Source organism: Paralichthys olivaceus, chromosome 7 (assembly GCF_024713975.1).
Source record: "Paralichthys olivaceus isolate ysfri-2021 chromosome 7, ASM2471397v2, whole genome shotgun sequence".
Classification (NCBI taxonomy): domain Eukaryota; kingdom Metazoa; phylum Chordata; class Actinopteri; order Pleuronectiformes; family Paralichthyidae; genus Paralichthys; species Paralichthys olivaceus.
Genome location: NC_091099.1, coordinates 7017527 through 7275670, shown reverse-complemented (window position 1 = coordinate 7275670; position 258144 = coordinate 7017527). Strand labels below are relative to the sequence as shown.

Genomic DNA, 258144 nt, shown 5'->3' with positions numbered 1-258144 from the left:
AAACAACTGTCCTTTTTATGCCTCTTTATTCTCCTCCCCCCTTCTTCACAACTGAACACCATCAATCTAGTCTTGTACTTTAACTTTATTTCTCAGTCCATTAGTTTCTAGGACACAGAGCAGCACCAGGCAGAGAAAATGGGGGAGTGGGTGGGCTGGGGAGGGGTAGAGACCATATGAAAAAAATGAAAAGAAAGGTTGGCTCTCCTGAGAGATAAAATGTAATTTCACAGTCAACTTGCTGTGATATATTATTTCACAACAATGGGGTGTTGGCTGATATGAGCCCTGCTTGGCACCTGTACAGAGTAGTTAGAAAATCAGCGATGGCTCTCTGGAGAGGTTTAGGTCGGAGTGTGTGAAGGCAAAATTATCGGAAATGCACCTGGGCGGAAGAGGGTACCAGGAGGGTCGGACCTACACATGAGAGCAAGCAAAGACGACCGGAAAATACAAGCCGGGATTATACACAGGAACAGGAAATAAGTCTGTTTCGTTGAGAATTATTTAATATGAAATAATATTTCCAGTCAACAGATGTATATAAACCCAACCTAAGCAAAATAATATAATTCAATCCATTCTTCACCATGTTTGCAGTGAGACAGCCAAGAATCTAAACATCATTTATTCCAGTAGCTGCGCTCACTCATTGCTCCTGCTTCACCATCACACGCAGTTATCCAGGAACATAGAAAGGCATCGACGGATGCCTCGTGCTTCATTAGCTACGGTCTCTCAGCCTGGGAAACACAATATCAAACACCTTCTGCCAGAAACGCAATGAGGCAAAGAAAAAAACCTATGTACTAGTTACACAAGATGGGATGAGAAATGCAATGTGACAAATAGTCTGATTTCAAATCAAAAACATTATCAGCTAACGTTCATTTAATGGAGCTCCCGGAGCCTTTTTTTTAATTAAATATTACAGACAAATTAAACAAAATAAAGTGTTCAGTATGTGATATTAATATTGTGATATCAAGTGCTAATCCGTTTATGAGCGTCTCCTCATCTCGCTCACAGTTTGCTGTTCTTCTGATATTGGGAAACAAGTCCCAGAACCTGCTCTGACGCCACGATGCCCTTGTTGTGCAGGTACACACAGCTGTTCTTAGACGTCTCCTTCAGGAAGTAGCGATAGTTCACCATGATGCCGCAGGAGTTCGCCACACCCCTGGGGCTGGTGTCGGCATGCCAGTTCAGTCGCCACATGGTGGCGCCGTTTTGCAGGTGAAAGTTGGCCACCGGGTTGAGAGCGTAGCCTCGCCTTTTCTCCCCGTAGAGGTACCAGGCACAGAGACGCATCAGGACGGGCTCCAGGACACTGGACAGCCGCTCCGAGCGCAACCATTCACTTGTTCCGATTAGCTTGCGGAGGGCGTCGACGGTCTGGGTTCCCGGGGAGGAGTCGGTGGCCTGCTCCACCTCCTTCCACTCCTGCTCAGAGAGGAGGTCAGAGCCTCGGCCTTCCTTTCTGTACTGGCTGAGGAGGCCTTGGAGCCAGGAGGAGAAGCCTGGGATGGGTGACAGGCTGGAGAACTGGGACATGTGAGGGAACTCGCTCTGGAAGACATGAGGAGAGAGGAAAATAGATTTAAGCAATCCCAACAGAGTGGACTGGAGCCAAAACAAAGTGTTTGAGACGGAGGCTGAAAAGAGGAACTGCAGCAACGGACGGGCTGGGGAAAGTGATGTGTTTTCTGAACATTAGAGCATGTAAACATTTTCAAGTAATAACCTAAATTTTAATTATCAACCTGAATATGAGCATTATGTCTCATTCAAACACAACATGGAGCATTTTATTCAGTTCAGCCCTCAAAGCATCAGAATGTTAAATTCGCTGAAAAAACATTTTTGGAGGTAATTAAGGTTGTGTTACTTTTTAGTCTCAATATATGTTGCTGATACTCCGACGCATGGATTAAAACGTTTGCTCAGGCCTCAGTCAAGAAATGATGCAGCATCAGTGTGTCGGGTTCATTGCCGGGTTTGACAAGGCGCTCACATGTCAAGAGCTCTAAAGCAAAATTGCAGACTGTTGTTGTCGTAGATCCACCGGACACTAACTGTGGTGACCACCTGTGAGCAAATACAATAGCTTATGTGTAATGCAGTACGATACACATTGAAGAATATCAATAAGTTGTTTTTATTCAGTAAAATCTTTGGAGGGGTGGATATTCTATTTCAAGCCCTACCTCTATCGGACTGAATAATTGATTTGTGTTTCGGGGTTAAGAAGTTTCTTTTCTTACACACATGCAGATGTCTTTAACTGCAGAATGACATCAACCAGAGATGTTATGGGCTATAAGGACTTTAGCTGAAGAAAACAAACAGAAAAATGGAAAAGGGGTGCAGATGAGAAAATAAGGTGTAAAGACAACAGGTGAGAGGCAGCAGGGATTCGATCCTCAATAGAACTCAGAGAGAATTACTTTTGCTGTGGAAGTGAATGCTCAATCACGACATTAAAACACAAAGCACATTGATTCGTCTTACGTCTCAGAGCCTTTGGTTCCTCAGACAGGGTCAGAATTACAAATCACTTCCAGCTCTATGATCCTTCTCTGCTGATGGTGATGGACGATGGCCTTTCTCTTCCCCTCCCTCCTATTCTATCCTCCTCCTCCACCCCTTTCTCTTCTCCGTGTCTCTGTCACATCTAGACCCCCCCCACCTCACACACCCATCCATCTCACGCGTTATCTTCCATCCCACTCCCCTCTCCTTTCGTCAGAATAACACTCCCCTCTTGCACTCTGCCCATCTTTGCGCTCCTGCGTCTGGTTTGATAAGTGATGGAGCGATGTGGCAGGCAGAAGAATAAAAGGCTACAGATGAAAGTGGAAGTGTCAGACAACCCCTGGAGGGACACGTTGCCGTCTGTCTGCCTCCCTCTGAAACACTGTTTTTCTTTTCCTCCCCCTTGACTTCACTCTTCGTTCGCTTCAAGAATCCAGACTTCTCACTTTACGCGTCCTGCCGGCTTTCCCCCTCTGTGTTTCTTCTCACTCCGCTGTATCACGATCTCGCCCCTCACACTTAAACCTCCACATTTAACTGCTGTGTGTTGGCATGTCGAGAGTAGACAGGATTTACAGAGAAAAGACGTCGGTGGAAAAAAAGATGGAGGCAGCGGGAGAGGTGAAGGGGGGCAGGGAGGATGAGCAGAAAAAAGGAGAAGCGGAGCCACAATTGTGCTCCAGGGTCTAATCTACAAAGACAAGCAAGACCTCCTTAAATCACAACTATGACCTTTTCTTTTCCATTCTATCATCTATCCATCATCATAGTGGGCCCTCTGTGGCTGTGCTCCTCTCTTCACCTTTATGTCAGAGAGACAGGCCCTCTGCAGAATACAAGACTGTTATGTTTTTTGTAACCTCGAGGGCAGAGATATGCACTTACACTGCTGGGGTCAGGGGTTCGATTCCCACTGGGGTCATAAAAAATGGATGCGCTCCCGCCGTTTTCGATTAAGCGTCCACCCACTGTCTGTGCTTTGATTTTCTCAACAACTGTTTCTCCAATTAAGTTCAATCCTGGCCATGGGTGTGTTTCTTAGGGGAAGTGCAGTGTACACTGTGGAGTGTTATAAATGAGCGTTTCCTAAGACCCCAACTCTGACCTTAAACCCCCATTAATATATCGTGATGGCAGTGAGATCACAGTTATATTTACTAATCATGCCACACACCCCATTTACACCAGTGTGTTTAATGTGGTAAGACTATAATTGGATAGAGCTTGACCACATGAAAGCACAGGTGTAAATTCACCCAAACCACCTCAGCAGCTGGTCAGGGAGGAATTGGGAATTGTTACCACAGTGAACACGAAGTGTAAATGAAAGTGCATCGTCAATCCATGTACGACAACTACACAGTTGTTCCAAACCAGTGAGGCAACAGCAGCTATAGCAGCAATTAGCCAGTAATCATATGAAGTGGTTTTCTCCATAGCCCTCATATTATTCAGACAAGCACCTGTGGATGGAGACCAACCTTCTCCTTCCATTCTTTTTCTTTTTTTCTTTTTATTATTAATATTTTTTGGTTTGTCATTTTGAATCTTTTGACGTATCGTTATCTGGACAGAGAGATCAGATCACTATGGGATCTCCATATAGACACTGGAGACACATTAATATCAGGTGTAAATGTAATCAGGTCAGAAATTATATGGAGATCAGGTGTAGGCAAAAAGAACTTCTGCATTTGTCTAAAAAAAACATTTGTGTCAATGTCAGTGATTAAAATTAAATGTTTAAATAAAAATCAAGTGGACTTCTTGATGAGGACAACATTCCACATCAGTTCGTTTTTTATCGCACAGAACAATAACACTGATTTCCGACCTGGCCCTAATGCTGACAATGAGAACAATATTTGCTGTGTTCCCCAAACCGTGAGTTGCCGCTAATAAAAACACAGATAAGTGAAGAGCTTGCAGTGATCAAAACAGTTTGGTTGTATGAATAACTAAAGAGGAGGCAGCTTAGAGCTCCTGATTTTTATGAAGATACACAACAAAGGGCCGTTTCCCATCTGTTGGGCAGAGTGGCTTTGGATTTTTCCATTCAGCGTTCCAATCATTTAACAAGTGCGAGCTGGAGTGGCCCGACATGAAGGGCTCCCGCGCTCATTGAGGGGGATGGATGACATTTCATTACTGGCTTTTCTCTCCCTCTGTTTGTGTGAATGCGTTCATGCAAGTGGTAAAACAAGTGGGAGATTCATGATTCAGCGTGGAGAGTAAAATTAAATTTAAAAAAACTAGTGAAAAGCAATCAAACCCAAATCTTGCCTGTCACAACTCTATTTCACAGGAGCGATGCTGTGCCAGCTGGACTTCACCTGAGGGCTCGGGCCTTTTAATTGAATTCAGCACATTTTTAGACAAAGAGCACTTTCTGATACTGCACCATAAGGAGGCAGGTGAGGAGCTCTGCAGGAGATAACAGCTGTATCAGTGCCCGTGTCATGTGCACTGTCATGATATGTTGTTATTATCTTGCCGTTATGGGACAGGATGGTTTAAAGGCTTCACTGATAACACCTGATGGTTATTGTTTCCAGATAACAAATGTTGCCTCTTCTCTCACCTCAAGCTCTTTCTCTTATTCTCCTGTTTACTCCCATTCAAACAGTTAATCATTACTGTATTTTAAAACAGAAAAGTAGTTTCCTCAAGGATGACTGAAAGAAAAATGAGAGAATTTTACACAAAGTTCATTATGTCAATATCAAGAGTGTTGCATCGATTCTGCTTAGTTTGTTCAGTTATGTTCCTTCAATTTTGTTTAAACCGGATGTGTCTGTGTTCTTATTTTGTCAGGGTAACAATTCAGGGTCTGGTATACACATTAGAGCTCTGGTGTGAAAACAGAGCCGAAAAAAATCACAATGGCTCAAAATGTGTAGATGTCTCCGGTTCCCATTATGAGTATTGAATCATTAAAATAATAATAATAACCCACCTGCAGTTCTCGCACTACCCTCTTGATGAGGTAGTTGCCCAGCTCGACGCCCTGTAGGCCAGCCTGGGTTGAGGAGATGGAGTAGAAGACAGCAGCATTTATTTTGTTCACATCCTCCTCGGAATCGAGAGTGGCGAACTCACGGACGATACTCTGAGAAAGAAACAGAGACAGCTCATTCAGTGTGTGTTCTCTGTGTTCTGGTCGGGAGAGCTGGAGTCTGGACACAAGTCTCTTTCAAATATTTCAGAGATACACTTTATCACAGCCAGAAATACTCTCAAATTTCTGTGTTGTCAAACCCCCTTTTTTCTCCACAGTACAAAGCAATAACAGGAAGTGAGCACTGCAGAGGTCGCTCCCACAAGGATAAGTAGTTTAAAGGTCTTGGCATTGTTTTCCACACAGCAGAGATCCATTTGTCAGCTGAGAGGAGGAACAAGGAGTTAAATCCCAGATGTTCAACTCATCCAAGATATTGTGAAGTTAAACAAACCATCACACCAGCCTGCAGCCGTACAGGGGCCTCTAACCTGAATGTTGTCAGAAATGTCTTCGGTCAGGGCCACGTGTAGCACAACCAAGGGCTCTCCAGGCATGGCGGCGTGGGTGAATGCATAACAGCGGCGGTACGGCCCAACTCTGCGCTTCAGGTCGGTCCAGTTCCTCACAGGGTGCACCGCCTCATACCTGACAGAACTGACTGTTAGTTTCAGGTTTATTTGACTGTTCACTAGCTATCAAGATTTACTTGCCCATAAAGGTGTAGTTCACAATGGCAATGTGGCAAATTTGACTCTCTCTCTTTCTCTCTATATATATATTTGTTGTTTTTATGTTGTTGACCTGCAACCTGATCTGTGTATTATGGCATTTAGCTCCCATGTATCCTTTAATATGTATTATGAAAGTGACAAGCATGGATGAATCTGAAGAGAAATTAGGCAAATTATGTATTTTGTATTTTATTTTATGTATTTTCATATATTACGATGAAATGAGAAAGGAACAGAAACAGAGAAGGTGCATGAATGCTCTTACTGGCTGATCTTCTGCAGGATCTCACAGGGGGACAGCCAGGTGATTCTCTCCAGTCGGAGCAGACCCACAGAGAACCACTCAGACAGCAAACTCTTCAACGTTCCATTCAGGTCCTGGGAGAGAGAGAGAGAGAGAGAGAAAAAAAAGGTGAGAGTTCAAAAGTAAGATCTGATCATCAAAAAACTTCACCACATTCTTTCCCTCGTCCTGACAACTCAGCAGTCAGAGACGTCGGGGGAATGAAAGTTCAGTCTTGCGTTTGTATTTTATGATGGCATAGGGTCCATATTTTATTCTGTATAACTAAAACACTGGTGTGCAGGTAAATCTCATAAGCACATGATTGAAAAGAAAAATAATAAAATCTGCTACAGTAAGTTTTCTGACTTCTATGTGAAATGTCCTTTAAGTGGAGCAAAGTGTAGAAAATTTTCTCTTTATTTATACCAGAGGAAGCACTATAAATGTATTCTCTTGAAATACACATTTTTTTATGACTATTAAAGAACTGGATAAGCGCATATTCCTCACAATCTTGTATCACCTGACACAACACAGCAAGTTTTTCTGTATGAATAATTCCATCCCCATATCTCACACACTTACAGAGTCGTTTGTGTTTCCCCGGGTGTCTGAAATGCTGTTTGAATGTTTTCACATTATGAGCAGTGATTTGTTAGAGCTTGCGATGGGTGTAGGGAAGTCACTTCAATAAATAACTTGCCATTTTAAAGCAGGTCTGTCTTCCTGCAAAGGTCAAACTTCATATACAGCAAATCTCTTGCAAAAACACAAAACACACGCACGTCAATGCACTCAGACACATAAACACACCTCAAGCTGCATTTAATGCCTAGTCATCAGTCATAATAACAGCTAATGCAAACAAGCTTAAATGCAATCGTGGTATGAAAGATGCTGGGTGAGATTCTCTCTCAAAACTCTCCACATATTCAGCCACAGAAAAAAGCTGAGAATATGAAAAAGCTGCGATGTATATAAATATAAATGTGTATTTATGTTCCTCAAACTTCACAATCCCAGAGAGGTTAAATCATCTACAATAGAAGATAATCCCAGCCTGGCATTTCTGTGGGAGACAGTGCAGTGCATTAACAACCTGTGAGAGGGCCGCCGCTGCCTTGGGTATAGCCAATTCCCATCCACACAAAAAGAAGGCCAAACTGAGATGTGTACTCCATTGACCCAGCAGAAGATGAAGTCTTTTGAAATGGAAGGGTCTCGCATCTGAGGGCTCGGGTTAGAAAAGAGACGGAGGAAAAGAAGGGGTAGGGGGAAGAAGAAAATCCTGTACTCTATTAGAAAGAAAATGAAGTTTTCTGACTCTGGAGCTGTATCGATGCAGCGAGAAGCTGATGCAACCTCTGCTACACGGACAAGCTGTGATTATTGTGTGATTATACGGAGCGATAGACACTGCAGTGCCTGGACGGAGCAGTCCGTCTATCCGGGGCCAAATGACCACTGACTGCCAAAGTGTTTACAGGTCAGCCTCAGGCAGCGCCAACACCTCTACGCCAGTGGGCTGCAAGCCAGTTGTCAGCTGGGAGTCTATCTGTGGGGGAAAATAGCCGCTGTAATACTTCGTGTAATCCCAGCGAGCCAACTCCAAATGACATCTTTGATTTGTCATTAAATCTTTCATCCACTCCGTTTGTGGACAGGTAAATGTGAATGAAAGGCCTGCAGGTAGAAGGAGTGAGGAGCCACATCAAAAATCAATTATCCAACCACGAGAGACTAATCTAGCATAGAATTCAAAGTGACACGCTTGCAAGAACCAGGGTGATTGCAGCCTTTGCAAATTCCAGACTTGAGTAATTTTAGAAATTGTGTTTTTTTCCATCAATGATTCAGTACTACTTTGATTATATGCATTTTTTTGATTGTCAGTTTTTCCCTTGGAATGCACATCAATACAAGTACCACGAGCTTCATATTTCCTGTGACCTTTTCTCACTTTTAGCGCAATCAATTCTAGCCTTAACAACAAGCAAATCTTGCTGTGCCCCCCCAGAACCAAGGTGGTCACTGAGTATGAGTGAGTTCTCTGTAGGTGGCTTAGACCTTTAAAGGCAACAAAAACCTCCAGTGGGGCTGAGGTATTGACAATAAATGCATCAGAACCACATCTCAGCGGGAATAAGAGCGATATTGAGTCAGAGAGGAGACGACCTCTGGTGAATGTGCATTATCTAAAAAAATCTTATTACTCAACAGCCCTTACATTTCATATTATGATGTCAAAGGCACACAGACTTCAAACTCACACAAACCTAAAGACGTATCACAAAAACCTTTTTCACTTCATTATCAATAAGTTCAGGGCAGTGCTTTTTTGTCCTCAGCTTTTAATGGCACATTAATTATTGTATAATCTGATTAAAGCATCTCACCACAACAAGTCAGCAATGTGCATTTCTGTTTGTGTGATTGAGAAACGTGGACGCAACATGGCAACAATCTTAGATGCAGTACATTTTAGATTCTGCCCCCTTCTAGCAAAGTGGTTTTATTTCCGACTGTACACTGAATGAGCTTTCTGGTTCTAGTTTCAATAAAAGAGCTGCTGGAGGGCAGTGGCATGACCAGAAATCCACCAGCACAAAAGGCTTTTAAAGCCAAAGGTTGATATATAATTGCAGTTTCATGCCAACTCAGTGTGAGTCTGTCTCGTTGGGATACAGAGCCATTATTAAGAATTCTAGCCATACTAGGTTTGAAAGGCAGATGTCAACTTCAACACGGCTGCAACTGCACTGAAATAATTAAATTAGCATCTGTAATGACTTAGACAATTGCCTCACACTATTGTCACTTGTGAAATACATACTTAAAGAGACCTGTTTCATTATTTAAGCTTTTCACTGAGAAAAGAAAATTGTTCATCAACTTAATCAGTTCAATTTTTAACTCAAATGAATTAGATTTTTCTATTAAAGTCATTAATTGTGTTTGGGTTATAATATTAGTTGGTTTTTTTTAATTAGAGCTGAATCAATGAATCCATTGATAGATTAATCAATCAAAAAAAAAAAATCACAACTATTTCTTTCAAAGAGATTCATCACTGAGGTACTTTTTCGAGCCCAAATACCAAACAGGTCCAAAATACACAGAATTTGCTGCTATTCCTTTTTACATGTGAGTAATCTGACTAATGGGGAAAACAGGCAAAGTAATATCATTATATTTAATCAATAATCATACCTTTTTGGTGTTGTTGGTTGAAAAAAGTACTTCCTAATAATTTACTAATTTCTGACAATTTATAGACCAAATATTTAATCAACCATGTTAAAAGAGTTGAGTCTGTTAGATGAACCCATGTGTGCACTGAATTAGAGCCAATGTGTTATAATTGAACGATCTATGGTATATTTCTTGGACATTATTTCAGGGGAAAAACCCAGGTCCTCGACACTTGATTGCAGAAAGAGAAGTGAGTGTGTTTGAGGGGTGTTCTTTTGAATTCTGAGTGCCTGGAATAACATGACAGCAAGATTGACACCTGAAAAATTATTCCACTCTTATTTCAGAGTGCATGGAAACTGCTCAATCTCAGTGCTGAACTGAGCAGAATACTGTAATTACATCTGATTGAATGTGAATGACTGAGCGATGAAGTAAATCAGACTAGAAAGGTAGTTTTTTCTGAAAAATAAGTTGCCAAATAATGTGGCATTAAGGGGCCAAACAGCATGGGATCTACATCAGTGTGTGGGATCGGGGAAAAAGGATTTTCCTTTCAATTTTATTCACACTTTGTCTTCAAAATATTCATCACCCGGCTGATTTATATTCATATTTCACCTTGTTGTAACAGGGGCTATTTTAACATGAGGTTTTCAGGACAGTGGAAGGCATCTGAACTGTCATGTGATCTGTGCAGAAAACATGAAGGAAGCACTGAAATGGGAATTGAAAGTCAGTAATGCCAAACAAGCTCGGTCGGACTTGTTTGTAAAAAGCCTTCTTAACTTTGAGGAAATGGAAAAATGATATTTATTTGGTGCAGTTTGCCTCAGGAGATGAACTAGAGCAAAGGTCGAGCTGTGATGAAATGTGAGCCTTGTGATGGGGGCAACGTGAGGGGTGCAGCTAAAGCCTCTGTACTTGTATGTGCAGCTGTTCACTAACTCTTCACTGAATCAAAGCTCTTTAAGGCCCAGATATGAAGGCCAACAAGCCAAACGCGCTGATTTGACCCATACGCGCACCCGTAGAAAAGGTAAACAAACGCTATTTACCTTGATGTGCGCGCTCTCGCTGGATTTGGATGAGAGTATTTCCAGCACATCTGCGCGTAGATCCACCAGAAACTTCACTCCACCCTCGACCCTGCTTATGTGGTTGAGCAGGTGTCTGTACCGGGGGCTCAAACTGTACCGAAGCCGGTCCTCCACCTGCAAAACGGTCGCCAGGTCCCGCAGCTGAGAGTCCTGCAGCTTCGTGGCCAGCTCCGAAACGCTCCGGTGGTCCACCCCGAAGTCCCGGGACAGCTGGGTGAGGAAACCAGGTCTGTCCTCCTTGTCCAGGCTCTTGTAGAAGTGCATGAAGTCCAGGCTGTGGGACTCAGGCGGCGGTGGGGACTTGTCTCTGGTCTCGTATGTGGGTAACGGTGCCACGACCCTCGCCAGGATCTCCTCCATGCCCGAGACACCGCTGCGATTTGGGGACGAGTACCAGCGAAGGGCCCCCGGAGACACTTTGAGGAGAGCCCGGTGTCGACAGCACCTCACACCGCTGCGAAAGGCCCAGATGACGGGAAAGGATGTCATCGCTGGGAGGGAGCTCCGCTTTCCGCCTGGAACCTGTGACCCGTGAACACACAGGAGGGAACCACTTCCGGGTTACGTCTTAAAGCGATAGCGCAAAATCAGGGGTTGAAATCTTTTTATTATTTAAATGCATGAAGTCAAATAAATAACAGGAATACATCAATTAAACAACTGTATTCGTAGTCATTTGTCAAGGTACAAAACAATTCTATAGAGAAGTTCAAACAGACTACATTACCCATCATCCCATAGTCTTCTCCTGACTGATGGTCAATATTATTTCCCTAATACGATTTTAAAACAAACACATATTTAAAAACAGATGTTTTTATTTATTACAATATTATAAAAAAAATACTTAATGCATGTTTTTTTTTATTTGAAAAGTGTATATGAAGTAAAATGGTTGACCAGCTAGTAAATATTGTTATTTGATTTACCAAATTCATCAGTTTTTATGGGAGCTGAGGTTTTGGTAGAAGTACCATAACTCAACACTTGCTCCCCATCATCTAAAGCCCCTGTCAAATTCTCTCTGTGACTTTTTATTGGTCCTTTTCATGTGTCTTATTCTTGCCTTCGGGGATAGAGAAGGCTCTGGTGAGAAAATAATTGCACTGACAACCTTCAGCAGTTCATGTTAGTGGGCTTCCATGGACACACACCATGCATTAATGGTTCTCCATACAAAACTCTTCCACTCTGGTACATTAATCCTTCATCCAAAGTAAAAAAAAAAAAAAAAACACCCAACAGAACTTATTTATATGTAAATAAATAAAGTGAGAACAAATACTGCATACCTTAAGACGAGATGTGATGACACTTCTATAACACAAACCAAGGGACTGGAGTGACACAAACTCATCTGAAGAGGTGAATCAGGAGTTAGTCTGAGGCCAGTGTGGGAGATTTGCTTGTTTGACCCCTGTTGAGTACAGCACCAGTGCTTTACTGCTTTTATTACATAGTTTATCAGCTGTCAAACCATCTCTACTCCAGACACCGTTTTTATCATCACATATATATATACCTATAGCCTTACATGCAGTTCACTATACATTTTACTTTCTCGAAACAGTACTACAGTACAATGCAAGACAAAGTAAAAATGTTACAGGTTTTATCAGTCAATGCCAGGATGCCTCATCCATCCTAGTTACAAAACACGTCTTAATTTTTATTTATGTATTCTTTATTGAAACAGAAACACCCTTTTGAAATATAAATCCTCATCTGAATCCTAGTCAAGATGGAAAAATAAATAAATAAAAAGATTAATATATAAATATAAATAACATGGAACAGACTGAGAAACATGGGGGAATCAATAGCAAACATGAATTACAGGAAATAAAAAGCCCATGTTACAGACACTGACATTATTCTATGGAAAATTATTTAAAGAAAATGTTTTAATCCCATTGTTGGATAATTTTTATCCAAACCCATTTGATTTCAAGTTGTGTCAGATGTCACAGAGATGTAAACAACAATACATTTTCAATACTTTATTCAAAATGTAATTGCTTACAAACAAATGAACAAAAATAGAAACTTGAGGCATCATACCTTAAAGCAAAACAAGGAAAATATTGGTATTTTACATTTACATTGTTGACAAATATAATAATAGACTATAATAAGCATAAATATTAAAAGAATATAAACACTGATATGAATTATTGATTATCATTGATAATGTCAGACACTGTCTTTTCACATGAATGTTCTAAATATTGTTGTTGTTTGCTGGAGAGCGATCCCTCAGTTAAGGGAATAGTGGAAGTTGCACTATTGTGGATTCTGAATATGGACAACACAAATAAAAAATAAACTTTATTGATCAACTGACTGATGGATGTAATAAATATTTTTTTATTAGATTGCACAATCCAGTTTCTAGTGTTTACTGGATCGCACAATCCCTCCCCTGCTGGTTATAGTATTTTTGTTATATCACCACAGTATATTCCTTGTATGTGTAAAGCTGCTTGGCAAAAAAAAGAAACCTGATTCTGAATTTTGGGGGACAACATCGAGTAATCTCCCGCGACGCATAAACACAACACAGGACGTGAGAGGTCGTCGGGAGGTCACAGAACCGGAAGTGACGGAATTTTCCGCAACACCGCTGAAACCTGGCAACCTCGGCCAATCACAGTTCAACTTAGAATGACGTCTTTGCGAGTGCGACATCCCGCCTTGTTCAGAACCGCAGAAGTTTGTCTGTTACTCGGAAAATAAGTGAAAACCCACCGACATCAAACCCGAGGAGTGAGGTGAGCGACACGCTGGAGTTTAACCCGCCGGCCACGACGTGAAATTCAATTTCTCCGACAAGCTAACGTCCCCCAAAAAAAAGAAGACATTTGTAATTAGCTAACTAGCTTCAATGCTAATAGTTTTTTGCTAAATCACTCCCGGGCGGTGGACACGTTGATATACAGTGATTCTTTTTTAAACTGTTGAGTGTGTGTGTGTGTGTGTGTTTCTGACCGGCTGATGGCCACTGTGCTCCGCTGAAGGTCCGTGTGAGAGATGGGGAGAGAGAAGGAGGCTAAAGGAGACGGGAAGCCCAAACACAAGGCTGCGAAACTGAAGAGGCTGAGTGACCATGACAGTGCCGGGGCCGGTGGAGACACGCTCAGAGACAGGTGTGTGTGTGTGGCACCGTTTAGCCACCTCCATCAAGGTTTGATCAAGTTTAACCAACCAACATGTTACTTGAATGACTTCCTGTCATGACAGCACAGTTACAGCAGCAGTGATCAACACAGTACACATCCAAACTAGTCTTTCCACAGATTTAATCAGCATTTCCGGAGCCTTCGAAGGGGCCTGAGTGAGATTTATTCGAGGATAACTTTTGTTCTACCTCATTAAACGAGTTGTGACACCTCCCACTTGCTGTAGTTTTTCGTTTCCTCACAATACTTTTGTGTTACCTCGCAGCGCTCTCCTGTTCCCGTTGTGCAACATAGTCATTGCAACATAGGTGATTAAGGTGTCACCTTACATTTGTGTTGCGATCCTTTCCCTTTCCCATCGTGCAATATCATCATTTCATTATCGGCGCACACAAGTGTGCAGTCATCTGTATCCACACAGTTGCCAGAGTACACATACAGATACTGTTTCCAAATGAATGAGACAGAATCCTGTAGATCACTGCACTGTGTTCTTCTGGAGAGACCTCTGAAGCTGAGAATTTGTTTCAGGTTACTGTCACCAATTAATTAACCATTAACCATGGAGAACTTGAGTGGAAATGGGCTACATGTTAGAGTGTGAATACGTCAGCCGGATTGGGTTTGGACAAAAATGTTTGAATTTGAAGTTTGCTTCAGGTCAGTCATGTTGGCTGGGTGAATAAGGAAATAACCATGTGTTAGGGACAGGGAAACAAAAGTTCAGTTTACGTTAACTCGATTGGGCTCAGATCTGTTTCAGACACAAAAGAAAAACAGAATTGTGGGTTGAGGAGGGGCTGAGTGAATATTGTATCTTTTTACATTTCCTCCATAAAGTTAAGTGCTTATTTAGTTTGACGCACTCTTTGTAAGAAGCTGTCCAGTATAACTATTATGCCATCTCCCAGGACTCCTGCGACAATAGGCTGCTAGGGTTTTATGTAACAACATACCTGTTAATCAATGCTTTGACAATAATTCACACATTTAACCTGATAATGTTATTTACTACACGTTGAAATATTTATAGAGGCAGAGCATAGTCATTTTCTGTTCCAAGTTTAAAGTTCATTTGAGGGACCTGCATATAAGTGATTGTTTGAACGACTGCCACAATTTAATGAATCAACAATCTAATTCAAGGAACAAAAACATGTTTACGATGAACATAACAAATCAGACAACTTTTTGTACAGTTAACAGTGATGGATGTAGCCACAACCCCTAACTGAGACACTTAATCATCAACCTTGCATCATCTCTAGAAAAAGAAAGAATAAAAATGGGGTTAAACTATCTGACTTTGTTTACTAATGATGTCCTGAATTGTCCAGAAAATATGTCCTGCAGAGTAGGACCTTGATAAATTAATCTGGATTAAAAAAAAAAACTACCTATTGTGGTGATAAATCAGATAAGAGCAGAGAGCAATATGGCAGAAAATGTGTGAAACTGCAGGACAGACACAACAAAGGGTTACTTCTGCTGCGCTGGCTGTCGAGGAGGCCGGTGGCATCAAGTGCATGCATTAATTTCACTGAGTACAGTAGGTACTCAATCACCATATGAATAAATTAATTTACCTTGATATTTGATGCGTTTATTGCGGTGCATATGTGAAGAGACAAATGAATGCAGAGTGATCTGTCACTGGTTGTGTAATTGATGAGAGCAGAGAGATGAATAGACACCTGTGAGCACTGCTGGCAGCAGAGCAGGCAGCTCTCTGTGACAGCCCAGCCATGTGTTATTTCACTGCACACTGACTGAATTACTGATTAAGGATCAGCTTATCATCCTCTGCTGTAAGACTCATGGAATTAATTTCCCCCCAACATAGAAGTGCCTCCTGCCTTAACTGTTATATTTCCATAGTCAGATGTTCAAAATTTGGATTTCTAAAATTACTCAGGAATAATTGCAATACTCAATTTAATGATACATCAATCCCTGAAGTCTGGAAAGGTCAAATTGAACAGAAACATGTTCAAAGCTGTTGGGGGATCCTCAAGTACACTACTTGTCTGATTGGTGTCATTTTATAGCTCTGTCAAAGTAGAACGATGCTAACCAGGGAGAGGCAGGAATCTAACTCTAATCAGTTTAATATGCTCCTTCTTTAAGCCTGCACTTGAAAAGTGCAGCTCAGACTGTCTCTTAGGGGCCCTTTCAGTCAAGTCACAGTTATAGGGAAAATTTATTATTTCTTGCACTTTTACTATTTTCCCTGACTGCTCATGTGTTACAAATACTGCATCGTTAACAAGCCTTTTTCTCTTTCTTTCATTGTCGTCCCATTCCCATCTTCACAACCTGACGAGCAGCACAAAGCCAAATAAATCTGCAGAGAAAACCTATAATGGAAAGTCTAAGAAGGTGAATCACATTTTCTTCTCTTTGCTCTATATTGAATAGAAGTTATCTAATTTTTTGGGGACTGATGCCAATATTAGGGAGTATAAAAATCATCCCAATACTGATGTGTATATATATATATATTTAAAAAATTGGGCAATAATTAAGACATGCAATTGCACATTGGTAAACAAACACTGACACCGATATGTTTGTAAAGGGCTCACATCAGCTGCTATTATTGGCCAACCCATTTATTAGTCATGTGCTAATATCAAGCTTTTCATCTGGCTAAAATTTGACCTGCTGTCACATTTACGTCAATGGAAATTCAGTGTCATCTTCTTGGGTTTGTCATGGTCATGAGAGTCCATCCAGAACTCGTGCCCTCTCTGGAATCAGCATATCAGATACCAGGCTGAAATTTCCAGCCCCTGTCACCTACTAACCTCTGCTCACACTGACACAGCCCGAGTATGTGCAGCAGCTTGTTCTAGCAGGTGTCCGATTCCCACAGCACTGTTCACGTACATGCATTTCAATATCCAGGCTGTCGGAAGTAATTATTTTAGGGCAGTATTTTAATTACAATGTTTAAATGGTAACGCAATTCATCTGATAACTTTAATCCTTGTACTGCCTCCCACTCCACCGCACAGTGCTGCATGTATGGTTGCAACTAAGGATTGTTTTTATTAAAATTCATCTGAAAGGAAATTTTTTTACTGTAAGTCGATGAATATGAAGTTGAAAAATCGCCATGGTGACATCTGAGCAGTCCAAAAAAAATCAAAGGCGTGCACAAAGTGTAAAACAGCAAAATATCACATGGTAGAAGCTGGAAATGGTCAAGTAATTGTATTTTTGCTTGATAATTGATATTTGATTAGTATCTTGTTGATAGACTGATCAGTTATACTTAATTATGATCTCACCCTCTTTATCAATGAAACAATACATTATCCAGGTAAAGATTTAACTTCAGTGTATAAATCTACATGCAGACTCCTAGAAGACATGATATGACCTGCACACCTTTGTAGATAAGCTAGATGATGTGTTCCAATGCACAGTGTCGTCTGAATTTATGTTTTATTATGATTTAATGCATGTTCTCCCCTCAGGTCAAAACACCTAAGACAGAGACCCAGGAGTCAGCCAACAGTCTCAGGTAGGGATGAAGTCTTTATTTCAGTAGACTGAATGATATACTGACAAAATACTTCTGTTTTATTTTTCACAATTTTTACTCCTGTTTCTCTCGTCTTTCCTCTGAGACGATGGAAAATAATCCTTGTTTTTTGATGTTCATGGGCCATAGAGAAAAGCTGTTCCCATTTTATACTTTTAATTTTACTCTGCGCTGAAGACAAATATCTGTGGCTTGTCAGAAAAGTAATAAATGTAAATGCGTGGTTTGAGTAGTTGGATGCTCAGCGGGGCATAGCCAGGAAGGCAGACTTTGGCCGAAGGCGTGCTGAGTCAAATCTGTCTCACAGCGGTGTTTTTATGCAGTTGCTAATGGATTGTTTCCCAGATGCAGACTCAGCCCAGCCCAAAACAATGAGGGACATTTTAAAGGAGATATCTGTTGAAAAACTATTTTGTCAAATTCTGGCTTTTAATGTTTCCCTTCAGGGTTTTATTTCCCCTCAGAAAAGGCTCAGGTGGTGACTGTGATAGTTGAGTGGGTTTCATGCAGGGGAGAAAGTTAAGGCAGCAGAGTTAAGGAAGAAACATAAGGCTATTAGAACCACTGACTGTAAATGTCAATGGACGCAGTGACCCACCTTCCTTTGTAAAGCTTTTTATGGATTTTGCTCAGCAGTGCGGTCGGTATGTACCAAAATAACATGACCATTTTTACACATGCTTTTTTCTTATATATTCACATTGAGTAGTTGAGCTGAACAGCTGAAAAACATTTACAATGTGAAAATAAAAAAGAACACAGATTATGTTAGAAAATGTCTTTCATACATGAAATTTATTGTGGATATAAAAAAGGCTTTTGTAGTTTATCAACCGTGAAGGTTAAGAACATAGATGTGTCAGTCATTTTCTAAGGAATAAATGCGATCTTGACACTGACAGCTGAAGGCAGGCAGTTGAGTTTCTGCATTTACTTCATACATAAAAAAAAACCTCCATCTCTGACGGGAGATGATGCACACAGATTTATACAAAGGGAACTTGATGGAACCAGTTTAATAATTGTGTCTATATTTGGCCAATATTCTCCTGAATTTACTGAAAGAAACATACTCTGATATACAGTCTTCAAGTCTGAAAGTATTTGGACAGTTGCATGTTTTGTGTTTTCCTTGCTCTGTGGTGATAGGTACTGCATAAAAGTGTCAAGTCTCAAATGTCTCAAAAGTCTCATTCAAACTGAGTGTTCTGAAACACACAGGCAGAAACTGTCAAAATCCTTACACGAATAGTTTTGTGTTGTAAGGATGATGACTACATGAATGCTGTCATAAGAATTGGAGTATGAAATGACAGTGTGATTGGATTTTTGTGTAGTGTAAGTGCACTGACTGCAGATTCTCCTGTGAGGATTTGCTGGAAGAAGAAAGAATACTTGGCAGAAGGGTTTTGGGTAAAATGTCAATAAATGATGAACATGACGTAAAGGTCAGTTAGCGTTAAACAATAAATTATAATATTATTGAAATTGCAAAAGTGAAACATCCAAATCGCTGAAGCTGCAGTTTTATTATAAAGGTAAAATCTGTTACAACACACCATTATAAATGAAGCCTTGTGCTACAGAGATGCCTCGGCATGCAAATGATATTCTCCAGACTTCGGAAAAAATCTAATTTTTTAAGTGAATGAAAAATCACCATTCCTACTAATCTTGACTCCGCATGTGTGCGCGTGTGCGGTGATGGAGAGAGAAGAGCCAGGTCACTGAGAAGTGTAAAAACACTTGCAATAAATAAAAAAATCAATATCTGGCGGTCAGTGTAAATGTTGTAGTAGTGGCCACAAATAATTTAATGTATTGGAAACAATGAGAGGTGTAGAAACACTTTCAGTTCATTATGAAGCTGCAGTGGGTCAAGGCGGTCCTTCGGATGTGGCCCAGGATGCATTTGTGTTCCGTTCACACAGCTAAGAGTGGCCACGTGTTCCACACCACTCTCAAAACCGTCTTCAATGCATGTTCAGCATGATCATTAAGACCAAATTATGGCCTGTTTTTTTTTTTTTTGCCAGTTTACAGATGTGCGATTGTGTCAGTGTGACAAGAAGAGAGCGGAGTCAGGAGAGGCTGCAGCTTTACAATGAAATACTTCACTCATTTTAAATAAATAGAAAGATCAAGGTAGCGGTCACTGTGAATATTGTAGTAGGACACATAATTGTATGTGAAACACTGAGAAGCGTTAAAATATGTTTGGGTCATTGTAGCGGGTCAGAGGATGTCAGCTGAGTAGGTGGTCCTTTAGACATAGACCAGGTGCATTTGTATTCACACAGCTAAGAAATTCAGTTATGACACGTATTACCCCAGTAATAAGAAAAATAAACAGTTATGTGCTTTCCCCCAGTTCTCCCTTCACTGAATGTTATCTGAAGCAGAGAGGTCCATTGATATTTATTAGCAGCAGTGACTGTAATTTGTTGATTTCTTAATTAGGCCCATTTCCCCACCCACCACTTGCTCACTTTGCAGGGAAATCCAAGTTTTCAGAGGTAATTTATTTTTCTTTTCTAATTGCTATAATTATAGCATTATCATTAGTGTTTTGATAATTACTGTCATTATGTGTAATTTCTTGTGGTCAGCAACCTTTATTCCGCAGGACAGGCTAATTTAGTCCTTACACTTGAGCCAGCCTGTGGCAGGCAGCAGTGAAAGCTTCTGCCTCATTATTAGCATGTTAAGTCAGGGTGATTGAAAATTAATATTTCAAGTGAGATGTGAAAGACACAATAGAATAAAAAACATCAGTTAGGATCAAGGTCAAATAATATAATAAAATAATAATAATAAAAATCAATACAAATTTTAATTAAATTGAGATTAAAAACATTGCTTTCTTTGTGTGAACTGGATTTTAAGACGGGCGGGTAATTGAACTAAAGCCTCATCCAGTATAAAACTATAAATCTATGAGGCCACAAATCAGACTGACTTCAGATTGGAAAGAGATAAAAAAGAAACATTATTAGCTAGTGCTAAGATTATAACGTCATTAAAATTTGAATTCTGGATGCTGAGTCTTTTTTTGTGGTTCAGTGATTTGGTGAAAGAGGAGCCAGAGGAGGAGGACTTTACCGTGAAGAAGAAAGGGTTGAAAAGGAAAAGAATTAAAGACGAGCACGTGGACAGTCCTTTGCATCCTACTGCAAAAACTAAGTAAGTGTGACCTGGTATCTAAGCTGTGTATCAGCCTGAAATTAAACAAGTCTTTACATGTAGGCTTTTATTCATATTAGAGTTTGGTTAATATAGCTGCATTTTATAGGTGCTTTTTTTTTTCTTCTTCAAGAATTTGTGTAAGGAATTTCTATTCTCTCCATCTCTTGGTAACTTCAGCTCCAAGAAGAAAAAAAAGCAACCTGGGCTGGAAGACGAAAGTGGCGGAGAAGCTCAGAAAAAGAAGTCAAAGAAGAGGGCAGAAAAGGTAAACATGGGTTTTCTCTGTGGAGATCTGTCTCCATCAGTAATACTCCCACTATTTGAAGTTTTCTGGAGATTAGGTTCACAGTGGGAGCCTATTAAATTGACATTTAAGTGTCTCTTTCTGACACAGGCAGTAAAGAAGGAGGAAGGAGAGCACCCAGTCTCCCAAAAACCTAAGAAGACAAAGCAGGAGGTTAAGGAGGCAAAACTGCTGAAGATCAAAAAGAAAGAAGAGGAGGAGCAGAATCGCTGGAGATGGTTTTGAAATGCTTCTTTCTCATATTGTATATAACTGACACACACATCTTCTATATTTGTGAGGATACTCATTGACATTATATTTCCTTGCCCAAACCTTAACCCTCACAATAAAACCCCCCAACTAAAACCTAATTCTAACCTGAACATTAAATCCATGGACTGTGTATAAAGACTGTCACTTTTTAAAAATATGCTCACTCCGCAAGGTCTGGTGCTCACACACACACACACACACACACACACACACACACACACACACACACACACACACACACACACACACACACACACACACACACACACACACACACACACACACACCCCAACTACATGGAGACTGAAGTGGAGCAATTTTCTTTGATTCATCCTAATTGTTTCACCATGCTGCTCCCATCAGGTGGGAGGAAGAAAAATATGAACATGGGGTGAAATGGAAGTTCCTGGAACACAAAGGACCTTACTTCTCCCCTGAGTACCAGCCTCTACCTGATGACGTTCACTTTCTCTACAAAGGTCAGTCCAACATGGAGTGAGGACAATTGAGGGAGGTTGATCGAAACAGGGTTGAAACATTTTTTTCCACAAGCTATTTTTTCCACAAGCTATTTTTTCCACAGTAATTAAAAATAATTTGGTTCTGTTTAGATCTTTTTAAAGCACAAGTAAGCGAAAGTACTTCAAACACAGACGTATGTGTTTTTTTACATTATTTACTCTAAATTAATTGAAAGGCTTTTGATTAAAAATAGAAAATCTGAATCCTTTGAAAGAAGACACTGATTTCTCATTTCTAAATATCTGAAGTCAGTCATTCCATAGCTTAAGTGCCTTAAGAACATCTTCCCTTAAGTCTACTCTACAGGAATTTGAAGTCCTTTCTGACTTTGCTGTGCAGAATAGAAATCCTCTTTCCTCAGGACACTCAACTCTGAAAATCTTAACATCCACTGACGCAACACCAGCATGTTTGACATTCAAAGCCTGGGGTGTTTAAATTCCATAGCTTTCTCTCCAGTCACTCAGCCACATGCACATGACCCTGACCCAGAATATTAAGGAACTCTTGGAAAGGGAACAGGTGAATAATATTGGGGCAATACAGGACCTTCTTGGAGATGCTCTCAAATTGTGCTGGAATAATTTAGATTCTCAAATGTGAATCTTAGAAATGAAAACCAAACAGTGAAGCTCTGAGGAGGAGGAACCGTGGACGAAGTTGTGAATAAAAACAAAGAATTCTATGAAGGCCAGTGTGCAGGCACCACAACTCAGTCACACACACAAGACACGCACGAGCAGATCTTTAGGACACCAAAGGTGTATTGGGTCAAACACTGATTGATGACTATAATTGTTTTTGCTTTAATTAGTAGTCGAGGCACAACAGCGTCCTATGGGAAGTTGGTTTGATCTGTTAATTCCTGTTCGTGCTTGTTTGTAGCTTGCTTGTAGTCAAGGGGCTGAATGTAGATTTTTGTCCTTGTCTCTAAAACTGCCTCTATAAATTTGTGGATTAGTCTGACAGGATTGTGAAGTAGCTGAGGTGGATGTTTCTGCAAGCTGGAGTTTCATCACCCTCGAGGGTGTGAACATGAACTGTTGAGCCTGCTGGACAAGCTGCATTCTGTATTATTTTTATAGTTTTCATTCTGCCTCACTTCATATAACGTGAGATGGGTCAGTAATGATAATCTTAGTGATGTGCTTGTGTTTGTATTCGTACAGGTAAGCAGGTGAAGCTGAGCCTGGCCGCTGAGGAGGTGGCAATGTTCTTTGCCCAGATGCTGGACCATGAGTACACCACCAAAACAGTCTTCAGAGAGAACTTCTTTCAAGACTGGAGGAAGGTAAAGGCAAAAAGCCTCGTCTTAAATTCAATTTTAGAAATAAAAGGCCTTAAAAAGTATTAAATTGTCCTAAGTTTAGAAGGATCTGCTCTGCCAAGCCAAAGAAGAAGAATCATTCCGTTATACGCAACATCGTTAGTCTATCTCTGGTTAAGATTGTGCATTAGACTAATGCCATTCTAACCAACTGGCTAGCTAGTTGATGAACAAGTGGAAATTCAAATTTATTAATAGATGGCTTGAGAATGATGAGTAATTATGGTGGTTAGAGCCAGTGCCTGGAAGTGCTTATGATACAAACTGCTCTTTGTGTACAAATCAAACTTCAGTCAATGGGAATCAAGGCGGTGGAGTCTAACAGACATAAATGTGTTTATTTGGAACAAGTATATTTTCACTGTTTGTTGTGTCTATCACAAGTTTGTTCTCAAATTCCGCTTAATCGTTTTAAAAGTTTAATTTGTTAATAGCTGTAGACACCCTATACCAGTTTTGGAAGGACCTCAGCTCATCGAAAATGCTTTGTGACAAGTACGTAGGCAGAGCAGACACGACTGAAGAAGTGGTATTAGGAACATGTTTAAATGTTCTTCAATGAGCAAGTGAAGACAGTGTGCGGTTGTTTCTTCTTCAGTTTTGGAAGGAAAAAATAAACCCCCCAACTGCCTCTTACAGCTGATACCTGCATCTCAGAGGTTTATCCCTAGTGATGAAAATGAAATAAACAGAATTTGACGTCTCCGTAAAATTTCAAATAAATCATATTCCCATGCTGCACTAAAGTGTTCTCAGATTTCTTAATGTGAATCATTGGTTTTCCTCCTGCAACATTTCCCTTGATGCTGCCACAGCGCTGATGATTGCAAGCTTTGTCTGCCATGGATAATTTGCTGTATACATGAATAAGTTGTCGTAGCTTAAACTTCATTGTATCAATTGTGTTTACGCTGCTGTTACTTCAGTTTAATAATGCTTACGTTGCCATAAAAAGTACAACATATAAACTGTGTCAGCTTCTGAAAATGTCAGCTTCAGAAACTTTCTCTTGAGAACATCCAATTACAGTACAAGTTGTCTGTAGTTAGAGCTTCGTGTTAGAATACGTGTGTTTATGTGTGTGTATGTGTGTGTGTGCGTTACAGGGTGTCAGGTTGTCCTCTGTGTAGAGAAAACACAAGTGCCAAGCCCCAAGGCATATCATGCAGAATTAATTTTGCGCTGCTTAGTGCTCAATGCACTTGAAAATACGATTTGTGTGAAGGCATTGATATGCTAATCCATACAAGTAGCTCCCCTGCATATGAACAAATCCAATTAAAGTGTTTTATTATAGCCGGAAAAAAACTCTCCTCGCTCCACTGCCCTCAGTGCCCGCCCACTGTCGGGTGTCAGTCATGCTTAGACACGCAGACTGACTGCGTGTCCACACTGTCAGAGTGTGTCTGCAGAGGGGTGTGTGGATGTGGATGTACATGTGTGTTTATGTAGAGGAGTGTTTTTACATCTCATCTCCTGTGACCCTACACAACAAAACTTCAAGAGGGGGTCTGCTCTGAAAAACCTGAAAGATGAGTCATTACCTTGATCCTAAATGTTCAGGATTAATTTGTCAATTTAAGTCTTCCTTATATTACGATCTATGTTTTTAAGTGATAAATATTGTTGATCTTTTTAATAGCACTGCTGTGGTGGGTGTAAAAGTCAGCCTGTAGTTCCTGCTGCAGCACCTTTCTGGCCCAACAGCAGCAGGCCATATTAAAAGCTTTCATGTTGTCATTACGTTTTAAAACCAGACGATTCTGAGTGGAATCATTTAGTCTTCACTGAGACACTCTGTCTGTTTGCCGTGTTAGTGACCTCATCAATAGAATGACCCTTTGTGCAGCAACTTTAGAAAGTTGACAGTTAAAGTTGAAACTCAGCTGCTGCAGTGTCGACACTGTTGGTGTAGCTGGTACAGAGAGGAAATGGTCTATACTCTGGCCTTTCATAACGACACCACTTTCCTTGTCCTCTGCGCCTCCATAAAGATGAGTAATTAAATTAAAGGTCACTGATCTGTTCTGATCATGCTTGTCGTATTTGGTCTTTATGATACATTATTGTTGTAATGCGTTATTTGAACAGACAAAGGTTCTGCACACTCGATTAATAGCTCCCGGTAAATTTAATAATGCAATGTTGTGTGCAGACCTTTTATCTGCTTCCTCCTCAAGTGAAAGGATTAGTATTAAAGATGTGTGCAGAGGTTTTGAGTTAAAAAACTCAGTTTCTAATAAAAGTCGCGGTATTGTTTTAATCATATTATTTAGACCAGTGTGTTTTTTTTTTCCAAATTTGTTGTTCTGTAAATTTAAATTAATAAAAAATGCTTTTTGTCTTGCAAATGTTTTAAAAAATGAGCATTTTGAACAATTTCTTCATCAAAAGAAAGTGTATAACAAGTGAAGTTACAGGAGATATATATCATATTAATGTGTATATGTATTATTTTCAACTCTGATACATGTCTTTCTAGAAACATTGATTCCTGGAATATTAAGGTTGCGGCGTATGATTATTTTGGTTATAGATTAATCTGTGATGATTTGTAGAATATGATTGAAATGTCAATTAGTAATAATTGCCCATCATTTTCCCAGAAGCATTTTTGTCTGTGCTTGATTAATGATTTAAATGATGAGACAACACTTAAGTGTAAGACACTTTGCACGTGTGTAGGAGATGACCCATGAGGAGAGATTACTGATTCAGGATCTTGACAAATGTGACTTTGGAGAGATGCACGCGATGCACAAAGCCAAGGTGGAGGCCAGGAAAAACATGAGCAAGGAGGAGAAACTGGTAAGACTCTAGCTTTTTTCCTTCTGCACGTGTGCTTAATGTTGCTTTCAAATCTTCCTGTTACCGTCTCAGCAAAGTTGGCGTAGATAACTGAGGTTCTGTGTATTTCTTCTGCTCGATATCTTAAGGATTTGAAAAAAGCCAATCAGAAGATAGTGGATGAGTATGGCTTCTGTCTGCTGGACCACCACAAAGAGCGTATCGGCAACTTTAAGATTGAGCCTCCAGGGCTGTTCAGGGGCAGAGGCGAACACCCAAAACAGGGCATGCTGAAGAAAAGGATCCAGCCAGAGAACGTCATCATCAACTGCAGCGAGTAAGAGTGGGACTGTGACAAGATTTATTCACTCACTTCAAGAAAATAAACCAAGACCTCAGTGCACAAAGTGTTTTAAAGTTTGGATTCACAGAGAAACCACTTCTATCTTTTCTAAAAAGTACATTACCATCTTTCTTGGAAGGCAACAAAGCGTAGCCATTTTGACAGCTGCACAGATTATGGTAATACACTGCAACACAGAATGTCTAACCAGTAGAATATGATTTGTATCGCTCAAGAATTATAGTTATGCATGACTTATTCACTCAGTGGCCTTGTGTGCAGAATGAAAAAGTTTCTTGTACTCATGTGTTCCTTCACAGTGATTGAAATTACATTTGCTGTATCTATATCAGGTACTGGTGTCACACATTTATGTTCAGCAGGTTTTATCCAGGTCAAGTGCTCCACTGCTGCAACTGCTTATGTGCATTGTTTTTTTTCCTTCCAACAGAGGGTGTGTCCCGGTGCCCCCTGTTGGTCACCGCTGGAAAGAAGTTAGACATGACAACACTGTGACGTGGCTGGCCGGCTGGACTGAGAACATCCAGAATGCCAATAAATACGTCATGCTCAACGCCAACTCAAAACTCAAGGTAAGCCGTGAGTCTGATGCAAACAGGGAACTTCCTCCTACTAAAGAAGACACAGGGATACTAGGCTTTAAATGTGTTTAGGTAGGTCTCCATTTTGTCGTCTTGGCTGTGGTAAAGACTGGATATCTGCTGTCTCTGCCTAAAGTATACAGGATAACATGGCATATCGGGATTATCCTCTGCTAGGCTACTTCACCCTACCCTTGATTATGAGAAGTTATAAGTCATAAATTTCATTCAATATTGTATAAAATATTGTACTTGTTGAAACTTGCAGAACCCCAGCAGAAAGGACATTTCTTTGCAGAGGAAACAGATTTGCTTGGATGTTTTTGTTGCTTAACTATTAAAACTCCATAATGGTGGCTGTGTGTGAGTGTAAATCAAATCCCCTGTGGGTTATCTGTGTTATTCTCTCCCATTTGCATTCTTGCTCTCCTCTCCCTCATCTTTCATGTGTAAAGGTTAAGTTATTCCACTTAGTCTCTGTGACAATATGCATGTGTGACTGATGATGGGTTTAATTGTTTTCTTGGTCTCAATATAATAACCAACAGAAGAGAGAGAATTTTCTCATTAGAGTTGTATGCTTTTATATTTTATGTTGTGCGAGTTAACAGTCTGCACTTATGTCATGATTACCATCGGGAAAAAACAATCTTATATGACACCTTTCAAGGAAAATCACATCATGTTGTTGTTTTGTTTCTTAAGTTCTTGGTTTTCAGAGAAAGCTCACTTTCACTTCTTATTTCTGCTCTCACTTCTTGTCATGCTGTCAATGCAGGGAGAGAAGGACTGGGAGAAATACGAGGTCGCCAGGAAACTGAAGACATGTGTGGACGATATCCGTAAGCAATACCTCCTGGATCTGAAGTCTAAAGAGATGCGCACTCGCCAGAGAGCTGTGGCCCTCTACTTCATAGACAAGGTCTGGTTCTGTGATGTCGCAAGGAAAACTGAAGTTTAATGTTTACACAGAGAGAGAAACCTTTGTCAGTGTCAGATTCTCCTTAATGCTCAGGTCTAATACCGAGGGCCATGTGGACGTACTGGAAATCAATGCAATGTGTCTTGATTGCCTCTTCTCTTTTCTCTCATAGCGAGATGGAAGATCTTTTACAAGAAAAAAATTGATTATATGTAGCCATTTTCTTCCCCAAGCTAATCCCAGTCTGCACTGAGTGAAAAGACAGATTGAGTGTGTGATTGCTTTTGGCTTGTGCCAAAGACCATTTCAATTCAGATTCAGCTTTGTTGTGTTTATTATGGACTTTAATTCTACTTAATGTCACTGAGTATTTGTGTTTGTAAATACATTTAATTGTCACCTGATTTTTCATGTGTGCTCTGTGAATGAAAGAGATGGTGGTAAGAGAGCTCGATGTTTGTGTGTGTTGGCTTTGATGTGTGTTTATCTTTGCATCTTCTGCACCAAACAAGCTGGCACTGAGAGCTGGTAATGAGAAGGAGGAGGGTGAGACGGCAGACACGGTGGGCTGCTGCTCGCTCCGTCTCGAGCACATCACCCTGCACGAGAAACTGGACGGCAGCGATTGTGTGGTGGAGTTCGACTTCCTGGGTAAAGACTGCATTCGCTACTACAACAAAGTCCCTGTCATCAACAAGGTAAAGGAACAAAGACGCACTAAGTGATTAACACCTCCGGCCCTGCCTTCATCCTCTCCACCTTTCATTTGTTGTTTGGATCTGAAATGTAATTTTGTAAATATTTTTATGCTACTTAATGTAGTTCATAAAACACTCCATTGGAAAAAACATCACCAAAACACTCCAAAATAAGGGCTGTTCATTGAGATACAAAACACCCAACATATTTCATTATTATAATCTAGGTGTTGCCCTTTGAGTTTTGGCAGAAGTCCCTGCAGAGAAGGTCACATGCCTGCATTTTGACACACGCACAGAGCCTGACGCAGAGGAGGAACTGAGAAATGTCCTCGAGTCACAGTTGTAGATTGGATTCCTGTGGCTATGCTGGTTTAATTTGTCCGTTAGAACTGCTGAACTCTGCTCTTGGATTACATCTTCATGAGGGAGAATTTTTATCCTTTCAAATGAGGTAACCTGAAGCTGGTTATTGCATCCAAGCAAGTAAACTGGTCACGCTTCTAATCTCAGTAGAGCACATACCTCGATCAAGGCCCTATAGTCCACTTACATTCAGTCCAGCTGCACCAAATTACACACACTCATAAATATCAGGCCCCTAAATGTGCCTGAATTTTTACATCAAGATCCATGAATTATTTCCATGTATCATTATTGAGAATACATTTCTGGATCTGTCCAAACATTTTATGGATTCTTACTTGACCCATACCCCTCCATCCTCCTCACGGTAATCCATCCAGTAGTTTTTATGTAATGCTTCTTGCTATGACAGACAAACAAACACAGATGAAAACATAACCTCTTAACATAAGGTAATGATGTGTTTTAAGATTAAATGATGTAGCCTAAACACCAGTTATATGGGCTTGTCCGATTAGTGACTAAAGCTGTAGGGTCCCTTGTTTAGGTTGGGGTTAGGTTAAGGTCAGAGTTTTGGGCTAAGGGTTTTTCAAGTAGCGGTTATGGTTGCAGTCAGTTCTCAGGAAATGAATTATGAAGGGTTTGTAATGTTCCCTAAAGTGGCCTATGACAAAGTGTGTGTGTGTGTGTGTGTGTGTGTGTGTGTGTGTGTGTGTGTGTGTGTGTGTGTGTGTGTGTGTGTGTGTGTGTGTGTGTGTGTGTGTGTGTGTGTGTGTGTGTGTACTGTGGGAGCATGCATATGTAAATTTTCAACCCCTCCTCTGGTGTCGGCCCGGCTATCTTCTGCTCCAGAGATGGAAAAAGAAATGTTAGCACCTGACAGCCAAAGTGTTTTGTTTCTTGGCAGAACATATAATTATGCATATGTGCATTCAAAAGCAACATATTAGTTAGTATTAATTAGTCACTCGCATATTTTAGCATCAGAAATTCCCAGGGAAATCAGTTGGATTGCAGCTAAATGTCACTCGGTATAAAATGGAAGGATAGCGGGAAGACATTTTCATTTTTAACCTCTGGTGGGGGTTAAAAATATCTAATGATACTTGGGGTTATAAATATTTGATGTATAAGATAATAAGCGATCAATATGTGTTTTCTTTGCCTTTTGCACACGGGAATTCTTCATGAAGTGACTCATTACCACCTTAGTGAATCTTACATCAGAATGACGCTGAATGACTTTATCAAACAGCCCGACTGTGGGGACACCTGCAGCTGCATAAATGTTTTCTGTTGAGTACTTTAAGCCTGTTAAATATTTATATATCTATCTGTTTTAAATTATTGTTTCCATCTCAGCAAATACACACACACACACACTCACTCACTCACTCACTCACTCACTCACTCACTAGACCAATTAGGAAAGTTCCCTTTGGTGTCTCTGCTTCTCTAGCTTCTAGACACTGATTTATTTATTTTTGTTGTCCACTTGCATGTTTCTTTTTTTTATATTTTCAGTTGATTTGCTGGGGGGGGGGGGGGTTGCCACACAAACCAACAAGTGAAATATGTCAGTCTGGTTTATAAAGCAACACATCTGTTGCTTTTAATTGGTGTCTGGCACATTTCACTGGTTTATTTGGGGACTGGTGCATCTGTGGAGTTGCTGGAAATGTCAGATATAATTGTGTCAATTTTACTCAGGCTCCAAACACATGCACACTGAAGACCTTATATGTAAAGTGAATTATAATGTGTATTTACTGTGTAATTTCAACATTTATATTTTATATTTAAATCAAAGTAGCTTTTAAAAAACCACTGCCACATTCCACCTCTCCTGTTGAATTTATTGATGTTGAAGGTAATTTAATCTCCAATGTTTTGCTCCCAACTTATTCAAATTGCCCTAGTCAGCCCTGTAATGTTGACAGTGTTGCATGAATGTCCTTACCAGAGTTTGTGATGGATGACAGGACAGCTCCCTAAGGGAAGGCAAATCATCTGGATTGCCCCCTGGTGGCTTGCTGCAGTATAGGTCCTCCTCCATGTCAGTGGATGGGACATGGGCCAAACTAAAATGTCTTTAGTTTAATAGTTTTGTCCTTTTTTGGTAGTTCTTGTCACACTGATGTATGTTCATTGTTAAATTTACCGATAGGTTCGGTTTTTATTAGTTATTTGATGCGAATGGGGTGAAACGTCATGATTGACAGCTGAGTATGACTTGCAGTTGTTTGAGTGGGACCACGACACGGCGGCTTCACGTCAGAATTACTACCGCACAGACTTCAAATGACATAAAAAGCACAAGATGGCGGCACCTGTATAGGGATATTTAGCTAAATATTTGTACAACAGGAGGAAGTATGTCACATATTTATATAGTCAATGATCCAGATTTACTCAGTTTATGTAGACCTCAAGTGAAACAAACAATTATAAATATTAGTGTTACATACTAGAATTTTTGTTTTTAATCTGTGTGTATGGTTTCAGGTTTTTAAGAACCTTAAACTCTTCATGGAGAACAAAAAACCTGGAGATGCACTCTTCGACAGACTTGGTGTAAGTATTTCTTTAAATGTTTTGCATGTTTTATACCCACCCCACGTTAAAGATTTATTTTTTGGTAAAAACATTGCCAAGCTAAGACTCTACATCTTGGTATTAAGAAAGCAAGTGTTCAAAGAAAATGTTCAGGTATCAACTGCTCACAAATAAAGAGTAACTGATTTTTATTCTTGGGGATTGTGAAAAAGTGTGAGAAACCCCCTGAGGTGAGTAATATTTGAAGAAGGGACTGAAAGTGAAATAGAGTTACATTTTTTATATTTTCTGGGGACAGAAGGGTATGGTAAAGGAAGAGCAGGGACTAAATTGTAAGGTGTAAGAGATGAGATTGAATAAGGATGAACCATTGGTGTGGAGAGATGAAAGGGGTAACGTGAGGAAATGGGAGGTGAGGAGAAGAGGAAGAATATTGGAAGCGAGGAGAGTGAAAGCAGAAAAGGAGTTTCAAAAGAGAGACAGGATGGACTCTGGCAGATAAAAATGAAACTGTGCTCGTGAAAATTGAGAGTGAACATGGTGGGCAGATGAATTTCTACACACAAAAAAAAAATCTGCCGTCCTTTCAACCTCTTCATTTAGCTGCAGGCAGCAGGGCCACAGAGAAGTGAGGTGACTCCTCCACAAGAAGCCGTTGGGATTCTCAGGCTGCTTGTCATGATAAAACAGAAAATCAACAACATTATTTGAATCTGTACGTCATGTTGTCCTCGGGGAAACATATTCAGTATCAATCAATACACAGGTTAGTCACAGTGGAAACCAGGCGACAGCAGCTTGTGACCTTGAGTGTTTCGTGAAACACTCAAAGAGGTTGTAGGTGTGAATGTATGCAACAGATTATGGCCAAATCAGAAGAGAAGTGTTTAAGGAAATGGAGGGAGGAAGATATGCTGATAAGAAAGCACAAGGAAGGCATGAGAGGCAGCTGTATTATAAAGACTGACAGGCGGGAAAATGAAGACCCCAGACCGGACAGGAGTGAGAGGGTGAGATGAAGAGAAGGAGCAATTGCAGGGAGGGAGTGTGGTGCTTCTGCTCTCTGCCCTCTAGTGTGTCGGGAAATGTCAGGGTATGTTGGAGGTGGAATGGTAATGGCTGCTGTGGGCAGGCCTGATTGACACCCGGAAAGGCCAGGCCACAGAGAGAGACAGAGTGGAGGTGTGTGTGTGTGTGTGTGTGTGTGTGTGTGTGTGTGTGTGTGTGTGTGTGTGTGTGTGTGTGTGTGTGTGTGTGTGTGTGTGTGTGTGTGTGTGTGTGTGTGTGTGTGTGTGTGTGTGTGTGTGTGTGTGTGTGCGTGCGTGCGTGCGTGTGTGCGTGTGTAAATGACAGCTGGTGCAGGTTAGGAAGGAGAAGGTGGACGACGGCTGGGAAAAGGTAGGAGGTGGAAAGATGGAGGGAAGGGGAAATGTCCAGAAGTGACAGTCAGGCAGGTGGTGTACGTTGGAGGTGAGGAGGAAGATGGACAGAATGGAACTGTAGAGTGTGCTGATTTCCTCAGCTGGTTTTTCAGAGGAAAGTGAAAAATTGAATACTTGGACTGAAAGGTAAATGAAAAACGTGAAGGGAGGTAAAGAGCTAAGTGACTCTAAGCCATGTTCCATTAACAGCCTCCCTGATGTTTGGACCTTAAGAAACTTGGCTGCTGAGCTTGGTGTTAATTGTTCCAGTGCTGCTCACATGAAGTTGTATGTCCAGTTTAGAAAGAGGTGACTGAGGTGGCCACATTCTATCTATAATACGTTTGTATATACTGTTATCTTCAAATTGCTTTTAAATAGTTTCCTATTGTTTGTCTTAATTTTTAATGTGTAAAGCACCAGGTAACTTTGTTTTGAAAGGTGCTATATAACTAAAATGTATTATTGTTTATTATAACGATGTGATGGTGCTCCAACCTGTGCAAAATGGGGGATTTAAGTCACTGATTCTCATTGTAGATGCTCAAACTAATCTGTAAGTGTCTGCAAAGTTGTTTTAAATGGTGCAAATAGAAAAGTCCTAATGCTGGGTCAAGTTTGGATATCCTCAAGAGTACATTTTGAATATTAGAAGAAAGATTGCAATTCATGATTATGATATTAACTAGTATGCTTTGGGCATGCTAGAAATTGGGAGAATGCTCGTTGCTAGTTTCATAAAATTCAAAGCTCTTCGGAAGTAGTCCCTCAAGCTGTGGATATGCTTGGAGGATTGGTCATTTCGTGCACCAACTGTGAGGTTGGCACGCTGCTTCTTCCTTTCATACTCCAGCTTGAGGCGAGGTGACATGGTGCATTCTTTTAAATGTTAAATGTCACCACGAGAAAAGCACAACCACAACACCAGAAAAGGCAAAGTTGAGTCAGCAGAAAATTGTGGGACAAGGGGGTTTCAGACAGTAATTGATTATCCAACAAGCACTTGGTTGTTGTTGTGTCATCTTCATCGGCATTGTTAGACAAGGAATTAAATAAGTCAGAGTATAATGGTGTTCATTTAAAAACCTAAACAAAGCTAGTGTCTGCTGCCTACAATGTGTGTCAGGTTCTTTTTCCACCGTTTATCAGAACATGATGGAAACTGATGCTGATCATCACAAGTGGTGGTATTACCACAAAATGGCTACCAGTATTTAAAGAGTGGAGCATTGTGCATTTTAGATAAGGCAATATAGATGACAAACCCACATTTGTGCACACAACACACCATGCCAAGGGAGTTGGTGTGCAGGAGCTCTCACACCTGCCCCTCACACTTGCGGAGACCTTCATTAGCATTTCAGGGGCAGAGTTAGGTTGCTCATTAGCAAGTCAGGCACAACAGCAAATTGGTGTGCCTGCGTGCTCTCTAGTACAACCGTGCACACGTACATACATGCATGAAAACCCATCTTCATCCTGTTTTTAATAGGCTCCTGCGGCGACATGCACAGACTCATGCTGTCTTTGGCCCCAGTCGGCCGCGTGCTGACCGAACGCTGATTAAACCAACCACATCATTATTGTAATCTTCACCGGAAGTATTTTCTCCTTCTATCAGAGGTGTGAACTCATCTGTGGGCCCCCCCCCCCCCCCCCCCCCTACATTTGTCTCCTTTCATCTATGTTTAGAAATCTGCCTCCCAACTCCTCCATGTGTTTGCGCCTCATATCAGGACTTGTACAGTGAGCGTAGATGTTTGTTTTGTTGTGTGCCCTTACAGACTTAACTCCATTTCATCTTTTTGCTGTTCTGGTGAAGTTGCAGCCATTTGACAGGAGATAATGGCCATCAAACCATTAGCTGTGGCAGCTTCAACTTGAAATGTCAGGGGGGGTAGTAGCACTGTGATCTTTTTTAATCTTCCTGCTCTAATGGATGATGATAATGAAGGTTGAGATGGTATATTATGTGTTTTATTTGTTAGGGTATATTACAGGTGCTTTAAACAGACGTCTTACAATACCACAGTGCCACCTAGTGGGCGAGGACACGTCTTGATTGTGGCTCTGTTGTTGTTTGACACTGTTCTATACCACACCAGTGAGCATGATCTGTGTTTTCTCCTCATTGCAGACAGGCCTGATGAACAAGCATCTCAGTTCCCTGATGCCGGGTCTGACTGCGAAGGTCTTCAGGACGTATAACGCCTCCATCACCCTGCAGCAGCAGCTCAAAGAGCTCACAAACAGTAATTCACACATTCACTACACTATAAAGCAGGCCAACCTTTAATACATGGCTCTCACTCAAGCTTATAAAGCACCTGCTCATATTCAGCTGCAAGATGGATACCAACACCTTAAAGTAACACTACAAAAATGTTTTAGCTTGAAACAGCAGCTTCAATGTTTTGATGGTTCACTGACTTGGAATAGGGAGAATGTTTCCCTTTTCATTCCCACTCCTCACCTTGAACGTCTGTTATGGCTCTTTGGTGAGCAGGTCCCTCCTGTGAGGAGTGTGGAACAGTCACAGTTTCAATTGTCAGAATTGGGTCCAGCAAGTTGAAGAGATACTGAACTGTAGATCAGTTGAAGTCATCAAAAACCAGCGTTTATCTCCAATACTTTTGTAAATACCAAGAATGCAAACATTTATTGGTGTATTAGTTACAGCAGTGGCTCTGCTGGGCCAGGAAGCCAGGGATCATGGGTAATATCCACTGTTCAGTTATGTTTCATTCATAGAATTTGTCCCATTGTGTGGCTGCAGAGGGCGCTGTTGTTCAGTAAATGTTACACGATGTTGCTTTAAACACAGTCATGCTTTATTCATCTGGCTCTTTTGATTGTCTCATTGCCTGTCTCCATGTGTCAGGGAGTCAAGATAAAAAAGAACACTCAACACTTCTGCCTTTTTGTTATTTTTAGCTTGTTTGATTTGAGATACCCTGTCAGTTAGCTGTTCCAGCCAAGGCAGAGGAACGTTATCACTGTACTCAGCATGGTGCGTCTCTGCTTCACTCTTATCAGGCTCCCATGGGCTGACTCTGCACAGTCTCTCATTCAGAGATGGAAGTGTCACACTCGCTTCTCATTTCTGGATTGCCACTGAGAGCCAATCTGAAGTCTGACGTGAAGTTGTAGTGTGTGTGTTGTTTGAACCCCAGGAAGAAAAGACATAGCTATTGGAGATCTGAATGAATGTAATTATATGGTAGCAACCTGTAATTGTTTGTGCGCAGTAACAACATGAGGGATGCCAGCATGATTTTATATTTTAAACTTGCATGATTGCGGCATAGATGCATGTTCTCAGTTTGACTTATTTGCCTGAAGACAAATTACCATTCTGTCGTCCTCCAAAGAGTCTGACAATGAGGCAGAGAAACTGCTGTCCTATAACAGAGCTAACAGAGCAGTTGCTATTCTCTGTAACCACCAGCGGGCACCGCCAAAGACTTTTGATCAGTCTATGGCAAACCTACAGGCCAAGGTAAGAGCAACTGGACTTTGTTTGTTAGACAGTTATTTCTTTAACAGGAACAATTATAATTTATGTGTTTTTGTAACCATTACTGCCTAATAAATTATACCTGGAGGCTGACAGTAATATATATGTATAAAAACGTCAATACCCTGATGTGCTCCACCCAGATTGATGATAGAAAGGAGAAGCTGGCCCTGGCTAAGACAGAGCTAAAACAGGCCAAGAAGGAGGCCAAGACTAAAGGCAGCTCAGACCCAAAGCTGCAGGTGTAAGTATTGCAGTAGTGGAGAATCGTTTTTTAAATTGTCAAGCTGTGGAGATTAAAACTAACTTAGAATTGAAACCCTGCTACACACAGTTACACCATCTTTAGAAAAGTACCCTGGCAGCTTGCGTAACTGCTTCAGTGTGAATAATGAGCTGCAGTTTAGCCACAGGAAATACAAGATCTTGAAATCTAGCCTTTCTCTTAAGGCACAGCTTCTCTGCTTTTTATTATTTTGGCGTTTTGTGCCCAGAGTAAAAAGGCAATTACCAACACTGTTGGTTGTACATTACAGTGCAGTATGGCTTTCACATTATGCATAGAAAATGAACTTGTAGCTCCACTGGATGTCGATGTGATTTTATCAGTGAAACACATGTAAATCATTTGTGACAGCAAAAAGGATATTTATGAAGAAACTTAATTTAAGCCACTACTCTAAACTACCTGGCGTTGAATGACACTGTTTCACATCCTCGTCATATCTTTAATTACTTGAACTGTTTACATGTTTTCTTCCGGTGAGTGTAGTGGTGTTGTGCAGGGTGCAGTTATTTACAAAAAGATCCTCACTCGAGCGAGACTGCATACTGATGAAACAGTCCCTTTTACCCTTTGCTTGCCCAGATCATGTAAACAATCCATAATAGAGGACTCCTTAAAATCAGTAGTACCATTTCTGACAAGTTTAACTGTGTGATTCCGTTGTGCTCTTTTTGGGACTTATTTTCTAATAGTCTGGTGGAACGGAAGAAGGTAGCGGTGCGGCGCTGTGAAGAGCAACTGCTGAAGATGGAGGTCCAGGCAACTGATAAAGAGGAGAACAAACAGATTGCACTGGGTACCTCCAAGCTCAACTATCTGGACCCACGCATTAGTGTGGCTTGGTGAGTGAATACAGATCAGGTTTTGGTTAAAACACTTCTTGTCAGATTTGCTGCCCAAATTCTAACTTGCTCAGGTTGGTTGAGCTCAGTGGAACGGGTCAGAAAGTATTAACGCACCTACTGATGAATCAGTCAGAAGAAAACTGTGTTACAAAGAGCCACACTGCACATTACAATGTATAACAGTTCAATCAGAGACAAATGAACGTTTTTTCACATCAACAGATGATTCCTGTGATATTATTTTAGAGATAACATTTTTTGGGGGAGTTCAAGCACTTGTCTTCTCTGATATTGCTTCCATTTTGTTTGCCTGTATTCCAGCTGCAGATTGTTAAAAGGAAAGATTTCACAACCTATTAGAACCGTAACTGTTTTGTTGTTAAATGTTTACTTGACAGTTTATATTTGACAGTGTTGTTTTCTGTTGTAGGAGTCGGAACATGGAGGTACCTGTAGAAAAAATATATAATAAGAACCTTAGGGACAAGTTTGCCTGGGCCATGGACATGACAGAGCTCGACTTTGTATTCTAACTTCAAACTTATAAAACGTTCTCATAAGCCGACACTGTGATGCAATTAAGGAACCACTTTATAGAACATACAGTACTTTAATGTTGCATTAGAACGTTCAAAGACTGCTGATGTTGAACTCAAGCTCCATCCTTGTGACAAATTTTGTTTACTGCTGTCAATTCCTCGTTAATTATGCACTTCACTTTGAAAAATGTTGGTTAGTTTTAAGTTTGTACATTTTGTTTGTATTCGTTTGAATAAAGGTTCCTGTTATGCAGTGACAGTGTATTTACAGTTTGTCAAAAATTAACCTTTGTGTGAAAATGATAAATATCTCTAATTCCATCTGTGATAAATGTGACATAAGAACATTTTAAACGATATAGAAGATAAATTCCCTGTTGATCAGCTCAGCAGACCTTAAAGTCTAATACTAAAATGTCATTTCAATGCATCATAAACAATATAGAGCAAAAAAAAAAAAAACATGCAACAAAGTCATTCCAGATAATTTGCTTCTTAAAATACAGCTTGAAAAATTAACTGAAAAACATTGAGCACCTCAGAGTTAATTATTTTTAAAAAATGACTCAGCACCTGGCCAAATATTATGTAATACATGACAAACAGTCGTATTAAATAGCTTTAATAGAAGAAAATCAGAATTGGAATGCATCCAACATCTTGGTCGTTAACAGTACTGCTTGTAAAACACTGCAGGCTTCAGATGTTCATGTTGGTGGGGATGGAGCTTCTACTGGCCTGTCAGCCTGCAGGTTATACTTCTCAGCACAGGCTTGGGCAAAGCTGTCCCCATCGGCCATCGCCTCACAGGACCGAATTAACTATGACAAACGATGGCAGCGGAAAAAAACCTCCAAGTCGACACTAAATCCACAAGTTGCATTCCTGCATGTGAGCATTTTAAGTTCTGGAGGGCATGTCACACTATTCTAACCTACAAATAATGTTCAGCTTTCCAAGTCATTACACAACTGTAACCGTGTATCACAATATTCAATATATATAAAAAAGCATTTCACACAACGACACACCAAATCAATAGAAGTCATTTTCAGGATGAAAAAGTCTGCTGCTCCTGGAGTTAGGACCGACTTCACACCTTGTTATCTGTGGGACAGACAAAACAAATGGTCCGTGTTGTAGTAAACTGAGACTGAGGAGGCATTCGTTCACATTTTACATTCAATTAACTACAATAAAGGACCCAGGCGAAGCAAAATAAATGTGAAATCCTAGGTGGAGAGCTAACTGGACTTCGTTCATACCTTCATTATGAGCCTTGACCCTCTTTAGGCTTTTCTGGTGGTGCCTCGATCTCTTCAACACCAGCCTGGGTCATCAGGTCAGCGATGTTCTTCTCCAAATCGTCAATACGTGTGCTCATCTCATCAAGTGGAAAGGCAGTTAAGGTAAATTACTTAAAACAATACTATAAAATAGGCAAAGTCAGTCAGTATTCATTGGAAAGAAAGTGCAGCAAAAAGGAGACGTTGAATTAAAAAATGAAAAATGAGTTTAATGGTGGCTAAGAATAAAATGATATTGAACGTTAATGAATATTTTTGTAACAGGATATTCCTTCCGATGATCTGGTCTGACATGGTCTGGAACTTGTCCTGCATCTGTTGCAGCAGAGTCTGGACCTGGAACACAAACAGCACAAATACTGTAAGTGATTGGTTCCAAGAATGGTGAGTGTGACATTATCATGAATTTGAATTCTAAATTGCAGCAAACCATTTTAACAATATAGGGCAGTGTCACCACCAACTATGACGCACCACGCCTGAGCTCTATGAATGATTTTAAAGGAAAAAAAGGCAGCGAGACAATACTAACATAAGAATGGTGTTTCCTTGACAACAATGTAAAAGCTCTGTAACCATTGGAGATGATTCTGATTCACTGCAGAACAGTGAACGCATCAATTCATAGTATTGTGCATTTCTTTATTTTTCACATAATGTGTCGATCACAGTATATTCATCCCATCTGACACCGATCAATGATTTGATGAAATGTGTCTTAAAGACACATTTTATAACTGTCTTAATTATCTTTTATTTCATATCAGTTTGACCCTTTTCTCCTCTAGAATGTATTCATATATCTGTGGTCTAATGTTTGCCCTAAAATCTTCAGTTTTAACTTGCAAAGCACCTTATAAAAGTTGTTTATTTTTCATCATCCACCATATCACTTTACATTTCATCCTCACATGCATTTAGTAAAACTCTGATCGTGAGACAATGCAAGGATAAAATAAAGTGAATAGGTGAAAACAACTCCATGTGCACCCCCTTGAACATTTATAGAACAAAATTGGACATTTTTAGTAGCTTAACACCAAATTCTGAGAATTCTAATTGCATAAGATATTTATTGTATTATTTACATTTAATCGTTTTTTGCAGAGATGAACATTTTGTCCGAAGACTCGTGGCCTCTTCTTCCAGCTCATCACCATGACAACACTAACACAACCTCAGCTATCTGTTAACACAACGATGCACAGATTTCATTTTACATTAAATGTGTGAGTTCTGACTGAACCTGTAAATTATTCTGCACGAGCGACAACTGCAAAGTTACGTTTGATGCAAATGTAGCTGTAGCCACACACACGTTAGCTTGAGCAGTTTATGTAACACGAAGCGTCTGAGTAGTTGTGATGGAGTGATGCGACTCAGAAGAGCAACAGCATCACCCACACAACATGGAGGAGCTACACCACAGTTCCATCAAACACTCGCTCTGTTATTAAACAGTCAAACACAAATACGCTTCGCATTAGCTAAACTCTAGCTAGCCGTCGCTTGCTAACTAGCTAACGACAGCTCGCCATCTTTAGCATCCTTGTTGCCGTCGCTGAGCTACTGTAGTTAGCGCGGGCGAAGGGCTAATGGCGACTCACCACGTTGGTGAGGTCCTGCACAGACTTGGGGTCCGTCTCGGACATGTTGTGTTGAGTATCGGCGCCGACACGGTGAGGAAAGTCCAAATGTTCAGGAGGCTAACTCGCTAGCTGCTTGAATCGTCGCACCTTCACTGCACTGTCAGCTGTTCTCCCGGAAGTCTCGCGAGAGTTGACCCGCGAGTGGGAGTTGTAGTTTTTAAGCACATTGTAGTTTACTTCTCCTCGTGGCCTCAGGAACTTTCAGTGCTCCTTGTGTAAACTGTATAAATGTTTATTTTCTATAATCATTACTTATCTACACATCCACGTTATGAGGACACTGTTTTCCTTGTGGGGACAAAAATGAAATCCTCATAAATCATTAAACTTTATTGTGAAGAGATGTTTTCAAGTTAGGCTGAGGTTGGATTTAGTTTAGGTTTAACTTATACTTCAGTAGAATAAAAATCTTTTAATCATGTGTCAACGTCACTGTCAACTTTATTTATGTTGCACATTACAAACAACTTGTTTGACCAAAGATCTTTACAGAGTAAAATGTATAACAAGAAAACAGCAATATATCATAATGATAATAAAATCAAAGTTCAGCTAAGACAATGTGTGTGTATATATATATAATATAGAGTTCTATCAGTCAGCTGGACAGAACTGAAGAGGAGGGGGGGTCGCAGTGATCTATTCCACACAGTTAATGTGCAGTGACCTGGGTGACTTCACATCATAGCTGTTGAGTTCAAAGCGAACTTGTCCAGATTCATTATCACAGTATATATACCGGCCACCAAAGTATTCACCGTTATTTCTGCAGGAACTCTCAAAGCTGATATCACTTGGTGTGACATGTTAGGCTAATTCTGAACGGAGACTTTATTCATTTTAATAATAAGAGTGATCCCAAAGATACAGAGCTTATAAATGTAATATTTTCTGTTTTCATGCATTTCTTAATTTCCTTTTATTTTAAATGTCACTTTAGCATGTTCTTATGTTACTTCAAATCTGGTCTTTTCTATGAATTTTTATTTTATAAGGATGTTTGTATTTGTATCTATATTACATATAAAGCACTTTGAGCTGCATTTCTTGTATGAAAGGTGCTATACAAATACAGTTTATTAATATTATTATATACCTATTTAAATGAATATATCTAAACATATTCTCCTATTCTCATGTGTTAATCACACATAAATACTCAGATTGTGTATCTGCATATATTTTTGTACACATGCACACACGGCGATTCTGAATAAAAAACGTGTTGGTGCTGTAAAATATATACAAAAATACTAATACCTCAGAATCACAACACAATACACGCAATAAATCAGTCAATTCAAAGCAAGGGGCGGTGAATATATACTGCACAAGGACAATACACAAGTTTTCTTACAATTAGATTTAAGTTGCATTACATTAATATAAGTTAAAGTAACCGTGTATGTGTGTGTGTGTGTTGTTGTGTGATCGGGCGCGTGCACGTGTCTCCTCCTCTCATGAGCCAGATATTTGAAAGTGAAGCTGTGTGAGGAGCAGAGTGTGTGTTCTCACGCTGATACAGTGTGTGTGTGTTTGTGTGTGTGTGTTAGATAAAGAGAAGTTTCAGGGACGTGAATGAAGCTGAAGCCCGGTGAGTTAAACTAAAAGATATTTTTTCTACAACACGTTCAAAGTTAAAATCTGGAGAGGAAATCCTTCCCGGGAGCGACGGACGCTGCGCGTGTTGGGACTGAGCGTTTCAACGACTCAAATTACTATTAAAGAAAACACACGCAAAGTTCCTTTGAGGATTCTGGAGAAATAAGATTATCTCTACTTCTGAGTTCAGCTTCACACTCGTGTTAAAGCTGCTGACGGTGGGAGTGAGTTTCTCTGTGTCATGTTACTGAAGCTGCTGCAGCTCCAGAAGCCAAAAATTGATGTGCGAGAGCTCAGGCATGTTTGGCCCAACCCCATGAAGTTATGCTGTGCTTACATAACAACACACTTCTCATACAGGAGGTGGTTCAGTGTGTGCACTGTGTGGTTTAACACACACACACACACACACACTGTGCCTGCAGAGGGAAATAGTCTGGATGGTTAAATTCTTGAATAATGTTTAACTTCAGTTAAACCTTATGAACGTTTTTCATTGGTTGTGTTGTTGAAGAGCTGCAGGTTTACATTCACTCTGCACTGTTAGTAATCTCTTAAACCTTTTAAACTTAATGAGACTCTGTGAATCTCCGGAGGTATGAGAGGCAATATGGGTGAAAATTATGCATCAATATCAGTGGTAAAACTCTTCTTTATTATCAGAAACTTGATAAATAACATATCTGAGGTTGATTAATTTCTTGTTTTACCTCCTCACTGTTCATGCTGAATGCACAGATTATATGGATATGCACATTTTGTTATATTGCTATTGATATAAAATCATATTGATGTAATTATTGATATTGTTCTGTTTCACGTGGGAGGTGTGTTCTTGACTGGAACGGTATTATGTTGTTACCTACCACCAAGTTATGTGAAATAACAGATGGACAATAAGTACATTTCCCTATGCAAAGCTGCATCTGCTGCTGTGGTGAAACAAACAGCAGAGTGCTAAAAAAATAAGTTCTAGACAACCTGTTGGTGAGGTTTTCTTTTTGTACAGTCATGTTCTATAGTTCTTCTTCTTCTTGCGCTGACCCAGAGTCGAGTGTTTTGCTGAGCTCTTCTGAATGACTCATCAGCTGACTGGCTGCCAAAGATGTTGCCTATGGGAACAAAGGGCTTTATGTTTACATTACGCTGGCTCTCTGTTTTAGACGGGACACATGAAAATAGTTCTGTTTGGGGAAATGCTAACTAGGGAGTAGACTTCAGAAGTTATACATGTATGACCGAGTGGGTTTATAGGCCCAAATTCAAGAGTAGAGAAAAAAAGATAGACATTTCAAGAATAATGTCATAATATTACAAGAAGAAAGTAATAATCTACTGAGGAAAAAGTCAGAATATTCCAAGAGATATTAAAGATTTTCTTGAGGAAATATTCAGCATGCATGCTTCTCTCTGTTTGCTCAGGAAGTGTAGGTCATGATTTTGTGTACACAGCAACGTGCTGGCTGTTACAGTAAACACAGTCACAAGCATAGACAATAAAATAACTGTGTGCACTGTGTTGCAATCTGAGGGAAGTTGGTTTGTGAGACATCTCACTAAGTCATACAACACAAGTTCACTGACTATTTTATCAGCAATGTTGACAACTGCTATTCTAGTGTCAAGAAAAAAGTCTCGAAAAAGTCATCAAATAATGGATTAAAAACCAAACTTACTGAATAAATGAATCACCTATCAATGTTAAGAACTCACTAAAATGACAGCATCTTTCTTTGAAAACATTTTTTACATTTACTTTGACTTTTTCATTTGGTCTCTGTCCCATCCACTAACAAGGAGAAGTCAGGGTTTATTATTTACACTGCAGCCAGCTCACAGGAGGTGGGAGGGACCCTTGGCTGTGTTGTCATGTCGTCCATCGGAACTCTGAAGCTGCAAGAGCTGAATGGAATCCTGTTACCTTTCTGTGTCCAAGCTGTGACCTCCAGACGCCCCTGAGCTTCTCTCCACGTGATGGATGCAGAGGTGGTTCTGCAGGAGGAGGATGGCTCATGGACGCTCTTGTCCTGGCTGGCGTCCTGCGTCATGGTGTTCGGAGGGGCCCTGCCCTATGTACCGCAGTACCAGGAGATCCAGAGGAGCAGCAACACTGAGGGCTTCTCCACCAGAGTGTGCTTGGTGCTGCTCATCGCCAACATCCTGCGCATATTCTTCTGGTGAGCATGAGAGGGGAAGTCCTTCTTCGTCTTTAAGATTTTTTTCTGTGTATTTTCCTGCTTTTGTTGACATTGCTCTTGATGTCAGAAGAACAGGGATAAAAAGATTGATTATATTATCAGAAGCACCTGCTGCTCGCTCTAAAACATTCAAACACACAAGGAGAGGGGAGGTTATCATCTTGCACAACAGAGCATCAAGTCATTTTACTTTTGTCTGTCCTACTTTGCTCTATGTGTGTACAAGTTCCCTCCTGTGACTGGTGTGTCGGTCATTTCTTTTCAGGATAGGAAAGCAGTTTGAGCTGACCCTGCTGCTCCAGAGTGTGGTGATGATCCTCGCCATGTTCGCCATGCTTCACCTCTGCTGCATGGTCCACAACACCAACCGAGTGAGCACCAAGCAGCACAGACTCACAGGTAACCCACTCTGTGCCACAAACCCATTTTGACTGACAGCAGTCATAACAAACCACAGAATATTAGCAGACACAACAACCTCATCATTTACAGGGTGATGTGTACAATCATTTCAAGGCAGCATATGACACATCCACCACTTCCCTGTGCCAGCACTTTAGATGCTGAGCTCTTCAACTCCTTCCCCTCACCAAAAGATGGGGCTATTGGAAAAGCTTACGTTTCAAGGCTGTTGTTTTCAAAATGCTTTTTCCTGCGTCAGCCACTGTTCTCCTGTCGTCTTATTTTAATTTTCTTTATGCTCAACTGAATGGCTGCTGTTGGCTCCGTGTGTCTCGACATTGAAAAATATTCTTCTAAAAGTAATAACAGTATTACAGATGTTAAGAGATGTGAGAAAGTGCAAGGCAAAGCAGAAATGTCCAGTAGGATGTATTAGTTGGTGCATTATCATGCATGTGTGTGTGGGGAGAAAGTGGAAGAGGCATCGTTGTTGGGTAAGATGGAGGAGATGAAGGAGGAGATGAAGGAGAAGATGAGGGGAGCTAATATTAAGCAGACCAATATCGGCAGCCACTGTGCAGTGTGTGCATAAGTATGTGCATGTGTGTGTGTGTATCTTAGGTTTGCGAGTGCAGGAGGAAGCCCATCCAACCTTGTGTTCAGGGTCACTCTTTATAGGCGTCTGTCTTTTATGGTTAATTGTCTTTTTTTCACGCTGGAGTTGATTGCTTTTGTAAATGTGCTGACAGAAATTCAATCTTAGTGTCGTTTTTATTCGATATCGCTGCGATCATGCAGAGCAGGAGGCGTTTATTAAAGCCATACATTATCAGAACTGTTTGATTTTATCATGACTGATGAGTGAGGATGGAAGTATTTGTTTACCAAGAACAACACAATGTGAGTGTGTTTGTTATCCTGTCAGACATGAGAGTTAAGATCATCGTGTTTATATCTCATCATCAGCCACTGTTTTATTCAGGCCTGCGTTTGAACTTGGTGAATATAAGACGGTTGGTGGAAGTTTCTTATCATTTTATTATTATGCCTACGTGCCAGCGACACCCAGTGGTTGGAGGCAGTATGTGTTGTCCGCCCGTCTGTCCCATTCTTGGGAACACGATATCTCAAAAAGACCTTTAGGGAATTTATTTTAATGTGGTACCAACATTACGTTGGGCTCAAGAATGATCTCATTAGCTTTGGTGGTCAAAGGTCAACATTATTGTGACCTCACAACATACGGTTTCCCTTGTGAACATGATATCTCAGGAACATCTCCAGGTAACTGCTTAGAATTTGGTGAAAACGTTCACTTGGACTCACAGATGAATTCAAAAGTCAGGTTCAAAAGTCGGGATCCTCTTGAACGTGATGGTCTGCCTTTTGGGGAATTTCTCCCAGTTTGACCAGTTGTCACTTGGACTCAAAGATCAATTGATAAGATTTCATTATCTCTAAGGTCAAAGGTCATGATGACCTCAAATGAGTCTGACAAAAAAATTTAAATAGTCTTAAATTGCTGTGGTTGGTGGAGGCTAACAACTGCAGGGCTGTAACTCTAGTTTATCTGAACTCTGTATTAGTTCACATGTTACAGCGAAGAATAAATCCTAGAGATGTTTGATCCATCAACTTTCAGCCCAGGATTAATTCTTCATATACTAGTTTGTCCGTCACTTATACTCAGCATGACCACCCTCTCACGTCCAGGATCCTGGCTCTGAAGGGCGATCCTGGGATCCTGTTTCACAAAGTGCGTGTTCGAAGGGGGATGGTGGGGTAGGGACAAGAATAGCTCAACAGCACTTCGTCCCAACTCTCCTCCTTCCACCATCCTTCAGTCTTTCCTACGGATCAGGGTCATCTCCATGTCAAGCAGCTTCCTCGCATCCCATTTGTTAGCATCACTTCCAAATATATGACTGTTTTTTAAAACCCTTAACGCCGCCGTCAATTCACAGCTGCCTTTGTTGCTCTTTGCCTTTCTTTTCCTTCACATTGCTTATTATTTTCCCACTTTCTTCCCCTCTTCCTCTGTCTCCTCACCTCCTCCTGCCCTCCTCTTGCTGTTTCACCTGCTCCCACCTCTTTTCCTCCTCTTCATCCTCCGGTAGGGTCATCATGAGACCACCAAAGAGCACGTGTGTCCTACCGAGGTCATCTATGATCCTCGCGCTCGCCTGCCAACACCTGTTCCCCACTTACTGACCTAATTTTTCACTTCCTGCAAACACAGACTGACAGATAAGGTGATAAATGCACTTTGTCTGTGCAAATACTAGTTACGCACATGATTCCTTTTACAACCTGCTGATGGTGCTGACTCACCTCAGCCTCCACCTTGTCTGGTTTCCTCTTTCCATCCTTGTGAAACCTTTCTTACTTCAGTTTATATTTCAGTGCAGTATGTCTGATGAGGCCTTTGCTGTTCATCACCACAGGGTGTTAAACGTGCCTCTGATGAACTTTGGCACACAGCTTTGATTCATGCATCGCTGATGTCATCCACTAATGTTACTAAAATGATCTTAAAAGAATCATAATTTGTGTTTGTTTGTGTGAGTCTGCTGTGTTGCTAGTTTCCCTCTTGCATTCATGATGTAGAGATATTAGAGTTATGGTAATAGTAATGGGAATAATAATGATGACTCTGATAATTATAGCAATATAGTTATAATAATGACATGAATAATTATTGAGCACAATGAAAATGCAGATTGTTTCTTATTTTCATTTTAGATGATGCTGAGTGAGAATAAAAATAATTTACTTGTCAAATCAAGTCACCTTCATTATTATTAATGACTGGCTGAATCAGGATGTTATTTTTCTGTGTGTGTGCATATACGTGCGTTTGCGCACATTGGTATGCTGTACATTAGCTTTTACTTATGCTGCCCTAAAGTGAAGGTCCTGAAACTACAGAATGAAAGATCAGCTGATTAAAAAAACATACTCTTTTTTAAATCGGCGTCAGCAATGTTAAACAGCACTTTAAATGTTGAACTTCACATAATCTAAGTCGTAACCTGTTTAAATATGATTAAATGCGTTTGACATTTGCTAAACTAAACAAAAGTTAAAGTTTGGTGACTAAAACCTTTGTCATGGTCTCTGCTGAGCTGAGCTGGAGTTGTGACTTTGCAGTGACTTCCAGTTGTCGCCCCTGGGCGCCACATTAACAGTCCCTCATGATACAGGGATTGGGAGGCTGATAGGAAAGAAGGGAGAGGAGACGTTCAAAGACAAATGTGACCCGAGGCTACAGCGTCAGTCTTGGTGCATTGAAAGCAACTTTGAACAAGTAAAAACAGAAAATGCAAGAGCTGGGGAAATGTTGAGTAAAGGTACATTGCTTCTATGTAATAACAGCGTTAATCTGAATCAATGATAATTCAAAAATGATCATTCTAGGGGTTAATACAAATAATCTAAGATTTAGAAAATTAGAAAGACACCCCCTCTTCTGTTCGGGACCAAGTAAAGCACATTCTAACTATTATTTAAGAAATGTATTTCAGCTTTTAAGATATTTTTATTGTAACTTGCACGCACAGTATTACAGGTTTATTTCTTTACATTAAACCAGGCAATGGCAGCTCTTGCCTTCAGTCCCATTTTGTGAGTCACTGGGCACAGAGCTACTCGTCCTATTTAACATGCTGTTTGTGGGAGTCAGCGAGTGCTCACCAGACCATAAACAGAGGAAGAGATGGGACTCCTGATAGCCCCAATGACCCTGCGGTCAACCTTAAAGCCGTTACCGTTCAAGTGGTGAAAGCAATTTCAATTTGCTTTAGATAACCTCTTCAGGGGAGGTTGGACAGAGCAGATATTGGAAGCGTGATAGGAATTATTTAAAGAGTATGGGCTCAGTCGCTGGCTAATTCACCGTCTCCTCTGTAGTGTTGCAAAAATGAACTTTCACTCTGCTTTTATTCTCCCAGGTGAGAATTCATCATGCCAGCAATTTATTTCCACATAAAGCACAGCTCTGTTTTTATCCAGCTACAGCTCTGTTCAGCACTGAGCAGAGGAAATCAACTGATTTGACTTCATTGCTGTTATTTTCTTCTCAAGGAAAAACTTGATTATAAATGAGAGTTGGGAATATTTAACTTACTTTAAATTACACCTCCGCTATTTAAAAATGTGTCTAACTCAGTGGTCGTCATATTTTATTTTTTTATTTTTGTTTCATCTTGATTCACATTCCTTCCTCATTTCCTCCGAGGCCAGCGTGGTTGAAATGAGAGAAAGTCTGGATCTCGTGTGGTGATCAGATTTAAACACTGTGCTGACTTTGTTTTGGAAGACTGTGACAACAAACACACACACACAAACACACTCACACACACACACACACACACACACACACACACACACACACACACACACACACACACACACTTGCCAGTTTGAAATTGCCTGAAAATCTGACAGCCTGAAATCAGGTGTCATCTGTCAATAACAGCAACTTCAGCACCCACTCTGGGATTCTTTAAGTCTGGCTCCACTCTCTGTGTGCTTGATATAAACTCACAGATTTGAGGCAAGAGACTCAAAAGCCTCCCCAGTTTAACCAGCTCATCTTACAATGCATGAACAAATCTCAGTTTTTTGTCTCACATTCTTGTAACAACTCCCATAAGTCTGGTCGATCCAGGGATGAAGTTAATCAAAAGTACAACCGGCTGCGTTACTTTCTTAGATCCATGTTATTTGGTTTTGCCTGGAGCTCTTCTTGGTTGAATAATGCAGCAGATCTGTGGTAAAATTGGGGAAATATCCTTCCTCCCATTTCCTCTGCAGGCTGATAAGATCCATCACTTTGTCTCTTATTGTTGTTGTATTCGGATTTCTCCAGCTGAGATTGTTCTCATCAGAAAAGTTGTCAACTGCATTTTTAATGGCCCCTCTGTTATTGAAACACTCCCTCACAATGTCTGCAAAGTAAACACTTGTGCTTCACTAGAAACCAAACAGTTTTGTGTGTCACTTCTGTGAATCATTTAGCGGTCGACACCAATCGATTGTTAAGATTTTGTTGTCCTTTAATTAGAGCAGTGGGCTTCTCATTCTATCAGCTGCACTGTGGGAGTTTGTCACTGAGGTTCGAATAGAAGCAAATCACACCATTTAAAAACAGACTTCACATCATCTTCAACAGTTTTCTACAAAGAAAACCTCATTAGTCTGTGCTCTTGTAATTTCCTGTTGAATTTCTATGGTGCAAGCATTTCTCTTTTTACTGAAGTACTCTCCCTCACCACACTCATTCTCTTCCTCTTTATCTTCATCCTGTGTTTGTGAAGAAGTTTGTGGCTGTTGTTTCAACATGTCCGACTCATGTGATGGTTGGTTTAACCTGTTTACCCTCTCGATTAAGTTAAAGCATACATGAAGGTCACTTGGAGAGCACATACTTCCTCCAAGGCCATCGCCCGATCATGCCATGTTAAAGAAAGAAATCCTGGATCCTCAGGTTTATCCGCTTGGGTGAGGCCAATCCCCTCCAGAAAAAAAAAGGCAATTACAACATACCCTTCTCGGTGGAGGCAATAAAGATACAGTGCTGCCCCCAAGTGGCACTAGGATGACGATCTTTACAGCCTTTGTTTAAAATGGAAATCATTGCAGGCCATAAACAGGTTCTCTGCTGGCTGCAAGTGGTCCAGAGGCCACGCAAAGACTATCAGGGGTCAAACTTCTCAGGTCAAGTCAAGTGCATAAGTGGCTGCTTCACACACTTAGTTGTTGAGAGTCAGAGTGTCACATTAAAGGTGTTTTTATTTGCCCCTTGCATCTTATAGGCAGAAACAGTGAACCTTTACACTTCTTTGTGTGTATTGCATTTGCATTTATTTCTGACGTTGAGTTCTGTCGCAGTAATGTAATCAGTGACTGGTGCAGTGCAGCGGATGACTCTACTACTGACCCGTATCTGCAGCACTCAGGCAGCAGCGCAAACACATGCACACTCGCAATTTTGTGCAACTCAGCCAAAAGCATTTACATATCGTACACCACGCAGGAAAATATTCTGTTTGCTCTCGTCAAGTGTGCTTAATTAAAACTCCTGATAACAGTAAAGTTTAATTAGCCAGTCAAATTAAGTCAGGCAGGTGAGAGCTGCTTTATTAACAGACAGAATATTGGATTACTTGAGGAGAATATTTAAAAAATGCAAATTAAAAAAAAAATTATCACAGAATAGCAGAAACGTGCAACATTCTCCTGAACCAAAGATAAGTTTTGTAATTACCTTTAGGATTGACGAGGTTGTTTTCCCTGTCATTGTTTTGCTTTGTGTAAGAGACATTTTGCTGTCGGTGTGTCAGTGTGTTGGGAGTATTCACAGGAGAGGGGTGGAGGAGTGACTGTTCTTCATGTGTGATGGCTGAAGGTGACCATGCAGCTCTCACGGACTGTCACAGGCTGCTGTAACACATTCCCGTTTCCTCCATGTGATGTCGTTTGTCAAATGAATAACCTGTCAAAAAGACTTAAGACTCTGAAGTGATCATCAGCTCCTCCTCAGAGGGGAGACATCAAGTGAGTTCTTATTTGCACTGTATTTCTACTCAACTTTTAAATATTTTTTGTATAAATCTTTTTATTTTGTTTTAGATTTAAACTGGAACATGATCACATTTTTCTCTAAATATGCAAAAAAAAGCTATGTATACATGATTCATGGTATCTTTTCTTAAGAAAATCAGCTTAAAATGTTTTACAATGAAAAAAAAACATGCACTTCACCCAATGTAAAAAAAAGATACAAAATATTTCAAAAAACATTAACCTGAGAAAAAGATTGGAAAATAACAGTCCACTTCAGCCCCCTTGTGGTTGGATGTTGTTATGACGATAGCACTAAGTGTGTCAATCTTTAAAGTAATGCGTACCTGTGAGACCGACACTTAACAGAACGTAGAAATTGTGGGGCGACTGTGGCTGAGGGGGTAGAGTGACTTTAAGAGGGTCGGTGGTTCGATCCCAGGCTTCCCCATCTGCATGCCTTAGCCAAGATACTGAACCTCATATGAAAAGTGCTGCCCACAGATGCACTGTATGAGCGAATGGGTGAATGGCAATACATTGAAAGCTGTAAAGCACTTTGAGTGATCATCAAGACTAGAAAAGCTCCATATAAATACTGACCTTTCATTAATTACACCCAAGTATTCAGGTCAAAGGTCCAAAATAAGTAAAAACATGAGCTACTGCATTAAACTGAAGAGCTAAAGGGTTTATAAATATATGGAATAAAAATCATTTAAAGATGATGACAGATAAAAAATCTACATAAAGGTTTGTAGATAATGTGCTAACATGAGAAAACACTTGTGTCCTTTGTCCTTTTCGGACTCTTGCAGTGAATGGATGGAATCTAACATCAGGGACCATTCACCACAGATCTCTTGGTCCTTCAATGTCACAGCCTGAATATATGTTATTGTTTCACAGCATAAATTAATGAGGAAACCTTTTTATCAGGCATTTCATGCAAGTGTGAATCTGATTTGTTCGTAATTGACCCACCTTGTCCAGAAAAGGTCGCATCAAATAGGACGGAAACTCTGTGATTTCAAATTGGAATAAATTTAATTTAATACTGAGCAAATTTCTCAGCCGCCTCTCTCCGTCTGCCCTGATACACGCTGGTTATTAATGGACGTGGGTTAGTTATTCATGAATTTGCCTCTGACCCTGTGGAACTGTTTTGGTCATTCAGAACAATGTGCCGCCTCATTAGACCGGCACAAGAGAGAAGAGCTAACAAACAGGGACCATCTATCACCATCCATTTCTGTCACCGAACCAGCACAGTGTGTGTCTGTGTGTGTGTGTCTGTGTGTATTTATTTGTTATTGTTTGTTTAAAGAGACAATCTGTTATGTGTGTTCTCTACATTTGAGTGTGAGTGACAGACCTTTAGGCCATATTGCACATGTGTTTTGGTGTTATACCAGATCGTGTGTGTGTCCGTGGTGTCGATTAAGACGTCCACCCCAGTATCAGGCGGCCTGAGGTCTGCTAACAGAACAGTCAATACCTTTGAGTGACTGTTCAGTCGATGACAGACTCGGCCTCAGCTTGTTCAGTACGGCAGAGCTGTTTGTTTTATGTGGCAGAATATATTGTAACAATAAATTGTCCTACCTTTCTGATACAGATATTAGTCAGTACATTTATATACCATAATACAATTGTATTTAAGTATTCTGACAATGAAGCGACAGACTAGATTTCTCAAGTTGTGGTTGTTACGATGACAAAATCTGAACACCTGGTTCCTGCTGCTGTAGATGTGTCAGATTCCATATAGATCAAGGACAGAACAAATAACACAAACCAACCAGGGAAAATAAGAAGGTTGTGTTCAAAATCAATCACTCCTCTCTACTCACTGCATTGGGAGTTCCATGTAGAGGAAGTTATAGTGAGCTCATCTGCAAAATGACAAAGAAACTTTCAGACGCTAAACATTTTCTCTGCAGCGGTGAACACGTCGTCGTTGTTGCAGAATTAAAGCGTTCCGTATCAACATCAGCAGGTGCTTACTCAGTGTGCTGAGCTTAATTTACCACATGAAATACTGGATAATATTTAACGTGTGCTAAAACATTCAGTTCTTTTCAATCAAGGCTTTTCTGTTTGCTCCTGAGTCACATCTGAAGCTTTTTATTATTTCTTTTTATTCCGACGTGACATAATATTGTTTTCACATCAGACAGTTCTGTCCTCTCATCTGTTGCTGTTTTACTTTCATTCAGTAGGAGCACTGTAATGTTATCTCATTTTACTAAGTTAGGGACCATTGCTTATTTTTCATGATGCATTGTGGGATACAATGAGTCTGTTGTTTAGTGTAGAACACACACATGCACACACACTCAGCTTCTCATTCTTAACTGATACTGAGAGTCGGTTTAATAGACAAACGTTACTGGTTGTTCATCTTATGAGCCGTCAATAATTAAGGCTAATTCTGTAAGAAACTTTTTAAAAGGTGATACTTGTTTGTTTGCTCTCTGCTCGCTGCCGTCAGAGTTTATGTGCGAGGGAAGAAGCTTTTCTGAGTTTGACGTCTTCTGTCTAGTGGATAGTGTCACGTCACTGACAGGTTGACATTCTCACTGATTCATTAAGTGAATTAACTTTACACTTTTGAACCACGACTAAGGTATTTGATTCAAGAATACAAAATAAGATGTGTAAGATATTCTAACAATATCAATATCGTACTAACATTGTTTGACCTGCTCTGTCAGCAGTTTCCTCACGTATGGAAAATAAAATCACTATGACTTTCATTCATTTTCTTGCTCCTGCAGGTTTTTTTCTGAACTCAATGGGCGATTCTTTTTTTTTTGTCTAGCAGCTGATATGACGTAAGCAAACTGCAGACTAATCAGCTGCATCGTGGCCTCGCTGCCACAATTACTAAAGCCGCAAACCAAGGACCACATTAAACACTCATTTCTAAAGAGCATTTTCTGTAATGAGCAGATTTTAATGATGTCATTGTGTCCTTGCAGGGCATCCACTAGCAGGTGAAAGAAAAATATCCTGCGTATACGCTAGTCATCTCATTCTCATTTACTCTTTTTAATGGCCTCTGTCTACTGTACGTTCACTATCTCTATTTACACCTCTTGTCTCCTTTTCTCACACATTTAGAAAATAATTTTTCTCATCATATATAAACACTTGATCTCTTTTTCTCTAATCATCGACTTTATTATCATACGCAACAAAGGTTTTTTAGTTTTAAAGTTTTAAAGTTTTTGTCTCATAGGCTGTTTGGACCCCAAAGACTAATGATGACAAAGACTTAAATACGTAAAGTAGTTTAGCAGCTGAAACTGCAGAGGAATAACTGTAAACATTCTCCAGGGATGGACATGGGGGTGAGCAGAACTGTCTGGGGACTCATTCGATTCTTGGAGAGTTAATGCACATTAGTCCTTGACTCTTGAATGTCAAGGAGGCGACGTGATAAGCACTGATCCCGTGTGAGGTCTAAACTCATTATTCCCTCATCGAGCTGAACCGAAATAAGCGCGGCCTTGACCGTTCCCGCTCTGTGCTCTGATCAGACCTGATCAGGGGGAATGTGAGAGACTCAAACTTCAAAAACCCTCCAGCTTGCTTATTAAGAGAGAACTCTGACTGTTCACACACATCAAATCTTGAATACTCGTGCCCTGAAGCAAAAAGCATCACCATAAATGTATCACTGGTAAAAACCCATGATTCTTAATGGTTTTCTCTTCCTCATTACATAAATAATTGGAGAAATACACTGTTGGTGTCAGTTAATCCTTCTAGCAAAGTTCATGAGTTCAAGAATTTGACATAGTCATATTTTAAATTAATTCACATCCTCACATATAAAGTTTTTCCGACTCTAAACTTTCACAGATGATGCATTGTGCAGAGGAGCAGGAACTTGTGTGTTCACAGTAGCAGAGGATGCAGCAGGGTGGTTGCTTTCCCACTGTCCTAATTGGAGCGGTGATGCCATGCCCTGGGCACTGTGTCATCCATGAGACACCAGACATGCACTGACTTCCTCTGACACGTCTCCAGCTTGTCACACTGCTTCCTGAGTGAGTGCCTGAAGGACTGCCCTCAAACCCTGACCACAGACACACACACACACACACACACACACACACACACGCACACACCTGTAAACTCAGACAATGACAAATATACAAAACTAGCAGGAAAATGACCTCCATCCCTGAGAAGCTATAGGACACCAGGTTTGTCTCTTGTTTGTTTACAGTCTGATTGTGCAAATGCCAGCTTTGTGAATTTCCTCTGCTGGTCCTTTTACCTTTCCAGCAGATCAAATAGTTCCATCAGCTCAGATCATTATCACAATAACAACTAGAGTAAAAACAAAAGCTGCAACACAAACAAGTCCTTGTAATCTCGTCCCACTGCATCTCCGAGAGTTTGAAGGCTGTGACCAACAAGTTCAAACAAGGCTGCAAAACCTAAAAAAAACAAGTTGATCCCAATCCAAACCAAAATATAATTCTCAAAATCTTTGTCCTGACCTTGACTGACCCATTGGACTTAATGTCCACACTGTACTTCAAACCAGAGAGTGTATGTACAGATGGCCACATTCACTTCAGGCTGACAATTGTTAATACCTTTATTTTTTTATCTGAGAGAAGAACAGATGATCTCTGCTGCTGTAGTAATTCTAATTTAGTCCATTTAAATACGACATTATTACCAGACAGCTAATGATGCTTCAACGTGATGAACATGAAGTAAATGAAAGTTGCCAGACCCTGCTGTCCGTCTCTTTGTCCTGTCGAGGATAATGATGAGGAGATCAAATCTGTGTCAATTTTTATTAGAGATGGGACTAATCCAGTATATTTACCCTTTAGATAAACTGCAAACCAGCTGCCCATTGGGAATAGTCAAGGTTACCACTGCTGCACAGATGAATCTATTTACTGAATGCCTTGTAGGAAAAGTATTGATGTAGAACATGTCCCATTTCCCTGAATGTAATTAACACTTTGAAAGCGGAGCATTGGGCACAGTGAATGATAAGATGATATCACAGGGCAGAACATTGCAGGATGCAAAACATTTCTCAGTCTCTCCCTCTTAGAAGAAACACTCTCTCTCTCTCTCTCTCTCTCTCTCTCTCTCTCTTCCTCTCTATTGCTCTCTTCTCCACCCCTCTTCTCTGTTGTCTGTGGTTCTCACACATCCTCAATCTCTTTCTCTATTTAATTCCCCGTCTCTCCACCCAACCCTGTAAATCTCCCTTCTTGATTTCACTTCTGTCTAAACGATGGAAGCAAACAAGTGGACACTGATGCAACCTCACAGCAACAGCATGTTCTTCTAATACTGGGATCCTCTTTCATCTGCATTGCGAGATAGAAGCAAACACTGAAAGACAGGAAATTCCCCAAAATACTCCAAATCTTTGTTTGTGAAGTGAAGTAAAATATGTTTAGGGACAAGTTGAGTCCGTCTCCATCCCTGTAATTTTGATTTTTTTGGAAACCTTTTTACATAGAGGAAGTGATAAACATGTAAATACAAAAGCTTGCCAACACAAATTGAACTTAAATCTTTGATCTAATAGCTGTGTCACACTAGCATCCTTTGGAGGCGGCATTTTAAGATCAATTGCGTCGCAGTGTCGTCATAAGACAGTTTCATTTTGAAGGCTCCTTCAGAACTGCCAACAAGTGCATCCTTCCTTCCCAAAGCAAGAAAGGATCCAATCTATCCCAGGATTCCTTGGGGGCTGGTGACAAAGCTAACGAGCACGCTATGCAGGTGGCTGAGCTGCAGTGAATGCAGCCACTTAAAATAAGACAACGAAAAAGGAAAATTTTCCACAGACCTGTTTTCCCCCCTAACACCACACTAAACAAATCCCAGTTAAAAAAGCAGATGGACAGGTTTTGTGAAAATCTAAGTAACCAATCCTGTCAACTTGTGGGTGGGGCTGAGATTCTGGAGGGGCTTCAGCTCGGGCTTCAATTTTCTGTCCAAGCTCAACCTAAATCTGACAGGTGTTCTGTTTTCTGTGTCCGAACCCGACCCTGACATGGACTTAAAGTCACTATGGTATCATTATCGGTGTCAGGGATCATATTCAGTGTTTACAGGCAGTCGCATGTACTTCTCTCTGCTCATACAGTAATGAACGCACTTCTTCTCACAGACTCTGATTAACAATTCAAACAGAAACTGGTCCAGTGACTCATTCATCAACACTGACGGTGCTGCAGATTTATGGTTAAGAGAATATATTTAAATCTTTCTGTTTTGTGCATTTTTATTATTTTTGTCTGGTTTATTCTGTGCTGCTGGTAGAATATTCAACCTAGAGGTTGCCCTGCGTTGGCACTCACCTAGAAGCACAGGCACACAAGAACAGCACTAAACGTATCCCAGTGTGTAACTGTACATGTACAGGAAGAGGCTAAAACAGTTGTAGTAGTTAGGAAGTTCGATAGATATTTTATCTAAAGAGCTTTTAATGAGACCGTGCCGAGCTAATTACTGTGGACTCAGACTGAGAGATTAACAAATAGTTCCCTGAGGTACCTTTTTGTTCTCCTTTCTGTGTGTGCATGTGTGTGTGTGGGAGAGTGTGTCCTGATGAGACCACAGCACATATAGATATCATGTTTGTTAAAAATGTATTTCATGTGATTCCTATGATTGCTCTCCTGTTGCAGTTATTGCATCGTGTTCTGCATTTTCCCGCGAGCTGCTCAAGCAGAAAATTAAGCTGCCACTTCTGTGTGCATGTAAAGTCAGTGGCAGTCATGTGTAGGTTATAGAAAATTGGATATTTTGTGCTGTGTGCATGTTCCCAATATTTCTTTTTGCATTAAAATGAAGACCAAACAGTCTGCTACCTATCCTGACTGTTCCATTCACATCGCATTATCTTTTAATAATTAATTTAATCCAGGATAAATATTTGTTTACAGTACATATAATGACTTTGTACTTCTTAAAGGTTTAGAGCATTAACCACACTGTAACAAGTTCCTAAATTTGCAGTCACGTGCTACACCTCATGTTTATTCATTGTAATTTACACAGATTCACAAAAGAAATTCTTCATCTGAACATGTCACATTGTGTTTATGAACACATGAATCCAGACTGTAGAGCTGTCATGGTACGTGTTATGATGTGGGATGGTCTAAGACTCTCAATGAGGTGATTTAAGGAACTGATATGATTGATAGGCAGTCAAGTGTTTTCCATTACACCCACCAAGGAGGTTGTGTTTTCGCCCCTGTCCATGGGTTTGTTTGTTCATCAGCAGGGTTACGCAAAAAATACTCAACTGATTTTCACGAAACTTGATAAAAGGATGGGACATGTGCCAATAACCTGATAAAATGGTAGATCCAGGATATTTTTCACTTTATTTAACTAACAATTTATGGATCTTGATGAAAAAGCTTCTGGCATATTTAGTGGACTAATATGCAATTCAGCAATTAGGTGCAGGTTCAAATAAAGATCTGGATCTAGTTTATTTAAAGGTGGTTTCTAGGCTTTTTTCTAGCTGCTGTATGGTAACAATGTTTGGTGCAAATATGGTCTTACACAGGAATTTTATCACTAAGCTGCTGTCGGACATGGACATGGACACCGGGCTTTGTCTTGAAGTATTCTGGAGGGCTTGTGTCAGTTGTCAGACATTTTAACCTGCCCCCCTAGTAGTTGCTGTATGGGCACCACCTCTCATCCGAACTCTAGACAATCTCATTCTGCCTTCTTCATATGTGAAAGACCAACTCCAGAATATGTTTGGACCCAATATTCTTGACATTTTCTGGAATTCTCTACTGTAACACTGCCAGACAGGGACGTTGGTGGAGGTATGTGCTTGACTGGCTGTCAATCAGTTACATGTGATTCACATGAGTCCTGGGCAGGTACTGTAATGCTTTGTAATTCTTCTCATCATCTGCAAATAGGCTTTTCATCTACTCTGACTGAATTCAGTTTTACAAGTTGGAAATGAATGTTGACGTCTTCACATAGAAACCACACAGAAGATATATGTTAAATGTGAGCTCCTCCTTTAACCTTGACATGTGTCTCTGGATGTGGAGGTAATAATAGTCACGCTGCCCCATCTGACAATGTTTCCTGGTTGTATTATCTGTCATTTACACACATGCTTATCTCTAAAGGAAGAACCCCCCCCATAATGTGTCTGCCCTGGTAGACCCAAGTATATAGTTAGAATCCTCCCCCACCCCCCACGGTGCTGTCTCCTTATCTGGACCTCCGGACTCTTCCATCTGGTCACCAGCTGATTATTATCAGACCAGATCACCTTCACACACACACACGCACACGCACACACACACGCACACGCACACACACACGCACACGCACACACACACACACACACCAGGCTTAACTTTGACTATGTGACTGCATGAGTGTGTGTTGAATAGAAACCAGACAGAGAGACAAAGACAAACCTATGTTTGTACCGTTGTTTATATCAGTACATCATATGCTGCTGTGCTGCATTTCCACCCTCATCCCTGATGTGTTTGTGTTTGTGTGTGTGAGAGTGAGCGAGTGAGGAAAGAGCAAGAGAGCCAGGGAGCAGAAGTGTAGTTAATTTGATCTCCCCCTCCTCTGTCTCTGTCATGCTCTCCCAGCATGTGTGAGGAAAAGGTGGAGTGCTTCAGTAATGCTTCACGTCCTCAGTTCCACGCCCCTTCATCCTCAGCGCCAAGGTCACTGCAGCTCAGCCCTTTGGACACAAGACATGAAGCTCCATTGTCCAGCACGTCAGCCTTTCAGAGCCATTCTTTATGTCTGCTATAATCAAAGCAGTGAGAATATCTGGGCGAGCAAATGTTTTGTTACTTTACAACAATGGGCTTTGTGGAAGATCCACTATGTTCCTTAGTGGCACACACAAGTAAATGAAGAAAATGTGTTGTATTCATCAGTTTCCTCTTAAGAACAAGATGTATGAGTTATATATATCATTTGATTTATTTGAGGAATTTAATGTTTGTGTGGGTTTTGTTTCATAGTCCAAAAGTTTGTCAACCTTAAAAATCAAACCAGCATAGATAAAATGATTTGGTTTTATTTTGCGGTTGATGGTAAGATTTAGGTGAAAGGGAACTATTGACAGAAATTGAATGTAGACTAATCCTCATGATGTTTTCATTAGTTCTTTTCATCTAAATTGTATGAATTGTAGTTTTCTTTACCCCAGAAAAGGCCCTTTATATTTAAATACATTATATGTTTTTCACATTAGTCCAGACTGGACAAACTAAACACCTTTTGAGTTTTTATGACAACTGAAGGCTGCCACAGGTTCTTTTTCATGTTTGGAAGTGGAGGGTCAGGTGAGGGGTGTTCAGCTGCAACATTCAACTTCAACACTACATATCACAGAATTCTACACACTGTACCTTTAAGCAACGTGGAGATAGGGGGAATATCTGCACTTTACCATAGCAAGGCAATGGATTTATTATCAGCTATTACAGCATGTTTGATAAATCGCAGGAAGGATTGTCAGATATGTCGTTCAGAGACGGGGAATTTCAGACCCAATAATCTACTTCAGAATCTCCAAGGCTAAGCCTGATAAGTTTTACATTAAATTTACAGGACGTGAATAAGGTTACCTGTGTCTATTGTGTATGTAGAGCTGAGCTCCATCTTATGAAGTCTCTGGTGTAAAGAAGGTATGTGGATTATGTTGAACTGCAATATCTTATGGCAGCTGTTTTATGAGAAGGTTTATTTCTTCTCTCACAGTGAAACCCAGTCATTGTCTTCCTAAGTACAGTGCAAGCGTTGCTCAAATTTGTTCCTATTAACACTCTTAATCTCATAGTTATTATTTCATTTCTAATCCAGTATGTTGAAATGGAGCTTTTACAAAAGAAAAAAATATTACTGATCGTATACTGAGGGACTTCATTGTGTCTAGTTATGTAATTATGTGAGTAAGAACGGTATAAAAGACTCCTTTACTCTCCTTCTTGGTGTCAGCATGAGCTGCCAATGCTGGTTGAAATTACTATAGTCTGCAAAAACAGAAAATGAAACAGAGGCCAGGGATGTTTTGGTTCATCTAAATCTGTCTGATATTTCTTTGTTCTCTCTTCGGTGAAAATGAGAGTCAGATCAGTCTGTCTGGGTCTGTAAAGTTTCTGAGAACAAAAATGATTCATAGTTAAAAATGATTTTAAGAAACTGGGTTGAACATTGTCCGTTATGCCAAAGATAAAAACAAACATAGCCTCAGTGTTTGGGATTAGTAGATGACAGCTCCTGAACAAGAACCCATAATTAGAAAACTTATCTGCTCACTCATCACACCGAATAACCTTTGAAAAGTAAGAAACAGAAGAACAGTTCTTCCTTCCCTTCTTTCTGCTGCAGACAGCAAATCCTAAACAAGAAGTTAACTTCAAACACATAACATTTCTTAAGGCCAAACCCCCCCGCAGACACACTGCATTTCGTGTGATCTTGAAACGATTTGAGATATTTACAGATTTAGCATGCAAGAGAAGGTTCGGGCTTATATGCCTGCTATCAGAACAAGACGAGGACTGCCTGTGAGGGGCTGTGTTTTAAACTCAGATTTTCTCTATTTAATAGAAACTGAAGATGAAGAAGAAGAGTGTGAGGAAGAAAGGGGGAGAGTAAAAGGGGTGAGAAGGCAAAGGGCAGGTTTCAAAATACATAGGAGTTTAGGGGAGCTTGGGTTCCCTGACAAAAAACATAAACTCCCCTGAAAGCCTGTGAGATATTTGGGAGGAACTCTTAATAAATATGTTAATGTCTTTCTTTTTGCTCATTGAATTGTCCATTTCAAATATCCCCACTAATAATCACAATGTTGTGTTTTGGAGCAGCTGTGGTATTCGAGTACAGACTGTGTAGGTTACACAGACAGACAGAGGGAGACAGATGGCTGCTTGCTTTTTGTGGTTGTAAAGACAGAAGGGAAAGGACAGGGAAGTGATGGGACAGCCATGGAAAGACAAACGCATTTTTGCAATTGACCACCCTGCTGTGTGACGTGTTTAGTAGTGCCACCAGGAAATAGAGCTCCCCCTAAAGCTGCTGTATAATTCTAATCCTGGCGAAGGGAGAAAAGTGAAGAGAGAAGTCAGTAGGAGCTTTCATGGGTCCTTTCTGCTTCACATAAATGAGAATCGACAGAGGCCTGGTGCACTATAATACACAGACAGCACACTGCAATGTGTACACCTCGAGTGACAACTGGCTTCACAAACAGGACCAGCGTATTGCTGAGTTCTGCCTGCCTGCTGAGGATCATAAAAATGTTATGGATTCTTTGATGGTCCACTGCCCCACCGATGCAGCGAGATTTATCCGAGTCTGACAGATGGGTCTGACGTCAATGTGTTTCTATGAGGGAGAGAAAGAGAGCAGGCTACCACAGTCTGTCAGTAATTAATGGGAAACATTGAGTCTAGCTTGGTTACCAGAACTTGCATATCGTAATTTTGAGTTAGGCGCTTTGGGATTGGTAGACTTCTGACCTATGAAGGCTGAAATGAGGGAGTGAGTTAAGAAATATTAAATATTAAGACCAAATCCTTATTAAGATAATTATTGGACAGCAGGATTGCTGGTTTGAACTGGGACGATGATGTTGTGTTTTTGTTGCCGGAGCAATTGATAGTCTTTTTCTGTGTATGACCTATTACAGGAGTCCTATTATTCCCAGGACTCTCTTCCACTCTGACCTTTTTTTTTTTTTTACAATTTTTTTTATAATTAATCGATTTGTTTTGTCTGTAAATGTCAGAAAATAATGAGAGCTGGACTCTGTAACTTCCCATTGCACAAAATGATATCTTCATAAGTCACTAAGTTTGTCCAGCAAACAGTCCAGAACCCAGGGATATTCAACTTACTGTTATATCCTTTTTTTCTGAAAAATGACTAAAATGATTAAGTACTTCTCATAACAATCCCTGCCAATGTAATAAAAACCTTTACTTATATCTAACTGAACGTCAGCATACCATGAAATGATCATAAATTAGAATCACAATTCAATTCCTTCCCAATCTGACACAATGCCATGAAACCATACGACAAAAGCAAACATGTATAGTTCATGGAAGGGAACTGGCAGGTGTACCTGAATGGCTCTTTGAGTGGGTATGTTGGATTCTGTACCCGAGGCTGAATGACTCATTCTCATTTATCTCCAAGCTGCAGGCGCCGGCCATGCAGTGACTATTAGGGACAGAAGTGGACAGAGGCACTGGAGCGTGAATGACTGTTAAAAGGTAGATTGAATGTTGCTGGTGGGTGTGGGAGTTTGACAGTATGCCAGAGCTGTAAGTGGAGCTGAAGCTGAAACAAATGGTGTGGAGTCATGTCGCCAGCTGTACTGACTGATATATGGTTTTTGTCAGGATGCACACAAACAAGCACAAGTGTGGGCCGTCAATCTTTCTGTCTCCCTGTCTTCACCGCTGTGTGAAGAAAATAATGTTTGAATGGATTATTTGTCCGTCTCTATCTGATGACTTCACTGGTCCCTCCATGTGTAACGCTAAGGTTCAGTCCACATCAGTGAAGGGGTGTATATTGTGACTGTAACGATCGGCAGCTCAGTGTCTCCGTTAGTGTTTTATGAACCAGAATTTGAATGTGAAATCCATTAGCACATAACAGAGGTCAAACCTCCAAAGAAATGTTGTTGTGGGTTTTTACTGTAATGCCAATAGCCCTCATTAGTTAAGCTTCCTCTAGGTCAAGAGGCTAGAATAATAGACACACATGTGCTCAGTGAGCAAGCAATCAGGGATGGAAAAACACAGCCAGTTCACCAGCAAGGTCAAACCTGCCCACTCTGAGAAGTGCTACTGCAGCAGAAACTAAAAAGATTATTTGATGCAGAGCATTAATACAGTAAATCCTTCTCTCCCTCTCTGAAATCCTTATTGTATCAATCCATTTGTTGCATTTTTGTTATCTTTCCAATTACCTTTGTAATTGCCCTTATTTTTTGGCTATTTAGTTTTTTTTATATCTAAGATGGCTTATCTTCTTTTCTTCCATGTATCAATTTGGGGTTGAATCAGTCTTTATCAAGGACACTGAGCTAATCTACCACCTTAACTGTACCTGTCCATAAAAAAAATATTTAAACAATATTATACAATATAAATTCCATCTTTCACATTTTCATGAGAATTGGCTTAGAGTTCATTTTGAAATCTCAGCCTCTTGGGCAGATGAGTGCAAGCTCACCAGTTCCCTTTGTCATTTCGAGCAATTTCAGGACACGACACATCAATAATCTTTTTGTCATTGATACTTGGTTTATCTGTCCCTTGTGGAACATCTTTGAAATAAGTTATTTTAATGAAATGATTGACCAGGTAGCGATGGGTAGAGATATAATCTATACAAGAAATAGCTAAAACAATATTTTCAATGCTAATTAATGTTGTTTTGGGATTTTAGTTTGTAAATATCCCTACTTCATAAATATCCAGCAATTGTGCTAAGCTAACCGTCCTAATCACTATTCTTCTGTCCTGCAGCTTATGGCACATTCATTATACCTCTAATAAAAGGCTCATTCCTTTCCATTATGCATTCAAGTCAGCAACTATAAACTGAATTCTGAATAGATGATGTTTCTACATGTATAACTTTTGTAATACACAAAATATTATGCAAATGAATGTGCCTGTTGTCCCATTTAACAGAAGACGCAGGGATGCTTTTTTTCTTTTTTTTTTTAGGAAGATGTGACGAAACAGCTTATAAAGACCACAGCTGTGCTGTCGGGACTAAAGAAAAAATGTGGCCTCCTGTTACAACTTGATTTTCTTAATTTATCGCACACACAAGATAAAAATAGAGGACGTAGCTTGGACAAATTGGGCAGTGAAGCAAAAAAAACAAGTCTGTATCAACCTGAAAAGATGTAAGAGGAACATATACACAATGGAATGTACAGCTAATTACAATATTCTTAATTCCCTTATGGCAAACATAAAGACTGAAGCTGAATCGAAGAGCAATTATATACTGGGATTCCCCTGTGTGTGCATGCGTGTTGTAAGTGTGCATACAGGTGTGTGCAGTTGTTTGTTCACGTCAGAAAATTTCACATAGTACCAAAATGGACATAGAGGATCAACCAGTAGTAGATCAACCAAGGTAAAATCTAATTCTGTCTTCCAGAGTAAAAAACTAAACTAAACTCCAGTTACTTGTCACAACTTGCACTTTTCCATTGCTCATCGCTGTCTATGCTCATTTTCAGTCTTTGTATTATTTTGTATTATTTTTCTCACCAATTAGCGATTCATTGAAATAATAAGTAAACGCAAAAAACAACTCAAAGGCTAATGTTTCAGAATGACAGCAAGCAGCGGTCAATCATCATCACTGCCATCTGACATCAGATGCCTCACCAAAAGAAAAGCATTTTGGGTCATCGCATTAGAACGGTTAGTGTGATATGTGTTCAGTAATTTAGCATGGCCCTCGAAGGATGTTGTAAAAAAGAATTTAAATGGGCCTTGATAGAAAAAGGTTCCTCAACCCTGTTTTAAAAGCTTTTGTATTATTCAGAGAGCTGTGCGAGAAGGATTGAGACACAGAGAGCAGAGGACCCGTTCAGCTGCTGAGCCAAGTTTAGAACAGTTCAGCTATTTTCTGTACTTAATGATCGAACAGAACATGTGTCCCTTAAAACTTATTTTTCTGGTGTATTTGTTTTATCATTACTCTGCTGTCTGAAGATTCAAACCACAGACTTTGCTCCATGATGGCCTTCAACAAATTTCTGAATTGAGAAAGTCTTGAATATACTATCATCCATTTGTAGGAAAACTAAGACAGAAAATATTGTGTTTACACATCACGCTAATCTCAAAAGATTAAATCCATCCTCCATGTCCTTCAAAATTCTGCACTTATCCTCAGATTAGACCAGTGAGCCGAACGCAAACAGCATTTTTCACACATCTTAAAATACACTGAGCAGCCTCCACAGAGCAGTTCGTGGACTGCTAGTGCTGAGTTAGCATATCTGGAAGCTCTCGAGCTGTCGGTGTATCCTTTTCCGTGCCTCAGAGTTTCTACTCTAACCTCTGTACTGTCATTTCTCTGCTCAGCCTGATGGGAAACACAACTCTAGCCTCTGCTCCCACCTACAATCATCCTGTCCCCAGCTTGTGTGAGAGCTGTTGTGGTGTAACATCACTGAAACAAAACCACAGCTCCACTCTAAACCCTCGGAGTCTGTCACAACCACCTGAACTGACTAACACATACACAAATTGACTGACTTATCCTGCCTGAGAAACTTCATACACAGGTATTGACATCCTCGGGGCTGCCTCCTCTCCCCGTTTTAGTAATTGAATTGTTTGATCTCGAATGGGGCTTTGAGTTCGTGTGAAGAAAGAGCTCCTCGCCTCCTCCAGGCACAGCGGGTATTTGAAGTGTGAACCCAGCCCCGACGCTCACCAGACGAGAGGAAGCTGTTTGGAAAAGGCCAGGGCTCCTGTGCTAACCCGGGGTGACATTACAGCACCGGCATGATGTGTGGGCGGGCGTGAAGCCCAGATGGGGTTGTTTCTGTCGAGGCGAGGTTTGAATTGAACAGTGAGGGAGAAAGTAGTGAGCCGGTCAGGGCGAAAAGGAAGCTGAGGATGATGGTATATGAGAGGAGGACAAATGAAAGAGATGACTCCATGAATGATGCATAGCTTTCTCTCTTCATTATATCGTGCCCTGCAATTTGATTATGCAGGTAAACATACAGGGCTGTATAACTGAGTGATGAAAATGGACTAGAGAGAGAGAGAGAGAGGGGAGGTAGGTGTGTTGCTTTAAGTATGAAAACAGATTGGAAGATTGGATTGCCTCGGTAAGAGAAGTGTGTGTGTGTGTGTGTGTGTGTGTGTGTGTGTGTGTGTGTGTGTGTGTGTGTGTGTGTGTGTGTGTGTGTGTAGGTTTTAAACCCTGAAAAGTTGACGGTAGTTTTGACATACCACTACTCTCATTGTTGCTGCTGTCAGCACATTTCTTCACTTCACCATCTTGGATTCACTCAGAAGGAAATGAAAGGGCATTTATGTTGTCAAGAAAGTGCAAAGCCTCTGAGCCTCTCCAGTCTCGCTCTGCCGTCCGGCAGTGCCTGCGTCATCTCAGGTTTAATGCCGTGTTGATGTAATGGGGCGGCAGGAGTGAAGAGGGACTTGTGAATAAGAGCTAGGGTGCGGCAGCCTCTCCGTCTGCAGATCTTTGGCTTCTATCAGTGTCAAAGTTAGTGAGGACAGACATAAGTGATGTCCACAGAGTCAGTGTGTGTGAATGAGAGAGCTGAGAACTGTGTGTATGTGGGTGTGGTATCTCTGTTCTCACCCACCTTGCGTGTCTGTTGTCGGTTATGGGTGATGTATCTTTTGTGGCTCTCAGTAATAAAGTCATTAATCACATTCGCTGTTTGCCACAAACATGCCACGTTGCACTCGCTGCAAGATGTCTCACTCTGTCTGTCCCAGGACACCACATGCTGATGCAGCTCGCTGGAGTGGAATGGAAGACGTCCCGGCCTTGTGTGTGTGTGCGTGTGCGTGTGTGAGACAATATTAATGGATAAGTTCCTGTTCACACATAGAACTCATTCAGGATTTTCACCTGCACATGAAACAATGCTTACAGTCTTTTAGTCAAGCTCCACATATTTATTTATTTAATACGTTTATTTCATTCATCGAAAAAAACAACTTGAAGCAAACGCAAAATCTCAAATCTTGAATGAAAAGAGCAGAAAGACGAATTTGAGTTTTTCAATTGTCTTCTCATAACCAGAGAAGACAATTCTGGTCCATCTGACAATTAAGACTGGGAGATGTGGTTGAAGCTTTTTTGCTTCACCTGTATGTAGTTTTAATTAATAACAGTTATTAACCGTATGCTTTGTGATGATTTAGAAGTAATTGTTACATTTTCATTAGTTTATCAAATGTCACAATAAAAGTTGACCACAGCCTTTAGTCAGCAAAGTTCACATTTTCACCCCAAATCCAAGCTCTGACCTAAAAGTGATTATTGGAAAAGATAAGCTGATAATCATAGAATGTCTGTTATCTGGAGGATTTTCCACAGAAATGACAACATCTTGTTTTCTATGAATTTAAATTAAATTGTTGAATGTTTTGAGGTTTTAAAAAGGTTGGAAATATGAATGTTTTGCATAAAGAGAAAAAGAGAAATCAAGGGGCAGTGAACCAGGGTTGTTGCCATAGTGATACATGATATGTGTCTTGGAGCGCTAGGGCCCATTTCTTTCAGTTTAATAGATCAAACAGTTTGTCCCTTATTAAAAATTATAACCCCTAGATTCATCGATAATAAAAATGATTTGCTGCAGCTCTAAAAGTAATGTCTACATTTGAGTAGATTTTTCTTCTCTCTGTGTTGACAAGGTTAAAACTTCATCTCCACAGAAATTCAAGGACACACATCTTATAAGTGCAGCTTGTAGTGGAAGTAAAAAAAAAAGCAAGTGGCAAACAGAAACACCAGGTGCTTCACAGTGTGCAGCGTTACACTTCAATCCCCATTCTAACTGATGTGCTCTTATTTAGCCATCAATCCCCTTTAGCTGATGTCAGCAGCTTTCCACAGTTCCATGGTCATACATAAGCAATGAGAGATCGTCGATCATCTCACATTATGGTCCATTGAGGAGATGGTTGATGGTGACAGGAATGTAGATGACGAAGCTGGATTCTTCCTCCCATGAGATTTCTTACGCTGCTCCCGAACCAGACTTCATGCTGGGATCTTAGAGCTACTGAAGCCATTGGGATGGATATGATTACAGTGATTATAATGTTTTCACTTTGTGTGTCAGTGTGTGGGAAATGGTTTCCTGGAGACAGTTACTGCAGTGGGATGTGATCACTGAGGGCATTTTTCGGAGCCTATACTGTGGAAGGTGTTAGTCTGTCTGTGGAAAGATTGTCACTCCAACAGCGTCACAACGGTGCAAACACAGTCATGGAAAAAATAGTTGTGTAGCTGGGATCAAAGTGGAGGGTGACTTTTAATGTCGATGTGGTCGAAGCTAAGTCACCGAGCACTCGTGTCGAAGTGTAAAGAGGCTCTACTCTATTTGTTTAGTTGTAATTCAGAATCACTCCTTGAATTTTGTCTCCTGGTCTGTGCCACATCCTCAACTCAATTTGAGCAGTTTATTAAGAGGAGAAACAACAGCTTTAGACAGCGGTGGTCTCTGTATTTATCAGTAAATTGTAAAAGTTGCACTTGAAAAATAGGCTTGTGTGGGTGAGAAGATAGCTTTGAACCAAAGGTAATAAAGTTCCTAAATGTGCAGCCTGGCCCCGCCAAATGCGAGGTTATTCCAAAGTAATAGAAATGTAAAAGCTTTCCAGAATCTCATTTATCTCTGTTCCATTCACTTAAGCATGTGCATGGTATTGATCAAGAAGTGCTGTCTTTGCAGAATATCTATGCATGCTTTAATGAAACACTCATCCCTGCTTTTCCAGCATGCTTTCTTTTTTTTTTTTTTGTCCATTATATCTTCCTCACTGCTTTCAATCTCTGTCAGTGGTTGCTCTTCTGTTTCCAGGTGCAGACACTGTGGCATCGTCCCACTCTCCAGCATCTCACACACGCACACACACACACACACACACACACACACACACACACACACACATACAGTTCCTTTCTCTGAATATGCTTCTTCTGGCTCTTGTGTTTGCTTTTCTTTAAATCCATCCCACTGATTTTCTATTCAGTGTATATTTATTTGAATGTAAACTAACCTAATGTCAACTTTTGAATATAATTTTTCTTTCTCTCTTTGTCCAGATTTGGACTTTCGCTACTTCTGGAAGTGGAGTGCGTTCGAGGACTACCTGCTTTTCTGTTTTGGCTTCACTGTGCTGTGTGCAGTGGTGACCCTGCTGCTGCTCGATTCTCCCGTGTTTGTGGAGGCGCTGGGCTCCCTGGCTGTGATGTTTGAGGCCATGCTAGGCCTCCCGCAGCTCCTGCAAAACTTCCATAACCGCTCCACCAAAGGCATGAGGTACGACACACTCCGAGGTCAAACCGAGCTCCACAGCAAGCTCATAACTCACTGCACTCATACTGGCACACAGTATTCCCACACCGACGTCATGAATGCACAGTAAACCTCATGCAGCGTGCACTCATTAACCTGAAAGTGCAGGATGTGCAAGTAATTCATAATCTTATGAACAAAATATGCTAATAAATATGCTAATAAGATCATTTATAATCATTACTCTAGGCCAACGATTACATAAACCCAAAGGCCTAAACAGTTATTTAACTGTCAAGGGTAAATGCATTACCAGTGATAAACACTTTTAATATGCACAAATAATGCAAATAAGTAGAAAAAGTGCGTGAATGAATCATCTGAGTGTCTAATGTCAGTTCAAATAATCAACAGATAATCTTCTAATAACTGCCCTCTGCAGAATTATTACATGCAGCATTTCAAAGGTCCAGTGTGTAAGATTTAGGTGAAAGGGATCTATTGGCAGACATTTAATGTAGAATAATCCTCATGATGTTTTCACTAGTTCGTTTCATCTAAATTGTATGAATTGTAGTTTTCTTTACCCCAGAAAAGGCCATTTATATTTAAATACTTTATATTTACATCAAGGGGACCCTCTCTACGGAGGCCGCCATCTTTTTTACATTAGTCCAGACTGAACAATCTAAACACCTTTTGAGTTTTTATGACAATTAAAGGCTACCACAGGTTCTTTTTCATGTTTGGAAGGAGAGGGTGAGGTGAGGGGTGTTCAGCTGCAACATGTAATTTCAACACTAGATATCACAAAATTCTACACACTGTACCTTTTAGGTAATTCTTGAGGTTTGGATACCTGTTAAATTCAAGGTCACCCTGACAGCAGAGAGGGAGCAGAGGGTGGGCCAAACAAATGGTTAGCTTGCATTATGGAGGCTATTTCTGTAGAGATTATAGCTCAGTGTGCAAAGGTCAGTGAGCAGACTGCCTGGCCTCTCAGGTACAGAACTGTGAGATCAATTACGCCCCTAATGGCACAGAACTTCATACTAATTATGATCATTACTTCCTCATTATGGCTCTTGTCTGTCGTCAGTGCAAAAAAACATGCATACAATGTGTATGTATATGTATATGTGTGTGTGTGTGTGTGTGTGTGTGTGTGTGTGTGTGTGTGTGTGTGTGTGTGTGTGTGTGTGTGTGTGTGTGTGTGTGTGCGTGCGTGCGTGTGTGTGCGTGTGCGTGCACGTGCGTGCCGTGGTTGTTACATGCTCTGCTGGTCACTTGTCTCTATAAAATGTCCAGAGAGACAAAACAAAATATCACACTTTTTCTCTCTCAGTATCAAAAAAAAAGAAAAATTCAGCTCAGGTTGGTTTAAAAAAATCAAGGTTTTCATTTCTGTTTGTCCATTAATTCCGAACCAACGTTCTTGACGCAGATCCAGGACTCTTATTACTTTCTGTAACTTGCAAGATGTTTGTTTGTTTTTTGACAACGAAAAAACCTGATATGAAAAGAACTGTTATGTGAGCAGCTTGGTGCAGCTTGATTGAATTTAAGGAGACTGTTGGGCCTTGGCAGAGGTATTTGCTCTAATAGTGTAGTTGTTCTCTCCTTTCTTTCTCTCTGTTGTATTTGTATTTGATGTTTCCACAAAGCATGAGAACACCAATGAAATCATGCAAATGGCGTAAAGGAGTAAAAAAAAGAGGCGGTGAGAAGGGCCTTGATTTATGATGATGCTGTTCGTGTAAATAAGTAAGTAAGCCAAGTTTATTTCGTATAACACCTTCCCCAGAACAAGGCCACCAAGTGCTTCACTCAAAATAAAATAACACCTTAAAAGTAGTTAAAGAATGAACATCTGCAGCAGAAAAACTGAAAAACATAAATCAGAAGTAAAAACAAAAACACCTTGTTTTAAAACTCAAGGTGAGACAAAGACCAATTGAATGAATAGTTTTTTTTAAAGGCTTCAACAGATGCAGTCAGTATAAGAGCATTATATAGTGTAGCAGCAACAATTCCAAAGGCACAATCACCCTTTGCTTTTAGACGTGCACGTGGGATGACTAGTAAGGTTGAACTGTAAATCTGCTTCCAGGCATGAACATTCAGGCAGGACGTGGAAATTCTGCTGTGAAATAATGCGTGGGGGGGTGGGCAGGAAAAAATTTGGAAAGGTTCAAAGCAACTTGAATGTCCAGACTTATATGTGCATGTCTCAAAGGGTTGATTTCCTTTTGGAGAATTCTTTTCCCTGCAGAAAACTGGCAGAGGTTTTATCTACTGTTTACCTTCTCTTGTATATCTGTCGTTCTGCATGTTTTCTCTGGATTCACTGTCTATGTATATTTAACCCCCTTATGAGTAGATAAAAACAAAAGCAGCAGTTGCCTCCTGTACTTTAGATGATATAATGTTTGAATGGCAAGACGTACTTTCTCAGTAATACGCCCCATTTCACATAAAGCTTCCTCAGGGTGCACATCTGGGTATGCACTTCCTTGAAGCTCCCATTCAGCTCAGAGTGAATATGATGGCAAAGATTAAAGACGCAATAACACTACATTAGGCCCCTCAGATGACTGATGAATAAGCAGGAACGTCGGTTTTCTAAACTGAGATCTATGGTGAAGTCCCTGCGCACTTCTTAATGTGAAAATATTATATTGGCCTCCAAAAGTAACACAGATGTTAGAAAGTACTTCACTGCACTAAAAGAAAAAAACAGGAAATGCTGTGAATTAAACATGAATATTTTCCAACCTCACTATTGATCTCAGCGGCCTAATTGGACAAATGACCCAGCTGCCTGGAAACAGCACATTCAGCACTTTCTTCCTTCGCGTAGTCGACCATGCTTCAGATCTTTTGACCCTAGTCACATGCTGTTAATGGCCTTGTTCATTTAAGCGTGAACAAAATGTTTTCCAGAAACCATGACAGTCGGCACTTCCGCTCATGTTGTCCCATGTGAAACAGTGACTGTCCGATTCCCTTAAGTCCTGTTACTGAGGTGCAGTGGTGAGTGTATGGATCCGTTTAATTGAGGGCTGCTCACACACGTGCAGAGGCACAGTCAGTCACATTATATGGCAGATGTAATTTTGTGTGTTTGCATGTTTGCATGTGTGTCCCCCCCCCCCCTCATACTCTTTTATTCTCCGGGGAAATCGAGGAAAGGGCCGGGTAGTGATGGAAAGATGCAATAAAGGAGTCGTGAGATCGACCGAGAGGAAGAACAAGAGCGGATAAGAAAAACAAAAGACAGACAGGTTGTCCTAACAAGGGAATGTAAAGTCGTGACAGGGAGTGATCACGCTGTAATTCAACTGCCATTTGTTAACTGGTGCGTTTCTGGTGCTTTCACACAGTGGCACAGTTCGTTTAGGTGGAGTAAATGCTGTCATTCAGATTCTGGTGTGGACCGAACGTCACGCCTGAGACGACTTATACGAATGTGGGTCATAATCCGTTGTGAGAATTAGGCCAACCGAGTGAGATATGTGATTACTGTTGAGTACTATTAGATTTACCCCATCCATGACCTCGGAAACTGTCGAGGAAACCGTATGAAAATGCAGATAATTATTAAGTGTGGAAAAAATTGCTTGGTAACCATGGTAACACACCAGCAGGTCAGCAAAACTAGTGGTGGAAATGTCCCTAATGCATTCAATTAAAAAAAGAAATGTTTACAACTGTGACGTGTTGAGCTTGTGTCCTCCATGTGTTCTGGCTCATTAAAATTAAGAGTCATTAGGTACTGCACATCAGGTGGGAGCACGGACTGTGTATAAAAACAGACGGAGACTAGATTTATAAAAGTTAACGTATTTAGTACAGCATTATCAATTATGGGGCCATTTCGAGTCACACAGTTATTAAAGCGTGCATGAATACTATGTGATTGACAGCTAGCACCATGCGATGGGTGCAGGTCTCATGTGTCGGTGGTTGTGCAGTGTCCTCGAACTCTCAGAAAGGTTAAAGATGTCACAAGATTTCATCTGACAGTGTTTGGTCGCTGTCGCTCGCTTGAAATTTCAAAGCCCCCGCTACTCAAGTGGCAGCTACGATTGAGTGGAAAAGTTTGCGATTTGTTTATATGAACGACGATATGGCGTGTTTCCGTGTGTCACTGATTGCTGTAGAGCTCTCTCCGCCCGGCTGCCTGGGGAGCCCGCCTGTTATTCTCTCCCCCATCATTAAACTTTATCTATTTTGACTCGTCTCCCGTTCCCCTCTCCCATCTCTGCACACAAGCTGCCAACCTTCACAATGTCACATTGACAGTGGACAGGACACTGATGGGCCGGTCTGTCTGTCTGTCTTTCTGTCTGTCTGTCTGTCTGTCTGTCTGTCAGTCACTGACAGCAGAGTATTGTGGCTCTGCTTCCTGTCTCCAGTGAGAGTAGACGATATGCTCTTTTTCTGTTTATCTCAATTTAATTTAAACTTCTTTGCTGTCATGATTGTGACAGTTTTTTACAGTTGAACCAGAGTTGTGTGTCTCAGCAGTGACCACATCTGTTTAGTGACTGCTGCATTTACCGTAATGGAGTTTTTGAAGATTTAAAAGATATTTTTATATACAAGAAATATAAAGAAGCACTATAGCTTCAGCTTACACTGACGACAAAAGGTTGATGATCATCAGATCATTACTGATGGAGCCTTTGACTGTTGTCCGGAGCCATGCAGGAGAAACGGTTATAGGTGTTTCGGGATTTTATTTCTCAACATTAACCAGAACATACACTTTTTATTGCTTTGACTTCTAATTTGAATTAGATCAGCTGACTTCAATCAAATCCACTGTGTCTGTAGACTATTGTAGGAGTTCAGTGGGGAGTGACTGGGCGGTAACGAGTCAGAGGCAATAAAAAATAAAGTATTTCTCATAATTCACATTAAGGTATATTGATAAACAAGTGACTCCAACCATTCTAGTGGCTGTGTGAGGCCACACTCTGACACAGCTTTGCTTCGAGAAAGGAAAATAATGAGACGTACTCGCACTCTGGACCGAGTGAAACATTGAGTCAATTAATACAGGAGTTGATGAATAACAAGTAGTTTAAATTTAAATTTTTTGTATTTGCTTAATCTTTTGAATCATGCAATCGCAATGTCAAGTATTCAATTAGTTATGAACCAATGTGGAGATCTGTGCTATATTTTGTTAAGTTATAACTACAAAACAGGGGCTGGAGAGGAACCAAGTGAAATAACACAAAAGCTACTTTCATATTTTCTATTTAAATGTACATACTTAACTCTGATTTTTAGTTCAAGCATAATCCTTAGTTGCAGGGGGGAGTTCCCTTCAGGGTCCAAGCACCAACATCTATTTCTCTTGTTCACAATAATTTTACTTTGACTTATTCTCTTTTATTCTTTTTTTGCATCTCTCTTTGACTGGAAATATGTGCATATATGTATGAATGAGTGTGAATTCATTTGGTGCTTGTAAACAAGCTACACATTGTAATATTTTCAAGGGTGTAGTTACATGATCAAAGCCATTGTAGTGAAAGTCCCTGCAGTCGCTCTCACTGTCAAATTAGAGTCCAGGGGAAAGACGAGAGGAGATGTTTTCAGACCTCACATTTTCTCTGTTTCTCCGTTTACACAGTACATGGTAGGGATTTGGAGAAGAGCAATTTGGGGCGATTTTTGTCTTTATTCTTGTGACTGTACAGTGAATGGAATTCTCATTTGTGGAGTAAACAAGTTGTAATGTTAGGTTCGATCAAAAGCAGAGCTCAGAGACAAGATGTTTTTTTTATTTTGCAAACTTGGGCTGGAGTCAGTTTGAGAACCAGAGTCAGGCGGTAAAGCAGAGAAGGCAGAGGGAGAGGAAACTGGGGTCTGGGCCAGGCCTCATAGTGGGGCAGGGCAGGCACAGGAAGCAGAGCTTGAAGAAGAAACAAGGCCTGAAGAAGGGAGCACAGGACATGCTGAAGTTGGGGCAGCACTGCAGATGTATACTTTGTGTTATTGTTGTGTTGTATCAGTTTTGGTTTTGGACTTGAAGCTGATAAAAAACAACAGAGGAAAATATCACGAAGTGCTATCACAGTGGTGGTGTTCATATATTTTTTCATGGAGAAATCTGCCGGTGAGGTTGCTGCGAGCAGTGCTACTGATGTTTCCAGTTGAAGAAGATCAAGTGAAAGAAACATGAGCTCCATGTTCAAGGAAAGATTTCCTCACATTGTGAGATGTGTTCTTTTCTGATGAAACCCTGCTCGTGCAATAGGAAACTCACACATGTTTCCTACAATTCTCCAGGTTTGAGTATTTTCATGCAGATCTAGATCAAGATGCAGGCGAAACCCCAACCAGTGAGTCCTTTATTTGAAGCGAGGGGCTCCGAGGGGCTCCGAGGGGCTCCCTGCTTTTATTCTATGATAGTGTGTGAATTATTATAACTAAATACAAGTATACTGTATATATATATATGTATATTTATGATGTCTTTTAGTAGATTGTCAGTGTTGTGTGACGTTGGACAGCAGCTTCTCCATGAACTTGAGGTAGATTGATCTGCCCCGAGTTCACATGTCGACATTGAGTGTTGCATCGTTGTTTTTTTGTAGTTGGTGGTCAGAAAATCTTGAGTTGCCCAAAATGCAGCAGAAGTATTTCAGTCTTAGGCTCGAGGCAGTTTATGGCTCACTGTCTTCCACAATTCATCAGATTTATTATATAGATCCATGTCTTTATATATTACATACAGTTCATCCTTAATTACTATTTCATGGGAAAATTCTCCTTTTTTAAAAATTGTGACTCTATCTTGTTCGGTTTAGCACTTTCTTATTGTATTTTTTGCAATTTCTAAAATTAATGTGCTCTTATTAACACATCTTCTGGAGGTAGACTTTGTGGAATATGTTTTGTTTTATTTTCTATGAGCAGTGTCAGGTGTGATTCTAGCCCAGCAACACAGCTATGACTAATAGACCTGTAGTTTAGATTACATAAGGTTATTCATGTAATGAATATACTGGAAAATGTCATCACAACAGGCTCATCTATTCTGGCTTGTTTACATTTTCTAAAAAAGTATCAGTAATATCCTTAGGCAAACTGTGCGAAACTCCTTCTCCTCACCCTCTGCTTCGTTTTGTGAAGTATAATCCATCGTTTTTTTCTGGCAGGTTGGGAACTTTTCCGTGTTTGCCTGTGTGCAATCGATCAACATGCATAATTCATAGTTAGTGGGTTAAGAGCAGCTCGACTTCTCTCTCGCTGGGCCCTTTGATTTTTGTCTCTCTATCTGCCCCTTCTCAGGGAGCACTGCAGCCCTGCTGCTAAATCACCTTGCACAGACACACACACACACACACACACACACACACACACACACACACACACACACACACACACACACACACACACTCCTGTGTGGGCGCACACTTGTTCACACATGCATAAACCGGCATAGATGCATGCTGAAGAGAAGATGTAAGAGGTGATTGAAGCTCCTTGAAGCTGTAAACATCAGACCCGGCTGCTTGAGTGCATCTCTATCCATAGAGCTTTGCATTAGAATTATCAAGCAATTATGAAGACTCTCAAACCCCCTCTGGAGACTCTTTAAGACTCACATACAATGTGTGATTATCCCACTTTAAGCTAAAAGCCTGCACTGTGTTTAATTTGTGATCATGCTGCATATTTATCTCAACTGCTGGACAATGTTAAGTGTCCTTTGAAATACAATGTGTTTGGTTGTAGGAAATATTGTGTTCATTCAACAAACCAGTGCATCAGTGTGTCTCAGTCTTACATGGAGAAGTAGCTTATTCCTGTGGGTTCAGTGCTGGAGACTTTACTTCACATTATTTCTGTTTTCTTCACTTTCACATTTGTGTTCTGGACACACAGCTCCCCAAATGTGATCTTCCCTTTTCATTGTACCCTGGTGGCTGGCTGCAGTACAGCTCATGAAACCTCCTCCATGTTACTGGATGGGACATCCAGTAACATGGATCTAAAAAGTCAAAATACATGCTAAGTCCATTTCCTCAAAGATGACTCCCGTCATTAAGGTTGTTCTTATCATATTGATGTTCGCATGCTCTGTTTTGGCTCAGTCTTGTTTTAATTAGTGATGCCATAAACCAGTTGAAACATTATGATTGACAGCTCAGACTGAGTCATGATTTCCTTTTGATCCCTGGAACCCAGACTGAGGTATTTGTTTACTTTAGAAACGTGTGGATCTGGATTACAATATAAAAATGAAAATCTACGGGTGCGGCTGATGTGAGGCTGTGTTGTCTGCTGTGTGGGGCTGTCACTCCTGATCATTTTTGTCAATTGATTTACACATTTGTGGAGGAATTCATTTCTTATTGGACCATCATTGTTCAGATGTATTCGATTGGATCTTGTATTTCATACTTGATATTGTAGAACTACTGTAACATTCAGTTTTACAAAGTGACATTTAAAGATTCATCAATATTTGGGACCTGAAACCATTAAATTGCTCACACCTAAGCTGTGTCCTCTCTTTCTCTTCATCTATGTCCCTCTTTCCAAATGTCACTCAGCCCTGTTTTCTGTAGTTCTGTTCCACTTGTCCTCTCCAGCCGCTTAGAGCAGCTAATAGCCGGTCTGACAGCCCTCGCTCAATACACAGGACAATTACTGAGTGGCCCACATACGGCACAGTCATCCCACCGTGCAATCAAATCCCCCTCTCACATTCTCCATCGCTCTCTCCGTGTCCTGTCCCTCTCCAACTATACGGGTGGCTTCGTTTCTCACCCCTCTCCAGATTTATCTCCACCCACCTTGCCAGGCTTCATCCTCATCCGTCTCTTGTCATTTTCCTCTAACGTCCATCCTCTCTCATCCATACCTGAGCTCCCACATCTCCCTTTGCAGCCCTAAAGTGCCCAGTTCCCCATTTCCCCCTTTCCTCACTCATCTCTTTCCACTTAGCTCATATGAAACTGTCAGGTCAGTAGTGATCAATGAGAGATGTGTGCTGAGTTGAAGTGAGTCTGCCCGAGTGCGTGTTTGTGTGTGTGGGTTTTAATGCGAAGCAAATGCACAATTTCGTGGTTTGCATTTAATTTTTCTCTCTGTGTGTTTTTGTGTAAATTAAAGCAAACAGACACGTGCTGGTTGATGGATATGTGTGTGTGTGCATCTATGTGTGTGTGTGAGGTAGTCAGTTAGTCAGGATTCTCAATCAATACCGTAATCACTCCTCCCCCTGTGGACAGTCAAGGCTCCGCTCGGGCCTACGTTCAGTTGTTTGTTCTATGTCTTTCATCAGCTGTCAACCGAGCCACGAGTCACGATTGACGTCTCTGACAGATGGAGCTTCATGAGACTAGAATGACAAACAACAGACTGGAAAATGTGGAAAGTGTGTGTTTGTTTGTGTGTGTCTGTGTTTGTTTGCCAGTGACGACCGACCCCAAACTAGAGCTCCGTGTCCATTCCTGTGCACGGCTGCAGAGGCTGCTTTTGCACAGATGACCTGCCCTCCTTAATTACAATGAAAATGACTCATCCGCATTAATGATGTTTGTCGTCTCTTGAGAGAAGAAATTAGCCAAAGGGGGAGCGGAGAGTTTGGGAGTGTGAGGGAGGGCAAGTGATGGGAGGGAAAAATAGGCATAGAGGGTACCAGAGAAAGACAGAGAGAGGGGAGAAGGTTTCTTGAAGGTTGGAGGTCTGCGTAGGACATAGGAAGCATTGTTGAGTGTGAATTTAAAGATGTGAGGGCGCTGTCACTGCCTTACACCATGTTGTCATTGGTGTAAAACAAACCTATATTTCAAACTGTGCCTTTACTAGCCTTGAGCCTAGCTTTTAGCCTAGCCATTAGCCTAGCCTTTAGCCGAGCATGTAACCTGGTTCACTTGCATCTGTCTCCTCTCCCTCTGCCTAAAACGTATCCTTTTCCAGCCTGACTGTGTTGCTCTGACTTCGCAGGTTATCCGTCCCGGCGACAGACATTGAGAATAGTTTATAGAAGAAGCCAGTTTTCTCCCTGATTGTCTCATTTGCATTTGTAGGTCATAAAGAGGCAGCATTATTAATCTGATCTGAGTAATTAATTCATTATTGCTTATCTTTGGTTAATACTTAGGTTATAAATGTATCCTAGTAAGTTGTACTCAAACACTATATATACATTTTAGATAAGTAGTCAAATATTTCATTTTCACATTCTGAAATGGTTACGTGAATTTTGGATAATCGGTATTTTTTATGTTCCATTATTTTAAATATATGAACTGAAGGATTCCTCACTATGCTGTAAAAGGCTTTATTATTTGACATCATCGAGGTTCATAGCAGAAGAAGATGACTGTATGAACGTCTGGAGAGAAGAGAGGAGCAGAGTAAAGGCAATGACAGAGGCAATAAGAGTAAAGATGGCAGGTGAACAGGAAAACTGAGTAAGGAAGAAGGTGGTGTGTAAAAGGAAGAAGATGAGGAGAGAGATTAAGACAAGAAATCTGAAGTTCAATGATGAGAAATCTGAGGGGGAAAAAAACTTAATTGAAACAAAAAGAGGATAACCCTGAGGATTACTGGAGGGGGTTAAAGCATGACGATTTGAAATTCTTTGGTGCATTTATTTTTGGAGCAGTTCAATCAAACCCTGGAGTGTTTACCCTGAAAGTTTAAATTGTTAGGGGAGGTTCAAATCAAGCGCTCCTCATCAAGCCTTTGGAAGAGGGGGAGCTGGAGGTGGTTAAATAGGGGGTTGGACTTGTTAGACTGAAGAGAGAAGAAGCGGGAGGTGTGTGTTGACTGAAGCATATTCTGTCATGTTGATTCTTTCTTTTTTTAAATCTCATATTCAGGCTACACTTGTTCAAGCTTTGGAGTGAAATACTACATCGATTTAAAGCCTGTATAACTTTTGGTGAACAAGGGCCACAAACACTACAAACCATCAGCCTTCCAGTTAAAAAAATGGCCCGTACGGCTAAATCCACACAAATAGCACAAATACTTGTGACAGTCAATGTAAATAGTCTGTGCCATTGTTGTGTCTTTGTGCACGTCCCTCAGATGACGATGTTGATTCAAATGTGTAACCATGCCAAATGTGTTGCAGTTGTCATGTAACTTTCTCATGCCGGCATAAAGTGACTGTTCCGTCCACCATGGATCAACCTTGGTCCGCTACACCACTAGCATTCACACCAGCAATTATCGTATTATTACCTTTGCCAAGGACATTATTTTTTATCAGCATTTCTCTTTCTGTGTGCGAGTTAGCAGGATTACTCAACAAAATATTCAACCAATTTCCATGAAATTTTGTGGAGAGTTGGATATGACCCAAGGGAAAAACTCATAAAAGTTTATGAAGCAGATCTGGGCAAATTGGAAGATCCAGGATTTTTAAGTGCCCACTTTCATTAAAATTATGAAATAGGGCTTTAGCCTTGGCAGTACAACCTTCTCCTTGCTTATGAACTAAATTTTTTATTAACAAAAGGAAGAAAGTGTTATTTTCAATTTCAAAAACAACAGTGTTTTCAAGGTAGGCATAATGTCAGACATGCATTATTCAAATACGGGACAATGGTGTAGAAGTATCTACTGGACTACTAACAAGGTGTACCAGGAGCTTTTGGGAAGAGGATGTGTCTCTGTTTACCGTGGACTGTACTTTTTTTATCTTTGCACACAAAAAAACTTCAGTCATTCACTGGAAATGTTGCAGCATCAGCAGAATAGAGTAGAGAGGCTTTATTGTCATTGTTGGGTGATACTGCGAAATGTATTGTGCCACTCCAGTAGGTGCATATGAACATACATTGCACCATACAGTATACATAGGAGTATAAAGTGCATAGATGTCATATAATTGCTCAGTCCACTCTATGTTATTGCGAACATAGAGTTTGGCGTATAGGCTCCAACCTTCACTCAAATATAAATACATAGATATAATGGAGAGAGATGAGAAAACATTTTTAACTCTGCATTGTTAAAGCCTACAGTCGGATGCTGGGGTGGTTGGAGGGGCTGAATCAACAAGCAGCAATACTGACACAGGGCAGCAGAGGCATTTGCAAGCAAAAGCAGAGATGGGAGTTCTCTGCAGCTTATGTAGACCCGGCAAATTAGGAGGGTGTAGGTGATTGTTTACATGATAGAGGAGAGTGAGGCATGTCACACGATTAGAGCAGCACAGCTTAAGTTGAGTCCCTGAACTGAAGCTCAAATGCATCAGGAAGGCAAAAACTGAAAATATGTCTCCTTTAAAGGGTGAACTTATGAGTGCAGTTATGTCTGGATATTAAAGTGTCCAAATGTGCAGCCTATCCAGCTCAGTTTTAGTCTGCAGTCTGCAGCAGTCTGGGTTGTTCATTACAATTCTATACCACACGCTGTGTAAAGATTTGGTACAGTCTCAGATATGATGAATAATGATGTCCTCATTTCTATGCCAGGGCCGGATTGTTTGCCACTAATGTTTCCGTTCAGGGGCCTGAAGGGAACCCAGGGGACAGTTGGGAGTTTGACATGACACTGCAAGGAGAGCTCAAGGATAGTGCAGGACAGCTGTCCCCAAAGTCATTAGACTGCCTCTAACCCCAAATGCACTCATCATCCATGTCTATCCAGAAGAGATCTCTCGCTTTGTCTCTGGTGGTTTTGTCGTCTCAGCTCTGTCGCTCTCGCAGCACACCAGATAAATGCTGTCCTCTGCTCTCTCTTTGTCTCCGTTATTCTCCTTTCCGTTCCCCCTTCACCCTCTGACCGACCCGTACAGTGTCTTGCTGATGACGGATGCTCTTGCTCCATCCCCAGGCCCAGTCAGCTGTAATAAAAAGAACAAACCCATATCACATGGGACTTCACTCTCCAGAGAATGAAAGAGTGGGTGAGAGAGTAGGTGGAGGAAAAGTGTGGGCAGAAACTGTGAAGAGATACATGGCAGTAAATGAGATGACAGCAGAGAATAGGAATGGAGACAATGGACAGCACGGGTAGAGAAACTGAAGAAAGGTGCAGACCATATAGTGAGTGATAACTGGAGAACAATAAGCTGCAAGGTGAAACGTGTCTTTCTATACTCCATCTGATTCTTTCTGTGAATTTTCAAACGACTCCTCAAGGGCATTGTTTTAGCTGCAGTGTGGCAGATAACTGCTGTTTTCTTCAGGGTCACGTTCTTTTATTCTCACCTTTCATCAATCAACAGTTCAATTCCTTTTAATTGATTTTTCACTGCTCCATGTTCTTCACGTTCTTATACAGCAGGAGCTAAATCACCGAGACCAGACCACTTTCAAATATTCTTTTTATTTCATCGATTTTACACTTTTATGTTTTTCATTCACAAAAAAATGTAAATGAAAAGTTTGTGAAATACAATACTGTGTTTTCTTGCACATAGCTCGAAGTAAAGTTTGATAACACCATCATAGCTTTATGTTGAAGTATGAAGCTGAATCCAGCACAAGATTGACTTAGCTTAGCATAGAGAGGGGCCACATGAACAGTTAGTCCGTCTGCAGCGTCGACTGAATATAAAGATGGACGCCATGACAACTCCCTAAAAGTAAATCCAAAGCTTCTTGATCACCCACTAGTGACTGGCTGTACTTGTATATGTCATAAACCCTGTCTCTTCCATGTTAGCAGATGGGGCATGGAACAAACTAAATTGTCAACATACACATCAAATAGATTTTTGGTGTCCTTGGTTGTGTTGTTGGGCAGATTTTCATACTGTTAAGACTGCAGGGGTTTTCCTCCATATGTCCAGTTTACCTTTCTGGATCCAGCTGCCTACAGTATTTACTGCACAGACATGAAAGTGGTATGGACCTTCTCATCTAACCTTTAACCAGAAAGGTAACTGAGACCTGATTTACTCTCCTCCCCCCCCTGCATTGTGTTTTCTTTGTCCAGTGTGAAGATGGTGCTGCTGTGGACGGCCGGTGACATCTTCAAGACCACCTACTTTGTGATGAACGAAAGCCCTGCTCAGTTCTGGGTGTGCGGTTCAGTCCAGATCCTGATCGATGTGGCCATCCTCCTCCAGGTGCTCTCCTACAACCAGGACGCACGGGTCAAGCTCGGCTGAACCCAGATGTTTCTCTGGGCTTTTTAAAGAAATCGGGACTGACAGATGAGAAGCTAAGTGTGTCAGAACATAGAGAAAACCAAAGTCGGTGTAGATTTGTTTTGGTGGTCAGCCTTTTAGTAAAACATTCTCTGTTGTAACATGCAGATCCAACCTGAGAGCCATTACATAAATTGGAGACTTTTTTAGTCAGTTTTCAAACAGCAGGTCTGTAACGGCAGCTGCAACAAACTCTCCTGCACCTGTAGGCCTGCACTGGAATCTACCGCCTGAATGATGACTCACACCCCACACCTCTGATGGTCCTCATGATAGATCAAGTGTGTGCTTGTGTGTGTCAGTGTGTGTCGTCTTGCTTATTTGTTCGTCTGCACCCGCAATTGATTTTTGCTGTTGGCATCCAGCACCAAGCCAAGGCCACAGAACGAACAGCAGGCAACAGTGAGTTCTGTAGGTCGTCAATCTGTGTTGTGACTCCGCTCTGTGGTTTGACTGACAAAGCACCGCAGGTCTGTTTCCAAAGAACATGTGAGGACACCACCATGTTTTCACTTTACCTCAATGACAAAATTATTTGCAGACGCCAAAGAACATGTCAGACGTGTTTCTTCTTTGTAAATATGACAATATTACTGAAAGTTTTTTATAATTTGACTCCAGTGAATGAAATTCAATGAATCAAAACTAAATGAGAATGAACTTTGAACTATATTTCATTGATATCATCTGGCCATTATCATTTACATAACCTTAATATCTTTTTGGAACAGCCACCAAGGCACACATTCCAAGTGAAACCGAAGATTGGCAAATGAATGGTAAAAAAGTGAATATTTTAAAGAGTTGGTAATTCCCGACCTTACATTACTGACAAAGGAGGAAGCTCCGAGGGTCCTGATTGATTTATTCATTATTCTACACCAGTTGTACAAGATCAGTCGTATGACTGAGTTGCAACATATTTAATCATTTCATTACCTTTTTTCAATGGAAGGTTTAATCAAGTATAATTTCCCTTTTCTGACCGCTCAAATCTTTGCACACACTCCCTCAGTTAAGACCTTTTACTTTCTCTTTCATGGCACCTGAAGTTCCTCCTGCTGGTGCCATCGAAGGTATCGATCACATAAAAAGCATCTTCATTAACTTGGAAATGTCCCTAAACACAGTGGGCAGTTTGTGTGACGCATGGTCACCGTGCTAATGCTTGATGTTCAGTCCCTTCACGCTGCTGCATGTAGAAGCTCCTGAGAGTCAGTCAGCTGAGTTGTGGAGATAAAAAGGTTGTAAACTGTAATGATGACTCAAGTAAGGTCAGATCATCTTATTAGTCTGCTTCCTGCCTCGTTTTGTTATCAGCCGTGTGGTCCGCTCATTTCACTTTTACTCACCCTGACTGCAGATGACCACTTTTTCTGTCTAATTAGTTCGGGAGACACATAACAGCCAATAGCACTGAAACCTCATTCACCCATTCTAAATTTCCTGAAAGTAAAAAACATAACTATCACAAATACTTTATTCAGAAGATGTGTTCAAAACAATAGTTTAATAATGTAGCCTGGAGGAGTGTTGAGTCTCTTTCACCTGTTTCTCAGCAGCTTCTTAAAATACACCAGCAGCTGATCAGCAGTCAGTGCTGGTTTCTTTCCCTTCGGCATGATTTAATTAAGTAATAATGCTGCCTGCTTATTAAGTCTTTCTGTCACCTGTTCAACTCACCAATTCATGTCCACCAGTCAATCTATACCTGTCTGTGTCGTTCCACTACACATCATATTTACAGAGCCCATGTTTTGCCTTCCAGGGTTTTTTTAAGTGCAAAGGGAGTTCTTTTCACAGAAAACACTGCTCTTGAAGTGCCTGTAACTCCTTGTGTGAAGCTGAGACAGCTTTTGAAAATGCACTGGAGGAGACATGTGCACTTTGAACATATGAACCTATAATAGTTGACCCCAAAATGATCATTTTGAAATTGAATGGCCAAATTATGGGGAAATTAAGCCTTCAGATACCAGTGTGCCACAGCCAAAGGGCTGTATGTAGATGTCATTTATCCTCAATCTGATCTGACTTTTAAAATCTGAAAAAACATTGGGTTATTTAAAGAGTGTCAATACACAGATCTTTTTTAAGTTTTCAATTATCACTCAATGTATTAAAGCGATAGTTTGACATGTTAGGAAACACTCGCTCGAAGAATGATGCCACTCATGTCTATACAGTAAATATGAAGCTATGGGCAGCAGTCCCTTGACCACAAACACAAGGGTTAGACAATCACAATGTTTTTTTATTTTTACGCTTTGGAATCAAACAAAGAAGATGTATCATGTTAATTTCAAGTTTTGTTATCAATCACTTTAACATCACAAACCAAAGAGAAGAATCTAACTCAGAACAGAAGAATAAGCACTCCCTCTCTTTTTGTCACATGTATTTGCACAAACCTTGAAATATCTTGGGATTATGCCTTTATGGAAGCTTTTGGACCTCACGTCATGTGCCACATTATGTATGAGTCGTTACAATCTTCTCTACAGGTGCTGTAATGTCAAATATTTTATGCATCAGTCAAAATGATATTCATAAAACCAATTCGTATGTGTGTGTATATGTGCTAAAACTAATGTATTCTTCAGTTTCAATTATCTGTTAGCTGTATTGTGAGCCGTGTGAATCTCTGCCCTGCGTGCACTCCACAGCTGTACTGCAACTGTATTATTTCTGTATTCTATATGCTCTTATCACTACATCCTGATGTGTATCTTTATATTGTTTTTCCCTGCAGCAGAGGCTCAGAATAGAACCAGCAGTTCAATATCTAGGCTCCTGTTCCTCTCATGGGCAGTAGGAGAACTTTTAACACACACACGCACAAATGCATTGTGATAATCCCTCCACCAAGTCCTCATTATGGTAGACATGCCCTTTGCCTCATTGCTACATCATGATAGGAAGTGGATGATTTGTCTTCTCAGAGGAGCTAGAGGGATTGAGACATATGTAAGATATATTTGCATATTTCCTGACTATCTTTTAATATTTGTTTCTTCAACATCAACAAACAGAATCCTTTTATGAATTGATGTGAATTTCAGTTACTGTATCAATGTTTGCTGATGTCTCTTCAGGTGGTATATATATCTATATATCTATATATATATAGTTACAGGATCTGTGAACTACAACCAAAAGTAGTAAAAATATCTAAACATAAGACTGCTCAGTGTTATGTTCTGTTACTCAACAGCATCATGGCTACATTAAGATGTAACAAATAACGACAGTACACACGGGACTGAACATGTATAAATGTGAAATATTTATCATGTTATTTTCTCAAATATAAACTATTTATCTTCCAGCATGTGGTCTCGTGTTGTTACGAGGATCTGTCTGTCTGTCTGTCTGTCTGTCTGTCTGTCTGTCTGTCTGTCTGTCTGTCTGTCTGTCTGTGTGCATGCTTGTGAGTGTGTGTGTGAGGGTAGAATTCTAGTGTTGTATGTGTTGTATGGTCACGTATATGTCTGTGGATATATATGTCCGTGTGTGTGTGTGTGTGTGTGTGTGTGTGAAAGGCAAAGTGAACATGGAGTTAGTGACAGCACAATATATATGGAAAAATGAAACTGTTTAATATACTGCTGGTTATATTTGATATATATAACAGCCAGGAATGAGGTGACAAGGACATGGAAACAGCTAAATCCACCAAGGCTAAATTCATGGCTATCAATAACTGAACACATTTGAAGTGGCTGAATATTACAATCAGAGATCACACAAAGAATCGAATAAGATTTGCCGCAAAGATGGAATCTATAATATTCAATACAAGATAATATTTAATCCAACAGATATTTTTCCCTCGGCCAAATAATCCCATTGTCCTCTCTCCAACCTCACCCAGTCCTCTTTTTTTTTTTTGACCTCGTCATGTCTCTCATTTATTTCTATTATTTATATCTTCTTCAAATGAACTCATAGTCATAAAGAAAATCTAATCAGATATGAGGCAGATTGCGTGCTGCTGGATTTATGCACAAAATCTGTCCTGAAACCTCATGTGAACCTTCTGAGTGTGATCCAGATCAAACCAGGAGTATCAGCCCTAAAATCACATTCTGATAAAAAAATCCTCTGCATATAAATCCCTTCTATACGTGTGTGTGTGTGTGTGTGTGTGTGTGTGTGTGTGTGTGTGTGTGTGTGTGTGTGTGTGTGTGTGTGTGTGTGTGTGTGTGTGTGTGTGTGTGTGTGTGTGTGTGTGTGTCTAGTTTCAGAGGATCGACAGAACGTACCCGTGCACCAAATAAATTGTGGAAAAGACTAAGGCCCGGCTTGGACTGTGTCTGCTGCTGGACGGGGAGACTGATGAGTGCGGGTTAATTAAGATGTGTATTCCCTCAAAGCTTTAATCCCTCTGGGTAATGCATCTCACACACACACACACACACACACACACACACACACACACACACACACGTGCATCACAAGGTTGCAGCACTACAGCGTGGATAGTCAAATATTAAAGTGGATACAGAAGATAATGGGAGGCTCTCTATGGTTAATAGATGAGTCGGACAAGGACGGACTGTGCTGCACCTGTTGGAGCCTTCACTGTACTTATCTCCTGCCCGGCCTTTGACATCCATTAGTAATAAGCTCTAGTTGAAGGCCGGCTGGAGCCTCACTGTGTAGCTGCCTGATGCTAATAAGTCTTCTGTCATCAAGTGTGTGTGAATGTTATCACTCTTGTGTTCGGCTCACAGTGACACGTGACTTTGCCTATGGTGTGTTTAAGACGTATTACTGCATAATTCCTGATGGACTTGTCTGGCGGCTCGAAGTCGTCAGTCTTGCACCCATCCATCAGCAGATCCTCTGACATGTCCGTCTGTACGGTGGCGTGTTTTAATGATGGATGAAGGGGCTAAAATAGTGCACCTGTCCTCTATGTCTGTGATGTGCTGCACTCACCCCGTCCTGCTCCATTTATTAATGATGGGGTGTCGTCCCGCTGTGAACGACAGGAATGTGCACTTTTCATCTCTTAGTCAAGTGGCCCCAACTTTAAATTATAAGCAGAGCAGTTTGAGTCAGGTGCTCTGTCCAGGAATATTCTGTGCAGATCAGTAAAGCAGAACTTCAAACAGCGTTTCCAAGCACAAGAAGGTTATGAAAAGAAATGTGTTTGATTCACTTTGCACACTCTGCACTTTGAAATCTCTGGTAAGAAAACCAGATTCTCAGATCTTAAAGCACCTGAAATGTTCATTTCACAGAGTCAGGAAGACAGAAAGAAAGGGCGGATCAAACTCATTTTATTTTTGGGAATCTATCTCCTTTTCTACAAAGAAAATAGCTTTCACTGCTCATTTTTAATAGGAAGACCCTCTGAAATGTACCTCTGACCTTCTCTCTAGACAAGAAGAGACAGGGAGGATAGATGGAGAGAAAAAGTTCTGACAGAAGAAAAGAAAATCCTGTTTGGGAATTCATCAGGCAGATGGTTTTTAAACTCACTGAGGTTCCACAGCCTCGCAGGCATGAGCTAGAGAGAGGAGAAAACAGGAGAGGAGGCAGGCAGATGAAGCAAAGTGGAAAACAACATGCAGAACTGTGCTGCACACATTAATACAGAACGTGTCGGAGTCACAGATGGGGTGAAAGGGTTAGGAATGAAAGCACAAGACAAAAGAACAGACATAAGGCACCGGAGGGAAGTGCAAGTCAAACTGTATGCTTGTGGGAAATGTAACGTAGCCAGATGGCTCTGAGCTGAGAACAGTCTCATCTTTGGTCCCACAGTCCAGGACAGGCAGCCCCACCCCCCTCAGGCAATGACAGGCCTGGCGCAGCGGAACAGGATCAAACCCTGAAGATGGATGGAATGTTTTTTGCCAGCCCACAGAGAACAGAGAGGTGCAGGGGGGGAGTGAAGGACGAAGAAGTCAGGGGTAACAAAGTGGAAAGGAGACTCAGGTATCTGTCGACACAATCATATGACTGGATGATGTGTGGTCAACGTGCGTGGATGAAATCGGTTGTAGAACTATTGTAAACTACCAACAGGTGCTATACTCGGTTAGCGCATGCAGGAGAAATGGTACAAACATCACTGACGTGCCCACTCGCTTCCTATAGACAATAACGTGATGTATTTCCCATATTCACACTCTGAACTTTTTATTTATTTTGCAATGGAGGTGAAAAAGCACGTTAAATGTTGATTCATTATGTCAGCGTGTTCAGAATTTATTCATTTTTACATTCTGGCTCATGTCAGCTGGTTTTAGTCCTTTATCTCTGTCTGTTCTCACATATGCTGTATTTTAATTTCAGCCTGATTCCCAAACTCTTGGTACATGCTATTAATGATGCGGTTTCGAGTTGACTTTGAATGTCGGGGCTCAGGGACACTTGCATGACACCAAGTGGAGGCATGTTGTTTTTTTGTGTTTGAAGAATTAATCACCATTTACTTCAATATATTGGATTCAGCTGCAACACTGTTTACCCCTGAAACTCCAAAAGTGTTTTGTGGAATCAAACACTTCACCCACTCCTCCATCGGCATAGTGGTGAGTAGATAATGAGTGAATTTTCATTTTTGGGTGAATTATCCCTTTAAGTCCACGTGTAACCACAAGCCACTTCCAGGCTGTTGCTCTGCAGGACGACAATCCTGATTGTACATCCAACATCTGACACACACACAAAATCATCACAGTTTGATCCCTCAGAGAGAAGTGTCGGGGGAAAGACCTTTCTTCTTTTGTCTTTTACACAGTGCACAGGCTTCGTCTGGATAAAAACTGCTGCTCCACCTTTCTGCCATCACTGAACTCACTGTTGTCTCTCATGGGGCCATACTGGCAACTGTCCTCTTCAGAAATAACCTTAGATTTGCCTGAAAAAAAGAGAAACTGCAATGTATTCACTCATTCATTCAAGTCACGTCAGTGTTTATAAGACTAGTGCTGCTGCGGTCCAACCAAATTTGAAGGTCGTAGACAATTAAATTTAATTAGTCTGTACTTTGAAATATTGTCTTTGCACCATTTGATTTTGTTGCTGAGCCAATATATATAAGAATGTAGAAAATGTCTAATTTGAAGCTTTCACTTTATCTTTTAAAAGCCTGTTACATCATGACTGTGAAGTAACAGTGTTACAACACATTACTTTATACTTCAGTCAACAAGCTTCTCTGTGTAGAGACCTTGTGAGTAAAACACTCTGTCCACTTCATATTGATTATTCATGGATTTATTTTACTTTCAGGGTATGTATCATAAATCCTTTTTCTATGCACACAATCTGTTTGTGTTTTGGACAGTTGACAAAACCAAGTTTTACAAGTTGGACTTGTGTAACTTTTTGATTTTGTCTTTATTTTAATTTAATATTAAACCAGAATGTCAGTGAGATAAAAACACATACTTTTGTCAAGGCCCAACTGTCTAATTGAATTCAGTCAAGCTGCACCAAACTTTACACTCTAAAAGATATTAGTTGTCTAAATATACCAGTTTTGATTACCTAGGAAAACAATCAAAATGCCAAAAAATGCCCTTGAAAAAAATTCTAATACAATGGTTTCATTCCTGACCCAGACCAGATCCTTCCACCACATTTCATGGTCGTCCATTAGTCATTGTGTGATGCTGCTACCTGACAGACAAACACAGATGAAAACAAAACCCTATTTTTGTTTTCTCAGTTTTTTTCTGTGTATTTATCCAATTACTTTTGAGTTAGTTGATAGAACTAATCTTAGTTTTTTTTTTCTCTTGAAGCAGCGCTGCGTCTCTATGAACGGGGTGAACCAGTCGTGACACAGGCAGATGGTGCAGAGGCTCCTCACAGCATGAAGAGGATGAGGAGTAAGATGAAGATCAAACAGCCGCAGCAGAGATCAGAGCGGAGCATCGCAAGTCACATACGACATCACAGGCTAAACGTAAAGGATGTGCAGCTGAGACAATCTATAAATATAACTCCTGTATATGCACTGATTTACACATACATGACTGGTCCCACAGTTAAAATGCTGCAGCTGTGAGTGATGTAGAAATTGATTGTGGAACAGAACTGGTTTGTTTGAGGCTTTTTCTTTGGTCTGTGAAACTGAGGAGACGGGAACATTTTCTAATTTTCCTCGAGGATAAACAAGCTTAGCTGCCCTTTCTTCGCCAACCGCTCCCCTGTGGAGCGCACGTACTCCTCTGCTTACGATGACATTTCTCCATCTGAAGATCAAGTCCACAGATGGTCTGATAGCTCTTTTTTTACATCCTGTTCTCGCTCTGCAGTTTTATTTTGGAATCACTAGTTTGGTGAGGTTCTTGTGGCTGTGAGGGTTTTTTTTTTTATCTGCCTGTTAGTTTCTATGACTCCACGGTACCCTTCACGTGTGTGTGTGTTCATGTTGACGGCTCTCTGTCCGTGTGTGGGTGTGTATACACTGTCTACAATGATGGAGGATGAAGCCCAGCAAGTGTCATGTTACGTGGAGGACATTAGTTGCCGTTACAGTGGAGCCAGACAAAGAGAAAGCTGGGCAGTAAACAGATAAGCAACGACGAAGACTCAACTCAGAGGAAGAGGAAGATGACAGGAGAAGTCTTTACCTACTGGTACTTAAAGTTTCTCAGAATATCTGCTCAGCGCTGCAGGATAATAGAGATACAGGTCAAACAGACAATGCGTCTTCACTTTGAGAGAGAGTTTCTTTCAGTGTTCGGGTTATTTCACAAATTCCTAAACACAGTGATTTCAGGCTCCTGAACAACGAAGAAAAAACTCAGGGAGTCAGAGGAGCAGAATATAAGGATGTTTGAAGGCAAGAACAAAAGCTCAGGGTTAGGGTTCACATTGGTTCGGATATTTCAGGTTATTCCAGTACAGTATTTATTTAGTTTTATAAACCCTTAAAACGAATTCACTGGACATAGTGCAGGGTTCACATCAATACTTTAACTGTACCAAAGAATGTCTTCACTGGTCACATATCTAAAAGGGCTCCTTGTTTCTCATCTTTTCGTCTGTCTCACCTATCGTCTGTCTTCCTCTCTCTTCAGATCCCACCTCCCCTGCTGGATGAGATGACTGTACATTGGTGGAATAGAGAGGTGAGCAGTCTGAGAGTGAAATATCCACCTTGTCACGGCACCACAGCTGCTCCCCAATTCAAAAGAATTGCCTGCATTTTATATTGTTTGCCCATACGTTCTCTCTGTGTGTGTGTGTGTGTGTGTGTGTGTGTGTGTGTGTGTGTGTGTGTGTGTGTGTGTGTGTGCATGTGTGTGTGCATGTGTGTGCTTTACTTGCTTGCTTGCAATCCGCTGCCCCCCTTTACCTCCATACTGCAGCACTTTGCTGCTGTAGCTCCTCAATTCACTACTTGTCATGTAAGGTCACGCATGCAGCATAAAAACACACATACACACACACATACACACACACACACACACACACACACACACCAGCTGTTTTCCCTGCACTAAAACAAAATGCCACTGCAAATGCAGCCAACGGGGAAGCTTCAGTGAAAATCTCAGTGGCATATTTAAATTTCTCTGCCTTTGCACATTCATGGTTATAGGGTGAAGACTGAGGGCCTGAGAGAATCACACACACACACACACACACACACACACACACACACACACACACACACACACACACACACACACACACACACACACACACACACACACTCTCTCATTCAATTCCTCCATTCCCCGAACAATTAGCTCAGGATTAGATTGAGGTCAAATCCGTTGCTTTCACAATTTAATCAATTCCAATTCCTTCCCCTCCAAAACAACTCTCTGTCTCACTGTCATCTCTGTTTTAACGGTTCAATTTAGATTCAAACTATGCCACCTCTAATTTGGCTCTTACACTTGGACTCTATTGCAGCCTCTCGCAGGTGAGGTACTTATAGTCTTTTTATGTGGACAGAGGTTTACGACACAAAGGGGCTACACGTACCACTGAACACCCCATCAGCAGTCCTGTGTTGGACAGATGACGTTAGCAGAAGGAGCTGAGGATGAGAAACATGACCGTGATGAAGATGATGATTATACAGGCCATATGAGCAGAATGTGAGTAGAATGCAGTATTTCACAGTCCATAGCGTTTATGCACCATTACTGACTGTCACAGACGGGTGTTGGGACCCAGGCTCATTTGCATGTTTTAGTCCTGCATCACGTTGACTATTTCATGCTTTATATCACACATCGGAACATGTGGCTGATTGGGATTCACGCAAAGGTCATCCGTATGATGTTAATGCTGAGATAACACCAACTTCTTCAGTTCTTCTCGTAATTAAATCCGTGACAACTGTTGGTTACAAGCTGGACACACAACAAGCTGAAGAATTCAACTCATCTTGGAGTTGAAAGGTCAAGTGTCACTGACAGAGCCAAATCCTGTAAGGTCAATGTGGTTGCCAGTAGCAACGTTTTAAAAGGGCTTTTAAATGTCTGCACTAAGGCCTTAAGGATTTAAAGACTAAATTAACAAAACTAAATTAACGACAGAATCTGCACATTTAGTTTAAACCCATCATTGGTGCTTATTGGTGTCAGTATTATTCATTCACCCTCTCATGGGCTTACATGTAGTGTCTGTTTTGGGCCATTAAACAAACCACAATGTTGTGATGATGAAGATGATACATGAAAGTAAAGAATATCAACCAGCACTGTACATACATGTGTACGTATAAGTGCCATTTTGGGGACCATGCTAAGGTCGATCAAGGATTTCCTTTATGCGTCACCAGCTCGTCCTGCTCTTGCATCTTCAAGCCACTGAATTTCTGGAGCTTTGCCGTCTGCAGAGTGTGTTCACCTTGAATCCTGGGATGGGTTTGCCTGACGCGCTTGAAGGAGCCTTCGAATTGACGTAGTCTAACAGCGGCTGTTCGGAGGACTGTCACTGCAGAAGGCTACGAAGGATGCGGCCCTTAAATTTGGACACAGTACGTTTTGACTAGTCCACACGTTTACATCGTGGTTATTATTATTGTAGGTAAGAGAAGAGGAATCCCACACACTGTCCTGTACCTGCAAAAAAACTCAATTAGGTGTACAATGTTTCATGCATGATTCCTCTTCTGTCACCTTCATGTGCTTTTTCTCCTACACAACTTTCCACTATGCATTGGCCTTTTCAGTGCTGGGTATTATTGTAACCATGACGATTCGTCGCTCTGCCGCTATTACTCGCTCTGGATTGTGAGTCATTTAAATTGAAGGACTTGCTGTTTGCCCACATACATAGTTGTAAGTTAGTGCAGCAACAAGAATGAACCAGTGAACAATTATTTACAGTAAAGCTCTGGCTTTCATCAAGTTTCTATGTTCTCTTGTTTTTTTCTGAAAGTGTATGGTTTACTTTAAACTTTAAAAATGGTAGAATTAAGTTTGCATTTCAAAGTGTCGTACCAGGAAATGGATGGAACAGAGTCATCGTAAAGTAAAAATATTTGCTGTGAGAGTAGTTGCCATGCCATGTGTATACTGATGTGTTGCTATAGTGACTGAAGGCTGCAGTTAGATTCATTCATTTTAAATGTTCTGTGTCTTTGTGTGTGTATCCGATCATAAGAACAAACACAAATTCTGCGGTAATGAATCATTTCACCAAACCTCATCCCCGACCCTGACTTGTAACAGGCTCATGTCAACATGGTGTCCTCACCCTGTTAACCCCAAACGTCTTTCTGGAAAATTAAACTTGTCCACATTTGCTGGAAATGTTTCGCAGTGCAGTGAGTCTGCTGTGTTTGCAGGCACAGATGTTGACAGTGCCTTTGAACTCCAAGGGCAGCGGTGTCACCCCCAGCCTCACCCCGCGGGAGATAACTGATGGCTGGAGAGTGAGAGGACAGAGGAGGGGATGAGAAGGGAGGGAGGGGAGGAGGAGGAGGGGAGGAGAGGAAAGGTGAATCTGACTGTGAAGAAAACAACTTTTTAAGGACACGACAGGGATGAGATGACGGAGAAGATTAAAAACCTTGAAAAGGCCACAGTGTGAGGACTGTGCAGGCCTGAGCTGTCTCCCCTTAAATGTTTAGAATATGATGATTGAATATCAGATTTCATGCGGCGCCTTTAGTCCTACAGTTTCACACAGATCACACAGAAGCTAACATAGAAGAACACGTGGCTGATTATGTTTACGGGGCACTGCTGTCAAGAAATCATTAAACGTCAGTCTGTGATGATTTCAAGTAATTTATTCTAATTGATGTGGAAGATTATGTGTCATTAGTGCTTCTCAAATATCACTTTCTATATTCATGATGCCGATCAATTAAAACGTGCTTAAGTGCAGCTGAGTCCACCAGTGGTTTGCGATTTTAGATTTTGTGATTTGTGATTCAAGGACGGTCCAGATGCTCAGCGACTGACCTTGGAGGAGGTGATAGTCAAAAGGTCTGAGTGAGAAAGAGTCTGAGTGGGTAAGATTATAAAGGCCCTGAGAAACTACTTTAACAAGCTGCTTCTTTCTATGAGCGATGGAGGCTGAGCGGTTTTGGTCAGTTCATGTAAAAAGGTTTATACAGTGAAGCTATGTCAGATGTTGGGAGATGAAAATTAACCTCTCAGGCCAATTAACTGATTGGAAGGGGTTTACTGAGCCGTATGTAAACAGAATGAAATAAATAAAATTAAACAAAGTCCAGTATAATATGTATTATAACTCATAAATGCTTTACATTGTGCAACGTGGAGAACCAAGGTGCCTGTTACCTCTGTGCTATTTCAGGAGGTCTAATGGACCAAATCTTCAATTGATCTAATAGCATTTTTCCACCTCATTAGGTTCCTTCTCTGAGACATGACAGTGACTGGGAAGGTGATCTCAGAACCTTCTGTGTGTAAAGGCAACATAAGACCTGGAACAGAGACAAAGAAACTGGAGGACACGCCAGCGAGAGAGGATGAGAGACAAAGACTGAGAGAAGGACACGCAAGCAAGAGGAAGAATTTGACTTTGCTTCTGATACAGTTTTGGGGTAAGAACAAATGTGGTTGGGGACAAATGTGTTCTTATTTTCTGGAGCTTTTTGGGCTGAAAACTTGCAGTTTGCCTGCTGTGTTTACATCCTGTAAGGAGGGGGGGGGGGGATTCAACTTTATCCATTTGTTGGTTTGTTGGTTGGTAAGTTAGTGGGTGGGTGGGTGGTTGGTCAGTCAGCAGGAAACTATTTACCAGATTTCCACACTGTGGTAGGAGGGGACATGGACCTAGAAAGACCCCATTCAATTTCCATATGGACCTGGACAAAGGGGTGGATTCATTTTTTGATCCCTTTATTTAACATTGACATTTAAATTAATTTTCATGGGAATAATACATGGACCACCATGAAAAAAAAGATTTCTATGAGTCTGTTCAGTATTGTGCAGATCCAAATAAAAATCTAGATCTAGCAGATGATCAGGCGGATTGTTCGGCCTTGGCGTGTAGCTTTTACATTATGCCCATCTCTTAAATACACAGTCTCATACTTAGCAGTGACTGACAGCAGGAAGCAAAATCAAGACTAAATCGTGTAGCTATTAGCGAGCTCGTGTTCTCCATTGACTGCACCATTATGTTGATTTACAGGGTGAATACAGCAAAGTGGCTTCTTAACAGGATTCTCTTAATGAGTGGAACGGTGGGGGAGAAAGAAGAGTCTCTTACAGGAGGTTTTAAAAACAGCTCATAAAGCAGTTTGAACTAGCTGCACGTCAGGCAACTACAACAGTGACACTTTAACACTGATGCATCTGTAGTAACCAACTAGTGACAAATTATCACACACACACACACACACGCACCTTTTTTATTGACCACAACCACAAACTTTCACTAACCTTGACTTTATCACGTCTTTGACTGGTAATAGAGTTGTTTTATAAAGAGTCCCACCTGTGTGTATATGTCCAGTGATTTCTACTATATACACAATAGGTGACAGAAAGAGGAGCTCCTCTAACAGCTCACAAAATGTGATCATAAAAAATGACATAAAATGCGAACGAGCAGCTCATTATGCAGAAGATTCTCTCTGAGTACACTTTTTATAAAAGAAAGATTAATAAGCGATCTTTAATATAATATAAAAAAATTAATATAACATCACACAATACAGTGGTTGGTACAACACTGTAACAGGGAACAATGTCACAGTTGGACACACACAGACACACACACAAACACACACATAGGGGATGCCCACTGTGTCTGTTCTCTGCTGGTAAACAACTCCTTGACCTTTTTCCACTCTCACATCCCTGGTGTGACTGATCTTCCCACATGAAGCGCTGGCACACACACACACACACACACACACACACACACAAACACACACACGCTGCACATTTTAAAATCTTTCACATTGTTTTTCTGTTTTTATTGTAGAGCACCTTGTAACTCTTGTTTTGAAAGGCACTTTATAAATAAAGTTTACTGACTAATACACACACTCCCTCTCACTCTCTGTCTCTGTTCCTTGCAGATCTGTGGCGCGGAGAGAGTCAGAGAGGGTGAGTGAGCTGTAGGGAGAGTAGACTTTTTCTCCTCCCACACACCTCGCCCGTCTAAAACCGCCACGTCTCCTCTCTCTCCTCCTCGTATCATTGCAAGCCATTATGGACCTCTTGTTCCCAGTGTGAATTATTAACCATCACTCCACAGGCCCAGACAGGCTTGTGGAGAGAGGAGCGCAAACACAATCTCAAACGCTCACACTTAAAAGAAGAGAACTTCACTTTTGGTTTTCTGCAGCGCCTCCCTGTCACTTTTCCTCCCTGACCATGCAACACTGTAGAGTCATGCGGGCGATGGGGGGGGGGGGGGGGTCAGTTCTCTCCTCCACAATCTACTTGCAAGAGTGTTTCTTGTACATTTCCTAGATTCAATAATAAATAATTGTGGAAATCTAATGCCAGGTGACGGAGGACACTAAAATCAATAAAAATTATGTCGGGTGTGCATATATGTTATCGTGTGTGTGTGTGTGTGTGTGTGTGTGTGTGTGTGTGTGTGTGAAGGTTTAGGGATGATCCTGTTACTCCTTCGCTGCTTTAAAGCATCGAGCTCTGATTTCATTAAGTATCTCCAGCCTCGGAGTCTCAGCCTGCTGGAGGAATAGGCTGAATGGGTTTGTGATCTTCTTTACGGCTCTGTCATGCTGTTTTAGCTCAGACTTCCCACGGCTTGATGGCAGGAAACCCCAGCACAGTGCTTCACTGTGTGTGTGTAAATGAGAATCACTGGAACGTCGTGGAAAAATCGTTTCAGGCAGATGGAGAGACGATGCAGGTACATGCACGTTCCTCTCTTCCTTTACACCTTTTGCACTACAGTTTTAATGTATTCCTCAAATGCATCACCAGCTTTGTTAGGAGAGCCACTGGACCACATCAGAGAGGATTCTCTGCCCGATTTCATGTCCAGAGCAGCTCAATGATCACAGGGGCGTCAGATTTACTGGACAAATGATCCCGTAGTGTGAGGTGAGACTGAATTGGAGCCTCATACAAATTATTTACGATTCAAAACCCAGGAGTCTTGTGTTGTATGAAAGGAGCAGTGATAGGGTGAGTGTGCAGAAACCCGCTATGGCCGATGACAGCGAGCTAACTGGGTGCGTACTTGAGTTTACAGCCGAAACATGGCTGCCTACAGTGTAAAGTTTGATCTTCCATACCAGGTAGACAGTAGAAAAAGAGGACAAACAGATGGAGTTGTAGCCACAGTATAAGTGCTTGTTTAATGACTCCTGCAGAACCACCCAACGACACTGCAGTCCTGAAGTTATGTTTGATCATGCAAATCTCTGAGTTCCCAAAATCTATTGTGTTTGTTTTCAAAGTGTAAAAATTGGGGACATCCACCATTATGTCTCTGTCATCCCACGTTTTTAACTCATTTAAGATTGGAGATCCTCCAGTGTCCAGGCGTGAGAGAAGACGAGACATGTAGTTGGATGGTGAACCGTGTCCCGAGCCACTGCTGAGGCTGTAGAGTGCAAACGCTGAATTTACTGCATGTCACGGCGAGCCTGTGATCCAGTGAGTGGAAATCATTTGATCATCTGATTATTATGGACCCCCAGTTCCTTTGAGCGTATCACTTCAAGCGTGTGATATGTGACTCTTCGTCTGTTCACCGATAGGCTCTGATAATCAAAGAAGAGGGGCTGGATATAGACATGGACAAGAAAGGGTTGGCTGCTTCTGCTCATGAATGGTCACTTAGCTTTAAGTTCAGAGGTTTTTACGTTTATATCTTCTAGTACAATGGAAGTAAATTGACTTTGTTTTAAAGGGAATTTAATCCCCAAGAAAACTGTTTTTTCAGTGGATTATCCAGAGAAATGCCGGCATTTGTTTAGTGAGTAGATGCTGTTGAGGGTCTATTATCTTCTTTATCTTTATTTCATATTTTCCATTGCTGTGAATAGAATTAAAGTTATGTTCATTGTGTGGGGACGGAGGCTGACAAACGAGGGAAGCACAGAATAGCTATTGTTGCAATCATTTTATTCTATATAAATTATTTAATCATTCTTAGTTTATATGAAGTTATCTCGGCCATTATAAGAAAAACAAAGGTCTGTGCTCTCTCGGGATAATTACCATGTTTCTACAGCTCTCTGTGTCTTGGTGCAGTATTTCATGTGTGGAACATATCATAAAGAATATATAGACTTAATTGTTGCCTCGGAAATGTATCATGTTTTACATAATGGTTGTCTTTGTTGTCTATGAAGGACACAGTTCAGGCCTTCATCACAGAAGGGACTCATTCGCCAATATCTTTTCTGAAATTAGTCCTTCAGAAAGTTCCTGAGAGCAAAATATTATAAACGATAAACTATTACGGTAATGTAAATTCTATTATACAACCAGAGAATTGAAGAAAACACTATAATTGATTATTTTAAACAAGCATGTCAGTACCCGAGAAGAAAACATTGGTGAACGTCAGAATCTTTGTAAAAACAGCATCAGTGGGTTTTAAGAATAAATGTCTTCTTTCTAGCGATTGGTTTAACTCCATTGATCTTAATTCCTGTTTGTCTCCACAGTTTTCTCCTCTGACGTTAATGTTTAAACTTGTTTGACGCAGACCTGGTTAAAGATGTTTCAGCGGTTTCTTTTTAACAATTACTCATCCCCTCTGTGGTTTACTCCTGCTGGACGTCAGTTACCTCCGCCTCAGGCTGAAGGTAGACAGCTCATCACCGTGAGTGACAAACACTGAGGCAGTGACTCGGCCATCTGAGGGGGAGGAGGCCAGGACTAAATATACCTCAAAGTGAAAAGTGACAAATCACACGTTGAAGGGAACTCCGCGGGCGCATGAACACAGCCTCCAGCCAGCTTGTTTATCATTTATATAACATCCTGGAAAATAAGAGCAGAGAGAAATGGACAGAGGAAATGTGCAGATTAAACTGATGCGACGTGTTAATTTGCACTTGCATCTTTTGTATTAGCCGTGCGATGGTAACTGCAGCGCTGCAAACCACACAAAGAGCATGAGCAGAGTTGTAAACCAGAAAGTTACAAATGAGCCAATTAGGTCTGCGAGTTTGACTCTGGGATGTTGTTTACTTTATGTGTTCAGATGAGGTGTTGCGAATAAGAAGGGATTAGAAATTATGGAAAGAGGATGAATAAATAGGAGAAAGCTGCTGAAAGTAGATGACTCATTAAACTTTTTCTTTCTTTCTTTACGAATCCATTGAGTTATGTATGTCCTCCTCTCTCTAGTGAACCAGCTAACCTGCCTGCAGCTCTGTGCGTGACAATTACAGAGCAGTTGGCCTTTTCTGCCTCCCAGAGCAGCTTTGCCCGTCCATATGTCGAAGCTCCGCACAACATCTCTGCACCATTCAACAGTGAACAATGATTGTGTGGTTAATTATATATTAATATGGCTCCTCATTACTGTGTGCACACTGTAATTTGAGCAAATGAGAACAGGAACAAAAGGAGAGTGAGCGAAGGTTGTTAAAGAGAGAAAGGAAAATGCAGAAAGCCAGAGAGTGAGAGAGAGAGTGAGAGAAAGGAAGGGAAGGTGGAGACTGAGCGTGTGATGAGATGAGAATGAAGAGAGAGAGGAGAAAGTCTGAAGAAAGGATTGAGTGTGATCTCACCACTGTATATTTTTCCTTGGGTGTTCCTTCAAGTCATGTTTCATCACTGCGTCTAACACACACACACACACACACACACACACACACACACACACACACACACACACAGCTACCTTTTGTCTCCTCTGTTTCTTGAGCCTGAGGTCAAAAGTATGGAAGCATATCGATGCCGGATCAATATCATGATAGTACTGCTTTAACGATCGTATTTTTTCATTTGATAGCAAGATATTCTATTATTCTGACAAACAAAAAAGTGATTCATTATTTTTATGAATTTGTGCGGAGAGCTGATGCATTTAGGAATGTTTTTAATGGAGTTCATGCTTAGGTTGAGACCAATGTCTGAACACAATGATGGACGACATGTCAACCCCCAAAAAATCAAGCCACAACATCTCAACCGCCCCCTGGTGGCTGACTGCAGTGTAGGTCATAAACTCCTCCACCTCTGTGTCAGCAGATGGGACATGTGTCAGACTAAAAAGTCAAAGTTCATGCAAAATAACCTTTTTTTAATCATTTTAGGTCGTTCTGATGAGTTTGGTTTTAATGAGTTATTTGATGCTGAAAAACATTTTCATAACAGTTCTTTCTAGCAAAACTGCAAAGCTTTCAAGGAATTGTTTTGCATTTTGGGAAATGCATGTATTCACTCTCTTGCTAAGAGTCAGGTGAGAAGATCAATGTCGTTCCCATGTCTCAGTGTGTCGCTGCAGTAGATCCAGCAGCCAGTTAGCTTAGCAAAGGTTGGAAATGGAAAAACAAAACGCGTGTTGATCTTTTAATCTAGCTCTTGGCAAGAAAGTTATTTAGCATATTAAAAAATGTCAAAGTACAATTTAAATTTAAACTGAGGTTTCTACGTAATGGGCAAGTCAAGATTGTATGTGGTTTGTTGCTCACAGGTCAAATGCACACTTCTGAATCTGAGCATGGAAACATACAAGTGAACTGTGCAGAACAATAGCCGAGGAAGATAACGGAGGAGTAACCTGCTCACTCAGGCAGATTCTATATATAGGCGGCACTGGGATCAAATGTTTCCGCTCCCGGTTTTCTGTTTGCTCCATTAATCTGAATCATTTGAGAAACAGGACTACAGATGTATGGTATGATACATTATTGATGGCCCATCCATGAGGGACCTCATACAGTTCACACACAAGTAGGGGCTCACTCTGCAGTATACATTGCAGTGGTGCAGTACGCACTGCCGTGGAAGCTACAGTGGATCCGACTCGTGCTCTGGGTTTGTGCGTGAAGCCGTCAGGGCCACAAAGAAAAGCGCAAAAATGATACAGCGAAATCCGGCTTCATGTTTTTTTTCTCCCTTCGCTTTTCTGCCTTTCTTCTCGCTTCTCTTATTATTCTGCTTGCGGCTGACACGTCTCCCCGTGCTCGCTCCACTCCATTCCTCACGTCATGTTCTAGGGTGGGAATTAATTAGTGCTGTGGTCTGAGCTTGGGATGGGAGTGAGGATGGAGAGGGAGCTGGGGACATAGAGATGGATCTGTTGAGTGTGTATGGATGTGGATGCATGTGTGTGTGTTTGCCAGTAAAAGGAAACACACACATGCGCACACTTCCATTTAGTTGACTCTAGAGGCTCATGTCTGTGTGTTTGTGATGGAAAATCTGAGCCTGTCCCAGGGTCAGACATCACACAACTTTAATCGGTCTGAAAAGTTACAGTTTAAATTGATCCGTCTTTATCTCCAAATGTTTGTAAAGTAAAGGTTCAGTATTTCAGGAACAACTTTAATTTGTAAAGGGTTAGATTAGAGGAATAATACCACCCGCACATCACATCCAGTGTGTAATCTAAACATTTGAAGCAAACTACTTGACGACCTGTTGAGAAACAAAAGCAGGAAGTATTAGTTTCACTTTGTCTCTAGCTGCAGTCTCGACGTATGAACAACTGATGGCGGCACTGAGCTATTCCACAAAGCTACATCGTAATTACGCAGGTAGCCTACGCTCTGGGTCAAGCAATCAAGGTTGTGCATATAGGAGAATGTGAATCGCGCTGCAATTACAGAGCTGCAACTCTGGTGGTGGTAGTTTCTATGCTGCAATTTCTATTTTACGTGTTAGAGACGGTTTGTAGGACCTGGTTGCAGTTTTAGGAGCGACTGATAAGACCAGTCAGATATAATGAGTCAGTGTTGCCACAGGGAGACACACTGAGGCCAGATGATCCATTCGAGTTTTGACTGAAGCATCAGACGAGTGACAACTAACCAGCGTGTACGATCAGCGTCAATGAACCAGCCGTGGGCATATGCTCCTCTGTAGGCCTCTATGCTGTGATGGAGGGATTCAATACCGAAGCTGTCCGTGTCCCCACCTCCTGTTAACACATTCTCAGCAGCTTCTCTTCTTCTTCTCTGTTTCTTCTTCTGTCATAGAGACTGATTGCCTGCGAGCGGCTGGCAGCGAAAGCACAGCTACATTCGCTCACCCTCCAAAAACCCTATGGGCAGCGAGGGTGGAAAAAAGAAAAAAAGCGACCACTCGGCATGCATTCTAACACGCTGACATGTTTGGAGGGGACGCTCTGATTAACAATGAGGGCAGCTGACTCTCTCACACCAGGCTGCTCAGATTAAACAGGGAAAAAGTACAAACACACCACTGGCAGGACACAGCAGCTCGTGCACGGCCACAGGCCAACACACTCATTAGAATAATGCAACATGTGCAGATAGAGGAATGGTTATGCATGAGCGTGTTAGACCACACGTCTACAGCAGAAAAAGAAAAGGGATAAAATAAATTGTCTCTTAAGAAATTATCTGGAGTCAAAGTTCAGTTTTAAACGGCTTATCCAAATTCTGCAAGAAATTCTGAAAATGTGAATCCATCCCTTCCCTGATGCCTTTGTGTGTGGTTTCTATGAGTCATGTAGAAATAACCAGTGTTACTTTTTGCCAATTTTGTCTGTATTCAAAAGTTAAGCTCAGATGAATCAGTCTGTCCTTTTATCTGAGTCGTATAATTGAGACGGACAGGGCACTGAATTCAGTCGGCAGAACTCGACACGCAATTAACTGATAACCGTAAATTTGTTTGAGTTCATTACAACTGAGCTTGAACTGACCTTATTATTATTCCGTCAAAGTTCTTTGTGTGATGTGCTCACACCTTCGGCCCCGAAGTTCTTTGAAATGTCCCTGGATACGGTCAATGAGAGTGACATTTTTCAGTGATTAATATAAAGTCTGGAAGACTCGTGTATCTATTACAACTTTTTCATTATTGTGTTTGAGCTTTCCAAATTAGGACATTAGGCTAAGAACAGAGTGTGAATTTGAATGTCAGCACTTCCGGACATTTATATGACACCACAGGAGCAGTATGTAATGTTTTTTCTGTTGTTTTTTTACATTTGAAGAAGTGGACACCATTTTCTTCATTTGTATTGGATTTGGCTGCAAAGCTGTTTAACCCTGAGACTCCAGGAGTGCTAACGCCATAGTGGTGAGAAGAAAATGTTCATTGTTTCATTATAAAAAGCTAAATTAATACATGCTGATCACGACACAATGGAAATATATCGGCTGTTTCAGATTAGTTGTGTTTAACCATCAAATCATGACACATTACTCACTTGTACCTGAAAACACACTTTACCAAACAGAGACAATGTGAAAGTGAAGAGCCACACTGCACTGACAGGCAGAGTGAGAAATCAACTTAATGGAAGTCACTCAAGAGAATCAATACCTATTCAATTAACTTAACAGACGCTGGCCACGGCTGATTGGCCGCTGAGGTAAGGTTGTTCTTCTCAGCTGTGATACCATCACTCTTATCAAGGGCATGTTTTGATCTCATCGCACAATAGTGTGTATTCAGTTACTTGTAATGACATAGAGACGGAGAGAGGCATACCTGAGTGAGAACTTGAGAGTGTAATCAGAGTCAGTATGGATTGTGTTTCTAGTCATCTGGCCTTTGTTTTCTTTGCCTTCCAGGATCAGAGCAGAGCAGCTTAAGAGATGCTGGTAAACTCTGACCAGCGTGACCACACATCCCCATCTGAGACCAGGTCACTGAGAAAAGACCCCAGATTACAACACTAGCGGCTGTGGCTTAGGGGGTAGAGCGGTCGTCCTCTAACTAGAAGCTTGGCCCTCCGATCCAGATCTGCACCAAAATGAAATAGTTCTCTCCTGACCCATACTGCATCCTTGCCACCAGGTTTTCGTGTTTAAGACGCTTTTGCGAAATGTTGCTTACAAACCAACAAATGAACTGACAGGGATGAAAACATAACTCCTTCGCTAAGTTGATTCTCATGAAGTAAGAGAAGACAGACAGGAGACCGTTTCTTCTCATTACAAGTGGAGAGACAGACAGAAACTTCACTTCAGATATTTCAGGCAGAGATTTTTGATTTTAGGAGCTTAGACTTCAACCACCTTCATGAATTAAAGTCTTTCAACCTCTTTTCATTTCTTTGATGTGAGGTGTCTGGAATTTAACACTAACTCTGAATCTGATTCAAATTTTGATGCACGGGTCAAAAGTATTTTCTCAGCTTTACCTTCTTTAGCTGAGAAATCTCTGCAGAATGAGCTCATTTATCTCACTCGGTGAAGTACAAAAAACTCCTCCTTTTATTATCTCCTGTTTTTTGGGTGACGGCAGCTCTCTTTATTCCCTCCCGTGCACGGTTTCTCATTTCTTTGGGCTCGTATAAAATGCAGCTGCAGAGCTTTTCAGCCAGAAGCTGATAATAAAATGGAATGGTGAGTGTTTTTCCTGCGGCTGCGTGATAGTTTTGGAACAGGCTCCTCAATGATACCTGACAGCGAAACAGACGAGAGTGATGGCTTTTGAAGGGTTGCTTATTTTTTATTTTCATTTATTTCTTTAAGTGGATTGGAATAAACCCTCCTGCACCACCAGGCAGATAACCAGCTGATGTTTAAAACTGATATCTATAAAGAACATCATTTTAACTACTAGAATTAAAGTGTCCAGAAGAAGAGGGACAAGAGGATGTAAAGCTTGAATCTGAATGCAGTTGAAAAGGGATGAAAAGAAGAAAGTGAAATGAATGGCAGAGATGGACGCTGTGAGGAGACAGCAGCCAGTGTTGCCCACCTGGCAGCTGCTGTATAGGATTCTCTTTTATGCTCAAAAGGGATTTTGAAGTCAGTAGGGAGCCTTGTTGATAAGCTGTGAACCTGCTTTGAATATTAATTATTTCATTCAGAGCAGCACATACCACGCTGGCTCATTTTGACCTTACTAACCCAATGGAAGGGTTTGCAGGTCTGAATAATTTTACATTATGAGTACCCACTATGGGGTTCTGTAAATCAGCCATCACTCATCATTAGAAAGACTGAGATGGTATTTATCATGTACCTCTGCAGAGCACAGTCCAGTTTAATCCAGTTTATTCCCAGCATCAACCAAATGACTCTGAAATATGAGATGCAATGTTTAAACAACATTCAACCAAATATCGTTTGTAGCTCCAAGCGATACGTCACTTTTTGAGTTTTTGTTTTCCTTTGTTTAACAGTTGCAAGTTTACCCAGAGCAACATCAGTTTACAGTTTATGTTTGGCATATATTTCAGACCATACTATATTTCTCAGGGTGCCAACAGACCTGTGTAGATGTAGTGCTGGAATAACAAATGTAAAAAGTTGGTATCAAAGTCCTGAGTTTGCAGAATTTTATTTTGCAGTGAGTTGCAGTAGCACAGTGATGAAGTTACCTCTGTGTTTTCACAACTCGTCCACAAGCAAACGATGTTGTACAATCTACTCTAATAGATTTTTACGAGACCATTTGGAAAACGATACGGTCACAGAATCCTTTGTTCACATCCACAGTTCAAATTCAATTCAATTTTATTTTATTGCGCCAAATCATAATATACATTATCTCAAGGCACTTTACATAGAAGGTCGAGACCTTAAAATCATGAGCATGCACCAAAAGCAACAACAACAACAACTATGTTCTGGTTTCTCTACACTAAGTTAACACTGCTTTGTCTTATTACAAGTTTGCAGCTAAATTCAGCATCACTGCACCACATTACACCATTCACAGTCTGCCTTGCCCAATAGTACTTGGACCACAACAATCTTTTCTGGTATTTGACGGATCATTGATTTTATTGCCACCTACCAGCCCGTCATGCTTGTTTGAACATTTATATATTTAGTTGTTGTAGTTTTCTCGTCTGGACGGAGATATTTTGTAAAGTGCAGGTTGTTTGGATTGAGTTTTTTTTTTAATGTAGAGGAAAGTATCTGTTATTTAAGAAATACACAGACCTGCCTGTTACACTGTGTTTTTGAGCTTTTTGTGAACAGGGTTCAGATGCATCACTGCTGCAGTGCATCCACATCTGTCCAGCCTCATATACTGTATATAATTGAGTGCATATTCTTTGCTTTTGTGATTTTTGGTCTGCAGGCAGTGACAATCCCTGGCAAAGCAGCGTGTGGATTCTCAGCTCACCTGAAAAGAAATAACAATATTATCTCAGGATGAAATGATCTCTGTTGTCAGAGACACTAAGCTGACGTAGATGCTGTCTTCTCTCAGCGAAGTGTCTCATCAACCTGTCTTCTCCTTTTAATTCCACTCCTGTGTCTCCACTCATCTTCTCATCATCTCTTTCCCTGCCCTCTAAAAGATGTTTCCCCCCATGTCAACGTTCCTCTCTTATCCCCATCAAGTGTCTTCCCTCATCCTCTTTACTTCCTCAATTATTATTTTTTTTGCCCCTTTCTCTGCGCTCATCTTTCCTCTTGGCCTCCTTTCTCGCTCTTAATTCCAATAGAGCTGAGCGTTCTCTGTCTATTCACACAGTCTGCTGGGAGAGCAATTAACCTGATCAAAACTTGGGAGGGCAGAGATCAGTTTGGGAGGGTGGGTAGAGGGAGACAGTGCTAAGTCTGAGGAGACGCAGAAACGATCTGTTTTCGAGTTTAAACTGTGGAAAACTTGCACAGGACCATCAGGTGGGATGCTCAGGTGGCCATTGGTTTGAAAGCATTTGCTCAAACTGTTTTTTTTAAATAGCCAAGTGACTCATTGCTGCTCTCCTGCATGCACCTCACACCGCCACTGCGATCGTATCTCAGCCCCCTCTCGCCTGTGAGGGATTAAACTCTTAATCCGCCAGACTGAAGCCTGCTATTAGTACCGACAGGGCTGCAGCTATCTTTGTGTTTTTCCTGCTGCATGTGCGCTTGTGGTGTATTGCCCTGTGTGTGAGATGGATAGTGGACAGTTGCAGGTATAGGTGGGTTTGAGATTAATAAAAAAATAACAGTGAGGCAAGGAAACACAGAGGAGGCTAAGGACGGAGCGAAGACAAGTTAGCTGCTGTAATGTTGGAGTGCTGAGGGTGTTTTCTATCTCACACCTGGGCCACATCCACACCTCTCTGTGGTGGAGTTTCTCCTCCTGTCAGTGTATGAATCATAAAAAAAAAATGGCAGACGAAATTAAAATTGCAGGTCACCTTTTCTGGAAAATAAGAAAAACAACTCATCTGAGATCTAATAACCCAGCGTGTGTAATCAGTCTCATGTTGCATACATTACCCAGCCCTGGGCATATGTTACACTGTAGGTTAATGAATAGTAATGGAGGGATTGAATAAGCTGAACACCTTTGTCCTCTGAAACACACACACACACACACACACACAAACCTCCACCTCCCTACCTCCTCAGTTTCCATCTCTACCCACTAATGTGCTGTCTGCTCCTTTAGCAGCCATAAGGGCCTGGACAAAGTGTTTGCTTGTTTTAGCAGTTCCCTCAGGCGCATGCAACCTAATGAGCTGCCTTTCAAGGACAATGTGGGTGTGCGCGAGGCCGACAACGCAGAAACACTGTAAAGTGTAAATCATGTATTTATTCTGAACTTTGACCGTGTGCAAGTTCGGTGCCGGTTTCGCAGAAGTTGGCGTGAGGGGCTTCTGCATGTTTTGATCTGGAACGGTCAGAGTTTTCAAAGTCAGGCCTGAACACTGTGGTCTGTTTACTTATCACACAGCCAAGAGTTTGTCCAGCTGTTCAGTGTCACTTATAAACAGTGTGTAACCTCCCCTTCTACTTGAAACAAACTTTTTCTTCAGAGTTTCATCAAATGCTCAATTGATATATTGCTATAGGCATTGTGTAAGCATGGCGTTAATTGGTTTTGATGCTCTACCTCAGATTTGTTTGTGTTTGTTTTGCCAGAGTCTGTAATTCAAAAAGATTTTAAAACCTCAACCAACTGATATGATTTTTTTTAAATATTTATTCATTTTACTTTGTCACTAGTTTTGGTTCTGAATAACATTAATTTATCCCACTTTTATTCCATTTTCTTTTTTGCCATATCGCCCTTGTGGCATTCATTATTTGGTTTCTATTTGTGTGTCATGCCAAACACATGAGATATAAGACATTCATTTTACATAACATGCATCTTTCATGCATTAAAAAACACAATATTATGATACGAAAATAACTTTAATAGGTCTAAAGCTTAAACTTAAAGTTCTGAGAAAAGGTGGTTTTGTGCTCAAAGCAAATGTTTCATATATTCACAAAATGTGCAGGGGTAAGATGGGATCGTGTCATTCAGACTTCATGTTGAAAACGACCAAACATTTACTTTCAGCATGAAGAACTAACACCAGGCTCTTGGTGCTTCACTGCAGATTTCTAAGCAAACCCTTTACTCAAGGTAATTTCGGAGGGAACCGCGCCCCCTGTTGCGCACAGAAGCGATCTGCGTATGAGCATCTCCTCAGTGTCCTTCGATTTTTATATCATCTAAAGGCACAAGAAAAGATTTGGAGCGAACTCTGAAGAGCCATTCTTCTCTTGCAGTTTTATTAAAATGCCTTTATCCTCTCACCCTGAACTCCCATGCGCACGGACAGTGCTGCGCTTGTCGTCGCCTTTACGCAAACTTGAACTTGGGTACCCGGTGGAGTCTCCTCTGTTGTGCACCGCGACTCCCTCCCTCCCCTGCTCCTCCTCCTCTCCTCCTCCTCCCCCTCCTCCTGCAGCACCACCACTAACCGAGCTGTAACGGGACACTTTCATCGCACCAAGTCTCCAACCCCGCTGCCATCTCTGGCGTGTCCGGACTCTCTGTGCGCCTCCCTCGGGCTTGGATGATGCGGACCCCGGAGAGGTTTGTGTGGTCTTCATTATAATTCTTAAAATGTGTCGCTCGGCAATGATCGCTGACAGCCTGGTTTGATCGGAGGGACCGCGAGGCACAAAAGGGGGATTTCACACCGGGCTAGTTTCGGACGTGTGGTGTCAGGATGGTAAGCTGCACTTCATAAGTTGCACTGATGTCTGCGGGGGCTCGAGCTGTAGCCTTAGATGTGTCTGAAGTTATCATGTGCTGTGATCAAATAAAACATGCTGGTGTCTGTCCACACTGCAACATCCAGTCGAACAGGACTCATTGTTAATATGGGCTGTGAGTGTTCGATTTGAAGTGGATGCATCTACATTTTGAATTAGTCAGTGGTTTTAATGGGATGTTACATGTCCTTCAACAACATTTGACTTTGAGACGTCTAACATATTTAAACATGCATTTTCCTTTTCCACACAATCATCTCAGCACATTATCGGTATGGAATCTTAATTAAACATGTGTAATTAATTGCCTGATAAAGGCGCAAAAGAGCGTGTGTGTGTGTGTGTGTGTGTGTGTGTGTGTGTGTGTGTTTGCAAGTTGATTAGAGAGAGAGAGAGAGAGAGTTTTCCTGTGGTGCATTAAAGCAACCAGATCCATACAAGACGTGGGTCTCTCCAATAGCTCCTGGCAAATGCAGTCACTGTTGACATTCCCATGAATATAATATAAGCCCACTGACTGAGAGCTGAACAGAAGGATCCGACCATTGAATAAAAAAGTAATTTAAAAAAAACACCATCTCTCTATAAACAGACATACATTCAAAATGTGTGATTGGTTTATTGCTCACACTCAAATGTTTCATCCAACTTCAATATGAGTTTGTTAATTTGTTTAAAATCAATCCATCTTGTAAAAATGTCAACCATTACAAACTCCAGATTAGAATGAAGTGAGTTTACGTCCCCCTCTGATATCCGTCCCCAGCGGTCCGTCCAGTGCAGAGCCGGAGAGGCTGGAAAACACCATGTGTGCTGCTCAGAACACCTCCTCCAATTAACTGTCCACCAGGAAAAACCAGCCACATCCACAGGGAATACAAATCGATTAATAAATAGTTTATCGTGCTCTGCCCCCGCTGTGAGGTGGAAATGAAACACCAGCATGGTGACAGAAGTGATATATTGGTTCCTCCAGTACAGGATCCTATCTCTCTGGATCTAAATTAGTGACGCATGGTGGTGCGGTCCAATGCTTCAAACTGTCTGAGCCGTCCGGTCACACATCCAATAAGTTACTGTTACTGTTACTGTGGGATAATGTGGCGACTGTTGATGGAATTCTTCTTACAGTGCAAAGTGTTGGTGGGACTGATTGTGAATAGTTGTGTCAGGGCTGATCTCAGTGACAGATGAGGGTCGTATTAGTGCAGGGAAATGAGTACGTACATATGTGTTTAGAAATGTGTAGAAAAGTGTAGAATTGCCTTTAGAGCTTCCAGCTTAACCTAAATTGCTGTTGCATGTGTAGAAAATCTGTTGTAGCTGTACATTCACAACACAAGCTGGCAGGGAGGACAGTGCAAGGCAGCCGGCCAAATGTAAGTCCGCTTTATTGTTAGTAGCTGGACACAACAGAACAATGAGTCTCAGAGGATAACGCCAGCTGTTTCTACCCAGGCCTGACTCTTTCATCATTTGCCACCAAACCATTCAACACCGAAAACACACTCACCCACTACATCAAATGCTCGGAATCACCACATATTCTGAATGAAAGATGGGAGTAATGGAAAGCTTGTAAAACTCCATCACAAAGACACCAGTGGAACGTTAATATGAAAGATCTTTACAGTTTGTATGTTGTAAAACCTTTGTTCTGTAATAATGAAATAAAAAAGCAGTAAACACCAAGGGCATACCTCCAGCACTTAATCCCCTAATATATACATGAGATCAGTTATATAAACCATGTGTAGGTACTGCTTTAATGAAACACAGGTATAGTATGAGTTCTCTGATATAGTTGAAAGGGATATTTGTTACCATTCAGTAACCTGAAAATGCTTTTATTGATTCACAAAATCCAACTAGCACTCAACACTTGCCTGGTTGTTTTCATAAAGATCTCTTACTTCTTGAGAAATTCCCAAAAACGCCCTGTTTTACATCGTTAAAGAAAGTAGAAAAAGAAATACTGGATCTGCCATTTTAATCGAATCTAATCCAAAAGTTAATGGTTTCTTTCTTTGCCGCCACCCTTCCACCAAGTTTCAGTAAGATCAGTCCAGAGATTTTCACTCAATCCTGCAAACAGACAAACAGCAATAACAAAAATGAAAAAAAGTAAATAGTGATAGTGTGAATAGACACCAGGTCCTCAGGACGCAGATGTTTAGAGTTGTATAGATGAAACAGCATAGACGATGGCTAAATAGATATGTTTTCTTAATCAAGTGTATTAATAACACTGATGTCAGAAAAGTGCAATAGGTCTTTTTCATGTTCTCCTTCACTGCTTCCAAGCAGCTGGTCTTCGATGAACTGTGAGTTAGCCACAGTCAGTGAATGATAAACGACGTGATAATAGGGCCCAGTTTAAAAATTAACCACAACTATTAAAGGCTTCAACACACAGCAAACCATTCTGGGCAACCGTCACAGTGAGCAGTGCCAGTAAGTTTCAGGGCAATCGCGTTGCCAAGAAGAGAAACTTTGGTGCTTTTTCGTATTGCAAGAATCTTTGACAGCCAATAACTCAGTGGAAGTGTGAACAACCTGAATGTTCTTTTCTGCTGTTATTCCCCACATTTTCCTACACCTGTGCCAAGGAAACCAGCCATGCCGCTGTTAATGTGATCTGATTTGGCCGTAAATTCCTTTGCTGTCAGTTGAAGTCCTCTGCTAGCGACAGCGACTGCCCTTTTATAGCTGCAGAGCTGATCCGTCTTGTTTCTTGCTGAAAGGAGGTGAAACATGGAGGGTGGAACGCTGCGGTCTCCTCCTCAACCTTTGTTTGTGCTAAGTCTCATTCTTCCTTTGTCTCGTGACACCTACCTCAATCCATCGTCTCTCCATCCTGCCATTTCTCTCTCTCATATGTCTTTCTCTCTCTCAGTGGCTGCATGATGGGACCACATGTCCATGCCCTCCCTAATCCTGCTGCAACGACACAGACAATCCCCCCTCAGTCCCTGGACACATCACATTGGGCTCCTTGACTTATCTTGTGTAGCTATCAGCCAATGTATCAATCCTAACCCATTCTCTCTATTTGGGCTTTCCTTCTTCAGACTCTCACTTCAGCCCAGGATTACCCACTGATCTGATGCCGAATCCTGAGGCACCAGCTGAGTCTACTGCAGACCTCTGACGGCAACTTCAAACCCAGTCCCGCTCCACTGTGACAGCGGGTTTCTTGACTCTCCTCCCTGGTTTTTTGCTCTGTTGGTTGGAATCTAAGGCCATAGCTCATCTGTCACTGAGGGAATAGAAACCTCCTTGTTATGCAGGAGCTGTGAGACCAAAGACACTGAAATCAAAACTACAGACGTTTTTATTTTTGTTCACTTTGCCTTTGTTCAGTCGACCTGCGCTGTGACTGCATAGTGTTTCTCATGGACAAGTTTTAATGTGAGTCGCTGCAGCACAGAAAAGACTGTTGTGTCCTGAGACTAAAACGTTTTTAGCTTCCTTCTGCCATCATCACCTGGTTTAAGCTGCCCAGTCCGGAGCAGCGTGCTTTCCAGATGCCACCATGCCCATCATCAGCAACGCCAACCATGACTTCAGCAATCTGTCCGTCAGCGATGACAGCAGTCTCGACCGCATCTTCACAGAGATCCCTGAAACTGAGACTATCAAGGTATGAAAAATATTGATCAAATCATATTAGTGATGAAGTTCTGGAAACAAATATCTGAGATGAGATGCTCATTCATTGAAGCTTTTTTTTTTTTGATCTCCAGGGTGTGTACTACCAGAGGGCTCAATTCATCCGGCGGCCAGAGGACCTGGTGTCCGTCGACCATGGCCTGCTAGCAGTGATCAATGTTGGGGGGAATCGCTACACCTTCCCTTGGAGCACCCTGGAGCAATTCCCCCTCACCCGACTTGGCCGACTCTGTGGCTGCCGGTCCCCTGAAGACATCGCCAGTGTCTGTGACGACTATGACGAAACTCACAAGGAGTTCTTCTTCGACCGCTCACCGTCCGCCTTCAGGGTCATCCTCAACTTCCTGGCTGCTGGGAAGCTGCGCTTGCTGCGTGAGATGTGCGTCCTCTCCCTGCACGATGAACTGACCTACTGGGGTGTCGAGATGGCATACATGGAGCGCTGCTGCAAGAGGAAGATGTACACGCGCATCGAGGAGGTGCACGAGCAGGAGCGTCGCGAGGAGGAGTGCAGACAAAGAAATGCCATGCAGCGTGTGCCGGTAGAGGAAACAAGGTACCGCAAGACGATGAACTGGCTGCGAGATATGATGGAAAATCCACAATCTGGTTTACCGGGGAAGATCTTCGCCTGCATGTCGGTGATCATGGTTGTGGTCACTGTTGTCAGTTTGTGCATCAGCACCATGCCCGACCTCAGAGAGGAAGAAGACAGGGTGAGTGAGCCAGAGTGTGAACACAGTACTTTTCTGCTCAAAGACAAAGTGGTCGTGAAGTTACAGAGATGCTCATAATTTAAACGTGAAAAACGGGATTATCATCATAATCTGCAACACTTTTTATTTGAAATTATGGCCAAATTTTACCAGGTTTTTTTTTTTACAGTATGTCTACAGCACGTCAGAGCTGAGAAAACAACAAATGCATAAGATTCTTGTCTTATTTATTTCTGATTTAGGGAGATATTGTAATCCTGAAAAAATCAGCCTTCAATTTTTGTTTCTCAAATTTATAAACATATTGGCATCAAACCCTCTTTCCCGGTGTGTGTGTGTGTGTGTGTGTGTGCGCGTGTGTGTGCGTGTGCGTGTGTGTGTGCGTGCGTGTGTGAGAGAGTGATGGCTGTGCACGTCTACCCTGTGTCTATCCATAGCTGCACAGGATAATGAAGCCCAAGCTGCTCGCTGAGGCCTGCACTATCTCTCAGCAAACACTGGGGAATAATGAAATAGTCTCACTGTATCTTACACAAAAGAAAGTTGCATGCATAAAGGTTTGCACGTGAGTAGACACACTTACAGTTGGGAAAGGTTGCACATGTAGGAACACACAGAAACGTGCACTTGCAGCCACGTCTACACACACATTCACTGTAACTGATGCAGCTCTCTGTATTTCATTCTCTCTGTATTTGATTCAGTCTCCAGTTCTCTGTTGCCCTCTAACTAAAATTTTACTGCAGCATATCCACTACTTAGTCATGAATGGTTCCCGCTAATTAAATGAAATTACAAATACAGTTTTCCTTCAGGCAAAGAATAAATCTCTATGTATTTTCACCAAACTTTCATTTAAATTTACAGTGTGTAGAATTTTGTGATATCAAGTGTTGAAATTACATGTTGCAGCTGAACACCCCTACCCTCACCCTCCCCTCCCAAACATGAAACAGAAACTGTGGTAGCCTTTAATTGTCATAAAAACTCTAAAGGTGTTTAGTTTGTCCAGTCTTGACTCAAAAACATGGCAGCCTCCGTAGAGAGGGTCCCCTCGATGTAAATATAAAGTATTTAAATATAAAGGGCCTTTCCTGGGGTAAAGAAAACTACAATTCATACAATTTAGATGAAACGAACTAGTGAAAACATCATGAGGATTATTCTACATTCAATTTCTGCCAATAGTTCCCTTCCACCTAAATCTTACACACTGGACAGTTAATCCCTGCATCAAGAAAATGTTGCCCATATGATTATATAGGTCCTGTATGTCTGCAGAGACTGGTTGTTGCATGAAAACTCAAGACACATCAACAGAGGCTTGTTGACGAGTCATCAACAGCAGCGCACTGCATTGATTTTGATATGAACAGTCACAGACCACAGAGAGTGGAGAATTTAGGGAGATGGAGGACACTGGCTGCTGAATGCTTGATGAGTTGCAAAGGCTTAAGAGAGGATTTAGAGAGCCCTGCCGGGAGGAGTCCAGTCATCGGTGACAGTCATAGGAACGCAGATGGAAGAGCCGATTGGACAGAGTCTTAAGGATGCTTGAACACTTGTTGGACTGGGTGGTGCCTTTGATGTGGACCTCTTACAGTTGATAGGCTGTGGCCCAGGAGATAGACAGGGTAGAGAGGGTCGTCCACTCACATGAAGGTCAGTGGTTCAGCTCCTCTGCATTGTGAAGAGTCCCTGTGCAACATTCCGAACTCCAAATTGCCACTGACAGCTGTCCCGACCGTGTAAGAACGGTGTGATGGGGGAAAAAAGCACTGTGGATAGAAGCACTGCATGAAAGTGTGTGTAAACAGGTGAATGGGACTTGTACTGTAAAGCACTTTGAGTGGTGGATAAGACTAGAAAAACACTGCATGAACACATTCACCATGATCAGACAAATCTGTGCGAATAAGAAGAGCATAAGGGAATCAGATTTATTTTCTGTGCACTCACTGTATTACCAGTGTATTTCCTGACATGTCGTATCATCGCTGCATCTCTGAATGAAAATAGGAAATTGAGCTTTCCTGTGTGTAATTCTCTCGAGTAAACACAGCAACAGTGACAAGGAGTGAAAATCCCTACAGGGATACAACTCAGCTAGCCACAAACACACACACACACACACACACACACACACACACACACACACACACACAATTATGATTCTATATTCATTTGTTGCAGACAAGTGCTATTAGGTAAAAGCTTAGTTTTGTATATGGTTCTCTACATTTTGGCATCGTAGGTGTGTATTTGTGTGCATGGTTGACATCTTACTGCCTTGTGAGGACTTTGTATATTGTAATGACATCTGAAGGTTATCTATTGACTTTGCGTAATTAAAGATATACGTCCCATTCGAACGCTGCCCTCATACATCCGTGCATCCTTTACATTGGCATGGTTGTTAAGCAGTACATCCACTAGAGGGGGATGGAGAGTGGACAGTTTCTGACCACAGCAAACTTGGCATCACTGAGGGAAGTTGTGACAATGATGTGAGTCATTGCATCATGTGAATGGTGAATTCTTTGTGGAGATTTTTTCCACATGATGCAACGTCGTCATCTCGTCTGAACTGTTGGCTACATTTGGTGTTTTCCAAGTACGTAAACTTACGGAAGATAAAATGAGAAACAAGTGAACATTTCTTTCTGTACATGTATCTAACATAAATGGGACATTGGATTTGTCGCCTCTTCACGTGTGTTGTTACATCAGACCACGTTGTGAAGAGCCTATGGGTTATAAAGCCTTTAAGGAGAGTGTGTGTGTCTGTCCAACTCTTTCTTAGCACGTCTCTGCTCGTTCTTTGAAGGAGGATGGTTGCCCTCTCCAAAGGTAAACAAACCCATCTGCTGCTCCCATGTTTTTTAATGCATGCTCCTGAGCTGCACTACTCCCCCCAGTTCGACCACTGAACTGAATCCTCTGGGTCTGGCGAGCTCGGTGAGGCAGGAGCATCAGAACTCCTGTCATCTTTAATTTTCATGGACCGGCTATTTGTCTTTGGTCCCCTTTGTGCTGGACTGGGCCGAAATTCCCTCATCCACTCATCATTCATTCTGGTTCCCTGCCTGCCTCTGTTTGAGTTAGGAGCATGAAGGGAGAGATAAAGTTAGTGGGAGAGGGAGGAGGAGAAGGGCAAATAGAGGGTAAGGTCTAAAGATCAACAGACTGAATTAATAAGAGATGAGAGTGACATTCTGATGGAAAGGAAGTAGGAGGTAAACACAATGTGCACTGAATTGTGACGTTTTCTACAGCGTGATGATGATCTACAGGTTTACTAATGCAGGTACGTATCTGCTGGGAGCGTTGCTGCCAAATCAACTATAACTAAATAACTTGTCGACAGACCTAAATTTAACCTGGATGTTTGTGTTCTCCCTGCACCCAGCTGTCCTGGGTAGTGACACATTTTTGCAGTTCCAACAAATTCGGCAGATTGAGATGGCTTACCTTTTCATTTCGTGCAATTACATGTAAGAGGGATTGTATTGTTCAAAATCAAATTTCATTTATGTCATAACCATAAATTAAGCTTACAGATTTTATATTTTTGGAACAAGGAGCTAATTGTCTACAGCTGTATCCTGTCAGTGTGTCAGTTACAAAGGCTATTTAATCAACATAAAGTGTGAGATCAGACTTGGAACTGGCGGATCCCCAATATTAAAGGACTTGGATAAGGTCCAGAGAAACTTGAACAGGACATGACTCGTATTAAATAAGAAACAAGAATGGCACTGAGAGCCAAGGCACAACAGTCCCCTTGTGAAACCACATTTAAATTCACTACACACAGATCTGTGCTTGGATCTGCACCAATTTGCACAAATAAATATCAGTCCCCTGGCTCTGCCCCCTGATCCCGATCCGCACAAAAATTTAACGGGCTCCTCCCTGACTCACACTGCATCATTCCATTAAGTTCCATGGAAATCCGTAGAGTAGTCATTACATAATACTGCTAACTATGGTTATGGTTATGGTTACAGCAGACACTAGAATAACAGTGTGTGTGTGTGGTGGGGTTCACCTGCCTGTCAGGGGATGCAGGTGTGCTGACTCGACACAACCCTGATAAACACTGCTTTGTTTTTTCCTCTCCTCCTAATTCTTTGTGTTCTGTCTCCATTGCTATGTGTTTCTGTTCTGTCCTCAGTTTATCCCTTCTATTGTACAGCACATCTGGATGTGCAGTATATGGCTGTGAGTGAACGGCTGTGGTGCTGGTCTTTATCTCACGGCTCAGTTTCAATCCCTCTGATAACTGCTACATCATTCCTCCATCTCTTGCTGTGGGTGTTTATCTCTGCTTTGTTTGAGTCTTCTGCTGTCTATGTAAAAACTCTCACTTCTCTCTGGGGGGTGAGGGAATCAAGGCAAAGTTTCTTTTATGCTTATGATTCATATTAAATAATACATTTATTGTAGAAATTGAATCAGAATGGAACCAGAGATGAAAAAAGATGTATGCAATGGGAATAATCATGACCTTGCCTTCAGTATTTCAATGAAAGCGTGGACTAAACTTCAAGTATTTTCTTTCTGGTCATAGCCCTTTATAGAAATCATTCAATGGCGGATGCGTTCTCTTCTTCTTTACCATTTCAATCAACATCATCTATCAAATATCTACAGAAATTCAGAAGTCTGTCTGTCTGTGGCTCACAAAACCAAAGAGCTCTTCATCATATCGGTGTATTGTTAAGGGCTCAATCATGCGATTTGGACACAGAATACGTTCAATAATTCAAACTAAATAAACAGGTCACCAGCGCTTTGTAGCTACAGCAGCATAGTGACATTGATCACAAAGTCAATACTTTCATGACATCACGTGCGTTCACCACAACTACAGATTCTCCAGTTCTGGGGTTCTACGTTGAGCTCTTTGTATAGCAGCAGTGGAGCTGTAGCGTCGGGGGTCACTTTGACGATTCTAGTTTCCATGTTATTCAAAGAAACGTGAGTCAAATCTCTGGAAGGGTAACAGCAGTGTTTAGATTATAAAGAACATGACACATTTTTTAAACCCTTTCTGGAAAACACCACCGCACATTATTATATACCCTGTGTTTCTGAATAATACTTTGCAGAAAAGCTGAATTAGTTTTTTTGCTATCATGCATCAAAGTGCTGTGCTCTCAGAGGTTCTCGTCTTTTAATATTCTCACCGGTTGATGGTGTATTTTCGGACAGCCAGTCAGATTTGCTCCCCTTTTCCTAATTCAGTTGTATTCTGGCCTGGGGAGTAATTGAAGTGACCGTTTTATGTCCCAAATGCCATAAACTGGAGTGGGATTTGCTGTTCAATAATTACGTCCCAGTACATCAATCCCAAGCAGAGAACGAGAGAGAGGGGCAGAGAAAGTGACTGAGAGAGACAGAGTAGCAGACAGCATGACTTAAGCTTTAGATTGTTAGTTTTAACACGTTTCCTGATTGACTATCCACTTGTTCTCAGGCAGAGACTTGTCAATAATCTTATTGAACCACAAAACCTGTCTAGGTAAGTGATTATTAAGGTGTGTGACTTCTCATTCTAATCCAAAGACAAAAAAAAAGAAGGGAGAAGGAGACGGACGGAGATAATGTGTCTTGTGACGTCTGAGAGGAAGATTAGGTAATTCTTTACGTATCAGAAGGAGGAAATAAGAGGAGTGTGCGTGGGTTGCAGTGAAGGACCAGGAGATAACAAGAGGAGAGGAAACACTAAACCAGCCATGGATCCTCCTTTCTCTCCTTTCTCTCCCAGTGGAGCTGTTCAAACTTTAAACAGTGTCTGAGACCAAATCCTTGGCACTTGATGAAGAGCAGACACACATCACACATTAGCAGAGCACAAGACATGCATGTACTACAGTATGTTTTACAACAGCCCAGTTTTTGCAGATGAAGTCCAGTGAAATAATAATAAATTAATGATAGAGATGTTCCAATGATGATGCCAGTAAAGGAAATGCCTCAGAAATGATGATGCTGCAGGATGCTGGGTCAGACATCGGCAAGTTCTGCACATCATGCAGCGATCAAATGCAACATCTTTTAAGTTTCACCTCGATAAAGTTTCTTCACTCTGGAATCTTCTTCACTGCTCCAAAACCTCAGTTGCGCTGTCACTAAACAATGCATGCTACTGGCATCAATCCATCCATCCATCTATCTATTCATCCATTTATCTATTCATCCATCCCTCCCTCCATCCCTCCATCCATCCATCCATCCATCTATCCATCCATCTATCAATCCATCCATCCATCCATCCATCCATCCATCTATCAATCCATCCATCCATCCATCTATCTATTCATCCATCCATCTATCTATTAATCTATTTATCTATTCATCCATCCACCCATCCATCCATCCATCTATCTATTCATCTATTTATCTATTCATCCATCCATCCATCCATCCGTCCATCCATCCTCCCGGGGGATCGGGTGGAGTTCCCTAGCCAAAATGAATATAAAATCTTTCGATCACTTCCCAGAGCTCATGAGTGTCAGTGCGAAAGTAAAATCTAAAGCTTTGCCTTCCAGCTCAGCTCCCTCTTCACTGCTACAGTTTGCTATAATGCCTACATTACTGCTGATGCTGCACCGATCCACCTGCCCATCTTCAGCTCCATCCTCCTCTCACTCGTGAACAAGCTTAAACTCCTTCCACTTGAGGCACCAACTCATCCCAACTTGGAAAGAGAACCGTGGCCTCAGATTTAAGGTGCTGCTTCTCATCCTGGTCACTTTGAGTAAGCATAATGCAATCAGAGCTCTTCCCAGCATATCATTTTATAATACCTAATATAATTCACTCTGACACCTGAGATATGATACTGTAACAGGAGATGCAAAGCACTGTCAGTGAGGCTTTAAGTGACTCAGTTTGTGTCTGTGTATGTTTGTGTCTCTTTTTACACTGAGTGTGCTCGGAGCATCGTCCAAGCCATGAAGACAGAGCACCATCATCAATCATTAACCCTGTTTGTGTGTGTGTAACAACACGGACACAAAATTAAGAACACATTCTTCACGTGCCTCATTTAATCTCCCCACTCCTCAATATTTCACCCTCTATTAAATGAACATGAAGGGAACATAAATAGGGAAGAAAGAAAGAGAATGAAGGAAAGGAAGAAAAAATAAATTAGATCCATAGAGTGGTGATAAAGCCAGTGGGATATTCATAATGTCTCACAGAAACACCCTCACAGAGTCAGAGGGATATGACGCACAGTAGATAACTATCAGAACTGAGATAATGCTCAGTATACGTCAAAGTTCTACATTTATAAATTGCAACTCTCCATTTATGTCTGTATTGCAGAGACAATGTCTTGTTCAGTCTTGCACACCACATGGTTGAACTATATACTAATAACCACAGTGTGAGTATGCATGCACTAATAATAAGCATACAAAAGCCGCTCCTATGTTTTCATGTCTGTGGGTATACATGCATAGTGTTTAAGCGCATCAGTGTCCAGCAGATTCTCTGCCTGTTACAGCCGATCTGGTCATGAGCTGTATTCCCTCTGATGTGCTGCATGGCTGCCAAGTGGGATTATGGAGGAGAACAGCAGAGTATGAGATGTTTATCCTGTTCATGCTGGGACAGGATTCAACTGCATAGTCACACGCAGCCCAATGCAGTCGAGTTTGGCTCGTAAGATCTGAATATGTGACACTGGAGATTTTATAGGACTGTTAGCTGCAGAGGTGGAGGAGGCCTTTTGTAGCTTTTTATATACGAAGATGTAAAATTACCCATATTTATCAGCACTCGGGTTCCCCTCTCTCAGTTTCCTACTTCAGTTCCGACTTGTTTGCATTGACAGCCCCTTGTTTATTCCACTCTCACCTTATGGGACATGGACCAAACCAAAAGCTCAAACGTTAATAAAGGTAAATAAAGGTTCTTCAAAAAAAAGATCTGAGGGTTAAACATGCATTTCTGCCCTAAATAAGATTATCAGATCAAAACTTATGGGGTTTGCATCAAAAGAACATTCAAACATTACAACAGACAAACCAGTGGTGAATACTATATATATACTATGTATAAACTATTCCTTATTTGCCTTATTTGTTAAACATGTTTTGTTGTACAGTATTTGGTCTTGAAATACAGACACTGAAAACAATCAGTGTTCGAAAAATAGGCAAATAACAAGCAATCCAAGTTTAATATACAGTGTTGCTACTCACAGCTCGCTTCTCAAGGGCAGATCAGCAAACAGTGAAATCTAGTCTAAGAGTGAATTAATTTGTCATTTATTTTTGCCCAAATACAGCAACACAGCCGTGGTATTCATATATTTTAAACTCAATTTAATGCCCCATTGATCACATAAGTTATACTATTGTGCTATTAAGTTTCATGCTGACCTCCCCTGACAACGAAATATTTCGAAAGCGAAACGAAAAGTAAGGAAACAATGATGAATCCCTCAAGTGTTTTCCGTAGACACAAACAAAGATGTGCAGATTGTTGGATTTGCAGGATGTGTGAGCTCAAACCAGAAATTTACTGGAGCTGATCAAGTCGCTGTATACGTTTCTAAACACTTTGCTCAGATACTAATAACTTAAACTTACTAGAAAAATGAACACTTGGACACAGAACAGTACATCCATCCATGTCTCACTGACTAACATGGAGGAGACAGATTTAAGGATCTATACTGCAGCCGGCCACCAGAGGTAATAAAGATGCTTGGGCTTCACTCTTGGGGACCTGTGTGTGGTCCTTCTTTATATACAGTCTGTGTGTGGGACATGAGAGACCACTGTGGACACCATCTGGACAGGTGAGGATGACACAGGCAGGGAAATGATAAAAGTCAAGGAAGATAAAAAGCAAACACACAGCGCACAAAATACACACATGTAAACACGAAGCAAACACACCATCAGCTCTCTCCCCTGAGATTCTACACGCCGCAGCAGGTGTCCGCCTCTGCAGGGTCGCCCTCTCTGGTCACCGCAGTACATCAGAATCCAATTCTCCTCAGAGCTATCGAGGAATCAAACACCCGCCCGTCACGCTGCTGCTGCGCCCTGAAGTCACCATTCTTCTTCATAGCAGCAAACCTGCACACTCTGCAGCAGACGTGTGTGTGTGTGTGGTGTGTGTGCATTCTTTTTCAATCCTATTCAGTCTGTTTATTGCTTCCATAACTTTTTGAGAGTAAAAGTGGTTGTCTCTCTCTCTCTCTCTCTCTGTGTTTGTTTGTGTGTGTGTGTGTGTGTGTGTGTGTGCACTTCAGCACTACAGTAACTTTAATTTTACACTACACACTTAACATTATTGGATGAGGAAGTAACAGAACGACACTAAGCAGCTTTTGTAGCATTTGTCAGAGAAAAGTGGAGGCTTCATTTCAAGTGTTTAGTAAATTTGTTTGTCTTGTGTGAATGGGGGATGGGTTATTGAACAAAATCTATTTTTGCTAAACGATGCACAACTACTTCTAATCCCATGTCCGATTAAATAATCCTGAAACAAAGACCAGAACAAACTGGCAAGTGAAGCCCTCAATGTGTGTGTATGAGTGTGTGTGTGTGTGTGTGTGTGTGTGTACGTGCAGCATCCTGACAGATGGAGAATAGAGACTTATGGGGAGTGCAGGGATCCCCATGCTTCAGATGTCACCTCATCTTTTCCTCATCAGCCGATCTTGTAATCCCTCTCTCCTCTATCCTTCCACACCGCTTACCCCCCCCCCCACTCTCTTTTCATTTGTTCTCTCCTCTCGTCTATCGGCCTGTTCTGCCCCACCTTCCCTCTTTCATTTTTCTCCATTAGGGTGTTTGTGCGTGAACAAGCTGTTGGTCTTTGTTGGTGATGGGGCCGCTTGGCAGCCTCTCGTATGGAGATGAAACTGGTTGGCTCGGTGAATAGAGTCAGTGGACAGTAGCGACTGGTTGGCTGTCTGTAGCTCTTTTATTATTATAGATTACTGCTCGACCAATATATAACATTTCAGAGGGCCGCTGCGTTTGTTTGCCGATATTACATTTTTATTCTATATAATTGGTTGTCTTCGATTGCATTAATTTGTCATATGGGTTTGATATCGACATATTTGAATCATTGTCACTTTTTAAAAATATCTACATATCAGCCGAGATTTTGGTTCTCAGAAATGTTTCCCTCCCTTATTTCTATATATCGACATTGACCAGCATTGATCGGTAGGTCCCTATATCAGTTCTTGAAAATAATTTGGTGCAAACATATCTAACTACATGCTTTACCCTGTGTGTTTGTGCGTACATGCAGATATCAGCTTACAGGAGAACAACCCGTTGATGGATGGAGGTGTCACACTATACAAGTCCTTTAATAACCCATGACGAGTGAACACAGCACTTGATGTGCAGTATTTCAGGTTGAGTCCAGTGGTGTGGCATTCAACCACATTTTTTTCCTTGTCTTCCTGTGTCTGTTTCCATCACGTCAATCCCCTCTGTCCTCAATTCTTCTTGAGAAGCTTTAAAAGTGAGCGGAGGGTCAGCGTGACAGACAAACAGTGCTCAGTGATGCAATGTGTTCATGGTCAGCTGCCAGGTGAAGTGGAATGATGGGCTGAATCTATTCTTTTCCAAAACCTCTGGATCAGGAGGGATTGCTGAATCATCATGGGGATGGGCACCTGAGAGACAGATAAAAAAGACAAAGATGAAGAGGCAGCTGAGAAAAAAGGTTTAGAATGAAATTGACTGTTACCAAATTTTACAACCGTGCACTCCTGCATTCTGCAGTGGTTAGAAAACTGCGACCACGTGGCGCTCATGGAACCGAGTGGCAATGGGAGGAGTCGTTATAACCAACAGTGAGACATGGAACTTTATCTGAACCACAAGTAGAAAAAACACATTCATAATTCAGTGCTCTAGAAGCTTTCTCTTGTCCAACAATAAAAAGACACATTTACACTTCAGACAGAGTGACCTCTCTGTTGAAGCATCTAGCAGCTGTCTCCCCAGGTCACAGGGTAGATGAGAAGCTCTCAACAAGAATGTAAAACTCAACCAGTGCCGGCAACACAGCGAGATGCAGCCGAGCAGCAGTCACGTCTGAATGATAACGATTAAAACAAACCATGTGCTTTCCTTCAATCCAGATTAAGAATAACAATGTGTGCACCTTGGATACAGACGAGCTGAAAAATTCTTGCATCACATACATCAAATTTCAAGATTTTTCTTTTTAGTGACACGTCACAATATGTCACAACTTACGAAATGTAGAATCCAACACAGACACAGTCTTGTACTATCATGTAGGTTAGAGTAGGTTAACAAAGTTCATCCACATGTTCTTATGAAACACGTGTTGCTCGACGGTAACTTCTCTACCTGGTGGCGTGACCACTAACACACCAGCAAACCTGGAACAAGTCAGTCACAGTCGTAGATTCTATACAAACATGGACGACATGAGAGCTGTGTGAAGCCAAAGTGACTAGATCGCCACCTCATGGCTGGCCGATGTTAAGACCATAAACCCTGCCTCCTCCATGTTAGTGCATAGGACATGGGCCATAGTAAGTCAAAGTAGAATAAATTTTTCTCAAATACGATTTGGTAATTTTAGGTAGTTCTTATCACACTGATGTGAAGTGTTAACTTTTTTCCGATTTTTAATACTTAGTGTTCACGATGCTATAAAAACAGGGTGAAACATCAGTATTTACAGATTATGTTGCCGGATGTACGATAATAATCGTATTTCCACGATACGTGTCATATTTGTACGATAATTTGATCATTTTGTGACACTTAGTATTATCAGTTGTATTTTGGAATGTAAAATATGGATCACGTCTGTGTTTACACATCTGTTCTCACGTGACGTCTTTCCAGCCAATCAAGCTTGTGATGATGAACGTGAACTGCAAGCACGAGGGCAGCGCTCAGCTATGGTCACCTGACATGACTGTTTTGAACCACATTTCGGTCTAATGTTTCAAAACAGCTCCACTTTGGAATCTCGACTCGTTCGCGTATCATTACAACAAATGACTCAAATATCAACCTCCATTCTGCCAAGTTGACTTCCTGCATGTGGGAAAAGCACTTTAGACAGTTGCTGCAGGAGATGTCTTTCTTCTGTGTATGTGTCCCTCATTGATTCATAATTTAGATTAGTCTGTTTAATTGTCTTGTGGTTTCTCCATCATATTGAAATGTGCTTTAGTTTTTTTGGAGACTGAATGCTTTATCCAACAATGCTTGAAAAAAGGAAAAATGCTGTTATAATGATAGATGTTTCCCAAGTGGTAACTTTAAATGTCCCTCCTGCTAAAATGTGGTACACGGTGAGTTGCACCCTTGCTGCAGTCTTTGTCTTAATTTGACATTGAGATGTGTTAATACGGACGATAATGTGAATCCCTGTGTGTGACAGCTGCTGGGGGTGAACAGAGTTGCTGTTGAAATGAGCTGTCACTGACAATAGTTCCAGAGAGAGTTGTACAGAGGAGATAAGGTCAGGGAGATAGCTGGTATTTATTGTGTGTGTGTGTGTGTGTGTGTGTGTGTGTGTGTGTGCGTGTGTGTGTGTGTACAAAGCTTCTAGCTGTAACAAATGGCCTATAGCTCTGAGGTTGAGAACGGTGTTGCAAAGCCCTGATGGGCCTAATGTCAGCATGGCAGAGAGGGAGAGAGAAAGCAGAGGGTGAGGTACGGAATAAATGAGGGGGGGGGGGATTGCACACCAGAGACATAACATGTGAAATGGGGGGAGAAGGTGTCAGGACAGAAGGATGAAAATTCTTAGCAGGACTGGACTTTGGACAATAAAAGAACTCAAGGAACGCACTCAAGATTATGGAGGAGGAGAGGTGTTAAATTTAATATTAAGTTGAAGGCTGAGGTGGTGATTCACAAGGAGAGACTGATTAAACTATTGAATGTGTCGTCTCCTTGTATACACTGTGTGTCCGCAGCTTGAGAGGCCAATATCCCCCGGTCAGTCCTTCAGACCTCTGGAGAAATCATGGATTGTTCGGATTAAGCTATTGTGGTTTCACTTTTTACTGTGTGGGCTGCTGCTGCAGACAGTTGCTGCACTGCTGATCTGGACCTTCATGCTGTATTGTTCAAGGATATATGCAACAATCGTGATCCAAACAATGAAATGGATATTCATCATTTTATTTATATGTGGAATGGAATGTGGCATCTGTAGAGTAAAGTTTAGTAAAGTTTTAAAGCTGCATTGATCAATATTTAAAGCTCCACTAATCAATTAGTGTCTAATTATAAAAGATCAAATGACTGTTTTAATGTGATATGCATGGTCACACAGACACTGCTTACTCCTTTGGTTCTACTGAGTTCTACTAAGCATTTTTTAGCTCATTGTTTTGGTTTCCTGGTCTGCGAACTCAGTCAAAGAACCAGGAGGGGGTGGTAACCAAAATCAACCAACAAGTTAAAACTTAAAGGAGGGCAAACGTTGGACAATTAAAGATAAAATATTATATTATTATAGTTCTTACATTAAAAAGTCTAAAAAGTATTTTTTGTTGACTGTTGTACTTAATTTATCCAAATGTTTACAAATATTTTCAAACCCAGTGAAATCCACAGTTTAATGTAATGGGACATCTTGGTCACCTTTTAATTATGAGTCATATCCGCTTTACCTGCAGCTTTGTCCATCTCTGCTGTAACTTGTGAGTGAAAAACATATGAGGAACTGGAAGTTGTTCTATTGGTCACTCATAATGCATCATGATTATTCATTGTTATTTGCCGCAGTCAAAGCTACATGTTGTACATTTAATTTTGTATTATTGCTCAGTCACCAAGCATTTTGCATTTAAAGCAGCCATATGACAGATGTGTGGTTTAATTAGGATGATGGAAAAGCTGAAATTCAGCTCTGACAGAAATCTGGTATGTTTGCACGTTTTAAGAACTTGATTTGAAGCACAGTGAAAGTTGGAAAACACAACAAGCATCCATAATGATCTTGTATATCACCTGAAAGTTTTTTTACTGCTTAAAGCCATAAAAAGACACTCAAAATGTCAAATTTAGCCCCTGTGGACAAAAAATTTACTTTGTACAGTACAGAGTACAGAGTGGCTGCCAAAGAGATTATTACAAACTCCATGACGGCAATTCGTAGAACTCCCATAGTTTCCAATGATACTCAGTAAAACAGACTGAACAGTCCATAAACAGATCAAGTGTTATTTAGTTTTTTTTTTCTTCTAATGGGTTTGTTTTGTCTATGAATAATTTTTACATTGTTTAGGCCCGAATGCTTTATCTGTTCATGTCAATAAACTAACCAACTAACTAACATGTATTTCCACTGGATGAATTGTTGCAGCCAAAGAAAACCTGGAGCCTTGAGTTTCAGTCTAAACATGATGTAGCTTTAATTGTAAGTTAGAGAAAGTTGTTATAGGAACACAAATATTCCACTTTTATTCCAATCAGGAAAACCCATTGGAGATCAAGATATTCTTGAATAACTTTTGTTCTGAAGGTCATAGAGACTTGGAAGTTGGTTCCATCTGAACTAATGTGGGGATGCCCGATCCATTGGTACCATCCCCGAGCTTCTACGACCTCCGGAATGGGTCAAACCACCAAATCTCAACCAAAAAGTACACAATATTTTTGAATAACTTTTTTTCTGAAAGTCCTAGAGACTTGGGCATCTCACGCATACTAAAGGGGAGACAGCCACGCACCCACACCAAATTTCAGCCCGTTTCGAGCAAGCAGCGCAGAGTTATTCACCCTAGAGTGAATAGGGTTAGGGCTGAAATGAGGGTTAGGGTTAGGGTTAGGGTTGCTATTAGGGTTAGGGTTGCAGCCAGGGTTAGGGTTAGGGTTGTGATTAGGGTTAGGGTTAGGGATGAATACCCATTGGAGCTCATTGGAGACTTGTGCATTTCATGATTAATAAAGGGTGGCCTGCCACACAACCACACCTAATTTCAGCACGTTTCGAGCAAGCAGCGCGGAGTTATTCCAATTAATCCCTAATATGGGTTAGGGTTGCAATTAGGGTTAGGGTTAGGGTTGCAATTAGGGTTAGGGTTAGGGTTGTGATTAGGGTTAGGGTTAGGGTTGCTATTAGGGTTAGGGTTGTGGTTAGGGTTAGGGATGAATACCCATTGGAGCTCAAGATATTCTTCAATAACTTTTTTTCTGTAGGTCATAGAGACTTGGAAGTTGGTTCCATCTCCACTAATGTGGCTCTGCCCGATCCATTGGGACCATCCCTGAGCTTCTACGACTTTTGGAAATGGTGAAACCACCAAATCTATAAAAAAAAGTACAAGATATTTTTGAATAACTTTTCTTCTGAACGTCCTAGAGACTTGTGCATTTCATGATTAATAAAGGGTGGCCTGCCACACAACCACACCAAATTTCAGCACGTTTCGAGCAAGCAGCGCAGAGTTATTCCAATTAATCCCTAATATGGGTTAGGGTTGCAATTAGGGTTAGGGTTAGGGTTGCAATTAGGGTTAGGGTTAGGGTTGTGATTAGGGTTAGTGTTGCTATTAGGGTTAGGGTTAGGGATGAATACCCATTGGAGCTCAAGATATTCTTCAATAACTTTTTTTCTGTAGGTCATAGAGACTTGGAAGTTGGTTCCATCTCTACTAATGTGGCTCTGCCCGATCCAATGGGACCATCCCCGAGCTTCTACGACTTTTGGAAATGGTGAAACCACCAAATCTATAAAAAAAAGTACAAGATATTTTTGAATAACTTTTCTTCTGAAAGTCCTAGAGACTTGTGCATTTCATGATTAATAAAGGGTGGCCTGCCACACAACCACACCAAATTTCAGCACGTTTCGAGCAAGCAGCGCGGAGTTATTCCAATTAATCCCTAATATGGGTTAGGGTTGCAATTAGGGTTAGGGTTAGGGTTGCGGTTAGGGTTAGGGATGAATACCCATTGGAGCTCAAGATATTCTTCAATAACTTTTTTTCTGTAGGTCATAGAGACTTGGAAGTTGGTTCCATCTCCACTAATGTGACTATGCCCGATCCATTGGTACCACCCCAGAGCTTCTACGACCTTTGGAAGGGGTAGGGTTAGGGTTGTGATTAGTGTTTGATTTTTTGGTTGTGATTAGGGTTAGGGTTAGGGCTGAAAACCTATAGGAGTTCAAGATATTGTTCAATAACTTTTTTTCTGAAGGTCATAGAGACTTGGAAGTTGGTTCCATCTCCACTAATGTGGCTCTGCCCGATCCATTGGGACCATCCCCGAGCTTCTACGACTTTTGGAAATGGTGAAACCACCAAATCTATAAAAAAAAGTACAATTTTATTTTCGAATAACTTTTCTTCTGAAAGTCCTAGAGACTTGTGCATTTCATGATTAATAAAGGGTGGCCTGCCACACAACCACACCGAATTTCAGCACGTTTCGAGCAAGCAGCGCGGAGTTATTCCAATTAATCACTAATATGGGTTAGGGTTGCAATTAGGGTTAGGGTTAGGGTTGCAATTAGGGTTAGGGTTAGGGATGAATACCCATTGGAGCTCAAGATACTCTTCAATAACTTTTTTTCTGTAGGTCATAGAGACTTGGAAGTTGGTTCCATCTCCACTAATGTGGCTATGCCCGATCCATTGGTACCACCCCCGAGCTTCTACGACCTTTGGAAGGGGTAGGGTTAGGGTTGTGATTATTGTTTGATTTTTTTGGTTGTGATTAGGGTTAGGGTTAGGGCTGAAAACCTATAGGAGTTCAAGATATTGTTCAATAACTTTTTTTCTGAAGGTCAAAGAGACTTGGAAGTTGGTTCCATCTCCACTAATGTGGCTCTGCCCGATCCATTGGGACCATCCCCGAGCTTCTACGACTTTTGGAAATGGTGAAACCACCAAATCTATAAAAAAAAGTACAAGATATTTTTGAATAACTTTTCTTCTGAAAGTCCTAGAGACTTGTGCATTTCATGATTAATAAAGGGTGGCCTGCCACACAACCACACTGAATTTCAGCACGTTTCGAGCAAGCAGCGCGGAGTTATTCCAATTAATCCCTAATATGGGTGAGTGTTGCAATTAGGGTTAGGGTTAGGGTTGCAATTAGGGTTAGGGTTAGGGTTGTGATTAGGGTTAGGGTTAGGGATGAATACCCATTGGAGCTCAAGATATTCTTCAATAACTTTTTTTCTGAAGGTCATAGAGACTTGGAAGTTGGTTCCATCTCCACTAATGTGGCTCTGCCCGATCCATTGGGACCATCCCCGAGCTTCTACGACTTTTGGAAATGGTGAAACCACCAAATCTATAAAAAAAAGTACAAGATATTTTTGAATAACTTTTCTTCTGAAAGTCCTAGAGACTTGTGCATTTTATGATTAATAAAGGGTGGCCTGCCACACAACCACACCTAATTTCAGCACGTTTCGAGCAAGCAGCGCAGAGTTATTCCAATTAATCCCTAATATGGGTTAGGGTTGCAATTAGGGTTAGGGTTAGGGTTGTGATTAGGGTTAGGGTTAGGGTTGCTATTAGGGTTAGGGTTAGGGTTGTGATTAGGGTTAGGGTTGCTATTAGGGTTAGGGTTAGGGATGAATACCCATTGGAGCTCAAGATATTCTTCAATAACTTTTTTTCTGTAGGTCATAGAGACTTGGAAGTTGGTTCCATCTCCACTAATGTGGCTATGCCCGATCCATTGGTACCACCCCCGAGCTTCTACGACCTTTGGAAGGGGTAGGGTTAGGGTTGTGATTAGTGTTTGATTTTTTGGTTGTGATTAGGGTTAGGGTTAGGGCTGAAAACCTATAGGAGTTCAAGATATTGTTCAATAACTTTTTTTCTGAAGGTCATAGAGACTTGGAAGTTGGTTCCATCTCTACTAATGTGGCTCTGCCCGATCCATTGGGACCATCCCCGAGCTTCTACGACTTTTGGAAATGGTGAAACCACCAAATCTATAAAAAAAAGTACAATTTTATTTTCGAATAACTTTTCTTCTGAAAGTCCTAGAGACTTGTGCATTTCATGATTAATAAAGGGTGGCCTGCCACACAACCACACCGAATTTCAGCACGTTTCGAGCAAGCAGCGCGGAGTTATTCCAATTAATCACTAATATGGGTTAGGGTTGCAATTAGGGTTAGGGTTAGGGTTGCAATTAGGGTTAGGGTTAGGGTTGTGATTAGGGTTAGGGTTAGGGTTGCTATTAGGGTTAGGGTTAGGGATGAATACCCATTGGAGCTCAAGATACTCTTCAATAACTTTTTTTCTGTAGGTCATAGAGACTTGGAAGTTGGTTCCATCTCCACTAATGTGGCTATGCCCGATCCATTGGTACCACCCCCGAGCTTCTACGACCTTTGGAAGGGGTAGGGTTAGGGTTGTGATTATTGTTTGATTTTTTTGGTTGTGATTAGGCTTAGGGTTAGGGCTGAAAACCTATAGGAGTTCAAGATATTGTTCAATAACTTTTTTTCTGAAGGTCAAAGAGACTTGGAAGTTGGTTCCATCTCCACTAATGTGGCTCTGCCCGATCCATTGGGACCATCCCCGAGCTTCTACGACTTTTGGAAATGGTGAAACCACCAAATCTATAAAAAAAAGTACAAGATATTTTTGAATAACTTTTCTTCTGAAAGTCCTAGAGACTTGTGCATTTCATGATTAATAAAGGGTGGCCTGCCACACAACCACACCGAATTTCAGCACGTTTCGAGCAAGCAGCGCGGAGTTATTCCAATTAATCCCTAATATGGGTGAGTGTTGCAATTAGGGTTAGGGTTAGGGTTGCAATTAGGGTTAGGGTTAGGGTTGCAATTAGGGTTAGGGTTAGGGTTGTGATTAGGGTTAGGGTTAGGGATGAATACCCATTGGAGCTCAAGATATTCTTCAATAACTTTTTTTCTGTAGGTCATAGAGACTTGGAAGTTGGTTCCATCTCCACTAATGTGGCTATACCCGATCCATTGGTACCACCCCCGAGCTTCTACGACCTTTGGAAGGGGTAGGGTTAGGGTTGTGATTAGTGTTTGATTTTTTGGTTGTGATTAGGGTTAGGGTTAGGGCTGAAGACCTTTAGGAGTTCAAGATATTGTTCAATAACTTTTTTTCTGAAGGTCATAGAGACTTGGAAGTTGGTTCCATCTCCACTAATGTGGCTCTGCCCGATCCACTGGGACCATCCCCGAGCTTCTACGACCTTCGGAAATGGTGAAACCACCAAATCTATAAAAAAAAGTACAAGATATTTTTGAATAACTTTTCTTCTGAAAGTCCTAGAGACTTGTGCATTTCATGATTAATAAAGGGTGGCCTGCCACACAACCACACCGAATTTCAGCACGTTTCGAGCAAGCAGCGCAGAGTTATTCCAATTAATCCCTAATATGGGTTAGGGTTGCAATTAGGGTTAGGGTTAGGGTTGTGATTAGGGTTAGGGTTAGGGTTGCTATTAGGGTTAGGGTTAGGGATGATTACCCATTGGAGCTCAAGATATTCTTCAATAACTTTTTTTCTGAAGGTCATAGAGACTTGGAAGTTGGTTCCATCTCCACTAATGTGGCTCTGCCCGATCCATTGGGACCATCCCCGAGCTTCTACGACCTTCGGAAATGGTGAAACCACCAAATCTATTTTAAAAAAGTACAAGATATTTTTGAATAACTTTTCTTCTGAAAGTCCTAGAGACTTGTGCATTTCATGATTAATAAAGGGTGGCATGCCACACAACCACACCAAATTTCAGCACGTTTCGAGCAAGCAGCGCAGAGTTATTCCAATTAATCCCTAATATGGGTTAGGGTTGCAATTAGGGTTAGGGTTAGGGTTGTGATTAGGGTTAGGGTTAGGGTTGCTATTAGGGTTAGGGTTAGGGATGAATACCCATTGGAGCTCAAGATATTCTTCAATAACTTTTTTTCTGTAGGTCATAGAGACTTGGAAGTTGGTTCCATCTCCACTAATGTGGCTATGCCCGATCCATTGGTACCACCCCCGAGCTTCTACGACCTTTGGAAGGGGTAGGGTTAGGGTTGTGATTAGTGTTTGATTTTTTGGTTGTGATTAGGGTTAGGGTTAGGGCTGAAAACCTATAGGAGTTCAAGATATTGTTCAATAACTTTTTTTCTGAAGGTCATAGAGACTTGGAAGTTGGTTCCATCTCCACTAATGTGGCTCTGCCCGATCCATTGGGACCATCCCCGAGCTTCTACGACTTTTGGAAATGGTGAAACCACCAAATCTATAAAAAAAAGTACAATTTTATTTTCGAATAACTTTTCTTCTGAAAGTCCTAGAGACTTGTGCATTTCATGATTAATAAAGGGTGGCCTGCCACACAACCACACCGAATTTCAGCACGTTTCGAGCAAGCAGCGCGGAGTTATTCCAATTAATCACTAATATGGGTTAGGGTTGCAATTAGGGTTAGGGTTAGGGTTGCAATTAGGGTTAGGGTTAGGGTTGTGATTAGGGTTAGGGTTAGGGTTGCTATTAGGGTTAGGGTTAGGGATGAATACCCATTGGAGCTCAAGATACTCTTCAATAACTTTTTTTCTGTAGGTCATAGAGACTTGGAAGTTGGTTCCATCTCCACTAATGTGGCTATGCCCGATCCATTGGTACCACCCCCGAGCTTCTACGACCTTTGGAAGGGGTAGGGTTAGGGTTGTGATTATTGTTTGATTTTTTTGGTTGTGATTAGGGTTAGGGTTAGGGCTGAAAACCTATAGGAGTTCAAGATATTGTTCAATAACTTTTTTTCTGAAGGTCAAAGAGACTTGGAAGTTGGTTCCATCTCCACTAATGTGGCTCTGCCCGATCCATTGGGACCATCCCCGAGCTTCTACGACTTTTGGAAATGGTGAAACCACCAAATCTATAAAAAAAAGTACAAGATATTTTTGAATAACTTTTCTTCTGAAAGTCCTAGAGACTTGTGCATTTCATGATTAATAAAGGGTGGCCTGCCACACAACCACACCGAATTTCAGCACGTTTCGAGCAAGCAGCGCAGAGTTATTCCAATTAATCCCTAATATGGGTTAGGGTTGCAATTAGGGTTAGGGTTAGGGTTGCAATTAGGGTTAGGGTTAGGGTTGTGATTAGGGTTAGGGTTAGGGTTGCTATTAGGGTTAGGGTTAGGGATGAATACCCATTGGAGCTCAAGATATTCTTCAATAACTTTTTTTCTGTAGGTCATAGAGACTTTGAAGTTGGTTCCATCTCCACTAATGTGGCTATGCCCGATCCATTGGTACCACCCCCAAGCTTCTACGACCTTTGGAAGGGGTAGGGTTAGGGTTGTGATTAGTGTTTGATTTTTTGGTTGTGATTAGGGTTAGGGTTAGGGCTGAAGACCTTTAGGAGTTCAAGATATTGTTCAATAACTTTTTTTCTGAAGGTCATAGAGACTTGGAAGTTGGTTCCATCTCCACTAATGTGGCTCTGCCCGATCCACTGGGACCATCCCCGAGCTTCTACGACCTTCGGAAATGGTGAAACCACCAAATCTATAAAAAAAAGTACAAGATATTTTTGAATAACTTTTCTTCTGAAAGTCCTAGAGACTTGTGCATTTCATGATTAATAAAGGGTGGCATGCCACACAACCACACCAAATTTCAGCACGTTAATCCCTAATATGGGTTAGGGTTGCAATTAGGGTTAGGGTTAGGGTTGCAATTAGGGTTAGGGTTAGGGTTGCTATTAGGGTTAGGGTTAGGGTTGCTATTAGGGTTAGGGTTAGGGTTGTGATTAGGGTTAGGGTTAGGGTTGCTATTAGGGTTAGGGTTAGGGTTGCTATTAGGGTTAGTGTTAGGGATGAATACCCATTGGAGCTCAAGATATTCTTCAATAACTTTTTTTCTGAAGGTCATAGAGACTTGGAAGTTGGTTCCATCTCCACTAATGTGGCTCTGCCCGATCCATTGGGACCATCCCCGAGCTTCTACGACCTTCGGAAATGGTGAAACCACCAAATCTATTTTAAAAAAGTACAAGATATTTTTGAATAACTTTTCTTCTGAAAGTCCTAGAGACTTGTGCATTTCATGATTAATAAAGGGTGGCATGCCACACAACCACACCAAATTTCAGCACATTTCGAGCAAGCAGCGCAGAGTTATTCCAATTAATCCCTAATATGGGTTAGGGTTGCAATTAGGGTTAGGGTTGCAATTAGGGTTAGGGTTAGGGTTGCTATTAGGGTTAGGGTTAGGGTTGCTATTAGGGTTAGGGTTAGGGTTGTGATTAGGGTTAGGGTTAGGGTTGCTATTAGGGTTAGGGTTAGGGTTGCTATTAGGGTTAGTGTTAGGGATGAATACCCATTGGAGCTCAAGATATTCTTCAATAACTTTTTTTCTGTAGGTCATAGAGAATTGGAAGTTGGTTCCATCTCCACTAATGTGGCTATGCCCGATCCATTGGTACCACCCCCAAGCTTCTACGACCTTTGGAAGGGGTAGGGTTAGGGTTGTGATTAGTGTTTGATTTTTTGGTTGTGATTAGGGTTAGGGTTAGGGCTGAAAACCTATAGGAGTTCAAGATATTGTTCAATAACTTTTTTTCTGAAGGTCATAGAGACTTGGAAGTTGGTTCCATCTCCACTAATGTGGCTCTGCCCGATCCAATGGGACCATCCCCGAGCTTCTAAGACCTTCGGAAATGGTGAAACCACCAAATCTATTTTAAAAAAGTACAAGATATTTTTGAATAACTTTTCTTCTGAAAGTCCTAGAGACTTGTGCATTTCATGATTAATAAAGGGTGGCCTGCCACACAACCACACCGAATTTCAGCACGTTTCGAGCAAGCAGCGCAGAGTTATTCCAATTAATCCCTAATATGGGTTAGGGTTGCAATTAGGGTTAGGGTTAGGGTTGCAATTAGGGTTAGGGTTAGGGTTGTGATTAGGGTTAGGGTTAGGGTTGCTATTAGGGTTAGGGTTAGGGATGAATACCCATTGGAGCTCAAGATATTCTTCAATAACTTTTTTTCTGTAGGTCATAGAGACTTGGAAGTTGGTTCCATCTCCACTAATGTGGCTATGCCCGATCCATTGGTACCACCCCCAAGCTTCTACGACCTTTGGAAGGGGTAGGGTTAGGGTTGTGATTAGTGTTTGATTTTTTGGTTGTGATTAGGGTTAGGGTTAGGGCTGAAAACCTATAGCAGTTCAAGATATTGTTCAATAACTTTTTTTCTGAAGGTCATAGAGACTTGGAAGTTGGTTCCATCTCCACTAATGTGGCTCTGCCCGATCCATTGGGACCATCCCCGAGCTTCTACGACCTTCGGAAATGGTGAAACCACCAAATCTATTTTAAAAAAGTACAAGATATTTTTGAATAACTTTTCTTCTGAAAGTCCTAGAGACTTGTGCATTTCATGATTAATAAAGGGTGGCATGCCACACAACCACACCAAATTTCAGCACGTTTCGAGCAAGCAGCGCAGAGTTATTCCAATTAATCCCTAATATGGGTTAGGGTTGCAATTAGGGTTAGGGTTAGGGTTGCAATTAGGGTTAGGGTTAGGGTTGTGATTAGGGTTAGGGTTAGGGTTGCTATTAGGGTTAGGGTTAGGGATGAATACCCATTGGAGCTCAAGATATTCTTCAATAACTTTTTTTCTGTAGGTCATAGAGACTTGGAAGTTGGTTCCATCTCCACTAATGTGGCTATGCCCGATCCATTGGTACCACCCCCAAGCTTCTACGACCTTTGGAAGGGGTAGGGTTAGGGTTGTGATTAGTGTTTGATTTTTTGGTTGTGATTAGGGTTAGGGTTAGGGCTGAAGACCTTTAGGAGTTCAAGATATTGTTCAATAACTTTTTTTCTGAAGGTCATAGAGACTTGGAAGTTGGTTCCATCTCCACTAATGTGGCTCTGCCCGATCCATTGGGACCATCCCCGAGCTTCTACGACCTTCGGAAATGGTGAAACCACCAAATCTATTTTAAAAAAGTACAAGATATTTTTGAATAACTTTTCTTCTGAAAGTCCTAGAGACTTGTGCATTTCATGATTAATAAAGGGTGGCATGCCACACAACCACACCAAATTTCAGCACGTTTCGAGCAAGCAGCGCAGAGTTATTCCAATTAATCCCTAATATGGGTTAGGGTTGCAATTAGGGTTAGGGTTAGGGTTGCAATTAGGGTTAGGGTTAGGGTTGTGATTAGGGTTAGGGTTAGGGTTGCTATTAGGGTTAGGGTTAGGGATGAATACCCATTGGAGCTCAAGATATTCTTCAATAACTTTTTTTCTGTAGGTCATAGAGACTTGGAAGTTGGTTCCATCTCCACTAATGTGGCTATGCCCGATCCATTGGTACCACCCCCAAGCTTCTACGACCTTTGGAAGGGGTAGGGTTAGGGTTGTGATTAGTGTTTGATTTTTTGGTTGTGATTAGGGTTAGGGTTAGGGCTGAAGACCTTTAGGAGTTCAAGATATTGTTCAATAACTTTTTTTCTGAAGGTCATAGAGACTTGGAAGTTGGTTCCATCTCCACTAATGTGGCTCTGCCCGATCCACTGGGACCATCCCCGAGCTTCTACGACCTTCGGAAATGGTGAAACCACCAAATCTATAAAAAAAAGTACAAGATATTTTTGAATAACTTTTCTTCTGAAAGTCCTAGAGACTTGTGCATTTCATGATTAATAAAGGGTGGCCTGCCACACAACCACACCGAATTTCAGCACGTTTCGAGCAAGCAGCGCAGAGTTATTCCAATTAATCCCTAATATGGGTTAGGGTTGCAATTAGGGTTAGGGTTAGGGTTGCTATTAGGGTTAGGGTTAGGGATGATTACCCATTGGAGCTCAAGATATTCTTCAATAACTTTTTTTCTGAAGGTCATAGAGACTTGGAAGTTGGTTCCATCTCCACTAATGTGGCTCTGCCCGATCCATTGGGACCATCCCCGAGCTTCTACGACCTTCGGAAATGGTGAAACCACCAAATCTATTTTAAAAAAGTACAAGATATTTTTGAATAACTTTTCTTCTGAAAGTCCTAGAGACTTGTGCATTTCATGATTAATAAAGGGTGGCATGCCACACAACCACACCAAATTTCAGCACGTTTCGAGCAAGCAGCGCAGAGTTATTCCAATTAATCCCTAATATGGGTTAGGGTTGCAATTAGGGTTAGGGTTAGGGTTGCAATTAGGGTTAGGGTTAGGGTTGTGATTAGGGTTAGGGTTAGGGTTGCTATTAGGGTTAGGGTTAGGGATGAATACCCATTGGAGCTCAAGATATTCTTCAATAACTTTTTTTCTGTAGGTCATAGAGACTTGGAAGTTGGTTCCATCTCCACTAATGTGGCTATGCCCGATCCATTGGTACCACCCCCAAGCTTCTACGACCTTTGGAAGGGGTAGGGTTAGGGTTGTGATTAGTGTTTGATTTTTTGGTTGTGATTAGGGTTAGGGTTAGGGCTGAAGACCTTTAGGAGTTCAAGATATTGTTCAATAACTTTTTTTCTGAAGGTCATAGAGACTTGGAAGTTGGTTCCATCTCCACTAATGTGGCTCTGCCCGATCCACTGGGACCATCCCCGAGCTTCTACGACCTTCGGAAATGGTGAAACCACCAAATCTATAAAAAAAAGTACAAGATATTTTTGAATAACTTTTCTTCTGAAAGTCCTAGAGACTTGTGCATTTCATGATTAATAAAGGGTGGCCTGCCACACAACCACACCGAATTTCAGCACGTTTCGAGCAAGCAGCGCAGAGTTATTCCAATTAATCCCTAATATGGGTTAGGGTTGCAATTAGGGTTAGGGTTAGGGTTGCTATTAGGGTTAGGGTTAGGGATGATTACCCATTGGAGCTCAAGATATTCTTCAATAACTTTTTTTCTGAAGGTCATAGAGACTTGGAAGTTGGTTCCATCTCCACTAATGTGGCTCTGCCCGATCCATTGGGACCATCCCCGAGCTTCTACGACCTTCGGAAATGGTGAAACCACCAAATCTATTTTAAAAAAGTACAAGATATTTTTGAATAACTTTTCTTCTGAAAGTCCTAGAGACTTGTGCATTTCATGATTAATAAAGGGTGGCATGCCACACAACCACACCAAATTTCAGCACGTTAATCCCTAATATGGGTTAGGGTTGCAATTAGGGTTAGGGTTAGGGTTGCAATTAGGGTTAGGGTTAGGGTTGCTATTAGGGTTAGGGTTAGGGTTGCTATTAGGGTTAGGGTTAGGGTTGTGATTAGGGTTAGGGTTAGGGTTGCTATTAGGGTTAGGGTTAGGGTTGCTATTAGGGTTAGTGTTAGGGATGAATACCCATTGGAGCTCAAGATATTCTTCAATAACTTTTTTTCTGAAGGTCATAGAGACTTGGAAGTTGGTTCCATCTCCACTAATGTGGCTCTGCCCGATCCATTGGGACCATCCCCGAGCTTCTACGACCTTCGGAAATGGTGAAACCACCAAATCTATTTTAAAAAAGTACAAGATATTTTTGAATAACTTTTCTTCTGAAAGTCCTAGAGACTTGTGCATTTCATGATTAATAAAGGGTGGCATGCCACACAACCACACCAAATTTCAGCACGTTTCGAGCAAGCAGCGCAGAGTTATTCCAATTAATCCCTAATATGGGTTAGGGTTGCAATTAGGGTTAGGGTTAGGGTTGCAATTAGGGTTAGGGTTAGGGTTGCTATTAGGGTTAGGGTTAGGGTTGCTATTAGGGTTAGGGTTAGGGTTGTGATTAGGGTTAGGGTTAGGGTTGCTATTAGGGTTAGGGTTAGGGTTGCTATTAGGGTTAGTGTTAGGGATGAATACCCATTGGAGCTCAAGATATTCTTCAATAACTTTTTTTCTGTAGGTCATAGAGAATTGGAAGTTGGTTCCATCTCCACTAATGTGGCTATGCCCGATCCATTGGTACCACCCCCAAGCTTCTACGACCTTTGGAAGGGGTAGGGTTAGGGTTGTGATTAGTGTTTGATTTTTTGGTTGTGATTAGGGTTAGGGTTAGGGCTGAAAACCTATAGGAGTTCAAGATATTGTTCAATAACTTTTTTTCTGAAGGTCATAGAGACTTGGAAGTTGGTTCCATCTCCACTAATGTGGCTCTGCCCGATCCAATGGGACCATCCCCGAGCTTCTAAGACCTTCGGAAATGGTGAAACCACCAAATCTATTTTAAAAAAGTACAAGATATTTTTGAATAACTTTTCTTCTGAAAGTCCTAGAGACTTGTGCATTTCATGATTAATAAAGGGTGGCCTGCCACACAACCACACCGAATTTCAGCACGTTTCGAGCAAGCAGCGCAGAGTTATTCCAATTAATCCCTAATATGGGTTAGGGTTGCAATTAGGGTTAGGGTTAGGGTTGCAATTAGGGTTAGGGTTAGGGTTGTGATTAGGGTTAGGGTTAGGGTTGCTATTAGGGTTAGGGTTAGGGATGAATACCCATTGGAGCTCAAGATATTCTTCAATAACTTTTTTTCTGTAGGTCATAGAGACTTGGAAGTTGGTTCCATCTCCACTAATGTGGCTATGCCCGATCCATTGGTACCACCCCCAAGCTTCTACGACCTTTGGAAGGGGTAGGGTTAGGGTTGTGATTAGTGTTTGATTTTTTGGTTGTGATTAGGGTTAGGGTTAGGGCTGAAAACCTATAGCAGTTCAAGATATTGTTCAATAACTTTTTTTCTGAAGGTCATAGAGACTTGGAAGTTGGTTCCATCTCCACTAATGTGGCTCTGCCCGATCCATTGGGACCATCCCCGAGCTTCTACGACCTTCGGAAATGGTGAAACCACCAAATCTATTTTAAAAAAGTACAAGATATTTTTGAATAACTTTTCTTCTGAAAGTCCTAGAGACTTGTGCATTTCATGATTAATAAAGGGTGGCATGCCACACAACCACACCAAATTTCAGCACGTTTCGAGCAAGCAGCGCAGAGTTATTCCAATTAATCCCTAATATGGGTTAGGGTTGCAATTAGGGTTAGGGTTAGGGTTGCAATTAGGGTTAGGGTTAGGGTTGTGATTAGGGTTAGGGTTAGGGTTGCTATTAGGGTTAGGGTTAGGGATGAATACCCATTGGAGCTCAAGATATTCTTCAATAACTTTTTTTCTGTAGGTCATAGAGACTTGGAAGTTGGTTCCATCTCCACTAATGTGGCTATGCCCGATCCATTGGTACCACCCCCAAGCTTCTACGACCTTTGGAAGGGGTAGGGTTAGGGTTGTGATTAGTGTTTGATTTTTTGGTTGTGATTAGGGTTAGGGTTAGGGCTGAAAACCTATAGGAGTTCAAGATATTGTTCAATAACTTTTTTTCTGAAGGTCATAGAGACTTGGAAGTTGGTTCCATCTCCACTAATGTGGCTCTGCCCGATCCAATGGGACCATCCCCGAGCTTCTAAGACCTTCGGAAATGGTGAAACCACCAAATCTATTTTAAAAAAGTACAAGATATTTTTGAATAACTTTTCTTCTGAAAGTCCTAGAGACTTGTGCATTTCATGATTAATAAAGGGTGGCCTGCCACACAACCACACCGAATTTCAGCACGTTTCGAGCAAGCAGCGCAGAGTTATTCCAATTAATCCCTAATATGGGTTAGGGTTGCAATTAGGGTTAGGGTTAGGGTTGCAATTAGGGTTAGGGTTAGGGTTGTGATTAGGGTTAGGGTTAGGGTTGCTATTAGGGTTAGGGTTAGGGATGAATACCCATTGGAGCTCAAGATATTCTTCAATAACTTTTTTTCTGTAGGTCATAGAGACTTGGAAGTTGGTTCCATCTCCACTAATGTGGCTATGCCCGATCCATTGGTACCACCCCCAAGCTTCTACGACCTTTGGAAGGGGTAGGGTTAGGGTTGTGATTAGTGTTTGATTTTTTGGTTGTGATTAGGGTTAGGGCTAGGGCTGAAAACCTATAGCAGTTCAAGATATTGTTCAATAACTTTTTTTCTGAAGGTCATAGAGACTTGGAAGTTGGTTCCATCTCCACTAATGTGGCTCTGCCCGATCCATTGGGACCATCCCCGAGCTTCTACGACCTTCGGAAATGGTGAAACCACCAAATCTATTTTAAAAAAGTACAAGATATTTTTGAATAACTTTTCTTCTGAAAGTCCTAGAGACTTGTGCATTTCATGATTAATAAAGGGTGGCATGCCACACAACCACACCAAATTTCAGCACGTTTCGAGCAAGCAGCGCAGAGTTATTCCAATTAATCCCTAATATGGGTTAGGGTTGCAATTAGGGTTAGGGTTAGGGTTGCAATTAGGGTTAGGGTTAGGGTTGTGATTAGGGTTAGGGTTAGGGTTGCTATTAGGGTTAGGGTTAGGGATGAATACCCATTGGAGCTCAAGATATTCTTCAATAACTTTTTTTCTGTAGGTCATAGAGACTTGGAAGTTGGTTCCATCTCCACTAATGTGGCTATGCCCGATCCATTGGTACCACCCCCAAGCTTCTACGACCTTTGGAAGGGGTAGGGTTAGGGTTGTGATTAGTGTTTGATTTTTTGGTTGTGATTAGGGTTAGGGTTAGGGCTGAAAACCTATAGGAGTTCAAGATATTGTTCAATAACTTTTTTTCTGAAGGTCATAGAGACTTGGAAGTTGGTTCCATCTCCACTAATGTGGCTCTGCCCGATCCAATGGGACCATCCCCGAGCTTCTAAGACCTTCGGAAATGGTGAAACCACCAAATCTATTTTAAAAAAGTACAAGATATTTTTGAATAACTTTTCTTCTGAAAGTCCTAGAGACTTGTGCATTTCATGATTAATAAAGGGTGGCCTGCCACACAACCACACCGAATTTCAGCACGTTTCGAGCAAGCAGCGCAGAGTTATTCCAATTAATCCCTAATATGGGTTAGGGTTGCAATTAGGGTTAGGGTTAGGGTTGCAATTAGGGTTAGGGTTAGGGTTGTGATTAGGGTTAGGGTTAGGGTTGCTATTAGGGTTAGGGTTAGGGATGAATACCCATTGGAGCTCAAGATATTCTTCAATAACTTTTTTTCTGTAGGTCATAGAGACTTGGAAGTTGGTTCCATCTCCACTAATGTGGCTATGCCCGATCCATTGGTACCACCCCCAAGCTTCTACGACCTTTGGAAGGGGTAGGGTTAGGGTTGTGATTAGTGTTTGATTTTTTGGTTGTGATTAGGGTTAGGGTTAGGGCTGAAAACCTATAGCAGTTCAAGATATTGTTCAATAACTTTTTTTCTGAAGGTCATAGAGACTTGGAAGTTGGTTCCATCTCCACTAATGTGGCTCTGCCCGATCCATTGGGACCATCCCCGAGCTTCTACGACCTTCGGAAATGGTGAAACCACCAAATCTATTTTAAAAAAGTACAAGATATTTTTGAATAACTTTTCTTCTGAAAGTCCTAGAGACTTGTGCATTTCATGATTAATAAAGGGTGGCATGCCACACAACCACACCAAATTTCAGCACGTTTCGAGCAAGCAGCGCAGAGTTATTCCAATTAATCCTTAATATGGGTTAGGGTTGCAATTAGGGTTAGGGTTAGGGTTGCAATTAGGGTTAGGGTTAGGGTTGTGATTAGGGTTAGGGTTAGGGTTGCTATTAGGGTTAGGGTTAGGGATGAATACCCATTGGAGCTCAAGATATTCTTCAATAACTTTTTTTCTGTAGGTCATAGAGACTTGGAAGTTGGTTCCATCTCCACTAATGTGGCTATGCCCGATCCATTGGTACCACCCCCAAGCTTCTACGACCTTTGGAAGGGGTAGGGTTAGGGTTGTGATTAGTGTTTGATTTTTTGGTTGTGATTAGGGTTAGGGTTAGGGCTGAAAACCTATAGGAGTTCAAGATATTGTTCAATAACTTTTTTTCTGAAGGTCATAGAGACTTGGAAGTTGGTTCCATCTCCACTAATGTGGCTCTGCCCGATCCATTGGGACCATCCCTGAGCTTCTACGACCTTCGGAAATGGTGAAACCACCAAATCTATAAAAAAAAGTACAAGATATTTTTGAATAACTTTTCTTCTGAAAGTCCTAGAGACTTGTGCATTTCATGATTAATAAAGGGTGGCCTGCCACACAACCACACCGAATTTCAGCACGTTTCGAGCAAGCAGCGCAGAGTTATTCCAATTAATCCCTAATATGGGTTAGGGTTGCAATTAGGGTTAGGGTTAGGGTTGTGATTAGGGTTAGGGTTAGGGTTGCTATTAGGGTTAGGGTTAGGGATGATTACCCATTGGAGCTCAAGATATTCTTCAATAACTTTTTTTCTGAAGGTCATAGAGACTTGGAGGTTGGTTCCATCTCCACTAATGTGGCTCTGCCCGATCCATTGGGACCATCCCCGAGCTTCTACGACCTTCGGAAATGGTGAAACCACCAAATCTATTTTAAAAAAGTACAAGATATTTTTGAATAACTTTTCTTCTGAAAGTCCTAGAGACTTGTGCATTTCATGATTAATAAAGGGTGGCTAATGTGGCTATGCCCGATCCATTGGTACCACCCCCAAGCTTCTACGACCTTTGGAAGGGGTAGGGTTAGGGTTGTGATTAGTGTTTGATTTTTTGGTTGTGATTAGGGTTAGGGCTGAAAACCTATAGCAGTTCAAGATATTGTTCAATAACTTTTTTTCTGAAGGTCATAGAGACTTGGAAGTTGGTTCCATCTCCACTAATGTGGCTCTGCCCGATCCATTGGGACCATCCCCGAGCTTCTACGACCTTCGGAAATGGTGAAACCACCAAATCTATTTTAAAAAAGTACAAGATATTTTTGAATAACTTTTCTTCTGAAAGTCCTAGAGACTTGTGCATTTCATGATTAATAAAGGGTGGCATGCCACACAACCACACCAAATTTCAGCACGTTTCGAGCAAGCAGCGCAGAGTTATTCCAATTAATCCCTAATATGGGTTAGGGTTGCAATTAGGGTTAGGGTTAGGGTTGCAATTAGGGTTAGGGTTAGGGTTGTGATTAGGGTTAGGGTTAGGGTTGCTATTAGGGTTAGGGTTAGGGATGAATACCCATTGGAGCTCAAGATATTCTTCAATAACTTTTTTTCTGTAGGTCATAGAGACTTGGAAGTTGGTTCCATCTCCACTAATGTGGCTATGCCCGATCCATTGGTACCACCCCCAAGCTTCTACGACCTTTGGAAGGGGTAGGGTTAGGGTTGTGATTAGTGTTTGATTTTTTGGTTGTGATTAGGGTTAGGGTTAGGGCTGAAAACCTATAGGAGTTCAAGATATTGTTCAATAACTTTTTTTCTGAAGGTCATAGAGACTTGGAAGTTGGTTCCATCTCCACTAATGTGGCTCTGCCCGATCCAATGGGACCATCCCCGAGCTTCTAAGACCTTCGGAAATGGTGAAACCACCAAATCTATTTTAAAAAAGTACAAGATATTTTTGAATAACTTTTCTTCTGAAAGTCCTAGAGACTTGTGCATTTCATGATTAATAAAGGGTGGCCTGCCACACAACCACACCGAATTTCAGCACGTTTCGAGCAAGCAGCGCAGAGTTATTCCAATTAATCCCTAATATGGGTTAGGGTTGCAATTAGGGTTAGGGTTAGGGTTGCAATTAGGGTTAGGGTTAGGGTTGTGATTAGGGTTAGGGTTAGGGTTGCTATTAGGGTTAGGGTTAGGGATGAATACCCATTGGAGCTCAAGATATTCTTCAATAACTTTTTTTCTGTAGGTCATAGAGACTTGGAAGTTGGTTCCATCTCCACTAATGTGGCTATGCCCGATCCATTGGTACCACCCCCAAGCTTCTACGACCTTTGGAAGGGGTAGGGTTAGGGTTGTGATTAGTGTTTGATTTTTTGGTTGTGATTAGGGTTAGGGTTAGGGCTGAAAACCTATAGCAGTTCAAGATATTGTTCAATAACTTTTTTTCTGAAGGTCATAGAGACTTGGAAGTTGGTTCCATCTCCACTAATGTGGCTCTGCCCGATCCATTGGGACCATCCCCGAGCTTCTACGACCTTCGGAAATGGTGAAACCACCAAATCTATTTTAAAAAAGTACAAGATATTTTTGAATAACTTTTCTTCTGAAAGTCCTAGAGACTTGTGCATTTCATGATTAATAAAGGGTGGCATGCCACACAACCACACCAAATTTCAGCACGTTTCGAGCAAGCAGCGCAGAGTTATTCCAATTAATCCCTAATATGGGTTAGGGTTGCAATTAGGGTTAGGGTTAGGGTTGCAATTAGGGTTAGGGTTAGGGTTGTGATTAGGGTTAGGGTTAGGGTTGCTATTAGGGTTAGGGTTAGGGATGAATACCCATTGGAGCTCAAGATATTCTTCAATAACTTTTTTTCTGTAGGTCATAGAGACTTGGAAGTTGGTTCCATCTCCACTAATGTGGCTATGCCCGATCCATTGGTACCACCCCCAAGCTTCTACGACCTTTGGAAGGGGTTGGGTTAGGGTTGTGATTAGTGTTTGATTTTTTGGTTGTGATTAGGGTTAGGGTTAGGGCTGAAAACCTATAGGAGTTCAAGATATTGTTCAATAACTTTTTTTCTGAAGGTCATAGAGACTTGGAAGTTGGTTCCATCTCCACTAATGTGGCTCTGCCCGATCCAATGGGACCATCCCCGAGCTTCTAAGACCTTCGGAAATGGTGAAACCACCAAATCTATTTTAAAAAAGTACAAGATATTTTTGAATAACTTTTCTTCTGAAAGTCCTAGAGACTTGTGCATTTCATGATTAATAAAGGGTGGCCTGCCACACAACCACACCGAATTTCAGCACGTTTCGAGCAAGCAGCGCAGAGTTATTCCAATTAATCCCTAATATGGGTTAGGGTTGCAATTAGGGTTAGGGTTAGGGTTGTGATTAGGGTTAGGGTTAGGGTTGCTATTAGGGTTAGGGTTAGGGATGATTACCCATTGGAGCTCAAGATATTCTTCAATAACTTTTTTTCTGAAGGTCATAGAGACTTGGAGGTTGGTTCCATCTCCACTAATGTGGCTCTGCCCGATCCATTGGGACCATCCCCGAGCTTCTACGACCTTCGGAAATGGTGAAACCACCAAATCTATTTTAAAAAAGAACAAGATATTTTTGAATAACTTTTCTTCTGAAAGTCCTAGAGACTTGTGCATTTCATGATTAATAAAGGGTGGCATGCCACACAACCACACCAAATTTCAGCACGTTTCGAGCAAGCAGCGCAGAGTTATTCCAATTAATCCCTAATATGGGTTAGGGTTGCAATTAGGGTTAGGGTTAGGGTTGCAATTAGGGTTAGGGTTAGGGTTGTGATTAGGGTTAGGGTTAGGGTTGCTATTAGGGTTAGGGTTAGGGATGAATACCCATTGGAGCTCAAGATATTCTTCAATAACTTTTTTTCTGTAGGTCATAGAGACTTGGAAGTTGGTTCCATCTCCACTAATGTGGCTATGCCCGATCCATTGGTACCACCCCCAAGCTTCTACGACCTTTGGAAGGGGTAGGGTTAGGGTTGTGATTAGTGTTTGATTTTTTGGTTGTGATTAGGGTTAGGGTTAGGGCTGAAAACCTATAGGAGTTCAAGATATTGTTCAATAACTTTTTTTCTGAAGGTCATAGAGACTTGGAAGTTGGTTCCATCTCCACTAATGTGGCTCTGCCCGATCCATTGGGACCATCCCCGAGCTTCTACGACCTTCGGAAATGGTGAAACCACCAAATCTATTTTAAAAAAGTACAAGATATTTTTGAATAACTTTTCTTCTGAAAGTCCTAGAGACTTGTGCATTTCATGATTAATAAAGGGTGGCCTGCCACACAACCACACCAAATTTCAGCACGTTTCGAGCAAGCAGCGCAGAGTTATTCCAATTAATCCCTAATATGGGTTAGGGTTGCAATTAGGGTTAGGGTTAGGGTTGCAATTAGGGTTAGGGTTAGGGTTGTGATTAGGGTTAGGGTTAGGGTTGCTATTAGGGTTAGTGTTAGGGATGAATACCCATTGGAGCTCAAGATATTCTTCAATAACTTTTTTTCTGTAGGTCATAGAGAATTGGAAGTTGGTTCCATCTCCACTAATGTGGCTATGCCCGATCCATTGGTACCACCCCCGAGCTTCTACGACCTTTGGAAGGGGTAGGGTTAGGGTTGTGATTAGTGTTTGATTTTTTGGTTGTGACTAGGGTTAGGGTTAGGGCTGAAAACCTATAGGAGTTCAAGATATTGTTCAATAACTTTTTTTCTGAAGGTCATAGAGACTTGGAAGTTGGTTCCATCTCCACTAATGTGGCTCTGCCCGATCCAATGGGACCATCCCCGAGCTTCTAAGACCTTCGGAAATGGTGAAACCACCAAATCTATTTTAAAAAAGTACAAGATATTTTTGAATAACTTTTCTTCTGAAAGTCCTAGAGACTTGTGCATTTCATGATTAATAAAGGGTGGCCTGCCACACAACCACACCGAATTTCAGCACGTTTCGAGCAAGCAGCGCAGAGTTATTCCAATTAATCCCTAATATGGGTTAGGGTTGCAATTAGGGTTAGGGTTAGGGTTGCAATTAGGGTTAGGGTTAGGGTTGCAATTAGGGTTAGGGTTAGGGTTGTGATTAGGGTTAGGGTTAGGGTTGCTATTAGGGTTAGGGTTAGGGATGAATACCCATTGGAGCTCAAGATATTCTTCAATAACTTTTTTTCTGTAGGTCATAGAGACTTGGAAGTTGGTTCCATCTCCACTAATGTGGCTATGCCCGATCCATTGGTACCACCCCCAAGCTTCTACGACCTTTGGAAGGGGTAGGGTTAGGGTTGTGATTAGTGTTTGATTTTTTGGTTGTGATTAGGGTTAGGGTTAGGGCTGAAAACCTATAGCAGTTCAAGATATTGTTCAATAACTTTTTTTCTGAAGGTCATAGAGACTTGGAAGTTGGTTCCATCTCCACTAATGTGGCTCTGCCCGATCCATTGGGACCATCCCCGAGCTTCTACGACCTTCGGAAATGGTGAAACCACCAAATCTATTTTAAAAAAGTACAAGATATTTTTGAATAACTTTTCTTCTGAAAGTCCTAGAGACTTGTGCATTTCATGATTAATAAAGGTTGGCATGCCACACAACCACACCAAATTTCAGCACGTTTCGAGCAAGCAGCGCAGAGTTATTCCAATTAATCCCTAATATGGGTTAGGGTTGCAATTAGGGTTAGGGTTAGGGTTGCAATTAGGGTTAGGGTTAGGGTTGTGATTAGGGTTAGGGTTAGGGTTGCTATTAGGGTTAGGGTTAGGGATGAATACCCATTGGAGCTCAAGATATTCTTCAATAACTTTTTTTCTGTAGGTCATAGAGACTTGGAAGTTGGTTCCATCTCCACTAATGTGGCTATGCCCGATCCATTGGTACCACCCCCAAGCTTCTACGACCTTTGGAAGGGGTAGGGTTAGGGTTGTGATTAGTGTTTGATTTTTTGGTTGTGATTAGGGTTAGGGTTAGGGCTGAAAACCTATAGGAGTTCAAGATATTGTTCAATAACTTTTTTTCTGAAGGTCATAGAGACTTGGAAGTTGGTTCCATCTCCACTAATGTGGCTCTGCCCGATCCATTGGGACCATCCCCGAGCTTCTACGACCTTCGGAAATGGTGAAACCACCAAATCTATTTTAAAAAAGTACAAGATATTTTTGAATAACTTTTCTTCTGAAAGTCCTAGAGACTTGTGCATTTCATGATTAATAAAGGGTGGCCTGCCACACAACCACACCAAATTTCAGCACGTTTCGAGCAAGCAGCGCAGAGTTATTCCAATTAATCCCTAATATGGGTTAGGGTTGCAATTAGGGTTAGGGTTAGGGTTGCAATTAGGGTTAGGGTTAGGGTTGTGATTAGGGTTAGGGTTAGGGTTGCTATTAGGGTTAGTGTTAGGGATGAATACCCATTGGAGCTCAAGATATTCTTCAATAACTTTTTTTCTGTAGGTCATAGAGAATTGGAAGTTGGTTCCATCTCCACTAATGTGGCTATGCCCGATCCATTGGTACCACCCCCGAGCTTCTACGACCTTTGGAAGGGGTAGGGTTAGGGTTGTGATTAGTGTTTGATTTTTTGGTTGTGACTAGGGTTAGGGTTAGGGCTGAAAACCTATAGGAGTTCAAGATATTGTTCAATAACTTTTTTTCTGAAGGTCATAGAGACTTGGAAGTTGGTTCCATCTCCACTAATGTGGCTCTGCCCGATCCAATGGGACCATCCCCGAGCTTCTAAGACCTTCGGAAATGGTGAAACCACCAAATCTATTTTAAAAAAGTACAAGATATTTTTGAATAACTTTTCTTCTGAAAGTCCTAGAGACTTGTGCATTTCATGATTAATAAAGGGTGGCCTGCCACACAACCACACCGAATTTCAGCACGTTTCGAGCAAGCAGCGCAGAGTTATTCCAATTAATCCCTAATATGGGTTAGGGTTGCAATTAGGGTTAGGGTTAGGGTTGCAATTAGGGTTAGGGTTAGGGTTGCAATTAGGGTTAGGGTTAGGGTTGTGATTAGGGTTAGGGTTAGGGTTGCTATTAGGGTTAGGGTTAGGGATGAATACCCATTGGAGCTCAAGATATTCTTCAATAACTTTTTTTCTGTAGGTCATAGAGACTTGGAAGTTGGTTCCATCTCCACTAATGTGGCTATGCCCGATCCATTGGTACCACCCCCAAGCTTCTACGACCTTTGGAAGGGGTAGGGTTAGGGTTGTGATTAGTGTTTGATTTTTTGGTTGTGATTAGGGTTAGGGTTAGGGCTGAAAACCTATAGCAGTTCAAGATATTGTTCAATAACTTTTTTTCTGAAGGTCATAGAGACTTGGAAGTTGGTTCCATCTCCACTAATGTGGCTCTGCCCGATCCATTGGGACCATCCCCGAGCTTCTACGACCTTCGGAAATGGTGAAACCACCAAATCTATTTTAAAAAAGTACAAGATATTTTTGAATAACTTTTCTTCTGAAAGTCCTAGAGACTTGTGCATTTCATGATTAATAAAGGTTGGCATGCCACACAACCACACCAAATTTCAGCACGTTTCGAGCAAGCAGCGCAGAGTTATTCCAATTAATCCCTAATATGGGTTAGGGTTGCAATTAGGGTTAGGGTTAGGGTTGCAATTAGGGTTAGGGTTAGGGTTGTGATTAGGGTTAGGGTTAGGGTTGCTATTAGGGTTAGGGTTAGGGATGAATACCCATTGGAGCTCAAGATATTCTTCAATAACTTTTTTTCTGTAGGTCATAGAGACTTGGAAGTTGGTTCCATCTCCACTAATGTGGCTATGCCCGATCCATTGGTACCACCCCCAAGCTTCTACGACCTTTGGAAGGGGTAGGGTTAGGGTTGTGATTAGTGTTTGATTTTTTGGTTGTGATTAGGGTTAGGGTTAGGGCTGAAAACCTATAGGAGTTCAAGATATTGTTCAATAACTTTTTTTCTGAAGGTCATAGAGACTTGGAAGTTGGTTCCATCTCCACTAATGTGGCTCTGCCCGATCCATTGGGACCATCCCCGAGCTTCTACGACCTTCGGAAATGGTGAAACCACCAAATCTATTTTAAAAAAGTACAAGATATTTTTGAATAACTTTTCTTCTGAAAGTCGTAGAGACTTGTGCATTTCATGATTAATAAAGGGTGGCCTGCCACACAACCACACCGAATTTCAGCACGTTTCGAGCAAGCAGCGCAGAGTTATTCCAATTAATCCCTAATATGGGTTAGGGTTGCAATTAGGGTTAGGGTTAGGGTTGCAATTAGGGTTAGGGTTAGGGTTGTGATTAGGGTTAGGGTTAGGGTTGCTATTAGGGTTAGTGTTAGGGATGAATACCCATTGGAGCTCAAGATATTCTTCAATAACTTTTTTTCTGTAGGTCATAGAGAATTGGAAGTTGGTTCCATCTCCACTAATGTGGCTATGCCCGATCCATTGGTACCACCCCCGAGCTTCTACGACCTTTGGAAGGGGTAGGGTTAGGGTTGTGATTAGTGTTTGATTTTTTGGTTGTGACTAGGGTTAGGGTTAGGGCTGAAAACCTATAGGAGTTCAAGATATTGTTCAATAACTTTTTTTCTGAAGGTCATAGAGACTTGGAAGTTGGTTCCATCTCCACTAATGTGGCTCTGCCCGATCCAATGGGACCATCCCCGAGCTTCTAAGACCTTCGGAAATGGTGAAACCACCAAATCTATTTTAAAAAAGTACAAGATATTTTTGAATAACTTTTCTTCTGAAAGTCCTAGAGACTTGTGCATTTCATGATTAATAAAGGGTGGCCTGCCACACAACCACACCGAATTTCAGCACGTTTCGAGCAAGCAGCGCAGAGTTATTCCAATTAATCCCTAATATGGGTTAGGGTTGCAATTAGGGTTAGGGTTAGGGTTGCAATTAGGGTTAGGGTTAGGGTTGCAATTAGGGTTAGGGTTAGGGTTGTGATTAGGGTTAGGGTTAGGGTTGCTATTAGGGTTAGGGTTAGGGATGAATACCCATTGGAGCTCAAGATATTCTTCAATAACTTTTTTTCTGTAGGTCATAGAGACTTGGAAGTTGGTTCCATCTCCACTAATGTGGCTATGCCCGATCCATTGGTACCACCCCCAAGCTTCTACGACCTTTGGAAGGGGTAGGGTTAGGGTTGTGATTAGTGTTTGATTTTTTGGTTGTGATTAGGGTTAGGGTTAGGGCTGAAAACCTATAGCAGTTCAAGATATTGTTCAATAACTTTTTTTCTGAAGGTCATAGAGACTTGGAAGTTGGTTCCATCTCCACTAATGTGGCTCTGCCCGATCCATTGGGACCATCCCCGAGCTTCTACGACCTTCGGAAATGGTGAAACCACCAAATCTATTTTAAAAAAGTACAAGATATTTTTGAATAACTTTTCTTCTGAAAGTCCTAGAGACTTGTGCATTTCATGATTAATAAAGGTTGGCATGCCACACAACCACACCAAATTTCAGCACGTTTCGAGCAAGCAGCGCAGAGTTATTCCAATTAATCCCTAATATGGGTTAGGGTTGCAATTAGGGTTAGGGTTAGGGTTGCAATTAGGGTTAGGGTTAGGGTTGTGATTAGGGTTAGGGTTAGGGTTGCTATTAGGGTTAGGGTTAGGGATGAATACCCATTGGAGCTCAAGATATTCTTCAATAACTTTTTTTCTGTAGGTCATAGAGACTTGGAAGTTGGTTCCATCTCCACTAATGTGGCTATGCCCGATCCATTGGTACCACCCCCAAGCTTCTACGACCTTTGGAAGGGGTAGGGTTAGGGTTGTGATTAGTGTTTGATTTTTTGGTTGTGATTAGGGTTAGGGTTAGGGCTGAAAACCTATAGGAGTTCAAGATATTGTTCAATAACTTTTTTTCTGAAGGTCATAGAGACTTGGAAGTTGGTTCCATCTCCACTAATGTGGCTCTGCCCGATCCATTGGGACCATCCCCGAGCTTCTACGACCTTCGGAAATGGTGAAACCACCAAATCTATTTTAAAAAAGTACAAGATATTTTTGAATAACTTTTCTTCTGAAAGTCGTAGAGACTTGTGCATTTCATGATTAATAAAGGGTGGCCTGCCACACAACCACACCGAATTTCAGCACGTTTCGAGCAAGCAGCGCAGAGTTATTCCAATTAATCCCTAATATGGGTTAGGGTTGCAATTAGGGTTAGGGTTAGGGTTGCAATTAGGGTTAGGGTTAGGGTTGCAATTAGGGTTAGGGTTAGGGTTGTGATTAGGGTTAGGGTTAGGGTTGCAATTAGGGTTAGGGTTAGGGATGAATACCCATTGGAGCTCAAGATATTCTTCAATAACTTTTTTTCTGTAGGTCATAGAGACTTGGAAGTTGGTTCCATCTCCACTAATGTGGCTATGCCCGATCCATTGGTACCACCCCCAAGCTTCTACGACCTTTGGAAGGGGTAGGGTTAGGGTTGTGATTAGTGTTTGATTTTTTGGTTGTGATTAGGGTTAGGGTTAGGGCTGAAAACCTATAGCAGTTCAAGATATTGTTCAATAACTTTTTTTCTGAAGGTCATAGAGACTTGGAAGTTGGTTCCATCTCCACTAATGTGGCTCTGCCCGATCCATTGGGACCATCCCCGAGCTTCTACGACCTTCGGAAATGGTGAAACCACCAAATCTATTTTAAAAAAGTACAAGATATTTTTGAATAACTTTTCTTCTGAAAGTCCTAGAGACTTGTGCATTTCATGATTAATAAAGGGTGGCCTGCCACACAACCACACCAAATTTCAGCACGTTTCGAGCAAGCAGCGCAGAGTTATTCCAATTAATCCCTAATATGGGTTAGGGTTGCAATTAGGGTTAGGGTTAGGGTTGCAATTAGGGTTAGGGTTAGGGTTGTGATTAGGGTTAGGGTTAGGGTTGCTATTAGGGTTAGGGTTAGGGATGAATACCCATTGGAGCTCAAGATATTCTTCAATAACTTTTTTTCTGTAGGTCATAGAGACTTGGAAGTTGGTTCCATCTCCACTAATGTGGCTATGCCCGATCCATTGGTACCACCCCCAAGCTTCTACGACCTTTGGAAGGGGTAGGGTTAGGGTTGTGATTAGTGTTTGATTTTTTGGTTGTGATTAGGGTTAGGGTTAGGGCTGAAAACCTATAGGAGTTCAAGATATTGTTCAATAACTTTTTTTCTGAAGGTCATAGAGACTTGGAAGTTGGTCCCATCTCCACTATTGTGTCTCTGCCCGATCCATTGGGACCATCCCCGAGCTTCTACGACCTTCGGAAATGGTGAAACCACCAAATCTATTTTAAAAAAGTACAAGATATTTTTGAATAACTTTTCTTCTGAAAGTCCTAGAGACTTGTGCATTTCATGATTAATAAAGGGTGGCCTGCCACACAACCACACCAAATTTCAGCACGTTTCGAGCAAGCAGCGCAGAGTTATTCCAATTAATCCCTAATATGGGTTAGGGTTGCAATTAGGGTTAGGGTTAGGGTTGTGATTAGGGTTAGGGTTAGGGTTGCTATTAGGGTTAGGGTTAGGGATGAATACCCATTGGAGCTCAAGATATTCTTCAATAACTTTTTTTCTGTAGGTCATAGAGACTTGGAAGTTGGTTCCATCCCCACTAATGTGGCTATGCCCGATCCATTGGTACCACCCCCAAGCTTCTACGACCTTTGGAAGGGGTAGGGTTAGGGTTGTGATTAGTGTTTGATTTTTTGGTTGTGATTAGGGTTAGGGTTAGGGCTGAAAACCTATAGGAGTTCAAGATATTGTTCAATAACTTTTTTTCTGAAGGTCATAGAGACTTGGAAGTTGGTTCCATCTCCACTAATGTGGCTCTGCCCGATCCATTGGGACCATCCCCGAGCTTCTACGACCTTCGGAAATGGTGAAACCACCAAATCTATTTTTAAAAAGTACAAGATATTTTTGAATAACTTTTCTTCTGAAAGTCCTAGAGACTTGTGCATTTCATGATTAATAAAGGGTGGCCTGCCACACAACCACACCAAATTTCAGCACGTTTCGAGCAAGCAGCGCAGAGTTATTCCAATTAATCCCTAATATGGGTTAGGGTTGCAATTAGGGTTAGGGTTAGGGTTGTGATTAGGGTTAGGGTTAGGGTTGCTATTAGGGTTAGGGTTAGGGATGAATACCCATTGGAGCTCAAGATATTCTTCAATAACTTTTTTTCTGTAGGTCATAGAGACTTGGAAGTTGGTTCCATCCCCACTAATGTGGCTATGCCCGATCCATTGGTACCACCCCCAAGCTTCTACGACCTTTGGAAGGGGTAGGGTTAGGGTTGTGATTAGTGTTTGATTTTTTGGTTGTGATTAGGGTTAGGGTTAGGGCTGAAAACCTATAGCAGTTCAAGATATTGTTCAATAACTTTTTTTCTGAAGGTCATAGAGACTTGGAAGTTGGTTCCATCTCCACTAATGTGGCTCTGCCCGATCCATTGGGACCATCCCCGAGCTTCTACGACCTTCGGAAATGGTGAAACCACCAAATCTATTAAAAAAAAGTACAAGATATTTTTGAATAACTTTTCTTCTGAAAGTCCTAGAGACTTGTGCATTTCATGATTAATAAAGGGTGGCCTGCCACACAACCACACCGAATTTCAGCACGTTTCGAGCAAGCAGCGCAGAGTTATTCCAATTAATCCCTAATATGGGTTAGGGTTGCAATTAGTGGTAGGGTTAGGGTTGCAATTAGGGTTAGGGTTAGGGTTGTGATTAGGGTTAGGGTTAGGGTTGCTATTAGGGTTAGGGTTAGGGATGAATACCCATTGGAGCTCAAGATATTCTTCAATAACTTTTTTTCTGAAGGTCATAGAGACTTGGAAGTTGGTTCCATCTCCACTAATGTGGCTATGCCCGATCCATTGGTACCACCCCCGAGCTTCTACGACCTTTGGAAGGGGTAGGGTTAGGGTTGTGATTAGTGTTTGATTTTTTGGTTGTGATTAGGGTTAGGGTTAGGGCTGAAAACCTATAGGAGTTCAAGATATTGTTCAATAACTTTTTTTCTGAAGGTCATAGAGACTTGGAAGTTGGTTCCATCTCCACTAATGTGGCTCTGCCCGATCCAATGGGACCATCCCCGAGCTTCTACGACCTTCGGACATGGTGAAACCACCAAATCTATTTTAAAAAAGTACAAGATATTTTTGAATAACTTTTCTTCTGAAAGTCCTAGAGTCTTGTGCATTTCATGATTCATAAAGGGTGGCCTGCCACACAACCACACCGAATTTCAGCACGTTTCGAGCAAGCAGCGCAGAGTTATTCCAATTAATCCCTAATATGGGTTAGGGTTGCAATTAGGGTTAGGGTTAGGGTTGCAATTAGGGTTAGGGTTAGGGTTGTGATTAGGGTTAGGGTTAGGGTTGCTATTAGGGTTAGTGTTAGGGATGAATACCCATTGGAGCTCAAGATATTCTTCAATAACTTTTTTTCTGTAGGTCATAGAGAATTGGAAGTTGGTTCCATCTCCACTAATGTGGCTATGCCCGATCCATTGGTACCACCCCCGAGCTTCTACGACCTTTGGAAGGGGTAGGGTTAGGGTTGTGATTAGTGTTTGATTTTTTGGTTGTGATTAGGGTTAGGGTTAGGGCTGAAAACCTATAGGAGTTCAAGATATTGTTCAATAACTTTTTTTCTGAAGGTCATAGAGACTTGGAAGTTGGTTCCATCTCCACTAATGTGGCTCTGCCCGATCCAATGGGACCATCCCCGAGCTTCTACGACCTTCGGAAATGGTGAAACCACCAAATCTATTTTAAAAAAGTACAAGATATTTTTGAATAACTTTTCTTCTGAAAGTCCTAGAGACTTGTGCATTTCATGATTAATAAAGGGTGGCCTGCCACACAACCACACCAAATTTCAGCACGTTTCGAGCAAGCAGCGTAGAGTTATTCCAATTAATCCCTAATATGGGTTAGGGTTGCAATTAGGGTTAGGGTTAGGGTTGTGATTAGGGTTAGGGTTAGGGATGAATACCCATTGGAGCTCAAGATATTCTTCAATAACTTTTTTTCTGTAGGTCATAGAGACTTGGAAGTTGGTTCCATCCCCACTAATGTGGCTATGCCCGATCCATTGGGACCATCCCCGAGCTTCTACGACCTTCGGAAATGTTGAAACCACCAAATCTATTAAAAAAAAGTACAAGATATTTTTGAATAACTTTTCTTCTGAAAGTCCTAGAGACTTGTGCATTTCATGATTAATAAAGGGTGGCCTGCCACACAACCACACCGAATTTCAGCACGTTTCGAGCAAGCAGCGCAGAGTTATTCCAATTAATCCCTAATATGGGTTAGGGTTGCAATTAGGGTTAGGGTTAGGGTTGTGATTAGGGTTAGGGTTAGGGTTAGGGTTGCTATTAGGGTTAGGGTTAGGGTTGCTATTAGGGTTAGGGATGAATACCCATTGGAGCTCAAGATATTCTTCAATAACTTTTTTTCTGTAGGTCATAGAGACGTGGAAGTTGGTTCCATCTCCACTAATGTGGCTATGCCAGATCCATTGGTACCACCCCCAAGCTTCTACGACCTTTGGAAGGGGTAGGGTTAGGGTTGTGATTACTGTTTGATTTTTTGGTTGTGATTAGGGTTAGGGTTAGGGCTGAAAACCTATAGGAGTTCAAGATATTGTTCAATAACTTTTTTTCTGAAGGTCATAGAGACTTGGAAGTTGGTTCCATCTCCACTAATGTGGCTATGCCCGATCCATTGGGACCATCCCCGAGCTTCTACGACCTTCGGAAATGGTGAAACCACCAATTCTATAAAAAAAAAGTACAAGATATTTTTGAATAACTTTTCTTCTGAAAGTCCTAGAGACTTGTGCATTTCATGATTAATAAAGGGTGGCCTGCCACACAACCACACCAAATTTCAGCATGTTTCGAGCAAGCAGCGCAGAGTTATTCCAATTAATCCCTAATATGGGTTAGGGTTGCAATTAGGGTTAGGGTTAGGGTTGCAATTAGGGTTAGGGTTAGGGTTGTGATTAGGGTTAGGGTTAGGGTTGCTATTAGGGTTAGGGTTAGGGATGAATACCCATTGGAGCTCAAGATATTCTTCAATAACTTTTTTTCTATAGGTCATAGAGAATTGGAAGTTGGTTCCATCTCCACTAATCTGGCTATGCCCGATCCATTGGTACCACCCCCGAGCTTCTACGACCTTTGGAAGGGGTAGGGTTAGGGTTGTGATTAGTGTTTGATTTTTTGGTTGTGATTAGGGTTAGGGTTAGGGCTGAAGACCTATAGGAGTTCAAGATATTGTTCAATAACTTTTTTTCTGTAGGTCATAGAGACTTGGAAGTTGGTTCCATCTCCACTAATGTGGCTCTGCCCGATCCATTGGGACCATCCCCGAGCTTCTACGACCTTCGGAAATGGTGAAACCACCAAATCTATTTTAAAAAAGTACAAGATATTTTTGAATAACTTTTCTTCTGAAAGTCCTAGAGACTTGTGCATTTCATGATTAATAAAGGGTGGCCTGCCACACAACCACACCGAATTTCAGCATGTTTCGAGCAAGCAGCGCAGAGTTATTCCAATTAATCCCTAATATGGGTTAGGGTTGCAATTAGGGTTAGGGTTAGGGTTGCAATTAGGGTTAGGGTTAGGGTTGTGATTAGGGTTAGGGTTAGGGTTGCTATTAGGGTTAGGGTTAGGGATGAATACCCATTGGAGCTCAAGATATTCTTCAATAACTTTTTTTCTGTAGGTCATAGAGACGTGGAAGTTGGTTCCATCTCCACTAATGTGGCTATGCCAGATCCATTGGTACCACCCCCAAGCTTCTACGACCTTTGGAAGGGGTAGGGTTAGGGTTGTGATTACTGTTTGATTTTTTGGTTGTGATTAGGGTTAGGGTTAGGGCTGAATACCCATTGGAGCTCAAGATATTCTTCAATAACTTTTTTTCTGTAGGTCATAGAGACGTGGAAGTTGGTTCCATCTCCACTAATGTGGCTCTGCCCGATCCATTGGGACCATCCCCGAGCTTCTACGACCTTCGGAAATGGTGAAACCACCAAATCTATTTTAAAAAAGTACAAGATATTTTTGAATAACTTTTCTTCTGAAAGTCCTAGAGACTTGTGCATTTTATGATTAATAAAGGGTGGCCTGCCACACAACCACACCGAATTTCAGCATGTTTCGAGCAAGCAGCGCAGAGTTATTCCAATTAATCCCTAATATGGGTTAGGGTTGCAATTAGGGTTAGGGTTAGGGTTGCAATTAGGGTTAGGGTTAGGGTTGTGATTAGGGTTAGGGTTAGGGTTGCTATTGGGGTTAGGGATGAATACCCATTGGAGCTCAAGATATTCTTCAATAACTTTTTTTCTGTAGGTCATAGAGACGTGGAAGTTGGTTCCATCTCCACTAATGTGGCTATGCCCGATCCATTGGTACCACCCCCAAGCTTCTACGACCTTTGGAAGGGGTAGGGTTAGGGTTGTGATTACTGTTTGATTTTTTGGTTGTGATTAGGGTTAGGGTTAGGGCTGAAAACCTATAGGAGTTCAAGATATTGTTCAATAACTTTTTTTCTGAAGGTCACAGAGACTTGGAAGTTGGTTCCATCTCCACTAATGTGGCTCTGCCCGATCCATTGGGACCATCCCCGAGCTTCTACGACCTTCGGAAATGGTGAAACCACCAAATCTATTTAAAAAAAGTACAAGATATTTTTGAATAACTTTTCTTCTGAAAGTCCTAGAGACTTGTGCATTTTATGATTAATAAAGGGTGGCCTGCCACACAACCACACCGAATTTCAGCATGTTTCGAGCAAGCAGCGCAGAGTTATTCCAATTAATCCCTAATATGGGTTAGGGTTGCAATTAGGGTTAGGGTTAGGGTTGCAATTAGGGTTAGGGTTAGGGTTGTGATTAGGGTTAGGGTTAGGGTTGCTATTAGGGTTAGGGATGAATACCCATTGGAGCTCAAGATATTCTTCAATAACTTTTTTTCTGTAGGTCATAGAGACGTGGAAGTTGGTTCCATCTCCACTAATGTGGCTATGCCCGATCCATTGGTACCACCCCCAAGCTTCTACGACCTTTGGAAGGGGTAGGGTTAGGGTTGTGATTACTGTTTGATTTTTTGGTTGTGATTAGGGTTAGGGTTAGGGCTGAAAACCTATAGGAGTTCAAGATATTGTTCAATAACTTTTTTTCTGAAGGTCACAGAGACTTGGAAGTTGGTTCCATCTCCACTAATGTGGCTCTGCCCGATCCATTGGGACCATCCCCGAGCTTCTACGACCTTCGGAAATGGTGAAACCACCAAATCTATTTTAAAAAAGTACAAGATATTTTTGAATAACTTTTCCTCTGAAAGTCCTAGAGACTTGTGCATTTTATGATTAATAAAGGGTGGCCTGCCACACAACCACACCGAATTTCAGCATGTTTCGAGCAAGCAGCGCAGAGTTATTCCAATTAATCCCTAATATGGGTTAGGGTTGCAATTAGGGTTAGGGTTAGGGTTGCAATTAGGGTTAGGGTTAGGGTTGTGATTAGGGTTAGGGTTAGGGTTGCTATTAGGGTTAGGGATGAATACCCATTGGAGCTCAAGATATTCTTCAATAACTTTTTTTCTGTAGGTCATAGAGACGTGGAAGTTGGTTCCATCTCCACTAATGTGGCTATGCCCGATCCATTGGTACCACCCCCAAGCTTCTACGACCTTTGGAAGGGGTAGGGTTAGGGTTGTGATTAGTGTTTGATTTTTTGGTTGTGATTAGGGTTAGGGTTAGGGCTGAAAACCTATAGGAGTTCAAGATATTGTTCAATAACTTTTTTTCTGAAGGTCATAGAGACTTGGAAGTTGGTTCCATCTCCACTAATGTGGCTCTGCCCGATCCATTGGGACCATCCCCGAGCTTCTACGACCTTCGGAAATGGTGAAACCACCAATTCTATAAAAAAAAAGTACAAGATATTTTTGAATAACTTTTCTTCTGAATGTCCTAGAGACTTGTGCATTTCATGATTAATAAAGGGTGGCCTGCCACACAACCACACCAAATTTCAGCATGTTTCGAGCAAGCAGCGCAGAGTTATTCCAATTAATCCCTAATATGGGTTAGGGTTGCAATTAGGGTTAGGGTTAGGGTTGCAATTAGGGTTAGGGTTAGGGTTGCAATTAGGGTTAGGGTTAGGGTTGTGATTAGGGTTAGGGTTAGGGTTGCTATTAGGGTTAGGGTTAGGGATGAATACCCATTGGAGCTCAAGATATTCTTCAATAACTTTTTTCTGTAGGTCATAGAGACTTGGAAGTTGGTTCCATCTCCACTAATGTGGCTATGCCCGATCCATTGGTACCACCCCCAAGCTTCTACGACCTTTGGAAGGGGTAGGGTTAGGGTTGTGATTAGTGTTAGATTTTTTGGTTGTGATTAGGGTTAGGGTTAGGGCTGAAGACCTATAGGAGTTCAAGATATTGTTCAATAACTTTTTTTCTGAAGGTCATAGAGACTTGGAAGTTGGTTCCATCTCCACTAATGTGGCTCTGCCCGATCCATTGGGACCATCCCCGAGCTTCTACGACCTTCGGAAATGGTGAAACCACCAAATCTATTAAAAAAAAGTACAAGATATTTTTGAATAACTTTTCTTCTGAAAGTCCTAGAGACTTGTGCATTTCATGATTAATAAAGGGTGGCCTGCCACACAACCACACCGAATTTCAGCACGTTTCGAGCAAGCAGCGCAGAGTTATTCCAATTAATCCCTAATATGGGTTAGGGTTGCAATTAGGGTTAGGGTTAGGGTTGTGATTAGGGTTAGGGTTAGGGTTGCTATTAGGGTTAGGGTTAGGGATGAATACCCATTGGAGCTCAAGATATTCTTCAATAACTTTTTTTCTGTAGGTCATAGAGACTTGGAAGTTGGTTCCATCTCCACTAATGTGGCTATGCCCGATCCATTGGTACCACCCCCAAGCTTCTACGACCTTTGGAAGGGGTAGGGTTAGGGTTGTGATTAGTGTTTGATTTTTTGGTTGTGATTAGGGTTAGGGTTAGGGCTGAAGACCTATAGGAGTTCAAGATATTGTTCAATAACTTTTTTTCTGAAGGTCATAGAGACTTGGAAGTTGGTTCCATCTCCACTAATGTGGCTCTGCCCGATCCATTGGGACCATCCCTGAGCTTCTACGACCTTCGGAAATGGTGAAACCACCAAATCTATTAAAAAAAAGTACAAGATATTTTTTAATAACTTTTCTTCTGAACGTCCTAGAGACTTGTGCATTTCATGATTATTAAAGGGTGGCCTGCCACACAACCACACCGAATTTCAGCACGTTTCAAGCAAGCAGCGCAGAGTTATTCCAATTAATCCCTAATATGGGTTAGGGTTGCAATTAGGGTTGGGGTTAGAGTTGTGATTAGGGTTAGGGTTAGGGATGCTATTAGGGTTAGGGTTAGGGATGAATACCCATTGGAGCTCAAGATATTCTTCAATAACTTTTTTTCTGTAGGTCATAGAGACTTGGAAGTTGGTTCCATCTCCACTAATGTGGCTATGCCCGATCCATTGGTACCACCCCCAAGCTTCTACGACCTTTGGAAGGGGTAGGGTTAGGGTTGTGATTAGTGTTTGATTTTTTGGTTGTGATTAGGGTTAGGGATAGGGCTGAAAACCTATAGGAGTTCAAGATATTGTTCAATAACTTTTTTTCTGAAGGTCATAGAGACTTGGAAGTTGGTTCCATCTCCACTATTGTGGCTCTGCCGGATCCATTGGGACCATCCCCGAGCTTCTACAACCTTCGGAAATGGTGAAACCACCAAATCTATTAAAAAAAAGTACAAGATATTTTTGAATAACTTTTCTTCTGAAAGTCCTAGAGACTTGTGCATTTCATGATTAATAAAGGGTGGCCTGCCACACAACCACCCCGAATTTCAGCACGTTTCGAGCAAGCAGCGCAGAGTTATTCCAATTAATCCCTAATATGGGTTAGGGTTGCAATTAGGGTTAGGGTTAGGGTTGCAATTAGGGTTAGGGTTAGGGTTGTGATTAGGGTTAGGGTTAGGGTTGCTATTAGGGTTAGTGTTAGGGATGAATACCCATTGGAGCTCAAGATATTCTTCAATAACTTTTTTTCTGTAGGTCATAGAGACTTGGAAGTTGGTTCCATCTCCACTAATGTGGCTCTGCCCGATCCATTGGGACCATCCCCGAGCTTCTACGACCTTCGGAAATGGTGAAACCACCAAATCTATTAAAAAAAAGTACAAGATATTTTTGAATAACTTTTCTTCTGAAAGTCCTAGAGACTTGTGCATTTCATGATTAATAAAGGGTGGCCTGCCACACAACCACACCGAATTTCAGCACGTTTCGAGCAAGCAGCGCAGAGTTATTCCAATTAATCCCTAATATGGGTTAGGGTTGCAATTAGGGTTAGGGTTAGGGTTGCAATTAGGGTTAGGGTTAGGGTTGTGATTAGGGTTAGGGTTAGGGTTGCTATTAGGGTTAGTGTTAGGGATGAATACCCATTGGAGCTCAAGATATTCTTCAATAACTTTTTTTCTGTAGGTCATAGAGACTTGGAAGTTGGTTCCATCTCCACTAATGTGGCTCTGCCCGATCCATTGGGACCATCCCCGAGCTTCTACGACCTTCGGAAATGGTGAAACCACCAAATCTATTAAAAAAAAGTACAAGATATTTTTGAATAACTTTTCTTCTGAAAGTCCTAGAGACTTGTGCATTTCATGATTAATAAAGGGTGGCCTGCCACACAACCACACCGAATTTCAGCACGTTTCGAGCAAGCAGCGCAGAGTTATTCCAATTAATCCCTAATATGGGTTAGGGTTGCAATTAGGGTTAGGGTTAGGGTTGTGATTAGGGTTAGGGTTAGGGTTGCTATTAGGGTTAGGGTTAGGGATGAATACCCATTGGAGCTCAAGATATTCTTCAATAACTTTTTTTCTGTAGGTCATAGAGACTTGGAAGTTGGTTCCATCTCCACTAATGTGGCTATGCCCGATCCATTGGTACCACCCCCAAGCTTCTACGACCTTTGGAAGGGGTAGGGTTAGGGTTGTGATTAGTGTTTGATTTTTTGGTTGTGATTAGGGTTAGGGTTAGGGCTGAAAACCTATAGGAGTTCAAGATATTGTTCAATAACTTTTTTTCTGAAGGTCATAGAGACTTGGAAGTTGGTTCCATCTCCACTAATGTGGCTCTGCCGGATCCATTGGGACCATCCCCGAGCTTCTACGACCTTCGGAAATGGTGAAACCACCAAATCTATTAAAAAAAAGTACAAGATATTTTTGAATAACTTTTCTTCTGAAAGTCCTAGAGACTTGTGCATTTCATGATTAATAAAGGGTGGCCTGCCACACAACCACACCGAATTTCAGCACGTTTCGAGCAAGCAGCGCAGAGTTATTCCAATTAATCCCTAATATGGGTTAGGGTTGCAATTAGGGTTAGGGTTAGGGTTGCAATTAGGGTTAGGGTTAGGGTTGTGATTAGGGTTAGGGTTAGGGTTGCTATTAGGGTTAGGGTTAGGGATGAATACCCATTGGAGCTCAAGATATTCTTCAATAACTTTTTTTCTGTAGGTCATAGAGACTTGGAAGTTGGTTCCATCTCCACTAATGTGGCTATGCCCGATCCATTGGTACCACCCCCAAGCTTCTACGACCTTTGGAAGGGGTAGGGTTAGGGTTGTGATTAGTGTTTGATTTTTTGGTTGTGATTAGGGTTAGGGTTAGGGCTGAAGACCTATAGGAGTTCAAGATATTGTTCAATAACTTTTTTTCTGAAGGTCATAGAGACTTGGAAGTTGGTTCCATCTCCACTAATGTGGCTCTGCCCGATCCATTGGGACCATCCCTGAGCTTCTACGACCTTCGGAAATGGTGAAACCACCAAATCTATTAAAAAAAAGTACAAGATATTTTTTAATAACTTTTCTTCTGAAAGTCCTAGAGACTTGTGCATTTCATGATTATTAAAGGGTGGCCTGCCACACAACCACACCGAATTTCAGCACGTTTCAAGCAAGCAGCGCAGAGTTATTCCAATTAATCCCTAATATGGGTTAGGGTTGCAATTAGGGTTAGGGTTAGGGTTGCAATTAGGGTTAGGGTTAGGGTTGTGATTAGGGTTAGGGTTAGGGTTGCTATTAGGGTTAGTGTTAGGGATGAATACCCATTGGAGCTCAAGATATTCTTCAATAACTTTTTTTCTGTAGGTCATAGAGAATTGGAAGTTGGTTCCATCTCTACTGATGTGGCTATGCCCGATCCATTGGTACCACCCCCGAGCTTCTACGACCTTTGGAAGGGGTAGGGTTAGGGTTGTGATTAGTGTTTGATTTTTTGGTTGTGATTAGGGTTAGGGATAGGGCTGAAAACCTATAGGAGTTCAAGATATTGTTCAATAACTTTTTTTCTGAAGGTCATAGAGACTTGGAAGTTGGTTCCATCTCCACTAATGTGGCTCTGCCGGATCCATTGGGACCATCCCCGAGCTTCTACAACCTTCGGAAATGGTGAAACCACCAAATCTATTAAAAAAAAGTACAAGATATTTTTGAATAACTTTTCTTCTGAAAGTCCTAGAGACTTGTGCATTTCATGATTAATAAAGGGTGGCCTGCCACACAACCACACCGAATTTCAGCACGTTTCGAGCAAGCAGCGCAGAGTTATTCCAATTAATCCCTAATATGGGTTAGGGTTGCAATTAGGGTTAGGGTTAGGGTTGCAATTAGGGTTAGGGTTAGGGTTGCTATTAGGGTTAGTGTTAGGGATGAATACCCATTGGAGCTCAAGATATTCTTCAATAACTTTTTTTCTGTAGGTCATAGAGAATTGGAAGTTGGTTCCATCTCCACTAATGTGGCTCTGCCCGATCCATTGGGACCATCCCCGAGCTTCTACGACCTTCGGAAATGGTGAAACCACCAAATCTATAAAAAAAAAGTACAAGATATTTTTGAATAACTTTTCTTCTGAAAGTCCTAGAGACTTGTGCATTTCATGATTAATAAAGGGTGGCCTGCCACACAACCACACCGAATTTCAGCACGTTTCGAGCAAGCAGCGCAGAGTTATTCCAATTAATCCCTAATATGGGTTAGGGTTGCAATTAGGGTTAGGGTTAGGGTTGCAATTAGGGTTAGGGTTAGGGTTGTGATTAGGGTTAGGGTTAGGGTTGCTATTAGGGTTAGTGTTAGGGATGAATACCCATTGGAGCTCAAGATATTCTTCAATAACTTTTTTTCTGTAGGTCATAGAGAATTGGAAGTTGGTTCCATCTCTACTGATGTGGCTATGCCCGATCCATTGGTACCACCCCCGAGCTTCTACGACCTTTGGAAGGGGTAGGGTTAGGGTTGTGATTAGTGTTTGATTTTTTGGTTGTGATAAGGGTTAGGGTTAGGGCTGAAAACCTATAGGAGTTCAAGATATTGTTCAATAACCTTTTTTCTGAAGGTCATAGAGACTTGGAAGTTGGTTCCATCTCCACTAATGTGGCTCTGCCCGATCCATTGGGACCATCCCCGAGCTTCTACGACCTTCGGAAATGGTGAAACCACCAAATCTATTTTAAAAAAGTACAAGATATTTTTGAATAACTTTTCTTCTGAAAGTCCTAGAGACTTGTGCATTTCATGATTAATAAAGGGTGCCCTGCCACACAACCACACCGAATTTCAGCACGTTTCGAGCAAGCAGCGCAGAGTTATTCCAATTAATCCCTAATATGGGTTAGGGTTGCAATTAGGGTTAGGGTTAGGGTTGCAATTAGGGTTAGGGTTAGGGTTGTGATTAGGGTTAGGGTTAGGGTTGCTATTAGGGTTAGGGTTAGGGATGAATACCCATTGGAGCTCAAGATATTCTTCAATAACTTTTTTTCTGTAGGTCATAGAGACTTGGAAGTTGGTTCCATCTCCACTAATGTGGCTATGCCCGATCCATTGGTACCACCCCCAAGCTTCTACGACCTTTGGAAGGGGTAGGGTTAGGGTTGTGATTAGTGTTTGATTTTTTGGTTGTGATTAGGGTTAGGGTTAGGGCTGAAGACCTATAGGAGTTCAAGATATTGTTCAATAACTTTTTTTCTGAAGGTCATAGAGACTTGGAAGTTGGTTCCATCTCCACTAATGTGGCTCTGCCCGATCCATTGGGACCATCCCTGAGCTTCTACGACCTTCGGAAATGGTGAAACCACCAAATCTATTAAAAAAAAGTACAAGATATTTTTTAATAACTTTTCTTCTGAAAGTCCTAGAGACTTGTGCATTTCATGATTATTAAAGGGTGGCCTGCCACACAACCACACCGAATTTCAGCACGTTTCAAGCAAGCAGCGCAGAGTTATTCCAATTAATCCCTAATATGGGTTAGGGTTGCAATTAGGGTTAGGGTTAGGGTTGTGATTAGGGTTAGGGTTAGGGTTGCTATTAGGGTTAGGGTTAGGGATGAATACCCATTGGAGCTCAAGATATTCTTCAATAACTTTTTTTCTGTAGGTCATAGAGACTTGGAAGTTGGTTCCATCTCCACTAATGTGGCTATGCCCGATCCATTGGTACCACCCCCAAGCTTCTACGACCTTTGGAAGGGGTAGGGTTAGGGTTGTGATTAGTGTTTGATTTTTTGGTTGTGATTAGGGTTAGGGATAGGGCTGAAAACCTATAGGAGTTCAAGATATTGTTCAATAACTTTTTTTCTGAAGGTCATAGAGACTTGGAAGTTGGTTCCATCTCCACTAATGTGGCTCTGCCGGATCCATTGGGACCATCCCCGAGCTTCTACAACCTTCGGAAATGGTGAAACCACCAAATCTATTAAAAAAAAGTACAAGATATTTTTGAATAACTTTTCTTCTGAAAGTCCTAGAGACTTGTGCATTTCATGATTAATAAAGGGTGGCCTGCCACACAACCACACCGAATTTCAGCACGTTTCGAGCAAGCAGCGCAGAGTTATTCCAATTAATCCCTAATATGGGTTAGGGTTGCAATTAGGGTTAGGGTTAGGGTTGTGATTAGGGTTAGGGTTAGGGTTGCTATTAGGGTTAGGGTTAGGGATGAATACCCATTGGAGCTCAAGATATTCTTCAATAACTTTTTTTCTGTAGGTCATAGAGAATTGGAAGTTGGTTCCATCTCCACTAATGTGGCTCTGCCCGATCCATTGGGACCATCCCCGAGCTTCTACGACCTTCGGAAATGGTGAAACCACCAAATCTATTAAAAAAAAGTACAAGATATTTTTGAATAACTTTTCTTCTGAAAGTCCTAGAGACTTGTGCATTTCATGATTAATAAAGGGTGGCCTGCCACACAACCACACCGAATTTCAGCACGTTTCGAGCAAGCAGCGCAGAGTTATTCCAATTAATCCCTAATATGGGTTAGGGTTGCAATTAGGGTTAGGGTTAGGGTTGCAATTAGGGTTAGGGTTAGGGTTGTGATTAGGGTTAGGGTTAGGGTTGCTATTAGGGTTAGTGTTAGGGATGAATACCCATTGGAGCTCAAGATATTCTTCAATAACTTTTTTTCTGTAGGTCATAGAGACTTGGAAGTTGGTTCCATCTCCACTAATGTGGCTATGCCCGATCCATTGGTACCACCCCCAAGCTTCTACGACCTTTGGAAGGGGTAGGGTTAGGGTTGTGATTAGTGTTTGATTTTTTGGTTGTGATTAGGGTTAGGGTTAGGGCTGAAAACCTATAGGAGTTCAAGATATTGTTCAATAACTTTTTTTCTGAAGGTCATAGAGACTTGGAAGTTGGTTCCATCTCTACTAATGTGGCTCTGCCCGATCCATTGGGACCATCCCCGAGCTTCTACGACCTTCGGGAATGGTGAAACCACCAAATCTATAAAAAAAAGTACAAGATATTTTTGAATAACTTTTCTTCTGAAAGTCCTAGAGACTTGTGCATTTCATGATTAATAAAGGGTGGCCTGCCACACAACCACACCGAATTTCAGCACGTTTCGAGCAAGCAGCGCAGAGTTATTCCAATTAATCCCTAATATGGGTTAGGGTTGCAATTAGGGTTAGGGTTAGGGTTGCAATTAGGGTTAGGGTTGTGATTAGGGTTAGGGTTGCTATTAGGGTTAGGGTTAGGGATGAATACCCATTGGAGCTCAAGATATTCTTCAATAACTTTTTTTCTGTAGGTCATAGAGACTTGGAAGTTGGTTCCATCTCCACTAATGTGGCTATGCCCGATCCATTGGTACCACCCCCAAGCTTCTACGACCTTTGGAAGGGGTAGGGTTAGGGTTGTGATTAGTGTTTGATTTTTTGGTTGTGATTAGGGTTAGGGTTAGGGCTGAAAACCTATAGGAGTTCAAGATATTGTTCAATAACTTTTTTTCTGAAGGTCATAGAGACTTGGAAGTTGGTTCCATCTCCACTAATGTGGCTCTGCCGGATCCATTGGGACCATCCCCGAGCTTCTACGACCTTCGGAAATGGTGAAACCACCAAATCTATTAAAAAAAAGTACAAGATATTTTTGAATAACTTTTCTTCTGAAAGTCCTAGAGACTTGTGCATTTCATGATTAATAAAGGGTGGCCTGCCACACAACCACACCGAATTTCAGCACGTTTCGAGCAAGCAGCGCAGAGTTATTCCAATTAATCCCTAATATGGGTTAGGGTTGCAATTAGGGTTAGGGTTAGGGTTGCAATTAGGGTTAGGGTTAGGGTTGTGATTAGGGTTAGGGTTAGGGTTGCTATTAGGGTTAGGGTTAGGGATGAATACCCATTGGAGCTCAAGATATTCTTCAATAACTTTTTTTCTGTAGGTCATAGAGACTTGGAAGTTGGTTCCATCTCCACTAATGTGGCTATGCCCGATCCATTGGTACCACCCCCAAGCTTCTACGACCTTTGGAAGTGGTAGGGTTAGGGTTGTGATTATTGTTTGATTTTTTGGTTCTGATTAGGGTTAGGGTTAGGGCTGAAGACCTATAGGAGTTCAAGATATTGTTCAATAACTTTTTTTCTGAAGGTCATAGAGACTTGGAAGTTGGTTCCATCTCCACTAATGTGGCTCTGCCCGATCCATTGGGACCATCCCCGAGCTTCTACGACCTTCGGAAATGGTGAAACCACCAAATCTATTAAAAAAAAGTACAAGATATTTTTGAATAACTTTTCTTCTGAAAGTCCTAGAGACTTGTGCATTTCATGATTAATAAAGGGTGGCATGCCACACAACCACACCAAATTTCAGCACGTTTCGAGCAAGCAGCGCAGAGTTATTCCAATTAATCCCTAATATGGGTTAGGGTTGCAATTAGGGTTAGGGTTAGGGTTGCAATTAGGGTTAGGGTTAGGGTTGTGATTAGGGTTAGGGTTAGGGTTGCTATTAGGGTTAGGGTTAGGGATGAATACCCATTGGAGCTCAAGATATTCTTCAATAACTTTTTTTCTGTAGGTCATAGAGACTTGGAAGTTGGTTCCATCTCCACTAATGTGGCTATGCCCGATCCATTGGTACCACCCCCAAGCTTCTACGACCTTTGGAAGGGGTAGGGTTAGGGTTGTGATTAGTGTTTGATTTTTTGGTTGTGGTTAGGGTTAGGGTTAGGGCTGAAAACCTATAGGAGTTCAAGATATTGTTCAATAACTTTTTTTCTGAAGGTCATAGAGACTTGGAAGTTGGTTCCATCTCCACTAATGTGGCTCTGCCCGATCCATTGGGACCATCCCCGAGCTTCTACGACCTTCGGAAATGGTGAAACCACCAAATCTATAAAAAAAAGTACAAGATATTTTTGAATAACTTTTCTTCTGAAAGTCCTAGAGACTTGTGCATTTCATGATTAATAAAGGGTGGCCTGCCACACAACCACACCGAATTTCAGCACGTTTCGAGCAAGCAGCGCAGAGTTATTCCAATTAATCCCTAATATGGGTTAGGGTTGCAATTAGGGTTAGGGTTAGGGTTGCTATTAGGGTTAGGGTTAGGGTTGTGATTAGGGTTAGGGTTAGGGATGAATACCCATTGGAGCTCAAGATATTCTTCAATAACTTTTTTTCTGTAGGTCATAGAGACTTGGAAGTTGGTTCCATCTCCACTAATGTGGCTATGCCCTATCCATTGGTACCACCCCCAAGCTTCTACGACCTTTGGAAGGGGTAGGGTTAGGGTTGTGATTAGTGTTTGATTTTTTGGTTGTGATTAGGGTTAGGGTTAGGGCTGAAAACCTATAGGAGTTCAAGATATTGTTCAATAACTTTTTTTCTGAAGGTCATAGAGACTTGGAAGTTGGTTCCATCTCCACTAATGTGGCTCTGCCCGATCCATTGGGACCATCCCCGAGCTTCTACGACCTTCGGAAATGGTGAAACCACCAAATCTATAAAAAAAAAGTACAAGATATTTTTGAATAACTTTTCTTCTGAAAGTCCTAGAGACTTGTGCATTTCATGATTAATAAAGGGTGGCCTGCCACACAACCACACCGAATTTCAGCACGTTTCGAGCAAGCAGCGCAGAGTTATTCCAATTAATCCCTAATATGGGTTAGGGTTGCAATTAGGGTTAGGGTTAGGGTTGCAATTAGGGTTAGGGTTAGGGTTGTGATTAGGGTTAGGGTTAGGGTTGCTATTAGGGTTAGGGTTAGGGATGAATACCCATTGGAGCTCAAGATATTCTTCAATAACTTTTTTTCTGTAGGTCATAGAGACTTGGAAGTTGGTTCCATCTCCACTAATGTGGCTATGCCCGATCCATTGGTACCACCCCCAAGCTTCTACGACCTTTGGAAGGGGTAGGGTTAGGGTTGTGATTAGTGTTTGATTTTTTGGTTCTGATTAGGGTTAGGGTTAGGGCTGAAGACCTATAGGAGTTCAAGATATTGTTCAATAACTTTTTTTCTGAAGGTCATAGAGACTTGGAAGTTGGTTCCATCTCCACTAATGTGGCTCTGCCCGATCCATTGGGACCATCCCCGAGCTTCTACGACCTTCGGAAATGGTGAAACCACCAAATCTATTAAAAAAAAGTACAAGATATTTTTGAATAACTTTTCTTCTGAAAGTCCTAGAGACTTGTGCATTTCATGATTAATAAAGGGTGGCCTGCCACACAACCACACCGAATTTCAGCACGTTTCGAGCAAGCAGCGCAGAGTTATTCCAATTAATCCCTAATATGGGTTAGGGTTGCAATTAGGGTTAGGGTTAGGGTTGTGATTAGGGTTAGGGTTAGGGTTGCTATTAGGGTTAGGGTTAGGGATGAATACCCATTGGAGCTCAAGATATTCTTCAATAACTTTTTTTCTGTAGGTCATAGAGACTTGGAAGTTGGTTCCATCTCCACTAATGTGGCTATGCCCGATCCATTGGTACCACCCCCAAGCTTCTACGACCTTTGGAAGGGGTAGGGTTAGGGTTGTGATTAGTGTTTGATTTTTTGGTTCTGATTAGGGTTAGGGTTAGGGCTGAAGACCTATAGGAGTTCAAGATATTGTTCAATAACTTTTTTTCTGAAGGTCATAGAGACTTGGAAGTTGGTTCCATCTCCACTAATGTGGCTCTGCCCGATCCATTGGGACCATCCCCGAGCTTCTACGACCTTCGGAAATGGTGAAACCACCAAATCTATTAAAAAAAAGTACAAGATATTTTTGAATAACTTTTCTTCTGAAAGTCCTAGAGACTTGTGCATTTCATGATTAATAAAGGGTGGCCTGCCACACAACCACACCGAATTTCAGCACGTTTCGAGCAAGCAGCGCAGAGTTATTCCAATTAATCCCTAATATGGGTTAGGGTTGCAATTAGGGTTAGGGTTAGGGTTGCAATTAGGGTTAGGGTTAGGGTTGTGATTAGGGTTAGGGTTAGGGTTGCTATTAGGGTTAGGGTTAGGGATGAATACCCATTGGAGCTCAAGATATTCTTCAATAACTTTTTTTCTGTAGGTCATAGAGACTTGGAAGTTGGTTCCATCTCCACTAATGTGGCTATGCCCGATCCATTGGTACCACCCCCAAGCTTCTACGACCTTTGGAAGGGGTAGGGTTAGGGTTGTGATTAGTGTTTGATTTTTTGGTTGTGATTAGGGTTAGGGTTAGGGCTGAAAACCTATAGCAGTTCAAGATATTGTTCAATAACTTTTTTTCTGAAGGTCATAGAGACTTGGAAGTTGGTTCCATCTCCACTAATGTGGCTCTGCCCGATCCATTGGGACCATCCCCGAGCTTCTACGACCTTCGGAAATGGTGAAACCACCAAATCTATTAAAAAAAAGTACAAGATATTTTTAAATAACTTTTCTTCTGAAAGTCCTAGAGACTTGTGCATTTCATGATTAATAAAGGGTGGCCTGCCACACAACCACACCGATTTTCAGCACGTTTCGAGCAAGCAGCGCAGAGTTATTCCAATTAATCCCTAATATGGGTTAGGGTTGCAATTAGGGTTAGGGTTAGGGTTGTGATTAGGGTTAGGGTTAGGGTTGCTATGAGGGTTAGGGTTAGGGATGAATACCCATTGGAGCTCAAGATATTCTTCAATAACTTTTTTTCTGTAGGTCATAGAGACTTGGAAGTTGGTTCCATCTCCACTAATGTGGCTATGCCCGATCCATTGGTACCACCCCCAAGCTTCTACGACCTTTGGAAGGGGTAGGGTTAGGGTTGTGATTAGTGTTTGATTTTTTGGTTGTGATTAGGGTTAGGGTTAGGGCTGAAAACCTATAGGAGTTCAAGATATTGTTCAATAACTTTTTTTCTGAAGGTCATAGAGACTTGGAAGTTGGTTCCATCTCCACTAATGTGGCTCTGCCCGATCCATTGGGACCATCCCTGAGCTTCTACGACCTTCGGAAATGGTGAAACCACCAAATCTATAAAAAAAAGTACAAGATATTTTTGAATAACTTTTCTTCTGAAAGTCCTAGAGACTTGTGCATTTCATGATTAATAAAGGGTGGCCTGCCACACAACCACACCGAATTTCAGCACGTTTCGAGCAAGCAGCGCAGAGTTATTCCAATTAATCCCTAATATGGGTTAGGGTTGCAATTAGGGTTAGGGTTAGGGTTGTGATTAGGGTTAGGGTTAGGGTTGCTATGAGGGTTAGGGTTAGGGATGAATACCCATTGGAGCTCAAGATATTCTTCAATAACTTTTTTTCTGTAGGTCATAGAGAATTGGAAGTTGGTTCCATCTCCACTAATGTGGCTATGCCCGATCCATTGGTACCACCCCCGAGCTTCTACGACCTTTGGAAGTGGTAGGGTTAGGGTTGTGATTAGTGTTTGATTTTTTGGTTGTGATTAGGGTTAGGGTTAGGGCTGAAAACCTATAGGAGTTCAAGATATTGTTCAATAACTTTTTTTCTAAAGGTCATAGTGACTTGGAAGTTGGTTCCATCTCCACTAATGTGGCTCTGCCCGATCCATTGGGACCATCCCCGAGCTTCTACGACCTTCGGAAATGGTGAAACCACCAAATCTATAAAAAAAAAGTACAAGATATTTTTGAATAACTTTTCTTCTGAAAGTCCTAGAGACTTGTGCATTTCATGATTAATAAAGGGTGGCCTGCCACACAACCACACCGAATTTCAGCACGTTTCGAGCAAGCAGCGCAGAGTTATTCCAATTAATCCCTAATATGGGTTAGGGTTGCAATTAGGGTTAGGGTTAGGGTTGCAATTAGGGTTAGGGTTAGGGTTGTGATTAGGGTTAGGGTTAGGGTTGCTATTAGGGTTAGGGTTAGGGATGAATACCCATTGGAGCTCAAGATATTCTTCAATAACTTTTTTTCTGTAGGTCATAGAGACTTGGAAGTTGGTTCCATCTCCACTAATGTGGCTATGCCCGATCCATTGGTACCACCCCCAAGCTTCTACGACCTTTGGAAGTGGTAGGGTTAGGGTTGTGATTATTGTTTGATTTTTTGGTTCTGATTAGGGTTAGGGTTAGGGCTGAAGACCTATAGGAGTTCAAGATATTGTTCAATAACTTTTTTTCTGAAGGTCATAGAGACTTGGAAGTTGGTTCCATCTCCACTAATGTGGCTCTGCCCGATCCATTGGGACCATCCCCGAGCTTCTACGACCTTCGGAAATGGTGAAACCACCAAATCTATTAAAAAAAAGTACAAGATATTTTTGAATAACTTTTCTTCTGAAAGTCCTAGAGACTTGTGCATTTCATGATTAATAAAGGGTGGCCTGCCACACAACCACACCGAATTTCAGCACGTTTCGAGCAAGCAGCGCAGAGTTATTCCAATTAATCCCTAATATGGGTTAGGGTTGCAATTAGGGTTAGGGTTAGGGTTGCTATTAGGGTTAGGGTTAGGGTTGTGATTAGGGTTAGGGTTAGGGATGAATACCCATTGGAGCTCAAGATATTCTTCAATAACTTTTTTTCTGTAGGTCATAGAGACTTGGAAGTTGGTTCCATCTCCACTAATGTGGCTATGCCCTATCCATTGGTACCACCCCCAAGCTTCTACGACCTTTGGAAGGGGTAGGGTTAGGGTTGTGATTAGTGTTTGATTTTTTGGTTGTGATTAGGGTTAGGGTTAGGGCTGAAAACCTATAGGAGTTCAAGATATTGTTCAATAACTTTTTTTCTGAAGGTCATAGAGACTTGGAAGTTGGTTCCATCTCCACTAATGTGGCTCTGCCCGATCCATTGGGACCATCCCCGAGCTTCTACGACCTTCGGAAATGGTGAAACCACCAAATCTATAAAAAAAAAGTACAAGATATTTTTGAATAACTTTTCTTCTGAAAGTCCTAGAGACTTGTGCATTTCATGATTAATAAAGGGTGGCCTGCCACACAACCACACCGAATTTCAGCACGTTTCGAGCAAGCAGCGCAGAGTTATTCCAATTAATCCCTAATATGGGTTAGGGTTGCAATTAGGGTTAGGGTTAGGGTTGCAATTAGGGTTAGGGTTAGGGTTGTGATTAGGGTTAGGGTTAGGGTTGCTATTAGGGTTAGGGTTAGGGATGAATACCCATTGGAGCTCAAGATATTCTTCAATAACTTTTTTTCTGTAGGTCATAGAGACTTGGAAGTTGGTTCCATCTCCACTAATGTGGCTATGCCCGATCCATTGGTACCACCCCCAAGCTTCTACGACCTTTGGAAGGGGTAGGGTTAGGGTTGTGATTAGTGTTTGATTTTTTGGTTCTGATTAGGGTTAGGGTTAGGGCTGAAGACCTATAGGAGTTCAAGATATTGTTCAATAACTTTTTTTCTGAAGGTCATAGAGACTTGGAAGTTGGTTCCATCTCCACTAATGTGGCTCTGCCCGATCCATTGGGACCATCCCCGAGCTTCTACGACCTTCGGAAATGGTGAAACCACCAAATCTATTAAAAAAAAGTACAAGATATTTTTGAATAACTTTTCTTCTGAAAGTCCTAGAGACTTGTGCATTTCATGATTAATAAAGGGTGGCCTGCCACACAACCACACCGAATTTCAGCACGTTTCGAGCAAGCAGCGCAGAGTTATTCCAATTAATCCCTAATATGGGTTAGGGTTGCAATTAGGGTTAGGGTTAGGGTTGTGATTAGGGTTAGGGTTAGGGTTGCTATTAGGGTTAGGGTTAGGGATGAATACCCATTGGAGCTCAAGATATTCTTCAATAACTTTTTTTCTGTAGGTCATAGAGACTTGGAAGTTGGTTCCATCTCCACTAATGTGGCTATGCCCGATCCATTGGTACCACCCCCAAGCTTCTACGACCTTTGGAAGGGGTAGGGTTAGGGTTGTGATTAGTGTTTGATTTTTTGGTTCTGATTAGGGTTAGGGTTAGGGCTGAAGACCTATAGGAGTTCAAGATATTGTTCAATAACTTTTTTTCTGAAGGTCATAGAGACTTGGAAGTTGGTTCCATCTCCACTAATGTGGCTCTGCCCGATCCATTGGGACCATCCCCGAGCTTCTACGACCTTCGGAAATGGTGAAACCACCAAATCTATTAAAAAAAAGTACAAGATATTTTTGAATAACTTTTCTTCTGAAAGTCCTAGAGACTTGTGCATTTCATGATTAATAAAGGGTGGCCTGCCACACAACCACACCGAATTTCAGCACGTTTCGAGCAAGCAGCGCAGAGTTATTCCAATTAATCCCTAATATGGGTTAGGGTTGCAATTAGGGTTAGGGTTAGGGTTGCAATTAGGGTTAGGGTTAGGGTTGTGATTAGGGTTAGGGTTAGGGTTGCTATTAGGGTTAGGGTTAGGGATGAATACCCATTGGAGCTCAAGATATTCTTCAATAACTTTTTTTCTGTAGGTCATAGAGACTTGGAAGTTGGTTCCATCTCCACTAATGTGGCTATGCCCGATCCATTGGTACCACCCCCAAGCTTCTACGACCTTTGGAAGGGGTAGGGTTAGGGTTGTGATTAGTGTTTGATTTTTTGGTTGTGATTAGGGTTAGGGTTAGGGCTGAAAACCTATAGCAGTTCAAGATATTGTTCAATAACTTTTTTTCTGAAGGTCATAGAGACTTGGAAGTTGGTTCCATCTCCACTAATGTGGCTCTGCCCGATCCATTGGGACCATCCCCGAGCTTCTACGACCTTCGGAAATGGTGAAACCACCAAATCTATTAAAAAAAAGTACAAGATATTTTTAAATAACTTTTCTTCTGAAAGTCCTAGAGACTTGTGCATTTCATGATTAATAAAGGGTGGCCTGCCACACAACCACACCGATTTTCAGCACGTTTCGAGCAAGCAGCGCAGAGTTATTCCAATTAATCCCTAATATGGGTTAGGGTTGCAATTAGGGTTAGGGTTAGGGTTGTGATTAGGGTTAGGGTTAGGGTTGCTATGAGGGTTAGGGTTAGGGATGAATACCCATTGGAGCTCAAGATATTCTTCAATAACTTTTTTTCTGTAGGTCATAGAGACTTGGAAGTTGGTTCCATCTCCACTAATGTGGCTATGCCCGATCCATTGGTACCACCCCCAAGCTTCTACGACCTTTGGAAGGGGTAGGGTTAGGGTTGTGATTAGTGTTTGATTTTTTGGTTGTGATTAGGGTTAGGGTTAGGGCTGAAAACCTATAGGAGTTCAAGATATTGTTCAATAACTTTTTTTCTGAAGGTCATAGAGACTTGGAAGTTGGTTCCATCTCCACTAATGTGGCTCTGCCCGATCCATTGGGACCATCCCTGAGCTTCTACGACCTTCGGAAATGGTGAAACCACCAAATCTATAAAAAAAAGTACAAGATATTTTTGAATAACTTTTCTTCTGAAAGTCCTAGAGACTTGTGCATTTCATGATTAATAAAGGGTGGCCTGCCACACAACCACACCGAATTTCAGCACGTTTCGAGCAAGCAGCGCAGAGTTATTCCAATTAATCCCTAATATGGGTTAGGGTTGCAATTAGGGTTAGGGTTAGGGTTGTGATTAGGGTTAGGGTTAGGGTTGCTATGAGGGTTAGGGTTAGGGATGAATACCCATTGGAGCTCAAGATATTCTTCAATAACTTTTTTTCTGTAGGTCATAGAGAATTGGAAGTTGGTTCCATCTCCACTAATGTGGCTATGCCCGATCCATTGGTACCACCCCCGAGCTTCTACGACCTTTGGAAGTGGTAGGGTTAGGGTTGTGATTAGTGTTTGATTTTTTGGTTGTGATTAGGGTTAGGGTTAGGGCTGAAAACCTATAGGAGTTCAAGATATTGTTCAATAACTTTTTTTCTAAAGGTCATAGTGACTTGGAAGTTGGTTCCATCTCCACTAATGTGGCTCTGCCCGATCCATTGGGACCATCCCCGAGCTTCTACGACCTTCGGAAATGGTGAAACCACCAAATCTATAAAAAAAAAGTACAAGATATTTTTGAATAACTTTTCTTCTGAAAGTCCTAGAGACTTGTGCATTTCATGATTAATAAAGGGTGGCCTGCCACACAACCACACCGAATTTCAGCACGTTTCGAGCAAGCAGCGCAGAGTTATTCCAATTAATCCCTAATATGGGTTAGGGTTGCAATTAGGGTTAGGGTTAGGGTTGCAATTAGGGTTAGGGTTAGGGTTGTGATTAGGGTTAGGGTTAGGGTTGCTATTAGGGTTAGGGTTAGGGATGAATACCCATTGGAGCTCAAGATATTCTTCAATAACTTTTTTTCTGTAGGTCATAGAGACTTGGAAGTTGGTTCCATCTCCACTAATGTGGCTATGCCCGATCCATTGGTACCACCCCCAAGCTTCTACGACCTTTGGAAGGGGTAGGGTTAGGGTTGTGATTAGTGTTTGATTTTTTGGTTCTGATTAGGGTTAGGGTTAGGGCTGAAGACCTATAGGAGTTCAAGATATTGTTCAATAACTTTTTTTCTGAAGGTCATAGAGACTTGGAAGTTGGTTCCATCTCCACTAATGTGGCTCTGCCCGATCCATTGGGACCATCCCCGAGCTTCTACGACCTTCGGAAATGGTGAAACCACCAAATCTATTAAAAAAAAGTACAAGATATTTTTGAATAACTTTTCTTCTGAAAGTCCTAGAGACTTGTGCATTTCATGATTAATAACGGGTGGCCTGCCACACAACCACACCGAATTTCAGCACGTTTCGAGCAAGCAGCGCAGAGTTATTCCAATTAATCCCTAATATGGGTTAGGGTTGCAATTAGGGTTAGGGTTAGGGTTGCAATTAGGGTTAGGGTTAGGGTTGTGATTAGGGTTAGGGTTAGGGTTGCTATTAGGGTTAGGGTTAGGGATGAATACCCATTGGAGCTCAAGATATTCTTCAATAACTTTTTTTCTGTAGGTCATAGAGACTTGGAAGTTGGTTCCATCTCCACTAATGTGGCTATGCCCGATCCATTGGTACCACCCCCAAGCTTCTACGACCTTTGGAAGGGGTAGGGTTAGGGTTGTGATTAGTGTTTGATTTTTTGGTTGTGATTAGGGTTAGGGTTAGGGCTGAAAACCTATAGCAGTTCAAGATATTGTTCAATAACTTTTTTTCTGAAGGTCATAGAGACTTGGAAGTTGGTTCCATCTCAACTAATGTGGCTCTGCCCGATCCATTGGGACCATCCCCGAGCTTCTACGACCTTCGGAAATGGTGAAACCACCAAATCTATTAAAAAAAAGTACAAGATATTTTTAAATAACTTTTCTTCTGAAAGTCCTAGAGACTTGTGCATTTCATGATTAATAAAGGGTGGCCTGCCACACAACCACACCGATTTTCAGCACGTTTCGAGCAAGCAGCGCAGAGTTATTCCAATTAATCCCTAATATGGGTTAGGGTTGCAATTAGGGTTAGGGTTAGGGTTGTGATTAGGGTTAGGGTTAGGGTTGCTATGAGGGTTAGGGTTAGGGATGAATACCCATTGGAGCTCAAGATATTCTTCAATAACTTTTTTTCTGTAGGTCATAGAGAATTGGAAGTTGGTTCCATCTCCACTAATGTGGCTATGCCCGATCCATTGGTACCACCCCCGAGCTTCTACGACCTTTGGAAGTGGTAGGGTTAGGGTTGTGATTAGTGTTTGATTTTTCGGTTGTGATTAGGGTTAGGGTTAGGGCTGAAAACCTATAGGAGTTCAAGATATTGTTCAATAACTTTTTTTCTAAAGGTCAAAGTGACTTGGAAGTTGGTTCCATCTCCACTAATGTGGCTCTGCCCGATCCATTGGGACCATCCCCGAGCTTCTACGACCTTCGGAAATGGTGAAACCACCAAATCTATTTTTAAAAAGTACAAGATATTTTTGAATAACTTTTCTTCTGAAAGTCCTAGAGACTTGTGCATTTCATGATTAATAAAGGGTGGCCTGCCACACAACCACACCGAATTTCAGCACGTTTCGAGCAAGCAGCGCAGAGTTATTCCAATTAATCCCTAATATGGGTTAGGGTTGCAATTAGGGTTAGGGTTAGGGTTGTGATTAGGGTTAGGGTTGCTATTAGGGTTAGGGTTAGGGATGAATACCCATTGGAGCTCAAGATATTCTTCAATAACTTTTTTTCTGTAGGTCATAGAGACTTGGAAGTTGGTTCCATCTCCACTAATGTGGCTATGCCCGATCCATTGGTACCACCCCCAAGCTTCTACGACCTTTGGAAGGGGTAGGGTTAGGGTTGTGATTAGTGTTTGATTTTTTGGTTGTGATTAGGGTTAGGGTTTGGGCTGAAAACCTATAGCAGTTCAAGATATTGTTCAATAACTTTTTTTCTGAAGGTCATAGAGACTTGGAAGTTGGTTCCATCTCCACTAATGTGGCTCTGCCCGATCCATTGGGACCATCCCCGAGCTTCTACGACCTTCGGAAATGGTGAAACCACCAAATCTATTAAAAAAAAGTACAAGATATTTTTAAATAACTTTTCTTCTGAAAGTCCTAGAGACTTGTGCATTTCATGATTAATAAAGGGTGGCCTGCCACACAACCACACTGAATTTCAGCACGTTTCGAGCAAGCAGCGCAGAGTTATTCCAATTAATCCCTAATATGGGTTAGGGTTGCAATTAGGGTTAGGGTTAGGGTTGTGATTAGGGTTAGGGTTGCTATTAGGGTTAGGGTTAGGGATGAATACCCATTGGAGCTCAAGATATTCTTCAATAACTTTTTTTCTGTAGGTCATAGAGACTTGGAAGTTGGTTCCATCTCCACTAATGTGGCTATGCCCGATCCATTGGTACCACCCCCAAGCTTCTACGACCTTTGGAAGGGGTAGGGTTAGGGTTGTGATTAGTGTTTGATTTTTTGGTTGTGATTAGGGTTAGGGTTTGGGCTGAAAACCTATAGCAGTTCAAGATATTGTTCAATAACTTTTTTTCTGAAGGTCATAGAGACTTGGAAGTTGGTTCCATCTCCACTAATGTGGCTCTGCCCGATCCATTGGGACCATCCCCGAGCTTCTACGACCTTCGGAAATGGTGAAACCACCAAATCTATTAAAAAAAAGTACAAGATATTTTTAAATAACTTTTCTTCTGAAAGTCCTAGAGACTTGTGCATTTCATGATTAATAAAGGGTGGCCTGCCACACAACCACACTGAATTTCAGCACGTTTCGAGCAAGCAGCGCAGAGTTATTCCAATTAATCCCTAATATGGGTTAGGGTTGCAATTAGGGTTAGGGTTAGGGATGAATACCCATTGGAGCTCAAGATATTCTTCAATAACTTTTTTTCTGTAGGTCATAGAGACTTGGAAGTTGGTTCCATCTCCACTAATGTGGCTATGCCCGATCCATTGGTACCACCCCCAAGCTTCTATGACCTTTGGAAGGGGTAGGGTTAGGGTTGTGATTAGTGTTTGATTTTTTGGTTGTGATTAGGGTTAGGGTTAGGGCTGAAGACCTATAGGAGTTCAAGATATTGTTCAATAACTTTTTTTCTGAAGGTCATAGAGACTTGAAAGTTGGTTCCATCTCCACTAATGTGGCTCTGCCCGATCCATTGGGACCATCCCTGAGCTTCTACGACCTTCGGAAATGGTGAAACCACCAAATCTATTAAAAAAAAGTACAAGATATTTTTGAATAACTTTTCTTCTGAAAGTCCTAGAGACTTGTGCATTTCATGATTAATAAAGGGTGGCCTGCCACACAACCACACCGAATTTCAGCACGTTTCGAGCAAGCAGCGCAGAGTTATTCCAATTAATCCCTAATATGGGTTAGGGTTGCAATTAGGGTTAGGGTTAGGGTTGCTATTAGGGTTAGGGTTAGGGATGAATACCCATTGGAGCTCAAGATATTCTTCAATAACTTTTTTTCTGTAGGTCATAGAGACTTGGAAGTTGGTTCCATCTCCACTAATGTGGCTATGCCCGATCCATTGGTACCACCCCCAAGCTTCTACGACCTTTGGAAGGGGTAGGGTTAGGGTTGTGATTAGTGTTTGATTTTTTGGTTGTGATTAGGGTTAGGGTTAGGGCTGAAAACCTATAGGAGTTCAAGATATTGTTCAATAACTTTTTTTCTGAAGGTCATAGAGACTTGGAAGTTGGTTCCATCTCCACTAATGTGGCTCTGCCCGATCCATTGGGACCATCCCCGAGCTTCTACGACCTTCGGAAATGGTGAAACCACCAAATCTATTAAAAAAAAGTACAAGATATTTTTAAATAACTTTTCTTCTGAAAGTCCTAGAGACTTGTGCATTTCATGATTAATAAAGGGTGGCCTGCCACACAACCACACTGAATTTCAGCACGTTTCGAGCAAGCAGCGCAGAGTTATTCCAATTAATCCCTAATATGGGTTAGGGTTGCAATTAGGGTTAGGGTTAGGGTTGCAATTAGGGTTAGGGTTAGGGTTGTGATTAGGGTTAGGGTTAGGGTTGCTATTAGGGTTAGGGTTAGGGATGAATACCCATTGGAGCTCAAGATATTCTTCAATAACTTTTTTTCTGTAGGTCATAGAGACTTGGAAGTTGGTTCCATCTCCACTAATGTGGCTATGCCCGATCCATTGGTACCACCCCCAAGCTTCTACGACCTTTGGAAGGGGTAGGGTTAGGGTTGTGATTAGTGTTTGATTTTTTGGTTGTGATTAGGGTTAGGGTTAGGGCTGAAAACCTATAGCAGTTCAAGATATTGTTCAATAACTTTTTTTCTGAAGGTCATAGAGACTTGGAAGTTGGTTCCATCTCAACTAATGTGGCTCTGCCCGATCCATTGGGACCATCCCCGAGCTTCTACGACCTTCGGAAATGGTGAAACCACCAAATCTATTAAAAAAAAGTACAAGATATTTTTAAATAACTTTTCTTCTGAAAGTCCTAGAGACTTGTGCATTTCATGATTAATAAAGGGTGGCCTGCCACACAACCACACTGAATTTCAGCACGTTTCGAGCAAGCAGCGCAGAGTTATTCCAATTAATCCCTAATATGGGTTAGGGTTGCAATTAGGGTTAGGGTTAGGGTTGCAATTAGGGTTAGGGTTAGGGTTGTGATTAGGGTTAGGGTTAGGGTTGCTATTAGGGTTAGGGTTAGGGATGAATACCCATTGGAGCTCAAGATATTCTTCAATAACTTTTTTTCTGTAGGTCATAGAGACTTGGAAGTTGGTTCCATCTCCACTAATGTGGCTATGCCCGATCCATTGGTACCACCCCCAAGCTTCTACGACCTTTGGAAGGGGTAGGGTTAGGGTTGTGATTAGTGTTTGATTTTTTGGTTGTGATTAGGGTTAGGGTTAGGGCTGAAAACCTATAGCAGTTCAAGATATTGTTCAATAACTTTTTTTCTGAAGGTCATAGAGACTTGGAAGTTGGTTCCATCTCAACTAATGTGGCTCTGCCCGATCCATTGGGACCATCCCCGAGCTTCTACGACCTTCGGAAATGGTGAAACCACCAAATCTATTAAAAAAAAGTACAAGATATTTTTAAATAACTTTTCTTCTGAAAGTCCTAGAGACTTGTGCATTTCATGATTAATAAAGGGTGGCCTGCCACACAACCACACCGATTTTCAGCACGTTTCGAGCAAGCAGCGCAGAGTTATTCCAATTAATCCCTAATATGGGTTAGGGTTGCAATTAGGGTTAGGGTTAGGGTTGTGATTAGGGTTAGGGTTAGGGTTGCTATGAGGGTTAGGGTTAGGGATGAATACCCATTGGAGCTCAAGATATTCTTCAATAACTTTTTTTCTGTAGGTCATAGAGAATTGGAAGTTGGTTCCATCTCCACTAATGTGGCTATGCCCGATCCATTGGTACCACCCCCGAGCTTCTACGACCTTTGGAAGTGGTAGGGTTAGGGTTGTGATTAGTGTTTGATTTTTCGGTTGTGATTAGGGTTAGGGTTAGGGCTGAAAACCTATAGGAGTTCAAGATATTGTTCAATAACTTTTTTTCTAAAGGTCAAAGTGACTTGGAAGTTGGTTCCATCTCCACTAATGTGGCTCTGCCCGATCCATTGGGACCATCCCCGAGCTTCTACGACCTTCGGAAATGGTGAAACCACCAAATCTATTTTTAAAAAGTACAAGATATTTTTGAATAACTTTTCTTCTGAAAGTCCTAGAGACTTGTGCATTTCATGATTAATAAAGGGTGGCCTGCCACACAACCACACCGAATTTCAGCACGTTTCGAGCAAGCAGCGCAGAGTTATTCCAATTAATCCCTAATATGGGTTAGGGTTGCAATTAGGGTTAGGGTTAGGGTTGTGATTAGGGTTAGGGTTGCTATTAGGGTTAGGGTTAGGGATGAATACCCATTGGAGCTCAAGATATTCTTCAATAACTTTTTTTCTGTAGGTCATAGAGACTTGGAAGTTGGTTCCATCTCCACTAATGTGGCTATGCCCGATCCATTGGTACCACCCCCAAGCTTCTACGACCTTTGGAAGGGGTAGGGTTAGGGTTGTGATTAGTGTTTGATTTTTTGGTTGTGATTAGGGTTAGGGTTAGGGCTGAAGACCTATAGGAGTTCAAGATATTGTTCAATAACTTTTTTTCTGAAGGTCATAGAGACTTGAAAGTTGGTTCCATCTCCACTAATGTGGCTATGCCCGATCCATTGGTACCACCCCCAAGCTTCTACGACCTTTGGAAGGGGTAGGGTTAGGGTTGTGATTAGGGTTAGGGTTAGGGTTGCAATTAGGGTTAGGGTTAGGGTTGTGATTAGGGTTAGGGTTAGGGTTGCTATTAGGGTTAGGGTTAGGGATGAATACCCATTGGAGCTCAAGATATTCTTCAATAACTTTTTTTCTGTAGGTCATAGAGACTTGGAAGTTGGTTCCATCTCCACTAATGTGGCTATGCCCGATCCATTGGTACCACCCCCAAGCTTCTACGACCTTTGGAAGGGGTAGGGTTAGGGTTGTGATTAGTGTTTGATTTTTTGGTTGTGATTAGGGTTAGGGTTAGGGCTGAAAACCTATAGCAGTTCAAGATATTGTTCAATAACTTTTTTTCTGAAGGTCATAGAGACTTGGAAGTTGGTTCCATCTCAACTAATGTGGCTCTGCCCGATCCATTGGGACCATCCCCGAGCTTCTACGACCTTCGGAAATGGTGAAACCACCAAATCTATTAAAAAAAAGTACAAGATATTTTTAAATAACTTTTCTTCTGAAAGTCCTAGAGACTTGTGCATTTCATGATTAATAAAGGGTGGCCTGCCACACAACCACACCGATTTTCAGCACGTTTCGAGCAAGCAGCGCAGAGTTATTCCAATTAATCCCTAATATGGGTTAGGGTTGCAATTAGGGTTAGGGTTAGGGTTGTGATTAGGGTTAGGGTTAGGGTTGCTATGAGGGTTAGGGTTAGGGATGAATACCCATTGGAGCTCAAGATATTCTTCAATAACTTTTTTTCTGTAGGTCATAGAGAATTGGAAGTTGGTTCCATCTCCACTAATGTGGCTATGCCCGATCCATTGGTACCACCCCCGAGCTTCTACGACCTTTGGAAGTGGTAGGGTTAGGGTTGTGATTAGTGTTTGATTTTTCGGTTGTGATTAGGGTTAGGGTTAGGGCTGAAAACCTATAGGAGTTCAAGATATTGTTCAATAACTTTTTTTCTAAAGGTCAAAGTGACTTGGAAGTTGGTTCCATCTCCACTAATGTGGCTCTGCCCGATCCATTGGGACCATCCCCGAGCTTCTACGACCTTCGGAAATGGTGAAACCACCAAATCTATTTTTAAAAAGTACAAGATATTTTTGAATAACTTTTCTTCTGAAAGTCCTAGAGACTTGTGCATTTCATGATTAATAAAGGGTGGCCTGCCACACAACCACACCGAATTTCAGCACGTTTCGAGCAAGCAGCGCAGAGTTATTCCAATTAATCCCTAATATGGGTTAGGGTTGCAATTAGGGTTAGGGTTAGGGTTGTGATTAGGGTTAGGGTTGCTATTAGGGTTAGGGTTAGGGATGAATACCCATTGGAGCTCAAGATATTCTTCAATAACTTTTTTTCTGTAGGTCATAGAGACTTGGAAGTTGGTTCCATCTCCACTAATGTGGCTATGCCCGATCCATTGGTACCACCCCCAAGCTTCTACGACCTTTGGAAGGGGTAGGGTTAGGGTTGTGATTAGTGTTTGATTTTTTGGTTGTGATTAGGGTTAGGGTTTGGGCTGAAAACCTATAGCAGTTCAAGATATTGTTCAATAACTTTTTTTCTGAAGGTCATAGAGACTTGGAAGTTGGTTCCATCTCCACTAATGTGGCTCTGCCCGATCCATTGGGACCATCCCCGAGCTTCTACGACCTTCGGAAATGGTGAAACCACCAAATCTATTAAAAAAAAGTACAAGATATTTTTAAATAACTTTTCTTCTGAAAGTCCTAGAGACTTGTGCATTTCATGATTAATAAAGGGTGGCCTGCCACACAACCACACTGAATTTCAGCACGTTTCGAGCAAGCAGCGCAGAGTTATTCCAATTAATCCCTAATATGGGTTAGGGTTGCAATTAGGGTTAGGGTTAGGGATGAATACCCATTGGAGCTCAAGATATTCTTCAATAACTTTTTTTCTGTAGGTCATAGAGACTTGGAAGTTGGTTCCATATCCACTAATGTGGCTATGCCCGATCCATTGGTACCACCCCCAAGCTTCTACGACCTTTGGAAGGGGTAGGGTTAGGGTTGTGATTAGTGTTTGATTTTTTGGTTGTGATTAGGGTTAGGGTTAGGGCTGAAGACCTATAGGAGTTCAAGATATTGTTCAATAACTTTTTTTCTGAAGGTCATAGAGACTTGAAAGTTGGTTCCATCTCCACTAATGTGGCTCTGCCCGATCCATTGGGACCATCCCTGAGCTTCTACGACCTTCGGAAATGGTGAAACCACCAAATCTATTAAAAAAAAGTACAAGATATTTTTGAATAACTTTTCTTCTGAAAGTCCTAGAGACTTGTGCATTTCATGATTAATAAAGGGTGGCCTGCCACACAACCACACCGAATTTCAGCACGTTTCGAGCAAGCAGCGCAGAGTTATTCCAATTAATCCCTAATATGGGTTAGGGTTGCAATTAGGGTTAGGGTTAGGGTTGCTATTAGGGTTAGGGTTAGGGATGAATACCCATTGGAGCTCAAGATATTCTTCAATAACTTTTTTTCTGTAGGTCATAGAGACTTGGAAGTTGGTTCCATCTCCACTAATGTGGCTATGCCCGATCCATTGGTACCACCCCCAAGCTTCTACGACCTTTGGAAGGGGTAGGGTTAGGGTTGTGATTAGTGTTTGATTTTTTGGTTGTGATTAGGGTTAGGGTTAGGGCTGAAAACCTATAGGAGTTCAAGATATTGTTCAATAACTTTTTTTCTGAAGGTCATAGAGACTTGGAAGTTGGTTCCATCTCCACTAATGTGGCTCTGCCCGATCCATTGGGACCATCCCCGAGCTTCTACGACCTTCGGAAATGGTGAAACCACCAAATCTATTAAAAAAAAGTACAAGATATTTTTGAATAACTTTTCTTCTGAAAGTCCTAGAGACTTGTGCATTTCATGATTAATAAAGGGTGGCCTGCCACACAACCACACCGAATTTCAGCACGTTTCGAGCAAGCAGCGCAGAGTTATTCCAATTAATCCCTAATATGGGTTAGGGTTGCAATTAGGGTTAGGGTTAGGGTTGCTATTAGGGTTAGGGTTAGGGATGAATACCCATTGGAGCTCAAGATATTCTTCAATAACTTTTTTTCTGTAGGTCATAGAGACTTGGAAGTTGGTTCCATCTCCACTAATGTGGCTATGCCCGATCCATTGGTACCACCCCCAAGCTTCTACGACCTTTGGAAGGGGTAGGGTTAGGGTTGTGATTAGTGTTTGATTTTTTGGTTGTGATTAGGGTTAGGGTTAGGGCTGAAAACCTATAGGAGTTCAAGATATTGTTCAATAACTTTTTTTCTGAAGGTCATAGAGACTTGGAAGTTGGTTCCATCTCCACTAATGTGGCTCTGCCCGATCCATTGGGACCATCCCCGAGCTTCTACGACCTTCGGAAATGGTGAAACCACCAAATCTATTAAAAAAAAGTACAAGATATTTTTAAATAACTTTTCTTCTGAAAGTCCTAGAGACTTGTGCATTTCATGATTAATAAAGGGTGGCCTGCCACACAACCACACTGAATTTCAGCACGTTTCGAGCAAGCAGCGCAGAGTTATTCCAATTAATCCCTAATATGGGTTAGGGTTGCAATTAGGGTTAGGGTTAGGGATGAATACCCATTGGAGCTCAAGATATTCTTCAATAACTTTTTTTCTGTAGGTCATAGAGACTTGGAAGTTGGTTCCATCTCCACTAATGTGGCTATGCCCGATCCATTGGTACCACCCCCAAGCTTCTACGACCTTTGGAAGGGGTAGGGTTAGGGTTGTGATTAGTGTTTGATTTTTTGGTTCTGATTAGGGTTAGGGTTAGGGCTGAAGACCTATAGGAGTTCAAGATATTGTTCAATAACTTTTTTTCTGAAGGTCATAGAGACTTGGAAGTTGGTTCCATCTCCACTAATGTGGCTCTGCCCGATCCATTGGGACCATCCCCGAGCTTCTACGACCTTCGGAAATGGTGAAACCACCAAATCTATAAAAAAAAAGTACAAGATATTTTTGAATAACTTTTCTTCTGAAAGTCCTAGAGACTTGTGCATTTCATGATTAATAAAGGGTGGCCTGCCACACAACCACACCAAATTTCAGCACGTTTCGAGCAAGCAGCGCATAGTTATTCCAATTAATCCCTAATATGGGTTAGGGTTGCAATTAGGGTTAGGGTTAGGGTTGCTATTAGGGTTAGGGTTAGGGTTGTGATTAGGGTTAGGGTTAGGGATGAATACCCATTGGAGCTCAAGATATTCTTCAATAACTTTTTTTCTGTAGGTCATAGAGACTTGGAAGTTGGTTCCATCTCCACTAATGTGGCTATGCCCTATCCATTGGTACCACCCCCAAGCTTCTACGACCTTTGGAAGGGGTAGGGTTAGGGTTGTGATTAGTGTTTGATTTTTTGGTTGTGATTAGGGTTAGGGTTAGGGCTGAAAACCTATAGGAGTTCAAGATATTGTTCAATAACTTTTTTTCTGAAGGTCATAGAGACTTGGAAGTTGGTTCCATCTCCACTAATGTGGCTCTGCCCGATCCATTGGGACCATCCCCGAGCTTCTACGACCTTCGGAAATGGTGAAACCACCAAATCTATAAAAAAAAAGTACAAGATATTTTTGAATAACTTTTCTTCTGAAAGTCCTAGAGACTTGTGCATTTCATGATTAATAAAGGGTGGCCTGCCACACAACCACACCGAATTTCAGCACGTTTCGAGCAAGCAGCGCAGAGTTATTCCAATTAATCCCTAATATGGGTTAGGCTTGCAATTAGGGTTAGGGTTAGGGTTGCAATTAGGGTTAGGGTTAGGGTTGTGATTAGGGTTAGGGTTAGGGTTGCTATGAGGGTTAGGGTTAGGGATGAATACCCATTGGAGCTCAAGATATTCTTCAATAACTTTTTTTCTGTAGGTCATAGAGAATTGGAAGTTGGTTCCATCTCCACTAATGTGGCTATGCCCGATCCATTGGTACCACCCCCGAGCTTCCACGACCTTTGGAAGTGGTAGGGTTAGGGTTGTGATTAGTGTTTGATTTTTTGGTTGTGATTAGGGTTAGGGTTAGGGCTGAAAACCTATAGGAGTTCAAGATATTGTTCAATAACTTTTTTTCTGAAGGTCATAGAGACTTGGAAGTTGGTTCCATCTCCACTAATGTGGCTCTGCCGGATCCATTGGGACCATCCCCGAGCTTCTACGACCTTCGGAAATGGTGAAACCACCAAATCTATTAAAAAAAAGTACAAGATATTTTTGAATAACTTTTCTTCTGAAAGTCCTAGAGACTTGTGCATTTCATGATTAATAAAGGGTGGCCTGCCACACAACCACACCGAATTTCAGCACGTTTTGAGCAAGCAGCGCAGAGTTATTCCAATTAATCCCTAATATGGGTTAGGGTTGCAATTAGGGTTAGGGTTAGGGTTGTGATTAGGGTTAGGGTTAGGGTTGCTATTAGGGTTAGGGTTAGGGATGAATACCCATTGGAGCTCAAGATATTCTTCAATAACTTTTTTTCTGAAGGTCATAGAGACTTGGAAGTTGGTTCCATCTCCACTAATGTGGCTCTGCCCGATCCATTGGGACCATCCCCGAGCTTCTACGACCTTCGGAAATGGTGAAACCACCAAATCTATAAAAAAAAAGTACAAGATATTTTTGAATAACTTTTCTTCTGAAAGTCCTAGAGACTTGTGCATTCCATGATTAATAACGGGTCACGTGCCACACAACCACACCGAATTTCAGCACGTTTCGAGCAAGCAGCGCAGAGTTATTCCAATTAATCCCTAATATGGGTTAGGGTTGCAATTAGGGTTAGGGTTAGGGTTGCAATTAGGGTTAGGGTTAGGGTTGTGATTAGGGTTAGGGTTAGGGTTGCTATTAGGGTTAGGGTTAGGGATGAATACCCATTGGAGCTCAAGATATTCTTCAATAACTTTTTTTCTGTAGGTCATAGAGACTTGGAAGTTGGTTCCATCTCCACTAATGTGGCTATGCCCGATCCATTGGTACCACCCCCAAGCTTCTACGACCTTTGGAAGGGGTAGGGTTAGGGTTGTGATTAGTGTTTGATTTTTTGGTTCTGATTAGGGTTAGGGTTAGGGCTGAAGACCTATAGGAGTTCAAGATATTGTTCAATAACTTTTTTTCTGAAGGTCATAGAGACTTGGAAGTTGGTTCCATCTCCACTAATGTGGCTCTGCCCGATCCATTGGGACCATCCCCGAGCTTCTACGACCTTCGGAAATGGTGAAACCACCAAATCTATTAAAAAAAAGTACAAGATATTTTTGAATAACTTTTCTTCTGAAAGTCCTAGAGACTTGTGCATTTCATGATTATTAAAGGGTGGCCTGCCACACAACCACACCGAATTTCAGCACGTTTCGAGCAAGCAGCGCAGAGTTATTCCAATTAATCCCTAATATGGGTTAGGGTTGCAATTAGGGTTAGGGTTAGGGTTGTGATTAGGGTTAGGGTTAGGGTTGCTATTAGGGTTAGGGTTAGGGATGAATACCCATTGGAGCTCAAGATATTCTTCAATAACTTTTTTTCTGTAGGTCATAGAGACTTGGAAGTTGGTTCCATCTCCACTAATGTGGCTATGCCCGATCCATTGGTACCACCCCCAAGCTTCTACGACCTTTGGAAGGGGTAGGGTTAGGGTTGTGATTAGTGTTTGATTTTTTGGTTGTGATTAGGGTTAGGGTTAGGGCTGAAAACCTATAGCAGTTCAAGATATTGTTCAATAACTTTTTTTCTGAAGGTCATAGAGACTTGGAAGTTGGTTCCATCTCCACTAATGTGGCTCTGCCCGATCCATTGGGACCATCCCCGAGCTTCTACGACCTTCGGAAATGGTGAAACCACCAAATCTATTAAAAAAAAGTACAAGATATTTTTAAATAACTTTTCTTCTGAAAGTCCTAGAGACTTGTGCATTTCATGATTAATAAAGGGTGGCCTGCCACACAACCACACCGAATTTCAGCACGTTTCGAGCAAGCAGCGCAGAGTTATTCCAATTAATCCCTAATATGGGTTAGGGTTGCAATTAGGGTTAGGGTTAGGGTTGCAATTAGGGTTAGGGTTAGGGTTGTGATTAGGGTTAGGGTTAGGGTTGCTATTAGGGTTAGGGTTAGGGATGAATACCCATTGGAGCTCAAGATATTCTTCAATAACTTTTTTTCTGTAGGTCATAGAGACTTGGAAGTTGGTTCCATCTCCACTAATGTGGCTATGCCCGATCCATTGGTACCACCCCCAAGCTTCTACGACCTTTGGAAGGGGTAGGGTTAGGGTTGTGATTAGTGTTTGATTTTTTGGTTCTGATTAGGGTTAGGGTTAGGGCTGAAGACCTATAGGAGTTCAAGATATTGTTCAATAACTTTTTTTCTGAAGGTCATAGAGACTTGGAAGTTGGTTCCATCTCCACTAATGTGGCTCTGCCCGATCCATTGGGACCATCCCCGAGCTTCTACGACCTTCGGAAATGGTGAAACCACCAAATCTATTAAAAAAAAGTACAAGATATTTTTGAATAACTTTTCTTCTGAAAGTCCTAGAGACTTGTGCATTTCATGATTATTAAAGGGTGGCCTGCCACACAACCACACCGAATTTCAGCACGTTTCGAGCAAGCAGCGCAGAGTTATTCCAATTAATCCCTAATATGGGTTAGGGTTGCAATTAGGGTTAGGGTTAGGGTTGTGATTAGGGTTAGGGTTAGGGTTGCTATTAGGGTTAGGGTTAGGGATGAATACCCATTGGAGCTCAAGATATTCTTCAATAACTTTTTTTCTGTAGGTCATAGAGACTTGGAAGTTGGTTCCATCTCCACTAATGTGGCTATGCCCTATCCATTGGTACCACCCCCAAGCTTCTACGACCTTTGGAAGGGGTAGGGTTAGGGTTGTGATTAGTGTTTGATTTTTTGGTTGTGATTAGGGTTAGGGTTAGGGCTGAAAACCTATAGGAGTTCAAGATATTGTTCAATAACTTTTTTTCTGAAGGTCATAGAGACTTGGAAGTTGGTTCCATCTCCACTAATGTGGCTCTGCCCGATCCATTGGGACCATCCCTGAGCTTCTACGACCTTCGGAAATGGTGAAACCACCAAATCTATAAAAAAAAGTACAAGATATTTTTGAATAACTTTTCTTCTGAAAGTCCTAGAGACTTGTGCATTTCATGATTAATAAAGGGTGGCCTGCCACACAACCACACCGAATTTCAGCACGTTTCGAGCAAGCAGCGCAGAGTTATTCCAATTAATCCCTAATATGGGTTAGGGTTGCAATTAGGGTTGTGATTAGGGTTGCAATTAGGGTTAGGGTTAGGGTTGTGATTAGGGTTAGGGTTAGGGTTGCTATTAGGGTTAGGGTTAGGGATGAATACCCATTGGAGCTCAAGATATTCTTCAATAACTTTTTTTCTGTAGGTCATAGAGACTTGGAAGTTGGTTCCATCTCCACTAATGTGGCTATGCCCTATCCATTGGTACCACCCCCAAGCTTCTACGACCTTTGGAAGGGGTAGGGTTAGGGTTGTGATTAGTGTTTGATTTTTTGGTTGTGATTAGGGTTAGGGTTAGGGCTGAAAACCTATAGGAGTTCAAGATATTGTTCAATAACTTTTTTTCTGAAGGTCATAGAGACTTGGAAGTTGGTTCCATCTCCACTAATGTGGCTCTGCCCGATCCATTGGGACCATCCCTGAGCTTCTACGACCTTCGGAAATGGTGAAACCACCAAATCTATAAAAAAAAGTACAAGATATTTTTGAATAACTTTTCTTCTGAAAGTCCTAGAGACTTGTGCATTTCATGATTAATAAAGGGTGGCCTGCCACACAACCACACCGAATTTCAGCACGTTTTGAGCAAGCAGCGCAGAGTTATTCCAATTAATCCCTAATATGGGTTAGGGTTGCAATTAGGGTTAGGGTTAGGGTTGTGATTAGGGTTAGGGTTAGGGTTGCTATTAGGGTTAGGGTTAGGGATGAATACCCATTGGAGCTCAAGATATTCTTCAATAACTTTTTTTCTGTAGGTCATAGAGACTTGGAAGTTGGTTCCATCTCCACTAATGTGGCTATGCCCGATCCATTGGTACCACCCCCAAGCTTCTACGACCTTTGGAAGGGGTAGGGTTAGGGTTGTGATTAGTGTTTGATTTTTTGGTTGTGATTAGGGTTAGGGTTAGGGCTGAAAACCTATAGCAGTTCAAGATATTGTTCAATAACTTTTTTTCTGAAGGTCATAGAGACTTGGAAGTTGGTTCCATCTCCACTAATGTGGCTCTGCCCGATCCATTGGGACCATCCCCGAGCTTCTACGACCTTCGGAAATGGTGAAACCACCAAATCTATTAAAAAAAGTACAAGATATTTTTAAATAACTTTTCTTCTGAAAGTCCTAGAGACTTGTGCATTTCATGATTAATAAAGGGTGGCCTGCCACACAACCACACCGAATTTCAGCACGTTTCGAGCAAGCAGCGCAGAGTTATTCCAATTAATCCCTAATATGGGTTAGGGTTGCAATTAGGGTTAGGGTTAGGGTTGTGATTAGGGTTAGGGTTAGGGTTGCTATGAGGGTTAGGGTTAGGGATGAATACCCATTGGAGCTCAAGATATTCTTCAATAACTTTTTTTCTGTAGGTCATAGAGAATTGGAAGTTGGTTCCATCTCCACTAATGTGGCTATGCCCGATCCATTGGTACCACCCCCGAGCTTCTACGACCTTTGGAAGTGGTAGGGTTAGGGTTGTGATTAATGTTTGATTTTTTGGTTGTGATTAGGGTTAGGGTTAGGGCTGAAAACCTATAGGAGTTCAAGATATTGTTCAATAACTTTTTTTCTAAAGGTCATAGTGACTTGGAAGTTGGTTCCATCTCCACTAATGTGGCTCTGCCCGATCCATTGGGACCATCCCCGAGCTTCTACGACCTTCGGAAATGGTGAAACCACCAAATCTATTTTTAAAAAGTACAAGATATTTTTGAATAACTTTTCTTCTGAAAGTCCTAGAGACTTGTGCATTTCATGATTAATAAAGGGTGGCCTGCCACACAACCACACCAAATTTCAGCACGTTTCGAGCAAGCAGCCCAGAGTTATTCCAATTAATCCCTAATATGGGTTAGGGTTGCAGTTAGGGTTGCTATTAGGGTTAGGGTTAGGGTTGTGATTAGGGTTAGGGTTAGGGATGAATACCCATTGGAGCTCAAGATATTCTTCAATAACTTTTTTTCTGTAGGTCATAGAGACTTGGAAGTTGGTTCCATCTCCACTAATGTGGCTCTGCCCGATCCATTGGGACCATCCCCGAGCTTCTACGACCTTCGGAAATGGTGAAACCACCAAATCTATTAAAAAAAAGTACAAGATATTTTTGAATAACTTTTCTTCTGAAAGTCCTAGAGACTTGTGCATTTCATGATTATTAAAGGGTGGCCTGCCACACAACCACACCGAATTTCAGCACATTTCGAGCAAGCAGCGCAGAGTTATTCCAATTAATCCCTAATATGGGTTAGGGTTGCAATTAGGGTTAGGGTTAGGGTTGTGATTAGGGTTAGGGTTAGGGTTGCTATTAGGGTTAGGGTTAGGGATGAATACCCATTGGAGCTCAAGATATTCTTCAATAACTTTTTTTCTGTAGGTCATAGAGACTTGGAAGTTGGTTCCATCTCCACTAATGTGGCTATGCCCGATCCATTGGTACCACCCCCAAGCTTCTACGACCTTTGGAAGGGGTAGGGTTAGGGTTGTGATTAGTGTTTGATTTTTTGGTTGTGATTAGGGTTAGGGTTAGGGCTGAAAACCTATAGCAGTTCAAGATATTGTTCAATAACTTTTTTTCTGAAGGTCATAGAGACTTGGAAGTTGGTTCCATCTCCACTAATGTGGCTCTGCCCGATCCATTGGGACCATCCCCGAGCTTCTACGACCTTCGGAAATGGTGAAACCACCAAATCTATAAAAAAAAGTACAAGATATTTTTGAATAACTTTTCTTCTGAAAGTCCTAGAGACTTGTGCATTTCATGATTAATAAAGGGTGGCCTGCCACACAACCACACCGAATTTCAGCACGTTTCGAGCAAGCAGCGCAGAGTTATTCCAATTAATCCCTAATATGGGTTAGGGTTGCAATTAGGGTTAGGGTTAGGGTTGCAATTAGGGTTAGGGTTAGGGTTGTGATTAGGGTTAGGGTTAGGGTTGCTATGAGGGTTAGGGTTAGGGATGAATACCCATTGGAGCTCAAGATATTCTTCAATAACTTTTTTTCTGTAGGTCATAGAGACTTGGAAGTTGGTTCCATCTCCACTAATGTGGCTATGCCCGATCCATTGGTACCACCCCCAAGCTTCTACGACCTTTGGAAGGGGTAGGGTTAGGGTTGTGATTAGTGTTTGATTTTTTGGTTGTGATTAGGGTTAGGGTTAGGGCTGAAAACCTATAGCAGTTCAAGATATTGTTCAATAACTTTTTTTCTGAAGGTCATAGAGACTTGGAAGTTGGTTCCATCTCCACTAATGTGGCTCTGCCCGATCCATTGGGACCATCCCCGAGCTTCTACGACCTTCGGAAATGGTGAAACCACCAAATCTATTAAAAAAAAGTACAAGATATTTTTAAATAACTTTTCTTCTGAAAGTCCTAGAGACTTGTGCATTTCATGATTAATAAAGGGTGGCCTGCCACACAACCACACCGAATTTCAGCACGTTTCGAGCAAGCAGCGCAGAGTTATTCCAATTAATCCCTAATATGGGTTAGGGTTGCAATTAGGGTTAGGGTTAGGGTTGCAATTAGGGTTAGGGTTAGGGTTGTGATTAGGGTTAGGGTTAGGGTTGCTATGAGGGTTAGGGTTAGGGATGAATACCCATTGGAGCTCAAGATATTCTTCAATAACTTTTTTTCTGTAGGTCATAGAGACTTGGAAGTTGGTTCCATCTCCACTAATGTGGCTATGCCCGATCCATTGGTACCACCCCCAAGCTTCTACGACCTTTGGAAGGGGTAGGGTTAGGGTTGTGATTAGTGTTTGATTTTTTGGTTGTGATTAGGGTTAGGGTTAGGGCTGAAAACCTATAGCAGTTCAAGATATTGTTCAATAACTTTTTTTCTGAAGGTCATAGAGACTTGGAAGTTGGTTCCATCTCCACTAATGTGGCTCTGCCCGATCCATTGGGACCATCCCCGAGCTTCTACGACCTTCGGAAATGGTGAAACCACCAAATCTATTAAAAAAAAGTACAAGATATTTTTATATAACTTTTCTTCTGAAAGTCCTAGAGACTTGTGCATTTCATGATTAATAAAGGGTGGCCTGCCACACAACCACACCGAATTTCAGCACGTTTCGAGCAAGCAGCGCAGAGTTATTCCAATTAATCCCTAATATGGGTTAGGGTTGCAATTAGGGTTAGGGTTAGGGTTGCAATTAGGGTTAGGGTTAGGGTTGTGATTAGGGTTAGGGTTAGGGTTGCTATGAGGGTTAGGGTTAGGGATGAATACCCATTGGAGCTCAAGATATTCTTCAATAACTTTTTTTCTGTAGGTCATAGAGAATTGGAAGTTGGTTCCATCTCCACTAATGTGGCTATGCCCGATCCATTGGTACCACCCCCGAGCTTCTACGACCTTTGGAAGTGGTAGGGTTAGGGTTGTGATTAGTGTTTGATTTTTTGGTTGTGATTAGGGTTAGGGTTAGGGCTGAAAACCTATAGGAGTTCAAGATATTGTTCAATAACTTTTTTTCTAAAGGTCATAGTGACTTGGAAGTTGGTTCCATCTCCACTAATGTGGCTCTGCCCGATCCATTGGGACCATCCCCGAGCTTCTACGACCTTCGGAAATGGTGAAACCACCAAATCTATTTTTAAAAAGTACAAGATATTTTTGAATAACTTTTCTTCTGAAAGTCCTAGAGACTTGTGCATTCCATGATTAATAAAGGGTGGCCTGCCACACAACCACACCAAATTTCAGCACGTTTCGAGCAAGCAGCGCAGAGTTATTCCAATTAATCCCTAATATGGGTTAGGGTTGCAATTAGGGTTAGGGTTAGGGTTGCTATTAGGGTTAGGGTTAGGGTTGTGATTAGGGTTAGGGTTAGGGATGAATACCCATTGGAGCTCAAGATATTCTTCAATAACTTTTTTTCTGTAGGTCATAGAGACTTGGAAGTTGGTTCCATCTCCACTAATGTGGCTATGCCCTATCCATTGGTACCACCCCCAAGCTTCTACGACCTTTGGAAGGGGTAGGGTTAGGGTTGTGATTAGTGTTTGATTTTTTGGTTGTGATTAGGGTTAGGGTTAGGGCTGAAAACCTATAGGAGTTCAAGATATTGTTCAATAACTTTTTTTCTGAAGGTCATAGAGACTTGGAAGTTGGTTCCATCTCCACTAATGTGGCTCTGCCCGATCCATTGGGACCATCCCCGAGCTTCTACGACCTTCGGAAATGGTGAAACCACCAAATCTATTTTAAAAAAGTACAAGATATTTATGAATAACTTTTCTTCTGAAAGTCCTAGAGACTTGTGCATTTCATGATTAATAAAGGGTGGCCTGCCACACAACCACACCGAATTTCAGCACGTTTCGAGCAAGCAGCGCAGAGTTATTCCAATTAATCCCTAATATGGGTTAGGGTTGCAATTAGGGTTAGGGTTAGGGTTGTGATTAGGGTTAGGGTTAGGGTTGCTATTAGGGTTAGGGTTAGGGATGAATACCCATTGGAGCTCAAGATATTCTTCAATAACTTTTTTTCTGTAGGTCATAGAGACTTGGAAGTTGGTTCCATCTCCACTAATGTGGCTATGCCCGATCCATTGGTACCACCCCCAAGCTTCTACGACCTTTGGAAGGGGTAGGGTTAGGGTTGTGATTAGTGTTTGATTTTTTGGTTGTGATTAGGGTTAGGGTTAGGGCTGAAAACCTATAGCAGTTCAAGATATTGTTCAATAACTTTTTTTCTGAAGGTCATAGAGACTTGGAAGTTGGTTCCATCTCCACTAATGTGGCTCTGCCCGATCCATTGGGACCATCCCCGAGCTTCTACGACCTTCGGAAATGGTGAAACCACCAAATCTATTAAAAAAAAGTACAAGATATTTTTAAATAACTTTTCTTCTGAACGTCCTAGAGACTTGTGCATTTCATGATTAATAAAGGGTGGCCTGCCACACAACCACACCGAATTTCAGCACGTTTCGAGCAAGCAGCGCAGAGTTATTCCAATTAATCCCTAATATGGGTTAGGGTTGCAATTAGGGTTAGGGTTAGGGTTGCAATTAGGGTTAGGGTTAGGGTTGTGATTAGGGTTAGGGTTAGGGTTGCTATGAGGGTTAGGGTTAGGGATGAATACCCATTGGAGCTCAAGATATTCTTCAATAACTTTTTTTCTGTAGGTCATAGAGAATTGGAAGTTGGTTCCATCTCCACTAATGTGGCTATGCCCGATCCATTGGTACCACCCCCGAGCTTCTACGACCTTTGGAAGTGGTAGGGTTAGGGTTGTGATTAGTGTTTGATTTTTTGGTTGTGATTAGGGTTAGGGTTAGGGCTGAAAACCTATAGGAGTTCAAGATATTGTTCAATAACTTTTTTTCTAAAGGTCATAGTGACTTGGAAGTTGGTTCCATCTCCACTAATGTGGCTCTGCCCGATCCATTGGGACCATCCCCGAGCTTCTACGACCTTCGGAAATGGTGAAACCACCAAATCTATTTTTAAAAAGTACAAGATATTTTTGAATAACTTTTCTTCTGAAAGTCCTAGAGACTTGTGCATTCCATGATTAATAAAGGGTGGCCTGCCACACAACCACACCAAATTTCAGCACGTTTCGAGCAAGCAGCGCAGAGTTATTCCAATTAATCCCTAATATGGGTTAGGGTTGCAATTAGGGTTAGGGTTAGGGTTGCTATTAGGGTTAGGGTTAGGGTTGTGATTAGGGTTAGGGTTAGGGATGAATACCCATTGGAGCTCAAGATATTCTTCAATAACTTTTTTTCTGTAGGTCATAGAGACTTGGAAGTTGGTTCCATCTCCACTAATGTGGCTATGCCCTATCCATTGGTACCACCCCCAAGCTTCTACGACCTTTGGAAGGGGTAGGGTTAGGGTTGTGATTAGTGTTTGATTTTTTGGTTGTGATTAGGGTTAGGGTTAGGGCTGAAAACCTATAGGAGTTCAAGATATTGTTCAATAACTTTTTTTCTGAAGGTCATAGAGACTTGGAAGTTGGTTCCATCTCCACTAATGTGGCTCTGCCCGATCCATTGGGACCATCCCCGAGCTTCTACGACCTTCGGAAATGGTGAAACCACCAAATCTATTTTAAAAAAGTACAAGATATTTATGAATAACTTTTCTTCTGAAAGTCCTAGAGACTTGTGCATTTCATGATTAATAAAGGGTGGCCTGCCACACAACCACACCGAATTTCAGCACGTTTCGAGCAAGCAGCGCAGAGTTATTCCAATTAATCCCTAATATGGGTTAGGGTTGCAATTAGGGTTAGGGTTAGGGTTGTGATTAGGGTTAGGGTTAGGGTTGCTATTAGGGTTAGGGTTAGGGATGAATACCCATTGGAGCTCAAGATATTCTTCAATAACTTTTTTTCTGTAGGTCATAGAGACTTGGAAGTTGGTTCCATCTCCACTAATGTGGCTATGCCCGATCCATTGGTACCACCCCCAAGCTTCTACGACCTTTGGAAGGGGTAGGGTTAGGGTTGTGATTAGTGTTTGATTTTTTGGTTGTGATTAGGGTTAGGGTTAGGGCTGAAAACCTATAGCAGTTCAAGATATTGTTCAATAACTTTTTTTCTGAAGGTCATAGAGACTTGGAAGTTGGTTCCATCTCCACTAATGTGGCTCTGCCCGATCCATTGGGACCATCCCCGAGCTTCTACGACCTTCGGAAATGGTGAAACCACCAAATCTATTAAAAAAAAGTACAAGATATTTTTAAATAACTTTTCTTCTGAACGTCCTAGAGACTTGTGCATTTCATGATTAATAAAGGGTGGCCTGCCACACAACCACACCGAATTTCAGCACGTTTCGAGCAAGCAGCGCAGAGTTATTCCAATTAATCCCTAATATGGGTTAGGGTTGCAATTAGGGTTAGGGTTAGGGTTGCAATTAGGGTTAGGGTTAGGGTTGTGATTAGGGTTAGGGTTAGGGTTGCTATGAGGGTTAGGGTTAGGGATGAATACCCATTGGAGCTCAAGATATTCTTCAATAACTTTTTTTCTGTAGGTCATAGAGAATTGGAAGTTGGTTCCATCTCCACTAATGTGGCTATGCCCGATCCATTGGTACCACCCCCGAGCTTCTACGACCTTTGGAAGTGGTAGGGTTAGGGTTGTGATTAGTGTTTGATTTTTTGGTTGTGATTAGGGTTAGGGTTAGGGCTGAAAACCTATAGGAGTTCAAGATATTGTTCAATAACTTTTTTTCTAAAGGTCATAGTGACTTGGAAGTTGGTTCCATCTCCACTAATGTGGCTCTGCCCGATCCATTGGGACCATCCCCGAGCTTCTACGACCTTCGGAAATGGTGAAACCACCAAATCTATTAAAAAAAAGTACAAGATATTTTTAAATAACTTTTCTTCTGAAAGTCCTAGAGACTTGTGCATTTCATGATTAATAAAGGGTGGCCTGCCACACAACCACACCGAATTTCAGCACGTTTCGAGCAAGCAGCGCAGAGTTATTCCAATTAATCCCTAATATGGGTTAGGGTTGCAATTAGGGTTAGGGTTAGGGTTGCTATTAGGGTTAGGGTTAGGGTTGTGATTAGGGTTAGGGTTAGGGATGAATACCCATTGGAGCTCAAGATATTCTTCAATAACTTTTTTTCTGTAGGTCATAGAGACTTGGAAGTTGGTTCCATCTCCACTAATGTGGCTATGCCCGATCCATTGGTACCACCCCCAAGCTTCTACGACCTTTGGAAGGGGTAGGGTTAGGGTTGTGATTAGTGTTTGATTTTTTGGTTGTGATTAGGGTTAGGGTTAGGGCTGAAAACCTATAGCAGTTCAAGATATTGTTCAATAACTTTTTTTCTGAAGGTCATAGAGACTTGGAAGTTGGTTCCATCTCCACTAATGTGGCTCTGCCCGATCCATTGGGACCATCCCCGAGCTTCTACGACCTTCGGAAATGGTGAAACCACCAAATCTATTAAAAAAAAGTACAAGATATTTTTATATAACTTTTCTTCTGAAAGTCCTAGAGACTTGTGCATTTCATGATTAATAAAGGGTGGCCTGCCACACAACCACACCGAATTTCAGCACGTTTCGAGCAAGCAGCGCAGAGTTATTCCAATTAATCCCTAATATGGGTTAGGGTTGCAATTAGGGTTAGGGTTAGGGTTGCAATTAGGGTTAGGGTTAGGGTTGTGATTAGGGTTAGGGTTAGGGTTGCTATGAGGGTTAGGGTTAGGGATGAATACCCATTGGAGCTCAAGATATTCTTCAATAACTTTTTTTCTGTAGGTCATAGAGAATTGGAAGTTGGTTCCATCTCCACTAATGTGGCTATGCCCGATCCATTGGTACCACCCCCGAGCTTCTACGACCTTTGGAAGTGGTAGGGTTAGGGTTGTGATTAGTGTTTGATTTTTTGGTTGTGATTAGGGTTAGGGTTAGGGCTGAAAACCTATAGGAGTTCAAGATATTGTTCAATAACTTTTTTTCTAAAGGTCATAGTGACTTGGAAGTTGGTTCCATCTCCACTAATGTGGCTCTGCCCGATCCATTGGGACCATCCCCGAGCTTCTACGACCTTCGGAAATGGTGAAACCACCAAATCTATTTTTAAAAAGTACAAGATATTTTTGAATAACTTTTCTTCTGAAAGTCCTAGAGACTTGTGCATTCCATGATTAATAAAGGGTGGCCTGCCACACAACCACACCAAATTTCAGCACGTTTCGAGCAAGCAGCGCAGAGTTATTCCAATTAATCCCTAATATGGGTTAGGGTTGCAATTAGGGTTAGGGTTAGGGTTGCTATTAGGGTTAGGGTTAGGGTTGTGATTAGGGTTAGGGTTAGGGATGAATACCCATTGGAGCTCAAGATATTCTTCAATAACTTTTTTTCTGTAGGTCATACAGACTTGGAAGTTGGTTCCATCTCCACTAATGTGGCTATGCCCTATCCATTGGTACCACCCCCAAGCTTCTACGACCTTTGGAAGGGGTAGGGTTAGGGTTGTGATTAGTGTTTGATTTTTTGGTTGTGATTAGGGTTAGGGTTAGGGCTGAAAACCTATAGGAGTTCAAGATATTGTTCAATAACTTTTTTTCTGAAGGTCATAGAGACTTGGAAGTTGGTTCCATCTCCACTAATGTGGCTCTGCCCGATCCATTGGGACCATCCCCGAGCTTCTACGACCTTCGGAAATGGTGAAACCACCAAATCTATTTTAAAAAAGTACAAGATATTTATGAATAACTTTTCTTCTGAAAGTCCTAGAGACTTGTGCATTTCATGATTAATAAAGGGTGGCCTGCCACACAACCACACCGAATTTCAGCACGTTTCGAGCAAGCAGCGCAGAGTTATTCCAATTAATCCCTAATATGGGTTAGGGTTGCAATTAGGGTTAGGGTTAGGGTTGTGATTAGGGTTAGGGTTAGGGTTGCTATTAGGGTTAGGGTTAGGGATGAATACCCATTGGAGCTCAAGATATTCTTCAATAACTTTTTTTCTGTAGGTCATAGAGACTTGGAAGTTGGTTCCATCTCCACTAATGTGGCTATGCCCGATCCATTGGTACCACCCCCAAGCTTCTACGACCTTTGGAAGGGGTAGGGTTAGGGTTGTGATTAGTGTTTGATTTTTTGGTTGTGATTAGGGTTAGGGTTAGGGCTGAAAACCTATAGCAGTTCAAGATATTGTTCAATAACTTTTTTTCTGAAGGTCATAGAGACTTGGAAGTTGGTTCCATCTCCACTAATGTGGCTCTGCCCGATCCATTGGGACCATCCCCGAGCTTCTACGACCTTCGGAAATGGTGAAACCACCAAATCTATTAAAAAAAAGTACAAGATATTTTTAAATAACTTTTCTTCTGAACGTCCTAGAGACTTGTGCATTTCATGATTAATAAAGGGTGGCCTGCCACACAACCACACCGAATTTCAGCACGTTTCGAGCAAGCAGCGCAGAGTTATTCCAATTAATCCCTAATATGGGTTAGGGTTGCAATTAGGGTTAGGGTTAGGGTTGCAATTAGGGTTAGGGTTAGGGTTGTGATTAGGGTTAGGGTTAGGGATGAATACCCATTGGAGCTCAAGATATTCTTCAATAACTTTTTTTCTGTAGGTCATAGAGACTTGGAAGTTGGTTCCATCTCCACTAATGTGGCTATGCCCGATCCATTGGTACCACCCCCAAGCTTCTACGACCTTTGGAAGGGGTAGGGTTAGGGTTGTGATTAGTGTTTGATTTTTTGGTTGTGATTAGGGTTAGGGTTAGGGCTGAAGACCTATAGGAGTTCAAGATATTGTTCAATAACTTTTTTTCTGAAGGTCATAGAGACTTGAAAGTTGGTTCCATCTCCACTAATGTGGCTCTGCCCGATCCATTGGGACCATCCCCGAGCTTCTACGACCTTCGGAAATGGTGAAACCACCAAATCTATAAAAAAAAAGTACAAGATATTTTTGAATAACTTTTCTTCTGAAAGTCCTAGAGACTTGTGCATTTCATGATTAATAAAGGGTGGCCTTCCACACAACCACACCAAATTTCAGCACGTTTCGAGCAAGCAGCGCAGAGTTATTCCAATTAATCCCTAATATGGGTTAGGGTTGCAATTAGGGTTAGGGTTAGGGTTGCTATTAGGGTTAGGGTTAGGGTTGTGATTAGGGTTAGGGTTAGGGATGAATACCCATTGGAGCTCAAGATATTCTTCAATAACTTTTTTTCTGTAGGTCATAGAGACTTGGAAGTTGGTTCCATCTCCACTAATGTGGCTATGCCCGATCCATTGGTACCACCCCCAAGCTTCTACGACCTTTGGAAGGGGTAGGGTTAGGGTTGTGATTAGTGTTTGATTTTTTGGTTGTGATTAGGGTTAGGGTTAGGGCTGAAGACCTATAGGAGTTCAAGATATTGTTCAATAACTTTTTTTCTGAAGGTCATAGAGACTTGAAAGTTGGTTCCATCTCCACTAATGTGGCTCTGCCCGATCCATTGGGACCATCCCCGAGCTTCTACGACCTTCGGAAATGGTGAAACCACCAAATCTATAAAAAAAAAGTACAAGATATTTTTGAATAACTTTTCTTCTGAAAGTCCTAGAGACTTGTGCATTTCATGATTAATTAAGGGTGGCCTGCCACACAACCACACTGAATTTCAGCACGTTTCGAGCAAGCAGCGCAGAGTTATTCCAATTAATCCCTAATATGGGTTAGGGTTGCAATTAGGGTTAGGGTTAGGGTTGCAATTAGGGTTAGGGTTAGGGTTGTGATTAGGGTTAGGGTTAGGGTTGCTATTAGGGTTAGGGTTAGGGATGAATACCCATTGGAGCTCAAGATATTCTTCAATAACTTTTTTTCTGTAGGTCATAGAGAATTGGAAGTTGGTTCCATCTCCACTAATGTGGCTATGCCCTATCCATTGGTACCACCCCCGAGCTTCTACGACCTTTGGAAGTGGTAGGGTTAGGGTTGTGATTAGTGTTTGATTTTTTGGTTGTGATTAGGGTTAGGGTTAGGGCTGAAAACCTATAGGAGTTCAAGATATTGTTCAATAACTTTTTTTCTAAAGGTCATAGTGACTTGGAAGTTGGTTCCATCTCCACTAATGTGGCTCTGCCCGATCCATTGGGACCATCCCCGAGCTTCTACGACCTTCGGAAATGGTGAAACCACCAAATCTATTTTTAAAAAGTACAAGATATTTTTGAATAACTTTTCTTCTGAAAGTCCTAGAGACTTGTGCATTTCATGATTAATAAAGGGTGGCCTGCCACACAACCACACCAAATTTCAGCACGTTTCGAGCAAGCAGCGCAGAGTTATTCCAATTAATCCCTAATATGGGTTAGGGTTGCAATTAGGGTTAGGGTTAGGGTTGCAATTAGGGTTAGGGTTAGGGTTGTGATTAGGGTTAGGGTTAGGGTTGCTATGAGGGTTAGGGTTAGGGATGAATACCCATTGGAGCTCAAGATATTCTTCAATAACTTTTTTTCTGTAGGTCATAGAGAATTGGAAGTTGGTTCCATCTCCACTAATGTGGCTATGCCCTATCCATTGGTACCACCCCCGAGCTTCTACGACCTTTGGAAGTGGTAGGGTTAGGGTTGTGATTAGTGTTTGATTTTTTGGTTGTGATTAGGGTTAGGGTTAGGGCTGAAAACCTATAGGAGTTCAAGATATTGTTCAATAACTTTTTTTCTAAAGGTCATAGTGACTTGGAAGTTGGTTCCATCTCCACTAATGTGGCTCTGCCCGATCCATTGGGACCATCCCCGAGCTTCTACGACCTTCGGAAATGGTGAAACCACCAAATCTATAAAAAAAAAGTACAAGATATTTTTGAATAACTTTTCTTCTGAAAGTCCTAGAGACTTGTGCATTTCATGATTAATAAAGGGTGGCCTGCCACACAACCACACCAAATTTCAGCACGTTTCGAGCAAGCAGCGCAGAGTTATTCCAATTAATCCCTAATATGGGTTAGGGTTGCAATTAGGGTTAGGGTTAGGGTTGCTATTAGGGTTAGGGTTAGGGTTGTGATTAGGGTTAGGGTTAGGGATGAATACCCATTGGAGCTCAAGATATTCTTCAATAACTTTTTTTCTGTAGGTCATAGAGACTTGGAAGTTGGTTCCATCTCCACTAATGTGGCTATGCCCTATCCATTGGTACCACCCCCAAGCTTCTACGACCTTTGGAAGGGGTAGGGTTAGGGTTGTGATTAGTGTTTGATTTTTTGGTTGTGATTAGGGTTAGGGTTAGGGCTGAAAACCTATAGCAGTTCAAGATATTGTTCAATAACTTTTTTTCTGAAGGTCATAGAGACTTGGAAGTTGGTTCCATCTCCACTAATGTGGCTCTGCCCGATCCATTGGGACCATCCCCGAGCTTCTACGACCTTCGGAAATGGTGAAACCACCAAATCTATTAAAAAAAAGTACAAGATATTTTTAAATAACTTTTCTTCTGAAAGTCCTAGAGACTTGTGCATTTCATGATTAATAAAGGGTGGCCTGCCACACAACCACACCGAATTTCAGCACGTTTCGAGCAAGCAGCGCAGAGTTATTCCAATTAATCCCTAATATGGGTTAGGGTTGCAATTAGGGTTAGGGTTGCAATTAGGGTTAGGGTTAGGGTTGTGATTAGGGTTAGGGTTAGGGTTGCTATGAGGGTTAGGGTTAGGGATGAATACCCATTGGAGCTCAAGATATTCTTCAATAACTTTTTTTCTGTAGGTCATAGAGAATTGGAAGTTGGTTCCATCTCCACTAATGTGGCTATGCCCTATCCATTGGTACCACCCCCGAGCTTCTACGACCTTTGGAAGTGGTAGGGTTAGGGTTGTGATTAGTGTTTGATTTTTTGGTTGTGATTAGGGTTAGGGTTAGGGCTGAAAACCTATAGGAGTTCAAGATATTGTTCAATAACTTTTTTTCTAAAGGTCATAGTGACTTGGAAGTTGGTTCCATCTCCACTAATGTGGCTCTGCCCGATCCATTGGGACCATCCCCGAGCTTCTACGACCTTCGGAAATGGTGAAACCACCAAATCTATTTTTAAAAAGTACAAGATATTTTTGAATAACTTTTCTTCTGAAAGTCCTAGAGACTTGTGCATTTCATGATTAATAAAGGGTGGCCTGCCACACAACCACACCAAATTTCAGCACGTTTCGAGCAAGCAGCGCAGAGTTATTCCAATTAATCCCTAATATGGGTTAGGGTTGCAATTAGGGTTAGGGTTAGGGTTGCAATTAGGGTTAGGGTTAGGGTTGTGATTAGGGTTAGGGTTAGGGTTGCTATGAGGGTTAGGGTTAGGGATGAATACCCATTGGAGCTCAAGATATTCTTCAATAACTTTTTTTCTGTAGGTCATAGAGAATTGGAAGTTGGTTCCATCTCCACTAATGTGGCTATGCCCTATCCATTGGTACCACCCCCGAGCTTCTACGACCTTTGGAAGTGGTAGGGTTAGGGTTGTGATTAGTGTTTGATTTTTTGGTTGTGATTAGGGTTAGGGTTAGGGCTGAAAACCTATAGGAGTTCAAGATATTGTTCAATAACTTTTTTTCTAAAGGTCATAGTGACTTGGAAGTTGGTTCCATCTCCACTAATGTGGCTCTGCCCGATCCATTGGGACCATCCCCGAGCTTCTACGACCTTCGGAAATGGTGAAACCACCAAATCTATAAAAAAAAAGTACAAGATATTTTTGAATAACTTTTCTTCTGAAAGTCCTAGAGACTTGTGCATTTCATGATTAATAAAGGGTGGCCTGCCACACAACCACACCAAATTTCAGCACGTTTCGAGCAAGCAGCGCAGAGTTATTCCAATTAATCCCTAATATGGGTTAGGGTTGCAATTAGGGTTAGGGTTAGGGTTGTGATTAGGGTTAGGGTTAGGGATGAATACCCATTGGAGCTCAAGATATTCTTCAATAACTTTTTTTCTGTAGGTCATAGAGACTTGGAAGTTGGTTCCATCTCCACTAATGTGGCTATGCCCGATCCATTGGTACCACCCCCAAGCTTCTACGACCTTTGGAAGGGGTAGGGTTAGGGTTGTGATTAGTGTTTGATTTTTTGGTTGTGATTAGGGTTAGGGTTAGGGCTGAAAACCTATAGGAGTTCAAGATATTGTTCAATAACTTTTTTTCTGAAGGTCATAGAGACTTGGAAGTTGGTTCCATCTCCACTAATGTGGCTCTGCCCGATCCATTGGGACCATCCCCGAGCTTCTACGACCTTCGGAAATGGTGAAACCACCAAATCTATAAAAAAAAAGTACAAGATATTTTTGAATAACTTTTCTTCTGAAAGTCCTAGAGACTTGTGCATTTCATGATTAATAAAGGGTGGCCTGCCACACAACCACACCGAATTTCAGCACGTTTCGAGCAAGCAGCGCAGAGTTATTCCAATTAATCCCTAATATGGGTTAGGCTTGCAATTAGGGTTAGGGTTAGGGTTGTGATTAGGGTTAGGGTTAGGGTTGCTATTAGGGTTAGGGTTAGGGATGAATACCCATTGGAGCTCAAGATATTCTTCAATAACTTTTTTTCTGTAGGTCATAGAGACTTGGAAGTTGGTTCCATCTCCACTAATGTGGCTATGCCCGATCCATTGGTACCACCCCCAAGCTTCTACGACCTTTGGAAGGGGTAGGGTTAGGGTTGTGATTAGTGTTTGATTTTTTGGTTGTGATTAGGGTTAGGGTTAGGGCTGAAGACCTATTGGAGCTCAAGATATTCTTCAATAACTTTTTTTCTGTAGGTCATAGAGACTTGGAAGTTGGTTCCATCTCCACTAATGTGGCTATGCCCGATCCATTGGTACCACCCCCAAGCTTCTACGACCTTTGGAAGGGGTAGGGTTAGGGTTGTGATTAGTGTTTGATTTTTTGGTTGTGATTAGGGTTAGGGTTAGGGCTGAAAACCTATAGGAGTTCAAGATATTGTTCAATAACTTTTTTTCTGAAGGTCATAGAGACTTGGAAGTTGGTTCCATCTCCACTAATGTGGCTCTGCCCGATCCATTGGGACCATCCCCGAGCTTCTACGACCTTCGGAAATGGTGAAACCACCAAATCTATAAAAAAAAAGTACAAGATATTTTTGAATAACTTTTCTTCTGAAAGTCCTAGAGACTTGTGCATTTCATGATTAATAAAGGGTGGCCTGCCACACAACCACACCGAATTTCAGCACGTTTCGAGCAAGCAGCGCAGAGTTATTCCAATTAATCCCTAATATGGGTTAGGCTTGCAATTAGGGTTAGGGTTAGGGTTGTGATTAGGGTTAGGGTTAGGGTTGCTATTAGGGTTAGGGTTAGGGATGAATACCCATTGGAGCTCAAGATATTCTTCAATAACTTTTTTTCTGTAGGTCATAGAGACTTGGAAGTTGGTTCCATCTCCACTAATGTGGCTATGCCCGATCCATTGGTACCACCCCCAAGCTTCTACGACCTTTGGAAGGGGTAGGGTTAGGGTTGTGATTAGTGTTTGATTTTTTGGTTGTGATTAGGGTTAGGGTTAGGGCTGAAGACCTATAGGAGTTCAAGATATTCTTCAATAACTTTTTTTCTGTAGGTCATAGAGACTTGAAAGTTGGTTCCATCTCCACTAATGTGGCTATGCCCGATCCATTGGTACCACCCCCGAGGTTCCACGACCTTTGGAAGTGGTAGGGTTAGGGTTGTGATTAGTGTTTGATTTTTTGGTTGTGATTAGGGTTAGGGTTAGGGCTGAAAACCTATAGGAGTTCAAGATATTGTTCAATAACTTTTTTTCTGAAGGTCATAGAGACTTGGAAGTTGGTTCCATCTCCACTAATGTGGCTCTGCCCGATCCATTGGGACCATCCCCGAGCTTCTACGACCTTCGGAAATGGTGAAACCACCAAATCTATTTTAAAAAAGTACAAGATATTTTTGAATAACTTTTCTTCTGAAAGTCCTAGAGACTTGTGCATTTCATGATTGATAAAGGGTGGCCTGCCACACAACCACACCGAATTTCAGCACGTTTCGAGCAAGCAGCGCAGAGTTATTCCAATTAATCCCTAATATGGGTTAGGGTTGCAATTAGGGTTAGGGTTAGGGTTGTGATTAGGGTTAGGGTTAGGGTTGCTATTAGGGTTAGGGTTAGGGATGAATACCCATTGGAGCTCAAGATATTCTTCAATAACTTTTTTTCTGTAGGTCATAGAGACTTGGAAGTTGGTTCCATCTCCACTAATGTGGCTATGCCCGATCCATTGGTACCACCCCCAAGCTTCTACGACCTTTGGAAGGGGCAGGGTTAGGGTTGTGATTAGTGTTTGATTTTTTGGTTGTGATTAGGGTTAGGGTTAGGGCTGAAAACCTATAGGAGTTCAAGATATTGTTCAATAACTTTTTTTCTGAAGGTCATAGAGACTTGGAAGTTGGTTCCATCTCCACTAATGTGGCTCTGCCCGATCCATTGGGACCATCCCCGAGCTTCTATGACCTTCGGAAATGGTGAAACCACCAAATCTATTTTAAAAAAGTACAAGATATTTTTGAATAACTTTTCTTCTGAAAGTCCTAGAGACTTGTGCATTTCATGATTAATAAAGGGTGGCCTGCCACACAACCACACCAAATTTCAGCACGTTTCGAGCAAGCAGTGCAGAGTTATTCCAATTAATCCCTAATATGGGTTAGGGTTGCAATTAGGGTTAGGGTTAGGGTTGTGATTAGGGTTAGGGTTAGGGTTGCTATTAGGGTTAGGGTTAGGGATGAATACCCATTGGAGCTCAAGATATTCTTCAATAACTTTTTTTCTGTAGGTCATAGAGACTTGGAAGTTGGTTCCATCTCCACTAATGTGGCTATGCCCGATCCATTGGTACCACCCCCAAGCTTCTACGACCTTTGGAAGGGGTAGGGTTAGGGTTGTGATTAGTGTTTGATTTTTTGGTTGTGATTAGGGTTAGGGTTAGGGCTGAAAACCTATAGGAGTTCAAGATATTGTTCAATAACTTTTTTTCTGAAGGTCATAGAGACTTGGAAGTTGGTTCCATCTCCACTAATGTGGCTCTGCCCGATCCATTGGGACCATCCCCGAGCTTCTACGACCTTCGGAAATGGTGAAACCACCAAATCTATAAAAAAAAAGTACAAGATATTTTTGAATAACTTTTCTTCTGAAAGTCCTAGAGACTTGTGCATTTCATGATTAATAAAGGGTGGCCTGCCACACAACCACACCGAATTTCAGCACGTTTCGAGCAAGCAGCGCAGAGTTATTCCAATTAATCCCTAATATGGGTTAGGCTTGCAATTAGGGTTAGGGTTAGGGTTGTGATTAGGGTTAGGGTTAGGGTTGCTATTAGGGTTAGGGTTAGGGATGAATACCCATTGGAGCTCAAGATATTCTTCAATAACTTTTTTTCTGTAGGTCATAGAGACTTGGAAGTTGGTTCCATCTCCACTAATGTGGCTATGCCCGATCCATTGGTACCACCCCCAAGCTTCTACGACCTTTGGAAGGGGTAGGGTTAGGGTTGTGATTAGTGTTTGATTTTTTGGTTGTGATTAGGGTTAGGGTTAGGGCTGAAGACCTATAGGAGTTCAAGATATTGTTCAATAACTTTTTTTCTGAAGGTCATAGAGACTTGGAAGTTGGTTCCATCTCCACTAATGTGGCTCTGCCCGATCCATTGGGACCATCCCCGAGCTTCTACGACCTTCGGAAATGGTGAAACCACCAAATCTATTTAAAAAAAGTACAAGATATTTTTGAATAACTTTTCTTCTGAAAGTCCTAGAGACTTGTGCATTTCATGATTAATAAAGGGTGGCCTGCCACACAACCACACCGAATTTCAGCACGTTTCGAGCAAGCAGCGCAGAGTTATTCCAATTAATCCCTAATATGGGTTAGGGTTGCAATTAGGGTTAGGGTTAGGGTTGCAATTAGGGTTAGGGTTAGGGTTGTGATTAGGGTTAGGGTTAGGGTTGCTATTAGGGTTAGGGTTAGGGATGAATACCCATTGGAGCTCAAGATATTCTTCAATAACTTTTTTTCTGTAGGTCATAGAGACTTGGAAGTTGGTTCCATCTCCAATAATGTGGCTATGCCCGATCCATTGGTACCACCCCCAAGCTTCTACGACCTTTGGAAGGGGTAGGGTTAGGGTTGTGATTAGTGTTTGATTTTTTGGTTGTGATTAGGGTTAGGGTTAGGGCTGAAGACCTATAGGAGTTCAAGATATTGTTCAATAACTTTTTTTCTGAAGGTCATAGAGACTTGAAAGTTGGTTCCATCTCCACTAATGTGGCTATGCCCGATCCATTGGTACCACCCCCGAGGTTCCACGACCTTTGGAAGGGGTAGGGTTAGGGTTGTGATTAGTGTTTGATTTTTTGGTTGTGATTAGGGTTAGGGTTAGGGCTGAAAACCTATAGGAGTTCAAGATATTGTTCAATAACTTTTTTTCTGAAGGTCATAGAGACTTGGAAGTTGGTTCCATCTCCACTAATGTGGCTCTGCCCGATCCATTGGGACCATCCCCGAGCTTCTACGACCTTCGGAAATGGTGAAACCACCAAATCTATTTTAAAAAAGTACAAGATATTTTTGAATAACTTTTCTTCTGAAAGTCCTAGAGACTTGTGCATTTCATGATTGATAAAGGGTGGCCTGCCACACAACCACACCGAATTTCAGCACGTTTCGAGCAAGCAGCGCAGAGTTATTCCAATTAATCCCTAATATGGGTTAGGGTTGCAATTAGGGTTAGGGTTAGGGTTGTGATTAGGGTTAGGGTTAGGGTTGCTATTAGGGTTAGGGTTAGGGATGAATACCCATTGGAGCTCAAGATATTCTTCAATAACTTTTTTTCTGTAGGTCATAGAGACTTGGAAGTTGGTTCCATCTCCACTAATGTGGCTATGCCCGATCCATTGGTACCACCCCCAAGCTTCTACGACCTTTGGAAGGGGCAGGGTTAGGGTTGTGATTAGTGTTTGATTTTTTGGTTGTGATTAGGGTTAGGGTTAGGGCTGAAAACCTATAGGAGTTCAAGATATTGTTCAATAACTTTTTTTCTGAAGGTCATAGAGACTTGGAAGTTGGTTCCATCTCCACTAATGTGGCTCTGCCCGATCCATTGGGACCATCCCCGAGCTTCTATGACCTTCGGAAATGGTGAAACCACCAAATCTATTTTAAAAAAGTACAAGATATTTTTGAATAACTTTTCTTCTGAAAGTCCTAGAGACTTGTGCATTTCATGATTAATAAAGGGTGGCCTGCCACACAACCACACCAAATTTCAGCACGTTTCGAGCAAGCAGTGCAGAGTTATTCCAATTAATCCCTAATATGGGTTAGGGTTGCAATTAGGGTTAGGGTTAGGGTTGTGATTAGGGTTAGGGTTAGGGTTGCTATTAGGGTTAGGGTTAGGGATGAATACCCATTGGAGCTCAAGATATTCTTCAATAACTTTTTTTCTGTAGGTCATAGAGACTTGGAAGTTGGTTCCATCTCCACTAATGTGGCTATGCCCGATCCATTGGTACCACCCCCAAGCTTCTACGACCTTTGGAAGGGGTAGGGTTAGGGTTGTGATTAGTGTTTGATTTTTTGGTTGTGATTAGGGTTAGGGTTAGGGCTGAAAACCTATAGGAGTTCAAGATATTGTTCAATAACTTTTTTTCTGAAGGTCATAGAGACTTGGAAGTTGGTTCCATCTCCACTAATGTGGCTCTGCCCGATCCATTGGGACCATCCCCGAGCTTCTACGACCTTCGCAAATGGTGAAACCACTAAATCTATTAAAAAAAAGTACAAGATATTTTTAAATAACTTTTCATCTGAAAGTCCTAGAGACTTGTGCATTTCATGATTAATAAAGGGTGGCCTGCCACACAACCACACCAAATTGCAGCACGTTTCGAGCAAGCAGCGCAGAGTTATTCCAATTAATCCCTAATATGGGTTAGGGTTGCAATTAGGGTTAGGGTTAGGGTTGCAATTAGGGTTAGGGTTAGGGTTGTGATTAGGGTTAGGGTTAGGGTTGCTATTAGGGTTAGTGTTAGGGATGAATACCCATTGGAGCTCAAGATATTGTTCAATAACTTTTTTTCTGAAGGTCATAGAGACTTGGAAGTTGGTTCCATCTCCACTAATGTGGCTCTGCCCGATCCATTGGGACCATCCCCGAGCTTCTACGACCTTCGGAAATGGTGAAACAACCAAATCTATTTTAAAAAAGTACAAGATATTTTTGAATAACTTTTCTTCTGAAAGTCCTAGAGACTTGTACATTTCATGATTGATAAAGGGTGGCCTGCCACACAACCACACCGAATTTCAGCATGTTTCGAGCAAGCAGCGCAGAGTTATTCCAATTAATCCCTAATATGGGTTAGGGTTGCAATTAGGGTTGTGATTAGGGTTAGGGTTAGGGTTGCTATTAGGGTTAGGGTTAGGGATGAATACCCATTGGAGCTCAAGATATTCTTCAATAACTTTTTTTCTGTAGGTCATAGAGACTTGGAAGTTGGTTCCATCTCCACTAATGTGGCTATGCCCGATCCATTGGTACCACCCCCAAGCTTCTACGACCTTTGGAAGGGGTAGGGTTAGGGTTGTGATTAGTGTTTGATTTTTTGGTTGTGATTAGGGTTAGGGTTAGGGCTGAAAACCTATAGGAGTTCAAGATATTGTTCAATAACTTTTTTTCTGAAGGTCATAGAGACTTGGAAGTTGGTTCCATCTCCACTAATGTGGCTCTGCCCGAACCATTGGGACCATCCCCGAGCTTCTATGACCTTCGGAAATGGTGAAACCACCAAATCTATTTTAAAAAAGTACAAGATATTTTTGAATAACTTTTCTTCTGAAAGTCCTAGAGACTTGTGCATTTCATGATTAATAAAGGGTGGCCTGCCACACAACCACACCGAATTTCAGCACGTTTCGAGCAAGCAGCGCAGAGTTATTCCAATTAATCCCTAATATGGGTTAGGGTTGCAATTAGGGTTAGGGTTAGGGTTGCTATTAGGGTTAGGGTTAGGGATGAATACCCATTGGAGCTCAAGATATTCTTCAATAACTTTTTTTCTGTAGGTCATAGAGACTTGGAAGTTGGTTCCATCTCCACTAATGTGGCTCTGCCCGATCCATTGGGACCATCCCCGAGCTTCTATGACCTTCGGAAATGGTGAAACCACCAAATCTATTTTAAAAAAGTACAAGATATTTTTGAATAACTTTTCTTCTGAAAGTCCTAGAGACTTGTGCATTTCATGATTAATAAAGGGTGGCCTGCCACACAACCACACCGAATTTCAGCACGTTTCGAGCAAGCAGCGCAGAGTTATTCCAATTAATCCCTAATATGGGTTAGGGTTGCAATTAGGGTTAGGGTTAGGGTTGTGATTAGGGTTAGGGTTAGGGTTGCTATTAGGGTTAGGGTTAGGGATGAATACCCATTGGAGCTCAAGATATTCTTCAATAACTTTTTTTCTGTAGGTCATAGAGACTTGGAAGTTGGTTCCATCTCCACTAATGTGGCTATGCCCGATCCATTGGTACCACCCCCAAGCTTCTACGACCTTTGGAAGGGGTAGGGTTAGGGTTGTGATTAGTGTTTGATTTTTTGGTTGTGATTAGGGTTAGGGTTAGGGCTGAAAACCTATAGGAGTTCAAGATATTGTTCAATAACTTTTTTCTGAAGGTCATAGAGACTTGGAAGTTGGTTCCATCTCCACTAATGTGGCTCTGCCCGATCCATTGGGACCATCCCTGAGCTTCTACGACCTTCGGAAATGGTGAAACCACCAAATCTATTTAAAAAAAGTACAAGATATTTTTAAATAACTTTTCTTCTGAAAGTCCTAGAGACTTGTGCATTTCATGATTAATAAAGGGTGGCCTGCCACACAACCACACCAAATTTCAGCACGTTTCGAGCAAGCAGCGCGGAGTTATTCCAATTAATCACTAATATGGGTTAGGGTTGCAATTAGGGTTAGGGTTAGGGTTAGGGTTAGGGTTGCTATTAGGGTTAGGGTTAGGGTTGCTATTAGGGTTAGGGATGAATACCCATTGGAGCTCAAGATATTCTTCAATAACTTTTTTTCTGTAGGTCATAGAGACTTGGAAGTTGGTTCCATCTCCACTAATGTGGCTATGCCCGATCCATTGGTACCACCCCCAAGCTTCTACGACCTTTGGAAGGGGTAGGGTTAGGGTTGTGATTAGTGTTTGATTTTTTGGTTGTGATTAGGGTTAGGGTTAGGGCTGAAAACCTATAGGAGTTCAAGATATTGTTCAATAACTTTTTTTCTGAAGGTCATAGAGACTTGGAAGTTGGTTCCATCTCCACTAATGTGGCTCTGCCCGAACCATTGGGACCATCCCCGAGCTTCTATGACCTTCGGAAATGGTGAAACCACCAAATCTATTTTAAAAAAGTACAAGATATTTTTGAATAACTTTTCTTCTGAAAGTCCTTGAGACTTGTGCATTTCATGATTAATAAAGGGTGGCCTGCCACACAACCACACCGAATTTCAGCACGTTTCGAGCAAGCAGCGCAGAGTTATTCCAATTAATCCCTAATATGGGTTAGGGTTGCAATTAGGGTTAGGGTTAGGGTTGCTATTAGGGTTAGGGTTAGGGATGAATACCCATTGGAGCTCAAGATATTCTTCAATAACTTTTTTTCTGTAGGTCATAGAGACTTGGAAGTTGGTTCCATCTCCACTAATGTGGCTCTGCCCGATCCATTGGGACCATCCCCGAGCTTCTATGACCTTCGGAAATGGTGAAACCACCAAATCTATTTTAAAAAAGTACAAGATATTTTTGAATAACTTTTCTTCTGAAAGTCCTAGAGACTTGTGCATTTCATGATTAATAAAGGGTGGCCTGCCACACAACCACACCGAATTTCAGCACGTTTCGAGCAAGCAGCGCAGAGTTATTCCAATTAATCCCTAATATGAGTTAGGGTTGCAATTAGGGTTAGGGTTAGGGTTGCAATTAGGGTTAGGGTTAGGGTTGTGATTAGGGTTAGGGTTAGGGTTGCTATTAGGGTTAGGGTTAGGGATGAATACCCATTGGAGCTCAAGATATTCTTCAATAACTTTTTTTCTGTAGGTCATAGAGACTTGGAAGTTGGTTCCATCTCCACTAATGTGGCTATGCCCGATCCATTGGTACCACCCCCAAGCTTCTACGACCTTTGGAAGGGGTAGGGTTAGGGTTGTGATTAGTGTTTGATTTTTTGGTTGTGATTAGGGTTAGGGTTAGGGCTGAAAACCTATAGGAGTTCAAGATATTGTTCAATAACTTTTTTCTGAAGGTCATAGAGACTTGGAAGTTGGTTCCATCTCCACTAATGTGGCTCTGCCCGATCCATTGGGACCATCCCTGAGCTTCTACGACCTTCGGAAATGGTGAAACCACCAAATCTATTTAAAAAAAGTACAAGATATTTTTAAATAACTTTTCTTCTGAAAGTCCTAGAGACTTGTGCATTTCATGATTAATAAAGGGTGGCCTGCCACACAACCACACCAAATTTCAGCACGTTTCGAGCAAGCAGCGCGGAGTTATTCCAATTAATCACTAATATGGGTTAGGGTTGCAATTAGGGTTAGGGTTAGGGTTAGGGTTAGGGTTGCTATTAGGGTTAGGGTTAGGGTTGCTATTAGGGTTAGGGATGAATACCCATTGGAGCTCAAGATATTCTTCAATAACTTTTTTTCTGTAGGTCATAGAGACTTGGAAGTTGGTTCCATCTCCACTAATGTGGCTATGCCCGATCCATTGGTACCACCCCCAAGCTTCTACGACCTTTGGAAGGGGTAGGGTTAGGGTTGTGATTAGTGTTTGATTTTTTGGTTGTGATTAGGGTTAGGGTTAGGGCTGAAAACCTATAGGAGTTCAAGATATTGTTCAATAACTTTTTTTCTGAAGGTCATAGAGACTTGGAAGTTGGTTCCATCTCCACTAATGTGGCTCTGCCCGAACCATTGGGACCATCCCCGAGCTTCTATGACCTTCGGAAATGGTGAAACCACCAAATCTATTTTAAAAAAGTACAAGATATTTTTGAATAACTTTTCTTCTGAAAGTCCTAGAGACTTGTGCATTTCATGATTAATAAAGGGTGGCCTGCCACACAACCACACCGAATTTCAGCACGTTTCGAGCAAGCAGCGCAGAGTTATTCCAATTAATCCCTAATATGGGTTAGGGTTGCAATTAGGGTTAGGGTTAGGGTTGTGATTAGGGTTAGGGTTAGGGTTGCTATTAGGGTTAGGGTTAGGGATGAATACCCATTGGAGCTCAAGATATTCTTCAATAACTTTTTTTCTGTAGGTCATAGAGACTTGGAAGTTGGTTCCATCTCCACTAATGTGGCTATGCCCGATCCATTGGTACCACCCCCAAGCTTCTACGACCTTTGGAAGGGGTAGGGTTAGGGTTGTGATTAGTGTTTGATTTTTTGGTTGTGATTAGGGTTAGGGTTAGGGCTGAAAACCTATAGCAGTTCAAGATATTGTTCAATAACTTTTTTTCTGAAGGTCATAGAGACTTGGAAGTTGGTTCCATCTCCACTAATGTGGCTCTGCCCGAACCATTGGGACCATCCCCGAGCTTCTATGACCTTCGGAAATGGTGAAACCACCAAATCTATTTTAAAAAAGTACAAGATATTTTTGAATAACTTTTCTTCTGAAAGTCCTAGAGACTTGTGCATTTCATGATTAATAAAGGGTGGCCTGCCACACAACCACACCGAATTTCAGCACGTTTCGAGCAAGCAGCGCAGAGTTATTCCAATTAATCCCTAATATGGGTTAGGGTTGCAATTAGGGTTAGGGTTAGGGTTGCTATTAGGGTTAGGGTTAGGGATGAATACCCATTGGAGCTCAAGATATTCTTCAATAACTTTTTTTCTGTAGGTCATAGAGACTTGGAAGTTGGTTCCATCTCCACTAATGTGGCTCTGCCCGATCCATTGGGACCATCCCCGAGCTTCTATGACCTTCGGAAATGGTGAAACCACCAAATCTATTTTAAAAAAGTACAAGATATTTTTGAATAACTTTTCTTCTGAAAGTCCTAGAGACTTGTGCATTTCATGATTAATAAAGGGTCACCTGCCACACAACCACACCGAATTTCAGCACGTTTCGAGCAAGCAGCGCAGAGTTATTCCAATTAATCCCTAATATGGGTTAGGGTTGCAATTAGGGTTAGGGTTAGGGTTGTGATTAGGGTTAGGGTTAGGGTTGCTATTAGGGTTAGGGTTAGGGATGAATACCCATTGGAGCTCAAGATATTCTTCAATAACTTTTTTTCTGTAGGTCATAGAGACTTGGAAGTTGGTTCCATCTCCACTAATGTGGCTATGCCCGATCCATTGGTACCACCCCCAAGCTTCTACGACCTTTGGAAGGGGTAGGGTTAGGGTTGTGATTAGTGTTTGATTTTTTGGTTGTGATTAGGGTTAGGGTTAGGGCTGAAAACCTATAGGAGTTCAAGATATTGTTCAATAACTTTTTTCTGAAGGTCATAGAGACTTGGAAGTTGGTTCCATCTCCACTAATGTGGCTCTGCCCGATCCATTGGGACCATCCCCGAGCTTCTACGACCTTCGGAAATGGTGAAACCACCAAATCTATTAAAAATAAGTACAAGATATTTTTAAATAACTTTTCTTCTGAAAGTCCTAGAGACTTGTGCATTTCATGATTAATAAAGGGTGGCCTGCCACACAACCACACCGAATTTCAGCACGTTTCGAGCAAGCAGCGCAGAGTTATTCCAATTAATCCCTAATATGGGTTAGGGTTGCAATTAGGGTTAGGGTTAGGGTTGTGATTAGGGTTAGGGTTAGGGTTGCTATTAGGGTTAGGGTTAGGGATGAATACCCATTGGAGCTCAAGATATTCTTCAATAACTTTTTTTCTGTAGGTCATAGAGACTTGGAAGTTGGTTCCATCTCCACTAATGTGGCTATGCCCGATCCATTGGTACCACCCCCAAGCTTCTACGACCTTTGGAAGGGGTAGGGTTAGGGTTGTGATTAGTGTTTGATTTTTTGGTTGTGATTAGGGTTAGGGTTAGGGCTGAAAACCTATAGGAGTTCAAGATATTGTTCAATAACTTTTTTTCTGAAGGTCATAGAGACTTGGAAGTTGGTTCCATCTCCACTAATGTGGCTCTGCCCGAACCATTGGGACCATCCCCGAGCTTCTATGACCTTCGGAAATGGTGAAACCACCAAATCTATTTTAAAAAAGTACAAGATATTTTTGAATAACTTTTCTTCTGAAAGTCCTAGAGACTTGTGCATTTCATGATTAATAAAGGGTGGCCTGCCACACAACCACACCGAATTTCAGCACGTTTCGAGCAAGCAGCGCAGAGTTATTCCAATTAATCCCTAATATGGGTTAGGGTTGCAATTAGGGTTAGGGTTAGGGTTGCTATTAGGGTTAGGGTTAGGGATGAATACCCATTGGAGCTCAAGATATTCTTCAATAACTTTTTTTCTGTAGGTCATAGAGACTTGGAAGTTGGTTCCATCTCCACTAATGTGGCTCTGCCCGATCCATTGGGACCATCCCCGAGCTTCTATGACCTTCGGAAATGGTGAAACCACCAAATCTATTTTAAAAAAGTACAAGATATTTTTGAATAACTTTTCTTCTGAAAGTCCTAGAGACTTGTGCATTTCATGATTAATAAAGGGTGGCCTGCCACACAACCACACCGAATTTCAGCACGTTTCGAGCAAGCAGCGCAGAGTTATTCCAATTAATCCCTAATATGGGTTAGGGTTGCAATTAGGGTTAGGGTTAGGGTTGTGATTAGGGTTAGGGTTAGGGTTGCTATTAGGGTTAGGGTTAGGGATGAATACCCATTGGAGCTCAAGATATTCTTCAATAACTTTTTTTCTGTAGGTCATAGAGACTTGGAAGTTGGTTCCATCTCCACTAATGTGGCTATGCCCGATCCATTGGTACCACCCCCAAGCTTCTACGACCTTTGGAAGGGGTAGGGTTAGGGTTGTGATTAGTGTTTGATTTTTTGGTTGTGATTAGGGTTAGGGTTAGGGCTGAAGACCTATAGGAGTTCAAGATATTGTTCAATAACTTTTTTTCTGAAGGTCATAGAGACTTGGAAGTTGGTTCCATCTCTACTAATGTGGCTCTGCCCGATCCATTGGGACCATCCCCGAGCTTCTACGACCTTCGGAAATGGTGAAACCACCAAATCTATTTAAAAAAAGTACAAGATATTTTTGAATAACTTTCCTTCTGAAAGTCCTAGAGACTTGTGCATTTCATGATTAATAAAGGGTGGCCTGCCACACAACCACACCGAATTTCAGCACGTTTCGAGCAAGCAGCGCAGAGTTATTCCAATTAATCCCTAATATGGGTTAGGGTTGCAATTAGGGTTAGGGTTAGGGTTGCGATTAGGGTTAGGGTTAGGGTTGTGATTAGGGTTAGGGTTAGGGTTGCTATTAGGGTTAGGGTTAGGGATGAATACCCATTGGAGCTCAAGATATTCTTCAATAACTTTTTTTCTGTAGGTCATAGAGACTTGGAAGTTGGTTCCATCTCCACTAATGTGGCTATGCCCGATCCATTGGTACCACCCCCAAGCTTCTACGACCTTTGGAAGGGGTAGGGTTAGGGTTGTGATTAGTGTTTGATTTTTTGGTTGTGATTAGGGTTAGGGTTAGGGCTGAAAACCTATAGCAGTTCAAGATATTGTTCAATAACTTTTTTTCTGAAGGTCATAGAGACTTGGAAGTTGGTTCCATCTCCACTAATGTGGCTCTGCCCGATCCATTGGGACCATCCCCGAGCTTCTACGACCTTCGGAAATGGTGAAACCACCAAATCTATTAAAAATAAGTACAAGATATTTTTAAATAACTTTTCTTCTGAAAGTCCTAGAGACTTGTGCATTTCATGATTAATAAAGGGTGGCCTGCCACACAACCACACCAAATTGCAGCACGTTTCGAGCAAGCAGCGCAGAGTTATTCCAATTAATCCCTAATATGGGTTAGGGTTGCAATTAGGGTTAGGGTTAGGGTTGCAATTAGGGTTAGGGTTAGGGTTGTGATTAGGGTTAGGGTTAGGGTTGCTATTAGGGTTAGGGTTAGGGATGAATACCCATTGGAGCTCAAGATATTCTTCAATAACTTTTTTTCTGTAGGTCATAGAGACTTGGAAGTTGGTTCCATCTCCACTAATGTGGCTATGCCCGATCCATTGGTACCACCCCCAAGCTTCTACGACCTTTGGAAGGGGCAGGGTTAGGGTTGTGATTAGTGTTTGATTTTTTGGTTGTGATTAGGGTTAGGGTTAGGGCTGAAAACCTATAGGAGTTCAAGATATTGTTCAATAACTTTTTTTCTGAAGGTCATAGAGACTTGGAAGTTGGTTCCATCTCCACTAATGTGGCTCTGCCCGATCCATTGGGACCATCCCCGAGCTTCTATGACCTTCGGAAATGGTGAAACCACCAAATCTATTTTAAAAAAGTACAAGATATTTTTGAATAACTTTTCTTCTGAAAGTCCTAGAGACTTGTGCATTTCATGATTAATAAAGGGTGGCCTGCCACACAACCACACCGAATTTCAGCACGTTTCAAGCAAGCAGCGCAGAGTTATTCCAATTAATCCCTAATATGGGTTAGGGTTGCAATTAGGGTTAGGGTTAGGGTTGTGATTAGGGTTAGGGTTAGGGTTGCTATTAGGGTTAGGGTTAGGGATGAATACCCATTGGAGCTCAAGATATTCTTCAATAACTTTTTTTCTGTAGGTCATAGAGACTTGGAAGTTGGTTCCATCTCCACTAATGTGGCTATGCCCGATCCATTGGTACCACCCCCAAGCTTCTACGACCTTTGGAAGGGGTAGGGTTAGGGTTGTGATTAGTGTTTGATTTTTTGGTTGTGATTAGGGTTAGGGTTAGGGCTGAAAACCTATAGCAGTTCAAGATATTGTTCAATAACTTTTTTTCTGAAGGTCATAGAGACTTGGAAGTTGGTTCCATCTCCACTAATGTGGCTCTGCCCGATCCATTGGGACCATCCCCGAGCTTCTACGACCTTCGGAAATGGTGAAACCACCAAATCTATTAAAAATAAGTACAAGATATTTTTAAATAACTTTTCTTCTGAAAGTCCTAGAGACTTGTGCATTTCATGATTAATAAAGGGTGGCCTGCCACACAACCACACCAAATTGCAGCACGTTTCGAGCAAGCAGCGCAGAGTTATTCCAATTAATCCCTAATATGGGTTAGGGTTGCAATTAGGGTTAGGGTTAGGGTTGCAATTAGGGTTAGGGTTAGGGTTGTGATTAGGGTTAGGGTTAGGGTTGCTATTAGGGTTAGGGATGAATACCCATTGGAGCTCAAGATATTCTTCAATAACTTTTTTTCTGTAGGTCATAGAGACTTGGAAGTTGGTTCCATCTCCACTAATGTGGCTATGCCCGATCCATTGGTACCACCCCCAAGCTTCTACGACCTTTGGAAGGGGTAGGGTTAGGGTTGTGATTAGTGTTTGATTTTTTGGTTGTGATTAGGGTTAGGGTTAGGGCTGAAAACCTATAGCAGTTCAAGATATTGTTCAATAACTTTTTTTCTGAAGGTCATAGAGACTTGGAAGTTGGTTCCATCTCCACTAATGTGGCTCTGCCCGATCCATTGGGACCATCCCCGAGCTTCTACGACCTTCGGAAATGGTGAAACCACCAAATCTATTAAAAATAAGTACAAGATATTTTTAAATAACTTTTCTTCTGAAAGTCCTAGAGACTTGTGCATTTCATGATTAATAAAGGGTGGCCTGCCACACAACCACACCAAATTGCAGCACGTTTCGAGCAAGCAGCGCAGAGTTATTCCAATTAATCCCTAATATGGGTTAGGGTTGCAATTAGGGTTAGGGTTAGGGTTGCAATTAGGGTTAGGGTTAGGGTTGTGATTAGGGTTAGGGTTAGGGTTGCTATTAGGGTTAGGGTTAGGGATGAATACCCATTGGAGCTCAAGATATTCTTCAATAACTTTTTTTCTGTAGGTCATAGAGACTTGGAAGTTGGTTCCATCTCCACTAATGTGGCTATGCCCGATCCATTGGTACCACCCCCAAGCTTCTACGACCTTTGGAAGGGGCAGGGTTAGGGTTGTGATTAGTGTTTGATTTTTTGGTTGTGATTAGGGTTAGGGTTAGGGCTGAAAACCTATAGGAGTTCAAGATATTGTTCAATAACTTTTTTTCTGAAGGTCATAGAGACTTGGAAGTTGGTTCCATCTCCACTAATGTGGCTCTGCCCGATCCATTGGGACCATCCCCGAGCTTCTATGACCTTCGGAAATGGTGAAACCACCAAATCTATTTTAAAAAAGTACAAGATATTTTTGAATAACTTTTCTTCTGAAAGTCCTAGAGACTTGTGCATTTCATGATTAATAAAGGGTGGCCTGCCACACAACCACACCGAATTTCAGCACGTTTCAAGCAAGCAGCGCAGAGTTATTCCAATTAATCCCTAATATGGGTTAGGGTTGCAATTAGGGTTAGGGTTAGGGTTGTGATTAGGGTTAGGGTTAGGGTTGCTATTAGGGTTAGGGTTAGGGATGAATACCCATTGGAGCTCAAGATATTCTTCAATAACTTTTTTTCTGTAGGTCATAGAGACTTGGAAGTTGGTTCCATCTCCACTAATGTGGCTATGCCCGATCCATTGGTACCACCCCCAAGCTTCTACGACCTTTGGAAGGGGTAGGGTTAGGGTTGTGATTAGTGTTTGATTTTTTGGTTGTGATTAGGGTTAGGGTTAGGGCTGAAAACCTATAGCAGTTCAAGATATTGTTCAATAACTTTTTTTCTGAAGGTCATAGAGACTTGGAAGTTGGTTCCATCTCCACTAATGTGGCTCTGCCCGATCCATTGGGACCATCCCCGAGCTTCTACGACCTTCGGAAATGGTGAAACCACCAAATCTATTAAAAATAAGTACAAGATATTTTTAAATAACTTTTCTTCTGAAAGTCCTAGAGACTTGTGCATTTCATGATTAATAAAGGGTGGCCTGCCACACAACCACACCAAATTGCAGCACGTTTCGAGCAAGCAGCGCAGAGTTATTCCAATTAATCCCTAATATGGGTTAGGGTTGCAATTAGGGTTAGGGTTAGGGTTGCAATTAGGGTTAGGGTTAGGGTTGTGATTAGGGTTAGGGTTAGGGTTGCTATTAGGGTTAGGGATGAATACCCATTGGAGCTCAAGATATTCTTCAATAACTTTTTTTCTGTAGGTCATAGAGACTTGGAAGTTGGTTCCATCTCCACTAATGTGGCTATGCCCGATCCATTGGTACCACCCCCAAGCTTCTACGACCTTTGGAAGGGGTAGGGTTAGGGTTGTGATTAGTGTTTGATTTTTTGGTTGTGATTAGGGTTAGGGTTAGGGCTGAAAACCTATAGCAGTTCAAGATATTGTTCAATAACTTTTTTTCTGAAGGTCATAGAGACTTGGAAGTTGGTTCCATCTCCACTAATGTGGCTCTGCCCGATCCATTGGGACCATCCCCGAGCTTCTACGACCTTCGGAAATGGTGAAACCACCAAATCTATTAAAAAAAAGTACAAGATATTTTTAAATAACTTTTCTTCTGAAAGTCCTAGAGACTTGTGCATTTCATGATTAATAAAGGGTGGCCTGCCACACAACCACACCAAATTGCAGCACGTTTCGAGCAAGCAGCGCAGAGTTATTCCAATTAATCCCTAATATGGGTTAGGGTTGCAATTAGGGTTAGGGTTAGGGTTGCAATTAGGGTTAGGGTTAGGGTTGTGATTAGGGTTAGGGTTAGGGTTGCTATTAGGGTTAGGGTTAGGGATGAATACCCATTGGAGCTCAAGATATTCTTCAATAACTTTTTTTCTGTAGGTCATAGAGACTTGGAAGTTGGTTCCATCTCCACTAATGTGGCTATGCCCGATCCATTGGTACCACCCCCAAGCTTCTACGACCTTTGGAAGGGGCAGGGTTAGGGTTGTGATTAGTGTTTGATTTTTTGGTTGTGATTAGGGTTAGGGTTAGGGCTGAAAACCTATAGGAGTTCAAGATATTGTTCAATAACTTTTTTTCTGAAGGTCATAGAGACTTGGAAGTTGGTTCCATCTCCACTAATGTGGCTCTGCCCGATCCATTGGGACCATCCCCGAGCTTCTATGACCTTCGGAAATGGTGAAACCACCAAATCTATTTTAAAAAAGTACAAGATATTTTTGAATAACTTTTCTTCTGAAAGTCCTAGAGACTTGTGCATTTCATGATTAATAAAGGGTGGCCTGCCACACAACCACACCGAATTTCAGCACGTTTCAAGCAAGCAGCGCAGAGTTATTCCAATTAATCCCTAATATGGGTTAGGGTTGCAATTAGGGTTAGGGTTAGGGTTGTGATTAGGGTTAGGGTTAGGGTTGCTATTAGGGTTAGGGTTAGGGATGAATACCCATTGGAGCTCAAGATATTCTTCAATAACTTTTTTTCTGTAGGTCATAGAGACTTGGAAGTTGGTTCCATCTCCACTAATGTGGCTATGCCCGATCCATTGGTACCACCCCCAAGCTTCTACGACCTTTGGAAGGGGTAGGGTTAGGGTTGTGATTAGTGTTTGATTTTTTGGTTGTGATTAGGGTTAGGGTTAGGGCTGAAAACCTATAGCAGTTCAAGATATTGTTCAATAACTTTTTTTCTGAAGGTCATAGAGACTTGGAAGTTGGTTCCATCTCCACTAATGTGGCTCTGCCCGATCCATTGGGACCATCCCCGAGCTTCTACGACCTTCGGAAATGGTGAAACCACCAAATCTATTAAAAATAAGTACAAGATATTTTTAAATAACTTTTCTTCTGAAAGTCCTAGAGACTTGTGCATTTCATGATTAATAAAGGGTGGCCTGCCACACAACCACACCAAATTGCAGCACGTTTCGAGCAAGCAGCGCAGAGTTATTCCAATTAATCCCTAATATGGGTTAGGGTTGCAATTAGGGTTAGGGTTAGGGTTGCAATTAGGGTTAGGGTTAGGGTTGTGATTAGGGTTAGGGTTAGGGTTGCTATTAGGGTTAGGGATGAATACCCATTGGAGCTCAAGATATTCTTCAATAACTTTTTTTCTGTAGGTCATAGAGACTTGGAAGTTGGTTCCATCTCCACTAATGTGGCTATGCCCGATCCATTGGTACCACCCCCAAGCTTCTACGACCTTTGGAAGGGGTAGGGTTAGGGTTGTGATTAGTGTTTGATTTTTTGGTTGTGATTAGGGTTAGGGTTAGGGCTGAAAACCTATAGCAGTTCAAGATATTGTTCAATAACTTTTTTTCTGAAGGTCATAGAGACTTGGAAGTTGGTTCCATCTCCACTAATGTGGCTCTGCCCGATCCATTGGGACCATCCCCGAGCTTCTACGACCTTCGGAAATGGTGAAACCACCAAATCTATTAAAAAAAAGTACAAGATATTTTTAAATAACTTTTCTTCTGAAAGTCCTAGAGACTTGTGCATTTCATGATTAATAAAGGGTGGCCTGCCACACAACCACACCAAATTGCAGCACGTTTCGAGCAAGCAGCGCAGAGTTATTCCAATTAATCCCTAATATGGGTTAGGGTTGCAATTAGGGTTAGGGTTAGGGTTGCAATTAGGGTTAGGGTTAGGGTTGTGATTAGGGTTAGGGTTAGGGTTGCTATTAGGGTTAGGGTTAGGGATGAATACCCATTGGAGCTCAAGATATTCTTCAATAACTTTTTTTCTGTAGGTCATAGAGACTTGGAAGTTGGTTCCATCTCCACTAATGTGGCTATGCCCGATCCATTGGTACCACCCCCAAGCTTCTACGACCTTTGGAAGGGGCAGGGTTAGGGTTGTGATTAGTGTTTGATTTTTTGGTTGTGATTAGGGTTAGGGTTAGGGCTGAAAACCTATAGGAGTTCAAGATATTGTTCAATAACTTTTTTTCTGAAGGTCATAGAGACTTGGAAGTTGGTTCCATCTCCACTAATGTGGCTCTGCCCGATCCATTGGGACCATCCCCGAGCTTCTATGACCTTCGGAAATGGTGAAACCACCAAATCTATTTTAAAAAAGTACAAGATATTTTTGAATAACTTTTCTTCTGAAAGTCCTAGAGACTTGTGCATTTCATGATTAATAAAGGGTGGCCTGCCACACAACCACACCGAATTTCAGCACGTTTCAAGCAAGCAGCGCAGAGTTATTCCAATTAATCCCTAATATGGGTTAGGGTTGCAATTAGGGTTAGGGTTAGGGTTGTGATTAGGGTTAGGGTTAGGGTTGCTATTAGGGTTAGGGTTAGGGATGAATACCCATTGGAGCTCAAGATATTCTTCAATAACTTTTTTTCTGTAGGTCATAGAGACTTGGAAGTTGGTTCCATCTCCACTAATGTGGCTATGCCCGATCCATTGGTACCACCCCCAAGCTTCTACGACCTTTGGAAGGGGTAGGGTTAGGGTTGTGATTAGTGTTTGATTTTTTGGTTGTGATTAGGGTTAGGGTTAGGGCTGAAAACCTATAGCAGTTCAAGATATTGTTCAATAACTTTTTTTCTGAAGGTCATAGAGACTTGGAAGTTGGTTCCATCTCCACTAATGTGGCTCTGCCCGATCCATTGGGACCATCCCCGAGCTTCTACGACCTTCGGAAATGGTGAAACCACCAAATCTATTAAAAATAAGTACAAGATATTTTTAAATAACTTTTCTTCTGAAAGTCCTAGAGACTTGTGCATTTCATGATTAATAAAGGGTGGCCTGCCACACAACCACACCAAATTGCAGCACGTTTCGAGCAAGCAGCGCAGAGTTATTCCAATTAATCCCTAATATGGGTTAGGGTTGCAATTAGGGTTAGGGTTAGGGTTGCAATTAGGGTTAGGGTTAGGGTTGTGATTAGGGTTAGGGTTAGGGTTGCTATTAGGGTTAGGGATGAATACCCATTGGAGCTCAAGATATTCTTCAATAACTTTTTTTCTGTAGGTCATAGAGACTTGGAAGTTGGTTCCATCTCCACTAATGTGGCTATGCCCGATCCATTGGTACCACCCCCAAGCTTCTACGACCTTTGGAAGGGGTAGGGTTAGGGTTGTGATTAGTGTTTGATTTTTTGGTTGTGATTAGGGTTAGGGTTAGGGCTGAAAACCTATAGCAGTTCAAGATATTGTTCAATAACTTTTTTTCTGAAGGTCATAGAGACTTGGAAGTTGGTTCCATCTCCACTAATGTGGCTCTGCCCGATCCATTGGGACCATCCCCGAGCTTCTACGACCTTCGGAAATGGTGAAACCACCAAATCTATTAAAAAAAAGTACAAGATATTTTTAAATAACTTTTCTTCTGAAAGTCCTAGAGACTTGTGCATTTCATGATTAATAAAGGGTGGCCTGCCACACAACCACACCAAATTGCAGCACGTTTCGAGCAAGCAGCGCAGAGTTATTCCAATTAATCCCTAATATGGGTTAGGGTTGCAATTAGGGTTAGGGTTAGGGTTGTGATTAGGGTTAGGGTTAGGGTTGCTATTAGGGTTAGGGTTAGGGATGAATACCCATTGGAGCTCAAGATATTCTTCAATAACTTTTTTCCTGTAGGTCATAGAGACTTGGAAGTTGGTTCCATCTCCACTAATGTGGCTATGCCCGATCCATTGGTACCACCCCCAAGCTTCTACGACCTTTGGAAGGGGTAGGGTTAGGGTTGTGATTAGTGTTTGATTTTTTGGTTGTGATTAGGGTTAGGGTTAGGGCTGAAAACCTATAGCAGTTCAAGATATTGTTCAATAACTTTTTTTCTGAAGGTCATAGAGACTTGGAAGTTGGTTCCATCTCCACTAATGTGGCTCTGCCCGATCCATTGGGACCATCCCCGAGCTTCTACGACCTTCGGAAATGGTGAAACCACCAAATCTATTAAAAAAAAGTACAAGATATTTTTAAATAACTTTTCTTCTGAAAGTCCTAGAGACTTGTGCATTTCATGATTAATAAAGGGTGGCCTGCCACACAACCACACCAAATTGCAGCACGTTTCGAGCAAGCAGCGCAGAGTTATTCCAATTAATCCCTAATATGGGTTAGGGTTGCAATTAGGGTTAGGGTTAGGGTTGCAATTAGGGTTAGGGTTAGGGTTGTGATTAGGGTTAGGGTTAGGGTTGCTATTAGGGTTAGGGTTAGGGATGAATACCCATTGGAGCTCAAGATATTCTTCAATAACTTTTTTTCTGTAGGTCATAGAGACTTGGAAGTTGGTTCCATCTCCACTAATGTGGCTATGCCCGATCCATTGGTACCACCCCCAAGCTTCTACGACCTTTGGAAGGGGCAGGGTTAGGGTTGTGATTAGTGTTTGATTTTTTGGTTGTGATTAGGGTTAGGGTTAGGGCTGAAAACCTATAGGAGTTCAAGATATTGTTCAATAACTTTTTTTCTGAAGGTCATAGAGACTTGGAAGTTGGTTCCATCTCCACTAATGTGGCTCTGCCCGATCCATTGGGACCATCCCCGAGCTTCTATGACCTTCGGAAATGGTGAAACCACCAAATCTATTTTAAAAAAGTACAAGATATTTTTGAATAACTTTTCTTCTGAAAGTCCTAGAGACTTGTGCATTTCATGATTAATAAAGGGTGGCCTGCCACACAACCACACCGAATTTCAGCACGTTTCAAGCAAGCAGCGCAGAGTTATTCCAATTAATCCCTAATATGGGTTAGGGTTGCAATTAGGGTTAGGGTTAGGGTTGTGATTAGGGTTAGGGTTAGGGTTGCTATTAGGGTTAGGGTTAGGGATGAATACCCATTGGAGCTCAAGATATTCTTCAATAACTTTTTTTCTGTAGGTCATAGAGACTTGGAAGTTGGTTCCATCTCCACTAATGTGGCTATGCCCGATCCATTGGTACCACCCCCAAGCTTCTACGACCTTTGGAAGGGGTAGGGTTAGGGTTGTGATTAGTGTTTGATTTTTTGGTTGTGATTAGGGTTAGGGTTAGGGCTGAAAACCTATAGCAGTTCAAGATATTGTTCAATAACTTTTTTTCTGAAGGTCATAGAGACTTGGAAGTTGGTTCCATCTCCACTAATGTGGCTCTGCCCGATCCATTGGGACCATCCCCGAGCTTCTACGACCTTCGGAAATGGTGAAACCACCAAATCTATTAAAAATAAGTACAAGATATTTTTAAATAACTTTTCTTCTGAAAGTCCTAGAGACTTGTGCATTTCATGATTAATAAAGGGTGGCCTGCCACACAACCACACCAAATTGCAGCACGTTTCGAGCAAGCAGCGCAGAGTTATTCCAATTAATCCCTAATATGGGTTAGGGTTGCAATTAGGGTTAGGGTTAGGGTTGCAATTAGGGTTAGGGTTAGGGTTGTGATTAGGGTTAGGGTTAGGGTTGCTATTAGGGTTAGGGATGAATACCCATTGGAGCTCAAGATATTCTTCAATAACTTTTTTTCTGTAGGTCATAGAGACTTGGAAGTTGGTTCCATCTCCACTAATGTGGCTATGCCCGATCCATTGGTACCACCCCCAAGCTTCTACGACCTTTGGAAGGGGTAGGGTTAGGGTTGTGATTAGTGTTTGATTTTTTGGTTGTGATTAGGGTTAGGGTTAGGGCTGAAAACCTATAGCAGTTCAAGATATTGTTCAATAACTTTTTTTCTGAAGGTCATAGAGACTTGGAAGTTGGTTCCATCTCCACTAATGTGGCTCTGCCCGATCCATTGGGACCATCCCCGAGCTTCTACGACCTTCGGAAATGGTGAAACCACCAAATCTATTAAAAAAAAGTACAAGATATTTTTAAATAACTTTTCTTCTGAAAGTCCTAGAGACTTGTGCATTTCATGATTAATAAAGGGTGGCCTGCCACACAACCACACCAAATTGCAGCACGTTTCGAGCAAGCAGCGCAGAGTTATTCCAATTAATCCCTAATATGGGTTAGGGTTGCAATTAGGGTTAGGGTTAGGGTTGCAATTAGGGTTAGGGTTAGGGTTGTGATTAGGGTTAGGGTTAGGGTTGCTATTAGGGTTAGGGTTAGGGATGAATACCCATTGGAGCTCAAGATATTCTTCAATAACTTTTTTTCTGTAGGTCATAGAGACTTGGAAGTTGGTTCCATCTCCACTAATGTGGCTATGCCCGATCCATTGGTACCACCCCCAAGCTTCTACGACCTTTGGAAGGGGCAGGGTTAGGGTTGTGATTAGTGTTTGATTTTTTGGTTGTGATTAGGGTTAGGGTTAGGGCTGAAAACCTATAGGAGTTCAAGATATTGTTCAATAACTTTTTTTCTGAAGGTCATAGAGACTTGGAAGTTGGTTCCATCTCCACTAATGTGGCTCTGCCCGATCCATTGGGACCATCCCCGAGCTTCTATGACCTTCGGAAATGGTGAAACCACCAAATCTATTTTAAAAAAGTACAAGATATTTTTGAATAACTTTTCTTCTGAAAGTCCTAGAGACTTGTGCATTTCATGATTAATAAAGGGTGGCCTGCCACACAACCACACCGAATTTCAGCACGTTTCAAGCAAGCAGCGCAGAGTTATTCCAATTAATCCCTAATATGGGTTAGGGTTGCAATTAGGGTTAGGGTTAGGGTTGTGATTAGGGTTAGGGTTAGGGTTGCTATTAGGGTTAGGGTTAGGGATGAATACCCATTGGAGCTCAAGATATTCTTCAATAACTTTTTTTCTGTAGGTCATAGAGACTTGGAAGTTGGTTCCATCTCCACTAATGTGGCTATGCCCGATCCATTGGTACCACCCCCAAGCTTCTACGACCTTTGGAAGGGGTAGGGTTAGGGTTGTGATTAGTGTTTGATTTTTTGGTTGTGATTAGGGTTAGGGTTAGGGCTGAAAACCTATAGCAGTTCAAGATATTGTTCAATAACTTTTTTTCTGAAGGTCATAGAGACTTGGAAGTTGGTTCCATCTCCACTAATGTGGCTCTGCCCGATCCATTGGGACCATCCCCGAGCTTCTACGACCTTCGGAAATGGTGAAACCACCAAATCTATTAAAAATAAGTACAAGATATTTTTAAATAACTTTTCTTCTGAAAGTCCTAGAGACTTGTGCATTTCATGATTAATAAAGGGTGGCCTGCCACACAACCACACCAAATTGCAGCACGTTTCGAGCAAGCAGCGCAGAGTTATTCCAATTAATCCCTAATATGGGTTAGGGTTGCAATTAGGGTTAGGGTTAGGGTTGCAATTAGGGTTAGGGTTAGGGTTGTGATTAGGGTTAGGGTTAGGGTTGCTATTAGGGTTAGGGATGAATACCCATTGGAGCTCAAGATATTCTTCAATAACTTTTTTTCTGTAGGTCATAGAGACTTGGAAGTTGGTTCCATCTCCACTAATGTGGCTATGCCCGATCCATTGGTACCACCCCCAAGCTTCTACGACCTTTGGAAGGGGTAGGGTTAGGGTTGTGATTAGTGTTTGATTTTTTGGTTGTGATTAGGGTTAGGGTTAGGGCTGAAAACCTATAGCAGTTCAAGATATTGTTCAATAACTTTTTTTCTGAAGGTCATAGAGACTTGGAAGTTGGTTCCATCTCCACTAATGTGGCTCTGCCCGATCCATTGGGACCATCCCCGAGCTTCTACGACCTTCGGAAATGGTGAAACCACCAAATCTATTAAAAAAAAGTACAAGATATTTTTAAATAACTTTTCTTCTGAAAGTCCTAGAGACTTGTGCATTTCATGATTAATAAAGGGTGGCCTGCCACACAACCACACCAAATTGCAGCACGTTTCGAGCAAGCAGCGCAGAGTTATTCCAATTAATCCCTAATATGGGTTAGGGTTGCAATTAGGGTTAGGGTTAGGGTTGTGATTAGGGTTAGGGTTAGGGTTGCTATTAGGGTTAGGGTTAGGGATGAATACCCATTGGAGCTCAAGATATTCTTCAATAACTTTTTTCCTGTAGGTCATAGAGACTTGGAAGTTGGTTCCATCTCCACTAATGTGGCTATGCCCGATCCATTGGTACCACCCCCAAGCTTCTACGACCTTTGGAAGGGATAGGGTTAGGGTTGTGATTAGTGTTTGATTTTTTGGTTGTGATTAGGGTTAGGGTTAGGGCTGAAAACCTATAGCAGTTCAAGATATTGTTCAATAACTTTTTTTCTGAAGGTCATAGAGACTTGGAAGTTGGTTCCATCTCCACTAATGTGGCTCTGCCCGATCCATTGGGACCATCCCCGAGCTTCTACGACCTTCGGAAATGGTGAAACCACCAAATCTATTAAAAAAAAGTACAAGATATTTTTAAATAACTTTTCTTCTGAAAGTCCTAGAGACTTGTGCATTTCATGATTAATAAAGGGTGGCCTGCCACACAACCACACCAAATTGCAGCACGTTTCGAGCAAGCAGCGCAGAGTTATTCCAATTAATCCCTAATATGAGTTAGGGTTGCAATTAGGGTTAGGGTTAGGGTTGCAATTAGGGTTAGGGTTAGGGTTGTGATTAGGGTTAGGGTTAGGGTTGCTATTAGGGTTAGGGTTAGGGATGAATACCCATTGGAGCTCAAGATATTCTTCAATAACTTTTTTTCTGTAGGTCATAGAGACTTGGAAGTTGGTTCCATCTCCACTAATGTGGCTATGCCCGATCCATTGGTACCACCCCCAAGCTTCTACGACCTTTGGAAGGGGCAGGGTTAGGGTTGTGATTAGTGTTTGATTTTTTGGTTGTGATTAGGGTTAGGGTTAGGGCTGAAAACCTATAGGAGTTCAAGATATTGTTCAATAACTTTTTTTCTGAAGGTCATAGAGACTTGGAAGTTGGTTCCATCTCCACTAATGTGGCTCTGCCCGATCCATTGGGACCATCCCCGAGCTTCTATGACCTTCGGAAATGGTGAAACCACCAAATCTATTTTAAAAAAGTACAAGATATTTTTGAATAACTTTTCTTCTGAAAGTCCTAGAGACTTGTGCATTTCATGATTAATAAAGGGTGGCCTGCCACACAACCACACCGAATTTCAGCACGTTTCGAGCAAGCAGCGCAGAGTTATTCCAATTAATCCCTAATATGGGTTAGGGTTGCAATTAGGGTTAGGGTTAGGGTTGTGATTAGGGTTAGGGTTAGGGTTGTGATTAGGGTTAGGGTTAGGGTTGCTATTAGGGTTAGTGTTAGGGATGAATACCCATTGGAGCTCAAGATATTCTTCAATAACTTTTTTTCTGTAGGTCATAGAGACTTGGAAGTTGGCTCCATCTCCACTAATGTGGCTATGCCCGATCCATTGGTACCACCCCCAAGCTTCTACGACCTTTGGAAGGGGTAGGGTTAGGGTTGTGATTAGTGTTTGATTTTTTGGTTGTGATTAGGGTTAGGGTTAGGGCTGAAAACCTATAGGAGTCCAAGATATTGTTCAATAACTTTTTTTCTGAAGGTCATAGAGACTTGGAAGTTGGTTCCATCTCCACTAATGTGACTCTGCCCGATCCATTGGGACCATCCCCGAGCTTCTACGACCTTCGGAAATGGTGAAACCACCAAATCTATTTTAAAAAAGTACAAGATATTTTTAAATAACTTTTCTTCTGAAAGTCCTAGAGACTTGTGCATTTCATGATTAATAAAGGGTGGCCTGCCACACAACCACACCAAATTTCAGCACGTTTCGAGCAAGCAGCGCGGAGTTATTCCAATTAATCACTAATATGGGTTAGGGTTGCAATTAGGGTTAGGGTTAGGGTTAGGGTTGCAATTAGGGTTAGGGTTAGGGTTGCAATTAGGGTTAGGGTTAGGGTTGTGATTAGGGTTAGGGTTAGGGTTGCTATTAGGGTTAGGGATGAATACCCATTGGAGCTCAAGATATTCTTCAATAACTTTTTTTTCTGTAGGTCATAGAGACTTGGAAGTTGGTTCCATCTCCACTAATGTGGCTATGCCCGATCCATTGGTACCACCCCCAAGCTTCTACGACCTTTGGAAGGGGTAGGGTTAGGGTTGTGATTAGTGTTTGATTTTTTGGTTGTGATTAGGGTTAGGGTTAGGGCTGAAAACCTATAGGAGTTCAAGATATTGTTCAATAACTTTTTTTCTGAAGGTCATAGAGACTTGGAAGTTGGTTCCATCTCCACTAATGTGGCTCTGCCCGATCCATTGGGACCATCCCCGAGCTTCTATGACCTTCGGAAATGGTGAAACCACCAAATCTATTTTAAAAAAGTACAAGATATTTTTGAATAACTTTTCTTCTGAAAGTCCTAGAGACTTGTGCATTACATGATTAATAAAGGGTGGCCTGCCACACAACCACACCCAATTTCAGCACGTTTCGAGCAAGCAGCGCAGAGTTATTCCAATTAATCCCTAATATGGGTTAGGGTTGCAATTAGGGTTAGGGTTAGGGTTGCTATTAGGGTTAGGGTTAGGGATGAATACCCATTGGAGCTCAAGATATTCTTCAATAACTTTTTTTCTGTAGGTCATAGAGACTTGGAAGTTGGTTCCATCTCCACTAATGTGGCTATGCCCGATCCATTGGTACCACCCCCAAGCTTCTACGACCTTTGGAAGGGGTAGGGTTAGGGTTGTGATTAGGGTTAGGGTTAGGGCTGAAAACCTATAGGAGTTCAAGATATTGTTCAATAACTTTTTTTCTGAAGGTCATAGAGACTTGGAAGTTGGTTCCATCTCCACTAATGTGGCTCTGCCCGATCCATTGGGACCTTCCCCGAGCTTCTACGACCTTCGGAAATGGTGAAACCACCAAATCTATTAAAAAAAAGTACAAGATATTTTTAAATAACTTTTCTTCTGAAAGTCCTAGAGACTTGTGCATTTCATGATTAATAAAGGGTGGCCTGCCACACAACCACACCAAATTTCAGCACGTTTCGAGCAAGCAGCGCGGAGTTATTCCAATTAATCACTAATATGGGTTAGGGTTGCAATTAGGGTTAGGGTTAGGGTTAGGGTTGCAATTAGGGTTAGGGTTAGGGTTGCAATTAGGGTTAGGGTTAGGGTTGTGATTAGGGTTAGGGTTAGGGTTGCTATTAGGGTTAGGGATGAATACCCATTGGAGCTCAAGATATTCTTCAATAACTTTTTTTCTGTAGGTCATAGAGACTTGGAAGTTGGTTCCATCTCCACTAATGTGGCTATGCCCGATCCATTGGTACCACCCCCAAGCTTCTACGACCTTTGGAAGGGGTAGGGTTAGGGTTGTGATTAGTGTTTGATTTTTTGGTTGTGATTAGGGTTAGGGTTAGGGCTGAAAACCTATAGGAGTTCAAGATATTGTTCAATAACTTTTTTTCTGAAGGTCATAGAGACTTGGAAGTTGGTTCCATCTCCACTAATGTGGCTCTGCCCGATCCATTGGGACCATCCCCGAGCTTCTATGACCTTCGGAAATGGTGAAACCACCAAATCTATTTTAAAAAAGTACAAGATATTTTTGAATAACTTTTCTTCTGAAAGTCCTAGAGACTTGTGCATTTCATGATTAATAAAGGGTGGCCTGCCACACAACCACACCGAATTTCAGCACGTTTCGAGCAAGCAGCGCAGAGTTATTCCAATTAATCCCTAATATGGGTTAGGGTTGCAATTAGGGTTAGGGTTAGGGTTAGGGTTGCAATTAGGGTTAGGGTTAGGGTTGCAATTAGGGTTAGGGTTAGGGTTGTGATTAGGGTTAGGGTTAGGGTTGCTATTAGGGTTAGGGATGAATACCCATTGGAGCTCAAGATATTCTTCAATAACTTTTTTTTCTGTAGGTCATAGAGACTTGGAAGTTGGTTCCATCTCCACTAATGTGGCTATGCCCGATCCATTGGTACCACCCCCAAGCTTCTACGACCTTTGGAAGGGGTAGGGTTAGGGTTGTGATTAGTGTTTGATTTTTTGGTTGTGATTAGGGTTAGGGTTAGGGCTGAAAACCTATAGGAGTTCAAGATATTGTTCAATAACTTTTTTTCTGAAGGTCATAGAGACTTGGAAGTTGGTTCCATCTCCACTAATGTGGCTCTGCCCGATCCATTGGGACCATCCCCGAGCTTCTACGACCTTCGGAAATGGTGAAACCACCAAATCTATTTTAAAAAAGTACAAGATATTTTTGAATAACTTTTCTTCTGAAAGTCCTAGAGACTTGTGCATTTCATGATTAATAAAGGGTGGCCTGCCACACAACCACACCGAATTTCAGCACGTTTTGAGCAAGCAGCGCAGAGTTATTCCAATTAATCCCTAATATGGGTTAGGGTTGCAATTAGGGTTAGGGTTAGGGTTAGGGTTGCAATTAGGGTTGCAATTAGGGTTAGGGTTAGGGTTGTGATTAGGGTTAGGGTTAGGGTTGCTATTAGGGTTAGGGATGAATACCCATTGGAGCTCAAGATATTCTTCAATAACTTTTTTTTCTGTAGGTCATAGAGACTTGGAAGTTGGTTCCATCTCCACTAATGTGGCTATGCCCGATCCATTGGTACCACCCCCAAGCTTCTACGACCTTTGGAAGGGGTAGGGTTAGGGTTGTGATTAGTGTTTGATTTTTTGGTTGTGATTAGGGTTAGGGTTAGGGCTGAAAACCTATAGGAGTTCAAGATATTGTTCAATAACTTTTTTTCTGAAGGTCATAGAGACTTGGAAGTTGGTTCCATCTCCACTAATGTGGCTCTGCCCGATCCATTGGGACCATCCCCGAGCTTCTATGACCTTCGGAAATGGTGAAACCACCAAATCTATTTTAAAAAAGTACAAGATATTTTTGAATAACTTTTCTTCTGAAAGTCCTAGAGACTTGTGCATTACATGATTAATAAAGGGTGGCCTGCCACACAACCACACCGAATTTCAGCACGTTTCGAGCAAGCAGCGCAGAGTTATTCCAATTAATCCCTAATATGGGTTAGGGTTGCAATTAGGGTTAGGGTTAGGGTTGCTATTAGGGTTAGGGTTAGGGATGAATACCCATTGGAGCTCAAGATATTCTTCAATAACTTTTTTTCTGTAGGTCATAGAGACTTGGAAGTTGGTTCCATCTCCACTAATGTGGCTATGCCCGATCCATTGGTACCACCCCCAAGCTTCTACGACCTTTGGAAGGGGTAGGGTTAGGGTTGTGATTAGTGTTTGATTTTTTGGTTGTGATTAGGGTTAGGGTTAGGGCTGAAAACCTATAGGAGTTCAAGATATTGTTCAATAACTTTTTTTCTGAAGGTCATAGAGACTTGGAAGTTGGTTCCATCTCCACTAATGTGGCTCTGCCCGATCCATTGGGACCATCCCCGAGCTTCTACGACCTTCGGAAATGGTGAAACCACCAAATCTATTTTAAAAAAGTACAAGATATTTTTAAATAACTTTTCGTCTGAAAGTCCTAGAGACTTGTGCATTTCATGATTAATAAAGGGTGGCCTGCCACACAACCACACCAAATTTCAGCACGTTTTGAGCAAGCAGCGCGGAGTTATTCCAATTAATCACTAATATGGGTTAGGGTTGCAATTAGGGTTAGGGTTAGGGTTAGGGTTGCAATTAGGGTTAGGGTTAGGGTTGTGATTAGGGTTAGGGTTAGGGTTGCTATTAGGGTTAGGGTTAGGGATGAATACCCATTGGAGCTCAAGATATTCTTCAATAACTTTTTTTCTGTAGGTCATAGAGACTTGGAAGTTGGTTCCATCTCCACTAATGTGGCTCTGCCCAATCCATTGGGACCATCCCCGAGCTTCTACGACCTTCGGAAATGGTGAAACCACCAAATCTATTTAAAAAAGTACAAGATATTTTTGAATAACTTTTCTTCTGAAAGTCCCAGAGACTTGTGCATTTCATGATTAATAAAGGGTGGACTGCCACACAACCACACCGAATTTCAGCACGTTTCGAGCAAGCAGCGCGGAGTTATTCCAATTAATCACTAATATGGGTTAGGGTTGCAATTAGGGTTAGGGTTAGGGTTAGGGTTGCAATTAGGGTTAGGGTTAGGGTTGCAATTAGGGTTAGGGTTAGGGTTGTGATTAGGGTTAGGGTTAGGGTTGCTATTAGGGTTAGGGATGAATACCCATTGGAGCTCAAGATATTCTTCAATAACTTTTTTTCTGTAGGTCATAGAGACTTGGAAGTTGGTTCCATCTCCACTAATGTGGCTATGCCCGATCCATTGGTACCACCCCCAAGCTTCTACGACCTTTGGAAGGGGTAGGGTTAGGGTTGTGATTAGTGTTTGATTTTTTGGTTGTGATTAGGGTTAGGGTTAGGGCTGAAAACCTATAGGAGTTCAAGATATTGTTCAATAACTTTTTTTCTGAAGGTCATAGAGACTTGGAAGTTGGTTCCATCTCCACTAATGTGGCTCTGCCCGATCCATTGGGACCATCCCCGAGCTTCTACGACCTTCGGAAATGGTGAAACCACCAAATCTATTTTAAAAAAGTACAAGATATTTTTAAATAACTTTTCGTCTGAAAGTCCTAGAGACTTGTGCATTTCATGATTAATAAAGGGTGGCCTGCCACACAACCACACCAAATTTCAGCACGTTTTGAGCAAGCAGCGCGGAGTTATTCCAATTAATCACTAATATGGGTTAGGGTTGCAATTAGGGTTAGGGTTAGGGTTGCAATTAGGGTTAGGGTTAGGGTTGTGATTAGGGTTAGGGTTAGGGTTGCTATTAGGGTTAGGGTTAGGGATGAATACCCATTGGAGCTCAAGATATTCTTCAATAACTTTTTTTCTGTAGGTCATAGAGACTTGGAAGTTGGTTCCATCTCCACTAATGTGGCTCTGCCCAATCCATTGGGACCATCCCCGAGCTTCTACGACCTTCGGAAATGGTGAAACCACCAAATCTATTTAAAAAAGTACAAGATATTTTTGAATAACTTTTCTTCTGAAAGTCCCAGAGACTTGTGCATTTCATGATTAATAAAGGGTGGACTGCCACACAACCACACCGAATTTCAGCACGTTTCGAGCAAGCAGCGCAGAGTTATTCCAATTAATCCCTAATATGGGTTAGGGTTGCAATTAGGGTTAGGGTTAGGGTTGCAATTAGGGTTAGGGTTAGGGTTGCTATTAGGGTTAGGGTTAGGGATGAATACCCATTGGAGCTCAAGATATTCTTCAATAACTTTTTTTCTGTAGGTCATAGAGACTTGGAAGTTGGTTCCATCCCAACTAATGTGGCTATGCCCGATCCATTGGGACCATCCCCGAGCTTCTACGACCTTCGGAAATGGTGAAACCACCAAATCTATTAAAAAAAAAGTACAAGATATTTTTGAATAACTTTTCTTCTGAAAGTCCTAGAGACTTGTGCATTTCATGATTAATAAAGGGTGGCATGCCACACAACCACACCAAATTTCAGCACGTTTCGAGCAAGCAGCGCAGAGTTATTCCAATTAATCCCTAATATGGGTTAGGGTTGCAATTAGGGTTAGGGTTAGGGTTGTGATTAGGGTTAGGGTTAGGGTTGCTATTAGTGTTAGTGTTAGGGATGAATACCCATTGGAGCTCAAGATATTCTTCAATAACTTTTTTTCTGTAGGTCATAGAGAATTGGAAGTTGGTTCCATCTCCACTAATGTGGCTATGCCCGATCCATTGGTACCACCCCCGAGCTTCTACGACCTTTGGAAGGGGTAGGGTTAGGGTTGTGATTAGTGTTTGATTTTTTGGTTGTGATTAGGGTTAGGGTTAGGGCTGAAAACCTATAGGAGTTCAAGATATTGTTCAATAACTTTTTTTCTGAAGGTCATAGAGACTTGGAAGTTGGTTCCATCTCCACTAATGTGGCTCTGCCCGATCCATTGGGACCATCCCCGAGCTTCTATGACCTTCGGAAATGGTGAAACCACCAAATCTATTTTAAAAAAGTACAAGATATTTTTGAATAACTTTTCTTCTGAAAGTCCTAGAGACTTGTGCATTACATGATTAATAAAGGGTGGCCTGCCACACAACCACACCGAATTTCAGCACGTTTCGAGCAAGCAGCGCAGAGTTATTCCAATTAATCCCTAATATGGGTTAGGGTTGCAATTAGGGTTAGGGTTAGGGTTGCTATTAGGGTTAGGGTTAGGGATGAATACCCATTGGAGCTCAAGATATTCTTCAATAACTTTTTTTCTGTAGGTCATAGAGACTTGGAAGTTGGTTCCATCTCCACTAATGTGGCTATGCCCGATCCATTGGTACCACCCCCAAGCTTCTACGACCTTTGGAAGGGGTAGGGTTAGGGTTGTGATTAGTGTTTGATTTTTTGGTTGTGATTAGGGTTAGGGTTAGGGCTGAAAACCTATAGGAGTTCAAGATATTGTTCAATAACTTTTTTTCTGAAGGTCATAGAGACTTGGAAGTTGGTTCCATCTCCACTAATGTGGCTCTGCCCGATCCATTGGGACCTTCCCCGAGCTTCTACGACCTTCGGAAATGGTGAAACCACTAAATCTATTAAAAAAAAGTACAAGATATTTTTAAATAACTTTTCTTCTGAAAGTCCTAGAGACTTGTGCATTTCATGATTAATAAAGGGTGGCCTGCCACACAACCACACCAAATTTCAGCACGTTTCGAGCAAGCAGCGCGGAGTTATTCCAATTAATCACTAATATGGGTTAGGGTTGCAATTAGGGTTAGGGTTAGGGTTAGGGTTGCAATTAGGGTTAGGGTTAGGGTTGCAATTAGGGTTAGGGTTAGGGTTGTGATTAGGGTTAGGGTTAGGGTTGCTATTAGGGTTAGGGATGAATACCCATTGGAGCTCAAGATATTCTTCAATAACTTTTTTTCTGTAGGTCATAGAGACTTGGAAGTTGGTTCCATCTCCACTAATGTGGCTATGCCCGATCCATTGGTACCACCCCCAAGCTTCTACGACCTTTGGAAGGGGTAGGGTTAGGGTTGTGATTAGTGTTTGATTTTTTGGTTGTGATTAGGGTTAGGGTTAGGGCTGAAAACCTATAGGAGTTCAAGATATTGTTCAATAACTTTTTTTCTGAAGGTCATAGAGACTTGGAAGTTGGTTCCATCTCCACTAATGTGGCTCTGCCCGATCCATTGGGACCATCCCCGAGCTTCTACGACCTTCGGAAATGGTGAAACCACCAAATCTATTTTAAAAAAGTACAAGATATTTTTAAATAACTTTTCGTCTGAAAGTCCTAGAGACTTGTGCATTTCATGATTAATAAAGGGTGGCCTGCCACACAACCACACCAAATTTCAGCACGTTTTGAGCAAGCAGCGCGGAGTTATTCCAATTAATCACTAATATGGGTTAGGGTTGCAATTAGGGTTAGGGTTAGGGTTAGGGTTGCAATTAGGGTTAGGGTTAGGGTTGTGATTAGGGTTAGGGTTAGGGTTGCTATTAGGGTTAGGGTTAGGGATGAATACCCATTGGAGCTCAAGATATTCTTCAATAACTTTTTTTCTGTAGGTCATAGAGACTTGGAAGTTGGTTCCATCTCCACTAATGTGGCTCTGCCCAATCCATTGGGACCATCCCCGAGCTTCTACGACCTTCGGAAATGGTGAAACCACCAAATCTATTTAAAAAAGTACAAGATATTTTTGAATAACTTTTCTTCTGAAAGTCCCAGAGACTTGTGCATTTCATGATTAATAAAGGGTGGACTGCCACACAACCACACCGAATTTCAGCACGTTTCGAGCAAGCAGCGCAGAGTTATTCCAATTAATCCCTAATATGGGTTAGGGTTGCAATTAGGGTTAGGGTTAGGGTTGCAATTAGGGTTAGGGTTAGGGTTGCTATTAGGGTTAGGGTTAGGGATGAATACCCATTGGAGCTCAAGATATTCTTCAATAACTTTTTTTCTGTAGGTCATAGAGACTTGGAAGTTGGTTCCATCCCAACTAATGTGGCTATGCCCGATCCATTGGGACCATCCCCGAGCTTCTACGACCTTCGGAAATGGTGAAACCACCAAATCTATTAAAAAAAAAGTACAAGATATTTTTGAATAACTTTTCTTCTGAAAGTCCTAGAGACTTGTGCATTTCATGATTAATAAAGGGTGGCATGCCACACAACCACACCAAATTTCAGCACGTTTCGAGCAAGCAGCGCAGAGTTATTCCAATTAATCCCTAATATGGGTTAGGGTTGCAATTAGGGTTAGGGTTAGGGTTGTGATTAGGGTTAGGGTTAGGGTTGCTATTAGGGTTAGTGTTAGGGATGAATACCCATTGGAGCTCAAGATATTCTTCAATAACTTTTTTTCTGTAGGTCATAGAGAATTGGAAGTTGGTTCCATCTCCACTAATGTGGCTATGCCCGATCCATTGGTACCACCCCCGAGCTTCTACGACCTTTGGAAGGGGTAGGGTTAGGGTTGTGATTAGTGTTTGATTTTTTGGTTGTGATTAGGGTTAGGGTTAGGGCTGAAAACCTATAGGAGTTCAAGATATTGTTCAATAACTTTTTTTCTGAAGGTCATAGAGACTTGGAAGTTGGTTCCATCTCCACTAATGTGGCTCTGCCCGATCCATTGGGACCATCCCCGAGCTTCTACGACCTTCGGAAATGGTGAAACCACCAAATCTATTTTAAAAAAGTACAAGATATTTTTGAATAACTTTTCTTCTGAAAGTCATAGAGACTTGTGCATTTCATGATTAATAAAGGGTGGCCTGCCACACAACCACACCGAATTTCAGCACGTTTCGAGCAAGCAGCGCAGAGTTATTCCAATTAATCCCTAATATGGGTTAGGGTTGCAATTAGGGTTAGGGTTAGGGTTGTGATTAGGGTTAGGGTTAGGGATGAATACCCATTGGAGCTCAAGATATTCTTCAATTACTTTTTTTCTGTAGGTCATAGAGACTTGGAAGTTGGTTCCATCTCCACTAATGTGGCTATGCCCGATCCATTGGTACCACCCCCGAGCTTCTACGACCTTTGGAAGGGGTAGGGTTAGGGTTGTGATTAGTGTTTGATTTTTTGGTTGTGGTTAGGGTTAGGGTTCAGCACGTTTCGAGCAAGCAGCGCAGAGTTATTCACCCTAGAGTGAATAGGGTTAGGGCTGAAATGAGGGTTAGGGTTAGGGTTGCAATTAGGGTTAGGGTTAGGGTTGTGATTAGGGTTAGGGTTAGGGTTGCAGCCAGGGTTAGGGTTAGGGTTGGGGAGGAAAACCCATTGGAGATCAAGATATTCTTGAATAACTTTTGTTCTGAAGGTCATAGAGACTTGGAAGTTGGTTCCATCTGAACTAATGTGGGGATGCCCGTTCCATTGGTACCATCCCCGAGCTTCTTCGACCTCCGGAATGGGTCAAACCACCAAATCTCAACCAAAAAGTACACAATATTTTTGAATAACTTTTTTTCTGAAAGTCCTAGAGACTTGGGCATCTCACGCGTACTAAAGGGGAGACAGCCACGCACCCACACCAAATTTCAGCCCGTGTCAGAGTTATTCACCCTCTGGTGAATAGGGTTAGGGTTAAATAACATATTTAGTTTTTATATTTTGAATTTGGCCTGATTCAAAAACATTATTCAATTAACAAATGTGGGATGTGCATACCAATTTGGGTTTTTATGGGTGTATGCAACACACGAAATTTGCATGTTTAGCAGTCAGATAATAAATATTTCTTTCCCTTTCAAAACACTTTTTTATACCATTATGAAAGACTTGGATATAACTCTCTCATAACACAATGAAGCTTGTGTCTGTTTTGTGGACAGGACTGCAGCATAATTTGCAAAGTACATCTTTTTGGTCCATGTCAGACTTTTAATATCCAAACTGTGTCCCTTTTTAGGTACGAGATCCTCTATTTGTCTTTGCTGGTCGGAGTCTTTTTCATGTCTGGATTTATCTTGTTCTGACAGCATACAAATTCCAAAAAACAAAAAATGCAGCTGTAAAAAGTGGGATGTAAATGTCTGAGTGTGATATGAAATTTCTTTCATTACATGAAGTACCTGGTCTTATTGCTCAGCCCTATGCACTGCAGGAACTGAGTGAAAGGCTAGGAGTCAAAGTGGGCTGAGAGGACAGGAGAGGACACAAGTGTGAAAGATGCATAATGCATAGAGAAACAGTAAAGGTTGTGTTTCTCTTGGAGGAATGCTGAATGAATGAGGGATGAGAGAGAGCAATGTGAGAATGAAGGATGAGAGGGAGGGAGTCCGGAGAGGGTGATGGAGGAGGAAACAGAATGAGTGATGAGAAGGTGGAGGCAGAGGCAGGAGGATAAGGAGACGGTGGCAGAGGGAGAAAAGAAGGATGAGAGGGAAGGAAAATAGATGAGACGGAGTGTGAAGAGAGGAAATAAATGAGGAGTTTGAACAATGAGAAAAGTGGAGAAAATGCAGAGAAGCTAATGATAGAAGAGGTTGAGGGAGTACATAATGTCCTCCTTAATATAAAGTCACATGGTCGCATATATAGCATTATGATGTGAATAAGGAAAGATTTATTTTACTTGTATACATTTAAAGAAATAAAAAAGAACAACTTTCTAGATCTGCAGGAAAAACTCTCATCCTGCTCAGAAAAACTGATGAATTGTCTTCAGTGTAGCTGAAGGGACATTTTCAGTCCATAAGTTACGAGCATCGTTGTCAGTGGGTGCAGCCAGACATTCCAAAGATGGACAACGCCGGAGGATGTTTTCCTCCCAAGAAAAACAACATCGGCTGTTTCAGAAAACGCCCGATAATGAAAAATGTACACCTTCAAGTGACAAAGATTTCTCTTATGACTCTTTTCCAGGAAAAGCAAAGGAGGAAGTAAAGTGATGATGTTGGATAGTTCAGACTTTCGGACCAATTGCAAGAAGTTGTGGCAGCATTAAACAGTGGAAGACCGGATACTTGTAGACTTCACCTCCGATGATATAATGTTTGAACAACAAGGATGTTCATTTTGCTGTTAGTTATATCCTGTAATTTTATTTTACAGGGCCTCCTCTGTCTACAAACTAGTCAATAAGTAGATGCAGCCCACGTAGGTGATGCAACAGGACGTACATATGACATACAAAAGTCTTTCAGTCCTCTATCTATACTAAATCCAGAACCAAAGCTAACCGCATCAAATAGTAGACTATTAGGTCTCCTTCATAAATATTGAATGACAAATATTTTTTCAATGCAACTATAACTTTCAATATGGCAACAAGACAAATCAACAAAAATGAAAACTATATTCCAACACAGTTTTCGGAGCCTCCTTCATCTTTCAAAGGGAAACGGATTCAGTGCCCTTCATCCAAAAGTGGCTGATGCTCGATAAACCAGTGAAATTATAAAGTTTTCTTGTAATGTAGATAAGTGCTTATATGGAAATCTTCTGGAGTGGGATTTGAAAGTGTGAGGAGGAGGTGGAACAAAAGCCAATTTGTTATAAAAAAGAAGTGAAAATGAGAGCGTCAGAGCTTTATGGTGGCGTGGGACAAAGCTTTGAAGAAATGGGTCAGTTAACAGCAGGGTTTTCTGCTCCCGTGTATCATCACATTGGTTTTTTTATTGTTGCATTGCTCTTCCCTGACACTGTAGTTAGAGGGCACGCAAGCCTGATTGCTTCCTGTCACTGCTCCCGCTGAGCGTCCTATTAATCTTTGGGACCTGCTCTAATGAAATAATTGATTGATTATGTCAGTGTATTATCTATCAGTGCTGCTGCAGTAGCTCTAGCATACTGAGCGACTACAGCTCATGATTTATGATGATTATCGAGGGTGATTATCTGACCTCAGGATTTTTGTCTTCTCCCCATCTCCCCGTGCCTTCCTCCCCATCTGTCTTGTTTCCTGTCACATTCCTGCCCATCCTCACTTTCTCCATCTCTCCACTCCTCCACCTCCCACCCTCCGTCTTTCCTCTCCACCTCAGGGCGAGTGTTCCGCCAAGTGCTACAACATGTTCATCATAGAGACGGTGTGTGTGGCCTGGTTTTCCCTGGAGTTCGTCCTGCGCTTCATTCAGGCCCGCAGCAAGCTGGACTTCCTCCGAGGGCCACTCAACATCATTGACGCCATGGCCATCCTTCCCTACTACGTCTCCCTGGTGGTGAGTGAGGAAGACCCGAACCTGGAGCACGAGCGGCCAGGAGGAGGTAAGGGCTACTTAGACAAGTTGGGCCTGGTGTTGAGGATCCTGCGGGCGCTGAGGATCCTCTACGTAATGCGCTTGGCCCGTCACTCCCTCGGCCTGCAGACGCTCGGGCTGACGGTCAGGCGAAGCACCCGGGAGTTCGGCCTCCTCCTGCTTTTCCTCTGCGTTGCCGTCACTCTCTTTTCCCCGCTGGTCCACTTGGCCGAGAGCGAGCTCACGGGCACCCATGACTTCAGCAGCATCCCTGCCTCCTACTGGTGGGCTATTATCTCCATGACAACCGTAGGCTATGGCGACATGGTACCGAAGTCCATTCCAGGGCAGGTTGTAGCGATGAGCAGCATCCTCAGTGGAATCCTCATCATGGCCTTTCCTGCTACCTCCATTTTCCACATGTTCTCTCGCTCCTACCAAGAGCTCAAGATGGAGCATGACCGATTGTTCAAGGAAGAGTGTGCGGCTGCCGCAGCTGCTGCCGCCTCCGGGGATCTGCCAGAGGCGGTGGGGGGAGGGGTTGGGGACTCAGCTCCACTTGGTCTGGGATTACATCTAGACAAGCAGACTGTGCACTCACTGGAGTCGCTGGCTCTGCTGGGAAAAGGTGGAGAAGCTGCAGGAAATAACAACCACAGCCTTCCAGCAGCTGCTTTCTGAGCAGCACTCGCACTGACTGACTGAATCCAAAGCTTCCAAGAACATCCGCATCCCTTAATCTCTATCTTATATACTGTCAAACTACTGCAAATGACTATTGCTCCAAATGCCTCGGTCCCCGCGTGGCTATGAAGCATCTGTGTTGCATGGATAAGAGGAGATTAAACATACAGCATTTCCTTTGCCCTTCCTCTGATGATAGGGAGTACTAGTGCACACACCGCTGACTGCACAAGACTGAAAGACATAAAACCCTTTAAGTTGGATGGTTCAGTCTGTCCGACCAGAAAGCCTCCGCAGCAATATTATAAACTGGTTGCTTCCATAAACATGCAATAGTCAGTCCAAAGTTGCTTTTCCTTCCACTGTGAAAATACCTAAAAGCCCAACTGCAACGTTCAGTTTTAGTCATATTACTTTTTAATATGTTGCCTGCAGTATGGCCTGAAAATGTGTCTCTACTGTATATTCTACTTTTCTGCCAGGAAGTCTCTGGTTATTCTTTGGGACGCTTGAAACCATGTTCCGAGAAGAAATATTAACAAACCGACAGCTTTGGCTCTTAAAGACATATATCCATTGCTCCTTTATGTATCTCCTGTGTGATGGGACTCTCTGTTGTGAACTCCTGGTAAACTGAGCGAGGATGCTGCAGATGTTGTGATCCAAACTTTTTTTTTTTAAATCATCTGAAGAGGAAATGAAGAGAGCATTGAGGGTGTGTGAGTGAGAGAGAATGAGCGCTGACAACCATGAAATGTACTTTGCAATGCTTCAAATAAAAGCTCTCCTGGTAATATGAGAGAAATCCATTTTCTTGGCTGTAGTTTTTCCATTTTCGGTCTAATCTCTCTGGCCAGGATGCTCAATCAGAGTCCTGCTGCTGAACCTGCCGAACAGCCAGAAGCGCGCAGATTAAGCATTATGTGAACAACAATTCTGCGACAATCCCCTTCTTACATCACCTCCTTGTTTTCATGTGAACAATTACACCACTCGGGAGTAGATGCCACGGCTCTGTAAATCTTTAGTTTTTTAGACAGGGATCTCCCTAATGCAACTGTAATCTCTGTTTAACGTTACATCTTCAGGTCTCGGACAAATCAATCCTCTCATCTGCTGTCAAATCCTGGGGTGGCTTCCAAAACGGCTGGGGTCATGCTCCCTTTTCTGAGAAGAGTGGTCCAAGAAGGATGTGGAGGCATGCAGGGACGTGCCAGATGTGGATATAATCTAGATTAAAGTTGGAATTAAAAACCTCACAGACAAACGGGTTACTGCCTGAAACTCAGTCTTATCCAGTCACTTTTAATTTGCTTTTACTGTTTTTTTTCTCTGTTCCGAATCTGCAGTTATTGTAGTTTGGTCACTTGAGATTTATTGTGGCATATATCGCCCACATGGAAAAAAAAGAACTCTGTCATTTATTGAAACTGCACAAAGGACAACATCTTACAAGGTGTTTTGCTTACTGTTGTTTTTGTCACTAGTTTGGCATTTTGTTAAATATCTCCTGCAGTGTTATGTGACAGGACTGACAATTACTCTCAAGCCTGTACGCACATGAAACTACAGCCAGGAGTGAAATGGACGAGGAATTTAAATGACTGTCTCCAAACTGCAAACTGTGTTTTTCAGACAGTTGTTCAGTGTCTGATAGCTCTCTCCAAACAAATGAGGCTGACATTACGAGGCTATTGAAACAGATCACTGTCATTAAATGGCAAAAACTCTTAACCTGTTTCCCGGATTACAAAAACATTTAAACGCCACCAGGAAGAGTCAGTTATAGTTTCTGCAATCACACAAAAAGTAGGATTCATTATTTTGATTGTAAGATTAAGTGTTTGCAAACACACAGACTCATTATTTTTCTATAAACACACACTCAACCTCATACTTCTATCTTATTGTGGACACTTTTTCTAGCCAATTTCTGAGCCCCATACCCTAACTGTAACTATAACTACATCATCTAATCAGACTCAGGTCCCCACAATGAGGCAATACCTAGGTCTCAAACACACACCTGCAGGTTGTTTCTTGTGATCTCATTGGATGGATCTTGTTTCTTGAAGCTCTTTTATCCTTCACTTAGGACTGTGTCTGCAGGCACATGCAGATGTGTGATGAGCCTGGAGACATCTACAATCTGCAGAATAACAAAACACACAGCTCTTTAATTAGTGTCCCTCTGCGGTCTCTCTTTTTTTTAATTTCACTCTCAGATTTTGACGCCTCACTGCTTCTATTTATCTTTATCCCTCTCAAATCAGCCTCTTAACCAAATTTACATGACTGCTCATCTGAAACAGCGTTATCCCAACTGTCAGAAAGTCAAACACTGACATGCAACAGTGCTACACATAATGAATTCAGCAATATCACACTTGTTGGAAAAGTTCAACGAATCCATCAAAAGTTTGTAAAGCCATCTCTGTCTCTCTTTCCCTCTCTCTCTTACAGATGCACATGGACAAACGCTCTCTCGCTCACACACCTACTCACAACGGAGGCCGAGGTTTTAGTGGGAGTTTTTCTTGCTCATTGAGAATCTAAAGGTGGAAAAGGGTCACCACATGCATTCATTGTTCCCATACTGTGGGCGTTGGGAAGCCTTGTGAGACTGTAATTGTGATTAAGAAGGCGGCACAAATAAACTTAACTTGCAAATGTGTGGTTTCTTGCAGCTGGTGAAGTGAGGATGCTGGTGCTGCGGGCTGACGTGGTAGAAAAGGAATATGATGATGATGGCGACCTGGCAGACACAGATGGATCGTCTGTCATGTGTGTTATCTGCCTCCCCCTTATCGCTGTGACATTTATGAAGACAAACCTAGAAATTGCCTTTTACAATGGGAAAAATGGGGAGAAGGAAAAGACAAGGAGAAGTAAGTTGATGTTATTTTCGAATTATCGTTGTGTCCTGTGCTCCACGCCTCTCTGGTTTCACTCATGGCTGCAGGGTAAAGGAGCCAGTTTGGGATAAAGAGCCTCTCAGAAAGTCAATCCTGAGGTATTGCTTTTTAAGAAGGATTTTATTATTAATAAGCCAGCTAACCCAAGCTTTGAGGATTCCTGGGGGCCATAGAGAGACTGAGGATGATGAGTCAGAGACATAGTGTTGTACACGTCGTGACGACAATAACCAGCAATATTAAAACTAAGTCTGTTTGTTGGTTCGTTTATTTCTCAGCAGGATTATGCAAAAACTACCAAAGAGATTTCCATGAAACTTGGTGGAAGGACATGGGACAGAAAAGACCCCCATAAAATTCTGGGGCAGATCCAGGAATTTTATAATTTTCTTTAACATTACAAGTAAGTTTTACAGATTTCCTAATAATGAGAGGATTTTGATGAAAGTAATCAGACTGATGAGTGGGTGCAATTTGATGTGGACCTAAACAAAAATGGGGAAGTAGTTCATTTAAACATTTCATAAGGCAACTGTTGAGCCTCTACTTAGCCATTCAAGTTAAAAATCTATATCTCATTTGTTCGATCGTGCTGCATCGAAAGAAATATTAAGTGAGAATGAAATGTTGTGGTTTCATTAGTGTCACTACGCAAACACTAGCTAACACA

The 258144-nt window shown here is 41.6% G+C and overlaps 5 protein-coding genes and 1 long non-coding RNA gene across 7 annotated transcripts; 4 read left to right on the top strand and 2 right to left on the bottom strand.

Moving 5' to 3' along the window:
- Positions 1-491: 491 nt before the first annotated feature.
- On the bottom strand, positions 492-11496 carry mlycd (malonyl-CoA decarboxylase). Its single transcript, XM_020078100.2, has 5 exons — positions 10804-11496; positions 6533-6645; positions 6025-6181; positions 5492-5644; positions 492-1569 (listed from the first exon to the last, which is right to left on the bottom strand). Exons 1-5 carry the CDS (start codon positions 11332-11334, stop codon positions 1024-1026), a joined length of 1500 nt encoding a protein of 499 aa, XP_019933659.1. The 5' UTR covers positions 11335-11496; the 3' UTR covers positions 492-1023.
- A 1961-nt stretch (positions 11497-13457) lies between these two features.
- LOC109624522 (DNA topoisomerase I, mitochondrial) lies at positions 13458-38304 on the top strand. The gene is made up of 20 exons (XM_020079260.2): positions 13458-13616; positions 13863-13991; positions 16352-16403; positions 17507-17553; positions 20638-20757; positions 20938-21025; positions 21155-21282; positions 21683-21798; positions 23011-23132; positions 25854-25976; positions 26105-26292; positions 26750-26891; positions 27679-27822; positions 28335-28520; positions 31392-31460; positions 35001-35115; positions 36235-36362; positions 36524-36624; positions 37359-37508; positions 37942-38304. The coding sequence occupies exons 2-20, from the start codon at positions 13876-13878 to the stop codon at positions 38042-38044; spliced, it is 2238 nt and encodes a 745-aa protein (XP_019934819.2). The 5' UTR covers positions 13458-13616; positions 13863-13875; the 3' UTR covers positions 38045-38304.
- Positions 38305-38656: 352 nt separating this feature from the next.
- Positions 38657-41189, bottom strand: hsbp1b (heat shock factor binding protein 1b). Its single transcript, XM_020079261.2, has 4 exons — positions 40965-41189; positions 39627-39693; positions 39316-39442; positions 38657-39157 (listed from the first exon to the last, which is right to left on the bottom strand). The coding sequence occupies exons 1-3, from the start codon at positions 41007-41009 to the stop codon at positions 39321-39323; spliced, it is 234 nt and encodes a 77-aa protein (XP_019934820.1). The 5' UTR covers positions 41010-41189; the 3' UTR covers positions 38657-39157; positions 39316-39320.
- A 1254-nt stretch (positions 41190-42443) lies between these two features.
- LOC109623977 (solute carrier family 66 member 2) lies at positions 42444-88330 on the top strand. Its single transcript, XM_020078451.2, has 5 exons — positions 42444-42600; positions 44545-44785; positions 45072-45205; positions 70664-70880; positions 84789-88330. Exons 2-5 carry the CDS (start codon positions 44583-44585, stop codon positions 84961-84963), a joined length of 729 nt encoding a protein of 242 aa, XP_019934010.2. The 5' UTR covers positions 42444-42600; positions 44545-44582; the 3' UTR covers positions 84964-88330.
- A 7500-nt stretch (positions 88331-95830) lies between these two features.
- Positions 95831-99633, top strand: LOC138410805 (uncharacterized). Its single transcript, XR_011243414.1, has 3 exons — positions 95831-95971; positions 97821-98014; positions 99506-99633. It is a non-coding gene; the product is annotated as an uncharacterized lncRNA (long non-coding RNA).
- Positions 99634-112018: 12385 nt separating this feature from the next.
- kcng4a (potassium voltage-gated channel, subfamily G, member 4a) lies at positions 112019-255368 on the top strand. 2 transcript variants are annotated; one of them, XM_069528152.1, is made up of 4 exons: positions 112019-112343; positions 115597-116168; positions 116272-116913; positions 253681-255368. In XM_069528152.1, exons 2-4 carry the CDS (start codon positions 116061-116063, stop codon positions 254554-254556), a joined length of 1626 nt encoding a protein of 541 aa, XP_069384253.1. In that variant the 5' UTR covers positions 112019-112343; positions 115597-116060; the 3' UTR covers positions 254557-255368. The 2 variants fall into 2 exon arrangements, with proteins under 2 accessions (XP_069384253.1, XP_069384254.1); XM_069528153.1 differs by lacking the exon at positions 112019-112343 and adding an exon at positions 112350-112482.
- The last annotated feature ends 2776 nt before the right edge of the window (positions 255369-258144 follow it).

What these genes read in the sequence shown, in the direction of transcription:
- mlycd (XM_020078100.2), bottom strand. Translation starts at nt 11,334, where the DNA reads ATGACATCCTTTCCCGTCATCTGGGCCTTTCGCAGCGGTGTGAGGTGC. An exon ending in GCGAGAGCGCGCACATCAAG is followed by an intron (nt 6,646 to 10,803) that starts GTAAATAGCGTT and finishes TCTCTCTCCCAG; the next exon opens with GACCTGAATGGAACGTTGAA. An exon ending in GGGTAGTGCGAGAACTGCAG is followed by an intron (nt 1,570 to 5,491) that starts GTGGGTTATTAT and finishes CATGTCTTCCAG; the next exon opens with AGCGAGTTCCCTCACATGTC.
- LOC109624522 (XM_020079260.2), top strand. Translation starts at nt 13,876, where the DNA reads ATGGGGAGAGAGAAGGAGGCTAAAGGAGACGGGAAGCCCAAACACAAG. An exon ending in ACGCCAACTCAAAACTCAAG is followed by an intron (nt 26,892 to 27,678) that starts GTAAGCCGTGAG and finishes CTGTCAATGCAG; the next exon opens with GGAGAGAAGGACTGGGAGAA. An exon ending in TGGCAAACCTACAGGCCAAG is followed by an intron (nt 36,363 to 36,523) that starts GTAAGAGCAACT and finishes TGCTCCACCCAG; the next exon opens with ATTGATGATAGAAAGGAGAA.
- hsbp1b (XM_020079261.2), bottom strand. Translation starts at nt 41,009, where the DNA reads ATGTCCGAGACGGACCCCAAGTCTGTGCAGGACCTCACCAACGTG. An exon ending in TGCAGGACCTCACCAACGTG is followed by an intron (nt 39,694 to 40,964) that starts GTGAGTCGCCAT and finishes TTTGTGTTCCAG; the next exon opens with GTCCAGACTCTGCTGCAACA. An exon ending in AGACCAGATCATCGGAAGGA is followed by an intron (nt 39,443 to 39,626) that starts ATATCCTGTTAC and finishes CTGCCTTTCCAC; the next exon opens with TTGATGAGATGAGCACACGT.
- kcng4a (XM_069528152.1), top strand. Translation starts at nt 116,061, where the DNA reads ATGCCCATCATCAGCAACGCCAACCATGACTTCAGCAATCTGTCCGTC. An exon ending in CTGAAACTGAGACTATCAAG is followed by an intron (nt 116,169 to 116,271) that starts GTATGAAAAATA and finishes TTTGATCTCCAG; the next exon opens with GGTGTGTACTACCAGAGGGC. An exon ending in TCAGAGAGGAAGAAGACAGG is followed by an intron (nt 116,914 to 253,680) that starts GTGAGTGAGCCA and finishes TCTCCACCTCAG; the next exon opens with GGCGAGTGTTCCGCCAAGTG.
- LOC109623977 (XM_020078451.2), top strand. Translation starts at nt 44,583, where the DNA reads ATGGATGCAGAGGTGGTTCTGCAGGAGGAGGATGGCTCATGGACGCTC. An exon ending in ATCCTGCGCATATTCTTCTG is followed by an intron (nt 44,786 to 45,071) that starts GTGAGCATGAGA and finishes ATTTCTTTTCAG; the next exon opens with GATAGGAAAGCAGTTTGAGC. An exon ending in CAAGCAGCACAGACTCACAG is followed by an intron (nt 45,206 to 70,663) that starts GTAACCCACTCT and finishes CTCTTTGTCCAG; the next exon opens with ATTTGGACTTTCGCTACTTC.